This window comes from Ranitomeya imitator, chromosome 2, assembly GCF_032444005.1.
Source record: "Ranitomeya imitator isolate aRanImi1 chromosome 2, aRanImi1.pri, whole genome shotgun sequence".
In the NCBI taxonomy this organism is placed as follows: domain Eukaryota; kingdom Metazoa; phylum Chordata; class Amphibia; order Anura; family Dendrobatidae; genus Ranitomeya; species Ranitomeya imitator.
This window is the reverse complement of record NC_091283.1, coordinates 301,596,510-301,858,560: the sequence shown is the minus strand read 5'-3', so window position 1 is coordinate 301,858,560 and position 262,051 is coordinate 301,596,510. Positions and strand designations below refer to the sequence as shown.

Genomic DNA, 262,051 nt, shown 5'->3' with positions numbered 1-262,051 from the left:
TTTCTATCTGGCCCAGACCGACATGACAACTTCTCCAGCCAGTACTCGACTGCAGAAAATACAACAAAGACAGAGGTCACACTTGCGAGTATAATGTGAAAAACTCGCACGAGTCTCTCACAACAATACCCGGGCACTGCCATCGGAGGTTCGGACTGGAGCGTTCGGCTGCATAGAAATACATGCAGCCGCACGCTCCGGTCCCGAGTGCCAGCGGCAGTGCCGGGTATTGATGTGAGAGACTCGCATGAGTTTCTCGCAAGTGGGACCCCTGCCAAAGACACATTTCATGTCTCATATTTTCAGCACTGTCCCCATCTACTCCCAACCTGCACAACCTCCTCATCCTGCTGATATCCCAATATTGAGCAGATGCTGCTGTATGTGTCACTATTACTGCACCTGCTGTGTAGTTCTGTGTGACCTCTACATGGTAAAGCAAACATCTAGAATATGGTATTGCCGGGTGCAAGTGCCCTAGAAAACAGTGCCCACATTTTGCCCCATAGAAAGAAATAGTGCCCAGTGTGTCCCTTTAACAGTCACAGTAACCTGAGTTCCCCTATAACAACAAGTGCCCACTTTACATTTATGTGAATACTTGCCCAATGATGACACAAGTATTCTTGGAGTGATACCTTTATTGGCTAACCAGAAAATAATATGTTTGCAGCTTTCAGAGCACAGAGGCTCCTTCTTCACGAAAGATTACAAATAGATTAATAAGAAAAAAGCACAACATTTATGGAATACTACAGTAGGACATTTGTTAGGGGGGTGGGAGGGATGATGCCTCCTAAACATAAACCAAGGAAATCTAATTAGGGTAAGAAAAATTTGAGAATTCAAACTAATGAAGATGTTTAATTCGTTGACACTAGGACTCAATTTAACACCTGGATTTATGAGTCACTACATGGATACAATTCACACCTCCACCTGATGGACTCCAGATAACTAAGAACATTGTTCTCACTGCCTCTCCATTTGTAAGGGTACCGTCACACTATACGATTTACCTACGATCACGACCAGCGATATGACCTGGCCGTGATCGTAAGTAAATCGTAGTGTGGTCGCTGGGGAGCTGTCACACAGACAGCTCTCCAGCGACCAACGATGCCGAGGTCCCTGGGTAACCAGGGTAAACATCGGGTAACTAAGCGCAGGACCGCGCTTAGTTACCCGATGTTTACCCTGGTTACAAGCGTTAAACTAAAAAAAAACAAACAGCACATACTTACATTATGGTGTCCGTCAGGTCCCTTGCAGTCTGCTTCCCGCACTCAGTGACTGCCGGCCGTAAAGTGAAAGTGAAAGCACAGCCGCTGTGCTCTGCTTTCACTTTACGGCCGGCAGTCACAGTGCGGGAAGCAGAGACGGCAAGGGACCTGACGGACACCAGAATGTAAGTATGTGCTGTTTTTTTTTTTTTAGTTTAACGCTTGTAACCAGGGTAAACATCGGGTAACTAAGCGCGGCCCTGCGCTTAGTTACCCGATGTTTACCCTGGTTACAAGCGAACGCATCGCTGGATCGCATCGCTAGATCGCTAGATCGGTGTCACACACACCGATCTAGCGATGACAGCGGGAGATCCAGCGATGAAAGAAAGTTCCATACGATCTGCTACGACGTACGATTCTCAGCAGGATCCCTGATCGCTGCTGCGTGTCAGACACAGCGATATCGTAACGATATCGCTGGAACGTCACGAATCGTACCGTCGTAGCGATCGAAATGTTATAGTGTGACGGTACCCTAAGAAATGCCTAATTTGATTATCTTGGCTTATGTATGGACTCATTACACTTCCCACCCCCTAACAAATGTCCTGCTGTACTATTCTTTAAATATTGTGCTTTTTTCTTATTAATCTGTTTGTAATCTTGTCTGAAGAAGGAGCCACTGTGCTCTGAAAGCTGCAAACATATTATTTTCAGGTTAGCCAATAAAGGTATCACTCCTAGAACACTTCTGTCATCATTGGGCAGAAAAGTATTCACATCGATTTTTCTGGCTAACACGGTACCACAATACAATTTGTTATTGTACATCACTTTACATTTAATAATGTCCCAAGTCTCCCCCCTGTAAAGTTACCCTATACACAGTATGATGCTCTTAGGCTGCCGTCACACTAGCAGTATTTGGTCAGTATTTTACATCAATATTTGTAAGGCAAAACCAGGAGTGAGTGATAAATACAGAAGTGGTGCATATGTTTCTATTATACTTTTCCTCTAATTGTTCCACTCCTGGTTTTGGCTTACAAATACTGATGTAAAATACTGACCAAATACTGCTAGTGTGACGGCAGCCTTATACACAGTATAATGCCCCCTGACTGTATATACACTGCGTGCAGAATTATTAGGCAAGTTGTATTTTGATCACATGATACTTTTTGTACATGTTGTCCTACTCCAAGCTGTTCAGGCTTGAGAGCCAACTACCAATTAAGTTAATCAGGTGATGTGCATCTCTGTAATGAAGAGGGGTGTTGTCTAATGACATCAAAACCCTATATAAGGTGTGCTTAATTATTAGGCCACTTCCTTTCCTTTGGCAAAATGGGTCAGAAGAGAGATTTGACGGGCTCTGAAAAGTCCAAAACTGTGAGAGGTCTTGCAGAGGGATGCAGAAGTCTTAAAATTGCCAAACTTTTGAAGCGTGATTACCAAACAATCAAGCGTTTCATGGCAAATAGCCAACAGGGTTGCAAGAAGTGTGTTGGGCACAAAAGGCACAAAATAATTGTCCATGAATTGAGGAAAATCAAGTGTGAAGCTGCCAAGATGCCATTTGCCACCAGTTTTGCCATATTTCAGAGCCTCAATGTTACTGGAGTAACAAAAAGCACAAGGTGTGCGATACTCAGGGACATGGCCAAGGTAAGGAAGGCTGAAAAATGACCACCTTTGTACAAGAAACATAAGATAAAACATCAAGACTGGGCCAAGAAATATCTTAAGACTGACTTTTGAAAGGTTTTATGGACTGATGAAATGAGAGTGACTCTTGATGGGCCAGATGGATGGATCAGTAAAGGGCAGAGAGCTCCACTCCGACTCAGACGCCAGCAAGGTTGAGGTGGGGTACTGGTATGAGCTGATATCATCAAAGATGAACTTTTGGGACCTTTTCGGGTTGAGGATGGAGTGAAGCTCAACTTCCAGACCTACTGCCAGTTTCTGGAAGACAGCTTCTTCAAGCAGTGGTACAGGAAGAAGTCGGTATCGTTCAAGAAAAACATGATTTTCATGCAGGACAATGCTCCATCACATGCCTCCAACTACTCCACAGTGTGGCTGGCCAGTAAAGGTCTCAAAGAAAAAATAATGACATGGCCCTCTTGTTCACCTGATCTGAACCCCATAGAGAACCTGTGGTCCCTCATAAAATGTGAGATCTACAGGGAGGGAAAACAGTACACCTCTCGGAACAGTGTCTGGGAGGCTGTGGTGGCCATTGCACGCAATGTTGATCATAAACAGATCAAGCAACTGACAGAATCTATGGATGGAAGACAGTTGCCTGTCTGTTATGGACCTGGTGGTTAGGAGCACCAGGAACGACCTGATGGTTAAACTAACACAGGACAAGCTCTGGGCAGTGGGAGCTCTGCTGACCGCAACCCCTAATCCTATCACACAACTAGAAATAGCCGTGGAGCGTACCTGACTCTGCCTAGACGGCTCTTCACAGCCTAAGAGCTAACTAGCCCTAGAGATAGAAAATAAAGCCTACCTTGCCTCAGAGAAATTCCCCAAAGAAAAAGGCAGCCCCCCACATATATTGACTGTGAGTTAAGATGAAAGGCACAAACACAGAAATGAAACAGGTTTCAGCAAAGGGAGGCCAGACTTACTAAACAGACTGAGGATAGGAAAGGTAACTTTGCGGTCAGCACAAAAAACTACAAAAAGACCACGCAGAGTGTGCAAAAAGACCTCCGCACCGACTCACGGTGCGGAGGTGTCACTCTGCCTCCCAGAGCTTCCAGCTAGCAAGGCAAAATCATGATAGCAAGCTGGACAAGAAAACAATGAACAAATAATTAACTAGCAGGGACTTAGCTTCTGCTGGAGCAGACAGGTCACCAGAAAGATCCAAGAGCGAACTGAACCAGTACAAGAACATTGACAGCTGGCATGGAGTAACGATCTGAGTGGAGTTAAATAGAGCAGCCAGCCAAAGAATAAACTAAGTCACCTGTGGAAGGAACCTCAGAAGCAGCAGCTCCACTCACAGCCACCAGAGGGAGTCCATGGACAGAACTCGCCGAAGTACCATTCATGACCACAGGAGGGAGTTCCAAAACAGAATTCACAACAGTACCCCCCCCTGAGGAGGGGTCACCGAACCCTCACCAGAGCCCCCAGGCCGATTAGGACAAGCCAAATGAAAGGCACGAACTAGATCGGCAGCATGAACATCAGAGGCAAAAACCCAGGAATTATCTTCCTGACCATAACCCTTCCACTTGACCAGGTACTGGAGTTTCCGTCTCGAAATACGAGAATTTAAAATCTTCTCCACCACATACTCCAACTCCCCCTCGACCAACACTGGGGCAGGAGGATCAATGGAGGGAACCATAGGCGCCACGTATCTCCGCAATAACGACCTATGGAACACATTATGGATGGCAAAAGAAGCTGAAAGGGCCAAACGAAATGACACAGGATTGAGAGCTTCAGAAATCTTATACGGACCAATGAAACGAGGCTTAAACTTAGGAGAGGAAACCTTCATAGGAACATAACGAGACGACAACCAAACCAAATCCCCAACACGAAGTCGGGGACCAACACAGCACCGGCGGTTAGCGAAACGTTGAGCCTTCTCCTGGGACAATGTCAAATTGTCCACCACATGAGTCCAAATCTGCTGCAACCTGTCCACCACAGTATCCACAACAGGACAGTCCGAAGGCTCAACCTGCCCTGAAGAGAAACGAGGATGAAAACCAGAATTACAGAAAAAAAGGCGAAACCAAAGTAGCCGAGCTGGCCCGATTATTAAGGGCGAACTCAGCCAAAGGCAAGAAGGACACCCAATCATCCTGATCAGCAGAAACAAAGCATCTCAGATATGTTTCCAAAGTCTGATTAGTTCGTTCGGTTTGGCCATTTGTCTGAGGATGGAAAGCCGAAGAAAAAGACAAAACAATGCCCATCTTCGCACAAAAGGACCGCCAAAACCTCGAAACAAACTGGGAACCTCTGTCCGAGACGATGTTCTCCAGAACGCCATGCAAACGAACCACATGCTGGAAAAACGGCACCAAATCAGAGGAGGAAGGCAATTTAGACAAGGGCACCAAATGGACCATCTTAGAGAAGCGATCACAACCACCCAAATGACCGACATCCTTTGAGAGACAGGGAGATCTGAAATAAAATCCATGGAAATATGCGTCCAGGGCCTCTTCGGGACCGGCAAGGGCAAAAGCAACCCACTGGCACGAGAACAGCAGGGCTTAGCCCGAGCACAAGTCCCACAGGACTGCACAAAAGAACGCACATCCCGTGACAAAGAAGGCCACCAAAAGGATCTAGCCACCAAATCTCTGGTACCAAAGATTCCAGGATGACCAGCCAACACCGAACAATGAATCTCAGAGATAACTCTACTAGTCCATCTATCAGGGACAAACAGTTTCTCCGCTGGACAATGGTCAGGTCTATCAGCCTGAAACTTCTGCAGCACCCGTCGCAAATCAGGGGAGATGGCAGACAAAATTACCCCCTCTTTGAGAATACCCGCCGGCTCAGGAACACCCGGAGAGTCAGGCACAAAACTCCTTGACAGGGCATCAGCCTTCACATTCTTAGAGCCCGGAAGGTACGAAACCAAAAAATCAAAACAGGAGAAAAACAGCGACCATCGAGCCTGTCTAGGATTCAACCGTTTGGCAGACTCGAGATAAGTCAAATTCTTGTGATCCGTCAAAACCACCACGCGATGCTTGGCTCCTTCAAGCCAATGTCGCCACTCCTCGAATGCCCACTTCATGGCCAACAACTCTCGATTGCCAACATCATAATTGCGCTCAGCAGGCGAGAACTTTCTAGAAAAGAAGGCACATGGTTTCATCACCGAGCCATCAGAACTTCTTTGCGACAAAACAGCCCCTGCTCCAATCTCAGAAGCATCAACCTCGACCTGAAACGGGAGCGAAACATCTGGCTGGCACAACACAGGGGCAGAAGAAAAGCGACGCTTCAACTCCTGAAAAGCCTCTACAGCCGCAGAGGACCAATTGACCACATCAGCACTTTTCTTGGTCAAATCAGTCAACGGTTTAGCAACACTAAAAAAATTAGCGATGAAGCGATGGTAAAAATTAGCAAAGCCCAGGAACTTCTGCAGGCTCTTCACAGCTGTCGGCAGAGTCCAATCATAAATGGCCTGAACTTTAACAGGGTCCATCTCGATAGTAGAAGGGGAAAAAATGAAACCCAAAAATGAAACCTTCTGAACTCCAAAGAGACATTTTGACCCCTTCACAAACAAGGAATTCGCACGAAGGACCTGGAACACCATTCTGACCTGCTTTACATGAGACTCCCAATCATCCGAAAAGACCAAAATATCATCCAAATATACAATCATGAATCTATCCAGGTACTTTCGGAAGATGTCATGCATAAAGGACTGAAACACAGATGGAGCATTAGAAAGCCCGAATGGCATAACCAGGTACTCAAAATGGCCCTCGGGCATATTAAATGCTGTTTTCCATTCATCGCCCTGTTTAATACGCACTAGATAATACGCCCCTCGAAGATCTATCTTGGTGAACCAACTAGCCCCCTTAATCCGAGCAAACAAATCAGACAGCAGCGGCAAAGGGTACTGAAATTTGACTGTGATATTATTAAGAAGGCGGTAATCAATACAAGGTCTCAAAGAACCATCCTTCTTGGCACAAAAAAGAACCCTGCTCCCAACGGTGATGACGACGGGCGAATATGACCTTTCTCCAAGGATTCCTTTATATAACTCCGCATAGCGGCGTGCTCTGGCACAGATAAATTGAACAGTCGGCCCTTAGGAAACTTACTACCAGGAATCAAATTAATAGCACAATCGCAATCCCTATGAGGAGGTAGGGCACTGGATTTGAGCTCATCAAATACATCCCGGTAATCCGACAAAAATTCAGCAACTTCAGAAGAAGTGGAAGGCAAAATTGACAGCAATGGAACATCACCATGTACCCCATGACAACCCCAGCTGGACACAGACATAGATTTCCAATCCAATACTGGATTATGGACCTGTAGCCATGGCAACCCCAAAACGACCACATCATGCAGATTATGCAACACCAAAAAGCGAATATCCTCCTGATGTGCAGGAGCCATGCACATGGTCAATTGAGCCCAGTACTGAGGCTTATTCTTGGCCAAAGGCGTAGCATCAATTCCTCTCAATGGAATAGGATACTGCAAGGGCTCCAAGAAAAAACCACAGCGCCTGGCAAACTCCAAGTCCATCAAATTCAGAGCAGCGCCTGAATCCACAAATGCCATAACAGAATAGGACGACAAAGAGCAAATCAGAGTAACGGACAAAAGAAATTTAGACTGTACCGTACCAATGGTGGCAGACCTAGCGAACCACTTAGTGCGCTTAGGACAATCGGAGATAGCATGAGTGGAATCACCACAGTAAAAACACAGCTCATTCCGACGTCTGTGTTCTTGCCGTTTAGCTCTGGTCAAAGTCCTATCACATTGCATAGGCTCAGGCCTATGTTCAGAGAATATCGCCAAATGGTGCACAGCTTTGCGCTCACGCAAGCGCCGATCGATCTGAATGGCCAAGGACATAGACTCATTCAGACCAGCAGGCGTGGGAAATCCCACCATGACATCCTTAAGGGTTTCAGAAAGACCCTTTCTGAAAATTGCCGCCAGGGCACACTCATTCCACTGAGTAAGCACAGACCACTTTCTAAACTTCTGACAATATACCTCCGCTTCATCCTGACCCTGACACAAAGCCAGCAAGATTTTCTCTGCCTGATCCACTGAATTTGGTTCATCATAAAGCAATCCAAGTGCCAGAAAAAACGCATCTACATCACGCAATGCAGGATCTCCTGGCGCAAGGGAAAATGCCCAGTCTTGAGGGTCACCACGCAACAAAGAAATAATGATTTTTACTTGTTGAACGGGGTCACCAGAGGAGCGGGGTTTCAAAGCAAGAAACAGTTTACAATTATTTTTGAAATTCAGGAACTTAGATCTATCCCCAGAAAACAAATCAGGAATTGGAATTCTAGGCTCTAACATCGGATTCTGAACCACAAAATCTTGAATGTTTTGCACCCTTGCAGTGAGATGATCCACACCAGAGGACAGACCTTGAATGTCCATATCTACGCCTGTGTCCTGAACCACCCAGAGGTTAAGGGGAAAAGAAAGACAAAACACACTGCAGAGAAAAAAAATGGTCTCAGAACTTCTCTTATCCCTCTATTGAGATGCATTAACACTTTGGGCCAGCTGTACTGTTATGGACCTGGTGGTTAGGAGCACCAGGAACGACCTGATGGTTAAACTAACACAGGACAAGCTCTGGGAAGTGGGAGCTCTGCTGACCGCAACCCCTAATCCTATCACACTAGAAATAGCCGTGGAGCGTACCTGACTCTGCCTAGACGCCTCTTCACAGCCTAAGAGCTAACTAGCCCTAGAGATAGAAAATAAAGCCTACCTTGCCTCAGAGAAATTCCCCAAAGAAAAAGGCAGCCCCCCACATATATTGACTGTGAGTTAAGATGAAAGGCACAAACACAGAAATGAAACCGGTTTCAGCAAAGGGAGGCCAGACTTACTAAACAGACTGAGGATAGGAAAGGTAACTTTGCGGTCAGCACAAAAAACTACAAAAAGACCACGCAGAGTGTGCAAAAAGACCTCCACACCGACTCACGGTGCGGAGGTGCCACTCTGCCTCCCAGAGCTTCCAGCTAGCAAGGCAAAATCATGATAGCAAGCTGGACAAGAAAACAATGAACAAATAATTAACTAGCAGGGACTTAGCTTCTGCTGGAGTAGACAGGTCACCAGAAAGATCCAAGAGCGAACTGAACCAGTACAAGAACATTGACAGCTGGCATGGAGTAACGATCTGAGTGGAGTTAAATAGAGCAGCCAGCCAAAGAATAAACTAAGTCACCTGTGGAAGGAACCTCAGAAGCAGCAGCTCCACTCACAGCCACCAGAGGGAGTCCATGGACAGAACTCGCCGAAGTACAATTCATGACCACAGGAGGGAGTTCAATAACAGAATTCACAACACCTGTCATCATAGAGAAAGTTGGCTATATTGGCCACTTATTTTTTGGGTTTTGTTTTTGCATGTCAGAAATGTTTATTTCTAAATTTTGTGCAGTTATATTGGTTTACCTGGTGAAAATAAACATGGAGGAGATGGGAATATATTTGGTTTTTATTAAGTTGCCTAATAATTCTGCACAGTAATAGTTACCTGCGCAAACAGATATCCTCCCAAGATAGCCAAATCTGAAAAAAAACACCAACTTCCAAAAATATTAAGCTTTGATATTTATGAGTCTTTTGGGTTGATTGAGAACATAGTTGTTGATCAATAATAAAAAAAGAATCCTCTAAAATACAACTTGCCTAATAATTCTGCACACAGTGTAGTATAATCCAGCCCACTATAGGCAGACTCTATATAGTATAAAGCAGCCCCCTATAGGCAGACTCAATATAGTATAATGCAGCCCCCTATAGGTAGACACTATAAGGTATAATGTAGGCCCCCATAGGCAGACTAAATAGTATAATGCAGCTCCCATAGGCAGACTCTATAGTATAATGCAGCCCCCTATAGGTAGACGCTATAAGGTATAATGTAGGCCCCCATAGGCAGACTCCATAGTATAATGCAGCTCCCATAGGCAGACTCTATAGTATAATGCAGCCCTCCATAGGCAGACTCTGATATAATGCAGTCCAAAAATTGTTTGATAAAGCAAAAAACTACCTCCAATTTGGATATCATATCAAACATTCCCAAATAAATGATTATTTTTAGGGAAAAAGAGGATTCATTGGACAAAAATAAAATTTTTAAAATAAATTTACTTTATTGAGTCATTAAAATAATGCTAAAAATTGAAGCAGATAGAACAATAGTGGCTTACTTACAAAAAAAAGAGGGATTGCATCCTGTATAGAGCCTTCATATTAGGGCAAAATATTCAATGTTGCACTATCCTGGCTTAATCTACCCATAAAGTCCATGCAACAAAGCTAATCATAAACACATAGTATTTAAAAGCCTAATATAAAGTGCAAGTGCATAATTCATAAGGTTATATATAAAGTCAAAAGTGATGCAGAGCAGACATACTTACAAAGTGCCCAGTGCCTTTAGGTATAGGTGCAGTTACCACCACCGCTGGCCATGCCGTTTCTCCAAATGCTTTCTCAGAAGGGGCTAATTGCGTGTCTTTAAATATCCCAGTGGAGTACAGTGATTGGCTGACGCATTGGTGGTCAGCGGTTGTCGGCGCATGTCAGCTCAATACGTCCTTCCTGTTGTGAAAGTGACTTCCGGTAGCGCCGCGCTGGAGCACACGCTTGGACCGCGTGTCATTCCATGATTTGCAGAACCAGAAGTCAAGGAGGCATCAGAACCAACATGCACCAAGCCGACACCAATGGAAAGTGAAGTGAGAATCTATGGGTAATTATAGATCTGTGCGGCAGGAGCGTTGTACAAAAGGGGCATTACTGCAAACATAAAATGTGAAAAAAAAATATGGTGAAAGGGGCCATAAAAAATTATAAAACAGTGCAACAGTGACACCAAGTGAAAGAGACAGTACCACTGAACATAAGATGAACAAAGAGTATAAAATATAATGAAAGAAAGATCCATGAATGTAATCTATTAAAGTGACAGTGCAATTAAATTAAAAGAGGTGGTACCACAGACCAAAAGTTTATTAAAGCACTCAGTTAAACTTATGGTACAAAATGAAGTTAAATATATTATGAAAAATTAAATATTGTTGCATTTTCAAACCTTTTCCCTATTCCCACACACTCTCTCTCTACACCACCCCAGGATAAAAAAAAACAGAACAGAGAATATACATTCCCTTGATCAATATCTGTATATATGAGGAAATCTTATAGTTTAACAAATATATATTTCAAAGATGGTAAGATCCCAGACCATTTGTGGCAAAAATCAAAGAACTTTCCACCACTGAGCACATGCTCATCAGTGGAAATATTCACCAAGATGGTTACCAAAGACATAGAATCTTTACCCAATAGCCCCAAATGGGAATCATATCTATATAAAGAAGAGAGGGCGGCTATAACTGAACTTCAAAACCTCCCTGGGATAACAAAGTCAGCAGATAAAGGTGGGAACTTAGTTATATGACCCAGTGATTTATGAGGCGCAGGCGAAAATTTTGAACGATGCTTCTTGCTATGAGTTTTAATCCTTTAACCAGTTTCCAAGACCAATTAATTGAGATTCTAGAAAAAGCCTATGAAGAAAATATCATCCCCAAAAAGACACTAGACAAAATTAAAACTTTACTTCCTAGGCTCCCAACCTTCTACCTTCTTCCAAATTTGCACAAAAATCCCATTGACCCACCCGGTAGACGAATAGTATCAGGGAATGGGGGTTTGTGTGAATTGATTTGCACTACAATCGATGTTTTCTTGAAGCCATTGGTGCAGACTCTCCCATCCTATATACAGGACACATCGGCTGCCCTCCAGAGGATAAACCATATGCAAATGCAAGAGGGAATGATAATGGTTACAGCCAATGTGGAGGTTTTATACTCATCCATTAGACATGAGAATGGTCTACAGGCACTTTCCCTCTTTTTGTCAGAAAGCAATTTGGAGAGGCCACTGATGATTTCTTCTTATGATTTTACTCAAATTCATCTTAGAATATAATGTGTTTACATTTCATGGCCAGACAACAAGTCAACAGTTGCAAGGAACGGCCATGGGGGCGGCATGCGCCCCCTCATATGCCAAACTTTTCCTAGGGGCTTGGGAAAGGGAAATTTTTCATAATGAACAACGAAAGAGGGGGAAGAGTTTTTTGTGGGAGGGGACAATTGAACAATTGACAACATTCATGAATCATCTTAATGATACCCATTTGAACATTAAACTAACATTTAAATATGGTAAAAGCTAGACTTTTTACATCTACATATCTCTACCCTTCTAGATGGCAAGATCAGCACTAATGTCTTTAGGTAACCATCTGCCACTAACACCCTGTTACATGCCTCCTCTTCCCATCATCAATCCGCCATAAATGGTAATCCCACTGGCCAATTTATGAGGAGCAAAAAAATATGCTTTCAAGAGAATACTTTTCTGGAACAAGCTCAAGATCTGTTTAGACCAGGGGTGGGCAATTAATATTCCCGAGGGGCCACACGAGACACCGTGACTGTTATGGACGCCGAACCAATAGGATATATTATAATTATATTATTGATAATTATATTAAATATTAATTGTATCACTTAATATTGAGCAGAATTAAGTATGCTGACATCCCCTATATATCGTTTGAACCTGAGTACAGCCCCTTCTGTATATCGTATAAGCCCCCAACAGCCCCTTATATGTGGCATGAGGCCCACAGCCTCCCTATATACTGTATGAGCCCCACACAGCCTCCCTATATACTGCATGAGCCCCACACAGCCTCCCTATATACTGCATGAGCCCCACACAGCCTCCCTATATACTGCATGAGCCCCACAGCCTCCTTATATATTGCATGAGCCCCACACAGCCTCCCTATATACATTGCATGAGCCCCATACAGCCTACCTATATACACTGCATGTCACCCCCATAGCCTCCATGTACAGCATGTCTTTGGGGGGCTACATTATATTAATCTGCCTACTGTGGGCTGCATTATACTATACAGTCTGCCTATGGGGGGGCTGCATTATACTATAGAGTCCACCTATGAAGGGCTGCATTATACTATAGAGTCTTCCTATAGGGGTGTCACGAATCCCTTCTCAGTGGTGTCACTTATTCGTCACATGCCTGCTCTCACACGTTACTTTGGGTTGTGCCTGCAAGGGTTAATCTATCTCCCCACTCTCAGTCCAGCATTCAACCTCTGTCCTATGCTGTAATGGGAGCATAAATCACACACCGACCCAGGCCACACACCTGCTCATACGCGCTGCCACCACTCATCGAATATATGGGCGATGAGTCCCAGAAATAATACTAATAAAAATATGTCTATCACTCAAAAGGCTCACACACTTTTAGGCTATGGAACTTGTTAAATTTTTATACTTTAATAACAAAAGGGTCAGTGCTTACAATAAGAAAAGGTATAAAAATATGATAATACAAAACATACAACTTATGCAAAACAGTATCAAATAAACAGGAGAAAACTTACAGAAATTATCTAACTGGTAGTTGCTTTCTGCTCCCTGAGGGGGGGGGGGGGGGGTGAATGGAGTTGGAACACATCAGCTTCTCAGGCTGCCCTCACATGTGAACACAATTCTCTGTCTGCAGCCTAAACTTATAACTTTGGTCTGAGGTCAGGTTTCTAGACCGGCCCCTCAGGCCAATATCAAAATTGCGGTCTCTTTGATTGGGCTCGGCCGCTCTACTAATGAATATATATTATTTTCCTCTGGAGACACTTGTGAGATAGTTCTCAGGGATAGATTTCCTCAATTTAGCATCTCCCCTCCAAGACCTCAGAGGTGTCAAGTGTTCCTTTGTTCTGGGCCTTAGCCAGACCTCCTGGTGAGATCTGGAGACAGAATTCCTACTAGTTCCAAGGAAGTACATATTAACACCTAGGTGCGACTTGCCTTCAGGACAGATGTTACATTATCACTAGTCACACATACAACCCTAGACATATGCCCCTAAACACATATATATATACAGTGGGGCAAAAAAGTATTTAGTCAGTCAGCAATAGTGCAAGTTCCAACACTTAAAAAGATGAGAGGCGTCTGTAATTTACATCATAGGTAGACCTCAACTATGGGAGACAAACTGAGAAAAAAAAATCCAGAAAATCACATTGTCTGTTTTTTTAACATTTTATTTGCATATTATGGTGGAAAATAAGTATTTGGTCAGAAACAAAATTTCATCTCAATACTTTGTAATATATCCTTTGTTGGCAATGACAGAGGTCAAACGTTTTCTGTAAGTCTTCACAAGGTTGCCACACACTGTTGTTGGTATGTTGGCCCATTCCTCCATGCAGATCTCCTCTAGAGCAGTGATGTTTTTGGCTTTTCGCTTGGCAACACGGACTTTCAACTCCCTCCAAAGGTTTTCTATAGGGTTGAGATCTGGAGACTGGCTAGGCCACTCCAGGACCTTGAAATGCTTCTTACGAAGCCAATCCTTCGTTGCCCTGGCGGTGTGCTTTGGATCATTGTCATGTTGAAAGACCCAGCCACGTTTCATCTTCAATGCCCTTGCTGATGGAAGGAGGTTTGCACTCAAAATCTCACGATACATGGCCCCATTCATTCTTTCATGTACCCGGATCAGTCGTCCTGGCCCCTTTGCAGAGAAACAGCCCCAAAGCATGATGTTTCCACCACCATGCTTTACAGTAGGTATGGTGTTTGATGGATGCAACTCAGTATTCTTTTTCCTCCAAACACGACAAGTTGTGTTTCTACCAAACAGTTCCAGTTTGGTTTCATCAGACCATAGGACATTCTCCCAAAACTCCTCTGGATCATCCAAATGCTCTCTAGCAAACTTCAGACGGGCCCGGACATGTACTGGCTTAAGCAGTGGGACATGTCTGGCACTGCAGGATCTGAGTCCATGGTGGCGTAGTGTGTTACTTATGGTAGGCCTTGTTACATTGGTCCCAGCTCTCTGCAGTTCATTCACTAGGTCCCCCCGCGTGGTTCTGGGATTTTTGCTCACCGTTCTTGTGATCATTCTGACCCCACAGGGTGGGATTTTGCGTGGAGCCCCAGATCGAGGGAGATTATCAGTGGTCTTGTATGTCTTCCATTTTCTAATTATTGCTCCCACTGTTGATTTCTTCACTCCAAGCTGGTTGGCTATTGCAGATTCAGTCTTCCCAGCCTGGTGCAGGGCTACAATTTTGTTTCTGGTGTCCTTTGACAGCTCTTTGGTCTTCACCACTGTGGAGTTTGGAGTCAGACTGTTTGAGGGTGTGCACGGGTGTCTTTTTATACTGATAACAAGTTTAAACAGGTGCCATTACTACAGGTAATGAGTGGAGGAAAGAGGAGACTCTTAAAGAAGAAGTTACAGGTCTGTGAGAGCCAGAAATCTTGATTGTTTGTTTCTGACCAAATACTTATTTTCCACCATAATATGCAAAAAAAATGATAAAAAAACAGACAATGTGATTTTCTGGATTTTTTTTTCTCAGTTTGTCTCCCATAGTTGAGGTCTACCTATGATGTAAATTACAGACGCCTCTCATCTTTTTAAGTGGTGGAACTTGCACTATTGCTGACTGACTAAATACTTTTTTGCCCCACTGTATATATATACATACATACATATTTCACCACAGGGGGGTACATTATATTAGAATCTGCCCATAGGGGTCTGCATTATGCTATAGAGTCTGCCTATGGGGAGAGGTCAGTATATATATATGGAGAGGGGTCATTATACTCTGTATAAGAGCATCATACTGTGTATAGGGGAGCTGTACAGGGGGAGACTTGGGGCATTATTAAATGTAAAGTGGGCACTTATTGTTATAGGAGAACTCAGGTTACTGTGACTGTCAAAAGGGGCACACAGGGATAATTATTACTTTCTAGGGAGCAAAATGTGGGCACTAATTAAATTTCCCAAGTGGCCGCATGAGAAACTGGCACTGCTATGGAGGGCCGAACCAATCGGCTGAAATTAAAGGGGTGGTCTGAAACCAAAGGTGAATTTCATATTAAATGTTTATATATTCAGTGTAATAATCTAATCTTGTTTTCTAATATACTTCAATTAAAAATTTCCAAATGTACCCTCTACATTCTGACTTGTCTTTATTTTTTTTATTTTTTTAACGTCCCATGATATTTTGCTTGAGATACACCAGTGCATGCTGGGATACTCAATTGAGTAATTTTTAGGGGCAGAAGCTGCAATCACTGCCGCAGCCTCTGCGCCCTCTCTGAAATGAAACGCTATCAGTGATATCTGTTTTGGAAGCTGGGCTAGTTCTGCTTACCAGATAATGCATGGGTTGTAAATTCCGAGGCATACTCAGTACAAGCTCCCTGTGCTATATTCCTCGGACTGCACAGTGACAGTGCGCTCCCTTGCTGGCTCTAAAGAGAAGTGATGACCCGGCAGGAACCAGTCTCTGAAACTGATGATGCTTTGGGACCGCAGCTTCTGCCAACTAATGACGTCCCATGTGAGTACCCCAAAATGCACTGGGAATGTCGTTGGAAGTAAAAAAAATAAAACAAAAAGTGTAGAGGGTAAGGTAGACATTTTTTTAACTGAAATATATTAGAAAAGTGATTAGATTATTGAATTAAATTTAGTATGAAAGTCACCTTTGGCTTTGGATCACTCTGCATAATATTAATTTCATCACTTTATAAAAAGCATTTGCTTATGTGATTAAGTTTACATGAGCGTATAAAAAAAAATCGTTATTTTCATCTAGAAAAAGACAATTTTCCATCTGTATTGTCAACTGAATAGCATTCATTTTTATACATCAGATGTGAATAAAATTTATAAAATAGTGTCCATTGTTAGTAATGGAGGGGCAGCATGGTTACAGACAACAATGTTAGGCAGGCACCACCGCCAGGGATCACCTATAGCATGCTACGAGAAAACGCAACATAATAAACAGAAGAAAAAAGGGTAGCATGCATACCAAAGGGATCAACGCAGAGATTGTCAAAAAGTATACCAAGTTTATTGAATCACACTTTAAACACTAGAAAAATACAATTAAAAACAATTAAAATAGCAAAACTCAGCAAAAAATAGACATCAAGACCTGAAATAAGGTCACACCACAGTGCCACCCTGAGATCTACATGGAAAGTCCGAATATCAGGGGTTAAAGATGCAATAATGACCCAAATGGGAATCCCCCGTGGCAAAGAAATGCCAAACAGTGTGGCATCCTATACAACCTGACGCTGTACACAAGGCTTCCAAAGTAGAATTCCTGTGAGGCACATCAGGGCAATGAGAGATGGTGGTATAGAAAGGTGGCACCGGGCACAAATATTACAGTAGTGTGAACATAGCCTGACAATACTTGCTGCAATAAACATTATTGTAACACGTAATAATACAGTAGTTGCTCAAGCAATAAATTGGGAACATTGGGAAAATGTTGTTCCCCACCTCTGCTCCACATGCAAAGATTCACATCACATATGGGGCAAGGAGGTGACAGGCAAGGGCTGAGAAAGCCTTAGGCTACTTTCACACATCAGTTTTTTGCCATCAGGCAGAATCCGGAGAACTAAAAAAGGAGAAAGTGAGAGAGAAACTCCGGAACGGAAAATGCAGCTACGGGAAATGCTCTATGAAAAAACAGGAATCGGTAACCGAATACACTCATTTAACCTCATGTTTCATGCGCTTTCCGCTGGATACGTCGCTGTGCGTTTTTTCGCCGACAGAAAAAAACACTCCTGTACGTTTTCTCCGGCCGCCAGAAAACTAATTTTTGATGGGTCCGGCAGAAAACGGATGAAACATTAGGCCATTCGTCACAATCCGCCGCTAATACAAGTCTATGAGAAAAAAAATACATCTGGCGGCAAATTTTGCCGGATCCCTTTTTTTTCAAAATTCGCCAATGTGCCTGACTGAGAAAACCTGATGTGTGAAAGTAGCCTTAGAAGCTACTCGCCCATTATCTGTAGCAGATGGGTGTTGTAGACCCGCTTCCCTCCCCTGTCCTGACCGCTCTGCCTCCTGCACAGGTTTCAGCAGCTCTAGTCTGCAAGTCAGGAACTGAGCAGCCCCACATCCACCAATGAGAAGACAGGGCGGGGCTACAGCTGCAATGACGATTCTGAGAAACATCAGTTCTTCTCCAGCTGTCTGGCTGTGTCTGCACAGGAACAGTCAGGGGGTTGGATGTGGCCCGCGGGCTGCAGTTTGCCCAGGCCTGTCCTAAATGAATGTCTTTTAGTTTTTCACGTAGGGTTTTCGAATCCTACTTGACATTTTCCTTTCTACTTGTTGACAGTGTCATGCAGCCTCCCCTCTAATTCCTCAGGAGGTGTTAGAAATCCCTCAACGGCCTATTAGGAAGCTAGGTCTGAATTGATGTTTTAAGTTGCAGCTAGGGTCTTTCTAATCCGTTGGGTATTGTTGCGGCATTCTTACCTTTGTGGGTTCTCTGGTGGCTATCAAGTTCCACTTTCTGGTAAAACATTTCCCACATTCTGAACATGAAAAAGGCTTCTCCCTTGTGTGACTGCTCTGATGTCTAACAAGATGCGATTTCGAGTTAAAAAATCTCCCACACTCAAAACAAGTTTATCCTTAGGCTAGGTTCAGATTGCGTTAGAGCAATCCGTTTAGCGCCTAGCGCTAGCGGATTGCGCTAACGCAATGTTTTATAAAGGGGTCGCATTAAACGTCCCCGCTCTCTCAGATATCCGATCTGCAAGAGCGGGGAACGAACTTCAGTCGCGCCTCGGACACTGCAAGCAGCGTCCGCGGCGCGCCACAAAACACCGGCACATCGCTAGCGCGTGCCGAAAATGGCACGCGCTAGTGATGCGCGTCCCCATTGCTGTTAATGGGCGCGCTAACGGACGCATTGCACGGCGTTAATTTCGCCGTGCAACGCTGTCCGTTAGCGCGGTCCCATTAACGCAATGGGAACCTAGCCTTAGGCTGTTAACTGGTTCATGCAGCTTTACATGAACACCCGATTCTTACACAGCGAAAGCAATCGTTTCCATCCACCTCTCGTGTCTCCCTTTTTCCTCAGTTTGTAAGCTTGCGAGCAGGGCCCTCACCCTTATTGGTATCTATTTTGAACTGTGATTTCTGTTATGCTGTAATGTCTATTGTCTGTACAAATCCCCTCTATAATTTGTAAAGGTGCTATATAATTAAAATTATTATAAATGTGAATTTTCTGATGTAAGATAAGATTTGATTTCAGTATAAAGCTTTTCCCACATTCTAAACATGAATAAAACTTCTACCATGTGTGAGTCCTCTGATGTTTGATAAGACCTGATTTCTCTGTAAAACATTTTCCACATTCTGAACAGGAGAAAGGCTTCTGTCCTGTGTGAATTTTCTGGTGCCTAACCAAAGTTGATTTTTGGTTAAAACATTTCCCACATTCTGAACAGGAAAAAGGCCTCTCTCCTGTATGAATTCTCTGGTGGTTAACCAAGTCTGGTTTCTGATTAAAACATTTTTTACATTCTGAGCATGAAAAAGGCTTCTCCCCTGTGTGAGTTCTTAGGTGGGTAGCATAGTTTGATTTGTGTGAAAAACATTTTCCACATTCTGAACAAGAAAAAGGCTTCTCTCCTGTGTGAATTCTCCGGTGTCTACGAAGATTTGATTTAAGGTTAAAACATTTTCCACATTCTGAACATGACCAAGTATTTTTCCTTGTATGAGTTCTCTGGTGTCTAAGAAGATTTGATCTAAGGTTAAAACATTTTCCACATTCTGAACATGACCATGTATTTTTCCTTGAATGAGTTTTCTGGTGTCTAAGAAGATTTGATTTAACGTTAAAACATTTTCCACATTCTGAACATGACAATGTCTTTTCCCTTGTGTGAGTTCTCTGGTGTCTAACAAGATTTGATTTAAGGTTAAAACATTTCCCACACTTGGAACAAGAAAATCTATTCTCCGCTGTGTGATTTTTTTGATGTTCAATAGGAAAACTATTTCCATATTCTGAACGTGAAAATGGCATCTTTACTTTTTGAGCAGTTCGTTTTTTAATGCTTATTTTGTGACTTTGATTTTCCTTAGTAGTTGGTAATGAATCAGAAGAGAGGATCTGTTTCGTGGGATCAGATGACAGATCGTTGTTGTGAAGAGATGATGGTATATCTGGTGTAAAGAAATTCACTTCATTTGTATCCTGTGTGATCTCAAGATCATCTGAGTTAAAAATTGAAGATTTCAGCTGTCCCTCTGATCTCCTGCTACAGTCATCTGCCAAGAATAAAATCAATTATTATCTTTGACTAAAATATCGTTGAAATTTATGTTTTTGAATATTTCTACTTACACGGTCGGAAAAAAATGGCAAGTTATGAAAAAATATTGAGTTATTCACCAAGACAATGAAAGTTCACAGTGTAATAGCGCGGCCAGCACGGTGGCGAAGTGGATAGCACAGCAGCCTTGCAGCGCTGGAGTCCTGGGTTCAAGCCCCACTAAGGACAACATCTGCAAAGAGTTTCTATGTTCTCTCTGTGTTTGCGTGGGTTTCCTCCGGGTACTCCGGTTTCCTCCCACATTCCAAAGACATACTGATAGGGAATTTAGATTGTGAGCCCCAACGGGGGGACGATAATGTGTGCAACCTGTAAAGCGCTGCGGAATATGTTAGCGCTATATAAAAAGATTATTATTAATAGAAAACGTCATAGGATGAACCAGTAGATCGTGGTGTTCAACTGCTTATTCTGCCTCCAAAACATGGAATAAAAAGTGACCAAACAATAATATGTAGACGAAAATAATATCAATAGCTTCTACTCATCTCACAAAAAACAAGTCCCCACTCAGGTTCATCATCTGTCAATGGAAAAACAGAGGTCTCCATGTTATTGGTGGCTCAAAGGGCTCTTGGAAAGCAATATGGCTTCCATAGACCAATCCAGCAGCAATATCCTCTTTCCCAAATTCAAATCTCATCCTCACTTCTGAGCCTTGCAGTGTGCCCAAACCGCATTTGTCATCCATGTATTTGGAATTACTATAGTGAGAAGAACCTATGTAATTTATGGTGTGTGTGTGTCTCCTGGAGCACATGGGCACTATGCTTTGGGTAATAAAATGGCAAATATACCATTTTCACTCTCAAACATCTACTGCGTGCTAATTTCCAGAAAGCGCCTGTGGAGTCAAAATAGTCAATATTAATATAGAATAACCCCTTTACCACCAAAGGTGGTTTTCATATTAATGAAAGGGCCAATTTTTACAATTCTGACCACTGTCCCTTTATGAGGTTATAACTCTGGAACGCTTCAACAGATCCTGGTAATTCTGACACTGTTTTCTCGTAACATATTGTACTTCATGTTAGTGGTAAAATTTCCTTGACATTACTTGAGTTTATTTGTGGAAAAAAAAACGGAAATTTGACGAAAATTTAGAAAATGTTGCAATTTTCCAACTTTGAATTTTCATGCCCTTAAATCACAGAGATATGTCACACAAAATACTTAATAAGTAACATTTCCCACATTTCTACTCTACATCAGCACAATTTGGGAACCAAATTTTTTTTTGTTAGGGAGTTATAAGGGTTAAAATTTGCCCAGCAATTTCTCATTTTTACAACACCATTTTTTTTTTTTTAGGGACCACATCACATTTGAAGTCACTTTGAGGGGTCTATGTGATAGAATGGTGTCTCACTTGGGTATTTTCTAAAAATTGCACCCCTCAAGGTGCTCAAACCACATTCAAGAAGTTTATTAACCCTGAAATCTCATCTCTCGAGATTTGATCCCGAGATCACCATCAGCGCATGTGCCGCCCTCGGCGGCGGCTATATTCCTGAGACCAGCGCATGTGGAACCCTGGAAGTGCCGGGGCTTTGGCCTGTAGCAAAATGTCAGCAGAACCAGGGCAGCACAGGACACCCACGCAGCACTGCTGGGCACCGGAGACACCCGCAGCAACCGCCAGGCACCCGGACACCCCCCCCCGGTAAGGCATGTTCGCTTTCTAAAACGCACCCCATTTTGAAAAAAGTGCGTCTTACAAAGCGAAAAAAATACAGTATTAGCACTCCCATTTCAGGAGAGATTAGGATGGAAAACATAATGGAATTTATGACGTGGAGTGAATCCATTAAACCAGTGCTCAAGTCATGCAAACACATCTCCTGCACATATGAATACAGTGGGGAAAATAAGTATTTGATACACTGACAATTTTGCTAGTTTTCATACCTACAAAGAATGGAGCGATCTCTGTAATTGCCAACAAAGGTTTCAGTACCAAATATTAAGTTCTGTTTTTCTATTGTATCAACTACTTAGTTCATGCAATAAAATGCAAATTATTTATGTAAAAAATCATACAAAGTGATTTTCTGGATTTTGTTTTTATTCTGTCTCTTACAGTCGAAGGGTACCTACAATAAAAATTACAGACCTCTCCATTCTTTGTATGTGGGTAAACTTGCAAAATCATCAGTGTATCAAATATTCATTTTCCCCACTGTAAATGTATATTACAGCCATGAGCCTCGCACAGCTTAGAGATATATCATGGCATAGGTGTAATGTTTTTTAAGTAGTTTATCACAATCCTGTTTAAAGTTTGTCGGTTTTAAAAGAATTTGAAAAGTCAGGATAAGGGGAAACGCTTATTGTAAAGAAATTCACACTTGCGCTCACTGCACATTTAAATCAAACCTGCATCAGGATTTTGCTAAGTTGTCTACAGGTATTGTCAGGTCGGCGCCGTTACACTTATTAAAATGATACCTTGGTTGACGAAATCCATCTTGTGCTTGTTGAGTGATCTGCATTTCCAGTTTTCAGTTAATGAGATTCTCGTTTCTGTGGGTAGGGCTGTGGGCAACGCTTTATTTAGTGCTCTGTTCTCATATTCATCCTCATGGGTCTAACTGACAGGTCATTGATCCTTCATTGACCTGTCTCCTATTTTAAATACTGCATATAATCGTGTTGGCTTTGAAAAAAAGCTTACGGATAGATGCTTCTGCACATGTGCCGCAGCCATCTTGCAGGAGCCAAATTTATTATTTTTTTTGCTGCAACAAAATGGCGACAATGGTGGCACATGTGCAGTAGCATCTATGTGCAAGCGATGCTTTCAATCTGTGCAAGCACTGACCACTGGGGGGTGGGACTTGTGCAGATTAAGATCATTGCTTTAACCCCTGTCTGACATTAGACATACTATCCCGTCGAGGTGACCTGGGCCTGTATGACCATTGACGGGATAGTATGTCCATTCAAGAAAAGAGGAGGAGGGGAGAGGAAAAGTTAGGAGCTTGACACGCTGAGATATGCATCTGTAAGCCGTTGCAAATGAATGCAACTGGTGGGTGCAGTACCTGCTGGTGATTTCAGCTGAAGTAGAAGAAAGGAAAAGGGAATATCCAGCACGTCCATCCAGTGTAAGTAAAATATCCAAAATTTATTGAAGCATTTTAAAAAACAATATTAAAAAAGAGAGAGTGAGACTCTCTCTGCCTGACGCGTTTCTGGCGCACCACGGCGCCCTTAGTCATAGGAACTAATACCATATAGATGAACAGGTTTATATATAGCAAGGAACCAATCACAGACATAGCAATCAATTGCATTGAAAAAGGCTGCAGCTAAACACACATAACAAGACTTTTTTCTCCTATTTCAAATACACTGAAATTGCATAAATATATACTTTAAATTGCCGCAAGATTTATTTGTTAGTTCAATATATGTAAAAAAGGTCATTCCTGTAATTCATACCGTGTGGATGTTTAGTGTCTAAAGTCAGAATCCAAAAGGCTTCCCGCAGTGCTAATTGTTTCTTCCAATCTCCACCTCTAGGTGACTGACTAACCCTTTCTATGCCAAAAAATGAAATGGGATAGTATGTCATATGCGATCAGCCGCGCTCACAGGGGGAGCGTGGCCGATTGCGGCCAGGTGTCAGCTGAATATCACAGCTGACATCCGGCACTATGTGCCAGGATCGGTCACTGACCGCTCCCAGCACATTAACCCCTGTAACACCGCAATCAAACAAGATCGCACCATTCCGGTGGCATAGGGAATCATCGCGCAGGGAGGGGGCTCCCTGCATGCTTCCCCGAGACCCTCAGAACAGCGCAATGTGATTGCGTTGTTCCGAGGGTCTCCTGCGTCCTCCTCCCTGCAGGCCCCTGGATTCAGGATGGCCACGGGGTCCTTCTGGCTCCTGCAGGGAGGTGGCTTGTCAGTGGCTGCTGAAAGCAGGTGCCGGCAAGCCTCCTGCACTGCCTGTCAGATCGCTGATCTGACACAGTGCTCTGTAAAGTGTCAGATCAGCAATCTGACACTATATAGTGGTGTCCCACCCTGGGACAAAGTAAAAAAGAAAAAAATTACACTGTAAAAATATATTTTTTTTAAATCCCTAATTAAAGAAAAAAAAATATTGTTCCAATAAATACATTTCCTTATGCAAATAATAATAAAAAAAACAATAAAAGTACACATATTTAGTATAGCCGAGTCCGTAACGACCCGACCTATAAAACAATCTCACTAGTTAACCTCTTCAGTGAACACCGTAAAAAAAAAAATGAGGCAAAAAACAATGCTTTATCATCATACCTCCGAACAAAAAGTGGAATAACACGTGATCAAAAAGATGGATATAAATAAACATGACAACGCTGAAAACGACATCTTGTTCCGCAAAAAGACGAGCTGCCGTACAGCGCCATCAGCGAAAAAATAAAAAAAAGTTATAGCTCTCAGAATAAAGCGATGCAAAAGCTCGGGTATTACATACCTGGTAATGTGTGTTTTCATGAGACATGACGGCACCACAAGAGAGGGGATCCGCCCTTCAAGGACAGGAAACCTTCAAGATAAAAGGGGCAGCTACTCTCTCTCCACATCAGTTGTTTTACAGAGCAAGAGAGGAACTCCGCAGTTTAGTGTACACATAAATAATACATCCTTTATGATTCTAATCACCAACACCCAAGGGAGTGTATAATGCACCCAACTAATGACGTGATCAAAAAGGGCAGGAATACAAGGGTGCCGTCATGTCTCATGAAAAAACACATTACCAGGTATGTAATACCCGTGTTTTTCCATCATATATGAAGGCACCACGAGAGAGTTAGAGATTTGTAGTCACTTAGGGAGGGATCTCTGCTTGTAACAATCTTCTCCCAAATGTGAGATCAGAGGTAGCAGATAGGTAGACGGAGAGGACCAAGTGGCCGCCTTACAGATTTGGTCAATGGTAGCATCTGCTCTCTCCACCCAAGACGTCGCCATGGCTCTCGTGGAGTGGGCTTTTAGACCCTCTGGAACAGCCCTGCCTGCACTACTATACTCTAGCATAATGGCCTCTCCTGTTGTGAATTCTGTGGTCAAGCTCCCTCCTGTGGTCATGAGTGGTACTGCGCGCTGGTTCAGTCTATGAGCTTCCTCTGGTGGATGTGAGTGGGGCTGCGGCTTCTGAGTTTCCTTCCTCAGGTGACGAGATTAAGTCGTTAGGTGCTGCTCTATTTAACTCCACCTAGTTCTTTGTTCCTGGCCTCCAGTCAATGTTCCAGTATTGGTCTTGCTCTCTCCTGGATCGTTCTAGTGGCCTGTTTTCACTGCATAAGTTAAGTTCTGCTTGTGTTTCTTTTGTTTGCTATTTTTTCTGTCCAGCTTGCTTTATTGGTTTTTCTTGCTTGCTGGAAGCTCTGGGACGCAGAGGGAGCACCTCCGTACCGTTAGTCGGTGCGGAGGGTCTTTTTGCGCCCTCTGCGTGGTTGTTTGTAGGTTTTTGTGCTGACCGCAAAGCTATCTTTCCTATCCTCGGTCTATTCAGTAAGTCGGGCCTCACTTTGCTAAAATCTATATAGTCAGGATGGCCGAGCGGTCTAAGGCGCTGCGTTCAGGTCGCAGTCTCCCCTGGAGGCGTGGGTTCGAATCCCACTTCTGACATTAGTTTAAGGGCAGCACGGTGGCTCAGTGGATAGCACTGGAGCCTTGCAGCGCTGGGGTCCTGGGTTCGAATCCTACCCAGGACAACATCTGCAAAGAGTTTGTATGTTCTCTCCGTGTTTGCGTGGGTTTCCTCCGGACACTCCGGTTTCCTCCCACATTCCAAAGACATACTGATAGGGAATCTAGATTGTGAGCCCCATCGGGGACAGTGATGATAATGTGTGCAAAAACTGTAAAGCGCTGCGGAATATGTTAGCGCTATATAAAAATAAAGATTATTTATTTATTTTATATACAAATCTCTCGCTGAGGATCTGTTTATACCAAGGAAGGTGACGGGCACAAGGGGGCATTCTTTGCGTCTGGAGGAGAGAAGGTTTTTCCACCAACATAGAAGAGGATTCTTTACTGTTAGGGCAGTGAGAATCTGGAATTGCTTGCCTGAGGAGGTGGTGATGGCGAACTCAGTCGAGGGGTTCAAGAGAGGCCTGGATGTCTTCCTGGAGCAGAACAATATTGTATCATACAATTAGGTTCTGTAGAAGGACGTAGATCTGGGGATTTATTATGATGGAATATAGGCTGAACTGGATGGACAAATGTCTTTTTTCGGCCTTACTAACTATGTTACTATGTTACTATTTCATCTCTGTGTTTGTATTTTCATCTTTACTCATAGTCATTATATGTGGGGGGGGCTGCCTTTTCCTTTGGGGAATTTATCTGAGGCAAGGTAGGCTTTTCATTCTATCTTCAGGGCTAGCTAGTTTCTCAGGCTGTGCCCGAGGCGCCTAGGTCTGGTCAGGAGCGCTCCACGGCTACCTCTATTGTGGTGTGATAGGATTAGGGATTGCGGTCAGCAGAGTTCCCACGTCTCAGAGCTCGTCCTATGTATTAGTAACTATCAGGTCACTTTGTGTGCTCTTAACCACCAGGTCTATTGTGGTTCTGAATCACCAGTTCATAACACTCTCCCACCCATCTAGCTATAATCTGTTTTGAGGATTTAAGGCCCTTTTTTGGCCCCTGGAATGAAACAAATAAAGCCCTCTGCTTTCTCCAAGGCCTTGTCACCTCTAAATACTATAGAAGACATCTCACATCCAGGCAATGTAGCCTCTCCTCCTTGTTGCTAGGGATAGGACAAAAAGAGGGCAGGATTATCTCCGGAGCCCTGTGGAAACTTGACACCACCTCGGGGAGATATGCTGGATCTAATTTTAATACAACTCTATCGTCCATAATCTGAGTGTAGGGAGGGTCTGCTGATAATGCGTGTAAATCCCCAACCCTACGGGCCTACGTAAGCACCAATAACAAGGCTGTTTTTAATATTAGTATTTTATCTGATGTTGTGCTTAATGGCTCAAAGGGGCTCTCTGTCAAAGCTGATAAAACTAAATTTAGATCCCATGGTGGAGGAGTAGGGGATGGAACAGAGTCAGCTCTACTACAGGCTTGGATAAATCTGGCCACCCACCTATTGTTTGCCACGTTACAGTTGAATAATGCTGCCAAGGCTGAGACGTGCACTTTGAGGGTACTGACAGCTAATCCCAGCTCTACACCCTTCTGCAGGAACTCCAGTATTCCCACCATCGGAACTTCCACTTCCCGTATTGGCCCTGAGACAGATAAGAATTTTCTCCATATCCTCCCATAAATCCTGGCAGTTACTGGCTTTCTGCTATTGCGTAAGGTTGAGAACCCCTATTTTTCTAACAATAACCTTTCAAATTCCAGGCTGTGAAATGCAGCCCGGACTTCTGAGGGTGACTGAAGGGACCCGGTGTTAGAAGGTCCTGATCTTCTGGGAGTACCCACGAGTCCGTCACTGACAACTCTCTCAGACAGTAGAACAATGTCCTCTTTGGCCAAAAGGGGCTATCACAATCACTCTGGCCTTGTCCTCTCTGATCTTCCTTAGAACTGCTGGTATGAGGCATATTGCTGGGAAGGCGTAAATGAGTCCTGATGTCCATTCTATCCTGAAGGCGTCTACTGCCAATGGCCTGTCTGCTGGACTTAGGGAAACATAATTTCTGAACCTTCTTGTTGGCTTTTGAAGCAAAGAGATCTATACTGGGTCTTCCCCACATGTGCACTATTTGTTGAAAAATTGACTCTTTTAGGGACCATTCTCCTTGCCAAAAGTGGTTCCTGCTCAGAAAATCTGACTTCAGGTTGTCTACACCTTGGATATGCAGGGCCGACAATGAGAGGAAATGGTGTTCTGCCAGAGTCATGATCCTCTTTGTTATCTGCATCAATGACTGAGAGCGGGTGCCCCCCTGGTGGTTTATATATTCGACTGCGGTTCGGTTGTCCAATAGGACTCTCACGTGATGACCTGTTAAGAGTGGTAGTAACCTCCTAGTGCTTTTTCGATTGCTAGAAGCTCCCAATCATTTGATAGATTTCTTTTCTCCTGGGCCCAGGGTTCCTGGAGCCATAGTGTGTCTAGGTGGGCTCTCTACCCCCAAGGACTGGCATCCGTTGTGCCTATCTTGGAGGCTGTGTATGTCCAGGTGACTCCTCTCGGAGATGACTATCTGTAACCACCACCTGAGCCATTGGAGTACAGAGACCGGGAGGGTGAGCTTCCGTTCTAACTGTCCCTCTTTTTTTTTTACTTAATTGATCACCTGGTTGATCCTGCACCTGCTGGCCGCTTAGCACCCCGACGCCTGCACGCTGTATTCTAGTTTGTGCGCACACCTGGCAACCACAGATCTTTCGTCCCCCCCCCCCAATGCATGCGCTTTGCAGATCTCGTGTGCACGGTGGTTCATTTCTGGAGCTTGCCGGACTACTTCTGGTGCATTCTCTTCCTGTTCTCGGCCGGCTGCTGGTGTTCTCTGGGTGCCTTGCGCGCACCTCACTTCCGGTACGCACGCTGCGCCGCTGTCCTATTCTCGGCGTTCCAGCATCATGACACCTGGCAACGCTGCCCCCTCCATACCTGTTCATGGCTTCACCTGGAGGGAACACCCACGCTGCCGTCATTGATTCCTGCAGGTACTGTGATTTGCGCTTTGTGCTCAACAGGGAAGGCAACGCATGTGACCGCCGAGATTCCTTTTTGGCGACGAGGGCCCGCAGGCCGCCTCCCATGTGCTGTGCTGGCATCGTTATATAGATGATGTTTTTTTCTTGTGGGATGGGACGGTGCAGCAGCTCGAGGAATTCATGGGGACGCTGAATCAGAATGCTCTTAATATCCGCTTAACATACACATTCAACACCAAAAGGGTCAATTTTTTGGATGTTACGTTTGAGGTTGATCAAAGTGGACGTATTCAAACGGATGTGTACCGTAAGCCAACTTCTGTCAATGCACTGATTCACGCGTCCTCTGCTCACAATCTGTCTACTATCAGGGCTGTCCCGCTCGGTCAGTTCCTGAGGATGAGGCGGATTTGCTCGTCTGACAGCAAATTTGAAAGTCAAGCTGCTGATCTTAAGTCAAGGTTCTCTGCACGTGGCTATTCCAATAGATGCATTAAGCAGGGGTACCAACGTGCTCGAGTCACTCCACGTAGAGACTTACTACAGCCCTCCAAGCCTAGAAAAGGGATGCAATATAATGGACCAATAAGGTTCATATCGACTTACAATCACGAATGGGAGGAGATGCACAATATCTTGAAAAAGCACTGGTCTATTCTAAGTGCGGAGCCCTCCTTAGGAGAATCGTTAGGGACAGGCCCCTCTATGACAGCAAAGAGGTCAAAGAATTTAAAAGACCTCCTGGCCAAGAGCCACTGTTCCATCCAGAGATAGTCCATTTGGAACCGGAGGGCCTGTTACGGGATCTATACCCTGCGGCCACTGCCTGGCTTGCACGAATGTCCTGCGCTGTAACACGTTTAGTTCATTCGACGGTAAAACAAAATTTGATATTAGACACCGCATTTCGTGCGGGAGCACAAATGTCATGTATTATGCCACGTGCGGTTGTTCGAAAATCTACGTCGGATTGACATCTAGGGAACTGAGAAAACGTGTACGTAAGCATGTGCGGGACATTCGTGCGGCTCGGGCAGTGACCGATCTATCCCTCCTTAAAACCATTCCGCGCCATTTCAGGCAATTTCATGAGGGTGATCCCTCATCATTCATGGTGCGGGGGATTGACTTAATACATTTGGGAATCCGAGGAGGGGACTATAAAAAGACCCTTGCGCAGGTGGAGGCCAAATGGATGAGTCCCTTTCTTTTCTCCTTCCTTTGAGCTCACTGCTTTTTTGGTTCTCAGCCTATACCTGTATACATGATCTGCACCCATCTGATGGTGCTTATATTTCTTGTTGTCTCTTCCCCCGTTATCCGGGTGTGTGCTTTTATTGTTTTTATTTTTTGTATTATATTTATGTGTTTTTCACTTTATTTTGTTATCTGTTGTCTGAAGCAGGATTTCCTTATTATCATCTGCCACTTGCCAATTTAAGATCAGCGATGGAACCATCAGCGGTGCTGGATTATACCAAAATTATTACGATGGGAATATGCTGTATGAATGAACATATCTGAAAGCAGACCTGGAGAATATTGGAAGCAACATCCTTTGATTTATTCTCACTGAACTGATTGTGTTTCTGCGATGCATACTATTCCCTAAGCATAGATACATATTGAGTCTATACGGCACCATTGTTTTATGTGGGCGCACACTTTTTCCATTAGTGGTGCAGCGGGGAGTGCGCCTGCTCTCCGTGCTCCTTGCTCCCTGCTGTGGAGCGGCGCGTCTTTCTCCTCCTCCATGCGGGCGGGGACTGCTCCTCCTCCCCGCTCGCATGTGATGACGATGACGCCCGGCTCCATCTGCGGTGAGCTTTGGTGCTGCGGGGCGCATGCACCGCCATTCCCCTCTGCCACTGGCTGACCGGACATCACGTGCCGGGTCAAAGGATGATACAAGGTCCTGGCTGGGCAAAGACCTTATCCCCTTGAAAAAGCGGGGTTTCTACACCCGCGAAACGCGCGTCGGGGGCACTCACGCCCAGTTCTGGACTCCCCATCGTGTGCCTATAGGTGAGCACCCTCATAACCTCGGGATTACTAAGTGCTAGATCATGGGTTACTGTGAGGCATATGGGTGCGGGTATGCTGCCCTAATGGGACTTGCTTATAGCAGGTGTACTCTTTACTTTGGATATGGCAACTACCCAGCCTAGCATTCAGTGTGGAGTCCTTGGTACTCTTATGTGTTGTTCCTGCATATAGTATGTGTTTTTTGTCTATTATAATATTTACAGTGTGTTAATAAATGTTCTACTTTTAATATACCTATTTGCTCTCGTGTCCTCCGCATTTATAATTATATTAAAGTCTGCCCATAGGGGTCTGCATTATACTATATATATATACGGAGAGGGGGCATTATACTCTGTATAAGAGCATCATACTGTGTATAGGGGAGCTATACAGGGGGAGACTTGGGGCATTATTAAATGTAAAGTGGGCACTTATTGTTATAGGATAACTCAGGTTACTGTGACTGTCAAAGGGGCACACAGGGATAATTATTACTTTCTAGGGAGCAAAATGTGGGCACTAATTAAATTTCCCAAGTGGCCGCATGAGAAACTGGCACTGCTATGGAGGGCCGAACCAATCGGCTGAAATTAAAGGGGTGGTCCGAAACGAAAGGTGAATTTTATATTAAATGTTTATATATTCAGTGTAATAATCTAATCTTGTTTTCTAGTATACGTCAATTAAAAATTTCCAAATGTATCCTTTACATTCTGACTTGTCTTTATTTTTTTTTTATTTTTGCTGGGATACTCAATTGAGCAGTTTTCAGGGGCAGAAGCTGCAATCACTGCCGCAGCCTCTGCGCCCTCTCTGTAATGAAACGCCATCAGTGATGTCTATTTTGGAGGCTGGGCTAGTCCTGCGCACCTGATAATGCGTGAGTTGTAAATTCTGAGGCATACTCAGTACGAGCTCCCTGTGCTATATTCCTCTGAGTGCACAGTGACAGTGCGCTCCCTTGCTGGCTCTAAAGAGAAGTGATGACCCGGCAGGAACCAGTCTCCGAAACTGATGATGCTTTGGGACCGCATCCTCTTCCACTAATGACGTCCCATGTGAGTACCCCAAAATGCACTGGGAATGTCATTGGAAGTAAAAAAAATAAAAAGTATAGAGGGTAAGGTAGACATTTTTTTTTAACTGAAATATATTAGAAAAGTGATAAGATTATTGAATTAAATTTAGTATGAAAGTCACCTTTGGCTTTGGATCACTCTGCATAATACTAATTTCATCACTTTATAAAAAGCATTTGCTTATGTGATTAAGTTTACATGAGCGTATAAAAAACATCGTTATTTTTATCTAGAAAAAGACGATTTTCCATCTGTATTGTCAACTGTATAGCATTCATTTTTATACATCAGATGTGAATAAAATTTATAAAATAGTGTCCATTGTTAGTAATGGAGGGGCAGCACGGTTACAGACAACAATGTTAGGCAGGCACCACCGCCAGGGATCACCTATAGCATGCTACGAGAAAACGCAACATAATAAACAGAAGAAAAAAAAGTAGCATGCATACCAAAGGGATCACCGCAGAGATTGTCAAAAAGTATAACAAGTTTATTGAATCACACTTTAAACACTACAAAAAGACAATTAAAAACAATTAAAATGTCAAAACACAGCAAAAAATAGACACCAAGACCTGAAATAAGGTCATACCACAGTGCCACCCTGAGATCTACATGGAATGTCCGAATATCAGGGGTTAAAGATGCAATAATGACCCAAATGGGAATCCCCCGTGGCAAAGAAATGCCAAACAGTGTGGCATCCTATACAACCTGACGCTGTACACAAGGCTTCCAAAGTAGAATTCCTGTGAGGCACATCAGGGCAATGAGAGATGGTGGTATAGAAAGGTGGCACCGGGCACAAATATTACAGCAGTGTGAACATAGCCTGACAATACTTGCTGCAATAAACATTATTGTAACAAGTAATAGTACAGTAGTTGCTCAAGCAATAAATTGGGAACATTGGGAAAATGTTGTTCCCCACCTCTGCTCCACATGCATAGATTCACATCACATATGGGGCAGGAGGTGACAGGCAGGGGCTGAGAAAGCCTTAGGCTACTTTCACACATCAGTTTTTTGCCGTCAGGCAGAATCCGGAGAATTAATAAAGGAGAAAGAGAGAGAGAAACTCCGGAATGGAAAATGCAGCTACGGGAAATGCTCTATGAAAAAACAGGAATCGGTAACCGAATACACTCATTTCACCTCACGTTTCATGCGCTTTCTGCCGGATACGTCGCTGTGCATTTTTTCGCCGACAGAAAAAAACACTCCTCTGTACGTTTTCTCCGGCCGCCGGAAAACTAATTTTTGATGGATCCGGCAAAAAACAGATGAAACATTAGGCCATCCGTCACAATTTGCCGCTAATACAAGTCTATGAGAAAAAAAAAATACATCCGGCGGATCCCTTTTTTTCAAAATTCGCCAGAATGTGCCTGACTGAGAAAACCTGATGTGTGAAAGTAGCCTTAGAAGCTACTCGCCCATTATCTGTAGCAGATGGGTGTTGTAGACCCGCTTCCCTCCCCTGTCCTGACCGCTCTGCCTCCTGCACAGGTTTCAGCAGCTCTAGTCTGCAAGTCAGGAACTGAGCAGCCCCACATCCACCAATGAGAAGACGGGGGCAGGGCTACAGCTGCAATGACGATTCTGAGAAACATCAGTTCTTCTCCAGCTGTCTGGCTGTGTCTGCACAGGAACAGTCAGGGGGCTGGATGTGGCCCGCGGACCGCAGTTTGCCTAGGCCTGTCCTAAATGAATGTCTTTTAGTTTTTCACGTAGGGTTTTCGAATCCTACTTGACATTTTCCTACTTGTTGACAGTGTCATGCAGCCTCCCCTCTAATTCCTCAGGAGGTATTAGAAACCCCTCAACGGCCTATTAGGAAGCTAGGTCTGAATTGGTGTTTTTAGTTGTTGCAGCTAGGGTCTTTCTAATCCGTTGGGTATTGTTACGAAATTCTTACCTTTGTGGGTTCTCTGGTGGCTATCAAGTTGCACTTTCTGGTAAAACATTTCCCACATTCTGAACATGAAAAAGGCTTCTCCCTTGTGTGACTGCTCTGATGTCTAACAAGATGCGATTTCGAGTTAAAAAATCTCCCACACTCTAAACAAATTTATCCTTAGGCTAGGTTCAGATTGCGTTAGAGCAATCCGTTTAGCGCCTAGCGCTAGCGGATTGCGCTAACGCAATGTTTTATAAAGGGGTCGCGTTAAACGTCCCCGCTCTCGCAGATCTCCGCAAGCAAGCAGCGTCCGCGGCGCGCCACAAAACACCGGCACATCGCTAGCGCGTGCCGAAAATGGCACGCGCTAGTGATGCGCGTCCCCATTGCTTTTAATGGGCGCGCTAACGGACGCGTTGCAGGGCGTTAATTTCGCCGTGCAACGCTGTCCGTTAGCGCGGTCCCATTAACGGAATGGGAACCTAGCCTTAGGCTGTTAACTGGTTCATGCAGCTTTACATGAACACCCGATTCTTACACAACGAAAGCAATCGTTTCCATCCACCTCTCGTGTCTCCCTTTTTCCTCAGTTTGTAAGCTTGCGAGCAGGGCCCTCACCCCTATTGGTATCTATTTTGAACTGTGATTTCTGTTATGCTGTAATGTCTATTGTCTGTACAAATCCCCTCTATAATTTGTAAAGCGCTGCGGAATATGTTGGCGCTATATAATTAAAATTATTATAAATGTGAATTTTCTGATGTAAGATAAGATTTGATTTCAGTATAAAGCTTTTCCCACATTCTAAACATGAATAAAACTTCTACCATGTGTGAGTCCTCTGATGTTTGATAAGACCTGATTTCTCTGTAAAACATTTTCCACATTCTGAACAGGAGAAAGGCTTCTGTCCCGTGTGAATTCTCTGGTGCCTAACCAAAGTTGATTTCTGGTTAAAACATTTCCCACATTCTGAACAGGAAAAAGGCCTCTCTCCTGTATGAATTCTCTGGTGGTTAACCAAGTCTGGTTTCTGATTAAAACATTTTTTACATTCTGAGCATGAAAAAGGCTTCTCCCCTGTGTGAGTTCTTAGGTGGGTAGCATAGTGTGATTTGTGTGAAAAACATTTTCCACATTCTGAACAGGAAAAAGGCTTCTCTCCTGTGTGAATTCTCCGGTGTCTACGAAGATTTGATTTAAGGTTAAAACATTTTCCACATTCTGAACATGACCATGTATTTTTCCTTGTATGAGTTCTCTGGTGTCTAAGAAGATTTGATCTAAGGTTAAAACATTTTCCACATTCTGAACATGACCATGTATTTTTCCTTGAATGAGTTTTCTGGTGTCTAAGAAGATTTGATTTAACGTTAAAACATTTTCCACATTCTGAACATGACAATGTCTTTTCCCTTGTGTGAGTTCTCTGGTGTCTAACAAGATTTGATTTAAGGTTAAAACATTTCCCACACTTGGAACAAGAAAATCTATTCTCCGCTGTGTGATTTTTTTGATGTTCAATAGGAAAACTATTTCCATATTCTGAACGTGAAAATGGCATCTTTACTTTAAGAGCAGTTTGTTTTTTAATGCTTATTTTGTGACTTTGATTTTCCTTAGTAGTTGGTAATGAATCAGAAGAGAGGATCTGTTTCGTGGGATCAGATGACAGATCGTTGTTGTGAAGAGATGATGGTATATCTGGTGTAAAGAAATTCACTTCATTTGTATCCTGTGTGATCTCAAGATAATCTGAGTTAAAAATTGAAGATTTCAGCTGTCCCTCTGATCTCCTGCTACAGTCATCTGCCAAGAATAAAATCAATTATTATCTTTGACTAAAATATCGTTGAAATTTATGTTTTTGAATATTTCTACTTACAGTCGGAAAAAAATGGCAAGTTATGTAAAAATATTGAGTTATTCACCAAGACAATGACAGTTCACAGTGTAATAGTGCGGGTAGCACGGTGGCGCAGCGGATAGCACAGCAGCCTTGCAGCGCTGGAGTCCTGGGTTCAAGCCCCACTAAGGACAACATCTGCAAAGAGTTTGTATGTTCTCTCTGTGTTTGCGTGGGTTTCCTCCGGGTACTCAGGTTTCCTTCCACATTCCAAAGATAGGGAATTTAGTTTGTGAGCCCCAACGGGGCAGCGACGATAATGTGTGCAACCTGTATGTTAGCGCTATATAAAAAAATTATTATTATCTCACAAAAAACAAGTCCCCACTCAGGTTCATCATCTGTCAATGGAAAAACAGAGGTCTCCATGTTATTGGTGGCTCAAAAGGCTCTTGGAAAGCAATATGGCTTCCATAGACCAATCCAGCAGCAATATCCTCTTTCCCAAATTCATATCTCATCCTCACTTTTGAGCCTTGCAGTGTGCCCAAACCACATTTGTCATCCATGTATTTGGCATTACTATAGTGAGAAGAACCTATGTAATTTATGGTGTGTGTTTCTCCTGGAGCACATGGGCACTATGGTTTGGGTAACAAATGGCAAATATACCATTTTCACTCTCAAACATCTACTGCGTGCTAATTTCCAGAAAGCGCCTGTGAAGTCAAAATAGTCAATATTAATATAGAATAACCCCTTTACCACCAAAGGTGGTAAAGGGGTTATTCTATATTAATATTGACTGGCCTACCGCCTCAATGCATTAACCTAACGATCCCTGTGTGGCCTATTTATAAAAAAAACAAAAAAAAAACAATCAGGTTCCTCGCATCATGTTCTCATACACTTTATGCAGTATTAGCCCTCTGTTTCTGTACTGCTACATACTTAGGCAGTTAACTGGTTCATGCAGCTTTACATGAACACCTGAGCCTTACACTATGGCTGGTCCGAATAACTAAAGCAATTGTTATCATCCACCTCTCGTGTCTCCCCTTTTCCTCATAGTTTGTAAGCTTGCGAGCAGGGCCCTCATTCCTCCTGGTATCTGTTTTGAACTGTATTTCTGTTATGCTGTAATGTCTATTGTCTGTACAAGTCCCCTCTATAATTTGTAAAGCGCTGCGGAATATGTTGGCGCTATATAAATAAAAATTATTATTATTATTATTAAAGGTGGTTTTCATATTAATGAAAGGGCCAATTTTTACAATTCTGACCACTGTCCCTTTATGAGGTTATAACTCTGGAATGCTTCAACGGATCCCGCTGATTCTGATATTGCTTTCTCGTGACATATTGTAGTTCATGTTAGTGGTAAAATTTATTTGTGAAAAAAACGGAAATTTGGCGAAAATCTAGAAACTGTTGCAATTTTCCAACTTTGAATTTTCATGCCCTTAAATCACAGAGATATGTCACACAAAATACTTAATAAGTAACATTTCCCACATGTCTAGTTTACATCAGCACAATTTTGGAACCAAATTTTTTTTGTTAGGGAGTTAAAAGGGTTAAAATTTGCCAAGCAATTTCAAATTTTTACAACACCATTTTTTTTTTAGTGACCACGTAACATTTGAAGTCACTTTCAGGGGTTTATATGATAGAAAATACCCAAGTGAGACACCATTCTAAAAACTGCACCCCTCATGGTGCTCAAAACCACATTCAAGAAGTTTATCAACCCTGAAATCTCATCTCTCGAGATTTGATCCCGAGATCACCATCAGCGCATGCGCCGCCCTCGGCAGCGGCCATATTCCCGAGACCAGCGCACGGGGAACCCTGGAAGTGCCGGGGCTTTGGTCTGTCGCAAATTGTCAGCAGAACCCTGGGCAGCACAGGACACCCACGCAGCACTGCTGGGCACCGGAGACACCTGCAGCAACCGCCAGGCACCCGGACACCCCCCCCCCCGGAAAGGCATGTTCGCTTTCTAAGATGCACCCCCATTTCCCCCCCCCCCCCCCCCAAGTTTGGGAGAAAAAAAAGTGCGTCTTACAAAGCAAAAAAATACGGTATTAGCGCTCCCATTTCAGGAGAGATTGTGCAGTAATCTGAATTGATTAGGATGGAAAACATAATGGAATTTATGACGTGGAGTGAATCCATTAAACCAGGGCTCAAGTCATGCCAACACATCTCCTGCATGTGTGAATACAGTGGGAAAAATAAGTATTTGATACACTGACAATTTTGCAAGTTTTCCCACCTACAAAGAATGGAGCGGTCTCTGTAATTGCCAACAAATGTTTCAGTACCAAATATTAAGTTCTGTTTTTCTATTGTATCAAATACTTAGTTCATACAATAAAATGCAAATTAATTATGTAAAAAAATCATACAATGTGATTTTCTGGATTTTTTTTATTCTGTCTCTTACAGTCGAAGGGTACCTACAATAAAAATTGCAGACCTCTCCATGCTTTGTATGTGGGGAAAGTTGCAAAATCAACAGTGTATCAAATATTTATTTTCCCCACTGTAAATGTATATTACAGCCATCAGCCTCGCACAGCTTAGAGATATATCATGGCACAGGTGTAATGTTTTTTAAGTAGTTTATCACAATCCTGTTTAAAGTTTGTCGGTTTTAAAAGAAATTGAAAAGTCAGGATAAGGGGAAACGCTTATTGTAAAGAAATTCACACTTGGCCTAACTGCACATATAAATCAAACCTGCATCAGGATTTTGCGAAGTTAACTACAGGCACTGTCAGGTCGGTGCCGTTACACTGATTAAAATGATACCTTGGTTGACGAAATCCATCTTGTGCTTGTTGAGTGATCTGCATTTCCAGTTTTCAGTTAATGAGATTCTCGTTTCTGTGGGTAGGGCTATGGGCAACGCTTTATTTAGTGCTCTGTTCTCATTTTCATCCTCATGGGCCTAACTGGCAGGTCATTGATCCTTCAGTGACCTGTCTCCTATTTTAAATACTGCATATAATCGTGTTGGCTTTGAAAAAAAGCTTACGGATAGATGCTTCTGCACATGCGCCGCAGCCATCTTGCAGGAGCCAAATTTATTTTTTTTGCTGCAACAAAATTGCGCCAATGGTGGCACATGTGCCGTAGCATCTATGGGCAAGCGATGCTTTCAATCTGTGCAAGCACTGACCACTGGGGGGTGGGACTTGTGCAGATTAAGATCATTGCTTTAACCCCTTTCTGACATCAGACATACTATCCCGTCGAGGTGACCTGGGCCTGTATGACCATTGACGGGATAGTATGTCATATGCGATCAGCCGCGCTCACAGGGGGAGCGTGGCCGATTGCGGCCAGGTGTCAGCTGATTATCACAGCTGACATCGGGCACTATGTGCCAGGATCGGTCACTGACAGCTCCCAGCACATTAACCCCTGTAACACCGCAATCAAACAAGATCGCACCATTCTGGTGGCATAGGGAATCATCGCGTAGGGAGGGGGCTCCCTGCATGCTTCCCCGAGACCCTCAGAACAGCGCAATGTGATCGCGTAGTTCCGAGGGTCTCCTCCGTCCTCCTCCCTGCAGGCCCCTGGATCCAGGATGGCCACGGGGTCCTTCCGGCTCCTGCAGGGAGGTGGCTTGTCAGTGGCTGCTGAAAGCAGGTGCCGGCAAGCCTCCTGCACTGCCTGTCAGATCGCTGATCTGACACAGTGCTCTGTAAAGTGTCAGATCAGCAATCTGACACTATATAGTGGTGTCCCACCCTGGGACAAAGTAAAAAAGAAAAAAATTACACTGTAAAAATATATTTTTTTAAATCCCTAAATAAAAAAAAATATTGTTCCAATAAATACATTTCTTTATGCAAATAATAATAAAAAAAACAATAAAAGTACACATATTTAGTATAGCTGAGTCCGTAACGAACTGACCTATAAAACTGTCTCACTAGTTAACCTCTTCAGTGAACACCGTAAAAAAAAAAAAAAAAAAAAAAAAAAAATGAGGCAAAAAACAATGCTTTATCATCATACCGCCGAACAAAAAGTGGAATAACACGCGTTCAAAAAGATGGATATAAATAAACATGACAACGCTGAAAACGACATCTTGTCTCGCAAAAAAACGAGCCACCGTACAGCGCCATCAGCGAAAAAAATTTAAAAAAGTTATAGCTCTCAGAATAAAACGATGCAAAAGCTCGGGTATTACATACCTGGTAATGTGTTTTTTCATGAGACATGACGGCACCACGAGAGAGGGGATCCGCCCTTCAAGGACAGGAAACCTTCAAGATAAAAGGGGCAGCTCCTCTCTCTCCGCATCAGTTGTTTTACAGAGCACGAGAGGAACTCCGCAGTTTAGTGTACACATAAATAATACATTCTTTATGATTCTAATCACCAACACCCAAGGGAGTGTATTGTTGTATATTCTGCTTTTGGGTTCCCTCCAGTGGTTGTAGGTGGGAATGCAGTTGTCTCTGAGTCGCAGTCCTGGCCAGGTGTGTCTGCTGATTGCAGTTCTGACTGGGATATTTAGGTGTGCAGGATTCTTTAGTCCTTGCCAGTTGTCAATGTTTCTTGTGAAGTGTTGGATCACTTTCTGGCTTCTCCTGCTTAGCTGCCAATTCAGCAAAGATAAGTGTCTGTTCCTTTTTCTGTGGCACACATGCAGTGTGCTTATATTCTGTGCTATTCATTTGTTTTTCTCTTGTCCAGCTTAGACTGTGTCAGTGTTTTCTCGGTCTTGTTGGATTCTCTGGAGTTGCAGATATACGCTCCACATCTTTAGTTAGATGGTGGAGTTTTTGTATTTTCTGCTGTGGATATTTTTGGAAGGATTTTTAATACTGACCGCTTAGTATCCTGTCCTATCCTTTCCGGTTTAGCTAGTTTGGCCTCATTTGCTAAATCCTGTTTCCTGCCTGCGTGTGTCTTTTCTTCTACTACTCACAGTCAATATTTGTGGGGGGCTGCCTATCCTTTGGGGTTCTGCTCTGAGGCAAGGTAAAATTCCCATTTCCATCTATAGGGGTATTTAGTCCTCCGGCTGTGTAAAGGTGTCTAGGTTTTGATAGGCACACCCCACGGCTACTTCTAGTTGCGGTGTTTAGATCAGGGTTTGCGGTCAGTATAGTTACCACCTACTCCAGTGAAAGTTTTCATGCTGCTCCAAGGTCACCTGATCATAACAGTACAACTGGCCAATAATGAGTTAAATGCATCTCAGAAGAAGGGAAGAAAGGTCTTGAGCCATTTTTTTTTCTTCAGTCTACTCTGTCTTCTCCTCCCTCTTTATCTCTGGGTGGCTGAAGAGCCTTGTGCTAGCATGAATGTTCAGGAATTAGCTTCTCGTGTAGACCAGCTTGCTGCTAGGGTACAGGGTATTTCTGATTATATTGTTCAGACTCCTGTTTTAGAACCGAAGATTCCTACTCCTGATTTGTTTTTTGGTGACAGGTCCAAATTTTTGAGTTTTAAAAACAACTGTAAACTGTTTTTTGCTTTGAGACCTCGATCCTCCGGTGATTCCATTCAGCAGGTTAAAATCGTCATCTCCCTGCTGCGTGGCGACCCGCAGGATTGGGCGTTTTCCCTGGAATCTGGGAGTCCGGCTTTGCTTGATGTAGACTCCTTTTTTCAGGCTTTGGGATTGTTATATGATGAACCTAATTCTGTGGATCAAGCTGAGAAGACCTTGTTGGCCCTGTCTCAGGGTCAAGAGGCGGCAGAATTGTATTGTCAGAAATTCAGAAAATGGTCGGTGTTGACTAAATAGAATGATGCTTTGGCGGCAATTTTCAGAAATGGTCTTTCTGAATCCGTTAAAGATGTTATGGTGGGGTTTCCCACGCCTTCCGGTCTGAGTGATTCTATGTCTCTGGCCATTCAGACTGACCGGCCTCTTGCCGGAGCACAGAACTGTGCGCGCTGTGGCGTTATCCTCAGAGCAAATTCCTGAGCCAATGCAGTGTGATAGGATTCTGTCTAGAATGGAACAACAAGGTTTCAGACGTCAGAATAGGTTGTGTTATTATTGTGGCGACGCTTCTCATGTCATTTCTGTCTGCCCTAAGCGGACAAAGAGGATCGCCAGTTCTATTACCATCAGTACTGTACAACCTAAATTTTTGTTATCTGTGTCCTTGATCTGCTCATTGTCATCATTTTCTGTCATGGCGTTTGTGGATTCAGGCGCCGCCTTGAACTTAATGGACTTTGAGTTTGCCAGGCGTTGTGGTTTTCCCTTGCAGCCTTTACTGAACCCTATTCCTTTAAGGGGCATTGATGCTACACCCTTGGCTAAAAATAAGCCCCAGTTTTGGACACAGGTGACCATGCGCATGGCGCCAGCCCATCAGGAAGATTGTCGATTTCTGGTGTTGCATAATTTGCATGATGCTATCGTGCTGGGTTTTCCGTGGTTGTAGGTACATAATCCTGTGTTGGATTGGAAGTCCATGTCTGTGACTAGTTGGGGTTGTCAGGGGGCTCATAATGATGTTCCTTTGATGTCAATCTCCTCTTCTTCCTCTTCTGAAATTCCAGAGTTTTTGTCTGATTTTCAGGATGTATTCGATGAGCCCAAGTCCAGTTTCCTTCCACCGCACAGGGACTGCGATTGTGCTATTGACTTAATTCCAGGCTGTAAGTTTCCTTCGATTTTTCAACCTGTCTGTGCCTGAACATACCGCTATGCGGAGCTATATTAAGGAGTCTTTTGAGAAAGGGCATATTCGACCGTCTTCTTCACCGTTGGGAGCGGGGTTCTTTTTTGTTGCTAAAAAAGATGGTTCCTTGAGACCCTGTATTGATTATCGCCTCTTGAATAAGATCACGGTCAAGTTTCAATACCCTTTACCTTTGCTTTCCGATTTGTTTGCTAGGATTAAGGGAGCTAGTTGGTTTACGAAGATTGACCTTCGGGGGGCATATAATCTTGTTCGTATTAAGCAGGGTGATGAATGGAAAACTGCGTTTAACACGCCCGAAGGCCATTTTGAATACCTTGTGATGCCATTCGGACTCTCTAATGCTCCATCTGTTTTTCAGTCCTTCATGCATGATATCTTCCGGACTTATCTTGATAAATTCTTGATTGTATATTTGGACGATATTTTGATTTTTTCCGATGATTGGGAGTCTCATGTGCAACAGGTCAGGATGGTATTTCAGATCCTTCGTGACAATGCTTTGTTTGTGAAAGGGTCTAAGTGTTTCTTTGGGATGCAGAAGGTTTCTTTTTTGGGCTTTATTTTTTCTCCCTCGTCTATAGAGATGGATCCGGTTAAGGTTCAGGCCATTCATGATTGGATTCAGCCCACATCCGTGAAAAGCCTTCAGAAATTTTTTGGTTTTGCAAATTTTTATCGCCGTTTCATTGCTAATTTTTCCAGCGTGGTTAAACCCTTGACCGATTTGACGAAGAAAGGCGCTGATGTGGCGAATTGGTCCTCTGCGGCTGTCTCTGCCTTTCAGGAGCTTAAACGTCAATATACTTCTGCTCCAGTGTTGCGCCAACCGGATGTTTCTCTTCCGTTTCAGGTTGAGGTTGACGCTTCTGAGATTGGGGCAGGGGCCGTTTTGTCTCAGAGGGATCCTGTTGGTTCCTTAATGAAACCGTGTGCCTTCTTTTCCCGTAAGTTTTCGCCAGCTAAACGCAATTATGATGTCGCCAATCGGGAGTTGTTGGCTATGAAGTGGGCGTTTGAGGAGTGGCGACATTGGCTTGAGGGAGCTAAGCACCGTATTGTGGTCTTGACCAATCCTAAGAATCTGATTTACCTTGAGTCTGCCAAACGGCTGAATCCTAGACAGGCTCGATGGTCCTTGTTTTTTTCCCGTTTTGATTTTGTGGTCTCGTACCTTCCGGGTTCTAAGAATATTAAGGCTGATACCCTCTCTAGGAGTTTTTTGCCTGATTCTCCTGAGGTCTTAGAACCGGTCGGTATTCTGAAAGTAGGGGTGGTTCTTTCTGCCATTTCCCCTGATTTACGACGGGTTCTTCAGGAATTTCAGGCTGACAAACCTGACCGCTGTCCTGTGGGGAAACTGTTTGTTCCTGACAGATGGACTAGTAGAGTGATTTCTGAGGTTCACTGTTCCGTGTTGGCTGGTCATCCTGGCATTTTTGGTACCAGAGACTTGGTTGGTAGGTCCTTTTTGTGGCCTTCTTTGTCGCGTGATGTGCGTTTTTTTGTGCAGTCCTGTGGGACTTGTGCGCGGGCCAAGCCTTGTTGTTCCCGTGCTAGTGGGTTGCTTTTGCCATTGCCAGTCCCTGAGAGGCCCTGGACGCATATTTCGATGGATTTTATTTCTGATCTTCCGGTCTCCCAGAAGATGTCTGTTATCTGGGTTGTTTGTGACCGGTTCTCTAAGATGGTTCATTTGGTGCCTTTGCCTCAATTGCCTTCCTCTTCTGATTTGGTTCCGTTGTTTTTTTAGCATGTGGTTCGTTTGCATGGTATTCCGGAGAATATTGTGTCCGACAGAGGTTCCCAGTTTGTTTCTAGGTTTTGGCGGGCCTTTTGTGCTAGGCTGGGCATTGATTTGTCATTTTCTTCTGCATTTCATCCTCAGACAAATGGCCAGACCGAGGGAACTAATCAGACTTTGGAGACTTATTTGAGATGCTTTGTGTCTGCTGATCAGGATGATTGGGTGGCCTTCTTGCCATTGGCCGAGTTTGCCCTTAATAATCGGGCTAGTTCGGCTACTTTGGTTTCGCCTTTCTTTTGTAATTTTGGTTTTCATTCTCGTTTTTCTTCTGGGCAGGTTGAGCCTTCTGACTGTCCTGGTGTGGATTCGGTGGTTGACAGGTTGCAGCAGATTTGGGCTCATGTGGTGGACAATTTGGTGTTGTCTCAAGAGGAGGCTCAACGTTTTGCTAACCGTCGTTGGTGTGTTGGTTCCCGGCTTCGGATTGGGGATCTGGTCTGGTTGTCTTCCCGTCATGTTCCTATGAAGGTTTCTTCCCCTAAGTTTAAGCCTCGGTTTATTGGTCCTTATAAGATTTCTGAGATTATTAATCCAGTGTCTTTTCGTTTGGCGCTTCTGGCCTCTTTTGCTATCCATAATGTCTTCCATAGATCTTTATTGCGGAAATATGTGGTGCCCGTTGTTCCCTCTGTTGATCCTCCGGAGAGTTGGAGAATGTGGTTGAGAAGATTTTGGATTCTCGGTTTTCGAGGCGGAGGCTTCAGTACCTTGTCAAATGGAAGGGTTATGGCCAGGAGGATAATTCTTGGGTTTTTGCCTCTGATGTCCATGCTGCTGATTTGGTCCGTGCCTTTCATCTGGCTCATCCTGATTGTTCTGGGGGCCCTGGGGAGGGTTCGGGGACAACTCCTCCTCAAGGGGGGGGGGGGGGGTACTGTTGTGTATTCTGCTTTTGGGTTCCCTCCAGTGGTTGTAGGTGGGAATGCAGTTGTCTCTGAGTCGCAGTCCTGGCCAGGTGTATCTGCTGATTGCAGTTCTGACTGGGATATTTAGGTGTGCAGGATTCTTTAGTCCTTGCCAGTTGTCAATGTTTCTTGTGAAGTGTTGGATCACTTTCTGGCTTCTCCTGCTTAGCTGCCAATTCAGCAAAGATAAGGGTCTGTTTCTTTTTCTTTTGCTCTGAGGCAAGGTAGAATTCCTATTTCCATCTATAGGGGTATTTAGTCCTTCGGCTGTGTCGAGGTGTCTAGGTTTTGATAGGCACACCCCACGGCTACTTCTAGTTGCGGTGTTTAGATCAGGGTTTGCGGTCAGTATAGTTACCACCTACTCCAGTGAAAGTTTTCATGCTGCTCCAAGGTCACCTGATCATAACAGTGTATAATGCACCCAACTAATGACGTGATGATCAAAAAGGGAGAGAATACAAGGGTGCAGTCATGTCTCATGAAAAAACACATTACCAGGTATGTAATACCAGTGTTTTTCCATCACACATGACGGCACCACGAGAGAGTTACAGAGATTTGTAGTCTCTTAGGGAGGGATCTCTGCTTGTTAACTCTCTTCTCCCAAATGTGAGATCAGAGGTAGCAGATAAGTTTAATCTATAATGTTTGAAAAAGGTAGACGGAGAGGACCAAGTGTCCGCCTTACAGATTTGGTCGATGGTAGCATCTGCTCTCTCAGCCCAAGACGTCGCCATGGCTCTCGTGGAGTGGGCTTTAAGACCCTCTGGAACAGCCCTGCCTGCACTACTAGACTCTAGCATAATGGCCTCTCCCACCCATCTAGCTATAGTCTGTTTTGAGGATTTAAGGCCCTTTCTTGACCCCTGGAATGAAACAAATAAAGCCCTCTGCTTTCTCCAAGGCCTTGTCACCTCTAAATACTATAGAAGACATCTCATATCCAGACAATGTAGCCTCTCCTCCTTGTTGCTAGGGTTAGGACAAAAAGAGGGCAGGATTATCTCCTGTGCCCTGTGGAAACTTGACACCACCTTGGGGAGATATGCTGGATCTAATTTTAATACAACTCTATCGTCCATGATCTGAGTGTAGGGAGGGTCTGCTGATAATGCATGTAAATACCCAACCCTACGGGCCTACGTAAGCACCAATAACAAGGCTGTTTTTAATATTAGTATTTCATCTGACGTTGTGTTTAGTGGCTCAAAGGGGCTCTCTGTCAAAGCTGATAAAACTAAATTTAGATCCCATGGTGGAGGAGAAGGGGATGGAACAGAGTCAGCTCTACTACAGGCTCGGATAAACCTGGCCACCCACCTATTGTTTGCCAGGTTACAGTTGAATAATGCTGCCAAGGCTGAGACATGCACATTGAGGGTACTGACAGATAATCCCAGCTCTACACCCTTCTGCAGGAACTCCAGTATTGCCACCATCGGAACTTCCACTTCCCGTATTGGCCCTGAGACAGATAAGAATTGTCTCCATATCCTCCCATAAATGCTGGCAGTTACTGGCTTTCTGCTATTGAGTAAGGTTGAGAACCTCTTTTTTTCTAACAATAACCTTTCAAATTCCAGGCTATGAAATGCAGCCCGGACTTCTGAGGGTGACTGAAGGGACCCGGTGTTAGAAGGACCTGATCTTCTGGGAGTACCCACGGGTCCGTCACTGACAACACTCTCAGAGAGTAGAACCATGTCCTCTTTGGCCAAAAGGGGCTACCACAATCACTCTGGTCATGTCCTCTCTGATCTTCCTTAGAACTGCTGGTATGAGGCATATTGATGGGAAGGCGTACTTGAGTGTTGTGAATTCCGCTCTTGGGCTCCCTCCGGTGGTTGTAAGTGGCACTTTTGTGAGTTCTGCTCTTGGGCTCCCTCCGGTGGTTTTAAGTGGAATGGCTGCTCCTTGGATTTAGCAGTCTGCAGCTGCTTCCACTGATTGTCTTTCTGCTCGGCTATTTATGCCTGGCTCTTTCCTTCAGCCAGTTCCACTTGTCAATGGTTCCTGGTTTGATTCACATCTCTGCTTGGATTTCCCTGATATCCTGACCAGTTCAGCAAAGATAAGTCCTTGCTTTGCTCTTTTCTGTCCACATGTAGTGGACTTAATTGTTCTGTACATTCTATGTTTTTTGTCCAGCTTGTCAGTATGGATTTATTCAGTTAAGCTGGAAGCTCTGGGAAGCAGATTTACCCTCCACACCTTTAGTCAGGTGTGGAGATTTTTGTTAACTCTGTGTGGATTTTTGTAGTTTTTTTAATACTGACCACACAGTAATCTGTCCTGTTCTGTCTATCTAGCTAGACTGGCCTCCTTTGCTACATCCTGGTTTCATTCTACGTATGTCATTTCCCTCTCCACTCACAGTCATTATTTGTGGGGGGCTGTCTAACCTTTGGGGATTTTCTCTGAGGCAAGATAGCTTTCCTGTTTCTATCTTTAGGGGTAGTTAGTTCTCCCGCTGTGACGAGGTGTCTAGGGAGTGATAGGAACATCCCACGGCTACTGCTAGTGTTGTGTTAAGCTTAGGAACTGCGGTCAGTACAGGTACCACCTCCTTCAGAGCTCGTCCCATGTTGCTCCTAAACCACCCGTTCATAACAGTACAAGTGGCCCTTAGGGAACTTGCAGCCAGGAATCAAGTTAATAGCACAATCACAGTCCCTATGTGGAGGAAGGAAACTGGACTTGGGCTCATCAAATACATCCTGGAAATCCGACAAAAACTCAGGGACCTCAGAAGTGGGGGAAGAGGAAATTGACATCAAAGGAACGTTACTATGTACCCCTTGACAACCCCAACTAGTCACAGACATAGTTTTCCAATCCAGCACCGGATTATGTTCCTGTAACCATGGAAAACCCAGTACAACAACATCATGCAGGTTATGCAACACCAGAAAACAGCAATCTTCCTGATGTGCTGGCGCCATGCACATGGTCAGCTGCGTCCAGTACTGAGGTTTATTTATAGCCAACGGTGTGGCATCAATGCCCCTCAAAGGAATAGGGCTCTGAAAAGGCTGCAAGGAAAAACCACAGCGCCTGGGGAATTCCAAGTCCATTAAGTTCAGGGCAGCGCCTGAATCCACAAATGCCATGACAGAAAAGGGCAATAATGAGCAAATCAGGGTTACAGATAAGAGAAATTTAGGCTGTACAGTACTGATGGTAACAGACCTAGCGACCCTCTTAGTACGCTTAGGGCAATCAGAAATAACATGAGCAGAATCACCACAGTAAAAAACACAGCCTATTCTGACGTCTGAATTCCTGCCGTTCTGCTCTAGTCAAAATCCAATCACATTGCATAGGCTCAGGACTCTGCTCAGAGGACACTGCCATATGGTGCACAGCTTTGCGCTCACGCAGACGCCGATCAATCTGAATGGCTAGAGACATAGATTCGCTCAAACCAGCAGGCGTAGAGAAGCCCACCATAACATCTTTAAGGGCTTCAGAAAGACCTTTTCTGAAAATTGCAGCCAGAGCATCCTCATTCCATTTGGTGAGCACAGACCATTTTCTAAATTTCTGGCAGTATAATTCTGCCGCTTCCTGACCTTGGCACAGGGCCAACAGGGTTTTTTCTGCATGATCCACAGAATTAGGTTCGTCATACAATAATCCGAGCGCTTGAAAAAATGTGTCTACATTCAGTAATGCCGGATCCCCTGATTCAAGGGAGAATGCCCAGTCCTGAGGGTCACCACGCAGCAGAGATATGATGATTTTAACCTGCTGAATAGGATCACCAGAAGACCGGGGTCTCAATGCAAAAAACAATTTGCAGTTATTTTTAAAGTTCAAAAACTTGGATCTGTCCCCAAAAAACAAATCAGGAGTAGGAATTTTAGGCTCTAAAGCCAGAGTCTGGACAACATAATCTTGGATACTCTGTACTCTCGCAGCAAGTTGATCCACACGAGAAAACAAACCCTGAACATCCATGCCAGCGCCAAAATCCTGAACCACCCAGAGATTAAGAGGAAAAAAAAGACAAAACAGAGTGCAGAAAAAAAAAAAATGGCTCAGAATTTTTTTTTCCTTCTTTTGAGATGCATTTAATTCATCTTTGGCCACTTGTACTGTTATGAACTGGTGGTTTAGGAGCAACATGGGATGAGCTCTGAAGGAGGTGGTACCTGTACTGACCGCAGTTCCTAAGCTTAACACAACACTAGCAGTAGCCGTGGGATGTTCCTGTCACTCCCTAGACACCTCGTCACAGCCGGAGAACTAACTACCCCTAAAGATAGAAACAGGAAAGCTATCTTGCCTCAGAAAATCCCCAAAGGATAGCCAGCCCCCCACAAATAATGACTGTGAGTGGAGAGGGAAATGACATACGTAGAATGAAACCAGGATGTAGCAAAGGAGGCCAGTCTAGCTGGATAGATAGAACAGGACAGATTACTGTGCGCTCAGTATTAAAAAAACTAGGAAAATCCACACAGAGTTTACAAAAATCTCCACACCTGACTAAAGGTGTGGAGGGTAAATCTGCTTCCCAGAGCTTCCAGCTTAACTGAATAAATCCATACTGACAAGCTGGAAAAAAAAAACATAGAATGTACAGAACAATTAAGTCCACTACATGTGGACAGAAAAGAGCAAAGCAAGGACTTATCTTTGCTGAACTGGTCAGGATATAAGGGAAATCCAAGCAGAGATGTGAATCAAACCAGGAACCATTGACAAGTGGCACTGGCTGAAGGAAAGAGCCAGGCATAAATAGCCGAGCAGAAAGACAATCAGTGGAAGCAGCTGCAGACTGCTAAATCCAAGGAGCAGCCATTCCACTTAAAACCACCGGAGGGAGCCCAAGAGCAGAACTCACAAAAGTGCCACTTACAACCACCCAAGAGCGGAATTCACAACACTTGAGTCCTGATGTCCACTCTATCCTGAAGGCGTCTACTGCCAATGGCCTGTCTGCTCGACTTAGGGAACATAATTTCTGAACTTTCTTGTTGGCTTTTGAAGCAAAGAGATCTATACTGGGTCTTCCCCACATGTGCACTATTTCTTGAAAAATTGACTCAGTTAGGGACCATTCTCCTTGCCTCAAGTGGTTCCTGCTTAGAAAATCTGACTTCAGGTTGTCTACACCTCGGATATGCAGGGCCGACAATGAGAGGAAATGGTGTTCTGCCAGAGTCATGATCCTCTTTGTTATCTGCATCAATGACCGAGAACGGGTGCCCCCTGTTGTGAATTCTGCTTTTGGGCTCCCTCCGGTGGTTGTAGAGGGTAATGCAGTTGTGCCGGGACTGCAGGATTGGACAGGTGTATCTGCTAATTGCAAAGCTGACTGGGGTATATAGCTTTGCAGGACTCTTTAGTCCCTGCCAGTTGTCCATTGTTCCTTTGGAAGTGTTGGTCCTGCCTGGCCTCTCCTGCTTGCTGCCAATTCAGCAAGTTAAGTGTTTGCTTCATTTTGTTTTAGACACACTGCTGTGTGTTTATTTTCTGTGCTATCTTGTTTCTATTTTGTTCCTGCTAGACTGTGCCTGATGTTTTTCTCAGTCTAGTTGGATTCGCTGGAGTCGCAGATATACTCTCCACATCTTTAGTTAGGTGGTGGAGTTTTTGTATTTTTCTGCTGTGGATATTTTGTAGTGTTTTATACTGACCGCATAGTATCCTGTACTTTCCTTTCCTTTCTAGGTAGAAGTGGCATCCTTTGCTTATCCCTGTTTTCAGTCTGCGTGTCTTTTCCTCTCCTACTCACAGTCATTATTTGTGGGGGGCTGTCTATCCTTTGGGGGTCTACTCTGAGGCAAGAGTTTTCCTATTTCCATCTTTAGTGATATTTAGTTCTCCGGCTGTGTCCAGGTCTGGTTAGGCACACCCCACGGCTACTTCTAGTTGCGGTTATAGGATCAGGGTTTGCGGTCAGTATAGTTACCACTGCTCCTGCGAAGGTCATTTCATGCTGCTCCAAGGCCACCTGATCCTAACAGCCCCCCTGGTGGTTTATATATTCGACTGCTGTTCGGTTGTCCAATAGGACTCTCACGTGATGCCCTGTTAAGTGTGGTAGTAACCTCCTTAGTGCTTTTTCGATTGCTAGAAGCTCCCAATCATTTGAGGATAGATTTCTTTTCTCCTGGGCCCAGGGTTCCTGGAGCCATAGTGTGTCTAGGTGGGCTCTCTACCCCCAAGGACTGGCATCCGTTTTGCCCATCTTGGAGGCTGTGCATGTCCAGGTGACTCCTCTCAGAGATGACTATCTGTAACCACCACCTGAGCCATTGGAGTACAGAGACCGGAAGGGTGAGCTTCCGTTCTAACTGTCCCTCTTTTTTTTTTACTTAATTGATCACCTGGTTGATCCTTCACCTGTTGGCTGCTTAGCGCCCCGACGCCTGCGCGCTGTATTCTAGTTTGTGTGCACACCTGGCAACCACTGATCTTTCGTCCCCCCCTCCCCGATGCATGCGCTCTGCAGACCTCGTGTGCATCGGGGGTTCATTTCTGGAGCGTGCCAAACTACTTCTGGTGCGCGCTCTTCCTGTTCCCGGCCGGCTGCTGGTGTTCTCTCGGTGCCTTGCGCGCACCTCACTTCCGGTACGCACACTGCGCCGCTGTCCTATTCTCGGCATTCCAGCGTCATGACACCTGGCAAGGCTGCCCCCTCCATACCTGTTCATGGCTTCACCTGGAGGGAACACCCACGCTGCTATCATTGATTCCTGCAGGTACTGTGACATGCGCTTTGTGCTCAACAGGGAGGGCAATGCATGTGACCGACGAGTCTTATTTTGCACTGATGTGCCTCACGGGCTGCATGGCCACTGTATGTCGACAGGGAGGGCACATCAACTGTGACCTCCGAGGACCTGCATGTGGGGTTTTTCTGGCATCAGGGAGGGTGCAATCAATGTGGCCCCCAAGGCTCTATTTTTACTCGGGCATTTGCCTTATGGGCTGTGGCCATGGGGGACCATGGATATACATGGTCCCCGAGGCGACTACCAGCACCTGGTGACGGATGCAGCAGACCAGTGCCTACCCAAACCCATCTGACCTAGGCCCGGGCATCCTCTTCTATCTTCAAGATCTTCCATTTTGAGGGTTTCCCATCAAGGACAGGAAACCAACTGATGCGGAGAGATGAGCCGCCCCTTTTATCTTGAAGATTTCCTGTCCTTGAAGGGCGGATCCCCTCTCTTGTGGTGCCATCATGTATGATGGAAAAACAATTATTTTTTATATAAAGTAGTTTTAATGTATAAAAGTGCCAAAACATTAAAAAATGATATAAATGAGGTATCGCTGTAATCGGACTGACCCAAAGAATAAAACTGCTTTATCAATTTTACCAAACGCGGAACGGTATAAACGCCCCCCAAAAGAAATTCATGAATTGCTGGATTTTGATTATTCTGCCTAACAAAAATCGGAATAAAAAGCGATCAAAATATCATGTGCCCGAAAATGGTACCAATAAAAACGTCAACTCGTCCCACAAAAAAACAAGACCTCACATGACTCTGTGGACCAAAATATGGAAAAATTATAGCTCTCGAAATGTGGTGATGCAAAAACTATTTTTTGCAATAAAAAGCGTCTTTTAGTGTGTGACAGCTGCCAAACAAACATCCGCTATAAAAACCAGCTATAAATAGTAAATCAAACCCCCCTTTAAAAAATGTATTTATTTCCATTTTCCCATTAGGGTTAGGGTTGGGGCTAAAGTTAGGGTTGGATTATGTTTAAAGTTGGGTTAGGGGGTGTGTCAGGGTTATGGTTAGGATTGGGATTAGGGGTGTGTTGGGGTTGGGATTAGGGGTGTGTTTGGGTTAGGGTTGTTAGAATTGTTAGCGTTAGAATTGGGGAGTTTCCACTGTTTAGGCTCATCAGGGGCTCTCCAAACACGACATGGTGTCCGATCTCAATTCCAACCAATTCTACATTGAAAAAGTAAAACGGCGCTCATTCCCTTCCGAGCTCTGCTGTGTGCCCAAACAGTGGTTTACCCCCACATATGGGGTATCAGCATACTCAGAACAAATTGGACAATAACGTTTGTGGTCCAATTTCTTCTGTTACCCTTGGGAAAATAAAAATTTGTGGGAAAAAAATATTTTTTATATTCACAGCTGTGCATTATGAACTTCTGTGAAGCACTTGGGGGTTTAAAGTGCTCACCAAACATCTAGATAAGTTCCTTAGGGGGACTACTTTCCAAAATGGTGTCACTTGTGGGGAGTTTCCACTGTTTAGGCACATCAGGAGCTCTCCAAAAGCGACATGGCGTCAGATATCAGTTCCAACCAATTTTGCATTGAAAAGTCAAACGGCGCTCCTTCCCTTCAGAGCACTACCATGCGCCCAAAAAGTGGTTTACCCCCACATATGGGGTATCGGTGTACTCAGGACAAAATGTACAACAACTTTTGGGGTCCAAAGTTTCCTGTTACTCATGGGAAAATAAAACAAATTGGATCTGAATTAATTTTTTTGTGAAAAAAAGTTAAATGTTCATTTAAAAAAAAAAAAAAAATTCCAAAAATTCCTGTGAAGCACCTGAAGGGTTAATACTTCTTAAATGTGTTTTGAACACCTTGAGGGGTGCAGTTTTTAGAGTAGTGTCACACTTGGGTATTTTCTAATCATACAGACCCCTCAGTGACTTCAAATGTGATGTGGTCCCTTAAAAAAAAAAAATGGTGTAGTAAAAATGAGAAATTGCTGGTCAAAGTTTAACTCACTTTTATTGTATATCTTATAAATTTTATCTCACTTAACTCACAATTATAACTCACTAACAAAAAAAAAAAATTGGGTTCCAAAATTGTGCTGATGTAAAGTAGACATGTGGGAAATGTTACTTATTAAGTATTTTGTGTGACATACCTCTGTGATTTAAGGGCATGAAAATTCAAAGTTGGAAAATTGCGAAAATTTTCATCACATTTCATTTTTTTCACAAATAAACGCAGGTAATATCAAAGAAATTTTACCACTATCATGAAGTACAATATGTTACGAGAAAACACTGTCATAATCATCAGGATCCGTTGAATCTTTCCAGAGTTGTAACCTCATAAAGGACAGTGGTCAGAATAGTAAAAATTGGCCCGGTCATTAACGTGCAAACCACTCGTGCGGTAAAGGGGGTTAAAAAACCATGGTCGGTGCAAATACCAATCATCCAATTGGGGGATGGTATTGTCTGATTTGTGAGATCAGTCAAAAGACATATTGGTGGTCAATAAGGGGTTAATCTGTATTTGCAGTTTACAGTTAATGATATGCTTGTGTGGGCATCCTGTTAGCGAGTCTTTATTTTGGTGCTCTGTTCTCAAATCCATCCTTATGGGCTTAACTGCATACGAGTGATTGCGCGCTCTTCGGGCGCGCGTTGTGATTACGAACCACGCAATGGGGTGTAACCATGCAACAGACTGGCGTATGTGCAAACTAATGGCAAACATAAATACCCGGTATACCTCCCCTGCCATGCCTACCTTGCGTATGAAAAAGCTCTGTAGTTAATACTGTTCGGGTAGAGCTATCCGATAGCCCTATTCATAAAGAAAATGCACAATGTTTGGTCTGCAGACCGCGGCTAGGAGTTAGTCCTAACCCCTAACCTGAACACGCCCACAACCCTAATGCAAACCCTAACCACACCCCTAACACTAATCCCAACCATAACCCTAGCCACACCCCTAACCCTAATCCCAACCGTACATGTAATCCAAACCCTAACTTCAGTCCCATCCCTAACTTTAGCCCCAACCCTAATGGGAAAATGGAAATAAATACATATTTTTTATTTTATTATTTTTCCCCTAACTTCCCATAACTAAGGGGGTGATGAAGGGGGGTTTAATATACTATTTATAGCGGGTTGTCACGATCGCCGATACTTACCTGTCCGGCCGGCGCGCTGCCAACGTCCCTTCATCTTCTAGTCGGCTCAGCTTCTCTGCTTCTCGGCGCATTTGCGGTCCGCGCATGCGCCGTAGGGTCTCCCGCCGCCGCTCTGCCTGCTGGGAGGTTGTGACCCGGTGGCTCCGCCTCCAATATGGCGGCGCCCACCGGGTATTTCTGTTCGGCGCTTCCTCAGGTAAGCGCCTGCGTATCTTCGCTGTAGCGTTTCTGCTAGTTCCAGCGTTGTATTTGGGCCCATCCTTTGGATACCTCTCTGTGCTCCGTTCCTTCTGTGTATCCTGGTTCTTCCGGTTTTCCTCTGTTCCCTGTTCCCTTCTGGTTCCTGGTTCTGCCTTCACCTAACATTTGTGCTTTTTCCTTTACAGCTCTCCGCCTCGTCTCCCTCTGCGTTCCTGCTCCGCTGCTTCACCCAGTCGTCCCTTTGGCTCCGGCAGTTGCGGTTCCATCCTCCTTGGGCCTGTTCCTAACACTCCCTGTATAGGGGGTGTATCCATCAGGTTTGCTCGCCCTGGGGGGCTCTGGGACCGCGACCCAGAGGGTCCACTTTTGGGTTCACTTCGTCTCTTCATCTCACCCCCGTGTAGCGTTATACGGGTTTTTAAGTGGATTTTTATGATTGGCAGCTGTCACCCACTAAAAGGCGCTTTTTATTGCAAAAAATAGTTTTTGCATCTTCACATGTTGAGACCTATAATTTTTCCATATTTTGGTCCACAGAGTCATGTGAGGTCTTGTTTTTTGCGGGACGAGTTGACGTTTTTATTGGTACCATTTTCGGGCATGTGACATTTTTTGATCGCTTCTTATTCCGATTTTTGTGAGGCAGAATGACCAAAAAACTGCAATTCATGAATTTCCTTTGGGGGGGGGGGGAGGAGGGAGGTTTATACCGTTCCACGTTTGGTAAAAATGATAAAGTAGGTTTATTTACCTCATTTATATCTTTTTTAGGCTTTGGCGCGGTTATATGATAAAAACTATTTTATATAAAAAATAATTATTTTTGCATCGCTTTATTCTGAGGACTATAACTTTTTTATTTTTTTACTTTTTACTCTGCAACGCCATCAGCATCCTGAGATCATGATTGTGTGGTCCTGATGTTTGCCATTGCAATTCAAGGCTAAATAATTGCCCTAGAGTCTGTGGGCTATAAGCAGCCTGTTCAAACGTTAGCAACATTGGTGGCAAAAAATTGTAGTTACTTAACGGTATTTCTCTGATCTCATGACGGCACCACGGAGAGAGAGGGATCCGCCTCTCAGGGGCAGGAAATCTACAGATAAAAAGGCGGTACCTCTTGTTAGGAGTCGAGTTTCCTCTGCTGCACAGGGGGAATCTCGATCCGTGTCTGCTGCGGTCTCCCATTCTGCAACGGCCGCAGTGGAGCCTGCTGAGCGGACACGACGGTCCCAGCATCTCGCTGGGACTGATACTGTGCAAAGGGTTACTGCTGCCTCTCCAGGCTCTGCTATTGTACCCTGCACTGATCTGCGGCGAGCAGGCTTTTCTGGGACTAAGCCCTGCTTTGCACACACTGAGCATGCCCAGGGTAAGATCTCTCAGTGGAGATCAAGGGTCACATGCTCAGGTACTGCAGCAACTTCCATTGGTCCTTCTAGGAAGGTCCTATACGTGCTGCAACTATTTAAGGCTTGCATGGCCGCATGGCCATAAGCTGGTATCTTTCTATGTTATGTGCTTTGCGCCAGTGTGGTCATGTGTTTGTATGTGTTTAGGGACCCGGCTGAAATAAGCCCCTAGAATGCTGGCACCTCCGGCGAGGAGATTGTGTTTGTGTGTATTCAGGGACCTGGCTGAAATAAGACCCTAGAATGCTGGCATCTCCGGCGAGGAGTTTTGTATGCATGCATGACCACTGACTGCTCTCGCTTGGGTAGTTAGCCTGTGCCTCTGTGAAAGTCTAACAGGGCACAGAGCTTTGCTTTCTTGGCTGCTCTGTGAAGCTAACAGAGCTGGTTCTTACCGCCAAATAGTGCCGCCATTTACTTAGCAGCAGGTTCTTTCTTGCACGGTGGATCCCGGGTTGCGAACGCACCAATCCCATCTAATAAATATATTCGGTGCGTTCCGCCAACCCTAACACCTCTCTCCCGCATCAGTTGGTTTACAGAGCATTAATTGAACTACAGACATTAAAATGATCAAACTATTTATCAGAAAAGTAAACTCTGCTGCCCGGGGCTTCAGGAAAATGGCCGCGGGATGCCGCGCGTGCGCAGATGGAGATCGGGGCGTCTCTTATCCATCTTGCCAGTGTGGCCTTCAATGATTTCTGTCCTTTCTTTGAACCCTGGAAGCATACAAAAGGAGACCTATCCTTCCTACACTCTCTTGTAGCCATCAGAAACTGGACCAGGCATCTTTTAACCCCTTCCCGACCTTTGACGCATACGCTGCGTCATGAAAGTCGGTGCCATTCCGACCCATGACGCAGCATCGCGTCCCTGCAGATCGGGTGAAAGGGTTAACTCCCATTTCACCCGATCTGCAGGGACAGGGGGAGTGGTAGTTTAGCCCAGGGGGGGTGGCTTCACCCCCTCGTGGCTACGATCGCTCTGATTGGCTGTTGAAAGTGAAACTGCCAATCAGAGCGATTTGTAATATTTCACCTAAAAAAATGGTGAAATATTACAATCCAGCCATGGCCGATGCTGCAATATCATCGGCCATGGCTGGAAACACTAATGTGCACCCACCCCACCCCTCCGATCGCCCCCCCAGCCCCCCGATCTGTGGTCCACTCCCCTCGGTCCTGTGCTCCGCTCCCCCGTCCTCCTGCCCGCTCCCCCCGTGCTCCAATCACACCCCCCGTGCTCCAATCAAACCCCCCCGCACTCCGATCCCACCCCCCGCACAGCGATCCCCCCCGTGCTCCGATCCACCCGCCCGCACAGCGATCCCCCACTCCGTGCTCCAATCCACCCCCCTGTGTTCCGATCCACCCCCCCGTGCTCCGACGCCCCCCCACCCGTGCCCTGATCTCCACCCCCCTTATACTTACCTGGCCTCCCGGGGACCGTCCGTCTTCTTTCCTGGGCGCCGCCATCTTCCAAAATGGCGGGCGCATGTGCAGTGCGCCCGCCGAATCTGCCGGCCGGCAGATTCGTTCCAGAGTGAATTTTGATCACTGAGATATAACCTATCTCAGTGATCAAAATAAAAAAAAAAAAAGTAAATGACCCCCCCCCCCCCCTTTGTCACCCCCATAGGTAGGGACAATAAAAAAAAATATATATTTTTTTTTCCACTAAGGTTGGGGTAAGAACTAGGGTTAGGGTTAGGGGTAGGGTTAGGGTTTCGGTATGTGCACACGTATTCTGGTCCTCTGCGGATTTTTCCGCTGCGGATTTGATAAATCCGCAGTGCTAAACCGCTGCGGATTTATAGCGGATTTACCGCGTTTTTTCTGCGCATTTCAATGCGGTTTTACAACAGCGATTTTCTATTTGAGCAGTTGTAAAACCGCTGCGGAATCCGCAGAAAGAAGTGACATGCTGCGGAATGTAAACCGCTGTGTTTCCGTGCAGTTTTTCTGCAGCATGTGTACAGCGATTTTTGTTTCCCATAGGTTTGCATTGAACTGTAAACTCATGGGAAACTGCTGCGGATCCGCAGCGTTTTCCGCAGCGTTTGCACATACCTTTAGAATTAGGCTATGTGCACACGGTGCGGATTGGCTGCTGCGGATCCGCAGCAGAGTTCCATCAGGTTTACAGTACCATGTAAACATATGGAAAGCCAAATCCGCTGTGCCCATGGTGCGGAAAATACCGCGCGGGAACGCTGCGTTGTATTTTCCGCAGCATGTCAATTCTTTGTGCGGATTCCGCAGCGTTTTACACCTGTTCCTCAATAGGAATCCGCAGGTGAAATCCGGACAAAAAACACTGGAAATCCGCGGTAAATCCGCAGGTAAAACGCAGTGCCTTTTACCCGTGGATTTTTCAAAAATGGTGCTGAAAAATCTCATACGAATCCGCAACGTGGGCACATAGCCTTAGGGCTAGGGTTGGGTTGGAATTAGGGTTGTGGTTAGGGTTAGGGGTGTGTTGTGGTTAGGGGTGTGTTGGGGTTAGGGTTGTGATTAGGGTTATGGCTACAGTTGGGATTAGAGTTAGGGGTGTGTTGGGGTTAGTGTTGGAGTTAGAATTGAGGGGTTTCCACTGTTTAGGCACATCAGGGGGTCTCCAAACGCAACATGGCGCCACCATTGATTCCAGCCAATCTTGTATTCAAAAAGTCAAATGGTGCTCCCTCACTTCCGAGCCCCGACGTGTGCCCAAACAGTGGTTTACCCCCACATATGGGGTACCAGCATACTCAGGACAAACTGCGCAACAATTACTGGGGTCCAATTTCTCCTGTTACCCTTGAGAAAATAAAAAATTACTTGCTAAAACATCATTTTTGAGGAAAGAAAAATGATTTTTTATTTTCACGGCTCTGCGTTGTAAACGTCTGTGAAGCACTTGGGGGTTCAAAGTGCTCACCACATATCTAGATAAGTTCCTTTGGGGGTCTAGTTTCCAAAATGGGGTCACTTGTGTGGGGTTTCTACTGTTTAGGCACACCAGGGGCTCTGCAAACGCAACGTGACGCCCGCAGACCATTCCATCAAAGTCTGCATTTCAAAAGTCACTACTTCCCTTCTGAGCCCCGACGTGTGCCCAAACAGTGGTTTACCCCCACACATGGGGTATCAGCGTACTCAGGAGAAACTGGACAACAACTTTTGGGGTCCAATTTCTCCTGTAACCCTTGGTAAAATAAAAAATTCTGGGCTAAAAAATTATTTTTGAGGAAAGAAAATGTATTTATTATTTTCACGGCTCTGTGTTATAAACTTCTGTAAAGCACTTGGGGGTTGAAAGTGCTCACCACATATCTAGATAAGTTCCTTTGGGGGTCTAGTTTCCAAAATGGGGTCACTTGTGTGGGGTTTCTACTGTTTAGGCACACCAGGGGCTCTGCAAACGCAACGTGACGCCCGCAGACCATTCCATCAAAGTCTGCATTTCAAAAGTCACTACTTCCCTTCTGAGCCCCCACGTGTGCCCAAACAGTGGATTACCCCCACACATGGGGTATCAGCGTACTCAGGAGAAACTGGACAACAACAGTTGTGGTTTAATTTCTCCTGTAACCCTTGGGAAAATAAAAAATTCTGGGCTAAATAATTATTTTTGAGGAAAGAAAACGTATTTATTATTTTCACTGCTCTGTGTTATGAACTTCTGTGAAGCACTTGGGGGTTCAAAGTGCTCACCTCACATCTAGATAAGTTCCTTTCGGGGTCTAGTTTCCAAAATGGGGTCACTTGTGGGGGGTTTCTACTGTTTAGCCACATCAGGGGCTCTGCAAACGCAACGTGACGCCCGCAGACCATTCCATCAAAGTCTGCATTTCAAAACGTCACTACTTCACTTCCGAGCCCCAGCATGTGCCTAAACAGTGGTTTACCCCCACATATTGGGTATCAGCGTACTCAGGAGAAACTGGACAACAACTTTTGGGGTCAAATTTCTCCTGTTATCCTTGGGAGAATAAAAAATTGCGGGCTAAAAAAATCATTTTTGAGAAAAGAATTTTTTTTTTTTTTTCATGGCTCTGCGTTATAAACTTCTGTGAAGCACTTGAGGGTTCAAAGTGCTCACCACACATCTAGATTAGTTCCTTTGGGGGTCTAGTTTCCAAAATGGGGTCATTTGTGGGGGATCTCTAATGTTTAGGCACACAGGGGCTCTCCAAACGCGACATGGTGTCCGCCAATGATTGGAGCTAATTTTCCATTTAAAAAGCCAAATGGCGTGCCTTCCCTTCTGAGCCCTGCCGTGCGCCCAAACAGTGGTTTACCCCCACATATGGGGTATCTGCGTACTCAGGACAAACTGGACAACAACATTTGTGGTCCAATTTCTCCTATTACCATTGGCAAAATAGGAAACTCCAGGCTAAAAAATCATTTTTGAGAAAAGAAAAATTATTTTTTATTTTCATGGCCCTGCATTATAAACTTCTGTGAAGCACCTGGGGGTTTAAAGTGCTCAGTATGCATCTAGATAAGTTCCTTGGGGGTCTAGTTTCCAAAATGGGGTCACTTGTGGGGGAGCTCCATTGCATAGGCACACAGGGGCTCTCCAAATGCGACATGGTGTCCGCTAACAAATGGAGCTAATTTTCCATTCAAAAAGTCAAAAGGCGCGCCTTCCCTTCTGAGCCCTGCCGTGTGCCCAAACAGTGGTTTACCCCCACATATGAGGTATCGGCGTACTCGGGAGAAATTGCTCAACAAATTTTAGGATCCATTTTATCCTATTGCCCATGTGAAAATGAAAAAATTGAGGCGAAAATAATTTTTTTGTGAAAAAAAAGTACTTTTTCATTTTTACGGATCAATTTGTGAAGCACCTGAGGGTTTAAAGTGCTCACTAGGCATCTAGATAAGTTCCTTGGGGGGTCCAGTTTCCAAAATGGGGTCACTTGTGGGGGAGCTCCAATGTTTAAGCACACAGGGTCTCTCCAAACGCGACATGGTGTCCGCTAAAGAGTGCAGCCAATTTTTCATTCAAAAAGTCAAATGGCGCTCCTTCCCTTCCAAGCCCTGCCGTGCGCCCAAACAGTGGTTTACCCCCACATATGAGGTATCAGCGTACTCAGGACAAATTGGACAACAACTTTCGTGGTTCAGTTTCTCCTTTTACCATTGGGAAAATACAAAAATTGTTGCTGAAAAATCATTTTTGTGACTAAAAAGTTAAATGTTCATTTTTTCCTTCCATGTTGCTTCTGCTGCTGTGAAGCACCTGAAAGGTTAATAAACTTCTTGAATGTGGTTTTGTGCACCTTGAGGAGTGCAGTTTTTAGAATGGTGTCACTTTTGGGTATTTTCAGCCATATAGACCTCTCAAACTGACTTCAAATGTGAGGTGGTCCCTAAAAAAATGGTTTTGTAAATTTCGTTGTAAAAATGAGAAATCGCTGGTCAAATTTTAACCCTTATAACTTCCTAGCAAAAAAAAATGTTGTTTCCAAAATTGTGCTGATGTAAAGTAGACGTGTGGGAAATGTTATTTATTAACTATTTTGTGTCACATACCTCTCTGGTTTAACAGAATAAAAATTCAAAATGTGAAAATTGCGAAATTTTCAAAATTTTCGCCAAATTTCTGTTTTTATCACAAATAAACACAGAATTTATTGACCTAAATTTACCACTAACATGAAGCCCAATATGTCACGAAAAAACAATCTCAGAACCGCTAGGATCCATTGAAGCGCTCCTGAGTTATTACCTCATAAAGGGACACTGGTCAGAATTGCAAAAAACGGCAAGGTCTTTAAGGTCAAAATAGGCTGGGTCATGAAGGGGTTAACGTCTAACGTATGTAGGACTCTTATTTCTGGGGTTGGGGCAGAAGGAGGGCAGGGAGATTTCTTGCAACCTGTGGAACGGTGATGCAACTTTCGGAAGATAGGTTGGGTCGGTTTTAAGAACAACTCTATAGTCAAGTATCTGTGTTAAAGGCGGGTATGCCGATAAAACCTGTATATCGCTGATTCTGCGAGCTGAAGTCAGAGCTACCAGTAGAGAGGTTTTGAGGGATATGATTTTCAGTGAGGCTTGTGACAGTGGTTCAGAGTGAGCTTTTGTTAAAGCGGAAAGCACTAAGTTCAAGTCCCAGGGAGGAGTAGTGTGATGGGAAATGGGTCTTGACCTACTCACTCGAGGTCTTAATAAATCTAGCGATTCCCGGCTAGGTCGCAGTTGTACAAAGCCCCTAATGCAGCAACTTGTACTTTCAGTGTACTTGTGGCTAGACCAAGTTCTAGTCCCTTTTGAAGGAACTCTAGTATTTTCCTAATAGGAACCTCCCCGGTCAGGCTGGCACCCGAGACTGAGATAAACTTCCTCCAAACCCTCCCATACGCTCTAGTAGTTACGGGTTTCCTACTTAGGAGGAGGGTGGAGACTAGGTTTGAAGAGAACCCCTAGATCATCAATTTTGGACTCAGTTTCTGTAATGAAAGGAGCAGCAGCGTTTCTAGCAGTCGCCTCCTTAGACTGTTAGAGAAAGAAGCGGACCTTGCTGTCAGCCTAACGCGGAAAGGTGGGCCTTATGGCTCAAATGCTGGCCAGGGGACCTATCGCAGCTGACATCCGGCACTATGTGCCAGGAGCGGTCACGGACCGCCCCCGGCACATTAACCCCCGGCACACTGCGATCAAACATGATCGCGGTGTGCCGGCGGTACATGGAAGCATCACGCAGGGAGGGGGCTCCCTGCGGGCTTCCCTGAGACCCCCACAGCAACGCGATGTGATCGCGTTGCGGCGAGGGTCTCCCTACCTCCCTCCCTGCTCCAGGCCCGGATCCAAGATGGCCACGGCATCCGGGTCCTGCAGGGAGGGAGGTGGTTTACCAAGTGCCTGCTCAGAGCAGGTGCTTGGTAAGCCTGCAGCACTGTAAGTCAGATCGGTGATCTGACAGAGTGCTGTGCAAACTGTCAGATCACCGATCTGTGATGTACCCCCCTGGGACAAAGTAAAAAAGTTAAAAAAAAAAAATTTCCACACGTGTAAAAAATAAATAAATAAAACAAATCCTAAATAATGGAAAAAAAAATATATATATATATTATTCCCATAAATACATTTCTTTATATAAATAAAAAAAAGGGTTGGGGCTACAGTTAGGGTTGGGGCTAAAGTTAGGGTTAGGGATTGGATTACATTTACGGTTGGGAATAGGTTTGGGATTAGGGTTAGGGGTGTGTCTAGGTTAGAGTGGTGGTTAGGGTTACCGTTGGGATTAGGGTTAGGGGTGTGTTTGGATTAGGGTTTCAGTTATAATTGGGGGGTTTCCACTGTTTAGGCACATCAAGGGCTCTCCAAATGCGACATGGCGTCCAATCTCAATTCCAGCCAATTCTGCGTTGAAAAAGTAAAATAGTGCTCCTTCCCTTCCGAGCTCTCCCGTGTGCCCAAACAGGGGTTTAACCCAACATATGGGGTATCATCGTACTCAGGACAAATTGGACAACAACTTTTGGGGTCCAATTTCTCCTGTTACCCTTGGGAAAATACAAAACTGGGGGCTAAAAAATAATTTTTGTGGGAAAAAAAGGATTTTTTATTTTCACGGCTCTGCGTTATAAACTGTAGTGAAACACTTGGGGGTTCAAAGTTCTCACAACATATCTAGATAAGTTCCTTGTGGGGTCTAGTTTCCAATATGGGGTCACTTGTGGGGGGTTTCTACTGTTTAGGTACATTAGGGGCTCTGCAAACGCAATGTGACGCCTGCAGACCATTCCATCTAAGTCTGCATTCCAAATGGCGCTCCTTCCCTTCTGAGCCCTCTCATGTGCCCAAACGGTGGTTTCCCCCCACATATGTGGTATCAGCGTACTCAGGACAAATTGGACAACAACTTTCAGGGTCCAATTTCTCCTGTTACCCTCGGAAAAATACAAAACTAGGGGCTAAAAAATAATTTTGGGGGGAAAATTTTTTATTTTTATTTTCACGGCTCTGCTTTATAAACTGTAGTGAAACACTTGGGGGTTCAAAGTTCTCACAACACATCTAGATAAAGTTCATTGGGTGTCTAGTTTCCAATATGGGGTCACTTGTGGGGGTTTTCCACTGTTTAGGTACATATGGGGCTCTGCAAACGCAATGTGACGTCTGCAGACCAATCCATCTAAGTCTGCATTCCAAATGATGCTCCTTCCCTTCCGAGCTCGGCCATGCGCTCAAAAGGTGGTTCCCCCCACATATCGGGTATCAGCGTACTCAGGACAAATTGGACAACAATATTTAGGGTCCAATTTCTCCTGTTACCCTTGGAAAAATACAAAACTGGGGGCTAAAAAATAATTTTTGTGGGAAAAAAATGTTTGTTTTATTTTTAGGGCTCTGCATTATAAACTTCTGTGAAGCCCTTGGTGGGTCAAAGTGCTCACCACATATCTAGATAAGTTCCTTAGGGGTCTACTTTCCAAAATGGTGTCACTTGTGGGGGGGTTTCAATGTTTAGGCACATCAGTGGCTCTCCAAAAGCAACATGGCGTCCCATCTCAATTCCAGTCAATTTTGCATTGAAAAGTCAAATGGCGCTCCTTCCCTTCCGAGCTCTCCCATGCGCCCAAACAGTGGATTACTCCCACATATAGGGTATCAGCGTACTCAGGACAAATTGTACAACTTTTGGGGTCCAATTTCTTCTGTTACCCTTGGGAAAATAAAAAATTGGGGGCGAAAAAATAATTTTTGTGGGAAAAAAAATGTTTGTTTTATTTTTACGGCTCTGCATTATAAACTTCTGTGAAGCCCTTGGTGGGTCAAAGTGCTCACCACATATCTAGATAAGTTCCTTAGGGGGTCTACTTTCCAAAGTGGTGTCACTTGTGGGGGGTTTCAATGTTTAGGCACATCAGTGGCTCTCCAAACGCAACATGGCGTCCCATCTCAATTCCAGTCAATTTTGCATTGAAAAGTCAAATGGCGCTCCTTCGCTTCCTAGCTCTGTCATGCGCCCAAACAGTGGTTTACCCCCACATGTGGGGTATCGGCGTACTCAGGACAAATTGTACAACAACGTTTGGGGTCCATTTTCTCCTGTTACCCTTGGTAAAATAAAACAAATTGGAGCTGAAGTAAATTTTTTGTGAAAAAAAGTTAAATGTTCATTTTTATTTAAACATTCCAAAAATTCCTGTGAAACACCTGAAGGGTTAATAAACTTCTTGAATGTGGTTTTGAGCACCTTGAGGGGTGCAGTTTTTAGAATGGTGTCACACTTGGGTATATTCTATCATATAGACCCCTCAAAATTACTTCAAATAAGATGTGGTCCCTAAAAAAAAATGGTGTTGTAAAAATGAGAAATTACTGGTCAACTTTTAACCCTTATAACTCCCTAACAAAAAAAAAATTTGGTTCCAAAATTGTGCTGATGTAAAGTAGACATGTGGGAAATGTTATTTATTAAGTATTTTGTGTGACATATCTCTGTGATTTAATTGCATAAAAATTCAAAGTTGGAAAATTGTGAAATTTTCTAAATTTTCGCCAAATTTCTGTTTTTTTCACAAATAAACGCAGGTAATATCAAAGAAATTTTACCACTATCATGAAGTACAATATGTCAGGAGAAAACAATGTCAGAATCACCGGGATCCGTTGAAGCGTTCCAGAGTTATAACCTCATAAAGGGACAGTGGTCAGAATTGTAAAAATTGGCCCGGTCCATAACGTGCAAACCACCTTTGGGGGTAAAGGGGTTAAAAATATTTCTGCCTTTTTATCCATGGGGTCTTTTACTGTCCCCCATGTCTTCAAAAGGCAGGGAAAATTTTTGGGAGGCTATTGCGATCGTCACATCCAATTTTGGTGCTTTCCCCCAGAAAGAGCATACGGGATCATCAATGGGGTACTTTCTTTTTGGAGTTAGGAGGACTTTTTTTTTTATCTGGTCTTTTCAATTCTCGTTTAATCAAAGATTGTATTTTTTTGTTAATTGGAAATGCTTTTCTTTTCCTTTGTTCTAGCCCACTAAACATTAAGTCCTGAGCTGTCCTTTTAGGTCGCGTATCTTCTAGCCCCATTGTTGTTCTTACGGCCTTCACGAGGGCGTCTGTTTCCTCGATCGGGAAGGAGGAAGAAGAGGACAAAGGTGAAGAAAGTGAATCGCTTGAGCCAGAAGAGTCGCTTTCTCCCTCACTGATACTTGATTTCCGGGACCTATGTCTGGATCTGCACTTCCTCTTTGAGCCTTTTAGACCCTTGAGAGCGCCTTGTACCTGATTCTTAATAATCTCCTTTAGGTCTGATGCAAATTTCAGGGATTTTTCACATATTGTCTGTTCTATGCATACAGCGCAGAGCCTTTTCACCCACGTACTAGGTAGCTCTTGAGTGCAAATTGCACATGGTCTATGTTTGGATTTTGTTGCGCATTTCTTTCCCTAAGAAAAGAAAACAAACCCTAATTAATAGTGTACTTTCACGAACGTCACTTACCCTCCTGCTGTAAGGGAGGTACCAGCTCTGGTCTGGGGGTTGTTTCCACGACTTGAGCCACTTTTGGCCTTCCAGATCCACCGGAGCCTCTGCTGCGCTGGGATCCTGAATGACTGCCGCCGCCCGCTGCGATGCAGAGAGGAAACGTCTCCCTGTTGTTGTCGCCGTTGCAGATGCTGGCGCTGCTCATGTTGCCGATGCTTTTTTAGAGGTGACTGCTCTTGCAGGGTCTGCTTCTCTGGTTGCTCCTGATCACTCAAAGTGATTTTTGAGAACTGGATTTCAAAACTGGCACCCTTTTAACCCCTTCATGACCCAGCCTATTTTGACCATAATGACCTGGCCGTTTTTTGCAATTCTGACCAGTGTCCCTTTATGAGGTAATAACTCAGGAACGCTTCAACGGATCCTAGCGGTTCTGAGATTGTTTTTTCTTGACATATTGGGCTTCATGTTAGTGGTAAATTTAGGTCAATAAATTCTGTGTTTATTTGTGATAAAAATGGAAATTTGGCGAAAATCTCGCAATTTTCACAATCTGAATTTTTATTCTGTTAAACCAGAGAGTTATGTGACACAAAATAGTTAATAAATAACATTTCCCACATGTATACTTTACATCAGCACAATTTTGGAAACAAATTTTTTTTTGCTAGGAAGTTATAAGGGTTAAAATTTGACCAGCGATTTCTCATTTTTACAACGAAATTTACAAAACCATTTTTTTAGGGACCACCTCACATTTGAAGTCAGTTTACGGGGTCTATATGGCTGAAAATACCCAAAAGTGACACCATTCTAAAAACTGCACCCCTCAAGGTGCACAAAACCACATTCAAGAAGTTTATTAACCCTTCAGGTGCTTCACAGCAGCAGAAGCAACATGGAAGGAAAAAATGAACATTTAACTTTTTAGTCACAAAAATTATCTTTTAGCAACAATTTTTTTGATTTCACAATGGTAAAAGGAGAAACTGAACCACGAAAGTTGTTGTCCAATTTGTCCTGAGTACGCTGATACCTCATATGTAGGGGTAAACCACTGTTTGGGCGCACAGCAGGGCTTGGAAGGGAAGGAGCGCCATTTGACTTTTTGAATGAAAAATTGGCTCCACTCTTTAGCGGACACCATGTCACGTTTGGAGAGCCCCTGTGTGCCTAAACATTGGAGCTTCCCCACAAGTGACCCCATTTTGGAAACTAGACCCCCCCAAGGAACTTATCTAGATGCCTAGTGAGCACTTTAAACCCTCAGGTGCTTCACAAACTGATCTGTAAAAATGAAAAAGTACTTTTTTTTTTCACAAAAAATTTCTTTTCGCCTCAAATTTTTAATTTTCACATGGGCAATAGGATAAAATGGATCCTAAAATTTGTTGTGCAATTTCTCCCGAGTACGCCGATACCTCATATGTGGGGGTAAACCACTGCTTGGGCACACGGCAGGGCTCGGAAGGGAAGATGCGCCATTTGACTTTTTGAATGGAAAATTAGCTCCAATTGTTAGCGGACACCATGTCGCGTTTGGAGAGCCCCTGTGTGCCTAAACATTGGAGCTCCCCCACAAGTGACCCCATTTTGGAAACTAGACCCCCCAAGGAACTTATCTAGATGCATATTGAACACTTTAAACCCCCAGGTGCTTCACAGAAGTTTATAATGCAGAGCCATGAAAATAAAAAATAACTTTTCTTTCCTCAAAAATGATTTTTTAGCCTGGAATTTCCTATTTTGCCAAGGGTATTAGGAGAAATTGGACCCCAAATGTTGTTGTCCAGTTTGTCCTGAGTACGCTGATACCCCATATGTGGGGGTAAACCACTGTTTGGGCGCATGGTAGGGCTCGGAAGGGAAGACACGCCATTTGGCTTTTTAAATGGAAAATTAGCTCCAATCATTAGCGGACACCATGTCACGTTTGGAGAGCCCTTGTGTGCCTAAACGTTGGAGATCCCCCACAAATGACCCCATTTTGGAAACTAGACCCCCAAAGGAACTAATCTAGATGTGTGGTGAGGACTTTGAACCCCCAAGTGCTTCACAGAAGTTTATAACGCAGAGCTATGAAAATAAAAAAAAAATTATTTTCTCAAAAATGATCTTTTAGCCTGCAATTTTTTATTTTCCCAAGGGTAACAGGAGAAATTTGACCCCAAAAGTTGTTGTCCAGTTTCTCCTGAGTATGGTGATACCCTATATGTGGGGGTAAACTACTGTTTGGGCACATGCCGGGGCTCGGAAGTGAAGTAGTGACGTTTTGAAATGCAGACTTTGATGGAATGCTCTGCAGGCGTCACGTTGCGTTTGCAGAGCCCCTGGTGTGCCTAAACAGTAGAAACCCCCCACAAGTGACCCCATTTTGGAAACTAGACCCCCCAAGGAACTTATCTAGATATGTGGTGAGCACTTTGAACCCCCAAGTGCTTCACAGACGTTTACAACGCAGAACCGTGAAAATAAAAAATCATTTTTCTTTCCTCAAAAATGATGTTTTAGCAAGCAATTTTTTATTTTCTCAAGGTTAACAGGAGAAATTGGACCCCAGTAATTGTTGCGCAGTTTGTCCTGAGTATGCTGGTACCCCATATGTGGGGGTAAACCACTGTTTGGGCACACGTCGGGGCTCAGAAGTGAGGGAGCACCATTTGACTTTTTGAATACAAGATTGGCTGGAATCAATGGTGGCGCCATGTTGCGTTTGGAGACCCCTGATGTGCCTAAACAGTGGAAACCCCTCAATTCTACCTCCAACACTAACCCCAACACACCCCTAACCCTAATCCCAACTGTAGCCATAACCCTAATCACAACCCTAACCGCAACACACCCCTAACCACAACCCTAACCTCAACACACCCCTAACCCTAACCACAACCCTAATTCCAACCCTAACCCTAAGGCTATGTGCCCACGTTGTGGATTCGTGTGAGATTTTTCAGCATCATTTTTGAAAAATCTGCGGGTAAAAGGCACTGCGTTTTACCTGCGGATTTACCGTGGATTTCCAGTGTTTTTTGAGCGTTTCCGCGCAGTATTTTCCGCACCATGGGCACAGCGGATTTGGTTTTCCATAGGTTTACATGGTACTGTAAACCTGATGGAACACTGCTGCGAATCTGCAGCGGCCAATCCGCTGCGGATCCGCAGCCAAAATCCGCACCGTGTGCACATGGCCTAATTCTAAAGGTATGTGCACACGCTGCGGAAAACGCTGCGGATCCGCAGCAGTTTCCCATGAGTTTACAGTTCAATGTAAACCTATGGAAAACAAAAATCGCTGTACACATGCTGCATAAAAACTGCACGGAAACGCAGCGGTTTACATTCCGCAGCATGTCGCTTCTTTCTGCGGATTCCACAGCGGTTTTATAACTGCTCCAATAGAAAATCGCAGTTGTAAAACTGCAGTGAAATGCACAGAAAAACCGCGGTAAATCTGCCATAAATCCGCAGCGGTTTACCACTGCGGATTTATCAAATCCGCAGCGGAAAAATCCACAGAGGACCAGAATACGTGTGCACATACCGAAACCCTAACCCTAACCCTAGTTCTTACCCCAACCTTAGTGGAAGAAAAAAAAAAAATCTTTATTTTATTATTGTCCCTACCTATGGGGGTGATAAAGGGTGGGGGGTCATTCAGTATTTTTTTTATTTTGATCACTGCGATAGGTTTTATCGCAGTGATCAAAATGCACTTGAAATGAATCTGCCGGCCGGCAGATTCGGCGGGTGCACTGCGCATGCGCCCGCCATTTTGGAAGATGGCGGAGCCCAGGAAAGAAGACGGACGGACCACGGGAGGCTCAGTAAGTATGATGGGGTGGGGGGTGAGCACGGGGGGGGGGGGGGGTGGATCGGAGCATGGGGGGGTAAATCGGAGCACGGGGGGTGGATCGGAGCACGGGGGGGTGCATTGGAGCAAAGGGGGGTGGATCGGACTGCAGGGGGGGTGGATCGGACTGCAGGGGGGGGTGGATCGGAGTGCAGGGGGGGTTGTTGGAGCACGGGGGTGAGCGGACAAGAGCACGGGGGGGAGCGGACAGGAGGACGGAGGGGAGCGGAGCAGTGTAAAGGACAGATCGGAGGGCTGGGGGGGCGATCGGTGGGGTGGGGTGGGGGCACATCAGTGATTCCAGCCATGGCCGATGATATTGCAGCATCGGCCATGGCTGGATTGTAATATTTCACCAGTTATAATAGGTGAAATATTACAAATCGCTCTGATTGGCAGTTTCACTTTCAACAGCCAATCAGAGCGATCGTAGCCACGGGGGGGTGAAGCCACCCCCCCTGGGCTAAACTACCACTCCCCCTGTCCCTGCAGATCGGGTGAAATGGGAGTTAACCCTTTCACCGGATCTGCAGGGACGCGATCATTCTGTGACACAGCATATGTGTCACAGGTCGGATTGGCACCGACTTTCATGACGCATACGCTGTGTCACAGGTCGGGAAGGGGTTAAAGCCTCTTCCGTGTCCTCCATCTTTGTGGTGTTTAGGATCACCGATTACCCAGGGATGCACCTCTGACCCCGGTATCGCCCCCACGCATGGGCACTACCGATTTCCCAGTAGTGCACTGCACCCGGCGCGAGCGTGCGCACCGCACACTTCCGACGCTTGGCTTTCTGGAGGGACCGTCGGGAGCGGCATGAGGTAACCGCCGTTATCTATTTCTGGATTTTGATGATGCTTCTCCTCAGGCGGCCACCCCACCTCAACGTCCCCCCAGAGCTCCGGATGGCCCGGCGGAGCAGCTCCGCAGGTGACCGTCGCCACCTATTCGCCGGGCATAGGGATACATCAGGGAGAGGCAGACTGGATCTTTCGTCACTGCCTCTCCCCGCACACTCGTAAGGCCCGCCGACCCTGGTAGTGGCGCATCGGGGAAGATTCAAAAAACCATCCCAACTGAGGCAGGGATCCCCACTGCTTGGATCGGCCGGATGGCCCTCGGCATCCCACGATGATCTTACAGGTATGTTGCTGTAGGTTCCCAGTCAGGGACAGGAAACCGAACTGATGAAGGAGAGAGGTACCGCCTTTTTATCTGTAGGTTTCCTGTTCCTCAGGGGCGGAACCCTCTCTCTCTGTGGTGCCGTCATGGAGGAAAGAGAAAATAAAATGTTTCCCTCCTGTCATGCCACTCTATATTAATTCAAGAAAAGCAGAATAATGGTTTATAAACTACCTGACGTCAGTTTTGAATATGATGAGGAGTGCAGTTTTTAAATTGGTATCACTTTTGGGGATTCTGCAACATATAGGTCTGCCAAAGTCACTTCAAAACTGAATAGTCCCTAAAAAAACGATAATTAGACCTACCGGTAATTGTATTTCCAGGAATCCATCCTGCTAAATTGAGATGACACTACATCTAGTTTGTGATGTTTAGAGAAGGTACTGAGACTAGACCAGGATGCAGCCCTACAGATCTGTTCTGCCGAAGTCCCCCTTTCTCTGCCCATGAAGCGGCTACAGCTCTAGATGAATGAGCTTTAAAGGGAACCTGTCACCCCGAAAATCGCGGGTGAGGTAAGCCCACCGGCATCAGGGGCTTATCTGCAGCATTCTGTAATGCTGTAGGTAAGCCCCCGATGTTACCTGAAAAAGGAGAAAAGGACGTTATATTATACTCACCCAGGGGAGGTCCCGCTGCTGGTCAGGTCGGATGGGCGTCTCTGGTCCGCTCCGGCGCCTCCCATCTTCATTACAAGACGTCCTCTTCTGATCTTCAGCCACGGCTCCGGCGCAGGCGTACTTTGCTCTGCCCTGTTGAGGGCAGACAAAGTACTGCAGTGCGCAGGCGCCGGGCCTCTGACCTTTCCGGCGCCTGCGCACTGCAGTACTATCCTCTGCCCTCAAGAGGGCAGAGCAAAGTACGCCTGCGCCGGAGCCGTGGCTGAAGATCAGAAGAGGACGTCTTGTAATGAAGATGGGAGGCGCCGGAGGGGACCAGAGACGCCCATCCGACCTGACCAGCAGCGGGACCGCCCCTGGGTGAGTATAATATAACGTCTTTTTCTCCTTTTTCAGGTAACATCGGGGGCTTATCTACAGCATTACAGAATGCTGCAGATAAGCCCCTGATGCCGGTGGGCTTACCTCACCCGCGATTTTTGGGGTGACAGGTTCCCTTTAAGACTGTCTGGGGGACTCTTTCCCTGTGCCGCATAGGCTAGGCTAATTGTGGATCTGATCCATCTCACAATGGTTGATTTTGATGCCTTTCTTCCCTTATTTGGACCCCTATAAAAAAGGACAAACAAATTACTATCCTGTCTCCAGGCCCTAGTTGCCTCCAAGTATCTGAGTACTGTTTCCCTAACATCCAAGTTATGGTAGAAACTCTTTCTGGTTTTTAGGGAGCTGACAAAATGAGGGAAGCACTACCTCCTGGTTCATATTTGAATCTGAGACAACTTTAGGGAGAAAAGCTGGATCAAGTCTCAAGACCAGTCTATCATCGATCACCTGTAAATAGGGATTTTGAATGGATAGGGCCTGAAGCTCACCCAGTCTCTTACCTGACAATATGTTTTCTCGAAAAGCGGTTTTGAGTGAAAGATTACCAATCTCTACCTCCTCTCCTAGAACAAATGGTCGTCTGCACAACTCGTTAAGGACCAAGTTAAGATCCCAAGGTGGGACAGTCTTTCTTATTAAGGGTCTTAACCTTTGAACTGCTCTGGAGAAATCGGCCTATCCAAGGGTGGGGGAAGCCAGGGAAGAATCAGAATACACCAAGGGCTGCTACTTGGACCCTCAGAGTACTGGGTCTAAGACCTTTCCTAAATCCCTGTTGTAAAAAAATCAAGTATTTTGGGAATGTCGGGTTGGTCAGCATCAACTGTCGTGTCCTCAAAAACTGCAGAATTTTCCCCATATTTTTAAATAAATCGCGGAGGTCACAGGCTTTCTACTTGCTTGAAGAATAGAAATAACCCCCTCTGAGAGACCCTTAGCTTTCAGGATCTGGCGCTCAGGATCCAAGCTGATAACTGGAGGTTCTCTGGGATTTGATGTAGAACCGGACCTTGGAGAAGTAAGTCTCTTTTTAGAAGGAGAAAGGGTTCTTCTATTGACAACTTCTTTAGTAAGGGAAACTTGCTCCTCTTGGGACAAAAAGGAACCACGAGAATGATCCGAGCTCTGTCCTCGTATATCTTTCTGAGAACCCTTGGAATCAGTGCGAGAGGAGGGAATGCATACATCAGACCCCTGCTCCATGACTGTGAAAGGGCATCTACTCCCGCTGGGTTTTCTCAGGGGTTCAGAGAATAGAAGGTTCTGACCTTTGCGTTCCGTCCGACCACTAATAGGTCTACCTCCGGTGTTCCCCAGCGCTGGCACAGCTCGCTGAATACTTCGTTGTTCAACTCCCATTCCGTTGCTGATTGTCACGGGGCTACCGCGACAGAGAGGTTCCAGAGAACCGCAGCGCTCTGGGCCTCGTTCACACACACTGAACAGAAACTCTTCTCCTGTGTTCTGACCTGGCTGCTTTGTGCCAGCAGTGCAGGAGTTAACCTTATTGCAGAGTTGCTGAGAGCTGGGTCTCTCAGCTGAAGTGGATTTTGTAAACTCATCCTCTATATAGACTCAGCCCTGACTACAGCTATTGTAAGTGATCAGTTCAGCTGCCTGGCTTGAAGAGTGTGAAGGAGCGTAGAGTTGGAGTTTGGAGGTTTATTTACAGAGATTGGTGTCTGCTGTTTTGGTTGCATGTTAAACCTGTTTTCCATCCTAGTTTTTTCTTTCTCTTCCCTTCTCTGTGTTTCCTCTGTGGTTGTGTGAGCATTTGGTGAGTTTGAGACTTTTAGTTACCTTGTCTGTATACCGTTAGTATTTATACACTCGTGAAGTCCACCTCCCTTGGGGGGAGAGGGGGCCACTGATAGGGCCTGCACAGGAGACAGGGATATGCTGGCGGCTCAGGCCTCCTAACCATCATAGGTACCCCTGAGATAAGGGAAAGCCAGGGCCCCATTATAGTGGCAGGGACAGGTGCGGGTCCCAGTACGCCGTCCTGCCCCTTTATCGTCGTTAACGGCATGACACTGATAATTTTTTCCTGCTTAGGAATTCTGCAATCTGGTTCTTTGTACCTTCAAGGTGAACCGCCGAGATCGAAAGTACAGAATTTTCTGCCCATCTGAAGATCCGATCTGCTAGATGTTGCAATGTTGGATGTTTTGGACCCCCCCTAATGACGAAGGAAAGCTACTGTCGTTGTGTTGTCTGACAGTATCTTTGTGTGTTTGTTCTTCAGTAAAGCTTGCGCTGAAGAAAGTACTTTCCAAACTGCATGCAGTTCTCTGTGATTTGAGGAATTCTTGCTGTCTTCCAAACTCCACTGTCCCTGATAATATCTTCCCTGGAAGTGTCCACCCCATCCCTGCTGGCCGTTATTACTGTGACTTCTGGAGACAGAATCCACGAAACCCCGACCTCGGAGATTTCTGGGAATGGTCCAACAATGTTGGGATCTTCTGACCTGATGGGATAGATGGAACTCTTTGTCCAGTGAGCTCTGCCACCTGTCCCAGGAAGCGAGAACTGCCCGCTGTAATTGAAATGAATGAAACTGGCTCCAGTTGACACAAGGAATGCAGGCTGTCATTAGACCGATGATCTTCATTGCATCCCTGATGGAGACCCGGCTTCTTGAGAACTGGTGAACTTTTTTATCAAATCGGTTAGTTTTCTTCAGGAATAAAAGATTTTCTCACCCTTGAGTCTAGGATGACTCCTAGAAATCTTATTCTTGGTTTGGGTACTAGGTCTGACTTTGACCAGTTCACTACCCATCTCAATTTCTGCAGCGTGGAGACCACTGATTGACAGTCGATTCTGAGTTGACTTACGGAATCTGCCACCATTAGGAAATCATCTAAATAAGGGACTATTGTGATGTTCTGATTTCTTAAATAAGCCACTACCTCTACCATAAGCTTTATGAATATTCTGGACGCTGTTGCTAAGCCAAATAGGAGGCAACGAAACTGATAGTGGTAGACCCTTCCTTCTTTCTCCACCGCAAATCTGAGATACTTTTGGTGATCTGAAAACATTGGCACGTAGTAATATGCACTTTTTAAGTCTAAAGTGCACATTACCACCTCTTTCCCTAAGAGGGGAATTGTGAACCTTATAGATTCCATTTTGAACCTCTTGTACCCTAGCCATCTGTTTAGGGGTCTGAGGTTTATTATTGTTCTGGATTCCCCTGACGGCTTTTTTATGGAGAAGAGGCCCGAGTAATGTCCTCTTCCTATTTCCTGAGGAGGTACTAGACAGATTGCTGTCACGTGTAGGAGGTCCTGAATGTCTGACCACATAGGGAAGCTTGAGAAGAGATGGGCGTTTGATACAAAGAATCTTTCTGAGGGAAGGGCGTCGAATTTCTCTATTTTTTACCCTTGGGAGATAACCAGGAGTACCCAAGGACTCCAGGAAATCTTTTTCCACTCTCTGACAGCCGCCCCCCTACTCTTATGGCGTCATTTCCTTCGGAACCCAGATTTTGAGGTTGAAGAACCCAAATCTCTATTTTTGTTCCTACTTTCTCCCCCATTAGTATAGCTCCACCTCCCTTGCATTCCCTTCCGCCTATAGTCTGATCTTTGACTATAATAGGGTCTGTGAAAAATATAGTTCTTACCGATAACGGTATTTCTCTGAGCCCATGACGGCACCACGGAGAGAGGGGATCCGCCCACCAAGGACAGGAAACCTACGGATAAAAAGGCGGTACCACTCTCCTGCATCAGTTGTTTACATAGAAAACGATGGGAGACTACTAAGACATTTGTAAAATTTTAACTGTTTAGCATAACAAGATACCGCGTGACTTTAAACTATAAATGGACTATGGCACTATTTCAATGTGTGCACCCATAAGTGAAGGGAGGGAATGTACGGGTGCCGTCATGGGCTCAGAGAAATACCGTTATCGGTAAGAACTATATTTTTCTCTGATCGCCCATGACGGCACCACGGAGAGAATTGCATAGATAGTACATTCAGGGGGGGACCACCGCCTCCAGAACCCTTTTACCAAAAGTAAGGTCTGAAGAGGAGATTAGGTCCAATCTATAGTGCCTATAGAATGTGGATGGTGAGGACCAGGTAGCAGCTCTACATATCTGGTCTATTGAAGCTCCGGCCTTCTCCGCCCAGTAAGTTGCTACTGCCCTCGTTGAGTGAGCCTTAACCTCCCCGGGAACGGACATCCCACTTGCTGAATATGATAGACTGATGGCGTCTGTGATCCATCTTGCTATGGTGGCTTTAGATGCTTTTTTCCCCTTCCGGGGACCCTGGAAACACACAGAGAGGAATCCTCCCTACTCTCTCTAGTGACTTCTAAGTAGTGTAAGAGACATCTTCTTACATCTAGTGTATGTAGTGTTTGTTCCTCCTTGTTCTTAGGGTTGGGGCAGAAGGAGGAGATATCTCTTGAGACCTGTGAAATTTTGAAGCCACTTTCGGGAGATATGCTGGGTCTGTTTTTAGAACAACCCTGTCCTCTAGAAATTGTGTGTGAGGAGGGTTGGCTGAAAGAGCCTGTAAGTCGCTGACCCTACGGGCAGAAGTGAGGGCGACTAATAGAGCTGTTTTGAGAGATAGCGTTTTTATTGTAGATTCATGTAATGGTTCGAATGGAGGACTAGTCAGGGCTTTAAGGACCAAGTTTAAGTCCCATTGAGGAACCACTTTTACTGGCAGAGGCCTCGATCTTCCTGCTGCCTTAATGAATCTAGAGACCCACCTATTTGAAGCTAAGTCAAAATTAAATAGGGCTCCTAATGCTGCCACGTGAACTTTTAGGGTACTGGTGGCTAAACCCATATCCAACCCGTTTTGTAGGAACTCTAATATGGAATTAAGGGGGATCTCTTTCCCTATTTTTGCACCTGAAAAGGACAGAAACTTTTTCCATATTTTGCCGTACTGTTTTGTTGTAACCGGCTTCCTACTTTTTAACAGAGTTGAGATTAACCCCGAAGAGAACCCTCTGCTTTCTAATATTTTCCTCTCAAGAGCCAGGCTGTCAAGTGCAAGTTCTTGACTCGTGGATGACAGATTGGGCCCTGTGACAACAGATCCTGGAGGTCTGGTAATACCCAAGGGTCGGATATTGACATCTTCCTCATCCATGAGAACCAAGGTCTCTTCGGCCAGAACGGGCAATTAAAATGACCAGCGCCCCGTCCTCCCGAATCTTCCTCAGCACTGCTGGAATCAGAATGAGGGGAGGAAAGGCATAGACCAGATGGTGACCCCAAGGAATCAGGAACGCGTCCACAGCTACTGGGTTCCCCAGGGGAGATAGGGAGCAAAAGGAGGCTACTTTTTTGTTTAAATGGCTCGCGAAGAGATCTATTTTGGGAACACCCCATTTTTGCGTGATCTGGGTAAATATCTCTGGATTTAGTTCCCATTCCCCCTGTTTTAGGCTGGATCAACTGAGGAAGTCTGCCTTGTAATTGTCTACCCCCTTTACGTGTAGGCTTGTCAGGGATAGAAGGTTGTTCTCGGCTAATTGAAGGATCGAGTTGGCCACTTCCATTAGGCTTTTGGAACGGGTACCCCCCTGATGGTTTATGTAAGACACTACCACCCGATTGTCCGACATCACCCTTACATGGTGAGATTGAAGGACTCCCGAGAATTCCTGAAGGGCAAATTTTACTGCCAGGAGTTCCTTCATATTGGAGGAATTGTTTGCAAGGGAAGGAGACCAAATGCCCTGAGCTACCAGGTCGTCCAGATGAGCCCCCCACCCTGAGGGGCTTGCGTCCGTGGTTAGGACCTTTGATATCGGGATTACCCATGGGACTCCCTGGGAAAGATTTTCCTGCAACGTCCACCAAGTCAGAGAGTGATTGGTGTGAGGAGATAATGTTAACCGCCCGTCTAAATGCTCTCCTAGGAGGATTTGCTCTGATAGTAGCTGCCATTGGAGATCTCTTGAATGTAGTTGGGCCCACTGGACCGCAGGGATGCAAGAGGTCATAGAGCCCAACAGGGACATGCCCTGACGGAGAGTTATAGAGGGGAGAGATTGTACTGTTGACGCTAAGCTCATTATCTTTTGTATTTTGCTCTCTGGGAGCCGGCATTCCATTTCCCTGGAGTCTAGAGTGAGACCTAGGTACTCCTGAACCTGAGAAGGCACCAATCTGGATTTCTCTAGGTTTATTAGCCAGCCCAGGTCTTTTAGAAAATGAATCACTAAATCTAGTTGATTCTTGCAATGTTGCGGGGAGGAGCCTATCACCAGAAAATCGTCCAGATATGGTGCGATCAGGGTGTTTTCTTCCCTGAGGTGAGCCATTACCTCCGCGACCAGCTTTGTAAAAACCCTCGGGGCTATTGCTAGGCCAAATGGTAGGGCTGTGAACTGGAAGTGGCTTAGGACTCCCTTGATGTGGATTGCCATTCTGAGGAATCTTTGGTGATCCTTGTGTATTGGGACGTGATAATATGCGTCCTTCAGGTCCAAGACCACCATGAAGCATTGAGGAAACAGCATTTTGATTGATGACTTTATCGTTTCCATCTTGAATGCTTGAACCTCTAGGTAATTGTTTAGGTTCCTCAAATTGATAATAGTCCTGAAGGAACCATCTGGTTTCTTTCTCAGGAATAGAGGGGAATAGTACCCTTGCCCTCTTTCTTGAGGGGGAACTTCCAGGAGTACTCCTTTTTTTACTAACCCCACAATCTCGTTCTCTAGTGTTAACTGCTCTTCTGCCGAGGATCTTGTAGATGTTATCTTGAAAGAGGGACGAGGGTACCTCTTGAATGTTAACCTCAGTCCTGATTTTATGATGTTTAAGATCCATTGACTGGAGGTAAACTTTTCCCAGGCTGGGAGAAAGAGAGATAATCTCCCTCCCATCTGGGGCGAACCTTCATTGTGGAGGTTTCTTGCTGTCATTGAGGTTTTTGTTGAAGATGAATCCTTTATTCTTGTTCTTCTTATCTTCCCACTTCCCCTGGCCTCTCCCTGGGTTCTTACGGAAAAACCTCTTGTTCCGAAAGGGCTTCCTATAAGAGGGGAGACCCAGAGAGGGGAAGGACTTTTTCTTGTCCCCTGCTTTTTCCAGGATGTCATCTAGAGTCGACCCGAACAGAAACTCTCCTTCACAAGGGATGGTACACCGTTTCGTTTTCGTCTGCAGGTCGCCTGGCCAATTCTTAAGCCAGAGGGCACGCCTGGCCGCATTAGCAAACACTGCTGCTCTGGCGGATAGCCTGATGGAGTCGGCCGAGGCGTCAGCTAGGAAAGCCGCGGCCCCTCTCATTACGGGTAATGTGTTCAGAATTGAGTCCCGGGAAGTTTTCCCCTTTAATTGACCCTCTAGTTGGTTCAGCCAGATCATCAGCGAGCGTGAAGTACATGCTGCTGCAACTGCCGGCTTCAGGCCTCCTCCTGCTGCCTCCCAGGAACCCTTGAGAAAGGCATCTGCCTTCTTGTCCATGGGGTCTTTTGGAACCCCCATGTCCTCAAACGGGAGGGCGAATTTCTTTGAGGCTTTGGCAATTGCTACATCTAATTTGGGGGCCTTTTCCCAAAAGGAGCACGATTCTTCCTCAAAGGGGTATTTCCTTTTTGGCGTTAAGAGAGTCTTCCTCATGGGCTTCTTCCATTCCTTCTTAATTAAGGCTGCGATTGCTTCGTTAAGCGGAAAAGCTCTTCTCTTTTTCTGTTCTAGGCCCCCAAACATGATGTCTTGTACTGTTTTTTTAGGATGGGAGTCTACCAACCCCATGGTACTTCTCACCGCCTTTATGAGGCCATCAGTATCCTCTAGAGGGAAACAGTTATGTCCCCCTGAGGAAGAAGTAGATGATGCAGATGAGTCGGAGGAGACGGAGGACGTTGAACTCTCACGATCACTTTCGGATTTTGAGACTGGAGATGGGGACCTGTGTTTAGTCTTTCTCCTTTTTTTCCCACTTTTTAGTGACCTAAAGGTGTCCTCCACTTGCTCTTTAATTAGGCTTTTAAGATCTGTTGCAAACCCTGGAAGGTTTTCAGATACAGTCTGCTGAATGCAAGTATTGCATAGTCTCTTATCCCATGTAGGTGGAAGATCCTCTCTACAGATGGCGCAACTTTTGTGCTTAGTTTTAGCTACGCTTTTCCTCCCCTAAAAGAGACAAATAACACTCTTACTGTCTCTGACATTCACGAAGATCCACTTACCACCTCCAGGATCCATAAATACCGGTTGGGGGTTCTCTGCCTCTGGCTTTCTCCCCGACGCCGTACTGGACTCCTTACTGTGTTGAGACCTTTGGCGTTCTTTTCTGGTGTCCTGGTGCCCTTTCTGCTGTCGCCTTTTTTGCTGCTGCTGTGGCGATGCTACAAGTGGAGGTGATTCGGGCAAAGGTGATGCCGGGTCGCTCATACTGCTGCTGGTCTGCGGATGCTGCCTTGAGACTTGGCTGAGCTGGCGCTCCTATTCTCTTGAGGCTCCTGCTTATTACTGCAGAGCCACTGGAAGGATATGGATTCTACTATTTGAACCCTCCCGCCGCTCCCCGCACCTGCGCAGTAGCGACCGCTCCCATAGAGGAGCGCCGAACGCCGGCGCCTGCGCAGTAACTCTGTCATACACTGTGCCAAAAGCGCTCTAGCGGCCATCCCGCCAGCGCCTGCGCAGACCGCGCCAAGCGCCCGGCCGGAGCCCCGCCGGCGCCTGCGCAGAGCGCACCAGGCGCCCGGCCGGAAGACCCGCCGGCGCCTGCGCAAAGCGCACCAAGCGCCCGGCCGGAAGCCCCGCCGGCGCCTGCGCATACCGGCGCACGAGCGCATCGGCGCCTCTCGCGAGACCAGCTTACATCCCGGGCATGCGCCGAACTTTCAAGATGGCGCCCGGGAAGCAGATATGGCGCTGCTGACCGGCGCCCCCGGTCCTATGCAGTCCCTATAGCGCGTTACTCTGCACGCCCGATGGCGGTGCAGCGTGCAGACTTATGCTTGTTTTAGGGAGGGTCGCGCTGCACCTCCCGCAACCACAGAGGGACCCCCCTGGATGTTGCCGCTGCTGCATCTTACCTGGGGAGGTGACCGCGAACTCCTTGTCACCTCCCCCGCACACCCTGTCGGCCCACTGGCTCCCAGCGGTGGCGCTTCGGGTCACCACCCTAGCGGAGGCAGAGGGACCCCAGCTGCCTGAATCGGACTGGTTGGCCCCGGAATTCCAACGACGACTGGTAAGTCCGTAGGTCTCCCATCAAGGACAGGAAACCAACTGATGCAGGAGAGTGGTACCGCCTTTTTATCCGTAGGTTTCCTGTCCTTGGTGGGCGGATCCCCTCTCTCCGTGGTGCCGTCATGGGCGATCAGAGAAATGGCTGGTACTTTTTATGTTTCTCTTCTGGAAATCCCATCTTTTCATCTGAGGCCTTCTCTAGAATGTCATCAAGGATGGGGTCAAAGACCCTACCCCCTAAGAAAGGGATAAAGCCCAGCTTATTTTTTTTTTTTTTGTTTAAATAGTTTTTTATTGAAAGCAAATGTGAACAATACAATTTATGCATTTTCCAGTATTTTGCAAAATTTTAACATTTTCCAAGCCCCCAACAATCCCAACAAAACCCAACCCCCCCCCTCCCCTGACAGCTCATACCCAGTTATACTTTTGTTACCAGTATTGATGGTTCTTTGAGCCATTTGACTCACTTATGTCCGCTTGTTCCTCTAGCACTCTCTTCCTTTCAGAGGCCCTCATCCTCCCATTTCCCATAACTACTCATCCCAGCTCGAGCCACGGAGACCACATTTTGTCAAATGTTTCTATTTTCCCACGTCTTTTATAGACCCCCTTTTCCAAATTGAGACCATATTTAACATAATTCAGGAATTCACCCCTTGTAGGCGGTTCCTCTTTGATCCAGTTCCTTGCTATTACCTTCCTTGCCATATATAATAGCCTAGCTATTGCTATCTTCCAGGTGTTATCCACTCTGATTTCCTCTACATGTCCCAGTATACACACTATCGGATCCCTCGGCACTCTGCATTTATACGCCCCTTCCACACGGCTCATTACCACCAACCAGAAAGCAACCAGTCTTGGACATGTCCACATCATGTGGTATATTCCTGCATTCTCAGTCCCACATCTCGGGCATTCGGAGTCAGCACGCAACCCCGCTCTGTGCAACACTTCCGGTGATTTATAGACTCTGTGTAAGATGTACAGCTGCGATAGTCTGTACGGCTCACTCAGTGACACTCGTGGAACCCACTCCAACACCGACTCCCAGGTTTCATCCTCCATTGGGCCTAAATCTCTTTCCCATTTCGCTCTCGCTTTTAAAGGGAAGTCTAGCAGATGTGCATGTAGAAGGTCCTTATAAAGGGTGGTAATGACTCCCCTTGTGGACCCTTCCCCACACACGTATTCCAGAACTATGTCCTCCTGGATCTCAATACCACCACCCTTGTTCTGAGCTTTAAAAGCATGTTTCATCTGAGCATATTGATATTCCCCAGTCGGTCTCAGTCCAAACTCCCCTTGCAGCTGCGAAAAGGACTTTAATCCTTGTTGTTGAATTATCTGAGCCACCAAGTGGATTCCTTTGGCCTGCCACTCCGCCAGCACTCCAAGGGCCGCAAACTCAACCAAATTATTATTAAACCATATCGGTGTAAATTTAGTCAGCCCCGTGACCCCCCGAATCTGTCGCAGTCTGGTCCATAATTTATATATCAAAAACATAGTTGGGTATAATTTCCCCAATGCATCCAAGGAACCATCCTCCAGACACTGCGCTACCGGTCGTCGGTCCGTCATCCCCTCCATCAAGTGCTGTACCGCACTGGAAGACGCCTCCCGCGCCCAGCCCTTCAAATGTTGGCTCTGGGCTGCAAGAAAATATAACTCAGGATTAGGTAAAGCCAATCCTCCATCTTCCTTGGGTCGCTGAAGCGTCTCCAGGCGAATACGTGGGCACCGCCTCCCCCATATCAGACTTCTAAATAGAGCATTAATCTGCCGGAATTTCCCACGTGGAATCCAAACTGGCGCATTATGTAGGACGTAGAGTAATTTGGGCATCACAACCATTTTAATGAGATTAACCCTACCTACCACCGATAAGTGTAATTTATTCCACGCATCCACTTTTGCTTTAAGAACGCCCATGAGAGGTGTCAAATTCCTATATAAAAACTCTGTAACTGGCATCGAGATCCATATTCCCAGGTATTTGAAAAGGGATACTACCTTAAGCCGCCCCTCTCCCAATGGCTCACTTCTACTCTCCTCCACCTCATCCACCTCAAAGAGGACCGATTTATCCCAGTTTATCCTCAATCCCGATAAGTCTCCAAATTTCCCAACGATCTCGATAGCCCCCTTCAAGGCTTCATCCGGGTCCGCCAGGAACAGTAAGATGTCATCTGCATATAATGCAATCTTCTCCTCCACACTCCCATATCTGAACCCAGGGACCTCATCCGATTGCCGGATCTTGGCGGCCAGTGGCTCCACAGCTAAGGCAAACAGAAGGGGCGACAGTGGGCAACCCTGCCTCGTACCTCTGGCCAGCTTTATAGGCTGAGAAAGCTCCCCATTCACTCTAATTCTAGCTGTTGGTAGTGAGTATAACAGTTGAGTCCACGCCACAAATTGCGGGCCAATACCCATACATTTCAACACCCGCCAGAGATATCCCCACTCCACACTGTCAAACGCCTTATGGGCATCCAAGGATGCAATAACCCTTCGGCCACAATTGTCAGACTTCAGCTGCAGGTTCATATGCAGCCTCCGCAGATTAACCGCTGTAGATCTGTCAGGCATAAAACCAGATTGATCCGGATGTACAAGGTTAGCAATGACGCTGGACAAACGGGTAGCTAACACCTTGGCCAAGAGCTTGACATCGATGGTTAACAGAGAGATTGGCCGATATGACTCAGGCTTCCCCAGATCCTTATCCTCCTTCGGAATAACCACTATATTAGCCTCCCTCATAGATGCTGGGAGAAACCCTTGGCATCCAGCCTCCTCCAGTACTAACTTTAATCTGGGAATCAGCACTTCCTCCAAACTTTTATAGATTTCGGCTGGTAACCCATCAACCCCAGGTGCCTTCCCATTGGCCATAGACTTCAGCGCCCGACTCAGTTCCTCCTCGGTGATAGGGGCATCGAGGCTCACCCTATCCTCCTCACTCAATTTCGGAAGACCCAGACTCTCAAGGAAAGTCTCCGTTTCTCCGGCTGACTCATTGACCTTGGAGGAATATAAGTCCGCGTAAAAGTCCGCAAAGACCTTTATAATATCCGGTGTTTCAGATACCCTGCTCCCCCCATCCGAAACCAACGAGTGTACATACGAGGTACTACGCTGAGCCGCGGCTACCACCGATAGCATGTGTCCAACTGTCTCTCCCTCCTGAAAATAAGCCACCCTCTGAAACTCCCGCTTCCTTTCAGCTTTCCCCAGCAGAATCTTTTCCATACAATTTTGCGCTGTTCTCAATCTTTTCTCTGCCTCGGAAGTCCCCAGCACAACCATCTCGTCCTCCGCGGCTTTCAGCTCCTCCAACGCCACTCTCTCCGCTTCCCTCGTCTTCCTCTTACACCTACTAATGTCTCTAAATAGTAACCCTCTCAGGTACGCTTTCATTGCATCCCAAACGGTTAGAGCATCTGTACTCCCATCATTTAACGCAAAGAATTCCGTCACCTCCTTCCCTATACCGTCCAAGTCAATGCTCTGTAACCAGTTAGGATGGATCTTCCATTCTCTCCCGCTTGCGGTCCGTGTCCCCAACAACCTAACCTCTACCTCAATTGGACTATGATCCGAAAGGGCCCTCGGCAGATAACGCACCTCCCCCACCATTGTGTCCAACAGGCGATTACCCAGTGCCATATCAATTCTGGATAGCGTAGCATGAGCCGGTGAATAGCACGAGTATCCTCTCTCCCCAACATGTCTGACTCTCCATAGATCAATCATGCCTAATTCACGCACATAGGTTCCAAATGTTGTAGTGTGCCCCTCCGACCTATTCTGGGTGTTCTTATTTTTATCCCAAAAGTCATCACATATATTGTTCAAATCCCCAATAATTAAGATTGGCAGTGGTTCCCATCGTCCCACCCTCTCCAATACCTCCCTGATCTTCTTACTTGAATATGGAGGTGGAATATACATTGCCGCAACACACAATCTCACTCCATACAATATACATTGTATCACCACATACTGACCCTCAGCATCCACGCATACTTTCACCTCTTCATATTGCACTCCCACCGGCACCAACACTGACACACCTCTTGAGTACGTCGAAAAGGTAGAATGATACCCCTTCTGTATCCAACGTCTATTCAGTACGTCCACTTTCTCCTGTATCAAGTGCGTCTCTAGCAAGCATATCATAGAAGCCCGTTGATCCTTCGCATACTGCAAGCTCGCAGCTCTCCTAGACTTATCCGCCAGGCCTCTCACATTCCAGCTCAATATCTTAAAGCGGTCCCCTATTATGTGACTCATCATCTTTAGTTGTGTCGTTACTCCCGGTTCTGAGCTGTCTAACTTCCCTTCCCACCCTCACCCCACTCCCCCCTCCCCCACACCCCCCAATACTATACATTCTGCCTCTTATCAAGAGTGGGGCACCATCACCCATTGCGAACACTCTTGTTAACGTAACCTTCTCCTTCCGCCTCCCGCTACCGTTTATAACAGAATTCGGCGCAATTCTTAGAAGAACAATATAATTGAACCTGTATTGTATTACAACTGCAAGAAACTAAATAAACTTTTAGTACGCTGCACACCCTTCCTCCCTCGTACTTCTCCGCCGCATCAGCACTCCCAGTGCTTTCCCTGAGTAATATCCAACTCCACCCTCCAACCTTCACATTTCAATTACCAGTGTACTGTCAATCAATCTCTTTTTTTCCCCCCTTTTTGAAAGATTTAAGATATCTCCCGACCAACCCGCCTCACATTTTCAATCTCCTTTCCCTTTAAGTTTTTTAGCGTTAAGATCTATCCACTGGGTAGCGTCCTCCGGCGTCTGGAAAAAATGAATCTTATCCAACGCTACCACTCTCAGTCGTGCCGGAAACATCATGGAGTATTGCACTCCCAGTTCTCTCAGCCGTCTCTTGATACCCGTGAACATCATCCGTTGTTTCTGTACCAGGGCGGAATAGTCAGGGTAAATAGCAATTCTTTGACCTCCAATTGTCAGATCCGTCATGTCTCTAGCCTTCCTCAGGATAATGTCTCTGTCTCTGTAGTTTAGGATTTTGGCAAGCACGGTACGGGGACTTGCTCCAGGGACAGGTGGTTTCGGTGGGACCCTGTGGGCTCTCTCTACCGCAAATACTTTTGTCAGTGCTGCATCACCAAAGGTCTCAAGGAGCCAGCTTTCAATATACTCCGTGGGATTCCTCCCCTCAGTTTTTTCAGGGACACCCACTATACGAATGTTATTTCTTCTGGACCTATTCTCCAGATCCTCATTTTTTGCAGCTAGCTCCGATATTGTTTGAGCAAACTTCCTCTCCGCTTTCTGCAGCTGCACTATATGGTCTTCTGCAGTGCTCACTCTTTCCTCCACAGCCCCCACACGTTTGTCAATCTTTTGCAGGGCTGCATTTATCTGGGCTGTATCCCCTTTAACCTCCTGTAGCTGCTGGGTCAGGGATTGTTTGCAGGATGATACCAGTGCAAAGACATCTCTAAGGGTGGGCTCTGCTCCTGACTCCTTATCTTCAGGTCCCCCCGCTACCACCGCCATGTCACCATCCCCACTCTCCTGTTGTACCTCCTGCTCCTCTGCTGGGCTTTCCTCCTCTCCTTCTGTGTCTGTGTCCCCTCCGGCGTCCTCCTCTGCTTTTCCTGTGTTCCCTGCGGCTTCCACTCTAGCAAACTGCTGGAGCTTTGCCGCCACCGCCATTCTTTTCTGGCATGCCGCGTTGTCCTTCTCCGCCTTCTCCCTGGCGTCGGCGCCATCTTGGCCGGTCCCTGCCTCGCCGGCTCCGGCGTCTCTTTGTCTCCTCCTGGTCATGTTTGCCGATCTCGGGGCCGCCGCTATTCACCGCCGCACTCCCGGGACTCTCCTGCAGCCGGTAAGCGCTTTGAGTCGCCGCTCAGCTGCGGCTTATCAGGATAAACTCAGCGTTAGCAGCGGGAGCGCTCTGTCACGCGTCCGCTTACATGGACGTTCAGGCCACGCCCCCAAGCCCAGCTTATTTTTAGAATGAATATCTCCCGACCAGTTCTTTAGCCAGATAGCTCTTCTGGCTGCATTAGATAAAGACTGGCGCCTAGCTGTGAATCTAACAGACTCTGCAGTAGCATCTGCTAGAAAGCCGGTTGCCAGCTTCAGTAGGGGGAAGAGATTTTAGGATAAACTCTCTAGGGGTTCTGGCTGACAGCTGTTCTTTAAAATTGTCCACCCACAAATGTATAACACATGCTACAGATGTTGCTACTATATTTGTACGGACGACTGCTGCTGAACTCTCCCAGGCTCTCTTCAAGAGCCCATCCGCTTTGCGATCCATAGGCTCCTTCAGGTTAGAGGAGTCCTCAAAAGGAATGGCGGGGCGGTTCTTTTAGACACCTTGGCCAGCGGAATGTCTATTGATCTCCTTATGATCAAATGGCAGGTGAAGTCTGAAGTGTCTAGGAATCGATAGTCTCTTTTTAGCCTCTTCCCATTCTTCTAAAGTCATGGACCGAATATGGGAGTTTACTGGGAAGACCTTTGAGGTCTGAGAACGTAGCCCCCCAAACATCTTGTCCTGAAGTGTCAGAGTAGTTGAGGGCTCCTCAATCTGCATAGTCTGTCTTACTGCTCCCAGGAGCTCATCTATGTCCCCAGATGAGAACAAATATCTCTTCCCTTTTTCTGGAAGATCTCTGCTTAACTCTTCTTCAAGATCTGATCCGGAAAAGTTCTTCTCAGATGACAGATCCGATTCCCTCAGTCTTTTTCTGGATCCTTGGGGTTCTGACTGCAAGGGCTGGGGGAATACCAAGCCAGATATCGAGGCCTGCACCTCTTCTCTGACAATAGCCCTCATATTAGTCATGAGTGAAGCCTGTTCCCGACTGGTGCATGTTTCGTAGAGAGATTTCTGCCATGAGCCCTTAAGCCTCAAATGGGGCACTTCTAATACTTTCCAGACTTCTTATTCTTTTCCATCGTGGAGGAAAGCCCCTATAAATACATAAATTTAGATGCCCCTTGGGACTGTATCCTACTGAGGGGAACCCCTAACTGGGAACTTACATGTGCCTGGCTCTCCTGCACTCTCTCAGGTTTAGTGTTATCCTCCATACTGCTCCTTAAGTTAGGACAGGATTGTAGCACACTCTTTACCTTTTCATATGGGTGGTGCCTCCTGGCGAAGTCCATCCGCTGCCGCTGTGACCTGCTCCGGAACCTCCTGGCGCTCTAAAGAGTAGGAGAGGAGGAGACGCTGCCCCACGCGACCCGGAAGGGACACGTGCCGCAGCCGCGACCCAGAAGTGAGGCGCGCGGGAGCCGCGACCTGGAAGTGAGCGCACGCGGCAGCCGGCGATCCCGGATCCTGCATCCACACACCGTCCCTGGTGCTGCTGAGGGACCCTCTAATCGGGTGTCAGCTTAGCAGAGTTCTTGAGGTGGGAAGGAAGAGGACGAGCCCCCCCAATCCTCACCCTCTGCACGGGACAGACGGATCTCTCGTTTTTCCTATCCGCAGTGGGACAGGGAAAACACTGAAGGGTGGTAGGGGGAGGGTCCTTTTAAACTCTTGTGGTTTCCTGTCCCACTATGGATAAGAAGGACGTCCTCCATGGTGCTGTCAGGTGGTGACCTGGAAAAATAAGTTTTGTACATTTCCTTGAAAAACTGAAAAATACGATGTTACAATTTTAAACCTTCTAACATCTTTACAAAATGAAATAATATTTTAAAATCAGTGCTGGTGTAAAACAGACAAAAGGGAAATGTTATTTAATGACTATTTTATGTGGTATAACTCTATGTGTTATAGGTAATCATTCAAAGGTTGAAAATTGCAAATTTTTAGAGTTTTTTCAACAAATTTCTGAAGTTTTTATAAATAAATACAACAAATTTACCATTAACATAAAGTACACATAAATGTGTCACGAAAGAAAACAATCTCAAAATGACTGAGATCTGTTGAAGCATGAAGCATTCCAGAGTTATTTCCACATAAAGTGACACTATTTTATTTTAATAAGTGTAATGGAACCAACCTGACAATGCCTCTATTTTAATTAGCAAAATCCTGATGACAGGTTCCCTTTAACCCCTTCACCCCAAAGCCTGTTTTCACCTAAGTGACAGGGCCAATTTTTACAATTCTGACCACTGTCACTTTATGAGGTCATAACTCTGAAACGCTTCAACGGATCCTGGTGATTCTGACATTGTTTTCTCGTGACATATTGTACTTCATGATAGTGGTAAAACTTCTTCGATATGACTTGCATTTATTTGTGAAAAAAACAAAAATTTGTCGGAAATTATGAAAATTTAGCAATTTTCAAACTCTTAGTTTTTATGCCCTTAAATTAGAGAGTTATATCACATAATATAGTTAATAAACAACATTTCCCACATGTCTGCTTTACATCAGCACAATTTTGGAAACAATTTTTTTTTGTTAGGACGTTATAAGGGTTAAAAGTTGACTAGCGATTTCTCATTTTTGCAACAAAATTTGCAAAACCATTTTTTTACGGACCACCTCACACTTGAAGTGACTTTGAGGGGTCTATATGACAGAAAATGCCCAAAAGTGACACCATTCTAAAAACTGCACCCCTCAAGGTACTCAAAACCACATTCAAAAAGTTTATTAACCCTTCAGGTGCTTCACAGGAATTTTTTGAATGTTTAAAAAAATTGAGCATTTAACTTTTTTTTCACAAAATGTTTACTTCAGGTCCTATTTGTTTCATTTTACCAAGGGTAACAGGAGAAATTGGACCACAAAAGTCGTTGTACAATTTGTCCTGAGTACGCTGATACCCCATATGTGGGGGTAAACCACTGTTTGGGCACATGGCAGAGCTCGGAAGGGAAGGAGCGCCATTTGACTTTTCAATGCAAGATTTGCTGGAATTGAGATCGGAGCCCATGTCACGATTGGAGAGCCCCTGATGTGCCTAAACAGTGGAAACCCCCACAAGTGACACCATTTTGGAAAGTAGACCCCCTAAGGAACTAATCTAGATGTGTGGTGAGCACTTTGAACCTCCAAGTGCTTCACAGAAGTTTATAATGTAGAGCCGTAAAAAAAAATTTATATTAATTTTCACAAAAAATGATCTTTTTGCCCCAAATTTTTTATTTTCCCAAGGGTAAAAGGATAAATTGGACCCCAAAAGTTGTTGTGCAATTTGTCCTGAGTATGTCGATACTTCATATATGGGGATAAACCACTGTTTGAGCGCATGGCAGAGCTCGGAAGGGAAGGAGTGCCATTTGACTTTTCAATGCAAAATTGGCTGGAATTGAGATCGGACGCCATGTCGCATTTGGAGAGCCCCTGACGTGCCTTAACAGTGGAAACCCCCCACAAGTGACCCCATTTTGGAAAGAAGACCCCCTAAGGAACTTATCTAGATGTGTGGTGAGCACTTTTAACCCCCAATTATTTCACTAAAGTTTAGAATGTAGCATTGTGAAAATTAAAAAATCATTTTTTCTTTCCACAAAATGATGTTTTAGCCCGCAATTTTTTTTTCCCAAGGGTAACAGGACAAATTGGACCCCAAAAGTTGTTGTCCAACTTGTCCTGAGAACGCTGATACCCCATATGTTGGGGGGAACCACTGTTTGGGCGCATGGCAGAGCTCGGAAGGGAAGGAGAACCATTTGAAATGCAGACTTAGATGGATTGGTCTGCAGGCATCATGTTGCATTTGCAGAGCCCCTGATGTACCTAAACAGTAGAAACCCCCCACAAGTGACCCCATATTGGAAACTAGACCCCCCAAGGAACTTATCTAGATGTGTTGTGAGAGCTTTGAACCAACAAGTGTTTCACTACAGTTTATAACGCAGAGCCGTGAAAATAAAAAAAAAATTTTTTTCCACGAAAATGATATTTTATCTTCTATGTTTTTATTTTCCCAAGGGTAACAGGACAAATTGGACCCCAAAAGTTGTTGTCCAACTTGTCCTGAGAACGCTGATACCCCATATGTTGGGGGGAACCACTGTTTGGGCACACAGGAGAACTCGGAAGGGAAGGAGCCCTGTTTTACTTTTTCAAAGCAGAATTGGCTGGAATTGAGATCGGACGCCATGTCGCGTTTGGAGAGCCCCTGATGTGCCTAAACAGTGGAAACCCCCAATTATAACTGAAACCCTAACCCCAACCCTAACCCTAGCCCTAACCCTAGCCCTAATGGGAAAATGGAAATAAATACATTTTTTTACATTTTATTATTTTTCCCTAACTAAGGGGGTGATGAAGGGGGGTTTGATTTACTTTTATAGCGTGTTTTTTAGCGGATTTTTATGATTGGCAGCCGTCACACACTAAAAGACGCTTTTTATTGCAAAAAATAGTTTTTGCATCACCACATTTTGAGAGCTATAATTTATCCATATTTTGGCCCACAGAGTCATATGAGGTCTTGTTTTTTGCGGGACGAGTTGACGTTTTTATTGGTAACATTTTCGGGCAGATGACATTTTTTGATCGCTTTTTATTCCGATTTTTGGGAGGCGGAATGAACAAACACCAGCTATTCATGAATTTCTTTTGGGGGAGGCGTTTATACCGTTCCACGTGTGGTAAAATGGATAAAGCAGTTTTATTCTTCGGGTCAGTACGATTACAGCGATCCCTATTTATGTAATTTTTTTTATGTTTTGGCGCTTTTACACAATAAAAACTATTTTATATAAAAAAATAATTGTTTTTGCATCGCATTATTCTGAGAGCTATAACTTTTTTATTTTTCTGCTGATGATGCTGTATGGTGGCTTTTTTTTTGCGGGACAAGATGACGTTTTCAGCGGTACCATGGTTATTTATATCCGTCGTTTTGATCGCGTGTTATTCCACTTTTTGTTCGCCTGTATGATAATAAAGCGTTGTTTTTTGCCTTGTTTTTTTTTTTTTTTTTTTTTGCGGTGTTCACTGAAGGGGTTAACTAGTGGGATAGTTTTATAGAGCGGGTCGTTACGGACGCGGCGATACCAAATATGTGTACATTTATTGTTTTTTTTTTTTTTTACATAAATAAATGGATTTATTGGGAAATGTTTTTTTTTTTTAATTTGGGGATTTTTTTTTTTTTTTTTTTTTTTTTTACACATTCTATTTTTTTTTTTTTTACTTTCTAACATTGTCCCAGGGTGGGACATCTCTGTATTAGATCAGATCGTTGATCTGACACTGTGCATAGCACACTGTCAGATCACCGATCTGACAGGCAGTTTAGGTGGCTTTCTGGCGCCTGCTCTCAGCAGGCGCCGGCTAGCCATGTCATTTCATGACCCGGAAGGAGTCCGGCGGCCATCTTGGATCCGGGGACTCCTTCCGGGTCACCGGAGCAACGCGATCTCATTGCGTTGCTCCGGTGGGAGAGCGCAGGGAGCCCCCGTCCCTGCGCGATCCCCCTCTATGCCGCTGTCACTACTGACAGCGGCATCAGAGGGGTTAAATGCCCGCGATCGGCGATAGCGCCGATCGTGGGCATTGCTGCGGGGTGTCAGCTGTCATATACAGCTGACACCCGCACCCGATCACCGCGGCGCTCAGCGCGAGACCGCGGTGATCGGTGCGCCGTACTAGTACTGCTGCTGGCACTAATGCAGTGCCGGCAGAGCAGTACTAGTACGGCGCATGTCACGAAGGGGTTAATGTTGTCGAGCATTACAGTGAAGTTTGGCCAGAAAGACTGGACCTGGTCTTGTAGGGACCATATGAGCACATTCAGCAGCACAGAAGGGGAGAAGGGAGATTTATCCAATAAGATATCAGGGTTCTAGGAAGCCACCAGCATCAATACCCTCCGCTTTCTCTTACAGGCCCATCATAATATTTTTCTGCAAGTGATTTTCTAACTTGTCAGCATATTCTACGTACGCTGTCATTTGGCTTTGAAGTTTACAGACCTGGGCAGGTAATGTCTTCTAATTTAGGTAGGTGGATCTTCAAGGTTGCTATTTCTATAGAAGCCCATTCAATGCCCAAAGTAATTTGAACAGTTTTTGGTGGAGGAGAATGTTGTGGTCTAGAGGCAAAATGGTGATCACACGATTGTGATACGGCCGAAATACATGACCAATAAAGCAGCCACAGACGGTGATTGAGAAGAATCTGTGACTTCTTAGCATTTAGTAGTTTTTACTCACCTGGGTATTCATATGTAGGAATCTCCTCTTTACACCACTCATCACCCATCACATATATCTCTGTAGTATTAATATGGGTCAGATCTTCACCCTGAAACAAATATTGTAAAAGTCACTGACAGATGGAGAAGTCACATCTATGATCAGCTCTAATCCTGCCATCTCCACCGTTCTCATTACACAAGTATAAAACATATAATACTGGGGGATAAAACAAGACTGAGCACAAGATCTTCACAGCGTCTACAAATCATAGGGGAGATCACACGACACCGCTCGCCATCTACCTGATGATCCTGAGGAACATTGGGATCTTCTTGTTTACAGTCCTGTGGAAGAAGAGGATGCGGACATCTCTCTGGTGTTCTCCTCTTACTGGATAGATCTGGAGGAAACACATACAGGGACTGAATTCATTCTTTACATACAGATAATTATAGGCCGTGTGTATTTAGTCTCGTCTATTACCTAGTGATGTGAGGGGCTGGGGAACCTCCATCATGACATCATTGTACAGATCTTTGTGCCCTTCTAAATACTCCCATTCCTCCATGGAGAAATAGACAGCGACATCCTGACACCTTATAGGAACCTGACACATAGAATGATACAGTCATCCTCCCGATCCCTTCATAGCATTATTGTATAATGTCCCAGCATTCCCAGCAGCGTCACCTCTCCACTCAGCAGCTCAATTATCTTGTAGAGGAGTTCTAGGATCTTCTGGTCATTGATGTCCTCATGTATCAGGGGGTGAGGTGGAGGCCCTATGATTGGGCTCAGGGGTCTTCCCCATCCCTCAGACACCGGGTCCTGACAGCGCTCACTAGAGGTCTTCTTCACTACTGTGTAATCCTGGTTATGGAGAGACACATTAATAAATCTCACTACAGACATTTCCAGAGTCCTCACCTCTCCAGTTCTGTCCATCTGTTATTCCCATAGATGAGAATGATGTAATGTGACGTCATCAGAATCTCTCACCTCTCCAGTAATCCGGAAGAGGATCTCTAGGGTGAGGTGTAATATCCTCTCCGCCATCTTGTCTTTGTCCATATCCATCCTTGATGGGTAAATCAGGAAAATTCTTTTCTACAGAATATTTTCACTGAAAGGATCCGATATTGTAGAGACCTGAATGAGAATAAGATGAGCTGATGTAATATCATAAAAATCCTGTGTATCAAAACAATTACTGGAGATAATAAGGGAAACATGAGATTTATTTAGAAAAATATTTAGAATTGAGAGTCCTCGGTGGTTGATACCTTTTAATGGCTAACTGAAAAGATGGTAACAAGTTGCAAGCTTTCGAGACTACACAGGTCTCTTCATCAGGCAAAGACTAAAAGAAATTCTGAAGAATCACATATTTATGCACAACATCGCACAGAAAAAAAAACAACCATGGGTAAGACAGGTGACATGAAGCAGAATTACCATGGGTGATAAACAGTTCTGTCCATAAATATTGGACCAGTTCTTAGATAAGGAATGTTTTATTGTCCTCTGATTGGGGTCTGGTTCTGTTGTGATGACCCCACATGGTCTGAGGGGCAAGTTCCTTAGTTGATGTAAAAAGACATAAATCCATGCGACGCATTCATTCCTGCAGTGAGACTGTCAAAGGTCGTCATCAGTTTATATTCCCATACTCCTCTGTCTCTCTTAGATTTGAAGCTACATTTTAACACAAGTATGGGAATATAAACTGATGACAACCTTTGACAGTCTCACTGCAGGAATGAATGTGTCGCATGGATTTATGTCTTTTTACATCAACTAAGGAACTTGCCCCTCAGACCATGTGGGGTCATCACGACAGTACCAGACCCCAATCAGAGGACAATAAGAAATGTTTTATCTAAGAACTGGTCCAATATTTATGGACATAACTGTTTATCACTCATGGTAATTCTGCTTCATGTCACCCGTCTTATCCATGGTTTTTATTTTTATTCTGTGCTATGTTGTGCATAAATATGTGATTGTTCAGAATTTCTTTTAGTCTTTGCCTGATGAAGAGACCAGTGTAGTCTCGAAAGCTTGCAATTTGTTAGTGCAGTGCCCCAGGGTCCTGGTCGTTGCAGTAATATCTTTCTCCTCTAGGGGGGAGTGATGTTACGTTTGGAGGCAATAAAGGAGATCTCTTTACCAGGTACCACAAGCATACAACACATTTCACACTCCAGTCCACCAGGCAGTGCTATGCTCCTATTTATTAGGGCACTCTTCACAATTAGGTAAAACTGGTGGTCTGGATAGGAAGTTAGGCAGACGCTATCTGGGCTTCGGCTCAGGCAGATGTGATCTGGGCTTCGGCTCAGGCAGATGCGATCTGGGCTTCGGCTCAGGCAGATGCTGACTGGACTTCACTCAGGCAGTTGCTAGCTGAGCTCCGCTCAGGTAGTTGGTCCCTGACAGGGGTGGGATCCTTTCAGAGGCCTAGACAGAAGGACACGGAGCTGCGCCTGCCCCACGTTCGGCAGTTCTTAAGAAAGGACACGAACAGAGAACTGTATTGTAGAGAGTGAATATCTAATTGAATAAACAATATTAGACAAGGGTAACCATTCAAGTATTAAATCATATATTACCTATCTAACACCATAACACCATCGGGACACATGTTCTTTAATCGGGCCTCCTGATGAGCCGGAGAGGCAAAACGCGTTGAAGCGGTACTTTGGAGAGGCGGACGGCATGCTTTGGCTGGATGAGTACTATATTGTTATATACATCTGGATGTATACTCACCAGTATATTCAATCATATCTATGATAGCATGTGTGCAGCATATCCTATGGTAGTATTACCACATAATGGAGTACACATTGAGGCCTTAAATCTAATGGGTAAGAGACCCAGTGGGATATGGAAAATTGAAAGGTAAAATGCTGCATCTATCTAAATACCGTTCCTGAATTCTTCTACATGTTTTCTATTGTTTTTATGGCACGGTGTGGGGATTAGTATTCCTTAGACATAGGATTGGTCTGTGTATAGTGGACAGGGGTACCTTCAGCTATATAATTGGGTAGAGGGACCCTGGGTTTTCAATAGGGTTCATCAGGGACCTTAGGGCCAGCCGACGTGGAGTGGGGGCGCCACAACGTTCCCCCTAGGGCGCCAACTCCCGCAGACAGGCAGGTACCAGTCTAGGTATCAGTGCAGCAATACTATATCCTCATACCAGTTTGTTCACGGTGTGTTTTGTTTATATGGGATTACCACAGGTTGGTGTTATTTTAATAATTTTCTAATAAAAACAGTTTTATGGGGTATCATTTAATAATTGTAGAGAGTGAGAAAGAAGTCATAGTCGCAGGATCCGGAAGCTGGAACACCGAGGAAGCAACAGTCCTTTATGCCTTGCTCCAGAGACCGGTAGGACAACTAATTGCAAGTTACTGATCCGCCCCATACCCAGGAGGCACGGTGGCACCCCTCAGAGGCCGGGGCATGCTAGAGTCCCTGTAAAAAGACTCAGGCCACCAGTCATACGTGTTTTTCCTATCCATCTGGGGGACAGAGAGAGAGACATAACATCTAGAACATCTACAACAGTTGTGAGGACCTTATGAGCGGCTCAGCAATAAGGTACTACAACACCCAGGCGCTAGAGGAAGGCTACTGATTTCCACCTGGATAAGGGGACTCTGGATTTGCCTCCAAACCGGCCGAACTCTGCCTGCCCTGTGATCTGGTGCTCTGGACTGTGGATGCTGAAGCCTTCAGTAAAAAGGTAGAGACTGCAATCTTGTGTCCTCGTTCTTCACTGCGCCTTTCACCATCCACCACCTACACACCGGGAAGCCCTGGGGATAATACTCACCTTCTGGCGGCCCCTGAATCCAGCCCAGGCCTTAGCGATGCTCCCCCCAGCTCCCGTTGAAGTAACTGGGTCCTCATTTATGAGAAATGCCTCATAGTAAGATCATTTTGGTTGTCTATGGCAACCACAGTGCAATGTTCAGCATTGAAGCTGCTGAGGTAAAATGAAAGCGGAGCGCTGATTGGTTGCTATTGACAACTAGAACAGTCTGACTGTGATGCAGTCATACAAAATCTGATATCTGTTCTTCAGGAAGAAGGAAATTTGGGCCTGACTATTTTGTTTAGTGGTTCTGGACTGTTTTTATATATAGTCCGTGATACAGTACATTAATAAGCACTATATATGGCAGGGGTGTCAAACTGCATTCCTCACGGGCCGCAAACAGGTCATGTTTTCAGGATTTCCTTGTATTGCACAGGTGATAATTTAATCACCTGCACAGAATGATTCCAGCACCTTGTGTAATGCAAAGGAAATCTTGAAAACACACATGGTCTGAGGCCCTCGAGGAATGCAGTTTGACACTCCTGATATACGGAACGCCTGTGTGATAATATATATTTTGTATGATATACAGACATTGCTACATGGAGTGATATTGATTGACCCACCTTTTAGGTGTGGATATGGGTCAATTCAGTAAAGGCATTTAGATGGGAAAAACAAAACAAAAACCCTTTCTTTCACTTTGGTACATAGGGTGTATATGAGGTACGTTTTGTTATATAATTAGATAATATTTAACATTATATAAAACTATTTATAATATGGGGTAGGACCATTTAAAGGGGTGATGGTATTGATTGTTTGCCTCTAATCTGTAGGGGAGGCGGCAGTCACTCCTCACCATCAACTTTTGGTCCGGCTTTATCTTAATTTTCATTCACATAATATACACTTTCATATTTAATTCTGCACACCCTCCAGTTCTTTGAGCGACGATGGCGGCGGAAATCGACGTCTAACTTGAATCTCTAAAATCGACCATAAATGCTCAATAATGTTGAGGTCTGGGGATTGTGGGGGCCAGATGAGATGCTCAACTTCATTAGAATGTCCCTCGTGCCATGCTTTAACGATTCTAGCTGTATGAATTGGTGCATTATCCTGAAAGATGGCGTTCCCCTCCGAGAACAGTGCTTGAACCATTGGATGCACTTGGTCACCCCAAATACCTAATTAATTTCGGCTGTTAATTCTTCCATGAAGGGATATCATTGGCCCGGCGGATCTCCACGAAATAGCACCCCAGATCATCACAGAACCTCCACCATGTTTTATGGTTGGGAGAAGGCAGTCTGGATGGATTGCTTCTTTCGGCTGTCTCCAAACATACACTCGGCCGGAGGTCGGAAATAGGGTAAACGATGATTCGTCTGAGAATATCACGTTTCCTCTGCTCGAGGGACCGATTCTGGAGGTTTCTACACCACTCTAAAAGCTCGGAAACATTTGTCATTGAGAACAGCGGTTTTCTAACTGCAGCTCTTCCGTGGAATCCAGATTTATGCAGCTCCTGATGAACAGTTTTTGTGGAAACTGGGTTCTGTAGGTGTTCATTGAGCTCAGCAGTGATTTTCGGATCCATGGTCTTGCGATCCTCTCTCACAATTCGCTTTAGAGTCCGACGGTCTTTCTCAGTCAACTTTGACTTTCGGCCGGACCTGTGCTTTGCTGCAGACGTTTTTCCTTCTCTTTCAAACGCAGTCATTACTTTGGAGACAGTACCTCTTGACACGCCAAGCAATCAAGCACTTTCTGCTACACTAGCACCTGCCATACAAGCAACAACAATTTGGCCTCTTTGAAAATCCGAGAGGTCTGCCATTGGTGTCAGGTTTTCATCAATGTTCTTACAATTATGCAAAACAAACAGTTAGTTTACATACGCATATCACAAATAATCAACTACAAAACATTACCATATGTCACGGTTTGCATGTTTATCACATGGTCAAAGATTAGGATGCCAAAACGTTAGGCGTTTCCATTATTTTGTCCAACCCCTGTATATATACACACATATATATATATATATATATATATATATATATATATATATATATATACATATTGTGATGCAGTGACCCCTGTAACAGGTAGGGGGCGCTGCATGGTCTCCCCAGTATACGCACGTATTGAGGCCATAGGAATGCATGGCAATTGCAGACATGACTGTGTGATAAAGTCTGGCAGTATTGTGAATAGCCGATATGTGTGTCGCAGAGGAGAAGACTCTGCACTGCCAGCCTGAAGCGATGTGGTGTTCTGGGACCTATAGTCCCACAAGTATTTGGTATGTTTATAATGGGAGGCTGGCAGGGCTAGTTATGTGAGATGGGCGGGACAAACTAGCCACACACCCACACTCCCACCCAGGGGAGTGGTTAAAAGGTATATAATGTGACCAGGGTGTGGGTCACATGTTCGCTGTGAGTTTCCTGTTTGAAGCCTGTGTTGGAAGACCTGGGAGGAGGCTTCCTGAAGAGCACATGGTGGGGCTTCAGACCTGGTGGCCTGGGGTGTTGGACTAATGTCCTGAACAGCACCTGGACAGGCCACATGCTTGTGTGTTGGGAGGTCCTGGGAGTAGGACCGGATCCATGAGCAGCGCAGAGTGAAACTGTGGACCTGGATGGTCTGTGTTGGGGAAGCTACCGTCCTTCGGTGGGTCTGGACTGACTAAGTTGTGCCGCCCAGGCAAGTTGATGATTCCCGTGAGGCAGCTTTGCCGGAAGAGAGGACTGACAAGGAGTCAGCAGGTGGAGCAGGAGCTCCCGTCAGGTACCTATACAGACTGTTGGTGCTTGTGATGGTCTATGAACTGTGTGGTAACCCACGGCAACTGGTCAAAGGTGGACCAGCGTGATTAGTTGCTGCAACCTGTTAATGTGAAGATAATGAGTTAAACCATATCTTGCTGTGTTAAAAAATGGACTACATGTAAGTCAGTGATATGCAACCTGGCTTACGATGTGGTTTATGCTGTATAAAATAAACCGTATGGACTCTTTTTGTGTTCAAAGTTCGTGCCCGTGTACGTTAATCCCGTGCCAATCGAGTGTCCCCCAATACACTCAGTGAGTGCAATCTTAATATACACTAGATGGTGGCCCGATTCTAACGCATCGGGTATTCTAGAATATGCATGCCCACGTAGTATATTGCCCAGCCCACGTAGTATATTGCCCAGCCACGTAGTATACAGCACAGAGCCACGTAGTATATTGCCCAGCCACGTAGTATACTGCACAGAGCCACGTAGTATATTGCCCAGCCCACGTAGTATATTGCCCAGCCACGTAGTATACAGCACAGAGCCAAGTAGTATATTGCCCAGCCACATAGTATACTGCACAGAGCCACGTAGTATATTGCCCAGCCATGTAGTATACAGCACAGAGCCACGTAGTATATTGCCCAGCCACGTAGTATATTGCCCAGCCATGTAGTATATTGCCCAGCCACGTAGTATACTGCACAGAGCCACGTAGTATACAGCACAGAGTTACGTAGTATATTGCCCAGCCATGTAGTGTATTGCCCAGCCTCGTAGTGTATTGCCCAGCCACGTAGTATATTGCCCAGCCATGTAGTATATTGCCCAGCCACATAGTATACTGCACAGAGCCACGTAGTATACTGCCAAGCCACGTAGTATACAGCAGAGCCACGTAGTATATTGTCCAGCCACGTAGTATATTGCCCAGCCATGTAGTATACTGCACAGAGCCACGTAGTATACAGACTTAAAATAAAAAATAAACATATACTCCCCTTCCAAAGGCCCATTGAAGTCCTGGCCCTGTGTGCAGTGCATGCGGCAGCTTCCGGTCCCAGGGTTGGTATGAGCGCAGGACCTGTGATGACGTCATGGTCACATGACCGTGACGTCATGGCAGGTCCTTCTCGCATACCATCCTTGGCACCGGAAGCTGCCGCTGGCATGGAGCGGTCACCGGAGCGTCCACATATGGATAGAGGTCTAAATACTTACCGTAAGACCCTGTTGCATTATTTGGTTGGTTATCTTTGAATTTAAGTTGCATGACTCGTCATACAGAGAAGTATTCATGGGAGCTGTTTCTTTAAATAGTAGCTGTGGTTGACTAGCTAGATATACATGCTAATTTGCAGCGATATAAATCTTACGGTCCCTTTTGAACTGTTTGGACATCGTATACACCCCGGTAGACCTCAGATGCATATAATACCGTCATATGACACGCAGTATCAGATCTCGCCTTGCTAGAATCCCATTGGTCATCCTGGGAGTTAAATTCCATGATGCCGTATCCTTGGACATGCCCCCAGGAAGAAGCACAACGCGAAACGCGCGTCGGGCAGCAGAAGGTTCAGTGTGACACCAGACATTACATTTAGGAAGCTGTGCATCCACTAAGGTAATATGTATTGTTTGGGATTGATATATTGCAGGGAGTTGTTCAGCACTATCCATGATTAATGGTGTTGCGGTATATTATAGAACTTAGCAATGGATTCACTTGTGCAATGGAGCTTGCCATGCACGTGCATGATTCAGCTATAGCTCCAGAGTGGAGGGGTTGATACATCTGTGTAGTGGATTCGCCACGTATTTTGATTGCATTACAATTTGTTCATAGTCATATTGTATACACGTTCTCTTCTGTGCTCCTTATTAGTATGTTCGAATACATAGTTTATTTCTGTTAAATATTAATTAATTGAATTATTCTTATTCTCAATTCTGTACTAAGCACATTGCTCCTTGCTGACACTATCAAAAGCTATTTCTGTGCATGTAGCTCAGAGTATAAGTTAACACCATATACAGAGGACACGTGGTCTGTGAAACATAAATAACGCCTGTTAGGAGGGTGTGGGGGCTTTTGTCACGTGGGACTGTCATCTCCTGCCTACACATCATTCTCCATGGCCATGAGACAAGTCACAAGGAACAACAGCTGTTAGCCATGCCATGATTCTACTCCATGCCATGATGACTTCAGAGTTCACACAGACAGACGGTTTTACCATTCAGGACCTTGGGAAAGATGAGTAACAAGACAAGCGCTGATATTTACACATGGACAATCTGTTAGTAACTATTTCATCCACTTTTATGTTATTGCTGCAATGTGGTTTTCCTATGGACAATTCAATAAACCACTATACTTTTCATCAGAATATCATGATATTTTTCTTTTAAGAGTAAGCACCTGGTGAATAGTCCTGATTAAATATATGTGCAAAATAACCATTTTTAACAATTTCAAGTAGCTATTTTTACAGTATGTACAATAGGTTGAACATTAATGACCTTTATATTGTTGGTAAGCAACATATAATGAGTGTATGAGTAGCAGAGAATTGTTTCTTTCCCAAATCACATTTTTGAATAGTTGTATGCACATTCGTTAGCTGACCTTTAAGGATTGGTAGTCACTGGTGTAGAGGCACTATTTTATTGTTGTGTGTTTATGTGTAAATAAAGTTTATTTTTTAATTGAAAAGTAAAAGACTTCTTGATTTCATCTGGTTTAATATGCAACTGGTCAGTATGTTTGTATATCTGATCAAGTGTTGCCCACCCTATGTGTAGGAGAATGTGCTATATATATATATATATATATATATATATATATATATATATATATATATATATATATATATCTTTTGTGATGCAGTGACCCATGTTACAGCCTGGGGGCACTGTATGTGATCCTCAGGATACGCATGGAGGCAGATCTGTAATGGTGATAATGGGAGTGTCCGGTATGATTGTAAAGGGCCGGTATGTATCGCAGAGGGAGTCTGCGCTGTAAGTCTGTAGTATTGTTGTTCTGGGACCTGTAGTCCCACAAGAATTTGTATAGTTAAAAGGGAGGCTTGCAGGGTTAGTCAGAGCTGGGCAGGACTGGCCAACCACACACACCTCCCACCTCTGGGGGTGGTTACAGCTACATAATGTGACCACGGTTTGGTTACATGGTTGAGAGTGTATGGATCTGTTTGGTCCATATGCAAGGTCCTGGAAGCCTATGTGTTGGGAGTGGTATCTCCCTGAATAGCACGTGGTGGGGCTTTAGCACTGAGTGGCCTGTGTGTTGGATGGTCCCAGCTGGGGACGGACGTCCTGAAGAGCGCACGGAGAGGCCATGCACCTGCAGATCTGGGACGGCTCCTGTGTTGGCGAAGCCAGGACTAACAAGGAGTCAGCGTGAGGAGCGGAGCTCCTGGAAGGTAACCCCAGACTAGGGGGGAGTTGTAATATACGGCAGAGATTTATGTGCTGCATGAACAGACTGGTGGTCGTGAAATGTTCATGGATGTAATGAAATGGACTTTATGTTATGTGGTTTATGATGCCTAAATAAACCAAATAGACTTTTTGTGAGAAACAATGCCTGAGTGCTTTAATCTCATTTCCAAGCGAGTGTCCCCAAAGCACTCAGGGAGCGCTCTCTCACATACACACATACATACATATAATTTTTTTTTTCACTAATATCAGCGTGAGGTTATTGCTAAGGGTCATAGTACTAAGGATTGTTTTTTAAAATGCCTCCCAAAGAACGACCATCAATTTAATCCAAAAGCTAAGAAAGCAAAACTGTCTCAAACAGCTGAGACAAGTGAACAATACAAGTCTCAGCTTGAAAGGAAACGGATGAGACAGGCTGAATCAAAGGCAGCCAAAACATCTAAACACCAGAAACGTCATCTTCAAGACAGTTGGAGGAGACAGGCTGAATCAAGGGATGCGGCAACATCAGAAAAAAAAAAAAAAAAAGATGAATGTCGTAAAAATGACCACATACGACATATGCAACTTATGCAAAGACGTAAGCAGGTTGACTTGTGTTTGGAAGGGTTTCACTACAACCCAATTCAGGACTATAAGTTACATCTGACAGTCATAATAAGCATAAAAGACGTAATATGTGAACATTACCGAGCAAAAAAAAAGAAGTTTAACTTGGAATCGCCTGCTATGTGCTGCTCAAAGGGTTAAGTCAGTTTGCCACCTTTAACTCTACCTCACAAACAACTTATTTTCATACATGTCGGGAACAACACATGAGTCTAAGCATTTTCTGCAAATTATTAGGAAACAATTCATCTTTCCAGATGACATCCTTTGGTATGACAGCTGGACTCAAGGAAGCAGGATTATTTATGCCGACTTTTGAAATCCAGGGCCAGATATAATACAAAATAGGTTTGATGCTTCCTGTAGCAAATCAAGACCCAACATTTTTTTTACAAGTTTACTGTTTGGCAGATGAACAGATACAAGCTGATCCACACTGGGAAGCTATACCTGAGACACAAAAAGACATTATTTTGAATTTGCAAAGATTTTTGAATGAACACAATCAGTAAACACAAAAGGAGATTTAATTCTCCCAGTGTTAACGAAGTAGCTACTGTATTGTAATGGTTGGACGGGACTTTCTATACCAATTACGGTATATACTCATGTATAAGCTGAGATTTAACACTTTTTTGTGCTGAAAACGCCCCCCTCGGCTTATACACGAGTCATAGCCCCAGGGGGGGTCGGCGGGGGAGGGGGAGCGGCAGGAGTCGGCAGCTGTCACTTCATACTCACCCACTCCTTGCGCGATTGCTGCAAGCCCTCCCTGCATCACAGCTTCTTCCTGTGTCCAGCGGTCACGTGGTACCGCTCATTAACCCATTACTTGCCAAATTAGAAATTTTCATTATGGATTTTTCAGAAAAGGGCGTCCCAATATTCAATTAAAAACGACAATGACAATTTCCTATTTTGAAAACATTCATTTTACAAACACAACACAAAAAATTGGACCTAATTATAAAAATTATAAAATCTTAGTTGCTAGAAGCAAAAGATTAGGCGTCCCCAAATAAGGACATTGGTAGATAGTGGGTGAAAGTAATAAATATGGACGCGTCTCCACTCCCATAGAGGTGGAGCACATATTCATTACTTTAATGAGCGGTACCATGTAACCACTGAACACAGGAAGAAGCTGCCGGTCACGGGACAACAGAAATGCAAGGAAGTGCAGTGACAGCGCGAGCAGGGTGAGGAAGACGGAGGAGCCGAGCGGAGCAATGCACACAACAAGGGGGAGGACGGAGGAGCCATGCACACAACAGGGGAGCCACACATAAAACGACAGGGATGAGGGGACAATGCATACCCGTCTTACACTCAAGTTAATAAGTTTACCCAGTTTTCACATTGCAAAATAAGGTGCCTCGGCTTGTACTCGGGTAGGCTTACACTCAAGTATATACGGTATTCAGCGATGGACAGAATCTTCAAAGTATTGAAGAAGCACATAGATCATATGATGCTCTGCAATATCCTATAATATCGTGGAATGGCCAAGATGGCGATCACTATAATCTAACGCAGACTGATCCCAACACTGCGAGGCCAACCAATAAACCAACCAATAAAATATCAACTATGGATATCTACGCCTACCAAATAATGATCAAACATGGCTCATCAAACCACATTCAACAATGTCGGCAACTTTTTCATCAATGTATAGTAGATATGTATGCCAAGGTGGAAAGCGAGTGTATTTTGTACATATGACAGAACCAGCAAAAAGTTTCAGTGGTGGCTATTTTTACCGCCTACATTTACAAACAGGAACTCCCACACATATACTCGAGAACAGATTTGTTTATTACAGTCATATATACTCGAGTATAAGCCGACCCAAGTATAAGCCGAGACCCCTAATTTTGCCACAAAAAAACTGGGAAAACTTAACGACTCGAGTATAAGCCTAGGGTGGAAAATGCAGCAGCAACTGGTAAATGTCAAAAATAAAAATAGATACCAATAAAAGTAAAATTAATTGAGATATCAGAAGGTTAAGTGTTTTGGAATATCCATATTGAATCAGGAGCCCCATATAAAGCTCCATACAGTTCATGATGGGCCCCATAAGATGCTCAAATGCTCAATACAAAATATGCCCCATATAATGCAGCACAAATGTTGATTATGGCCCCATAAGATGCTCCATACAGATATTTGCCCCATATAATGCAGCACAAATGTTGATTATGGCCCCATAAGATGCTCCATAGACTATTAACCCCTTTCTGTCATTGGACGTACTATTCCGTCCATGTGGGGTGGGCCTAAATTCCCAAGGACGGAATAGTACGTCCAGGGCGATTGGGCCGCGCTCACGGGGGGAGCGCGACCGATCGCGACCGGGTGTCAGCTGCCTATCGCAGTTGACCTCCGGCGCTATGTGCCAGGAGCGGTCACGGACCGCCCCCGGCACATTAACCCCCGGCACACCGCGATCAAACATGATCGCGGTGTGCCGGCGGTATAAGGAAGCATCGCGCAGGGAGGGGGCTCCCTGCGGGCTTCCCTGAGACCCCCACAGAAACGCGATGTGATCGCGTTGCTGCGAGGGTCTCCTTACCTCCCTTCCTGTAGCAGGCCCTGATTCAACATGGCCGCAGCATCCGGGTCCTGCAGGGAGGGAGTTGGCATACCAAGTGCCTGCTCAGAGCAGGCGCTTGGTAAGCCTGCAGAGCTCGCAGACAGATCGGTGATCTGACAGAGTGCTGTGCAAACTGTCAGATCAGCGATCTGTTATGTCCCCCCTGGGCCAAAATAAAAAAAAAATTTCCACATGTGTAAAAAAAATAAAAAATAAAAATATTCCTAAATAAAGAAAAAATTATATATTATTCCCATAAATACATTTCTTTATCTAAATAAAAAAAAAAAACAATAAAAGTACACATATTTAGTATCGCCGCGTCCGTAACGACTCAACGTATAAAACTGTCCCACTAGTTAACCCCTTCAGTAAACACATAAGGAAAAAAAAAACTAAGCAAAAAACAACGCTTTATTATCATACCGCCGAACAAAAAGTGGAATAACACGCGATCAAAAAGACAGATATAAATAACCATGGTACCGCTGAAAGCATCATCTTGTCCCGCAAAAAACAAGCCGCCAAACAGCATCATCAGCAAAAAATGTAAAAAGTTATAGTCCTCAGAATAAAGCGATGCAAAAATTATTTTTTCTATAAAATAGTTTTTATCATATAAAAGCGTCAAAACATAAAAAAATGATATAATGAGGTATCGCTGTAATCGAACTGACCCGAAGAATAAAACTGCTTTATCAATTTTACCAAATGCGGAACGGTATAAACGCCTCCCCCAAAAGAAATTCATGAATAGCTGGTTTTTGGTCATTCTGCCTCACAAAAATCGGAATAAAAAGCGATCAAAAAATGTCACGTGCCCGAAAATGTTACCAATAAAAACGTCAACTCGTCCCACAAAAAACAAGACCTCACATGACTCTGTGGACTCAAATATGAAAAAATTATAGCTCTCAAAATGTGGTAACGCAAAAAATATTTTTTGCAATAAAAAGCGTCTTTCAGTGTGTGACGGCTGGCAATCATAAAAATCCACTAAAAATCCCGCTATAAAAGTAAATCAAACCCCCTTGATCACCCCCTTAGTTAGGGAAAAATTAAAAAAATGTATTTATTTCCATTTTCTTATTAGGGTTAGGGTTAGGGCTAGGGTTTGGGTTTAGATTACATTTACGGTTGGGATTAGGGTTGGGATTAGAATTAGGGGTGTGTCTGTGTTAGAGGTGTGGTTAGGGTTACCATTGGGATTAGGGTTAGGGGTGTGTTTGGATTAGGGTTTCAGTTATAATTGGGGGGTTTCCACTGTTTAGGCACATCAGGGGCTCTCCAAACGTGACATGGCGTCCAATCTCAATTCCAGCCAATTCTGCGTTGAAACAGTAAAACAGTGCTCCTTCCCTTCCAAGCTCTCCCGTGTGCCCAAACAGGAGTTTACCCCAACATATGGGGTATCAGCGTACTCAGGACAAATTGGACAACAACTTTTGGGGTCCAATTTCTCCTGTTACCCTTGGGAAAATACAAAACTAGGGGCTAAAAAATAATTTTTGAAGGGAAAAAAAGATATTTTATTTTCACGGCTCTGCGTTATAAACTGTAGTGAAACACTTGGGGGCTCAAAGTTCTCACAACACATCTAGATAAGTTCGTAGGGGGGTCTAGTTTCCAATATGGGGTAACTTGTGGGGGGTTTCTACTGTTTAGGTACATTAGGGGCTCTGCAAACGCAATGTGACGCCTGCAGACCATTCCATCTAAGTCTGCATTCCAAATGGCGCTCCTTCCCTTCCGAGCCCTCCCATGCGCCCAAACGGTGGTTCCCCCCCACATATTGGGTATCAGCGCACTCAGGACAAATTGGACAACAACTTTTGGGGTCCAATTTCTCCTGTTACCCTCGGGAAAATACAAAACTGGGGGCTAAAAAATAATTTTTGTGGGAAAAATTTTTTGTTTTATTTTTACGGCTCTGCATTATAAAACTGGGGGCGAAAAGATCATTTTTGGGAAAAAAAATGATTTTTTATTTTTACGGTTCTGCATTATAAACTTCTGTGAAGCACTTGGTGGGTCAAGGTGCTCACCACACCTCTAGATAAGTTCCTTAGGGGGTCTACTTTCCAAAATGGTGTCAGTTGTGGGGGTTTCAATGTTTAGGCACATCAGTGGCTCTCCAAACGCAACATGGCGTCCCATCTCAATTCCAGTCAATTTTGCATTGAAAAGTCAAATGGCGCTCCTTCGCTTCCGAGCTCTGTCATGCGCCCAAACAGTGGTTTACCTCCACATATAGGGTATCGGCGTATTCAGGACAAATTGTACAACAATGTTTGGGGTCCTTTTTCTCCTGTTACCCTTGGTAAAATAAAACAAATTGGAGCTGAAATAATTTTTTTGTGAAAAAAAGTTAAATGTTCATTTTTATTTAAACATTCCAAAAATTCCTGTGAAACACCTGAAGGGTTGATAAACTTCTTGAATGTGGTTTTGAGCACCTTGAGGGGTGCAGTTTTTAGAATGGTGTCACACTTGGGTATTTTCTATCATATAGACCCCTCAAAATGACTTCAAATGAGATGTGGTCCCTAAAATAAAATGGTGCTGGAAAAATGAGAAATTGCTGGTCAACTTTTAACCCTTATAACTCCCTAACAAAAAAAAATTTTGGTTCCAAAATTGTTCTGATGTAAAGTAGACATGTGAGAAATGTTACTTATTAAGCATTTTGTGTGACATATCTCTGTGATTTAATTGCATAAAAATTTCCATTTTTTTCACAAATAAACGCAGGTAATATCAAAGAAATTTTACCACTATCATGAAGTACAATATGTCACGAGAAAACAATGTCAGAATCACCGGGATCCGTTGAAGCGTTCCAGAGTTATAACCTCATAAATGGACAGTGGTCAGAATTGTAAAAATTGGCCCGGTCCATAACGTGCAAACCACCCTTGGGGGTAAAGGGGTTAATCCCCATATGCCGTTGCTGCGATTAAAAAAATATATATCACACTCGCCTCTCGTTGCTCAGGCCCCAGGCACTTGCTATAGTCACCATTCCCCGTTCCACCGCCGGGCGCCACTCTGTCTTCCCTGTCTTCTGCACTGACATTCAGGCAGAGGGCGCGCACTAACCACATCATTGCGCCCTCTGACCTGAGCGTCACAGGCAGATGACGCGGAAGACTGCGCCTGGCGGTGGAACGAAGAGAGGTGAATATCTCCGTGCTCCCCCTCCCCATTATACTCACCTGCTCCCAACGCGGTCCCAGGCAGCTTCCCTGATGGACTCTACGGGCGCAGCAGCTCTTCCAGCGTTGAGCGGTCACCATTACCGCTCATTACAGTAATGAAAATGTGGGTCCACCCCTATGGGAGTGGAGTCGCGTCCATATTCATTACTGTAATGAGCAGTACCATGTGACCGCTCAAAGCTGGAAGAGCTGCCGCGCCCGGAGACCATCAGAGATGCAGGGACGCACCAGGAGCAAGCGAGTATGTCACAGCCGCAGCTCCCCCTCCGACCTCCCTGGGACAATGACTTGAGTATAAGCCGAGAGGGGCACTTTCAGCCTAAAAAAATGGGCTAAAATTCTCGGCTTATACTTAAGTATATACCGTATGTGTAATCCAACTTGGCCAGAAATAAAGGAAGAGCTTCTGAATGGTCAGGGCCCCTCTGATCAACATGATTAAACAGCAAGGGTATTTATTCAAAAATTGATCAAGGTCATTGAAGTAATTACAAAGAGTCAAATTTTGGGGGAAACTCGATCTTGGATGTTGTATCGACACAGCATTTAATCTTAATTATGCCAGACGTATATTTTCAGTAGGTCAAGAGACAGACTATTGCCATATGAGTCTGAAAGTTGACTCTTGAAATTGAGGTTTGTGAATTGTTGAATGGCTGCTGTTTACATCTCATATCGGCTCCTACTGTTTATTGTGTTACTATCTTTGAAAGACAGGGATGCAGGGTCTTTCAACAATCACTGTTTGCTAATATGTTGCTTAACAATTGTATAAGTCCATATAGCTTGTTTGCCTGAAAAAAAGTGGAAGGCAAACTATCCACATTGATTAAATACTCAAACAATGAGAGTTAATCTCATTCCAAATCCCCCCTGACCTGTGGATGATGGTCTGGAGGACAGCTTTGGGTATAAAAATGATCTCTATCCTACTGCTAAGTGACTCTACAGAACAACAGCAAAGGCACCATGGCTCCATCACGAGGGACACAGATCTGACATTCTACAGGATGCCAGTTTAAGTGACCACTGCCCTAGCTGGAAGAAAACAGATCTGCTCAATTGACCATCACTGAACCCATGGAGATGCTGGGGAAGCCAGGTTGGGACCCTCAGGTCACCTGGACCAATTGAGACGTTTGGAGAAACCAGGTTGGGACCATTAGGTCACCTGGCACCGTGCCTCAAAGGACTTTCAGATTCATAAGCTGTTTGTTTATTCCTCTTTGTGGGTGCCCGCCAAAAGAGGGGTGCCACAGGAGAGGGTAGTTGGATCCGTTAGGGCGATAGAGAACCACTAAGAGGTTCATCGTGAAGTGGCAGTGAGCTTCATACATTCTGATCAGAATATTAAACTAAGAACCTCATGTTCAGTTATTACATAGTATATACATAGTAAGTATAGTATTACAGACTTGGAAATTGTTTGGGACGAATGTGCAAGAAAGCAGTCAAGACCCTTGATCGCACCTCGAGAGATCTGCGGGGATCCATTGCTTAAAGGGAAGGTACCGCGTTTGTAGATCATTAATTAATCAATGTAATATAGCATAACATAACATGCTGTTATAACCCAGATTTGAATGCATGTAAAACAGATTTCGTGTGATATATGAGTAGAAAGAAGGCACTGGGGGCTGACATCTTGGTTTTGCAGCAGTAGCACGTCACTATCAGTGTCAGATTACGGCACCCCATGGACATAGGAGATAATAGACCGGCTCGGACCCTATCTGTAACATTGCAGCAGCATTAGCAGTGAGCTGGGCACGCCTCTGTGGGCTGCACAACTCACTGCTGTAGGTGTGACTAGCTGCCATTTTATTATAGTCCAGTGCTATCTGTTGAGCTCCACTTACTCTCTATCGCAGGACAGAAGAAGCGCTCACTGCTCCTCTGTACTCCAGGCACTGCAGGTTCTGGGCACACATCCTCTGCTCTCACACGCTGCCCTGTGTGCTTCTCCTGCTCTGTCTCCGCCTCCCCACAATCCCAGTGATCTCCGGTAAACTGCACTCTCCCCCTGTGTCGCTCTCCCTCTCTGTGCGGCGTGGGGGGGGTCTCTGTGCGGCGTGGGGGGGTCTCTGTGCGGCGTGGGGGGGTCTCTGTGCGTGTATGCAAGCATCGTCCGATGGGACTACAAGTCCCATCGGACGATGCCTGCTACAATGACAGTGATTGACACATTAGCCAATTATGGGACAGTAATAGTCCCATCATCCGGCTAATGTGTTGAATGAAAAAAAAAAAAAAAAATACTCCATACATACATGCTACATACATGCTGCATACATACTCCATGCATGCTACATACATGCAATACATTACATACTTATAGACATACAGTACATTAAACATAGATTTCATACTCACCATTACTTGTCATTTTGTTCCCCGAAGCCAGTGTCATCTGTAAAAAAATATGAAAAAAACAAACAACCAATATACTCCCTGTCCGCAGAAATCCACGAGTGTCCCACGACGATCTCCCGTGGAGAGCAGCAGCATCAGATAATGCGACTGCTCTCTAGGGGCTCCAGGAACACAATGACGGCAGGAAGGTATCCTTCCACCACTGTATTCCTCCGCCGCTGTAAAAAAAAAGTCCCTAGTCTCACTTTATGCCATTGCTGTATGAGAAATTTTCCCAGGCAGCAATTGCCATAAAGTGAGACCTTGTCCTAAGGTAACCTCTCAGTGATGCACTGTAGGAGCCATTGTCTCCTGTCAGTGTGTCACTGAGGGTCCTATAGAGCAGTGACATCACCCGATGTCACTGTTCTATAGGGGAGATCGTCGTGGGACACTCGATATTAATTGGACTACGGCGGACAGGTAGTATACGGTTTATTATTTTACGTTTTTTGCAGGCGCTGAAGTATGGTAAGTATGGTGAAATGAAGAATATTAAAATACTTTTTTCCTAATGTGTGCGTGTTTTTTTAACCCTTTCTTAATATTGGATTAATAACGGATAGGCGTCTTATTGACGCCTCTCCGTTATTAACCCGGCTTAATGTCACCTTACAATAGCAAGGTGACATTAACCCTTCATTACCCCATATCCCACCGCTACACGGGAGTGGGAAGAGAGGGGATAAGTGCCAGAATTGGCGCATCTTACAGATGCGCCATTTCTGGGGCGGCTGCAGACTGGTATTTGTAGCCCGGGGGGGGGGGGGGGGGGGGACAATATCCATGGCCCCTCTCTAGGCTATGAATATCAGCCTGCAGCTGTCTGCGTAGCCTTTCTGGCTATAAAATACTAGATTGTGGCCCGATTCTAACTCATCGGGTATTCTAGAATATGCATGTCCCCCAAGTATATGGACAATGATGATTCCAGAATTCGCGGCAGACTGTGCCCGTCGCTGATTGGTCGAGGCAACCTATATGACATCATCGTCGCCATGGCAACCATTATGACATCTACGTCGATACTGTGCCCGTCGCTGAATCAGAAACGTGGGATTTCTACATCCTTTATGACATCATCGTCGCTGTGCCGGTCGCTGATTGGTTGAGGCCTGGCGGCCTCGACCAATCAGAGACGCAGGATTTCCAGGACAGACAGACAGACGGAAAAACCCTTAGGCAATTATATAGATAGGGGGACCCCACGCAATTTTTTTTTTTTGTGGCCCCCCTATTTTAATAGCCAGTAAAGGCTATACAGACAGCTGCGGGCTGATATTCATAGCAGGCTACAGATATTGGCCCCCGGCCGTTGGCTTTCCCCCTCTGGCGCAGAAAATTGCATGGGCGCCCACGCGTTTTTTTTTGTTTTGTTTTAATTCAACCCCCATAAAGGCCTCTTTCACACTTGCGTCGGTACGAGTCCGTCGCTATGCGTCGGGCCGACGTACCGACGCACGTTGTGAAATTTATGCCCGACGTGGGCAGCGGATGCAGTTTTTCAACACATCCACTGCCCATTCTGAAGTCTGGAAGGAGGGGGCGGAGTTTTGGCAGCGCATGCGCGGTAGAAAATGGCGGACGCGCTGGACAAAAAAGTTCACTTGAACGTTTTTTCGTGCCGACGGTCCGCCAAAACACAACGGATCCGTTGCACGACGGACGCGACGTGTGGCCATCCGTCACGATCCGTCGATAATATAAGTTTATGGGAAAAAAGCGCATCCTGCGAGCACATTTGCAGAATCCGTTTTTTTCCGCCAGATCCGTTTTTTCCACCGGAGCCATTTTTTCCCGCCGGATCCGTTTTTTTTCCGCCGGATCCGTTTTTTCCCGCCAGATCCATTTTTTCCTGCTGGATCCGTTTTTCCCGCCGGATCCACTTTTTTCCTGCCGGATCCGTTTTTTCCTGCCGGATCCGTTTTTTTCCACAATTTCCTTTTTTTTTGCCAGATCAGGTTTTTTTTTCCATCGGATCCTTTTTTTCCCGCCGGATCCGTTTTTTTTTCCACAAGTTCCTTTTTTTCTGCCAGATCAGTTTTTTCCGCCGGACCCGTTTTTTCCCGCCAGATCCGTTTTTTTCCACAAGTTCCTTTTTTTTCTGCCAGATGAGGTTTTTTTCGCCGGATCCGTTATTTTCTCATTGAGTTGTATTAGCGCCGGATGGCCACACGTTTCATCCGTTTTTTGCAGGATCCCTCAAAACAGCTGTTTCCGCCGGACGGAAAACACATACAGAGGAACGGTTGAATCGTGATTTCACCCGCCACTATTGCGGGCACGTCAGTCATGTTTTTTTTTTTTATTGACAGATTGGGCGATTCTGAACGCGGCGATACTAAATATGTGTAGGTTTGATTTTTTTATTGTTTTATTTTTGATGGGGCAAAAGGGGGGGGGTGATTTAAACTTTAATTTTTTTTTTTTTTCATATTTTTAAAAACATTTTTTTTTACATTTGCCATGCTTCAATAGCCTCCATGGGAAACTAAAAGCTGGCACAACTCAATCGGCTCAGCTACATAGCAGCGATCATCAGATTGCTGCTCCGTAGCTGAATTACAGGCTTGCTATGAGCGCCGACCACAGGGTGGCGCTCACAGCAGGCCGGCATCAGTAACTATAGAGGTCTCAAGGACCTCTATGGTTACCATCCTGACGCATCGCCAACCCCTGATCATGTGACAGGGGTGGACGAAGTGCTCATTTCTGGCCGCGCGGCTGGAAGCGGTAGTTAAATGCCGCTGTCAGCATTTGACAGCGGCATTTAACAGGTTAATAGCGGCGGGTGAATTGCGATTTCACCTGCCGCTATTGCGCGCACATGTCAGCTGTACAAAACAGCCGACATGTCGTGACTTTGCTGTGGGCTCAGCGCCGGAGCCCACATCAAAGGAGGAGACACGACATGCGCAGAACATGTTGCGTTTTTTACTGCGATGCGTTTTTTCCCCAGAAAAAACGCAACATATGCATAAAAATTGCGGAATGCATTATAAATGATGGGATGCATCATTTAAATTGTTTTTATCACATTTTTATAGCGAATAACGCAAAAAAATGCGAAAAATCCTGAACGTGTGCACACAGCCTCAATGTGTATCTCCCCATCACACTCCATATGTGTCTCACTCATCATACTTCATGTCTCTTTCTCTCCCATCAGTCACTCTTAGGCCGGGGACACACACAACGTATAAAAAATACCGGATTACTCACCGGTAATGCTCTTTTATAGAGCCCACGACAGCACCCACTAGAGAGAGGGGATCCGCCCCTAGGAACAGGAAACCTACGGAGAGATAAAAGGGGCGGCCCCCCTCGCTCCTCAGTTGTTTTACAGAGAATAGGAGGAACCGCCGCCAGGTTTTAGTTAACAGGTTCAGGTATATACATATATATATATACACATATTTACAACCTTATACTACATCTTTCTAATATTTACACCTCACCAAAAAAGCACCACGTGCAACTATATAAAGAAAAGGGAGGGATGTGAACGGGTGCTGTCGTGGGCTCTATAAAAGAGCATTACCGGTGAGTAATCCGGTATTTTCTATTCGCCACGACAGCACCCACTAGAGAGATTTACAGAGACTATAGACTGGGTGGGTTTACTGAGTCAAGGACCGATACCCCAAAGGTTAGATCAGAAGCAGAAGATAGGTCTAATCTATAATGCTTATAGAAGGTATTAGGTGAAGACCAAGTTGCAGCCTTACATATAAGGTCTATTGGCACATTCGCCCTTTCTGCCCAGGAAGTCGACAAGGCTCTTGTAGAGTGTGCTCCTACATGCATTGGAGGATCTTTTCCTCCCGCTTTATACGCCAAGATTATGGCCTCTCTGATCCAGCGAGATAATGTGTTCTTTGTCACTCTGGTACCCTTGGTTTTACCCTGGAAAGACACAAAGAGAGCCCTACTCTTCCTCCAGTCCCTAGTTCTGTCTAAATAGGCCAAGACAGTCCTTTTAACATCTAGGGTATGAAGTCTTACTTCTTCTGGAGTTGAGTGGTTCTCATAAAAGGTAGGTAACAAGATCTCCTGAGATCTATGAAAAGTAGTGGCTACCTTAGGGAGATAACAAGGGTCTGTTTTCAAAATTATCCTATCTGATGTTACCGATAAAAAGGGAGGATCTATAGATAATGCATGGAGATCGCTCACTCTTCTAGCAGAAACTAATGCCACTAATAATACAGTTTTCAAAGAAATATTTTTTAGTGAAGCTGTATGGAGAGGCTCAAAAGGCGGCTGTGTCAACGCATCCAGGACTATAGATAGATCCCACTGAGGAACCTGTGGTATGCTAATTGGCCTTGATCGCTCACAAGCAGATATAAAACGGGATATCCAACTAGCACCCGCAACATCATAATTAAAAAAGAGGTCCTAAAGCTGAAACCTGAACCTTCAGAGTGCTTACGGAGAGTCCTAATTCCAGACCCTTTTGTAGAAATTCTAACACTGGAAATATAGGAACTTCAGAAGAAAGTTGTGCAGTATGGAATTGAAGATATTTTCTCCAAATTCTAACATAAATCCTGGTAGTTGAAGGTTTTCTACTCTTCATAAGAGTATCGATTAATCCACTAGAAAACCCCCTCAGACTTAGTAACCGCCTCTCAAACTCCAGGCAGTTAAAGTTCATGCCCTTTGCCTGAGGATGGAGGAATGGTCCCTGAGAGAGCAGGTCCCTGGACTGAGGCAGAATCCATGGGTCTGAAACTGACATTGCTCTCAGCCATGAGAACCATGGCCTTTTGGGCCAGAATGGGGCTATTAACAGAACTCTTGCGCCTTCCTCCCTTATCTTTCTTATTACAATAGGCAATAGATTCCATGGGGGGAAAGCATAAGCCAGGTCGAATGTCCATGGAACCTGGAGGGCATCGAGTATGTCCGGCTTGTCCTCCCTGCATAGAGAGGCAAACACCTTGACTTGACGGTTGGCTCTTGTGGAAAACAAGTCTATTTGAGGAACACCCCATCGAGCTGTTATTAATTTGAAAATCTTCCTGTTCAGCATCCATTCCCCTTGATGAAGAGTGTGACGGCTGAGGAAATCGGCACGAAAGTTGTCTGTGCCTCTGATGTGCACCGCTGACAAGGATAGCAGATGACCTTCGGCCAACTCCATGATGTCTGATGCCACCTCCCTGAGTTTGTCTGACCGCGTACCTCCTTGATGGTTCAGATAAGCCACCGCAGTGGTGTTGTCGGAGAATACTCTTGTATGAGAGCTGCTGAGCTGAGGAAGAAAGTGAAGTAGGGAATAATATATAGCCCTCAACTCTTTGACATTTGAGGAACTATTAAGCTCTGAATTGGACCAAAGACCCTGGATCCACTGATCCTGAAAATGTGCCCCCCAGCCTTCAGGACTAGCATCTGTGGTTACTATACTAGAAGGGGAGATTACCCATAGAACCCCTCTCGAAAGATTTTCCCGATCCAACCACCACATAAGGGAGTGTATTACTTCCGATGTTAGAACCACTGTTTTATCCAGACACCCTCTATTTTTAATGTCCTCTTCCAATACAACTTTTGTAGATGCCTAGTATGAAACTGTGCCCACTGGACCGCAGGAATGCACGAAGTTAGAGAACCTAGTAATGACATGACAGTTCTTAATGACATACTACGCTTTTTGATTGCTAAGGACACTTTATCGAATATGGAAGTTTTCTTATCCTCAGGAAGTTTACAAATCTGGTCAACCGAATCCAGAAGGAGCCCAAGGAATTTCTGACACGTTACAGGCTGGAGTCTGGATTTTTCCCAATTAACCAGCCAGCCCAGGGATTGTAAGGATAACACTACCTCCTGTAACCTCTGCTCACACTGTAGGGGGTTCTTACCTACAATCAATAGGTCATCCAAATACGGAATGACCAAAGTATCCTTTACACGTAAAAAGGACATTACTTCCAATAATAATTTAGTAAAAACTCTTGGGGCCATAGATAAACCGAAGGGCATTGCCCTGTATTGTAGATGACAAATTTGCCCCTCTATACAAACTGCTACCCGAAGAAATTGCTGGTGTAACTGGTGTATAGGAATATGGTAATAAGCATCCTTAAGATCCAGTACTACCATGTAACAGTTTGGAAATAGATTTTTTATAGCCGAACAAATGGATTCCATTTTAAATGTTCTGGGTTTTATAAAGGAGTTCAGCTTTCTCAAATTAATTATAGTTCTGAAAGAGCCATCAGGCTTACTAATCAGAAACAAGGGAGAGTAAAATCCCCTCCCTATCTGGGAAGATGGAACCTCTGCTAGGACATGTTTGAGTAAGAGGGATTTAACTTCGGTTTCAAGTGCCTCTTGCTGAGGCCTGGATCTTAAGTTGGTAAGGAGGAAGGAATCCGGAGGTGTTCTAATAAAGTCTAATGTGAGGCCTGAAGATATTAAATCAATAGCCCATGGATTAACCGTTATTTCTTTCCACTGCTTACTAAATTGTTTTAGTCTTCCTCCCACCGGTGAAATATAATCAACGGAATTTATCTGCTGACTTGAAGGGGCGTTTATTAAACAAATTTCCTTTTTGTTTGAAATCTTTATTATTCCATCGGTCTCTGAAGCCTCCCTTCCTTCCGAATGGTGGCTTCCTGAACGCCCTTCTTCCTTTCACCCGCCTTAGTTCTCGTTCTCTCTCCCTTCTTCCTTTCACCCGCCTTAGTTCGTTCGTGTGTTCTCTCTCTCTCTCCCTCTCATCCCTGATCTGAAAAGCTGGTGTTGCAAATCGCTACAGCGCACAAGCGACAACATGGCGATAGGCGTCCACGCCCCTAAGACCTATGTCACTCTGCCCACGCTCCTTCATTGGCTGAAAAAATGGCACCAAGCGCATCATACGAAACGCGACTTTGGCGCGAAAGTCGGGTACCGCATGGCCGACCCCACACAGGGATCGGGTCGGGTTTCATGAAACCCGACTTTGCCAAAAGTCGGCGACTTTTGAAAATTAACGATCCGTTCCGCTCAACCCTATGCCTGGCTATTCACTGCAGAGCTGGAGCTCCTTCTTATCTTCTTGAGGGATGAGTCCCACACAGCTCCTAATGCTGCTCCATGCACACCAGATGTCTTCACTCTTCTTGGGTCCAGATGCTGCTGAGCCCACTGTGTTCTGCTCCTCTGTAAACGAGCTGTGCCTCTGATGCAGTAACTGCTGGTGATAGCAGGTCACAGGGCAGTCACACACAAAATGGTGCTGCCCTGTGATGCTGCTCTTCATTCTTACTGTTGGGGCAGTAACTGCTGACATCACCATTTCCCTCCCCTTTTGGGTGGTCTAATATCCCTGGGGCAGAGCTGCTAAATCTTACTATAGCTGCATGAGGTCTAAAACGGAAAATGCTCCCCCTAGTGGTAAATATGTGTATTTGTAGAAAAAAATATATAATTTTTTTCATATAGAAATGTTTGCAAACAGTGCAAACATTGCATTAATACATTTTAATTACTATTTAAGGGTATGTGCACACGATGCAGATTTAGTGCAGAACTGCAGCAGATTTTTCTGCAGCAGAAACGCTGCAGAACTGCACTGTGATTTACAGTACAATGTAAATCAATGTGAAAAAAAAAGCTGTGCACATGGTGCAGAAAAATCTGCGCAGAAACGCTGCAGATTTCAAAGTGCCTGTCACTTCTTTTGTGCAGTTCTGCAGCGTTTCTGCACCCCTCCATAATAGAAATCTGCAGGTGCGTTTTTTATGCGTTTTTTGTGCGTTTTTGATGCGTTTTTTATGCATTTTATGCGTTTTTTGTGCAGATTTGTGCACAAAAAACGCATCAAAAACGCACCGAAAACGTACAAAAAACGCATAAAAAATGCACCTGCGGATTCTGCCAGGAGATGCAGATTTAGTGCAGATTTTATGCAGAAAATTCTGCACCAAATCTGCATTGTGTGCACACAGCCTTAAGCTTAATTTCACAAAAAAACAAAATACAAGAAAACTGGTGACACCTTCCCTTTAACCCCTTTACCCCGTTATGGACCGGGCCAATTTTTACAATTCTGACCACTGTCCCTTTATGAGGTTATAACTCTGGAACGCTTCAACGGATCCCGGTGATTCTGACATTGTTTTCTCGTGACATATTGTACTTCATGATAGTGGTAAAATTTCTTTGATATTACCTGCGTTTATTTGTGAAAAAAACGGAAATTTGGTGAAAATTTTGAAAATTTCGCAATTTTCCAACTTTGAATTTTTATGCAATTAAAATCACAGAGATATGTCACACAAAATACTTAATAAGTAACATTTCCCACATGTCTACTTTACATCAGCACAATTTTGGAACCAACATTTTTTTTTGTTAGGGAGTTATAAGGGTTAAAAGTTGACCAGCAATTTCTCATTTTTACAACACCATTTTATTTTAGGGACCACATCTGATTTGAAGTCATTTTGAGGAGTCTATATGATAGAAAATACCCAAGTGTGACACCATTCTAAAAACTGCACCCCTCAAGGTTCTCAAAACCACATTCAAGAAGTTTATTAACCCTTCAGGTGCTTCACAGGAATTTTTGGAATGTTTAAATAAAAATGAACATTTAACTTTTTTTTCACAAAAAATTTACTTTAGCTCCAATTTGTTTTATTTTACCAAGGGTTACAGGAGAAAATGGACCCCAAACGTTGTTGTACAATTTGTCCTGAGTACGCTGATACCCGATATGTGGGGGTTAACCACAGTTTGGGCGCATGGCAGAGCTCGGAAGGGAAGGAGCGCCATTTGACTTTTCAATGCAAAATTGACTGGAATTGAGATGGGACGCCATGTTGCGTTTGGAGAGCCACTGATGTGCCTAAACATTGAAACCCCCCACAAGTGACACCATTTTGAAAAGTAGACCCCCTAAGGAACTTATCTAGAGGTGTGGTGAGCACTTTGACCCACCAAGTGCTTCACAGAAGTTTATAATGCAGAACCGTAAAAATTAAAAAATCATTTTTTTTCACAAAAATTATCTTTTCGCCCCCAATTTTTTATTTTCCCAATGGTAAGAGAAGAAATTGGACCACAAAAGTTGTGGCACAATTTGTCCTGAGTACTCCGATACCCTATATGTGGGGGTAAACCATTGTTTGGGCGCATGGGAGAGCTCGGAAGGGAATGAGCGCCGTTTGACCTTTCAATGCAAAATTGACAGGAATTGAGATGGGACGCCATGTTGCGTTTGGAGAGCCACTGATGTGCCTAAACATTGAAACCCCCCACAAGTGACACCATTTTGAAAAGTAGACCCCCTAAGGAACTTATCTAGATGTGTGGTGAGCACTTTGACCCAATAAGAGCTTCACAGAAGTTTATAATGCAGAGCCGTAAAAATAAAACAAAAAATTTTCCCCACAAAAATAATTTTTTAGCCCCCAGTTTTGTATTTTCCCGAGGGTAACAGGAGAAATTGGACCCCAAAAGTTGTTGTGCAATTTGTCCTGAGTGCGCTGATACCCTATATGTGGGGAAGAACCAGCGTTTGGGCGCATGGGAGGACTCGGAAGGGAAGGAGCGCCATTTGGAATGCAGACTTAGATGGAATGGTCTGCAGGCGTCACATTGCGTTTGCAGAGCCCCTAATATACCTAAACAGTAGAAACCCCCCACAAGTGACCCCATATTGGAAACTAGACCCCCCCACGAACTTATCTAGATGTGTTGTGAGAACTATGAACCCCCAAGTGTTTCACTACAGTTTATAACGCAGAGCTGTGAAAATAAAAAATCTCTTTTTTTCCCACAAAAATTATTTTTTAGCCCCCAGTTTTGTATTTTCCCAAGGGTAACAGGAGAAATTGGACCCCAAAAGTTGTTGTCCAATTTGTCCTGAGTACGCTGATACCCCATATGTTGGGGTAAACTCCTGTTTGGGCACACGGGAGAGCTTGGAAGGGAAGGAGCACTGTTTTACTTTTTCAATGCAGAATTGGATGGAATTGAGATCGGTCGCCATGTCGCGTTTGGAGAGCCCCTGATGTGCCTAAACAGTGGAAACCCCCCAATTATAACTGAAACCCTAATCCAAACACACCCCTAACCCTAATCCCAACGGTAACCCTAACCACACCTCTAACCCAGACACACCCCTAATCCTAATCCCAACCGCAAATGTAATCCAAACCCTAACTGTAGCCTTAACCCAAACCCTAGCCCCAACCCTAGCCCCAACCCTAACCCTAACGGCAAAATGGAAATAAATACATTTTTAAAATTTTTTAATTTTTCCCTAACTAAGGGGGTGATGAAGGGGGGTTTCATTTACTTTTATAGCGGGTTTTTTAGCGGATTTTTATGATTGGCAGCCGTCACACACTGAAAGACGCTATTTATTGCAAAAAATATTTTTTGCATTACCACATTTTGAGAGCTATAATTTTTCCATATTTGAGTCCACAGAGTCATGTGAGGTCTTGTTTTTTGCGGGACGAGTTGACGTTTTTATGGGTAACATTTTCGGGCACGTGACATTTTTTGATCGCTTTTTATTCCGATTTTTGTGAGACAGAATGACCAAAAACCAGCTATTCATGAATTTCTCTTGGGGGAGGCGTTTATACCGTTCCGCGTTTGGTAAAATTGATAAAGCAGTTTTATTCTTCGGGTCAGTACGATTACAGCGACACCTCATTTATATCTTTTTTTATGTTTTGGCGCTTTTATACGATAAAAACTATTTTATAGAAAAAATAATTATTTTTGCATCGCTTTATTCTGAGGACTATAACTTATTTATTTCTTTGCTGATGTTGCTGTATGGCGGCTCGTTTTTTGCGGGACAAGATGACGCTTTCAGCGGTACCATGGTTATTTATATCCGTCTTTTTGATCGCGTGTTATTCCACTTTTTGTTCGGCGGTACGATAATAAAGCGTTGTTTTTTGCCTCGTTTTTTTTTTTTTTTTCCTTACGGTGTTTACTGAAGGGGTTAACTAGTGGGACAGCTTTATAGGTCGGGTTGTTACGGATGCGACGATACTAAATATGTGTACTTTTATTGTTTTTTTTTATTTAGATAAAGAAATGTATTTATGGGAATAATATTTTTTTTTTTACACACTTGGAAATTTTTTTTTTTAACTTTTTTACTTTGTCCCATCACCGATCTGTCAAACAGCGCTGCAGCATTACCAAGTGCCTGCTCTGAGCAGGCACTTGGTAAGCCACCTCCCTCCCTGCAGGACCCGGATCCGCGGCCATCTTGGATCCGGGACTTGCTGCAGGGAGGAGGTAAGAGACCCTCACAGCAACGCGATCACATCGCGTTGCTGCGGGGGTCTCAGGGAAGCCTGCAGGGAGCCCCCTCCCTGCGCGATGCTTCCCTGCACCATCACGATCTTTGATCGCGGTGTGCCGGGAGTTAATGTGCCGGGGGCGGTCCGTAACCGCTCCTGGCACATAGTGCCGGATGTCAGCTGCAATAAGCAGCTGACACCCGGCCGCGATCGGCTGCGCTCCCCCCGTGAGCGCGGCCGATCGCGCTGGACGTAATATTCCGTCCTTGGGAATTAAGGCCCACCCCACATGGACGGAATTTTACGTCCAATGGCAGAAAGGGGTTAATGGGGGAATTGTTGTGCTTTTTATAGATGACATCTGACAAAGTTTACCTTTCTTCAGGGAGCAACACCAGAAGACGAGCTGAATGGCTGTTTAAAATCTTATCTATGTAGACATATTCAGAAGTAACTCTGACTAATTTGCGAGTTCACGTGATGGGAAATACTACTGCAGACAAGTTTACCCGCCACCTACTATGCCTCGGAAACGACAGGTTCCCTAAAGATTTCACTATTGGCTTAATCTCCTTCCCAGAAGACTTTTGTAGAATGACGTCCTCGGTGCTGGAGGTCACTGACCAAGTTTTCCCCGATATTTGTAACAATTGTAACTCCCATCAGCAGCTTTGTGATCGCGCAATCCAAGCACCTAAAAACGACAGTGTCAGCTCCATAATTTACAGATATAGGGGAGACGGCCCGGCGACCACATGTCCATTGCTTCAGTCATGGGGAGTGAACAAGCCGGAATGTTCCCTTTAGAATTCCTGAATTCTTTGGGGTCTCCCAAATGTCACCACAGGGGCTCTCACTATAAGGATAGGAGCTCCAATAATGCTACTGAGGAACCTTCACCACAAATTGTGTAACGGCGCAAGGTCGAGTGTCCGAGTCTCAGCCCAGCGTTACTGGAGCCGCTATTCTTATGGGAAACTAAGGGGGAAAGGTTTCCATCCTGCATCTCCCCCCTCGTTACCAAGCGACACGTCCCCCATTATAGGCGCCTGCAGGTCCCAATCCGACTTCTATTTACTATGAGCAGAAACAAAGCACAAGGTCAATCACTGACAGGAGCCGAGGAATCCGGGGGAGACATCACATGGGAAACTCCACGCTGCTAGGGCGGTGGCCCCAAAATCTCCATATGAGGGGAAACGGAAAACACTGTTTACCAGAAAGCTCCAATAGATGATGGTGTATCTAACCAGTCTGAGCCCTCTGTCCACAGCTGTTACCACACTGTTTACACCACACCGAGACCCCAAAAGAGTCTCCTTGGTGCTGAAAGGGTTAATGTCGCCAGCACCCAGTAACGGGGAATATCTCCACCTACGTCCACCCGCAGAGCCGCCCTCCACAGAGAATAATGGGGCCTCCAGCACCGACCTCCACCTGCAGAGCCGCACTCCACATAGAGAATAATGGAGCCCCCAGCACCGACCTCCACCCGCAGAGCCGCACTCCACATAGAGAATAATAGAGCCTCCAGCACCGACCTCCACCCGCAGAGCCGCACTCCACATAGAGAATAATGGAGCCCCCAGCACCGACCTCCACCCGCAGAGCCGCACTCCACATAGAGAATAATAGAGCCTCCAGCACCGACCTCCACCCGCAGAGCCGCACTCCACATAGAGAATAATGGGGCCTCCAGCACCGACCTCCACCCGCAGAGCCGCACTCCACATAGAGAATAATGGAGCCTCCAGTACCAACCTCCACCAGCAGAGCCGCACTCCACATAGAGAATAATGGGGCCTCCAGCACCGACCTCCACCCACAGAGCCGCACTCCACATAGAGAATAATGGAGCCTCCAGCACCGACCTCCACCCGCAGAGCCGCACTCCACATAGAGAATAATGGAGCCTCCAGCACTGACCTCCACCCGCAGAGCCGCACTCCACATAGAGAATAATGGGGCCTCCAGCACCGACCTCCACCCGCAGAGCCACACTCCACATAGAGAATAATGGAGCCTCCAGCACCGACCTCCACCCGCAGAGCCGCACTCCACATAGAGAATAATGGAGCCTCCAGCACCGACCTCCACCCGCAGAGCCGCACTCCACATAGAGAATAATGGAGCCTCCAGCACCGACCTCCACCCGCAGAGCCTCAATCCACATAGAGAATAATGGAGCCTCCAGCACCGACCTCCACCCGCAGAGCCGCACTCCACATAGAGAATAATGGAGCCTCCAGCACCGACCTCCACCCGCAGAGCCGCACTCCACATAGAGAATAATGGAGCCTCCAGCACCGACCTCCACCCGCAGAGCCGCACTCCACATAGAGAATAATGGAGCCTCCAGCACCGACCTCCACCCGCAGAGCCGCACTCCACATAGAGAATAATGGAGCCTCCAGCACCGACCTCCACCCGCAGAGCCTCAATCCACATAGAGAATAATGGAGCCTCCAGCACCGACCTCCACCCGCAGAGACGCACTCCACATAGAGAATAATGGAGCCTCCAGCACCGACCTCCACCCGCAGAGCCGTACTCCACATAGAGAATAATGGAGCCTCCAGCACCAACCTCCACCCGCACTCCACATAGAGAATAATGGAGCCTCCAGCACCGACCTCCACCCGCAGAGCCGCACTCCACATAGATAATAGTGGAGCCTCCAGCACCGACCTCCACCCGCAGAGCAGCACTCCACATAGAGAATAATGGAGCCTCCAGCACCGACCTCCACCCGCAGAGCCGCACTCCACATAGAGAATAATGGAGCCTCCAGCACCGACCTCCACCCGCAGAGCAGCACTCCACATAGAGAATAATGGAGCCTCCAGCACCGACCTCCACCCACAGAGCCGCACTTCACATAGAGAATAATGGAGCCTCCAGCACCGACCTCCACCCGCAGAGCCGCACCCCACATAGAGAATAATGGAGCCTCCAGCACCGACCTCCACCCGCAGAGCCGCACTCCACATAGAGAATAATGGAGCCTCCAGCACCGACCTCCACCCGCAGAGCCGCACTCCACATAGAGAATAATAGAGCCTCCAGCACCGACCTCCACCCGCAGAGCCGTACTCCACATAGAGAATAATGGAGCCTCCAGCACCGACCTCCACCCACAGAGCCGCACTCCACATAGAGAATAATGGAGCCTCCAGCACCGACCTCCATCCGCAGAGCCGCACTCCACATAGAGAATAATGGAGCCTCCAGCACCGACCTCCACCCGCAGAGCCGCACTCCACATAGATAATAGTGGAGCCTCCAGCACCGACCTGCACCCGCAGAACAGCACTCCACATAGAGAATAATGGAGCCTCCAGCACCAACCTCCACCCGCACAGCCACACTCCACATAGAGAATAATGGAGCCTCCAGCACCGACCTCCACCCGCAGAGCCGCACTCCACATAGATAATAGTGGAGCCTCCAGCACCGACCTGCACCCGCAGAACAGCACTCCACATAGAGAATAATGGAGCCTCCAGCACCAACCTCCACCCGCACTCCACATAGAGAATAATGGAGCCTCCAGCACCGACCTGCACCCGCAGAGCAGCACTCCACATAGAGAATAATGGAGCCTCCAGCACCGACCTCCACCCACAGAGCCGCACTCCACATAGAGAATAATGGAGCCTCCAGCACCAACCTCCACCCGCACAGCCACACTCCACATAGAGAATAATGGAGCCTCCAGCACCGACCTCCACCCGCAGAACAGCACTCCACATAGAGAATAATGGAGCCTCCAGCACCGACCTCCACCCACAGAACAGCACTCCACATAGAGAATAATGGAGCCTCCAGCACCAACCTCCACCCGCACAGCCACACTCCACATAGAGAATAATGGAGCCTCCAGCACCGACCTCCACCCGCAGAGCCGCACTCCACATAGATAATAGTGGAGCCTCCAGCACCGACCTGCACCCGCAGAACAGCACTCCACATAGAGAATAATGGAGCCTCCAGCACCAACCTCCACCCGCACTCCACATAGAGAATAATGGAGCCTCCAGCACCGACCTGCACCCGCAGAGCAGCACTCCACATAGAGAATAATGGAGCCTCCAGCACCGACCTCCACCCGCAGAGCCGCACTCCACATAGAGAATAATGGAGCCTCCAGCACCAACCTCCACCCGCACTCCACATAGAGAAAAATGGAGCCTCCAGCACAGACCTGGGCAAGATGCGGCCTGCATCCGGCCCACCTGATGATTTTAAATGTCCCGCCAGCTAGCTGTCACTTCTGACAGCCGCCCCCGGCACCGCTCGGCCAGCCGCCAGCCGCTTCTGAGGAGGACCGCTGGCGGCTGGAGTGAAAGCCTCGAGCTCATCCACACGCTGTCGGAACTGTATGCGCTTGCAGCGCATACAGTTCCAGGGTCAGCATGTGATTGACACAGCATCAGGAACCATTGGCTCCCGGCTGTGTCCATCATTCTTGGGACCGGAGGCAGCATTATGCCACCAGTCACAATAGGCTGAGCTCTGCATCGGCCATGTACATCACTCCAGCGCCGCGCGGGATGTGCTGCGGTGAAGAAAGTTCCTGGCTGGCGGTCTCCTTCGGGTGCTACATGGGGTATACTACCTAAAATGGTGATATCACATACTGGGGAGGGGGACGGGGGGATTGCTAGAGGCACAGAGGGGTCTGATCCCTATATGCAGGGATATACGGGTTCTATTTTCTATATGGAGGCACCGTGGGGTATGAGGGCACAGATGGGGCACTTTTACTATGTGTTAGAGGGGTCCTAAATACTATTTTTTCCGACATCCACACCCCCACCTGGCCCATAGTTGACAATTTCATATACAGCGATACCAGATATGTTTATTTTTTTCCATAGCTATACATGGCTGTATCCTTGTTTTGGCTCTAGGGCTGCCTCCATTTTCTCCAGGCAGTGGAATCCAGTGGAAAATTTGCATTTCCAAGAACCCGTACTGACTGTAAGTTCACTCATCTCTAATCATGTGTTTATGAAAAGATACAGTAGCATATGACATGTACTATTGGGTAAAAATGAGTTAATTATTAGTCCGGCCCTCTAAAACCATCCCAATTTCTCATGGGGCCCCATGGCAAAATAATTGCCCACCCCTGCTCCAGCACCTACCTCCACTTGCAGAGCCGCACTCCACAGATATTGATTTTCTGTGCGCACAGGACCTGTGATGAGGTCACAGGAGGGGAGGAGTCAGGGGTCACATGATCAGGGGCCTCAGTGTATGCAGGACTCTGCTGTGCTGGGTGTCATGGTGCTGGATGAGGGGAAGTTTATGTGTGGGGTCAGGAGGGGTTTACAGTGTGGATGTAGCAGAGCTGTGTGTGTACGAGGTGTACGGAGTGGAGCCGTGTGTACAGGGTGTACGGAGCAGAGCCGTGTGTACAGGGTGTACGGAGCAGAGCCGTGTGTACAGGGTGTACGGAGCAGAGCCGCATGTGTTCGAGGTGGACAGAGCAGAGCCGTGTGTGTACGGAGCCATGTGTACGAGGTGTACGGAGCAGAGCCGAATGTGCGAGGTGTACGGAGCAGAGCTGTGTGTGTACGAGGTGTACGGAGCAGAGCTGTGTGTGTACGAGGTGTACGGAGCAGAGCCGTGTGTGTACGAGGTGTACGGAGCAGAGCCGTGTGTGTACGAGGTTTATGGAGCAGAGCCGTGTGTGTACGAGGTTTATGGAGCAGAGCCGTGTGTGTACGAGGTGTACGGAGCAGAGCCGCATGTGTTCGAGGTGTGCGGAGCCGCATATGTACAAGGTCAAGGTGTACGTAGCGGAGCCGCGTGTGTACGAGGTGTGCGGACAGACTGTATATAACAGAAGTACATGGTGTACGTTGCACACAGAACGGAGCCATGTGTGAGGCTTCAGGTATATAGGCCGCAGTGCAGACACTTGCTGAGTGTGAGGAGCGAGTGGAGTGGGATCCCAGTGATAAGAGAATCTCCGCTGCTCCCGCCATTGATGTCGTACACAGTGCGCAGCAATGATAAATGTGATCGTGCTCCTTGGATGTGAACATGGTGACGTTTCGGTGTAATGCCCTTTCTCAGACACTCGCTGGATGGGGGCGCTGTGGGCAGGAATATCTTATAGGACGCTGCACAATTTATAAAGTAATTTCTGGAGAATGAGACGACCCCCAGAATGTGGCAGGAGATCTCGCTTCCGCGGCTCCAGAGGGAAGAATCACTGTTTGGTTTCTGGATTGTACATTTGTCTGGAATAATGTGCAGCTGCCAGAACAGGGACCCCCCCCCCACCCCCCAAAGTGACCCCATCTCAGATCAACAATCCTCAGGGAATCATCTGGGTGTGGGGGGGCATTTTCTTCCCAGTATTGCTTCATAGATCTTTATATTTCTGGCTCGTGGAGTGCGGCTCTGCGGGTGGAGGTCGGTGCTGGGGGCTCCATTATTCTCTATGTGGAGTGCGGCTCTGCGGGTGGAGGTCGGTGCTGGAGGCTCCATTATTCTCTATGTGGAGTGCGGCTCTGCGGGTGGAGGTCGGTGCTGGAGGCTCCATTATTCTCTATGTGGATTGCGGCTCTGAGGGTGGAGGTCGGTGCTGGAGGCTCCATTATTCTCTATGTGGATTGCGGCTCTGCGGATGGAGGTCGGTGCTAGAGGCTCCATTATTCTCTATGTGGAGTGCGGCTCTGCGGGTGGAGGTCGGTGCTGGGGGCTCCATTATTCTCTATGTGGAGTGCGGCTCTGCGGGTGGAGGTCGGTGCTGGAGGCTCCATTATTCTCTATGTGGAGTGCGGCTCTGCGGGTGGAGGTCGGTGCTGGAGGCTCCATTATTCTCTATGTGGAGTGCGGCTCTGCGGGTGGAGGTCGGTGCTGGAGGCTCCATTATTCTCTATGTGGAGTGCGGCTCTGCGGGTGGAGGTCGGTGCTGGAGGCTCCATTATTCTCTATGTGGAGTGCGGCTCTGCGGATGGAGGTCGGTGCTAGAGGCTCCATTATTCTCTATGTGGAGTGCGGCTCTGCGGGTGGAGGTCGGTGCTGGAGGCTCCATTATTCTCTATGTGGAGTGCGGCTCTGCGGGTGGAGGTCGGCGCTGGAGGCCCCATTATTCTCTATGTGGAGTGCGGCTCTGCGGGTGGAGGTCGTGCTGGAGGCCCCATTATTCTCTATGTGGATTGCGGCTCTGCGGATGGAGGTCGGTGCTAGAGGCTCCATTATTCTCTATGTGGAGTGCGGCTCTGCGGGTGGAGGTCGGTGCTGGAGGCTCCATTATTCTCTATGTGGAGTGTGGCTCTGCGGGTGGAGAACGGTGCTGGAGGCTCCATTATTCTCTATGTGGAGTGCGGCTCTGCGGGTGGAGGTCGGTGCTGGAGGCTCCATTATTCTCTATGTGGAGTGCGGCTCTGCGGGTGGAGGTCGGTGCTGGAGGCTCCATTATTCTCTATGTGGAGTGTGGCTCTGCGGGTGGAGGTCGGTGCTGGAGGCCCCATTATTCTCTATGTGGAGTGCGGCTCTGCGGGTGGAGGTCGGTGCTGGAGGCTCCATTATTCTCTATGTAGAGTGCGGCTCTGCGGGTGGAGTTCGGTGCTGGAGGCTCCATTATTCTCTATGTGGAGTGCGGCTCTGCGGGTGGAGTTCGGTGCTGCAGGCTCCATTATTCTCTATGTGGAGTGCGGCTCTGCGGGTGGAGGTCGGTGCTGGAGGCCCCATTATTCTCTATGTGGAGTGCGGCTCTGCGGGTGGAGGTCGGTGCTGGAGGCTCCATTATTCTCTATGTGGAGTGCGGCTCTGCGGGTGGAGGTCGGTGCTGGAGGCTCCATTATTCTCTATGTGGATTGCGGCTCTGCGGATGGAGGTCGGTGCTGGAGGCTCCATTATTCTCTATGTGGAGTGTGGCTCTGCGGGTGGAGAACGGTGCTGGAGGCTCCATTATTCTCTATGTGGAGTGCGGCTCTGCGGGTGGAGGTCGGTGCTGGAGGCTCCATTATTCTCTATGTGGAGTGCGGCTCTGCGGGTGGAGGTCGGTGCTGGAGGCTCCATTATTCTCTATGTGGAGTGTGGCTCTGCGGGTGGAGGTCGGTGCTGGAGGCCCCATTATTCTCTATGTGGAGTGCGGCTCTGCGGGTGGAGGTCGGTGCTGGAGGCTCCATTATTCTCTATGTAGAGTGCGGCTCTGCGGGTGGAGTTCGGTGCTGGAGGCTCCATTATTCTCTATGTGGAGTGCGGCTCTGCGGGTGGAGTTCGGTGCTGCAGGCTCCATTATTCTCTATGTGGAGTGCGGCTCTGCGGGTGGAGGTCGGTGCTGGAGGCCCCATTATTCTCTATGTGGAGTGCGGCTCTGCGGGTGGAGGTCGGTGCTGGAGGCTCCATTATTCTCTATGTGGAGTGCGGCTCTGCGGGTGGAGGTCGGTGCTGGAGGCTCCATTATTCTCTATGTGGAGTGTGGCTCTGCGGGTGGAGGTCGGTGCTGGAGGCTCCATTATTCTCTATGTGGAGTGCGGCTCTGCGGGTGGAGGTCGGTGCTGGAGGCTCCATTATTCTCTATGTGGAGTGCGGCTCTGCAGGTGGAGGTCGGTGCTGGAGGCTCCATTATTCTCTATGTGGAGTGCGGCTCTGCAGGTGGAGGTCGGTGCTGGAGGCTCCATTATTCTCTATGTGGAGTGCGGCTCTGCGGGTGGAGGTCGGTGCTGGAGGCTCCATTATTCTCTATGTGGAGTGCGGGTGGAGGTCGGTGCTGGAGGCCCCATTATTCTCTGTGGAGGGCGGCTCTGCGGGTGGAGGTCGGTGCTGGAGGCTCCATTATTCTCTATGTGGAGTGCGGCTCTGCAGGTGGAGGTCGGTGCTGGAGGCTCCATTATTCTCTATGTGGAGTGCGGCTCTGCAGGTGGAGGTCGGTGCTGGAGGCCCCATTATTCTCTGTGGAGGGCGGCTCTGCGGGTGGAGGTCGGTGCTGGAGGCTCCATTATTCTCTATGTGGAGTGCGGCTCTGCAGGTGGAGGTCGGTGCTGGAGGTTCCATTATTCTTTATGTGGAGTGCGGCTCTGCGGGTGGAGGTCGGTGCTGGAGGCTCCATTATTCTCTATGTGGAGTGCGGCTCTGCAGGTGGAGGTCGGTGCTGGAGGTTCCATTATTCTTTATGTGGAGTGCGGCTCTGCGGGTGGAGGTCGGTGCTGGAGGCCCCATTATTCTCTATGTGGAGTGTGGCTCTGTTGGTGGAGGTCGGTGCTGGAGGCTCCATTATTCTCTATGTGGAGTGCGGCTCTGCGGGTGGAGGTCAGTGCTGGAGGCCCCATTATTCTCTATGTGGAGTGCGGCTCTGCGGGTGGAGGTCGGTGCTGGAGGCCCCATTATTCTCTATGTGCAGTGCGGCTCTGCGGGTGGAGGTCGGTGCTGGAGGCTCCATTATTCTCTATGTGGAGTGCGGCTCTGCAGGTGGAGGTCGGTGCTGGAGGCCCCATTATTCTCTGTGGAGGGCGGCTCTGCGGGTGGACGTAGGTGGAGATTTTTTTATATACTAAAATGTTTTAGATCTAAATTTTTCAATTTCACAGAGTAAAATGGAGCCACAATTTATACAGAAATTTCTCACAAACCCGAGGTCAGAAATGACTGCACACGGCCGGGCTCCAATGGGAGAGTCACTATTTTGCTTTTGGAGCAGTAATTTTCAGTCCTCGCTTGTGGGGGCCAATTACTAAGCCCCCGAGGTGTGTGAAGACATATAACCCCCTAAAGTGACCCGATTTCGGACACTGTACCCACCAGGGAAGTCATCTCAGGGTGTAATGGGCATTTTGATCCCACAGGCGTTTCATTGGTTTCTTTATCACTCAGCTGTGATTTGTTTTGAGACGCAGCTAGAGGATGACTGTGATGCCGCAGTTATTACAGTGGGGCAAAAAAGTATTTAGTCAGTCAGCAATAGTGCAAGTTCCACCACTTAAAAAGATGAGAGGCGTCTGTAATTTACATCATAGGTAGACCTCAACTACAAAGACAAAGAGACAAAACTGAGAAAAAAAAATCCAGAAAATCACATTGTCTGTTTTTTTATCATTTTATTTGCATATTATGGTGGAAAATAAGTATTTGGTCAGAAACAAAATTTCATCTCAATATTGAGACTAAACTCATTGACTGACGAAATACTTTTTTGCCCCACTGTATATGTGTTATATAATTCCCCTATTTGGTTTCCACAGTGGAGGTTTCGCAGAATAAAATCATTATTTGGTGAACGAGTGTGGGGTGGGGAGAGTCCGAGACTCAAACAGGAAATACTGCAGAGACCGAAGGAGGACGAGGGTCTTGCACTCCCTAATCCCCGGATGTTTCCTATCAGCACAATGTCAGCACCTCAAAGATTGGGGGAGATGTCAGGGCAGGGGTGGATGCCTAGTAGTTTGAGGTATCGGATTAAGACCTTGCCGTTGAGTATGGGTCTGGAGGCGGGACTTTTCAAAAAAATTGGGATCAGAGTACCATACTATTAGTCTTATCCATAAGGTATGGCAGAAGATTAAACAGATTAGGGGGTAACGGGTTTCACCAGGTTTTCGCCTATCTGGGATAACAGTCATTTCCAGGAGTTTAGCCATATGGGGGGTTTTGGTGAGTGGAAGGAGGTGGGAATTAGGTTAATGGGTCAACTGATTCACTGGGGAAAGCATAAATCATACAAAATGTTGACAGAAAAATTTCAGTTCCTAAAGTTAAATCTTTATCAGTATAGAAGGGTTCACCACGCGTTTCAGTCTCAATGTAGACGAAGATCCATAGAGATACAAACGGATCTCACGTTAGATTTTGTGCTAAAAAATTGTGGAACGAGGGGAGCAAATATCGGAAGTATATAGTGACCTGCTACACGTTTCGCTTTCTTGGGAGATCATCCTATTAAGGCTATGTGCACACGTTGCGGATTAGGCTTAGGAATTTCTGGTGCGGATTCTGCCTTTCCTGGCAGAAAACGCACCTGCGTATTTGTCACGTTTTTTTGTGCGGTTCCGCAGCGTTTTTTGTGCATTTTTGCTGCGGTTTTCTTGCGGATTTGCTGTGTTTTTTACCCCTACGGTTTTCTATAATGGAATGGGTACAAAAACGCTGCAGATTCACAAAAAACAAGTGACATGCTACTTCTTTTAAACCGCAGCGTTTCCGCAGCGGATTTTTCAACAAAGTGTGCACAGCATTTTTTTTTCTCATTGATTTACATTGTACTGTAAATCAATTGTGGATCTGCAGTGTTTCTGCACTGCAAAAAACGCTGCAGATCCGCAGAGAAACCGCAACGTGTGCACATACCCGAAAGCTAAAAGGAAGCGGGAGATAAACGATTCTTTACTGTTAGGGCAGTGAGAATCTGGAATTGCTTGCCTGAGGAGGTGGTGATGGCGAACTCAGTCGAGGGGTTCAAGACAGGCCTGGATGTCTTCCTGGAGCAGAACAATATTGTATCATACAATTAGGTTCTGTAGAAGGACGTAGATCTGGGGATTTATTATGATGGAATATAGGCTGAACTGGATGGACAAATGTCTTTTTTCGGCCTTACTAACTATGTTACTATTCTAGAATACATACCTAAGATATCCATGAGTGAACCAGGGAGATTGTCACAATTGTTTGTTATTATTATTATATATTTACTAGCTTAACCCCTTAGCGACCGCCGATACGCCTTTTAACGGCGGCCGCTAAGGGTACTTAAACCACAGCGCCGTTAATTAACGGCGCTGTGGAAAAAGTGAATAGCGCCCCCCAGAGTCGGATTTTCTCCGGGGTCTCGGCTGCCGGGGGTAGCCGAGACCCCAGAGAACATGATTCGGGGTTTTTTTTACCCACCCCGCATTTGCGATCGCCGGTAATTAACCGTTTACCGGCGATCGCAAAAAAAAAAAAAAAACGCGATCTCTTTTTAATTTCTCTGTCCTCCGATGTGATCGCACATCGGAGGACAGAGAAAAGGGGTCCCAGGTAGCCCCCCAATACTTACCTAGCTCCCCCGGTGCTCCTCGTGTCTCCCGGTGGGCGGCGCCATCTTCAAAATGGCGGGCGCATGCGCAGTGCGCCCGCCGGCCGGCGCCGGGAGAATCTTTGGGGTCTCGGCTGCCGGGGGTAGCCGAGACCCCAAAGAACATGATCGGGGTCGGTTTTACCGACCCCTGTTTTGCGATCGCCGGTAACTAACTGTTTACCGGTGACCGCAAAAAAAAAAAGTAAAGTGTAATTCTCTGTCCTCTGATGTGATCGCACATCAGAGGACAGAGAAATAGGGGGATTTGGGGACCCTAGCATACCCACCTGTGTCCCTGGGTCCTCCTGCTGCTCCTCCTGGCTGCCGGGGAAAAGAAAATGGCGGGCGCATGCGCAGTGCGCCCACCATCTGTCTCCATCTGCTGGCTGGCAGGAGAACAGCAGTTGGGGCTAAAATTAGGGTTAGGGCTAGGGTTAGGGGTAGGGTTAGGGGTAGGGGTAGGGTTAGGGGTAGGGTTAGGGCTAAATTTAGGGTTAGGGAGGGGCTAAATTTAGGGTTAGGCTTCTTTCACACTTACGTCGGTACGGGGCCGTCGCAATGCGTCGGCCCGACATACCGACGCACGTTGTGAAAATTGTGCACAACGTGGGCAGCGGATGTAGTTTTTCAATGCATCCGCTGCCCAATCTATGTCCTGGGGAGGAGGGGGCGGAGTTACGGCCACACATGCGCGGTCAGAAATGGCGGATGCGACGTACAAAAAAAAGTTTCATTGGACTTTTTTTGTGCCGACGGTCCGCCAAAACACAACTGATCCAGTGCACGACAGACGCGACGTGTGGCCATCCGTCACGATCCATCGGCAATACAAGTCTATGGGCAAAAAACGCATCCTGCGGGCACATTTGCAGGATCCATTTCTTGTCCAAAACTACGGATTGCGACGGATGCCAAACGACGCAAGTGTGAAAGTAGCCTTAGGGCTAGGGTTAGGGTTGGGGCTAAAGTTAGGGCTAGGGTTGGGGCTAAAGTTAGGGTTAGAGTTGGGATTAGGGTTAGGGTTTGGATTAGGGTTGGTATTAGGGTTAGGGTTTGCATTAGGGTTACGCTTGGGATTAGGGTTAGGTTTGGGATTAGGGTTAAAGTTAGGGTTGTGATTAGGGATGTATTGGGATTAGGGTTAGGTTTGAGGTTAGGGTTGAGATTAGGATTAGGGGTGTGTTGGATTTAGGGTTTTGATTAGGGTTATGGTTAGGGTTGACATTAGGGTTGTTTTGGGGTAAGGGTTGTGATTATCGTTAGGGTTAGTGATTAGGATTATGGATCAGGTTGGGATTAGGGTTAGGGGTGTGTTGGAGTTGGGTTGGAGCTAGAATTGGGGGGTTTCCACTGTTTAGGTACACCAGGGGGTCTCCAAACACGACAGCCAATTTTGCGCTCAAAAAGTCAAATGGTGCTCCCTCCCTTCTGAGCTCTGCCGTGCGCCCAAACAGTGGGTTACCCCCACATATGGGGCATCAGCATACTCGGGATAAATTGGACAACAATTTCTGGGGTCCAATTTCTCTTGTTACCCTTGTGAAAATAAAAACTTGGGGGCTACAAAATCTTTTTTGTGGAAATTTTTTTTTTTTTATGACTGCATTTTAAACTTCTGTGAAGAACTTGGGCATTCAAAGTTCTCACCACACATCTAGATAAGTTCCTTGGAGGGTCTAGTTTCCAAAATGGGGTCACTTGTGGGGGGTTACTACTGTTTAGGTACATCAGGGGCTCTGCAATCGCAACATAATGCCCACAGACCATTCTATCAAAGTCTGCATTCCAAAACGGCGCTCCTTCCCTTCCGAGCTCTGCCGTGCACCCAAACAGTGGTTTACCCCCACATATGGTGCATCAGCGTACTCGGGATAAATTGGACAACAGCTATTGCAGTCCAATTTCTCCTGTTACCCTTGTGAAAATAAAAACTTGGGGGCTACAATATCTTTTTTGTGGAAAAAAAAATATTTTTTATTTTCACGACTCTGCATTATAAACTTCTGTGAAGCACTTGGGCATTCAAAGTTCTCACCACACATCTAGATAAGTTCCATGGGGAGTCTAGTTTCCAAAATGGGGTCACTTGTGGGGGATTTCTACTGTTTAGGCACATCATGGGCTCTCCAAACGCAACATGGCGTCCAACCTCAATTCCAGCCAATTCTACATTGAAAAAGTAAAACGGCACTCCTTCTCTTCCAAGCTCTGCGGTGCGCCCAAACAGTGGTTTACCCCCACATATTGGGTATCGACGTACTCAGGAGCAATTGCATAACAACTTTTGTGGTCTAATTTCTCCTGTTACCCTTGTGAAAATAAAAATTTGTGGGCAAAAAGATCATTTTTGTAGAAAAAATGCGATTTTTTTTATTCAGGGCTCTACGTTATAAACTTCTGTGAAGCACATGAGGGTTCAGAGTGCTCACCACACATCTAGATAAGTTCCTTAAGGGGTCTAGTTTCCAAAATGGTGTCACTTGTGGGGGGTTTCCACTGTTTAGGCACATCAGGGGCTCTCCAAACGCGACATGGCGTCCAATCTCAATTCCAGCCAATTCTACATTGAAAAAGTAAAACGGCACTCCTCTTCCAAGCTCTGCGGTGCGCCCAAACAGTGGTTTACCCTCACTTATGGGGTATCGACGTATTCAGAAGAAATCGCACAACAACTTTTGTGGTCTAATTTCTCCTGTTACCCTTGTGAAAATAAGAATTTGTGGGCGAAAAGATCATTTTTGTGTAAACAAAAGCGATTTTTTATTTTCACGGCTCTACGTTATAAACTTCTGTGAAGCACTTGGGGGTTCAAAGTGCTCACCACACATCTAGATAAGTTCCTTAAGGGGTCTAGTTTCTAAAATGGTGTCACTTGTGGGGAGTTTCCACTGTTTAGGCACGTCAGGGGCTCTCTAAACGTGACATGGCGTCCGATCTCAATTCCAGCCAATTCTGCATTGAAAAAGTCAAACGGCGCTCCTTCACTTCTAAGTTCTGCGGTGCGTCCAAAAAGTGGTTTACCCCCACATATGGGGTATTGGCATATTCAGGAGAAATTGCATAACAAAATTTATGGTTACATTTCTGTTTTTACACATGTGAAAATAAAAAAAAAGGTTCTGAATTAAGATGTTTGCAAAAAAAAGTTAAATGTTCATTTTTTCCTTCCACATTGTTTCAGTTCCTGTGAAGCACGTAAAGAGTTAATAAACTTCTTGAATGTGGTTTTGAGAACCTTGAGGGGTGTAGTTTTTAGAATGGTGTCACACTTCGTTATTTTCTATCATATAAACCCCTCAAAATGACTTCAAATGTGATGTGGTCCCTAAAAAAAAATGGTGTTGTAAAAATGAGAAATTGCTGGTCAACTTTTAACTCTTATAACTCCCTAACAAAAAAAAATTTTGTTTCCAAAATTGTGCTGATGTAAAGTAGACATGTGGGAAATGTTATTTATTAACTATTTTTCGTGACATATCTCTCTGATTTAAGGGCATAAAAATACAAAGTTTGAAAATTGCAAAATTTTAAAAATTTTCGCCATATTTCCGTTTTTTTTCATAAATAATCGCAAGTAATATCGAAGAAATGTTACCACTAACATGAAGTACAATATGTCACGAAAAAACAATCTCAGAATCAGCGGGATCCATTGAAGCGTTCCAGAGTTATAACCTCATAAAGTGACAGTGGTCAGAATTGCAAAAATTGGCTCGGTCATTAAGTACCAAATTGGCTCTGTCACTAAGGGGTTAAGAGCCCGGCGTTGCCTGGGCATAGTAAATATCTGTGGTTAGTTATAGCGTCTCATTTCTCTTATTTTCCCATCACGCCTCTCATTTTCTCCCTTACTCCTCTCATTTTCACCCTCACTCCTCTTATTTCCCCCCTCACTCCTCTCATTCCCCCCTAACACTTGTCATTTCGACCTCATATCTGTCATTTTCCGATCACTCCACTATTTTCCTTCACTCCTCTCATTTTGCACTCACACCTTTTCATTTTCACCTCACACCCCTCATTTTCACTTCACACTTCTCATTTTCCCCTCAGTATATACCTGTATGTCATCTCCCCTGTAAATAGTATATACCTGCTGTATGTCATCTCCTCCTGTATATTGTATATACCTATGTGTCATCTCCTCCTGTATATAGTAAGTATATACCTGTATGTCATCTCTTCTGTATATACTATATACCTGTATGTCATCTCCTCCTATATATAGTATATACCTGTATGTCATCTCCTGTATATAGTATATACCTGTATGTCATCTCCCCTGTATATAGTATATACCTGCTGTATGTCATCTCCTCTTGTATATACCTATGTGTCATCTCCTCTTTTATATACTATATACCTGTAAGTCATCTCCTCCTGTATATAGTATATACCTGTGTGTCATCTGCTTCTGTATATAGTATATACCTGTGTGTCATCTCCTCCTGTATATAGTAAATACATGTGTCATTTCACCTGTATATAGTATATACCTGTGTGTCATCTCTCCTGTGTATAGTATATACCTGTGTGTCATCTCCCCTGTATATAGTATGTACCTGTATGTCATCTCCCCTGTATATAGTATATACCAGTGTGTCATCTCCTCCTGTATATAGTATATACCTGTGTCATCTCCCCTGTATATAGTATATATGTGTGTCATCTCCTCCTGTATATAGTATATACTTGTGTCATCTCCCCTGTAGATAGTATATATCTGTGTGTCATCTCCCCTGTATATAGTATATACCTGTGTGTCATCTCCTCCTGTATATAGTATATATCTGTGTGTCATCTCCTCCTGTATTAGACCTCGTTCACACGTTATTTGCTCAGTATTTTTACCTCAGTATTTGTAAGCTAAATTGGCAGCCTGATAAATCCCCAGCCAACAGGAAGCCCTCCCCCCTGGCAGTATATATTAGCTCACACATACACATAATAGACAGGTCATGTGACTGACAGCTGCCGTATTTCCTATATGGTACAGTTGTTGCTCTTGTAGTTTGTCTGCTTATTAATCAGATTTTTATTTTTGAAGGATAATACCAGACTTGTGTGTGTTTTAGGGCGAGTTTCATGTGTCAAGTTGTGTGTGTTGAGTTGCGTGTGGCGACATGCATGTAGCGACTTTTGTGAGATCAGTTTTGTGTGGCTACATGTGTGTAGCAACTTTTGTGTCGAGTTGCATGTGACAGGTTAGTGTAGCAAGTTGTGTGCAGCAAGTTTTGCGCATGGCGAGTTTTGCGCGTGGTGAGTTTTATGTGTGGTGCGTTTTGAGTATGTGAAAGTTTTGTGTGAGGCAACTTTTGCATGTGTTGCAACTTTTGTGCATGTGGCAATTTTTCCGCGTGTGGCGAGTTTTCCATGAGCTGAGTTTTGCACGTGTGTCAAGTTTTGCGTGAGCCTAGTTTTGCACGTGGCGAGTTTTGAGCGGCGACTTTTGTGTTTCGACTTTTATGTGGCGAGGTTGGTGTATGTGTGGTGAAATGTGTGCTAAGGGTGGTATATGTGTTCAAGAACGTGGTAGTGTGTGGCACATTTTGTGTGTGTGTTCATATCCCCGTGTGTGGTGAGTATCCCATGTCGGGGCCCCACCTTAGCAACTGTACGGTATATACTCTTTGGCGCCATCGCTCACTCTTTAAGTCCCCCGTGTTCACATCTGGTAGCTGTCAATTTGCCTCCAACACTTTTCCTTTCACTTTTTCCCCATTATGTAGATAGGGGCAAAATTGTTTGGTGAATTGGAACGCGTGGGGTTAAAATTTTGCCTCACAACATAGCCTATGACGCTCTCGGGGTCCAGACGTGTGACTGTGCAAAAATTTTGTGGCTGTAGCTGCGACGGTGCAGATGCCAATCCCGGACATACACACACACACACACACACACAGCTTTATATATTAGATATAGCACCATTAATTCCATGGTGCTGTACATGAGAAGGGGTTACATCAAAATACAAATATCACTTACAGTAAACAAACTAACAATGACAGGCTGATACAGAGGGAAGAAGACCCTGTCCTTGCGGGCTTACATTCTACAGATCTACGTGATCCATAGGGTGTATAGAACCCCTGGTATGTTATTCAAAGCTGGGCTAATGTCTAACTCTGACTGCCGAAGGTGTTCACAATCTCAGGCAGGCATATTACATATGCTCTGGCATTGTCCCAGACTGTCAGCCTTCTGGATTGTAGTGCTGAACCATATTTGAGTGTTGTATGGGTGTGTAGTCCCTAGGAATCCTTGGTATGTATACTGGGGTATGTAGAGGAAATAATAACTGACAATACGACCAAAGTTGCAATTGCAAAAATATTGTTTATTGCAAGGAAATTGATTTCGAGATATTGGGTTAGAGAGGAGCCTCCGTCCAGACGTGAATTTATTGCTCAAACAGACCATATAATTCAATTGGAAAAAAAGTATTTACACCAAGAGAAACAAGCTGAATCTATTTCACAAACTATGGCAGCCGTGGTTGGATTATACTTATTACTGTTGCACCAGTATACAGGAATGTAGAATTAAATTTACGGCGAACTGAACCAATATTTCTCATTGTAAACTATGGTCGAGATGCTGTCTGCTCCTGGAATGGTGGTGGTGGTGGGGGGGGTAATTTACTAAAAAAAAAATGTAAAATGAGTATTGATAGGTGATATCTGTTTCTAATATTCTTATGTTCAATAACAAAATTATCTGATTTCAAAAAATAATAGTGAAAACAGGATCGACTGTTGGCAGTATTCAACAGCCGACTCCTGAGCTGTAAATAATTTAAAAAAAAAAAAAACAGCGTGGGTACCCCTGTATTTTTGCTAACCAGCCAGGCAAAACTCACAGCTCGGGACGGCAATCCTCAGCTGTCAGCTTCAGCAAGGCTAGTTATCAAGAAAAGAGGGGTCCCCACTCTGATTTTTTTAAATTTTTTAAATAATGAAAAAAATTGGTGTGGGGTCCCCTCATTTTTGACAACCAGCCTTGCTAAAGCAAACAGCTGGGGGCTGGTATTCTTTGGCTGGTAAGCAGCCTAAAAACAGCAGCCCGCAGCCGCCCAGAAAACCGCATCTATTAGATGTGCCAATTCTGGTGCTTTGCCCAGCTCTTCCCACTTGCCCTGTAGCGGTCGTAAGTGGGGTTCATATTTTGTGGGGTTTATGTCACCTTTGAACTTTAAAATAAAGTTCACGGATTACTAACGGAGAGGCGGCTACAAAACATCTATCCATTACTAATCTTATAGTTATATGTTAAATAAACACACAGCCAGAATTAAGTTCTTTATTAAAAATAAAATGCTCTTTTACTTTATTTAAAAATAACAGTTATACTCATCTAATGTGTAATTCCACTGAATCCCTTGTCTCCCATAACGCAAAAATAAAAAACAACAATATCTCTCACCTGTCCGTCATTCTGTCCCATGCGTAATACACGTCTGGGGGAGAACTGTTGTGAGTTCTGTTTTTGGGCTCCCTCTGGTGGTTACTGATGGTACTGGGTGACTTGTGTTCTCTGCGGTCTCTGGTGTCCACCTGTTCCATCAGGTTATGGGAGTTTCCTATTTAACCTGGCCTTTTTGTCATTTCCTCGCCGGCTATCAATGTAATCAGCGTGTCTTTTTACCTCTGCTCCCTGCGTCTGTTATCTTCAGGACAAGCTAAGTTTTGATTTTCCTGTTCCACGTTTTGCTTTATTTTTGTCTTAGTCCAGCTTGCAGATATGTGATTCCTTGCTGCTGGTTGCTCTAGTGGGCTGAAATTACTCCTCATGTTCCATGAGTTGGCACATGAGTTCAAGTAATTTCAGGATGGTTTTTTGAAGGGTTTTTCGCTGACCGCGCAGTTCACTTTTGTATCCTCTGCTATCTAGCTTTAACGGGCCTCATTTTTCCTGATTCTATTTTCATAACTACGTATGTGCTTTCCTCTCATTTCACCGTTATTACATGTGGGGGGCTGCTATTTCTGTGGGGTGTTTCTCTGGAGGCAAGTGAGGTCTGTGTTTCTTCTGATAGGGGAAGTTAATCCTTCGGCTGGCGCGAGACGTCTAGGAATCATCGTAGGCACGTTCCCCGGCTACTGCTAGTTGTGTGTTTAGGTTCAGGATCGCGGTCAGCTCAGGTTCCAAAACCCTAGAGCTTGTTTTGTTTTTGTGCTTGTCCTTTTGTGATCCCCTGCCATTGGGATCATGACAGTATAGCCGGCCTAAAAAAAAAATTGGTCATCGTTTTGGCTGAAGTAGGAGGAAAAGTAGTCTGAGGAAGTTTTTTTTTTTTTTTCCCCTCCTCAGTGTTTGCTGCCTAGCCTTAATTGCAGCTTGGCTACTTCTTTCCTCCTCTTAATCCTTGAATGGCTCTGACCTCAGCTGTTTATCATGGACGTCCAGAGTTTGGCTTCCAGCCTGAATAATCTTGCTGCTAAGGTTCAAAATATACAAGATTTTGTTGTACATACGCCTATGTCTGAACCTAGAATTCCTATCCCAGAGTTTTTTTCTGGAGATAGATCTAGTTTTCTGAATTTTAGGAACAATTGCAAGTTGTTTCTTTCCTTGAAATCTCGCTCCTCTGGAGACCCTGCTCAGCAGGTCAAGATTGTTATATCTTTCCTGCGGGGTGACCCTCAGAATTGGGCATTTGCATTGGCACCAGGGGATCCTGCGTTGCTCAATGTGGATGCGTTTTTTCTGGCATTGGGTTTGCTCTATGAGGAACCTAACCTAGAGATTCAGGCTGAAAAAGCTTTATTGGCTCTCTCTCAGGGGCAAGATGAAGCAGAAATATATTGTCAGAAATTTCGGAAATGGTCGGTGCTTACTCAGTGGAATGAGTGCGCTCTGGCTGCAAAATTCAGAGATGGCCTTTCTGAGGCCATTAAAGATGTTATGGTGGGGTTCCCGGCGCCTACAGGTCTGAATGAGTCCATGACTATGGCTATTCAGATTGATCGGCGTTTACGGGAGCGCAAACCTGTGCACCATTTGGCGGTGTCTTCTGAACAGGCACCTGAGATAATGCAATGTGATAGAATTCAGTCCAGAAGTGAACGGCAAAATTATAGGCGGAAAAAAGGATTGTGTTTTTATTGTGGTGATTCAGCTCATGTTATATCAGCATGCTCTAAACGCACAAAAAAGGTTGATAAGTCTGTTGCCATTGGTACTTTACAGTCTAAGTTCATTCTGTCTGTGACGCTGATTTGTTCATTATCATCCATTTCCGTTGATGCCTATGTGGATTCAGGCGCTGCCCTGAGTCTTATGGATTGGTCATTTGCCAATCGCTGTGGGTTTAGTCTGGAACCTCTGGAAGTTCCTATTCCTTTGAAAGGAATTGACTCTACACCTTTGGCTATGAATAAACCTCAGTACTGGACACAAGTGACCATGCGTATGACTCCCGTTCATCAGGAGGTGATTTGCTTCCTGGTACTGTATAATTTACATGATGTCTTAGTGCTTGGCCTGCCATGGTTACAAACTCATAACCCAGTCCTGGACTGGAAAACAATGTCTGTGTTAAGCTGGGGATGTCAGGGGGTTCATGATGATGCATCTCCGATTTCTATCGCTTCATCTACTCCTTCTGAGGTTCCGGTATTTCTGTCTGATTATCGGGAGGTTTTTGAGGAGCCTAAGCTCAGTTCGCTTCCTCCTCACAGGGATTGCGATTGTGCTATAGATTTGATTCCTGGCAGTAAATTCCCTAAAGGTCGTTTGTTCAATCTGTCAGAGCCAGAGCATACTGCTATGCGGAATTATGTTAAGGAGTCCTTGGAAAAGGGACATATCCGTCCATCTTCGTCCCCTTTGGGAGCAGGTTTTTTTTTTGTGGCCAAAAAAGATGGTTCCTTGAGGCCTTGCATAGATTATCGTCTTTTGATTAAGATTACAATCAAATATCAGTATCCTTTGCCATTGTTGACTGATTTGTTCGCTCGCATTAAGGGGGCTAAATGGTTCACTAAGATTGATCTTCGGGGTGCGTATAATCTTGTGCGGATAAGGCAGGGTGATGAGTGGAAAACCGCATTTAATACGCCTGAGGGCCATTTCGAGTATTTGGTGATGCCTTTTGGACTTTCTAATGCTCCTTCTGTCTTCCAGTCTTTTATGCACGATATTTTCCGTGAATATCTGGATAAATTTATTATCGTGTATTTGGATGATGTTTTGGTTTTTTCTGATGACTGGGAGTCTCATGTTCAGCAGGTCAGGAAGGTGTTTCAGGTCCTGCGGGCCAATTCTTTGTTTGTAAAAGGTTCTAAATGTCTCTTTGGAGTCCAGAAGATTTCTTTTTTGGGGTATATTTTTTCCCCTTCTACTATTGAGATGGATCCCGTCAAGGTTCAGGCTATTTGTGACTGGACGCAGCCTACATCTCTTAAGAGTCTACAGAAGTTCTTAGGCTTTGCTAATTTTTATCGTCGCTTCATAACTAATTTTTCTAGTGTTGTTAAGCCTTTGACGGATTTGACTAAAAAGGGTGCTGATGTTACTGATTGGTCTCCTGCGGCTGTGGAGGCCTTTCAGGAACTTAAGCGCCGGTTTTCTTCTACTCCTGTGTTGCGTCAGCCAGATACGTCGCTTCCTTTTCAGGTTGAGGTTGATGCTTCCGAGATCGGAGCGGGGGCGGTTTTGTCACAGAGAAGCTCCGATGGCTCAGTGATGAAGCCATGTGCGTTCTTTTCTAGAAAATTTTCGCCCGCTGAACGGAATTATGATGTTGGTAATCGGGAGCTTTTGGCCATGAAGTGGGCATTTGAGGAGTGGCGTCATTGGCTTGAGGGTGCTAGACATCGTGTGGTGGTCTTGACTGATCACAAAAATCTGATGTACCTTGAGTCTGCCAAGCGTCTGAGTCCTAGACAGGCTCGTTGGTCACTGTTTTTCTCCCGTTTCAATTTTGTGGTTTCATACCTGCCAGGTTCAAAGAATGTGAAGGCGGATGCTCTTTCTAGGAGTTTTGTGCCTGACTCCCCTGGAAATTCTGAGCCCACTGGTATCCTTAGGGATGGGGTGATTTTGTCGGCTGTCTCCCCAGACTTGCGACGTGCTTTGCAGGAGTTTCAGGCGGATAAACCTGATCGTTGTCCGCCGGAAAGACTGTTTGTTCCGGATAATTGGACCAGTAGAGTCATCTCCGAGGTCCATTCTTCTGTGTTGGCAGGTCATCCTGGAATATTTGGTACTAGAGACTTGGTGGCCAGGTCTTTTTGGTGGCCTTCCTTGTCGAGGGATGTGCGTTCTTTCGTGCAGTCTTGTGGAGTTTGCGCTCGGGCTAAGCCTTGCTGTTCTCGGGCCAGTGGATTGTTGTCACCTTTGCCTATCCCGAAGAGGCCTTGGACGCACATTTCCATGGACTTTATTTCGGATCTCCCTGTCTTTCAAAAAATGTCCGTCATATGGGTTGTGTGTGACCGCTTTTCTAAGATGGTTCATCTGGTACCCTTGCCTAAGTTACCTTCTTCCTCTGAGTTGGTCCCTGTTTTTTCAAAACGTGGTCCGTTTGCATAGCATTCCGGAGAACATCGTTTCTGACAGGGGATCCCAGTTTGTGTCTAGATTTTGGTGGACGTTCTGTGCTAAGATGGGCATTGATTTGTCCTTTTCGTCTGCATTCCATCCCCAGACGAATGGCCAGACGGAACGAACTAATCAGACTTTAGAAACTTATTTAAGGTGTTTTGTTTCTGCTGATCAAGATGACTGGGTTTCCTTTTTGCCGCTTGCCGAGTTTGCCCTTAATAATCGGGCTAGTTCTGCTACCTTGGTTTCTCCTTTCTTTTGTAATTCGGGGTTTCATCCTCGTTTTTCCTCTGGTCAGGTGGAGCCTTCTGATTGTCCTGGAGTGGACATGGTGGTGGATAGGTTGCATCGGATTTGGAGTCATGTGGTGGACAATTTGAAGTTGTCCCAGGAGAGGGCTCAGCAGTTTGCTAATCGCCGTCGCCGCGTGGGTCCTCGACTTCTTGTTGGGGACTTGGTGTGGTTGTCTTCTCGTTTTGTTCCTATGAAGGTCTCTTCTCCTAAGTTCAAGCCTCGGTTCATCGGTCCCTATAGGATCTTGGAAATTCTTAACCCTGTGTCGTTTCGTTTGGATCTCCCGGCATCGTTTGCTATTCATAATGTGTTCCATCGCTCGTTGTTGCGGAAGTATGAGGTACCTGTTGTTCCTTCGCTTGAGCCTCCTGCTCCGGTGCTGGTGGAGGGTGAATTGGAGTATGTTGTGGAGAAGATCTTGGATTCTCGTGTTTCCAGACGGAAACTCCAGTATTTGGTCAAGTGGAAGGGTTATGGTCAGGAGGATAATTCTTGGGTGATTGCCTCTGATGTTCATGCTGCCGATTTGGTCCGTGCTTTTCATAGGGCTCATCCTGGTCGCCCTGGTGGTTCTCGTGAGGGTTCGGTGACCCCTCCTCAAGGGGGGGGGTACTGTTGTGAGTTCTGTTTTTGGGCTCCCTCTGGTGGTTACTGATGGTACTGGGTGACTTGTGTTCTCTGCGGTCTCTGGTGTCCACCTGTTCCATCAGGTTATGGGAGTTTCCTATTTAACCTGGCCTTTTTGTCATTTCCTCGCCGGCTATCAATGTAATCAGCGTGTCTTTTTACCTCTGCTCCCTGCGTCTGTTATCTTCAGGACAAGCTAAGTTTTGATTTTCCTGTTCCACGTTTTGCTTTATTTTTGTCTTAGTCCAGCTTGCAGATATGTGATTCCTTGCTGCTGGTTGCTCTAGTGGGCTGAAATTACTCCTCATGTTCCATGAGTTGGCACATGAGTTCAAGTAATTTCAGGATGGTTTTTTGAAGGGTTTTTCGCTGACCGCGCAGTTCACTTTTGTATCCTCTGCTATCTAGCTTTAGCGGGCCTCAATTTTGCTGATTCTATTTTCATAACTACGTATGTGCTTTCCTCTCATTTCACCATTATTACATGTGGGGGGCTGCTATTTCTGTGGGGTGTTTCTCTGGAGGCAAGTGAGGTCTGTGTTTCTTCTGATAGGGGAAGTTAATCCTTCGGCTGGCGTGAGACGTCTAGGAATCATCGTAGGCACGTTCCCCGGCTACTGCTAGTTGTGTGTTTAGGTTCAGGATCGCGGTCAGCTCAGGTTCCATCACCCTAGAGCTTGTTTTGTTTTTGTGCTTGTCCTTTTGTGATCCCCTGCCATTGGGATCATGACAGAGAACCTCTGATGAATGAGCTGCTACAAACACAGCCTCAGTGCCTAGTGTTGACGTCATCGATCTTACCTCCAGTTACTGAAGTTGCATTCCCAGGCGGGATGAACTGCGGTGACCTCGGTGAGATCTTCGCTAGCACCGCGAGATTGTCTCATGGTACAGAGGCAAGTTCACCGCAATTCACCGGGAGAATTTCACTGCGGTGAATTTGAACTGCGATGAACTCGCCTATGCACTATGAGACTTTCTCACGGTGCTAGCGGGGATCTCACCTAGGTCACCGCAGTTTGCCCAGCTGGGAATGCAGCCTCAGTGACTGTAGGTAACCTCGATGATGTCCCCGCTAGTCACTAAGGTTGGGCTTGCAGCAGATAATTCATCGGTGATTCTCAGCCTGGACGGTCACATCTTGGCATCGTCCAGGTTGAAAACTGTTTATTCCCCAGATATGGATTATGCCGTTGGACAGAACGACGGACAGGTGAGGGATATTGCTTTTTATTTTCTTACAGGAGACGAGGGATTCAGTGGAATTAGGTGTTAGGTGAGTATAAATGTGTTGTTATTTTTAAATAAAAAAGTAAAAGTGTGTTTTGTTTCAGTTCTAATAAAGGACTTAATTCTGGCTGTGTGTTTATCTACCATACAACTATAGAATTAGTAATGGAGAAGTATCTTTATAGATGCCTCTCCATTACTAATCCATGGGCTTGATGTCACAGGAAAATACAAAGGTGACCAACTACAAAAATATAAAACCCACTTGCCACCGCTACAGGGCAAGTGGGAAGAGCCAGGCAAAGCGCCAGAATTGGTGCATCTAATATTTTTAGGCTAGAGGGGCCAATATACATGGCTCCTTACCAGACTGAGAATACCAGCCACCTGCTGTCTGCTTTAGCAAGGCTGGTTGTCAAAAATGGGGGGGACCTTACGCTGTTTATTTAATTATTTACCCCTGTATTTTTGATAGCCAGCCTTGTTGAAACTGACAGCTGAGGATTGCAGCCCCTAGCTATCAGTTGTCCCTGGCTGGTTATCAAAAATAGGGAGGAACCCATGCCGGTTTTTTTTTCTTCCAATTATTTATTTACAGTGCAGGAGCCGGCTGATGAATACTCCCATCAGCTGCTCCTGCACTCACTGTTATTAGCGGCAGCAGGTGTCAGCTGATGGGAGCAGTAGTCCCATCAGCTGACACCAGTGACAGAAGGTAAAGTTTATACCTCAGATTACAGCTGCGCGTCACGCTGTTTTTTGACAGTGTGGGAACCACAGCTCTCTTACCAGCGGGGATGATTTCACCGCGGATCAGAAGCAGAAGCATACCCAAACCGTTACTTTTTGTAACTGTTCGGCTGAAACCACCAGACCCGAACATCCAAGTGTCTTCCCATCTCTAATTACAATGTGATTTACAGTTTTTTTTATTTTTAGATTCTATGTCTCACAGTTGAAGTGTAACTACAATAAATTACAAACCTCTCCATTCTTTGTCGGAGGGAAAACTTGCAAAATCCGCAGTGCATCGAATACTTATTATCCCCACTATATAAAGATTACCCCATTTTGTGGTTCCTTCTATATCATGCGATTGATTACATGATCTGAAAATTCCTTGAGCTAGTCAGGTGGAAAGTTCTTCAGCTGCTCACTCATGACATGCAGCATCTGTGGAGGTCTTGGTACCTTCCTCTCCTGCTCTTCACCAATCAGTTAGATAAGTGTGGAGCAGGAGGAGAGAGCAGTTCTCTCAGTGATAAGAAAGGACACTGTTTCAGTGTTCTCCTCTGTCACAGGATCTGCTTCCAGTCTATAAGACGCACTCACTTATTAGCAAGATTGTTTTTTGCTAAAAGTGTGTCTTCTAAACCAAAAAATATGGGAAGTTCTAAAAAAATTTCCCTTTCTCATTTAGTTCTAGAACTGTGTTATATCTGTTTGTACAATTTGTAAATAACATATAGTTTCTCCCAGTCCAAGTTATTTTTGATGGTCAACAAAATACGATTTTCCAGTAATTCATTTTTTTCACAATCTAGGTATGATAATGACTTCCCTCGGTGTGGGATTTTTGATATTTAAAGGGGTTGTCAACAACTTGCTCAAACCGTTCTTATTTCTCATGTTTGGTCCAGTTAAAATAAAAACATTAGATTCACCTCCCAATGATGCGCCATTACAGCGGTGTCAGCACTTGCGTACCTGGGGCTCATGTGAGGTTGTAAAATCATGAGAGCCCTGTACTGGTATCACTGTCCCCTCCTTTGGACAATTCGAACAATAAGAGAAAGTCTGAGAGCAGTCACAGCAGCCCTGGCTTCCTGTTGATATTCAATACATCAGAAGGCGGGGATATTGAAGCCGGCAGTGGCAGATCTCAAGGCTCGTTTAATGCAAGAACCTCATGTGAGCCCTGGGAACGCGAATCCCGACACTGCTGGAGTGGCATCAGCATGGGAGCTTAGTATGAGTGTTTTTATTTTAATGAGAGCCAACAAGAATGACAAGGGGTTGTCCAAGTAGTGGAAAACCCCTTTAAGAAAATACAATTTTCGGTTAAAACATTTTCAACATTCTGAACATGAAAAAGGCTTTTCCCCTATATGACTGCTCTGTTGATTTGAGGAGATGATTTCTTAGCAATACATTTTTCACATTCTGAGCAGGTAAAAGGCTTCTATACAGTGTGTATTCTCTGGTGACTTTTAAGATGCGATTTCTGGTTAAAACATTTCCCACATTCTAAACATAAAAAAGGCTTCTCCCCTGTGTGAATTCTCTGGTGCTTACCCAAATCTGATTTCTGGTTAAAACATTTCCCGCATTCTGAACATGAATAAAGCTTCTTCCCTGTGTGAGTTCTATGATGACTAAGAAGCTGTGATTTATTCAAAAAACATTTCCCACATTCTGAACATAGTAACATAGTAACATAGTAACATAGTTAGTAAGGCCGAAAAAAGACATTTGTCCATCCAGTTCAGCCTATATTCCATCATAATAAATACCCAGATCTACGTCCTTCTACAGAACCTAATAATTGTATGATACAATATTGTTCTGCTCCAGGAAGACATCCAGGCCTCTCTTGAACCCCTCGACTGAGTTCGCCATCACCACCTCCTCAGACAAGCAATTCCAGATTCTCACTGCCCTAACAGTAAAGAATCCTCTTCTATGTTGGTGGAAAAACCTTCTCTCCTCCAGACGCAAAGAATGCCCCCTTGTGCCCGTCACCTTCCTTGGTATAAACAGATCCTCAGCAAGATATTTGTATTGTCCCCTTATATACTTATACATGGTTATTAGATCGCCCCTCAGTCGTCTTTTTTCTAGACTAAATAATCCTAATTTCGCTAATCTTTCTGGGTATTGTAGTTCTCCCATCCCCTTTATTAATTTTGTTGCCCTCTTTTGTACTCTCTCTAGTTCCATTATATCCTTCCTGAGCACCGGTGCCCAAAACTGGACACAGTACTCCATGTGCGGTCTAACTAGGGATTTGTACAGAGGCAGTATAATGCTCTCATCATGTGTATCCAGACCTCTTTTAATGCACCCCATGATCCTGTTTGCCTTGGCAGCTGCTGCCTGGCACTGGCTGCTCCAGGTAAGTTTATCATTAACTAGGATCCCCAAGTCCTTCTCCCTGTCAGATTTACCCAGTGGTTTCCCGTTCAGTGTGTAATGGTGATATTGATTCCCTCTTCCCATGTGTATAACCTTACATTTATCATTGTTAAACCTCATCTGCCACCTTTCAGCCCAAGTTTCCAACTTATCCAGATCCATCTGTAGCAGAATACTATCTTCTCTTGTATTAACTGCTTTACATAGTTTTGTATCATCTGCAAATATCGATATTTTACTGTGTAAACCTTCTACCAGATCATTAATGAATATGTTGAAGAGAACAGGTCCCAATACTGACCCCTGCGGTACCCCACTGGTCACAGCGACCCAGTTAGAGACTATACCATTTATAACCACCCTCTGCTTTCTATCACTAAGCCAGTTACTAACCCATTTACACACATTTTCCCCCAGACCAAGCATTCTCATTTTGTGTACCAACCTCTTGTGCGGCACGGTATCAAACGCTTTGGAAAAATCGAGATATACCACGTCCAATGACTCACCGTGGTCCAGCCTATAGCTTACCTCTTCATAAAAACTGATTAGATTGGTTTGACAGGAGCGATTTCTCATAAACCCATGCTGATATGGAGTTAAACAGTTATTCTCATTGAGATAATCCAGAATAACATCCCTCAGAAACCCTTCAAATATTTTACCAACAATAGAGGTTAGACTTACTGGCCTATAATTTCCAGGTTCACTTTTAGAGCCCTTTTTGAATATTGGCACCACATTTGCTATGCGCCAGTCCTGCGGAACAGACCCTGTCGCTATAGAGTCCCTAAAAATAAGAAATAATGGTTTATCTATTACATTACTTAGTTCTCTTAGTACTCGTGGGTGTATGCCATCCGGACCCGGAGATTTATCTATTTTAATCTTATTTAGCCGGTTTCGCACCTCTTCTTGGGTTAGATTGGTGACCCTTAATATAGGGTTTTCATTGTTTCTTGGGATTTCACCTAGCATTTCATTTTCCACCGTGAATACCGTGGAGAAGAAGGTGTTTAATATGTTAGCTTTTTCCTCGTCATCTACAACCATTCTTTCCTCACTATTTTTTAAGGGGCCTACATTTTCAGTTTTTATTCTTTTACTATTGATATAGTTGAAGAACAGTTTGGGATTAGTTTTACTCTCCTTAGCAATGTGCTTCTCTGTTTCCTTTTTGGCAGCTTTAATTAGTTTTTTAGATAAAGTATTTTTCTCCCTATAGTTTTTTAGAGCTTCAATGGTGCCATCCTGCTTTAGTAGTGCAAATGCTTTCTTTTTACTGTTAATTGCCTGTCTTACTTCTTTGTTTAGCCACATTGGGTTTTTCCTATTTCTAGTCCTTTTATTCCCACAAGGTATAAACCGCTTACACTGCCTATTTAGGATGTTCTTAAACATTTCCCATTTATTATCTGTATTCTCATTTCTGAGGATATTGTCCCAGTCTACCAGATTAAGGGCATCTCTAAGCTGGTCAAACTTTGCCTTCCTAAAATTCAGTGTTTTTGTGACTCCCTGACAAGTCCCCCTAGTGAAAGACAGGTGAAACTGTACAATATTGTGGTCGCTATTTCCTAAATGCCCAACCACCTGCAGATTTGTTATTCTGTCAGGTCTATTAGATAGTATTAGGTCTAAAAGTGCTGCTCCTCTGGTTGGATTCTGCACCAATTGTGAAAGATAATTTTTCTTGGTTATTAGCAGAAACCTGTTGCCTTTATGGGTTTCACAGGTTTCTGTTTCCCAGTTAATATCCGGGTAGTTAAAGTCCCCCATAACCAGGACCTCATTAAGGGTTGCAGCTTCATCTATCTGCTTTAGAAGTAGACTTTCCATGCTTTCTGTTATATTTGGGGGTTTGTAACAGACCCCAATGAGAATTTTGTTACCATTTTTCCCTCCATGAATTTCAACCCATATGGACTCGACATCCTCATTCCCTTCGCTAATATCCTCCCTTAAAGTGGACTTTAGACAAGACTTTACATAGAGACAAACCCCTCCTCCTCTCCGATTTTTACGATCCTTTCTAAACAGACTGTAACCCTGTAAGTTAACTGCCCAGTCATAGCTTTCATCTAACCATGTCTCGGTTATTCCCACTATGTCAAAGTTACCTGTAGATATTTCTGCTTCTAGTTCTTCCATCTTGTTTGTCAGGCTTCTGGCGTTTGCAAGCATGCAGTTTAGAGGATTTTGTTTTGTTCCAATCTCCTCACTGTGGATTGTTTTAGAAATGTTCTTACCTCCCTTCTGAGTATGTTTTCCTGGGTCGTCTTTGTTCGAGTCTAATGTTTTTCTTCCCGTCCCCTCTTCTTCTAGTTTAACGCCCTCCTGATGAGTGTAGCGAGTCTTCTGGCGAATGTGTGTTTACCAGGTTTGTTGAGGTGTAGTCCGTCTCTGGCGAGGAGTCCATCATACCAGTAATTCACACCGTGGTCCAGGAATCCAAATCCTTGTTGTCTGCACCATCGTCTTAGCCAGTTGTTTGCATCAAGGATCCTGTTCCATCTCCTGGTGCCATGCCCGTCTACTGGAAGGATAGAAGAAAAAACTACCTGTGCATCCAGTTCCTTTACTTTCTTCCCCAACTCTTCAAAGTCCTTGCAGATTGTCGGTAGGTCCTTCCTTGCCGTGTCATTGGTGCCAACATGTATCAGAAGAAATGGGTGGACGTCCTTGGAGCTGAAGAGCTTTGGTATCCTATCGGTCACATCCTTGATCATCGCACCTGGAAGGCAGCATACTTCTCTTGCAGTTATGTCCGGTCTGCAGATGGCTGCTTCTGTGCCTCTCAGTAGTGAGTCTCCCACCACCACCACTCTTCGTTGCTTCTTGGCTGTACTTTTTGCTGTCACTTGTTGCTGTGTGCCCTTTTCTTTTTTGCTTGCTGGTATTGCTTCATCCTTAGGTGTGCCATCTTCATCCTCTACAAAGATTTGATATCGGTTCTTCAGTTGTGTGGTTGGTGATTTCTCCATGGTCTTCTTGCTTCTTTTGGTCACATGCTTCCACTCATCTGCTTTTGGAGGTTCTCTGACACTTTTTGCACCTTCTGTGACCAGTAGAGATGCTTCTGTTCTGTCTAGAAAGTCTTCATTCTCTTTGATGAGTTTCAAAGTTGCTATTCTTTCTTCCAGACCCCGCACCTTTTCTTCTAAAAGGGCCACTAGTCTACACTTCTGACAGGTGAAATTGGATTCTTCTTCTGGTCGATCTGTGAACATGTAGCACATGCTGCAGCTCACCATGTAGGTTGTCACATCTGCCATGTTGCTCCTAGATCCTGCTGAGTTGCTGTGTGTTTTCCTTCTTGTGTAATCTACTCAGCCAAGCTCTCTTGCAATAATGTCCTACAGGCAAAAATTCGCTTTGGTGATGCTTTCGAAGCAGCTGGTCCCGGCTGTACCCAACGATCTTCTAGCTTAGGGAGACTTCGCTTCTCCCAGAAGGCACCTGGAATATGCAAATTAGCCTCCTGAAGCTTGAATCCCTGGTTAGGCTTTTCCCTTGTGTGCGTTTTTTTGTGACTATCAAGATGTGCCTTCAGGTTAAAACATTTCCCACATTCTGAACAAGAAAAAGGCTTTTCCCCTGTGTGGGTTTTTTTGTGGTTATTAAGATGCGCTTTCAGGTTAAAACATTTCCCACATTCTGAACATGAAAAAGGCTTTTCCCCTGTGTGGGTTCTCTGGTGCTCACCCAAAGCTGATTTCTGGTTAAAACATTTCCCACATTCTGAACAGGAAAAAGGCTTCTCCCCTGTGTGAATTCTCTGGTGCCTAACATAATTTGATTTCTGTGTAAAATATTTCCCACATTCTGAACAAGAAAAAGGTTTATATCCTGTGTGAGTTATTTGGTGTATAACAAGAAGTGATTTCCGGTTAAAACATTTCCCACATTCTGAACAGGAAAAAGGCTTCTCCCCTGTGTGACTTCTCTGGTGCCTAATCAAATGTGATTTATGGGAAAAACATTTCTCACATTCTGAGCAAGAAAAAGGCTTCTCCCCTGTGTGAATTCTCTGGTGTATAACAAGATTCCCTTTGTGTTTAAAACATTTCCCACATTCTGAACAGGAAAAAGGCTTCTCCCCTGTGTAATTTCTATGGTGTCTAAAAAGATCTGATTTATGGTTAAAACATTTAACACACTTGGAACAAGAAAATCTGTTCTCCACTGTGTGACTTTGTTTATGTTTAACAAAAATCTTTTCAAGGGGAAAACGATTTCCATGTTCTAAACGTGAAAATGGGTTCCTCGCCTTAGGAGCATTTTGCTTTTTAATGCTTATTTTGCAACTTTGATTTTCCTTAGTAGTTGGTGATGAATCAAAAGACGGGACCTGTTTCAAAGAATCAGATGTCAAATCTTTGCTGTGAAGGGATGATGATAAATCTGGAGTAATGGAATTCACTTCACTTGTATCCTGTGGGATTTCCAGATCATCTGATTTTAAAATTGAGGCTGCAAGCTGTTGCTTTGATCTCCTGGTACAGTGATCTGCAAAGAATAAAATAAATTATGATTTTTGAATAAAAAGTCTTTGAATTTTATGATTTTTAACATTTATAGTTAAACAATTAGTAAAAATGGCAAGTTATGTAAAAATATTGAATTATTCCCATAGACAACGAGAGTTCACAGAGTAATAGAAACCTAAAACATGCAATAAAAAACCATACATTGTTATGTAGGCAAAAATAATACCAATAAAAACTTCTCATCCCACAAAAAATAATTCCCCACTCAGATATGTCATATGTCAATGGAAAACAGGGATTTTTGTGTACTCACTGTAAAATCCTTTTCTCCATGCCACTCATTGGGGGACACAGAGCATGGGTTGTATGCTGCTTGCCACTAGGAGGCTGACACTAAGTTAACCCCAAAAAAGTTAGCTCCTCTTCTGCAGTATACACCCTTGTGCTGGCTCCCAGAGAACCAGTTCGGTGCAAAAGCAGTAGGAACAAATAGTAACAACATAGAAGAGTACAACATGTCAACTTAAAGGGAACCTGTCACCCCATTTTTTAAGATTGAGATAAAAATACTGTTAAATAGGGCCTGCGCTGTGCGTTACAATAGTGTATGTAGTGTACCCTGATTCCCCACCTATGCTGCGAAATACATTACCAAAGTCGCCGTTTTCGCCTGTCAATCAGGCTGGTCAGGTCAGGTGGGCGTGGTGACATCGCTGTTTCTTCCCCAGCTTTCCGTTGGTGGCGTAGTGGTGTGCGCATGTCCAAGTTCCGGATCCACTGCGAGCAGGTGAAGAAAAAGCGCGCGATCTGCGCTATTACCCTTGTCATCGGTGGGGGCGGCCATCTTCCTGAGGCCGCGCGTGTGCAGATGGAGTGCTCTGCTGCACGGCGCTTCAGGAAAACGGCCGCGGGATGCCACGCGTGCGCAGATGGAGATCGCGGCGGCCATTTTCCCAAAGCCGAGTTTGCATCTCGGCTTCAGGAAAATGGCCGCCGCGATCTCCATCTCCACTACGCCACCAACGGAAAGCTGGGGAAGAAACAGCGATGTCACCACGCCCGCCTGACCTGACCAGCCTGATTGACAGGCGAAAACGGCGACTTTGGTAATGTATTTCGCAGCATAGGTGGGGAATCAGGGTACACTACATACACTATTGTAATGCACAGCGCAGGCCCTATTTAACAGTATTTTTATCTCAATCTTAAAAAACGGGGTGACAGGTTCCCTTTAAGTTGACATGTTGTACTCTTCTATGTTGTTACTATTTGTTCCTACTGCTTTTGCACCGAACTGGTTCTCTGGGAGCCAGCACAAGGGTGTATACTGTACATAAAGCGCCAGGATGGGTGGGCGGAGTCTCCACATCGCTTCATAGCGTGGGCGGAGTCAGGGGTTGCGGACTAGAACAGGGCCGAAGCTGGGGACTAAATTTGCGGTGCAGGCCGATGCAGGAAGGAGCCGATGCGCGCCCCTGCAATGAGAATGGGTCCCTCTTAACCAGCGCCCCCCCAGACTACCTAAAAGGAGCCCTCCAGCCCTGGCACTTACCCAGAGAGGCTGCCGGGTGGCAAGTAAGGCAGCTTGCTGCATGTCCTCCTGTGCTGCTGCTGGTTTGGATGGTGCAGGGATAGGGGGGAATCCCTCAATCCACCATCCCTTTAGGAGGGAGGTGGAGAGGGGCCTCCTTGTACCATCAGCTTTAACAGTGGTGGTGCGGTGGGGGCTGCTCGGATGCCACGAGGTGGGCCTCTGTACATCCAATGGGTTAATCCCCTATGATGGGACGGGGCTGAATGTTCGGCAATAGGCCTGGTTGCAGAAGAGGATACGTGAAGGCGACACTTCATGTGCTCATCCGTTGAAGGGACCAGTTGCCCCTAAGAATTAGCTCAGGTATGGCATTCCACGTCACACGAGAAGATATGGAGACGCGACACTCTCCGTGCTCGCCTGTTAATGGTTCAGGGAGATCGGAGCCTTGAAAGGATCCATTGCCACTTCGTCCTTAGTAAAAAAAATAAAATAAAAAATGTAAAAATGTTAAATAATGAAGAGTTTTGGGTCTAAATAGCAGACCCATCTGTGTGCCTCCTATGGACACTAAGCAAGAACTGGTTCTCTGGGAGCCAACACGAGGGTGTATACTGCAGAGGAGAAGCTAACTTTTTTTGTGTTAACTTAGTGTCAGCCTCCTAGTGGCAAGCAGCATACAACACATGGTCTGTGTCCCCAAATGAGGAGAAGGAGAAAAGAGGTTTCCACATTTTAGTGGCCGAAAGGCTCTTGAAAAGAAACATGGCTTCCATAAACCAATCCAGCAACATCTGCTCTCCCAAAGTCAAATCTCCCTTTTGCTTCCGAGCCTTGCAGTGTGACCAAACCATATCTAGCATCCATGTATTTGGCATTACTATTGTGAGATGAACCGACTTAAGTTATTCATTAAAAGTTATAATTTCCAAAATGGAGTCACTTTATGGTGATATCTACTGCTCTTGTTTTCTGCCATATAGTTGTGTTATGGCTTCTGCAAATGCTGTATCCCATCTTCTCTGGGATCTGCTCTCATGACATCTACTTCTGGTACCAAGAGTGGCCTTATTTATTCTGCAGGCAGCGCTGGTGATGAAGGAGACGTCGGAACCAGAAGCTCTGGGCTGCGCAGGCTCTGTCCAGCCACTGAGATTGGGGTGCCTGGGACCAGTAATACCATCCAGTCTGGCAGTATGGGTGTGTGGGCTGTTCAGCTGAAATTATCTCCTCCCTACTTAAGCCAATTGGAAGGCACCACACCATACTAAAGCTCAAAGCATATTGACGGAAGCTGCCAGACACAGTCTTGTTCAGTCTTCTATGCTCAGCTGCCAGCTTCTTTATTTCCTGTTGTAATCCAGAACTGTTTGCTGACTAATCTTCCATCTTTTGATTTTGTATTTTCTCTGACCTCCTGGTTCTGACCCGGCTACCTGACTCGTCTTCTTATGTAGTTATTCTCCAGGTGATGTGCACATCAGTAGGTAGGATACAATGATATATTCCATAACCAAGTTTTATTAATACAGCATACAACGCGTTTCAACTCTTATGAGTCTTCTTCAGGTATTACATATAAACTATTACTGCTTTGTGCATTTTATATATAAAGGAAGTCAGTGCATATCATTTTTGGGCGGGTGTCATACCAGGGTTTAACCCCTTTCAGATACACCCATATCACTCCAACCTTATTCACAGGTTTACATGCATAAAAGCGTTAAAGAGTTAATCCAATTTAAAAAAATTCTAAAATATTTTTCTAATGGCATATACGAAATTCATAAAGAAAATATTTCATATCTCAATAAAAAATTACTTTCCTTTTTTTAAATGTATATATAAAAAGTTTTATAAATATCATATTTTCTAAAAGCAAATATTTTCTACACAAAAAGCCCTATACAAAAAAACTTTTAATTATTTGTCTCTTTCTTGGGAGGTAGAAAAAACAAGACAGATGTGGTACAATGGGATTTCAATTGTTTCTCTTAATTCCTTCCCTCCTGTCTTCTCAAAAATTGAAAAAAAAAAGGTTTAAACTTTTCCTTTTTTTTCTTTCTCCTTCCCCCTTCCTTTTCTCCCCTCTTTCTTTTTCTCCCTCTCCTTCCTTCCCCCTTCTCCTCCTCTTTATTAAACCCCTTCTACCACATCATTCAGCCCATCAGGATATAATGATCTTAATCGAAAGATCCAAAAGGATTCTTTCCGATTAAGCGTTTGTATTCTAACAAAATTCAACAATTTGGAGTTATTTGTTCAACTGGGGTGACAATAACATTGAATTGTTTATTATGTCTTACCCATAGACGGTGTTCTAGTATTCCATTTTTTGCATTGTGCCTGTGGCCGTTCATGCGGGCCCAAAAGGATTGTGCTGTGCGGCCCACATATTGTAGGCCACAGGCACAAGTAATCACATATATCACAAAGTCTTTGTCACATGTTAAATTTTGTGTTGTTTCCTATGTCTCACCGATGCTGTAGGATGTGATAGATCTGCTATGATGTCCAATGATGTTACAACTACAGCATTTCCTAAAATCACATTTATACACCCCTGGTTTTACATCTTTTTTTGTTAGAGAATTTTTATTTTGTTTTTTGGTTTTGTCCCTCGTTCGATGTTTTTCTGAGGTTACTTGGTGCTATAACACTCTTAACCGTACGGCCCCTATGAAAGGTAAGCCCGGGCTTTTCTGGTGTACAATTATTAAAATGGTGTTCATGTTCATTGCTTTAATGAACTCTTGTGCCTCCTTCACTTCACCCTTCGAAAAAAAGATCAAATCATCTATATAGCGACGATAATATATTATGTGACGGCAATATGGCAGCTGGCAAATTGGCGATGAGGATTTAAAGCGCCCCATAAAGAGGTTTGCAAAACTTCCCATCGCTGTGCCAAGCCACTGTAAATACTGATGTTCTTGAAAAGTGAACAAGTTATGTTCCAAAATAAACTTTAGACCATCCAACAAAAACGCCATTTGTTTTGCAGGCATATCAGTTATTTTGTTAAATATGCAACTGATTGTATATCCAAATCGTGCTCTACATTAGAGAAGAGTGTATTAACATCCACGGTTATACATATGCAGTCTTCCTCCCATATGACATTCCTACATTGTGTAATGAGTTGACTAGAACCTAGCAAGATGGTAATTTCTTGACCTGTTCTTGTAAGAACAGATCTATGTAGTGTGACAGGTAGCAAGAAGTGATGAGCGAGCATACTTGTTGCTCGAGATTTCCCGAGCACGCTCGGGTGACCGAGTATTTATCACTGCTCGGAGATTTAGTTTTCATTGCGGCAGCTGAACGATTTACAGCTACTAGCCAGGCTGAGTACATGTGGGGGTGGCCTGATTGCTAGGGAATCCCCACATGTACTTAGGCTGGCTACCAGCTTTAAATCCAGCAGCTGAGTCAACAAAAACAGTGCTGCAGTGCTTCCAGCTTGTGACTGATGTGCTCATTTCAGAGATGGAGGCAGAGGAGGAGGAGAATGTGGGGGAAACCCTGATTGACCTAGGGCCTGCAATTCTCAGCATCGGGAGGACGTGTTCAATCCCAAGGTCTGACTGGGTCCCGGCTTCCACTTTGTTAACCCAGTGTGCCGTCAGCGAGATGTACCGTCCCTGCCCACAAGCACTTGTCCACGAGTCAGTGGTTAGGTGGACTTTCCCAGTAACGTAGCATTGTTGAGGGCACAGCTAATGTTGTGGGACACGTGCTTGTTTAATGCGGGGAAGGCACACGGGGAGAAATAGTGGTGGCTGGGGACCGAGTTCCGAAGGAAGGCCACCGCCATCAGGTTGCGGAAAGCTTCCATCTTCACGAGCCTAAAAGGCAACATTTCGAGCATAAGCAGTTGAGAAATGTGTGAATTTAGTAGTGTGGCCTGTGGGGCATTGGCTGGGTATTTGCGCTTCCATTCCAAGGCCTGGGGTATGGATAACTGGACGTGGATGAGCTAGCCGATGGGGCTAGTTGAGTGTGTGCAACGACAGGTGCAGGGCAGGAGGTATCTTCGCATTCACAATGGACAGGGGATTGGCTTACACGTACAACAGAGGAAGAAGCAGTCGTGTCACCGGCAGACACTGTTCCTGGACCCTGGGGTTCGGCCCACAAAGTTAGGTGCTTTGCTGCCATGTGCCTGATCATTCTAGTGGTGGTAAGGCTGGTAGATTAGCTACCCCTGCTGATGCTGGCATGGCAGGTGGTCCAAATGGCCTTTTTTGGGGTTATCGGCAGAGTCTTTAACCCCTTTACCCCCAAGGGTGGTTTGCACGTTAATGACCGGGCCAATTTTTACAATTCTGACCACTGTCCCTTTATGAGGTTATAACTCTGGAACGCTTCAATGGATCCTGGTGATTCTGACATTGTTTTCTCGTGACATATTGTACTTCATGACAATGGTAAAAATTCTTTGATAGTACCTGCGTTTATTTGTGAAAAAAACGGAAATTTGGCGAAAATTATGAAAATTTCGCAATTTTCCAACTTTGAATTTTTATGCAATTAAATCACAGAGATATGTCACACAAAATACTTAATAAGTAACATTTCCCACATGTCTACTTTACATCAGCACAATTTTGGAACCAAAATTTTTTTTTGTTAGGGAGTTATAAGGGTTAAAAGTTGACCAGCAATTTCTCATTTCTACAACACCATTTTATTTTAGGGACCACATCTCATTTGAAGTCATTTTGAGGGGTCTATATGATAGAAAATACCCAAGTGTGACACCATTCTAAAAACTGCACCCCTCAAGGTGCTCAAAACCACATTCAAGAAGTTTATTAACCCTTCTGGTGCTTCACAGGAATTTTTTGAATGTTTAAATAAAAATGAACATTTAACTTTTTTTCACAAAAAATTTAATTCAGCTCCAATTTGTTTTATTTTACCAAGGGTAACAGGAGAAAATGGACCCCAAACATTGTTGTACAATTTGTCCTGAGTATGCCAATACCCCACATGTGGGGGTAAACCACTGTTTGGGCGCATGGCAGAGCTCGGAAGCGAAGGAGTGCCATTTGACTTTTCAATGCAAAATTGACTGGAATTGAGATGGGACGCCATGTTTCGTTTGGAGAGCCCCTGATGTGGCTAAACATTGAAACCCCCCACAAGTGACACCATTTTGGAAAGTAGACCCCCTAAGGAACTTATCTAGAGGTGTGGTGAGCACTTTGACCCACCAAGTGCTTCACAGAAGTTTATAATATAGAACCGTAAAAATAAAAAATCATATTTTTTCACAAAAATTATCTTTTCGCCCCCAATTTTTTTTTTTCCCAAGGGTAAGAGAAGAAATTGGACCCCAAAAGTTGTTGTACAATTTGTCCTGAGTACGCTGATAGCCCATATGTGGGGGTAAACCACTGTTTGGGCGGATGGGAGAGCTCGGAAGGGAAAGAGCGCCGTTTGACTTTTCAATGCAAAATTGACAGGAATTGAGATGGGACGCCATCTTGCGTTTGAAGAGCCACTGATGTGCCTAAACATTGAAACCCCCCACAAGTGACACTATTTTGGAAAGTAGACCCCCTAAGGAACTTATCTAGAGGTGTGGTGAGCACTTTGACCCACCAAGTGCTTCACAGAAGTTTATAATGTAGAACCGTAAAAATAAAAAATCATATTTTTTCACAAAAATTATCTTTTCGCCCCCAATTTTTTATTTTCCCAAGGGTAAGAGAAGAAATTGGACCCCAAAAGTTGTTGTACAATTTGTCCTGAGTACGCTGATACCCCATACGTGGGGGTAAACCACTGTTTGGGCGGATGGGAGAGCTCGGAAGGGAAGGAGCGCCGTTTGACTTTTCAAAGCAAAATTGACAGGAATTGAGATGGGACGCCATGTTGCGTTTGAAGAGCCACTGATGTGCCTAAACATTGAAACCCCCCACAAGTGACACTATTTTGGAAAGTAGACCCCCTAAGGAACTTATCTAGAGGTGTGGTGAGCACTTTGACCCAACAAAATTTTTTTCCCACAAAAATTATTTTTTTAGCCCCCAGTTTTGTATTTTCCTGAGGGTAACAGGAGAAATTGGACCCCAAAATTTGTTGCCCAATTTGTCCTGAGTGCGATGATACACCATATGTAGGGGGAACCACTGTTTGGGCACATGGGAGGGCTCAGAAGGGAAGGAGTGCCATTTGAATGCAGACTTAGATGGAATGGTCTGCAGGTGTCACATTGCGTTTGCAGAGCCCCTAATGTACCTAAACAGTAGAAACCCCCCACAAGTGACACCATTTTGGAAAGTAGACCCCCTTAGGAACTTATCTAGATGTGTGCTGAGCACTTTGACCCACCAAGGGCTTCACAGAAGTTTATAATGGAGAGCCGTAAAAATAAAACAAAAATTTTTTCCCACAAAAATTATTTTTTAGCCCCCAGTTTTGTATTTTCCCGAGGGTAACAGGAGAAATTCGACCCCACAATTTGTTGTCCAATTTGTCCTGAGTGCGCTGATACCCCATATGTGGGGGGAACCACTGTTTGGGCGCATGGGAGGGCTCGGAAGGGAAGGAGCTCCATTTGGAATGAGGACTTAGATGGAATGGTCTGCAGGTGTCACATTGCATTTGCAGAGCCCCTAATGTACCTAAACAGTAGAAACCTCCCACAAGTGACACCATTTTGGAAACTAGACCCCCTAAGGAACTCATCTAGATGTGTTGTGATAGCTTTGAACCCCCAAGTGTTTCACTACAGTTTGTAATGCAGAGCCGTGAAAATTAAAAAAAAAAATCTTTCCCCCCAAAATTATTTTTTAGCCCCCAGTTTTGTATTTTCCGGAGGGTAAGAGGAGAAATTCGACCCCAAAAGTTGTTGTCCAATTTGTCCTGAGTACGCTGTATGTTGGGGGAAACCACCGTTTGAGCGCATGGCAGAGCTCGGAAGGGAAGGAGCGCCATTTGGAATGCAGACTTAGATGGAATGGTCTGCAGACGTCACATTGCGTTTGCAGAACCCCTAATGTACCTAAACAGTAGAAACCCCCCACAAGTGACCCCATATTGGAAACTAGACCCCCCAGGGAACTAATCTAGATGTGTTGTGAGAACTTTGAACCCCCAAGTGTTTCACTACAGTTTATAACGCAGAGCCGTGAAAATAAAAAATCTTTTTTTTTCCCACAAAAAATATGTTTTAGCCCCGAGTTTTGTATTTTCCCAAGGGTAACAGGAGAAATTGGACCCAAAAAGTTGTTGTCCTATTTGTCCTGAGTACGCTGATACCCCATATGTTGGGGTAAACCCCTGTTTGGGCACACGGGAGAGCTCGGAAGGGAAGAAGCACTGTTTTACTTTTTCAACGCAGAATTGGCTGGAATTGAGATCGGACACCATGTCGCGTTTGGAGAGCCCCTGATGTGCCTAAACAGTGGAAACCCCACAATTATAACTGAAACCCTAATCCAAACACATCCCTAACCCTAATCCCAACAGTAACCCTAACCACACCTCTAAGCCAGACACACCCCTAACCCTAATCCCAACCCCATTCCCAACTGTAAATGTAATCTAAACCCTAACTGTAACTTTAGCCCCAACCCAAACTGTAGCCCTAGCCCTAACCCTAATCCTAACCCTAGCCCTAACCCTAGCCCTAACCCTAACCCTAGCCCTAACCCTAACCCTGGCCCTAACCCTAACCCTAACCCTAGCCCTAACCCTAACCCTAACCCTAGCCCTAACCCTAGCCCTAACCCTAGCCCTAACCCTAACCCTAGCCCTAACCCTAACTCTAACCCTAGCCCTAATGGGAAAATGGAAATAAATACATTTTTTTAATTTTTCCCTAACTAAGGGGGTGATGAAGTGGGGTTTGATTTACTTTTATAGCGGGTTTTTTAGCGGATTTTTATGATTGGCAGCCGTCACACACTGAAAGACGCTTTTTATTGCAAAAAATATTTTTTGCGTTACCACATTTTGAGAGCTATAATTTTTCTATATTTTGGTCCACAGAGTCATGTGAGGTCTTGTTTTTTGCGGGACGAGTTGACGTTTTTATTGGTAACATTTTCGGGCACGTGACATTTTTTGATCGCTTTTTATTCCAATTTTTGTGAGGCAGAATGACCAAAAACCAGCTATTCATGAATTTCTTTTGGGGGAGGCGTGTATACCGTTCCGCGTTTGGTAAAATTGATAAAGCAGTTTTATTCTTCGGGTCAGTACGATTACAGCGACACCTCATTTATATCATTTTTTTATGTTTTGGCGCTTTTATACGATAAAAACTATTTTATAGAAAAAATAATTATTTTGGCATCGCTTTATTCTCAGGACTATAACTTTTTTATTTTTTTGCTGATGATGCTGTTTGGCGGCTCGTTTTTTGCGGGACAAGATGACGTTTTCAGCGGTACCATGGTTATTTATATCTGTCTTTTTGATCGCGTGTTATTCCACTTTTTGTTCGGCGGTATGATAATAAAGCGTTGTTTTTTGCCTCGTTTTTTTTTTTTTTTTTCTTACGGTGTTTACTGAAGGGGTTAACTAGTGGGCCAGTTTTATAGGTCGGGCCGTTACGGTCGCGGCGATACTAAATATGTGTACTTTTATTGTTTTTTTTTTTTTATTTAGATAAAGAAATGTATTTATGGGAATAATATTTTTTTTTTTCATTATTTTGGAATATTTTTTTTAATTTTTTTTTACACATTTGAAAATTTTTTTTTTTACTTTTTTACTTTGTCCCGGGGGGGACATCACAGATCGGTGATCTGACAGTTTGCACAGCACTCTGTCAGATCACCGATCTGAGAGCAGTGCAGGCTGCTTCACAGTGCCTGCTCTGAGCAGGCTCTGTGAAGCCACCTCCCTCCCTGCAGGACCCGGATCCGCGGCCATCTTGGATCCGGGGCTCGAGCAGGGAGGGAGGGAGGTAAGACCCTCGCAGCAACGCGATCACATCGCGTTGCTGCGGGGGGCTCAGGGAAGCCCGCAGGGAGCCCCCTCCCTGCGCGGTGCTTCCCTGCACCGCCGGCACATCGCGATCATCTTTGATCGCGGTGTGCCAGGGGTTAATGTGCCGGGGGCGGTCCGTGACCGCTCCTGGCACATAGTGCCGGATGTCAGCTGCGATAGGCAGCTGACACCCGGCCGCGATCGGCGGCGCTCCCCCCGTGAGCGCCGCCGATCGCACTGGACGTACTATCCCGTCCATGGTCATAGGGGCCCACCCCACATGGACGGGATAGTACGTCCGATGTCAGAAAGGGGTTAAAAATATCCAGACTTGGGAAGATCTAACAGTTGTACTGGCAACTTCCGTCGTGTTGGTGTTATGGGGAACGGTTGCCCGCCTTCTGTCTGCGGCCACCACACTGCTTCGTCCTTCCTGTTGGGGTGCTATGCATCCCTCCAACTGTGTTCTGTTGTCCTCACTCTGCATGTTCTCCTGCATGCTTGGGTCAATTACTATATCATCCACCACCTCATCTTCCACTTCCGCACCCTGACCCTCCTCCTGACTTTCTGACAATTGTGTGCCTCATCATCGTCCACCTTTTGTGACACTTTCTCACAGTCACCTTCTTGTGACCGTGGCTGCTGAGATATTTGAGCATTGCTACATGCGATCTCCTCTTGCCCCGCTTCAAGTAAAATGGGCAAGAGGCCTAATCTATAACTGGAAAAGAGAACAGCTCTTCGTAGTGTCCAAGTGTGGGATCAGTTGTCTCCGGGCACTCAGCATGGTGGGAGGAAGGAGGATCAGAGTGCGGTACAGACTCATGGATACTGAGACTTGAACTTGTGTAAGACAGGGTGGTGGTGGTGGCTAAGCGAATGGAAGCATTATCACCTATCCAACCAAACAACTTTTTGACACTGCTCTGGGTTCAATAGTGATGTGCCGCTGTCCCGTAGTAATTGGGACAGGAAGGTCGGGCGAGAAGATGTGGGTGGTTGTTGTGGCACAATTTCAGCTTGGCCACAGCCTCTGCATGCACCATCCCGTCTAGTTACCCATCCCTTGCCACGTGCCTTGCCCATTCTAAATGGAGGACAATATTTTCCACGTTCACTACAAATGGCTGAATTTGGAGCGAACCTATATGTGATACGTGTGACGGACAAACCACAATTTGAAATAGCTGGTCTGTAGGAAACTATTTTTACCAGCAAACTGGTGTTAATAACTTCACTAACACACTGCAACAAAAATTAAATGGAGGCCAGAAATGGCATAATTTTGAGCACACTTTATCTCTGATCCGTGCGACGGACAAACCCCAGTTGTAAATAGCTGTCCTGTAAAAAATTATTCCTGAACCCTGATACCTGGGGCTCTGTCTAGAAATACCCGTATATACTCGAGTATAAGCCGACCCGAGTATAAGCCGACCCCCCTAATTTTGCCACAAAAAACTGGGAAAACTTATTGACTCGAGTATAAGCCTAGGGTGGAAAATGCAGCAGCTACCGGTGAATTTCAAAAATAAAAATAGATGCTCCATACTGTTCATTATGGCCCCATAGCTGTGCCATATAGTGCTCTGCACCGTTCATTATTTCCCCATAGATGGACCATAGAAAGCTGTGCCATATAGTGCTCTGCACCGTTCATTATTGCCCCATAGCTGTGCCATATAGTGCTCTGCACCGTTCATTGTTGCCCCATAGCTGTGCCATATAGTGCTCTGCGCCGTTCATTATTGCCCCATAGCTGTGCCATATAGAGCTCTGCACCGTTCATTGTTGCCCCATAGCTGTGCCATATAGTGCTCTGCGCCATTCATTATTGCCCCATAACTGTGCCATATAGTGCTCTGCGCCGTTCATTATTGCCCCATAGATGTGCCATATAGTGCTCTGCGCCGTTCATTATTGCCCCATAGCTGTGCCATATAGTGCTCTGCACCGTTCATTGTTGCCCCATAGCTGTGCCATATAGTGCTCTGCGCCGTTCATTTTTGCCCCATAGCTGCCATATAGTGCTCTGCACCGTTCATTATTGCCCCATAGCTGTGCCATATAGTGCTCTGCACCGTTCGTTATTGCCCCATAGCTCTGCCATATAGTGCTCTGCACCGTTCGTTATTGCCCCATAGCTGTGCCATATAGTGCTCTGCACCGTTCGTTATTGCCCCATAGCTCTGCCATATAGTGCTCTGCACCGTTCGTTATTGCCCCATAGCTCTGCCATATAGTGCCCTGCACCGTTCATTTTTGCCCCATAGATGCTCCGTATAAAGCTGTGCCATTGCTGCTGCAATAAAAAAAAAAATGCCATACTCACCTCGCTGCTTGCAGCTCCCAGCGTCTCGTCCCGGCGTCTCTCCGCACTGACTGATCAGGCAGAGGGCGCAGCGCACACTATATGCGTCATCGCGCCCTCTGACCTGAACAGTCAGAGCAAGAGGACGCGAAGACAGAGCGGCGCCCGGCGTGTGGAACGCGGACAGGTGAATATTACATACTTACCTGCTCCCGGCGTCCCGCTCCCTCTGCCTGTCACACGGTCTCCGGTGCCGCAGCCTCTTCCTCTATCAGCGGTCACCGGCACCGCTGATTAGAGAACTGAATATGCGGCTCCACCCCTATGGACAGGGGAAGAGCTGCAGCACCGAAGACCGTGGGACGGGCAGAGGGAGCGTCAGGAGCGCCGGGACTAGGTGAGTATGCCTCAGCGCCCTCTCCCCCTCACCCGCCGTCCCTGCCACTCACTGTGACTCGAGTATAAGCCGAGAGGGGCACTTTCAGCCCAAAATTTTGGGCTGAAAATCTCGGCTTATACTCGAGTATATACGGTATATTTAATAGCAGCAGCAGACAGAACTGGAGTGGACCCTCTTGCTATATGCACTGCAGTCTGCCACATACACTGCCTGCCTAGCACTGATATCTATGCAGCTTTATTAGTTCTCAGAAGGAATGTTAGTTGAGATATGGGATATGTGTATTATATATGGTATACCCACACTAAATAAGAACCAAGTAAATCTCTCCCTAGCTTAGCAGCAACTCTCACTACACTGCCTGATTCCGGAGCAGACTTTGATGAGCATGGCGGCACCAGGTTTGATATAGACCTGATGCCGCTGTGCAGCCAACCAATCACTGTAATAATAATAATAATCTTTATTTTATATTGCGCTAACATATTCCGCAGCGCTTTACAGTTTACACATATTATCATCTCTGTCCCCGATGGGGCTCACAATCTAAATTCCCTATCAGTATGTCTTTGGAATGTGGAAGGAAACCGGAGAACCCTGAAGAAACCCACGCAAACATGGGGAGAACATACAAACTTCTTGCAGATATTGTCCTTGGTAGGATTTGAACCCAGGACTCAAGCGCTGCAAGGCTGCAGTGCTAACCACTGAGTCACCGTGCTGCCAACATGGCTGCGGCATTACAGTGTATTGCAGACAATCCCTGCATGTTCATTGGCTCTCTAAAGAGCGCCAAACATGCAGGGCGGGGACCTGAGCTCCCGCCAAGCAACCCGGGAAATACTTTGCAAGCTCTGAGCATCTTGAGCAGTGAGATGCTCGGGCGAGCACCGAGTAATGGCGAGCATGCTCGCTCCTCACTAATCTGTATCCAATTTCCTATAATACCTCTCATCCGAGAGTATATTGTATGCATCCCTTAGGTAATCGTTCCGATTTTATATCCTACACAGAAAAATGGAGTACAAGTCCAAACAAAATATTATTTTAAAATAAGCCAATATTTTTAGTAACATATATAATAACTGGACATACAAAACTAAGTAAATAAAAACAAACAAGGCACATATAAAAAACTCATGTGTGGAAGGACACAACTACTGTAGTAACAGAACAGGATGGCTAGTAAGCCACAGAAACACAATCCGTAACAACTGTTATAGTTGCAAGAGCATCAGAGCAGACTGAAGCAGGCGTAGTAACAGTATCCTTGAATTGCAAAGTCTCTCCCTGCCTGGTATGTCCAGCCACCTTCTTGGAAGAATCAAAGACCAGTTGGGATTCTTATCCTTGGTCGCTGGATAGGAAAGACCTGAAAAGCACATCAGCCTTGATGTTCTTGTCAGACGGCCAAATGGGAATCGAAGATACCCTCTCTGACTAAATTTCCAAACTGGTGTCCACGAAGATAAGTTCTCAAGGCAGTGAGGATTCTGGGAGTAGGTCTATGGAACAATCGCCCGGTCTGTGTGGAGGTAATGTTTCTGCTTCCTTCCCATCGGAGACGTCAGCGTACAACCAGTCCACTGATGGCAGTACAGGAGTAAAAGATGGCTTCATCGGCAGTCGAATTGAACCACAAGGACCAGACACTTCTCGTGACACGACTGTCCTCAATAAAGCACATCACCAGAGTTCCAGTATAGAATGGGTTCATGAGTTCGTAGCCACGGAAGACCCAAGAGACATGGATGAAATAGACCAAACAGCACATAGAAGGCGATCTTCTCCTTATGCAACATTCCTACCCGGAGTTCTACTTGCTGAGTAACTACTTGAACAGCTTTAGATAGGGCCTGTGTCTCGACTGAAAAACCAAAGGACTCTGGAGGTGACAGATGAGAATCTGATACCACATCTATCGCAGCTTGCTGCAAGAAATTTCCTGCCAAAGTCAAAGTAGACTGTTTCCACAAACTGAAAGCCTCCACATGATAGAGATACAATCAGAGTCAATGGTGGAGAAGTATTACTCCCGCCTTGGGTAGCCTCTCTTACAGATCGTAGGCTTTGGAGTTTTTCAGACTTCTCAGTACTAAAATTAATGAAATGTTCAGCATTACCACAGCAGTAGCATTATACCTTGGCATGACTGTATTCCAGCTGCTCCCAAGCCAGCCTAACACGATCGACCTGCATATGTTCAAAGATAAATGTTTCAGAAGGCTGGGGAAAGAGTGGTCTCTGGAAGGAGCCAAATGTGACAGTTTCCTCTCACACGTCTGATTCATTCCTGGAACCTGAGGTCGATCCTTATTGCCAGAGAAATAAGGTTGTCTAGAGTAGCAGTGATATCTTGACTAACCAATTTGTCCTTATCCCGCCTGGACAAACCCTCCCAGAAGGAAGCTACCAAAGCTTCGTTGTTCCAACCAAGTTCGGACCGTGTGAAGAACCAGATGGCATAGTGGCTTATAGACAGAATGTCACGGGTGTGTCATGTGAGACAGTCAGTTACTCTGGATCCTGATGATGAAGGTCATTGTGCTTAGCTCTGCAAGCACTTTCTGGCTCTTGCATCTATGCTGTGGAGTGATATCCTTCTCCCTCTAGGACCTGAAGGTGAACTCCACAATATGCTGCTTATTAACACACCTTTGCTGAATGTTTAAGTACCTTTATTCGCTTCACCAAGGTGCCCATGATAGTTCTCTTTCCCTTTGTCTGGTTGGAAGTACTAGTAGTCGATTAATTGCTTCTTTGTGCTCTCTTGGAAGGATAGCTGGCTGATCTCTTTGGTGTCTTCTCAAGCTAAGTGTATTCCCTTGTTTGTTTACCTTATTTGTCATTATTTGTAGTGGAGGCTGACTAGTGCTCACCCCGTCCCTTTCCTACCCAGGGCATATCGCTAGGGACAGTCAGGGATTAGGCTGCTGCTCGGAAATAGGTGAGGAGCCTATTTAGGGAAGTAAGGGGAGACAAAGTGTAGTCATATCTACCTAAGTGTATCTACTTCCCCCTTCCCTAGTGTTTGGGTCTGCCCAACCCCTTCCTGTTGTTGGCACCTAGCATCTCAGTCACCCAGCGTGACATTATCACCGGCCGTACACAATTATTAGAAAAAAAACTGACTTTTTTTTTGTGCGTTTTTTTTTTCTTCTTCCGGGTTCATGGATCCCGTTTCTGTACTGGCAGAGCAGCTGCAGAGGTTGTCACTGGAAGTGACTTACCTGCGTTCTGAGGTTCAGCAGCAATGGCAGGAGTTGCAGACTCCTACTGGCTTTAGCCCTTATCTATGTTATCCTGACTGCATTTCCCTGGCTGATTCCAAGCTGCGTCGCCTTCAGCAGGAGAATAGTTCAGTGAAGACTTTCAGCTATGAATTCCGCAGGTGGGCAACCGATACCAAATGAATGACCCAGTCATAGAAGCCAATTTTAGCGAGGCAGACCTTACAGAAAGGTTACAAGAGTCCTTGGAGGCTGCCATGTAATTGGCTACACATGTGGACAGCATCCTGCGGGATAGATGGGTAAGACCACCTTCTCCAGAGCCCTCTTTCCTGGACAATACTCCTATGCCGGGGGGGATGGTCTGGGGGTGAACCAGTACTTGTGGAGTTAGAGGAACCCATGCAGTTAGGAAGTGCTTCTGCGTCATATATCTCCCCTGAGATTCGCAAGAAAAAGGGAGTGACATTTTATTGGGGCCTGCCCCTTGATTCCTAAGCTAAAAAAGTCTCGATTAACCCTTGGGAGTCTGGAGTTGGATATGCTCATCGCCAACCTGTAATTCTCGGTTTGTCCTGACAGCAGAGGTGGTGCTAGAGAGCAAGACAGAGAATTTCGGTGTTTGTAGACAGTGGAGCTGAAGTCAAGATGGTTGATGCTGAGTTTGCTAAAACTCATGGGCTTGCTTGCTCTACCTTAGCTAAGCTCATTATTTGGTAATGGTGAAATCCCTTACTGACATGACAAGGAAGGGGTCTGATTTTTCTAAATGGTCGAATGCTGCTCAGCAGGCTTTTTCCTCCTTAAAGAGTTGTTTTGACACAGCACCGATACTCAGTCAACTAGATGTTTTTCAACCTGTTATCGTAGAAGTGGATGCGTCGGAGGCGGGGGTTGGGGCTGTACCGTTACCTCGTAAATGGCGTCCATGTACCGTATTTTCCAGATTATAGGGCGCACCGGATTATAAGGCGCACTTTCTATGAGCGCCTTATAAGCAATCTTGTTTCATATATAAGGCGCACTGGATTATAAGGCGCAGCGTTAAATAAACCATTGCTCAGACTGCAAGTCAAAATTTATTACACTTTTTAACAATAACTTGCAACTGGTTCAGCTGTAATTGCAAATCAAAACGTTTACCGTACTTTTTCAGTTCATTCCAGTTCATTCCTCCACCAGAAATCCATCAAATCCGTCATCTTCAGTGTCGGAGTTGAACAGTTGGGCGATTTCGGAATCAAGCATGGGGTCCTCCTCTTCATTATCCGAGTCGGTCTCATTGCTGCTGCTAGGCTCTTCAGTGGTGATTCCAGCCTTCCTGAAAGCTCGGATGACACTGGAGACTGATACATTCTTCCAGGCATCCACGATCCACTGGCACATAGTGGCATAACTCGCACGGCGTTGCCTCCCTGTGTTGGTGAATGTGTGGTCACCTTCTGTCATCCAATGCTCCCATGCAGCTCGCAATTTAACTTTAAATGACCTGTTGATGCTGATATCTAGCGGCTGGAGCTCTTTGGTTAATCCACCAGGGATGACAGCAAGCTCCGAATTAGTTTTCTTCACTTGGGCTTTGACAGTATCGGTCACGTGGGCGCGCATCGAGTCACAGACCAATAGGGATGGGGATTTGTGAAAAAAGCCACCCGGTCTCTTGACGTAGACCTCCCTCAGCCACTCACTCATCTTCTCCTCATCCATCCAGCCCTTTGGGTTAGCCTTAATGATGACACCAGCAGGAAAATTTTCTTTAGGCAAAGTCTTCCTCTTGAAAATTACCATGGGTGGTAGTTTCTGGCCATTAGCCTGACAAGCGAGAACTACAGTGAAAGATGACTTCTCATTTCCTGTGGTACGTATAGATATCGTACTGGTCCCTGTTTTCTCAACAGTACGGTTTACGGGGATATCGAAAGTGAGGGGAACCTCATCCATGTTAATAATGTGTTCTGGCTGGATATTCTTTTCATTTATCTTGGTTATGCAGTAGGTGCGGAAAATGGCCAGCTTCTCTTCATAATCCTTTGGTAATTGCTGGCACACAGTAGTTCTGGTGCGAATGGAGAGATGACGCCTTTTCATGAAACGAAAGCACCATGAAGGACCTCCTCGAAAGTCCTTGATCTCCATGTCACGTGCTAAAGCAGTGGCTTTGAGTCGAATAGACACAGTGGAGACGCTTCTACCTGCGTTTCTCTGTTCCATAACCCACTGTTCTATTTTGTCCTCCAACTTTGGCCACCTTGCTTTGTTTCCTCGGAAACTCAGTTTGGTCTTCTTTACTTGGCGGAGGGCATCTTCTTGTTTTCTCCACTTACGCACCATGGATTCATTAATGTTGAATTCTCTTGCAGCTGCCCTATTTCCATGCTCTATTGCATAACTTATAGCTTTAAGCTTGAAACCTGCATCATAAGCATGTCTCTTAACAGGAGGCATTTTTTGGGGTAGTGGGTATAGTTAACGCTAAAGCACAGATATATTGCAAGGATCCTGCGCACAGAGCTGTAAGTATCACTCAGTGTGGCTCCTGACTACGGTGGCCGTAATGCTCAATCCATTTATGGATACTGTAAAAACCCAAGTGAAGAATAAATTCATAGGCGCACGGGGGGGAGGAGCATGGTGTGTGCTATGGTATGCCGCCGCCGACCCCTGCCGCCCACGATAGAGGTAAAGGATCCTGTATGAACCTCTCTCTTTACTGTCGGGTTCATATATAAGGCGCACTGGATTATAAGGCGCACTTTCTATTTCTGAGAAATTCTCAACATTTTATGTGCGCCTTATAATCCGGAAAATACGGTACCTTTTCCCAAAAATTATCCTCGCTGAGAGAAATTATGAAATGGGTAATAGGGATTTTCTGTCAAATAAATTGGCGTTCGTGGAATGGCGACATTCGTTGGAGGGGGCAGTCCATCTTATTACGGTTATCATGGACCAAAAGAGCCTGCCATATCTTCAATCGGCTAAACATCTCAACCCAAAGCAAGTTAGGTGGTCCCTGTTCTTTACAAGATTACATTTTCTGGTCACTTTTCATCCAGGAGTTAAAAACCAAGGCTAATGTTTAGTCCCGATACTACCATTCCCACATATACATAAATGTGGAGAAAAGAGATCCCATATGTAAACAACCATAAAACAATTTTTATTAGTGACAACATTAAAACAACAATTAAGAGAAAATAAAAAGCAAAAAAATGCCTTGGGGGACACCACAAGCTGTCGAATCAGAAAGAGCCTCTATGTGGAAACAATTTAGAAAGGATGAGAATTAATAATCATTGCCAAGAATCTACTGGCAGGTCACCATTCTTTTGTGCATACAGTTTACATCCACAGTTTGATACTTTTAGTGAGGGAGGAGCTTCGGGAGTTCCTGAGCAGGAACGTTTTGCTTTGTCGCCTTCCTCTGTGTGACAGGGGGTTCAGAGTAAATTGAGGATCATGGGAAACCGGCAGAAACGTATTGCTCACAGGAAATGCTCGACAAGTCCAGACCTAAGTGTGGTTGTCAACCCGGAATATTAAGTTGAAGATCCCTTCATGGAAGCTGGGACCTAGGTTTATTGGTCCTTATAAAATAACCGCTGTCCTTAACCCTGCAGCTTTTCTTCTTGAGTTACCTCAGGCTCTTAAGATCCACAATGTGTTCCACAGGTCTCTACTCAATAAATATGTAGAACCTCTTGAGTCCTCTCCAGCCTTTTTGATGGTAATTTGGAGTTCCAGATTTCGAGGATTGTTGATTCCTATCTTTAGTGTTGTTCTCTGCAGTACTTGATGCACTGGAGGGGTTATGGTCCAGAATAGAGGGCGTGGGTTGTCTGCATTAGAGGTGAATGCCTCTAGGCTGGTTCGTTCGTTCCATGCCTCATCCTGAGATACCAGGTCCTGAGGCCACTCATAGAAGGGGAGGAAACTGTCACAGGTGTATCAGTCAGTCAATCAGTCAGTCAGTCATTTTTGATCAAGCTATAGAAAGTCATTGCGCTGAGCTCTGCAGGCACTTTCTGGATCTTGTATCTCTGTTGCGGAAGGATATCCTTCTCCCTTCTAGGACCTAGCAGTGATCTCCACTGCTACTGATTAACACATCTTTGCTGGATGTTTAAATTCCTTTAGTCACTTCAGCAAGGAGCCAGTGACAGTTCTATTTCCCTTTGTCTGGTTGGAAGTACTAGTAGTCAACTAGTTCCTTCTTGGCGTTTTCTTGGAAGGATAGCTGGCGTGATCGCTTTGGTGTCTTCTCAAGCTAAGTGTATTCCCTAGTTTGTTTACCTTATTTGTCTTTAGCTGTACTTGGGGCTGAATAATGATTACCCGGTCCCTATCCAGGGTCTATCTCTAGGGGCAGTCAGGGATTAGGCTCCTGCTCGGCGATAGTTGCGGAACCAGGAGTGGCTACTTGATTTTGCTGGAACTTCTCATAATGGAGTTAGGCTTGCACTGCAGATAGCCGGCAAGTACCACTCCTGGGCAGTCCTCGGTACTGCAGCAGCTGACCCAATGGGTCTGGATGGCAGTCAAGGACATGGATTCGGAGTCACTGGCAGTACAGGATTTGGATACTGGTAGACCAGATATAGGAGAAGGTATAGATGGTATGGATTCTGGAACACCCAGATGACAGACACTGATCCTTTTTCAAACAGTGCAGATTTTGGGACACAAGCCAGGAAGGACACTGGTGCTAGTTCAATCAACACAGGTATCAGGAACATATATAGACAACATGGGAATCAGGAACAGGTTATGACCAGGGAACTGGCAACATACTACTTACATATACACACTAAGTAGAGAAAATACAAGAGTAGTTCAGGCACCTTACTAAGGAGGGTTCCTTACATACAGGTGCTTCTCACAAAATCAGAATATCATCAAAAAGTTAATGTATTTCAGTTCTTCAATACAAAAAGTGAAACTCATATATTACATAGAGTCAATACAAACAGAGTGATCTATTTCAAGTGTTTGTTTCTGTAAATGATGATGATTATGGCTTACAGCCAATGAAAACCCCAAAGTCATTATCTGAGTAAATTAGAATACCTTATAACACCAGCTTGAAAAATGATTTTAAAATCGAAAATGTTGACCAACCAAAATGTATGTTCAGTAAATGCACTCAATACTTAGTTGGGGCTCCTTTTGCATCAATTACTGCATCAATGCGGTGTGACATGAAGGTGATCAGCCTGTGGCACTGCTGAGATGTTATGGAAGCCCAGGTTGCATTGATAGCAGTCTTCAGCTCGTCTACATTGTTGAGTCTGGTGTCTCACCTTCCTCTTGACAATACCCCATAAATTATCTATGGGGCTAGGGTCAGTTGAGTTTGCTGGCCAATCAACCACAGTGATACTGTTGTTTTTAAACCAGGTATTGGTACTTTTGGCAGTGTGGACAGGTGCCAAGTCCTGCTCGAGAATAAAATTTCCATCTCCAAAAAGCTTGTCAGCAGAGGGAAGCATGAAGTGCTCTAAAATTTCCTGGTAGACGGCTGCACTGACTTTGGTCTTGATAAAACACAGCAGATGACATGGCTCCCCAAACCATTACTGTTTGTGGAGACCTCACACTAGACCTCCAGCAGCTTGGATTGTCTACCTCTCCACTCTTCCTCCAGACTCTGAGACCTCGATTTCCAAATGAAATGCAAAGTTTACTTTCATCTGAAAACAACACCTTGGACCACTGAGCAACAGTCCAGTTCTTTTTCTCCTTGGCCCAGGTAAGACGCTTCTGGCGTTGTCATGAGTAGCTTCACACAAGGATGTAACACTTGAAGCCCATGTCCTGGATACATCTGTGTGCGGTGGCTCTTGAAGAAATGACTCCAGCAGTAGTCCACTCCTTGTGAATCAACCCCAAATTTTTAAATTAATCCTTTCAAGGCTGTAGCTATCCTGGTTGCTTGTGCACTTTTTTCTACCATACTTTTTCCTTCCACTCAACTTTCCATTAATATGCTTGGATACAGCACTCTGTGAATAGCCAGTTTCTTTAGCAATGACAATTTGTGGCGTATCCTCCTTGTGGAGTGTGTCAATGACTGCCTTCTGGACATGTCAAGTCAGCAGTCTACTCCATGAATGTGGAGCTACTGAAACAGACTAAGGGCACCTTTTGTGAAGCTTAGGAAGCCTTTGCAGGTGTTTTTTGTTAATTATTATAATTTACTGAAATAATGACTTTTGGGTTTTCATTGGCTGCAAGCCATAATCACCAACATTAACATAAATAAACACTTGAAATATTTGTAATGACTATTATAATATATCAATTTCACTTTTTGCATTGAAGAACTAAATAAAATTAACTTTTGATGACATTCCAATTTTCTGAGAAGCACCTGTACCTGATGCCTACCAGCTTTTGGCTGGAGGCATCCCAAAGTGCGAGCGCTGCTCCTTCAAGAATCAGAGCGAGTGTACACAGGCCTAGAGAAGCAGGAAGGCACAACAGGGAACAGGTACACCACCGACTTCCTGGACATTGAGCATATTGGCACCCATACCACAGGAGGAAAAGGACCACACTGGGAAGTCAGAATTGCCTTTACAAATGTAACAGCATCATTTCCCTCTGATTTCTCTTACAGGCCCATTACAAATTTTTCTTCAAGTGATTTTCTTTTCAGTGCATTCTACTTACGCTGTCATTTGGTTTTGAAGTTTACAGACTTGGACAGGTAAGGGTCAGTGTCTCCTAATTTATGTTGGTAGGTGGATTTCCCAGATTGTAAGCTCTATAGAAAAGATCTTTCAATATCCAAAGTCATTTGGACAGTTTTGGGTGGAGGAGGATGTTGTGGTCTAGAGGCTGTGATGCAGTGACCCATGTGGCAGCTAGGGAGCACTGTGTGTGCTCCTCGGGATATGATGGAGGCATATCTGTGGTTATAATAGTGGTGAAACAGCGACTGGCAGAATTGTAAATGGCCAATATGTGTCGCAGAGAGTCTGCGCGGTAAGTCTGAAGTAATGTTGTTCTGGGACCTGTAGTCCTACAAGTAAATTGTGTTGTTTAACAAGGGAGACTTACTGGGCTAGTTATGAGAGATGGGCAGGTCGAACTAGCCACACACACTCCCACCTGTGGGAGTGTTACAGGTGTATAATGTGAACAGGGTGTGGGTCACATGTTCTCTGAGTGTGGACCTGAATGGTCTATGCTGGAAGGTTCTGGAGAGCCTATGTGTTGGGAGTGTTCCCTGAAGAGCACGTAGTGGGGCTTTGGACCTGGTGGCCTGGGATGTTGGACAGACGTTCTGAATAGCACCCGGACAGGTCACATGCCTGTGTGTTGGACGGTCCCTGATAGGGACGGACGTCTTGAATAGCGCACTGAGTAGCCTGTGTTAGAAGTCCTGCGAGTAGGCTTCCTGAAGAGCACAACCTGTGTTGGATGTCCTGGGAGTAGGAGTCCCGAAGAGCACATGCCAGTGTTGGATTGTCCCAGGTGGGATGGACGTCCTGAATGGCACACAGTGAGACTGTGGTCCTGGACAGTCCGTGTTGGAATCTCCTGTGAATGGAGTCTTCCTGGAGCACCTGAGAGACCATGGACCTGGACGGTCTGTGGTGGGGAAGCTACCGACCTTCGGTGGTTCTGGACTAACTGATGTGTGCCTGCCAGGCAAGTTGGTGAACCCCGTAAGGCAGCTTTCCTGAGAGAGAGAGAGGACTGACAGGAGGTCAGCATGTGGAGCAGGAGCTCCAGAAAGGTAACACGCAGGATGGGGGGGCTATCATGACGGCAGAGACGTATATGCCAGTTGAACAGACTGTTGGTGCTTGTTGTGTTCCATAGATAGTGATGAACTGTGCGGTCTCCCACGGTGACTGGATGAAGTGAGGTCCAGCGTGTTTAGAGATGGCGAACCAATGTCGTGTGCGCTATATAACACGGACATTGACTCGGTGTACGGACACCCCCGGGAACTAGTCAGGGAGGGCTGGCGGGTGTAGTGTTTGAACTGTGAGTTAAAGCCGCATATGAAATATCTGAGTCAAAGCTGCAATTTAATGTCACCGGTTGGTACCTATTGTGTTCTATGGAGTTTATAACGAACTGTGTATAACCTGGTTTATGATGCTATAATAAACTGCATGCACAGTGTTTAAGTGAAAAAACCATGCCTGAGTGCTTGAATCCCATGCCAAGCGAGTATTCCCCAACGCGTTAGTGAGCACAATCTTACAAGGCAAAATTGTGATCACATGAGTGTGATATGACTGAACTACTTCTTTACTTCTCTGTATTTAGTGGTCACTACTCACCAGGGTAGTCATATGTAGGAGTCGCCTTTTCACACCTCTTATCACCCCTCACATATGTCTCTGTAGTATTAATATGGGTCAGATCTTCACCCTGAAACAAATATTGTATCAATAACATAGAGATGGAGAAGTCATATCTATGTTCAGATCTAATCCTGCCATCTCCACCGTTCTCATTACACAAGTATAAAACATGTAATACTGATGGATAAAAGAAAAACTGAGCAAAAGACCTCCACAGCCATCTACACATCATAGGGGAATCCCTGACACCTTCTCTCCATCTACCTGATGATCCTGAGGAACATTGGGATCTTCCTGTTTACAGTCCTGTGGAAGAAGAGGATGGGGACATCTCTCTGGTGTTGTCCTCTTACTGGATAGATCTGGAGGAAACACACACAGGGACTGAATTCATTCTTTACATACAGATAATTATAGGACGTGTGTATTTAGTCCTGTCTATTACCTGGTGATGTGAGGGGCCGGGGAACCTCCATCATGACGTCCTTGTACAGATCTTTGTGTCCTTCTAAATACTCCCACTCCTCCATGGAGAAATAGACAGCGACATCCTGACACCTTATAGGAACCTGACACATACAATGATACCGTCATCCCCCAATCCCTTCATAGCGTTACTGTATAATGTCCCAGCATTCCCAGCAGTGTCACCTCTCCAGTCAGCAGCTCAATCATCTTATAGATGAGTTCTAGGATCTTTTGGTCATTGATGTTCTCATGTATCAGTAGGTGAGGTGGAAGCCCCATGATAGGGCTCAGGGGTCTTCCCCATCCCTCAGACACAGGGTCCTGACAGCGATCACTAGAGGTCTTCTTCACTACTGTGTAATCCTGGTTATGGAGAGACACATTAATAAATCTCACTACAGACATTTCCAGAGTCCTCACCTCTGCAGTTCTGTCCATCTGTTATTCCCATAGATAAGAATGATGTAATGTTACGTCATCAGAATCTCTCACCTCTCCAGTAAGCCGGAAGAGGATCTCTAGGGTGAGGTGTAATATCCTCTCCGCCATCTTGTCTCTGTCCATATCAATCCTTGATGGGTAAATCAGGAAAATTCTCTTATATAGAAGATCTTCACTGGGAGGAGCCGATATTATAGAGACTTGAATGAGAAGATGATCCGATGTAACATCATAAAATCCTGTGTAATAATACAATTACTGGAGATAATAAGGGAAACACATGAGGAGATTTATTATTTTACAGTATTCAGTTTTCTTCTTTACATCTACTAATAAAACCTATATATTTAGGCCACAGACAACAAGCAGTTTCTTCCTCGGAGTCGGCAGCTGAATACGTTCCTCATAGACTCATCTTCCATAACGCTAATTCTCATTTACCGACACTGTAATCGGCATTAGCAATACTGCAGGAGATATTCATTACACGTGACAGGAGAAATAACTACTTCATGATGAGGACGACATCTTCATCTTCTACTACGGCTCTAGAAATATTTGTCCAGAGTCCGTCACTGACTCCATCACCACCGGCCGTCTATATGAAGGTTTCCCGTCTTCCCCGCACTGTAATCTTCTATCACGTTAGATCTCAGCTCTGATTCACACACAGAAGTTTGAGGCTTTTAGAAAAGATTTTTTTGTAAGAAAAACAAGTTTATAAATATAATGAAGGGTTTTTTGCATTTTTTCATAGTCTTTAATATATTACATGAAAAACACCCAAACAAAATGGGTGTTAAAATGTTACAAAAGTAAAATTAGGAATGGAGGTTCTGGGAAAACATTATACTGTGTCTGTGGGGGATGTTGGTGCTGTGGGAACATTACACTGTATGAGGCCCTGTACTATAAGAGTAATACAGGTTTCCTTGGTTCCCGTCTTTCATAGTTGGGTCGTTTATCAGCGGAAAAGGAACAAAACCCTTGTGATTCTTATAAGGAGACAACACAAACCCCCTAAATATAACATTTTATAACAACCCCACAATCTGTGACTCTTCAGGGTAAATCGCTCTCTCCCCATTGGATTAGAGCTGATACTATGAAGCTAAAGTGACTAAACAGACTTTCTGTCACCTCCATAAAGGGGCACTTTACCGTGTTTGTCAGAACTGTCCGAGAATTATTAGAGGTGATAGTTTCCCCCATTAGAAGGGACACCTGTGGATATTGGGGTCTTTACCTACTACAGTTCTGGTGTGGAGCCTCTACCTGCAGAGCTGCACATGACCTATGATGAGGTCACAGGAGGGGAGGAGTCAGGGGTCACATGATCTGGAGCCTCAGTGTATGCAGGACTCTGCTGTGCTGGTTGTCATGGTGCTGGATGAGGGGAGGTTTATGTGTGGGGTCAGGAGGGGTTTACAGTGTGGATGTAGCAGAGCTGTGTGTGTACGAGGTGTACGGAGCGGAGCCGTGTGTATGAGGTGTACGGAGCGGAGCGCGTGTGTATGAGGTGTACGGAGCGGAGCCGTGTGTGTACGAGGTGTTCGAAGCGGAGCCACGTGTACGGAGCGGAGCAGTGTGTGTACAACGTGTACGGAGCGGAGCCATTTGTGTACGAGGTGTATGTAGCAAAGCCACGAGGTGTACGGCGCAGAGCTGTGTGTGTACGAAGTGTACGGAGTGGAGCCGTGTGTGTATGAGGTGTACGGAGCAGAGCCATGAGTGTAGGAGGTGTACTGAGAGGAGCCGTGTGTGTACGAGGTGTATGGAGCAGAGCCGTGCGTACGGAGCGAAGCCATGTGTGTGTGGGGTATATAGAGCCGAGCTGCGTGTATGTAGTCGGAGCCGTGTGTGTACGAGGTGTACGGAGCGCAGCCACGTGTGTACGAGGTGTATGTAGTCGGAGCCAGGGCCGGACTGGCTATCTGGCAATTCTGGCAAATACCAGAAGGGCCTGTCTGGTTGTGGGCCACCTTGTCTGCTTGGTTGTTAACAGAATATATGTTCTCAAGATACCCATACTGTTAAGAGTTGTGCCGGAGATATCATTACAAATATTGGTCTTGTAGTAAATCTTGTTTTCCTCCACGCAGGGTAATATTAGTAATGTACCTCATCTGGTTCTTGGGGATGAGGACAACTTGGGCCTGTGTGATTTCAAATGCCAGGGCTGAATTTCAGCCCCTAGTCCATACCTGGTCGGAGCCGTGTCGTTACAAGGTGTATGTAGCAGAACCGTGTGTGTATGAAGTTTATGGAGCAGAGCCGTGTGTGTACAAGGTGTATGTAGCAGAGCAATGTGGTTACGAGGTTTATGTAGTGGAGCAGTGTGTGTATGGAGCCAACCTTTGTTCAATGTTTTGGTTCGTTTAATAAGTAGATTTTGTATAAAACAGTGATTGGATCCATCTAAATATCACGTTTTGTTCTCCAATATTTCCTCTCTATTTTTCCCTTCTGTGTATTATCGTCTTCTGTCTTTTTCCTTCTTCCTAATATTATACTCTACTCTGCACAGGGCATGTTGCTAAAGACCATGGACTACAAAGCCCAGGAACAGTCTTGCTCAGACACGTAAATCCAGTTTCCAATAACAAACCAACAACAACTGGCGGCTCTGGGGCTCAGAGTATGAAGGATTTTAATGTTTTGAGAAAACAATCTACTCTTTAGGGTAATAAAGAAAAATCAGCCGCACTCTTATGGTATATCTTTTCAAAAATGTGATGTATTTATTCACATGTGTTGAGACAAAATTTTTACACACGCCCATAAAAGCAGGAAGACCTGACACCACAACAATAGGAGCCCTTAAAGGGACCACACTTCTTATTTTTCACACTAGAAAACGCAGTTTGAGAAAGACCCGAGGCAGGGTCGAAACGTTACTACTTCGTTTATACTCCCTGCTGTGTGTGTGTATATATATGAAAATTTTGTCTCAACGCATGTGAATAAATACATCACATTTTTGCAAAGATATACCATAAGAGTGCGGCTGATTTTTCTATATTGGACTTGTTGTTGGGTTTTTCCCAAGTACAGCCAGCACCAACCTAAGATAGCTGAGTGCGCTCCTTTTTTCTTAATATACTCTTTAGGGTATGCCTGATGCATTTTGGCTACAAGTTCTGTGGACCGATAAGGTTAAAATAGAACTATTTGGCCTCAATGATCAAAGGTATGTGTGGAGAAAAAGGGCATAGGATTTAAGGAAAGAAACATCTACCCAGCCATGCATGGGGTGGATCAATCAGGCTTTAGGTTGTGTTGCAGCCAGTAGCACGAGGAACATTTCCAGAGTAGAGGGAAGAATGGATTCAATGAAATTTCAACAAATTATTGATGCAAATATAGAAGAAGGGAAATGCCCCAAAATGTATATCTCTATATAGAGATGTGTTTAGTGCATGTTTTATGTATATACACATTTATATATACAAATAGAAAAATATTCTGATGGACATTATTGGTGGTGGGTACAAAACATAGCACTAAATAGAGTACAGTGTACATGTAACTATGTCTACCTGAACACCACCCAAGTATGGAGATATATGGAACAATCGCAAAAAACCTCAGAACACCACAAAGCAGTCATGAAATCCCCCCAAAAAAACACTTTATTAACAATAAAAGATAAAACAGAGTATATCAGACCGACAGATACTAAAAAAGATGACAAGGACATCATCAGCATCAAGCCAAGCCCAAGGTAGGGTACATCCCTGAAAACGGTAATTGCATGCAAATAATCCGCATAATGTAAAGTGCATAAAGGTGCAATACTAATAACAACAACCACTGACACACACAGCTATGCCAACCATATAATCAATCAATAGGTAGTCCAATACATGTCTTCCATAGCTGCAGTGCCAGCAAATATATTACTCATATCGATACATGCATACACATTACCTGGTGCAGGTGGCAGAAAGCACACACAGGGACACCCGTCCACCCCGACGCGCGTTTCGGTTTGGTACCTTACTCAAGGGGCACAAAGATGCAGAGGGGCATGGAGAATAAATAGCAGCACACAAGCGGCGCAGCCCCGCATTATGTCACATCCGCCCGCTCACAACACGCCAGGCAAACGAAAACCGGAAACACGTGGGGCCCCATGTGATCTGGAAGCCGATGCCCGACCAATGGGAGGCAAGCGGACCGAAGCGCAACCGGTGCATGCGCAGTAAATACAGAATACTATCGCTGCCATGTTGGAGAAGGGCATAGGACAGAGGAGTGGTGCAAGAGTATTCTACATACTACAACAGTGATAGATCAAGGTACCGGACACTAAAGAGATACATAACAAACAATATCCTGGTATTGTGCCCAGGCCAACCAAAGAATTAAGATGGTAAACATTAGTTAGAAAAAAGTATATATTTTATTGTTTACATCATAAGATACATATAGTACGGGAAAGAGAACCACTAGGTGGCACACGATAGCTGGAAACAGCACAAGGTTATGACATTACATCAACAATATATTATAAATCATTCCATATATATATATATAGCAAGTGAGATACAATTAGTGGCATTTGAAAAAAATCACAAAATCTATTAGAAAGAAAAATAATAATTATATTATGCCACTCAAAAGCGCTAGATCATTGTATGATATCTGCTATATATATGCACAAGGCACAAAAAAGGAACACAAAGAGTTAATATAAATATATGTGTATACTCTTGATAAGATATATATTTTAGTCCCAAGAACTCCTCATAAAGTATAGAATAAATATCAATAATCCCAATAAAAGAAGGGGGTATAAATAAGTATTACATATAGTATTATGTTGTGAATTCAGTTGTCGAGCTCCCTCCTGTGGTCATGAATGGTACTTCGGCTGGTTCTGTCCATGGACTTCCTCTGGTGGCTGTGGGTGTTTCTGAGTTTCCTTCCACAGGTGACGAGGCTAATTCGTTAGTGGACTGCTCTATTTAACTCCACTTAGATCTTTGCCCCATGCCAGCTGTCAATGTTGTACTATTGGTCTAGTTCGCTCCTGGATCGTTCTGTTACCTGTTTACTCCAGCAGATGCTAAGTTCCTCTTTGCTATTTTCCTGTTTGCTATTTTTTCTGTCCAGCTTGCTATTGTGAATATTGCCTTGCTTGCTGGAAGCTCTGGGACGCAGTGTGGCGCCTCCGCACCGTGAGTCGGTGCGGAAGGTTTTTTTTTCCCTGCACACTCTGCGTGGCTTTTTGTAGGTTTTTGTGCTGACCGCAAAGTGACCTTTCCTATCCTCTGTCTGTTCAGTAAGTCGGGCCTCTCTTTGCTAAATCTATTTCATCTCTGTGTTTGTGATTTCATTTTAACTCACAGTCAATATATGTGGGGGGCTGCCTTTTCCTTTGGGGAATTTCTCTGAGGCAAGGTAGGCTTAATTTTCCTTTCTTAGGGCTAGCTATTTCTGAGGCTGTGACGAGTTGCATAGGGAGCATTAGGAGCAATCCACGGCTATTTCTAGTGTGTGTGATAGGATTAGGGATTGCGGTCAGCAGAGTTTCCACTTCCCAGAGCTTGTCCTGTGTTTTTGTAGCTATCAGGTCTTTCCGGGTGCTGTTATGATAGGCAATTCAGTATCACAATGGAAATAGCGATCAGAGCACATACAGTGATCTGACAATAACCCAAAATAATAGAACGAGCTCTGAGACGTGGGAACTCTGTAGACCGCAATCCCTGATCCTAACAAGCCACACTAGAGGCAGCCGTGGATTGCGCCTAACGCTACCTATGCAACTCGACACAGCCTGAGAAACTAACTAGCCTGAAGATAGAAAAATAAGCCTACCTTGCCTCAGAGAAATACCCCAAAGGAAAAGGCAGCCCCCCACACACAATGACTGTGAGTTAAGATGAAAAGACAAACGTAGAGATGAAATAGATTCAGCAAAGTGAGGCCCGACTTTCTTAACAGAGCGAAGACAGGAAAGATAACTTTGCGGTCCACACAAAACCCTAAAGAAAACCACGCAAAGGGGGCAAAAAGACCCTCCGTACCAAACTAACGGCACGGAGGTACACCCTTTGCGTCCCAGAGCTTCCAGCAAAACAAATAGACAAGCTGGACAGAAAAAATAGCAAACAAATAGCAAAGGAGAACTTAGCTATGCAGAGCAGCAGGCCACAGGAATGATCCAGGGAAAAACAAGTCCAACACTGGAACATTGACAGGAAGCATGGATCAAAGCATTAGGTGGAGCTAAATAGAGAAGCACCTAACGAGCTCACAAGATCACCTGAGGGAGGAAACTCAGAAGCCGCAGTACCACTTTCCTCCACAAACGGAAGCTCCCAGAGAGAATCAGCCGAAGTACCACTTGTGACCACAAGAGGGAGCTCTGCCACAGAATTCACAACAGTACCCCCCCCTTGAGGAGGGGTCACCGAACCCTCACCAGAGCCCCCAGGCCGACCAGGATGAGCCACATGAAAGGCACGAACAAGATCGGGAGCATGGACATCAGAGGCAAAAACCCAGGAATTATCTTCCTGAGCATAACCCTTCCATTTAACCAGATACTGGAGTTTCCGTCTAGAAACACGAGAATCCAAAATCTTTTCCAATATATACTCCAACTCCCCCTCCACCAAAACCGGGGCAGGAGGATCAACAGATGGAACCACGGGTGCCACGTATCTCCGCAACAATGACCTATGGAATACATTATGTATGGAAAAAGAATCTGGAAGGGTCAGACGAAAAGACACAGGATTAAGAACCTCAGAAATCCTATACGGACCAATGAAACGAGGTTTAAACTTAGGAGAGGACACCTTCATAGGAATATGACGAGAAGATAACCAAACCAGATCCCCAACACGAAGTCGGGGACCCGCACAGCGTCTGCGATTAGCAAAACGTTGAGCCCTCTCCTGGGACAAGGTCAAATTGTCCACTACATGAGTCCAAATCTGCTGCAACCTGTCCACCACAGTATCCACACCAGGACAGTCCGAAGACTCAACCTGTCCTGAAGAGAAACGAGGATGGAACCCAGAGTTGCAGAAAAATGGCGAAACCAAGGTAGCCGAGCTGGCCCGGTTATTAAGGGCGAACTCAGCCAAAGGCAAAAAGGACACCCAGTCATCCTGATCAGCAGAAACAAAACATCTCAGATATGTTTCCAAGGTCTGATTGGTTCGTTCGGTCTGGCCATTAGTCTGAGGATGGAAAGCCGAGGAAAAAGACAAGTCGATGCCCATCCTACCACAAAAGGCTCGCCAAAACCTCGAAACAAACTGGGAACCTCTGTCAGAAAAGATATTCTCTGGAATGCCATGTAAACGAACCACATGCTGGAAGAACAATGGCACCAAATCAGAGGAGGAAGGCAATTTAGACAAGGGTACCAGATGGACCATCTTAGAAAAGCGATCACAGACCACCCAAATGACTGACATCTTTTGAGAAACGGGAAGATCTGAAATAAAATCCATAGAGATATGTGTCCAAGGCCTCTTCGGGACCGGCAAGGGCAAAAGCAACCCACTGGCACGAGAACAGCAGGGCTTAGCCCGAGCACAAATCCCACAGGACTGCACAAAAGTACGCACATCCCGTGACAGAGATGGCCACCAAAAGGATCTAGCCACTAACTCTCTGGTACCAAAGATTCTAGGATGACCAGCCAACACCGAACAATGAACCTCAGAGATAACTTTATTCGTCCACCTATCAGGGACAAACAGTCTCTCCGCTGGGCAACGATCAGGTTTATTAGCCTGAAATTTTTGCAACACCCGCCGCAAATCAGGGGAGATGGCAGACACAATTACTCCTTTCTTGAGGATACCCACCGGCTCAGACAAACCCGGAGAGTCGGGCACAAAACTCCTAGACAGAGCATCCGCCTTCACATTTTTAGAGCCCGGAAGGTACGAAATCACAAAGTCAAAACGGGCAAAAAACAGCGACCAACGAGCCTGTCTAGAATTCAACCGCTTGGCAGACTCGAGAAAAGTCAAGTTCTTATGATCAGTCAATACCACCACGCGATGCTTAGCTCCTTCAAGCCAATGACGCCACTCCTCGAATGCCCACTTCATGGCCAGCAACTCTCGGTTGCCCACATCATAATTTCGCTCAGCAGGCGAAAACTTCCTGGAAAAGAAAGCGCATGGTTTCATCACTGAGCAATCAGAACCTCTCTGCGACAAAACAGCCCCTGCTCCAATCTCAGAAGCATCAACCTCGACCTGGAACGGAAGAGAAACATCTGGTTGACACAACACAGGGGCAGAAGAAAAACGACGCTTCAACTCTTGAAAAGCTTCCACAGCAGCAGAAGACCAATTGACCAAATCAGCACCCTTCTTGGTCAAATCGGTCAATGGTTTAGCAATACTAGAGAAATTGCAGATGAAGCGACGATAAAAATTAGCAAAGCCCAGGAACTTTTGCAGACTTTTCAGAGATGTCGGCTGAGTCCAATCATGGATGGCCTGGACCTTAACAGGATCCATCTCGATAGTAGAAGGGGAAAAGATGAACCCCAAAAATGAAACCTTATGCACACCAAAGAGACACTTTGATCCCTTCACAAACAAAAAATTAGCACGCAGGACCTAATAAACCGTTCTGACCTGCTTCACATGAGACTCCCAATCATCCGAGAAGATCAAAATGTCATCCAAGTACACAATCAGGAATTTATCCAGGTACTCTCGGAAGATGTCATGCATAAAGGACTGAAACACTGATGGAGCAATGGCAAGTCCGAACGGCATCACTAGATACTCAAAATGACCCTCGGGCGTATTAAATGCAGTTTTCCATTCATCGCCTTGCTTAATTCGCACCAGATTATACGCACCACGAAGATCTATCTTTGTGAACCAACTAGCCCCCTTAATCCGAGCAAACAGATCAGATAACAATGGCAAGGGGTACTGAAATTTAACCGTGATCTTATTAAGAAGGCGGTAATCTATACAAGGTCTCAGCGAACCATCCTTCTTGGCTACAAAAAAGAACCCTGCTCCTAATGGCGACGATGACGGGCGAATATGCCCCTTCTCCAGGGATTCCTTCACATAACTGCGCATAGTGGTGTGCTCAGGTACGGATAAATTAAACAATCGACCTTTTGGGAATTTACTACCAGGAATCAAATTGATAGCACAATCACAATCCCTATGCGGAGGTAGGGTATCGGACTTGGGCTCATCAAATACATCCCGGTAATCAGACAAGAACTCTGGGACCTCAGAAGGGGTGGATGACGAAATTGACAGAAATGGAACATCACCATGTACCCCCTGACAACCCCAGCTGGACACCGACATGGATTTCCAATCTAATACTGGATTATGGACTTGTAACCATGGCAACCCCAACACGACCACATCATGCAGATTATGCAACACCAGAAAGCGAATATCCTCCTGATGTGCAGGAGCCATGCACATGGTCAGCTGGGTCCAGTACTGAGGCTTATTCTTGGCTAAAGGCGTAGCATCAATTCCTCTCAATGGAATAGGACACTGCAAGGGCTCCAAGAAAAACCCACAACGCTTAGCATAATCCAAGTCCGTCAAATTCAGGGCAGCGCCTGAATCCACAAACGCCATGACAGAATATGATGACAAAGAGCATATCAAGGTAACGGACAGAAGAAATTTTGACTGTACCGTACCAATGGTGGCAAACCTAGCGAACCGCTTAGAGCGCTTAGGACAATCAGAGATGGCATGAGTGGAATCACCACAGTAGAAACACAGACCATTCAGACGTCTGTGTTCATGCCGTTCAACTCTGGACAAAGTCCTATCGCACTGCATAGGCTTAGGTTTAATCTCAGGTAATACCGCCAAATGGTGCACAGCTTTACGCTCACGCAAGCGTTGACCGATCTGAATGGCCAAAGACATAGATTCATTCAGACCATCAGGCATAGGAAATCCCACCATGACATCTTTAAGGGCTTCAGAGAGACCCTTTCTGAAAATCGCTGCGAGCGCAGCTTCATTCCATTGAGTGAGTACAGACTACTTTCTAAATTTCTGACAGTATACCTCTATCTCATCCTGACCCTGACACAAAGCCAGCAAATTTTTCTCTGCCTGATCCACTGAATTAGGCTCATCGTACAGCAATCCGAGCGCCAGGAAAAACGCATCAATATTACTTAATGCAGGATCTCCCGGCGCAAGGGAAAATGCCCAGTCTTGAGGGTCACCACGCAAAAAAGAAATAATAATTCTCACTTGTTGAGCTGGGTCACCAGAGGAGTGAGGTTTCAAGGCCAAAAACAGTTTGCAATTATTTTTGAAATTCACAAACTTGACTCTATCACCAAAAAACAAATCAGGAATAGGAATTCTTGGTTCTAACATAGGCTTCTGAACCACCAAGTCTTGAATCTTTTGTACATTTATAACGAGATTATCCATTGAAGAGCACAGACCCTGAATATCCAAGTCCACACCTGTGTCCTGAACCACCCAAATGTCTAGGGGGAAAAAAAAAAGACAAAACACAGTGCAAAGGAAAAAAAATGGTCTCAGAACTTCTTTTTTCCCTCTATTGAGAAACATTAGTACTTTTGGCTTCCTGTACTGTTATGATAGGCAATTCAGTATCACAATGGAAATAGCGATCAGAGAACATACAGTGATCTGACAATAACCCAAAATAATAGAACGAGCTCTGAGACGTGGGAACTCTGTAGACCGCAATCCCTGATCCTAACAAGCCACACTAGAGGCAGCCGTGGATTGCGCCTAACGCTACCTATGCAACTCGACACAGCCTGAGAAACTAACTAGCCTGAAGATAGAAAAATAAGCTTTACTTGCCTCAGAGAAATACCCCAAAGGAAAAGGCAGCCCCCCACACACAATGACTGTGAGTTAAGATGAAAAGACAAACGTAGAGATGAAATAGATTCAGCAAAGTGAGGCCCGACTTTCTTAACAGAGCGAAGATAGGAAAGATAACTTTGCGGTCCACACAAAACCCTAAAGAAAACCACGCAAAGGGGGCAAAAAGACCCTCCGTACCAAACTAACGGCACGGAGGTACACCCTTTGCGTCCCAGAGCTTCCAGCAAAACAAATAGACAAGCTGGACAAAAAAAATAGCAAACAAATAGCAAAGGAGAACTTAGCTATGCAGAGCAGCAGGCCACAGGAATGATCCAGGGAAAAACAAGTCCAACACTGGAACATTGACAGGAAGCATGGATCAAAGCATTAGGTGGAGCTAAATAGAGAAGCACCTAACGAGCTCACAAGATCACCTGAGGGAGGAAACTCAGAAGCCGCAGTACCACTTTCCTCCACAAACGGAAGCTCCCAGAGAGAATCAGCCGAAGTACCACTTGTGACCACAAGAGGGAGCTCTGCCACAGAATTCACAACAGGGTGCTCTTAATCATCAGGTCCATTATTGTCCTAACCACCAGGTCATAACAGTACAGCTGGCCCAAAGTATTAATGCATCTCAATAGAGGGATAAGAGAAGTTCTGAGACCATTTTTTTTTTCTTTGTAGCGTGTTTTGTCTCTCTTTTCCCCTTTACCTCTGGGTGGTTCAGGACACAGGTGTAGACATGGACATTCAAGGTCTGTCCTCTTGGATGGATAATCTCACTACAAGGGTACAAAACATTCAAGGTTTTGTGGTTCAGAATCCGATGTCAGAGCCTAGCATTCCAATTCCTGATTTGTTTTTTGGTGATAGATCTAAGTTCTTGAATTTCAAAAATAATTGTAAATTGTTTCTTGCCTTGAAACCTCGCTCCTCAGGTGATCCTGTTCAACAAGTAAGGATCATTATTTCTTTGTTACGTGGTGACCCTCAAGACTGGGCATTTTCCCTTGCGCTAGGAGATCCGGCATTGCGTGATGTTGATGCGTTTTTCCTGGCGCTTGGATTGCTTTATGACGAACCTAATTCAGTGGATCAGGCAGAGAAAATCTTGCTGGCTCTGTGTCAGGGTCAGGATGAAGCGGAGACATATTGTCAGAAGTTTAGAAAGTGGTCTGTGCTCACTCAGGGAAATGAATGTGCCCTGGCAGCAATCTTCAGAAAGGGTCTCTCTGAAGCCCTTAAGGATGTCATGGTGGGATTTCCCATGCCTGCTGGTCTGAATGAGTCTATGTCTTTGGCCATTCAGATCGATCGACGCTTGCGTGAGCGTAAAGCTGTGCACCATTTGGCGTTACTATCTGAGCATGGGCCTGAGCCTATGCAATGTGATAGGACTTTGACCAGAGCTGAACGACAAGAACACAGACGTCGGAATGGGCTGTGTTTTTACTGTGGTGATTCCACTCATGCTATCTCCGATTGTCCTAAGCGCAATAAGCGGTTCGCTAGGTCTGCCACCATTGGTACGGTACAGTCTAAATTTCTATTGTCCGTTACTCTGATTTGCTCTTTGTCATCCTATTCTGTTATGGCATTTGTGGATTCAGGCGCTGCCCTGAATTTGATGAACTTGGAGTATGCTAGGCGCTGTGGTTTTTTCTTGGAACCCTTGCAGTATCCTATTCCATTGAGAGGAATTGATGCTACGCCTTTGGCCAAGAATAAGCCTCAGTACTGGACCCAATTGACCATGTGCATGGCTCCTGCACATCAGGAGGATATCCGCTTTTTGGTGTTGCATAATCTGCATGATGTGGTGGTTTTGGGGTTACCATGGCTACAGGTTCATAATCCAGTATTTGACTGGAAATCTATGTCTGTGTCCAGCTGGGGTTGCCAGGGGGTTCATGGTGATGTTCCATTTGTGTCAATTTCGTCCTCCACTCCTTCTGAAGTTCCGGAGTTTTTGTCGGATTATCGGGATGTATTTGATGAGCCCAAAGCCAGTGCCCTACCTCCTCATAGGGATTGCAATTGTGCAATTAATTTGATTCCTGGTAGTAAGTTTCCTAAGGGCCGATTGTTCAATTTATCTGTGCCAGAACACGCCGCTATGCGGAGTTATATAAAGGAATCCTTGGAGAAAGGCCATATTCGCCCGTCGTCATCACAGTTAGGAGCAGGGTTCTTTTTTGTGGCCAAGAAGGATGGTTCTTTGAGACCTTGTATTCATTACTGCCTTCTTAATAAAATTACAGTCAAATTTCAGTATCCTTTGCTGTTGCTGTCTGATTTGTTTGCTCGTATTAAAGGGGCTAGTTGGTTCACCAAGATAGATCTTCGAGGGGCGTATAATCTTGTGCGTATTAAACGGGGTGATGAATGGAAAACAGCATTTAATACGCCCGAGGGCCATTTTGAGTACCTGGTTGTGCCATTCGGGCTTTCCAATGCTCCATCAGTATGTCAGTCCTTTATGCATGACATTTTCCCGAGAATACCTGGATAAATTCCTGATTGTGTATTTGGATGATATTTTGGTCTTTTCGGATGATTGGGAGTCTCATGTGAAGCAGGTCAGAATGGTGTTCCAGGTCCTTCGTGCTAATTCCTTGTTTGTGAAGGGGTCAAAGTGTCTCTTTGGAGTTCAGAAGGTTTCATTTTTGGGGTTCATTTTTTCCCCTTCTACTATAGAGATGGACACTGTTAAAGTCCAGGCCATTTACGATTGGACTCAGCCGACATCTGTGAAGAGCCTGCAAAAGTTCCTGGGCTTTGCTAATTTTTATCGTCGCTTCATCGCTAATTTTTCTAGTGTTGCTAAACCGTTGACTGATTTGACCAAGAAGGGTGCTGATGTGGTCAATTGGTCTTCTGCGGCTGTGGAAGCTTTTCAGGAATTGAAGCGTCGTTTTTCTTCTGCCCCTGTGTTGTGCCAGCCAGATGTTTCGCTTCCGTTTCAGGTTGAGGTTGATGCTTCTGAGATTGGAGCAGGGGCTGTTTTGTCGCAAAGGAGTTCTGATGGCTCGGGAATGAAGCCATGTGCTTTCTTTTCTAGAAAGTTTTCGCCTGCTGAGCGCAATTATGATGTTGGTAATTGAGAGTTGTTGGCCATGAAGTGGGCATTCGAGGAGTGGCGTCATTGGCTTGAAGGAGCCAAGCATCGCGTGGTGGTCTTGACAGATCACAAGAATTTGACTTATCTTGAGTCTGCCAAACGGTTGAATCCGAGACAGGCTCGATTTTCGTTATTTTTCTCCCGTTTTGATTTTGTGGTTTCGTACCTTCCGGGCTCTAAGAATGTGAAGGCTGATGCCCTGTCAAGGAGTTTTGTGCCTGACTCTCCAGGTGTTCCTGAGCCGGCGGGTATTCTCAAAGAGGGGGTAATTTTGTCTGCCATCTCCCCTGATTTGCAGCGGGTGCTGCAAAAATTTCAGGCTGATAGACCTGACCGTTGCCCAGCGGAGAAACTGTTTGTCCCGGATAAATGGACTAGTAGAGTTATCTCTGAGGTTCATTGTTCGGTGTTGGCTGGGCATCCTGGAATCTTTGGTACCAGAGATTTGGTGGCTAGATCCTTTTGGTGGCCGTCTTTGTCACGGGATGTGGGTTCTTTTGTGCAGTCCTGTGGGACTTGTGCTTGGGCTAAGCCCTGCTGTTCTCGTGCCAGTGGGTTGCTTTTGCCCTTGCCGGTCCCGAAGAGGCCCTGGACGCATATTTCTATGGATTTTATTTCGGATCTCCCCGTCTCTCAAAAGATGTCGGTCATTTGGGTGGTTTGTGATCGCTTTTCTAAGATGGTCCATTTGGTACCCTTGTCTAAATTGCCTTCCTTCTCTGATTTGGTGCCATTGTTTTTCCAGCATGTGGTTCGTTTACATGGTATCCCGGAGAACATCGTTTCGGACAGAGGTTCCCAGTTTGGTTCGAGGTTTTGGCGATCCTTTTGTGCTAGTATGGGCATTGATTTGTCTTTTTCCTCGGCTTTCCATCCTCAGACAAATGGCCAAACCGAACGAACTAATCAGACTTTGGAAACATATCTGAGATGCTTTGTTTCTGCTGATCAGGATGATTGGGTGTCCTATTTGCCATTGGCTGAGTTCACACTTAATAATCGGGCCAGCTCGGCTACTTTGGTTTCGCCGTTTTTCTGCAATTCTGGTTTCCATCCTCGTTTCTCTTCAGGGCAGGTTGAGTCTTCGGACTGTCCTGGTGTAGATACTGTGGTGGATAGGTTGCAGCAGATTTGGACTCATGTGGTGGACAATTTGACATTGTCCCAGGAGAAGGCTCAACGTTTCGCTAACCGCCGGCGCTGTGTGGGTCCCCGACTCCGTGTTGGGGATTTGGTTTGGTTGTCGTCTCGTTATGTTCCTATGAAGGTTTCCTCTCCTAAGTTTAAGCCTCGTTTCATTGGTCCGTATAAGATTTCTGAGGTTATCAATCCTGTGTCATTTCGTTTGGCCCTTTCAGATTCTTTTGCCATCCATAATGTGTTCCATAGGTCGTTGTTGCGGAGATACGTGGCGCCTGTGGTTCCATCCGTTGATCCTCCTGCCCCGGTGTTGGTTGAGGGGGAGTTGGAGTATTGGAGTATGTGGTGGAGAAGATTTTGGATTCTCGTATTTCGAGACGGAAACTCCAGTACCTGGTCAAGTGGAAGGGTTATGGTCAGGAGGATAATTCCTGGGTTTTTGCCTCTGATGTTCATGCTGCCGATCTGGTTCGTGCCTTTCATTTGGCTCATCCTGGTCGGCCTGGGGTCTCTGGTGAGGGTTCGGTGACCCCTCCTCAAGGGGGGGGGTACTGTTGTGAATTCTGTTGTCGAGCTCCCTCCTGTGGTCATGAATGGTACTTCGGCTGGTTCTGTCCATGGACTTCCTCTGGTGGCTGTGGGTGTTTTTGAGTTTCCTTCCACAGGTGACGAGGCTAATTCGTTAGTGGACTGCTCTATTTAACTCCACTTAGATCTTTGCCCCATGCCAGCTGTCAATGTTGTACTATTGGTCTAGTTCGCTCCTGGATCGTTCTGTTACCTGTTTACTCCAGCAGAAGCTAAGTTCCTCTTTGCTATTTTCCTGTTTGCTATTTTTTCTGTCCAGCTTGCTATTGTGAATATTGCCTTGCTTGCTGGAAGCTCTGGGACGCAGAGGGGCGCCTCCGCACCGTGAGTCGGTGCGGAAGGTTTTTTTTTCCCTGCACACTCTGCGTGGCTTTTTGTAGGTTTTTGTGCTGACCGCAAAGTGACCTTTCCTATCCTCTGTCTGTTCAGTAAGTCGGGCCTCTCTTTGCTAAATCTATTTCATCTCTGTGTTTGTGATTTCATTTTAACTCACAGTCAATATATGTGGGGGGCTGCCTTTTCCTTTGGGGAATTTCTCTGAGGCAAGGTAGGCTTAATTTTCCTTTCTTAGGGCTAGCTAGTTCTGAGGCTGTGACGAGTTGCATAGGGAGCGTTAGGAGCAATCCACGGCTATTTCCAGTGTGTGTGATAGGATTAGGGATTGCGGTCAGCAGAGTTTCCACTTCCCAGAGCTTGTCCTGTGTTTTTGTAGCTATCAGGTCTTTCCGGGTGCTCTTAATCATCAGGTCCATTATTGTCCTAACCACCAGGTCATAACAGTATTAAATAATAACTAGAGGAAAAAAGGTGCTTATTGTGCAAGCCTAATAAGTACAGACGTAGCCATCATATAGCCTGTGCTTAGAAGGAAAAAGTGCCATGCGCCATGTGCAAAATGCAGCCTAGCGGTACATCAGATAGCAACACTAAATAAAAGTGCAGTCACTTGCTGAATGGTAACATACCCAGGTGTTAGAGACCAGCTCAGCCCGACGCGCGTTTCGCCTTGGTTTTGACGAGGGAGAATGAAAGGTAGCTCGTCACCTTACAATTTATAGTGTGGACACCCAATCAGCAATAGGATCCGGGAGGAAGTGACATCATAGGTGCGGGACTAGCGTGACCATGCATGGTGACGCCGCTGCCATATCCGCATCAGATGAGGCGTCTCCTCGGAGCGCCCCAGCTGACCGGAAATGACGGCGGCCAAAGAAACACAAGGGACACGTCTCCAAGGAGCGCGTCACCCAACCGGAAGTAACGGCGGCCAGAATCAAGTGAGGGACGCTTCTACTTGGAGCGCCCCACAAAACCGGAAGTAATGGTAACCTAGGAAACACAGGGGACGCATCACCAAAGAGCGCATCATAAAGCCGGAAATGACAGCGGCCAGCGAATAATCCAAAAAGAAAAACACATCTTCCTGAAGCACTCCATATAGCTAAAGAAGACAATAGTCTAAGAAACAAAGAACGCATAAAGAAGAGTGTCACCTGACCGAAATCGTATAAGTGCAGAAACAAACTGATGACAGAACAGAAAGATACCACTAAAGAAAAAGGATATGTAAGTGGAAGCACAAAAACAATAAAGTGTCTCTTGAATTGCATATATATCAATGTACAAGACCCGCATAAATGTACATATACGCAAATGTGCATGCATGCACATGTATGCAAAGTCTATAATAAGAAAGCTCTTCTTTATGCGTTCTTTGTTTCTTAGACTAATGTCTTCTTTAGCTATCTGATCTGTCATCAGTTTGTTTCTGCTTCCGGTTGGGTGACGCGCTCCTTGGAGACGCGTCCCTTGTGTTTCTTAGGCCGCCGTGATTTCCGGTCAGCTGGGGCGCTCCGAGGAGACGCCTCATCTGATGCGGACATGGCAGCGGCGTCACCATGCATGGTAACGCTAGTCCCGCATCTATGATGTCACTTCCTCCCGGATCCTATTGCTGATTGGGTGTCCACACTATAAATTGTAAGGTGACAAGCTACCTTTCATTCTCCCTCGTCAAAGCCAAGGCGAAACGCGCGTCGGGCTGAGCTGGTCTCCAACACCTGGGTATTTTACCATTCAGCAAGTGACTGCACTTTTATTTAGTGTTGCTATCTGATGTACCGCTAGGCTGCATTTTGCACATGGCGCATGGCACTTTTTTCCTTCTAAGCACAGGCTATATGATGGCTATGTCTGTACTTATTAGGCTTGCACATAAAGCACCTTTTTTCCTCTAGTTATTATTTAATACTACATGTAATACTTATTTATACCCCCTTCTTTTATTGGGATTATTGATATTTATTATATACTTTATGAGGAGTTCTTGGGACTAAAATATATATCTTATCAAGAGTATACACATATATTTATATTAACTCTTTGTGTTCCTTTTTTGTGCCTTGTGCATATATATAGCAGATATCATACAATGATCTAGCGCTTTTGAGTGGCATAATATAATTATTATTTTTCTTTCTAATAGATTTTGTGATTTTTTTCAAATGCCACTAATTGTATCACACTTGCTATACAGTTAGGTCCATATATATTTGGACAGAGACAACATTTTTCTAATTTTGGTTATAGACATTACCACAATGAATTTTAAATAAAACAATTCAGATGCAGTTGAAGTTCAGACTTTCAGCTTTCATTTGAGGGTATCCACATTAAAATTGGATGAAGAGTTCAGGAGTTTCAGCTCCTTAACATGTGCCACCCTGTTTTTTAAAGGGACCAAAAGTAATTGGACAGATTCAATAATTTTAAATAAAATGTTCATTTTTAGTACTTGGTTGAAAACCCTTTGTTGGCAATGACTGCCAGAAGTTTTGAACTCATGGACATCACCAGACGCTGTATTTCCTCCTTTTTGATGCTCTGCCAGGCCTTCACTGCGGTTGTTTTCAGTTGCTGTTTGTTTGTGGGACTTTCTGTCTGAAGTTTAGTCTTTAACAAGTGAAATGCATACTCAATTGGGTTGAGATCAGGTGACTGACTTGGCCATTCAAGAATATTCCACTTCTTTGCTTTAATAAACTCCTGGGTTGCTTTGGCTTTATGTTTTGGGTCATTGTCCATCTGTAGTATGAAACGACGACCAATCAGTTTGGCTGCATTTGGCTGGATCTGAGCACACAGAATGTCTCTGAATACCTCAGAATTCATTCAGCTGCTTCTGTCCTGTGTCACATCATCAATAAACACTAGTGACCCAGTACCACTGGCAGCCGTGCATGCCCAAGCCATCACACTGCCTCCACCGGGTTTTGCAGATGATGTGGTTTCCTTTGGATCATGAGCTGTACCATGCCTTCGCCATACTTTTCTCTTTCCATCATTCTGGTAGAGGTTGATCTTGGTTTCATCTGTCCAAAGAATGTTCTTCCAGAACTGTGCTGGCTTTTTTAGATGTTTTTTTAGCAAAGTCCAGTCTAGCCTTTTTATTCTTGATGCTTGAGTGGTTTGCACCGTGCAGTGAACCCTCTGTATTTACTTTCATGCAGTCTTCTCTTTATGGTAGATTTGGATATTGAGACGCCTACCTCCTGGAGAGTGTTGTTCACTTGGTTGGCTGTTGTGAAGGGGTTTCTCCTCACCATGGAGATTATTCTGCGATCATCCACCACTGTTGTCTTCCGTGGGCGCCCAGGTCTTTTTGCATTGATGAGTTCACCAGTGCTTTCTTTCTTTCTCAGGATGTACCAAACTGTAGATTTTACCACTCCTAATATTGCAGCAATTTCTCGGATGGGTTTTTTCTGTTTTCGCAGCTTAAGGATGGCTTGTTTCACCTGCATGGAGAGCTCCTTTGACCGCATGTTTACTTCACAGCAAAAACTTCCAAATGCAAGCACCACACCTCAAATCAACTCCAGGCCATTTATCTGCTTAATTGAGAATGACATAACGAAGGGATTGCCCACACCTGTCCATGAAATAGCCTTGGAGTCAATTGTCCAATTACTTTTGGTCCCTTTAAAAACAGGGTGGCACATGTTAAAGGGACTCTGTCACCTGAATTTGGCGGGACTGGTTTTGGGTCATATGGGCGGAGTTTTCGGGTGTTTGATTCACCCTTTCTTTACCCGCTGGCTGCATGCTGGCTGCAATATTGGATTGAAGTTCATTCTCTGTCCTCCATAGTACACGCCTGTGCAAAGCAATCTTGCCTTGTGCAGGCATGTACTTCGGAGGACAGAGAATGAACTTCAATCCAATATTGCAGCCAGCATGCAGCCAGCGGGTAAGGAAAGGGTGAATCAAACACCCAAAAACTCCGCCCATATGACCCAAAACCAGTCCCGCCAAATTCAGGTGACAGGTTCCCTTTAAGGAGCTTAAACTCCTAAACTCTTCATCCAAATTTAATGTGGATACCCTCAAATGAAAGCTGAAAGTCTGAACTTCAACTGCATCTGAATAGTTTTGTTTAAAATTCATTGTGGTAATGTCTATAACCAAAATTAGAAAAATGTTGTCTCTGTCCAAATATATATGGACCTAACTGTATATATATGGAATGATTTATAATATATTGTTGATGTAATGTCATACCCTTGTGCTGTTTCCAGCTATCGTGTGCCACCTAGTTGTTCTCTTTCCCGTACTATATGTTTCTTATGATGTAAACAATAAAATATATACTTTTTTTCTAACAAATGAAGAGTGTATCATATTTATAGGAATATCATATAAGAGTGGATACACGTCAAGTCGTTATTTAGTCTTTCATATGATAAATGGTAAACATTATGCTGAACACTAAATACACTAGATCCCTCAGAGATATGGTCCAACTAAATAGTCCACAGCTAGTGTAAATAAATGACCATATTAACAGTGATATACCTACACAATCACAAGACCTGCATCGCCTTTCGAAAAAGGCAATATGGCCAGAAATCATTACATAATAGTACCGCAATAAATACAAAGAATCATCAAAGACAATAAATTGAGTTAAACTGCAAATAGAATACTGCGATGATACATAGCACACAAATGTGCACAAAAGAGGTACACATATACACAATTTCATATAGCCATAGCCATGCATCTCAATACACAGACATAAATGTTTTTTCAAGGAGTCCGTCTAGAAAATGTCTTGAGATGTCTGGAAATCCACAAATGGGTGCTCCTCTTCAATCCCCGAAGCCATCCAGAACTTCTGATAACCTTAACCCCTTCATGACCCAGCCTATTTTGACCTTAAAGACCTTGCCGTTTTTTGCAATTCTGACCAGTGTCCCTTTATGAGGTAATAACTCAGGAACGCTTCAACGGATCCTAGCGGTTCTGAGATTGTTTTTTCGTGACATATTGGGCTTCATGTTAGTGGTAAATTTAGGTCAATAAATTCTGCGTTTATTTGTGATAAAAACGGAAATTTGGCGAAAATTTTGAAAATTTCGCAATTTTCACATTTTGAATTTTTATTCTGTTAAACCAGAGAGATATGTGACACAAAATAGTTAATAAATAACATTTCCCACATGTTTACTTTACATCAGCACAATTTTGGAAACAAAATTTTTTTTTGTTAGGAAGTTATAAGGGTTAAAATTTGACCAGCGATTTGTCATTTTTACAACGAAATTTACAAAACCATTTTTTTAGGGACCACCTCACATTTGAAGTCAGTTTGAGGGGTCTATATGGCTGAAAATACCCAAAAGTGACACCATTCTAAAAACTGCACCCCTCAAGGTACTCAAAACCACATTCAAGAAGTTTATTAACCCTTCAGGTGCTTCACAGCAGCAGAAGCAACATGGAAGGAAAAAATGAACATTTAACTTTTTAGTCACAAAAATTATCTTTTAGTAACATTTTTTTTATTTTCCCAATGGTAAAAGGAGAAACTGAACCACGAAAGTTGTTGTCCAATTTGTCCTGAGTACGCTGATACCTCATATGTGGGGGTAAACCACTGTTTGGGCGCACGGCAGGGCTTGGAAGGGAAGGAGCGCCATTTGACTTTTTGAATCAAAAATTGGCTCCACTCTTTAGCGGACACCATGTCACGTTTGGAGAGCCCCCGTGTGCCTAAAAATTGGAGCTCCCCCACAAGTGACCCCATTTTGGAAACTAGACACCCCAAGGAACTTATCTAGATGCATAGTGAGCACTTTGAACCCCCAGGTGCTTCACAAATTGATCCGTAAAAATGAAAAAGTACTTTTTTTTCACAAAAAAATTATTTTAGCCTCAATTTTTTCATTTTCACATGGGCAACAGGATAAAATGGATCCTAAAATGTGTTGGGCAATTTCTCCTGAGTACGCCGATACCTCATATGTGGGGGTAAACCACTGTTTGGGCACATGGTAAGGCTTGGAAGGGAAGGAGCGCCATTTGACTTTTTGAATGAAAAATTATTTCCATCGTTAGCGGACACCATGTCGCGTTTGGAGAGCTCCTGTGTGCCTAAACATTGGCGCTCCCCCACAAGTGACCCCATTTTGGAAACTAGACGCCCCAAGGAACTTATCTAGATGCATAGTGAGCACTTTGAACCCCCAGGTGCTTCACAAATTGATCCGTAAAAATGAAAAAGTACTTTTTTTTCACAAAAAAATTTTTTAGTCTCAATTTTTTCATTTTCACATGGGCAACAGGATAAAATGGATCCTAAAATGTGTTGGGCAATTTCTCCCGAGTACGCCGATACCTCATATGTGGGGGTAAACCACTGTTTGGGCACACGGCAGGGCTCGGAAGGGAAGGCGCGCCATTTGACTTTTTGAATGGAAAATTAGCTCCAATTGTTAGCGGACACCATGTCGCATTTGGAGAGCCCCTGTGTGCCTATGCATTGGAGCTCCCCCACAAGTGACCCCATTTTGGAAACTAGACCCCCCAAGGAACTTATCTAGATGCATATTGAGCACTTTAAACCCCCAGGTGCTTCACAGAAGTTTATAACGCAGAGCCATGAAAATAAAAAATAATTTTTCTTTCCTCAAAAATGATTTTTTAGCCTGGAATTTCCTATTTTGCCAAGGATAATAGGAGAAATTGGACCCCAAATATTGTTGTCCAGTTTGTCCTGAGTACGCTGATACCCCATATGTGGGGGTAAACCACTGTTTGGGCGCACGGCAGGGCTCGGAAGGGATGGCACGCCATTTGGCTTTTTAAATGGAAAATTAGCTCCAATCATTAGCGGACACCATGTCACGTTTGGAGAGCCCCTGTGTGCCTAAACATTGGAGATCCCCCAGAAATGACCCCATTTTGGAAACTAGACCCCCAAAGGAACTAATCTAGATGTGTGGTGAGGACTTTGAACCCCCAAGTGCTTCACAGAAGTTTATAACGCAGAGCCACGAAAATAAAAATAAATAAATATTTTCTCAAAAATGATCTTTTAGCCTGCAATTTTTTATTTTCCCAAGGGTAACAGGAGAAATTTGACCCCAAAAGTTGTTGTCCAGTTTCTCCTGAGTACGCTGATACCCCATATGTGGGGGTAAACCACTGTTTGGGCACACGTCGGGGCTCAGAAGGGAAGTAGTGACTTTTGAAATGCAGACTTTGATGGAATGGTCTGCGGGCGTCACATTGCGTTTGCAGAGCCCCTGGTGTGCCTAAACAGTAGAAACCCCCCACAAGTGACCCCATTTTAGAAACTAGACCCCCCAAGGAACTTATCTAGATATGTGGTGAGCACTTTGAACCTCCAAGTGCTTCACAGACGTTTACAACGCAGAGCCGTGAAAATAAAAAATCATTTTTCTTTCCTCAAAAATGATGTTTTAGCAAGCATTTCTTTATTTTCACAAGGGTAACAGGAGAAATTGGACCCAAGTAATTGTTGCGCAGTTTGTCCTGAGTATGCTGGTACCCCATATGTGGGGGTAAACCACTGTTTGGGTGCACGTCGGGGCTCGGAAGTGAGGGAGCACCATTTGACTTTTTGAATACAAGATTGGCTGGAATCAATGGTGGTGCCATGTTGCGTTTGGAGACCCCCTGATGTGCCTAAACAGTGGAAACCCCTCAATTCTAACTCCAACACACCCCTAACCCTTATCCCAACTGTAGCCGTAACCCTATTCACAACCCTAACCCCAACACACCCGTAACCCCAACACACCCCTAACCCTAACCACAACCCTAATTCCAACCCAACCCTAGCCCTAAGGCTATGTGCCAACGTTGCGGATTCGTATGAGATTTTTCAGCACCATTTTTGAAAAATCCGCGGGTAAAAGGCACTGCGTTTTACCTGCGGATTTACCGCGGATTTCCAGTGTTTTTTGTCCGGATTTCACCTGCGGATTCCTATTGAGGAACAGGTGTAAAACGCTGCGGAATCCGCACAAAGAATTGACATGCTGCGGAAAATACAACGCAGCGTTCCCGCGCGGTATTTTCCGCACCATGGGCACAGCGGATTTGGCTTTCCATATGTTTACATGGTACTGTAAACCTGATGGAACACTGCTGCGGATTCGCAGCGGCCAATCAGCACCGTGTGCACATAGCCTAATTCTAAAGGTATGTGCACACGCTGCGGAAAACGCTGCGGATCCGCAGCAGTTTCCCATGAGTTTACAGTTCAATGCAAACCTATGGGAAACAAAAATCGCTGTACACATGCTGCGGAAAAACTGCACGGAAACGCAGCGGTTTACATTCCGCAGCATGTCACTTCTTTCTGCGGATTCCGCAGCGGTTTTACAACTGCTCAAATAGAAAATCGCTGTTGTAAAACCGCATTGAAATGCGCAGAAAAAACATGGTAAATCCGCCATAAATCCGCAGCGGTTTAGCACTGCGGATTTATCAAATCCGCAGCGGAAAAATCCGCAGAGGACCAGAATACGTGTGCACATACCGAAACCCTACCCCTAACCCTAACCCTAACCCTACCCCTAACCCTACCCCTAACCCTACCCCTAACCCTAACCCTAACCCTACCCCTAACCCTACCCTTAACCCTACCCCTAACCCTAACCCTACCCCTAACCCTAACCCTAGTTCTTACCCCAACCTTAGTGGAAAAAAACAAAAAAAAATTATTTTTTTTATTGTCCCTACCTATGGGGGTGACAAAGGGGGGGGGGGATAATTTACTTTTTTTTTTTATTTTGATCACTGAGATAGGTTATATCTCAGTGATCAAAATTCACTCTGGAATGAATCTGCCTGCCGGCAGATTCGGCGGGCGCACTGCACATGCGCCCGCCATTTTGGAAGATGGCGGCGCCCAGGAAAGAAGACGGACGGTCCCCGGGAGGCCAGGTAAGTATAAGGGGGGGGAGATCAGGGCACGGGGGGGCGTCGGAGCACGGGGGGGGGATCGGAACACGGGGGGGTGGATTGGAGCACGGAGTGGGGGATCGCTGTGCGGGCGGGTGGATCGGAGCACGGGGGGAGGGGGAATCGCTGTGCGGGGGGGGGATCGCTGTGCGGGGGGGGATCGGAGTGCGGGGGGGTTTGATTGGAGCACGGGGGGTGTGATTGGAGCACGGGGGGAGCGGGCAGGAGGACGGGGGAGCGGAGCACAGGACCGAGGGGAGCGGACCACAGATCGGGGGGCTGGGGGGACGATCGGAGGAGTGGGGTGGGTGCACAATAGTGTGTCCAGCCATGGCCGATGATATTGCAGCATCGGCCATGGCTGGATTGTAATATTTCACCATTTTTTTAGGTGAAATATTACAAATCGCTCTGATTGGCAGTTTCACTTTCAACAGCCAATCAGAGCGATCGTAGCCACGAGGGGGTGAAGCCACCCCCCCCTGGGCTAAACTACCACTCCCCCTGTCCCTGCAGGCCGGGTGAAATGGGAGTTAACCCTTTCACCCGGCCTGCAGGGACGCGATCTTTCCATGACGCATATGCTGCGTCATGGGTCGGAATGGCACCGACTTTCATGACGCAGCGTATGCGTCAAAGGTCGGGAAGGGGTTAAGCACCGGGTTCACCACAGATCAATGGCAATGCCCTGAATATAGAAAAACATAAACTATTACATTCAAAATAAAAACCACAAGATGCGGACGCACATCCTTCCACAGCAGCATGGTGATTCAGAGAAAAGGTGCATAGCTTATCTTTTCGTTTAGCCCTCTTAGGTGCACAGTATTGAGAAACCACATCCAACGTGTTTCCAACTGACCCAAATGTTTAAATAAATTACCCCCATGGACATTAACATTCAGCATATCAATTCCGCGCACGCTAAGAAGAGTGCTGTCACATTGATGAAAGACCCTAAAGTGCCTTGGTATTGTTTTGAGGATAGTTACATCCGCTGCGGTTGCAGCTGCCTGGATCCCCAGGAGATGTTCCCTAATTCTCACCTTAAGCTGCCTAGTAATCATTCTGATATAGATGTAACCACAAGGGCACGTGGCATAGTAGATTGTTATGACCTGATGGTTAGGAGCACCCGGAATGACCTGATAGTTAAACCTCATACAGGACGAGCTCTGGGATGTGGGAGCTCTGCTGACCGCAAGCCCTACTCCTATCACACACACTAGAAATAGCCATGGAGCGCTCCTGACCAGACCTAGGCGCCTCGTCACAGCATAAGAACTATCTAGCCCTAGAGATAGAAAATAAAGCCTACCTTGCCTCAGAGAAATTTACCCCAAAGGTAAAGGAAGCCCCCCACATATATTGACTGTGAGTAAAGATGAAAGTCACGAACGCAGAAATGAAACAGGTTTCAGCAAAGGGAGGTCAGACTTACTAAATAGACCGAGGATAGGAAAGGTAACTTTGCGATCAGCACAAAAACCTACAAAAGACCACGCAGAGTGTGCAAAAAAGACCTCCGCACCGACTCACGGTGCGGAGGAGCCACTCTGCATCCCAGAGCTTCCAGCTAGCAAGACAAAATCATGAAAACCAGCTGGACAAGAAAACAATGAACAAATAATGACTATCAGGAACTTAGCTTCTGCAGGAGAAGGCAGGTCACCAGAGAGATCCAGGAGCGAACTGAACCAATGCAAAAACATTGACAGCTGGCATGGAGTAACGATCTGAGAGGAGTTAAATAGAGCAGTCAACCAAAGGATAAACCACGTCACCTGTGTAAGGAACCTCAGAAGCAGCAGCTTCACTCACAGCCACCAGAGGGAGCCCATAGACAGAACCCCCCGAAGTACCATTCCCGACCACAGGAGTGAGTTCGACAACAGAATTCACAACAGTACCCCCCCTTGAGGAGGGGTCACCGAACCCTCACCAGAGCCCCCAGGCCGATCAGGATGAGCCAAATGAAAGGCACGAACAAGATCAGCAGCATGAACATCAGAGGCAAAAACCCAGGAATTATCTTCCTGACCATAACCCTTCCACTTGACCAGGCACTGGAGTTTCCGTCTCGAAATACGAGAATCCAAAATCTTCTCCACCACCTGCCCTGAAGAGAAACGAGGATGGAAACCAGAATTACAGAAAAAAGGAGAAACTAAAGTAGCCGAGCTGGCCCGATTATTAAGGGCGAACTCAGCCAAAGGCAAGAAGGACACCCAATCATCCTGATCAGCAGAAACAAAGCATCTCAGATATGTCTCCAAAGTCTGATTAGTTCGTTCGGTTTGGCCATTAGTCTGAGGATGGAAAGCCGAAGAAAAAGACAAATCAATGCCCATCTTCGCGCAAAAGGACCGCCAAAACCTCAAAACAAACTGGGAACCTCTGTTCGAGACGATGTTCTCTGGAATGCCATGCAAAGGAACCACATGCTGGAAAAACAATGGCACCAAATCAGAGGAGGAAGGCAGTTTAGATAAGGGTACCAAATGGACCATCTTAGAGAAGCGATCACAAACCACCCAAATGACCGACATCTCTTGAGAAACAGGGAGATCAGAAATAAAATCCATGGAAATATGCGTCCAGGGCCTCTTCGGGATCGGCAAGGGCAAAAGCAACCCACTGGCACGAGAACAGCAGGGCTTAGCCCGAGCACAAATCCCACAGGACTGCACAAAAGAACGCACATCCCGTGACAAAGAAGGCCACCAAAAGGATCTAGCCACCAAAGCTCTGGTACCAAAGATTCCAGGATGACCAGCCAATACTGAACAATGAATCTCCGAGATAACTCTACTAGTCCATCTATCAGGGACAAACAGTTTCTCCGTAGGACAACGGTCAGGTCTATCAGCCTGAAACTTTTGCAGCGCACGCCGCAAATCAGGGGAAATGGCAGACAAAATTACCCCTTCTTTAAGAATACCCGCCGGCTCCGGAACACCCGGAGAGTCAGGCACAAAACTCCTTGACAGGACGTCAGCCTTCACATTCTTAGATCCCGGAAGGTATGAAACCACAAAATCAAAATGGGAGAAAAAGAGTGACCATCGAGCCTGTCTAGGATTCAACCGTTTGGCAGACTCGAGATAAGTTAAATTCTTGTGATCCGTCAAGACCACCACGCGATGTTTAGCTCCCTCAAGCCAATGTCGCCACTCCTCGAATGCCCACTTCATGGCCAACAACTCCCGATTGCCCACATCATAATTGCGCTCAGCAGGCGAGAATTTTCTAGAAAAGAAGGCACAGGGTTTCATCACCGAGCCATCAGAACTTCTTTGCGACAAAACAGCCCCTGCTCCAATTTCAGAAGCATCAACCTCCACCTGAAAATGGAGCGAAACATCTGGCTGGCACAACACAGGGGCAGAAGCAAAACGACGCTTCAACTCTTGAAAAGCCTCTACAGCCGCAGAGGACCAATTGACCACATCGGCACCTTTCTTGGTCAAATCAGTCAACGGCTTAGCAACACTGGAAAAGTTAACGATGAAGCGACGATAAAAATTAGCAAAGCCCAGGAACTTCTGCAAGCTCTTCACAGATGTTGGCTGAGTCCAATCGTAAATGGCCTGAACTTTAACAGGGTCCATCTCGATAGTAGAAGGGGAAAAAATGAAACCCAAAAATGAAACCTTCTGAACTCCAAAGAAACACTTTGACCCCTTCACAAACAAGGAATTCACACGAAGGACCTGGAACACCATTCTGACCTGCTTCACATGAGATTCCCAATCATCCGAAAAGACCAAAATGTCATCCAAATATACAATCATGAATCTATCCAGGTACTCTCGGAAGATGTCATGCATAAAGGACTGAAACACAGATGGAGCATTAGAAAGCCCGAATGGCATAACCAGGTACTCAAAATGGCCCTCGGGCGTATTAAATGCCGTCTTCCATTCATCACCCTGTTTAATTCGCACAAGATTATACGCACCACGAAGATCTATCTTGGTAAACCAACTAGCCCCCTTAATCCGAGCAAATAAATCAGACAGCAGCGGCAAAGGATACTGAAATTTGACTGTGATCTTATTAAGAATGCGGTAATCAATACAAGGTCTCAAAGAACCATCCTTCTTGGCCACAAAAAAGAACCCTGCTCCCAATGGTGACGACGACGGACGAATATGACCCTTCTCCAAGGATTCCTTTATATAACTCCGCATAGCGGCGTGCTCTGGCACAGATAAATTAAACAGACGGCCCTTAGGAAACTTACTACCAGGAATCAAATCAATAGCACAGTCGCAATCCCTATAAGGAGGTAGGGCACCAGATTTGGGCTCTTCAAATACATCCCAGTAATCTGATAAAAACTCAGGGACTTCAGAAGGAGTGGAAGGTGAAATTGAGAGCAATGGAACATCACCATGTACCCCCTGAGAACCCCAGCTGGACACAGACATAGATTTCCAATCCAACACTGGATTATGGACCTGTAGCCATGGCAACCCCAAAACGACCACATGATGCAGATTATGCAACACCAAAAAGCGAATATCCTCCTGATGTGCAGGAGCCATGCACATGGTCAATTGAGTCCAGTACTGAGGCTTATTCTTGGCCAAAGGCGTAGCATCAATTCCTCTCAATGGAATAGGATACTGCAAGGGCTCCAAGAAAAAACCACAGTGCCTGGCAAACTCCAAGTCCATCAAATTCAGGGCAGCGCCTGAATCCACAAATGCCATTACAGAATAGGACAACAGAGAGCAAATCAGAGTAACGGACAAAAGAAATTTAGACTGTACCGTACCAATGGTGGCAGACCTAGCAAATCGCTTAGTGCGCTTAGGACAATCGGAGATAGCATGAGTGGATTCACCACAGTAAAAAAACAGCCCATTCCGACGTCTGTGTTCTTGCCGTTCAGCTCTGGTCAAAGTCCTATCACACTGCATAGGCTCAGGCCTATGCTCAGAGAATACCGCCAGATGGTGCACAGCTTTGCGCTCATGCATGCGCCGATTGATCTGAATGGCCAAAGACATAGACTCATTCAGACCAGCAGGCGTGGGAAATCCCACCATGGCATCTTTAAGGGCTTCAGAAAGACCCTTTCTGAAAATTGCCGCCAGGGCACATTCATTCCACTGAGTAAGCACAGACCACTTTCTAAACTTCTGACAGTACACCTCCGCTTCATCCTGACCCTGACACAAAGCCAGCAAGATTTTCTCTGCCTGATCCACTGAATTTGGTTCATCATAAAGCAATCCAAGCGCCAGAAAAAACGCATCAACATCACGCAATGCCGGATCTCCTGGCGCAAGGGAAAATGCCCAGTCTTGCGGGTCACCACGCAACAAAGAAATAATGATTTTTACCTGTTGAACGGGGTCACCAGAGGAGCGGGGTTTCAAAGCTAGAAACAGTTTACAATTATTTTTGAAATTCAAGAACCTAGATCTATCCCCAGAAAATAAGTCAGGAATAGGAATTTTAGGCTCTAACATAGGATTCTGAACCACAAAATCTTGAATGTTTTGTACCCTTGCAGAGAGATGATCCATACAAGAGGACAGACCTTGAATGTCCATATCTACACCTGTGTCCTGAACCACCCAAAGGTCTAGGGGAAAAGAAAGACAAAACACAGTGCAAAGAAAAAAAAATGGTCTCAGAAGTTCTCTTATCCCTCTATTGAGATGCATTAATACTTTGGGCCAGCTGTACTGTTATGACCTGGTGGTTAGGAGCACCCGGAATGACCTGATAGTTAAACCTCATACAGGACGAGCTCTGGGATGTGGGAGCTCTGCTGACCGCAAGCCCTACTCCTATCACACACACTAGAAATAGCCGTGGAGCGCTCCTGACCAGACCTAGGCGCCTCGTCACAGCCTAAGAACTATCTAGCCCTAGAGATAGAAAATAAAGCCTACCTTGCCTCAGAGAAATTCCCCAAAGGTAAAGGAAGCCCCCCACATATATTGACTGTGAGTAAAGATGAAAGTCACGAATGCAGAAATGAAACAGGTTTCAGCAGCAAAGGGAGGCCAGACTTACTAAATAGACCGAGGATAGGAAAGGTAACTTTGCGATCAGCACAAAAACCTACAAAAGACCACGCAGAGTGTGCAAAAAAGACCTCCGCACCGACTCACGGTGCGGAGGAGCCACTCTGCATCCCGGAGCTTCCAGCTAGCAAGACAAAATCATGAAAACCAGCTGGACAATAAAACAATGAACAAATAATGACTATTAGGAACTTAGCTTCTGCAGGAGAAGGCATGTCACCAGAGAGATCCAGGAGCGAACTGAACCAATGCAAAAACATTGACAGCTGGCATGGAGTAACGATCTGAGAGGAGTTAAATAGAGCAGTCAACCAAAGGATAAACCACGTCACCTGTGTAAGGAACCTCAGAAGCAGCAGCTTCACTCACAGCCACCAGAGGGAGCCCATAGACAGAACTCGCCGAAGTACCATTCCCGACGACAGGAGGGAGTTCGACAACAGAATTCACAACAGTACCCCCCCTTGAGGAGGGGTCACCGAACCCTCACCAGAGCCCCCAGGCCGATCAGGATGAGCCAAATGAAAGGCACGAACAAGATCGGCAGCATGAACATCAGAGGCAAAAACCCAGGAATTATCTTCCTAACCATAACCCTTCCACTTGACCAGGTACTGGAGTTTCCGTCTCGAAACACGAGAATCCAAAATCTTCTCCACCACATACTCCAACTCCCCCTCGACCAACACCGGGGCAGGAGGATCAATGGAGGGAACCATAGGCGCCACGTATCTCCGCAACAACGACCTATGGAACACATTATGGATGGCAAAAGAAGCTGGAAGATCCAAATGAAATGACACAAGATTAAGAACTTCAGAAGTCTTATATGGTCCAATGAAACGAGGCTTAAACTTAGGAGAGGAAACCTTCATAGGAACGTGACGAGATGACAACCAAACCAAATCCCCAACACGAAGTAGGGGACCCACACAACGCCGGCGGTTAGCGAAACGTTGATCCTTCTCCTGGGACAATGTCAAATTGTCCACCACATGAGTCCAAATCTGCTGCAACCTGTCCACCACCGCATCCACACCAGGACAGTCCGAAGGTTCAACCTGCCCTGAAGAGAAACGAGGATGGAAACCAGAATTACAGAAAAAAGGAGAAACTAAAGTAGCCGAGCTGGCCCGATTATTAAGGGCGAACTCAGCCAAAGGCAAGAAGGACACCCAATCATCCTGATCAGCAGAAACAAAGCATCTCAAATATGTTTCCAAAGTCTGATTAGTTCGTTCGGTTTGGCCATTAGTCTGAGGATGGAAAGCCGAAGAAAAAGACAAATCAATGCCCATCTTCGCGCAAAAGGACCGCCAAAACCTCAAAACAAACTGGGAACCTCTGTCCGAGACGATGTTCTCTGGAATGCCATGCAAAGGAACCACATGCTGGAAAAACAATGGCACCAAATCAGAGGAGGAAGGCAGTTTAGATAAGGGTACCAAATGGACCATCTTAGAGAAGCGATCACAAACCACCCAAATGACCGACATCTCTTGAGAAACAGGGAGATCAGAAATAAAATCCATGGAAATATGCGTCCAGGGCCTCTTCGGGATCGGCAAGGGCAAAAGCAACCCACTGGCACGAGAACAGCAGGGCTTAGCCCGAGCACAAATCCCACAGGACTGCACAAAAGAACGCACATCCCGTGACAAAGAAGGCCACAAAAAGGATCTAGCCACCAAATCTCTGGTACCAAAGATTCCAGGATGACCAGCCAATACTGAACAATGAATCTCCGAGATAACTCTACTAGTCCATCTATCAGGGACAAACCGTTTCTCCGTAGGACATCGGTCAGGTCTATCAGCCTGAAACTTTTGCAGCGCACGCCGCAAATCAGGGGAAATGGCAGACAAAATTACCCCTTCTTTAAGAATACCCGCCGGCTCCGGAACACCCGGAGAGTCAGGCACAAAACTCCTTCACAGGACGTCAGCCTTCACATTCTTAGATCCCGGAAGGTATGAAACCACAAAATCAAAATGGGAGAAAAAGAGTGACCATCGAGCCTGTCTAGGATTCAACCGTTTGGCAGACTCGAGATAAGTTAAATTCTTGTGATCCGTCAAGACCACCACGCGATGTTTAGCTCCCTCAAGCCAATGTCGCCACTCCTCGAATGCCCACTTCATGGCCAACAACTCCCGATTGCCCACATCATAATTGCGCTCAGCAGGCGAGAATTTTCTAGAAAAGAAGGCACAGGGTTTCATCACCGAGCCATCAGAACTTCTTTGCGACAAAACAGCCCCTGCTCCAATTTCAGAAGCATCAACCTCCACCTGAAAATGGAGCGAAACATCTGGCTGGCACAACACAGGGGCAGAAGCAAAACGACGCTTCAACTCTTGAAAAGCCTCTACAGCCGCAGAGGACCAATTGACCACATCGGCACCTTTCTTGGTCAAATCAGTCAACGGCTTAGCAACACTGGAAAAGTTAACAATGAAGCGACGATAAAAATTAGCAAAGCCCAGGAACTTCTGCAAGCTCTTCACAGATGTTGGCTGAGTCCAATCGTAAATGGCCTGAACTTTAACAGGGTCCATCTCGATAGTAGAAGGGGAAAAAATGAAACCCAAAAATGAAACCTTCTGAACTCCAAAGAAACACTTTGACCCCTTCACAAACAAGGAATTCGCACGAAGGACCTGGAACACCATTCTGACCTGCTTCACATGAGATTCCCAATCATCCGAAAAGACCAAAATGTCATCCAAATATACAATCATGAATCTATCCAGGTGCTCTCGGAAGATGTCATGCATAAAGGACTGAAACACAGATGGAGCATTAGAAAGCCCGAATGGCATAACCAGGTACTCAAAATGGCCCTCGGGCGTATTAAATGCCGTCTTCCATTCATCACCCTGTTTAATTCGCACAAGATTATACGCACCACGAAGATCTATCTTGGTAAACCAACTAGCCCCCTTAATCCGAGCAAATAAATCAGACAGCAGCGGCAAAGGATACTGAAATTTGACTGTGATCTTATTAAGAATGCGGTAATCAATACAAGGTCTCAAAGAACCATCCTTCTTGGCCACAAAAAAGAACCCTGCTCCCAATGGTGACGACGACGGACGAATATGACCCTTCTCCAAGGATTCCTTTATATAACTCCGCATAGCGGCGTGCTCTGGCACAGATAAATTAAACAGACGGCCCTTAGGAAACTTACTACCAGGAATCAAATCAATAGCACAGTCGCAATCCCTATAAGGAGGTAGGGCACCAGATTTGGGCTCTTCAAATACATCCCAGTAATCTGATAAAAACTCAGGGACTTCAGAAGGAGTGGAAGGTGAAATTGAGAGCAATGGAACATCACCATGTACCCCCTGACAACCCCAGCTGGACACAGACATAGATTTCCAATCCAACACTGGATTATGGACCTGTAGCCATGGCAACCCCAAAACGACCACATGATGCAGATTATGCAACACCAAAAAGCGAATATCCTCCTGATGTGCAGGAGCCATGCACATGGTCAATTGAGTCCAGTACTGAGGCTTATTCTTGGCCAAAGGCGTAGCATCAATTCCTCTCAATGGAATAGGATACTGCAAGGGCTCCAAGAAAAAACCACAGTGCCTGGCAAACTCCAAGTCCATCAAATTCAGGGCAGCGCCTGAATCCACAAATGCCATTACAGAATAGGACGACAGAGAGCAAATCAGAGTAACGGACAAAAGAAATTTAGACTGTACCGTACCAATGGTGGCAGACCTAGCAAACCGCTTAGTTCGCTTAGGACAATCGGAGATAGCATGAGTGGATTCACCACAGTAAAAACACAGCCCATTCCGACGTCTGTGTTCTTGCCATTCAGCTCTGGTCAAAGTCCTATCACACTGCATAGGCTCAGGCCTATGCTCAGAGAATACCGCCAGATGGTGCACAGCTTTGCGCTCACGCATGCGCCGATCGATCTGAATGGCCAAAGACATAGACTCATTCAGACCAGCAGGCATGGGAAATCCCACCATGGCATCTTTAAGGGCTTCAGAAAGACCCTTTCTGAAAATTGCCGCCAGGGCACATTCATTCCACTGAGTAAGCACAGACCACTTTCTAAACTTCTGACAGTACACCTCCGCTTCATCCTGACCCTGACACAAAGCCAGCAAGATTTTATCTGCCTGATCCACTGAATTTGGTTCATCATAAAGCAATCCAAGCGCCAGAAAAAACGCATCAACATCACGCAATGCCGGATCTCCTGGCGCAAGGGAAAATGCCCAGTCTTGCGGGTCACCACGCAACAAAGAAATAATGATTTTTACCTGTTGAACGGGGTCACCAGAGGAGCGGGGTTTCAAAGCTAGAAACAGTTTACAATTATTTTTGAAATTCAAGAACCTAGATCTATCCCCAGAAAATAAGTCAGGAATAGGAATTTTAGGCTCTAACATAGGATTCTGAACCACAAAATCTTGAATGTTTTGTACCCTTGCAGAGAGATGATCCATACAAGAGGACAGACCTTGAATGTCCATATCTACACCTGTGTCCTGAACCACCCAAAGGTCTAGGGGAAAAGAAAGACAAAACACAGTTCAAAGAAAAAAAATGGTCTCAGAAGTTCTCTTATCCCTCTATTGAGATGCATTAATACTTTGGGCCAGCTGTACTGTTATGACCTGGTGGTTTGGAGCACCCGGAATGACCTGATAGTTAAACCTCATACAGGACGAGCTCTGGGATGTGGGAGCTCTGCTGACCGCAAGCCCTACTCCTATCACACACACTAGAAATAGCCGTGGAGCGCTCCTGACCAGACCTAGGCGCCTCATCACAGCCTAAGAACTATCTAGCCCTAGAGATAGAAAATAAAGCCTACCTTGCCTCAGAGAAATTCCCCAAAGGTAAAGGAAGCCCCCCACATATATTGACTGTGAGTAAAGATGAAAGTCACGAACGCAGAAATGAAACAGGTTTCAGCAAAGGGAGGCCAGACTTACTAAATAGACCGAGGATAGGAAAGGTAACTTTGCGATCAGCACAAAAACCTACAAAAGACCACGCAGAGTGTGCAAAAAAGACCTCCGCACCGACTCACGGTGCGGAGGAGCCACTCTGCATCCCAGAGCTTCCAGCTAGCAAGACAAAATCATGAAAACCAGCTGGACAAGAAAACAATGAACAAATAATGACTATCAGGAACTTAGCTTCTGCAGGAGAAGGCAGGTCACCAGAGAGATCCAGGAGCGAACTGAACCAATGCAAAAACATTGACAGCTGGCATGGAGTAACGATCTGAGAGGAGTTAAATAGAGCAGTCAACCAAAGGATAAACCACGTCACCTGTGTAAGGAAACTCAGAAGCAGCAGCTTCACTCACAGCCACCAGAGGGAGCCCATAGACAGAACTCGCCGAAGTACCATTCCCGACCACAGGAGGGAGTTCGACAACAGAATTCACAACAGTAGATAATGTATATACACAAATAATTGCTCTACGTATTGCAAAATATTGCCTTCCCAAAAAACGAAGCGCAAAAGTACCACTCTCAAGATATCCTTCACAAACAGTGTGATCAAAGAAATAATGCGATCCCCACTAAGGTACTATGGTAAAACTATCAATTTTATTGAACATAATAATAAAAGACATATATAAAAATATGAATTACTACATAAAGAAAGGTGCAAATCCTCAAAAGGAGGGACTATGTTGCCATGGGTACACACAAAAAGCTAGGCCATGTATACATATATGAGCCACTAGACCACAATGGATGACAGCCTGCATATGTGGAAGTATAATAAGTACATGGACTATTGATTCTCTAGCTATCCATATATAGGGGCCTATGAAAAGGCCCGTATCCCTTGGTAAGAGAAACATGAACCATGCCACGGTCTTAACCACAGGCTCCCCACATGTAAAATTTATAGAAGGTGGTACAGCAGTACGGTATATTACCTTTTAGTTGGCCTGGTGTGTGTACCTCGGCGTCCCTCTGCCCCGATGCACGTTTCGCGTTAGCTTCTTCTGGAGGCGTGTCAGGGCAGGGGGTAAGCCGGTTTAAATACGATAAAGTCTGCCGTTCATTGGGCCGCCTAAGTTTGCAAAACGCTGTGCAGCTGTGCCAGAGCGATGAGGTGTTTTCCTGCACTATGTAATATGGGAAGTTCCTGTCCGGCACCATGGCGATGATCGCCCCTCCTGTACGGAGTCCGGAAGTGCCGCACAGGAACCTCCTGTGTGAGCGCCGTACGGAAGCTCCTGTCCGGCTCCATGGCAACAATTGCCACCTCTTGTACGGAGACCGGAAGTGCAACTCAGGAGCTTCCTGTACGAGCGCCATATGGAACAGTGGAGTCCCAGGGAATGATGGCGCATGCCCCGATTTACGCATCCAGCAACCAATGGAGAGTCGGATCGCAGTCACGGGGTCAGGAGCGCCGAGTCGTCCAAAGTCCGACTCCGCAACACCGTACCCCTAATGTCCGCTAGCCGCCCTCTCCTCTGGTCCGCATTCTGATCATGCGCACACCCCGCATGATCAGTGGGGCTACAAAATGCCCATGGATAGTGAAAGCACATATCACCTTATTGGATTACACACATCTCACTTATATATATATATATTCACTAAGATCTCCCTTCATACTGGGGTGTGCGCATGATCAGATAATATATACCTTACAGGAGCCCGTACAGTCTATATCTACAATAATATATACCTGACAGGAGCCCATACAGTCTATATCTACAATAATATATACCTGACAGGAGCCCATACAGTCTATATCTACAATAATATATACCTGACAGGAGCCAGTACAGTCTGTATCTACAATAATATATACCTGACAGGAGCCAGTACAGTCTGTATCTACAATAATATATACCTTACAGGAGCCCGTACAGTCTATATCTACAATAATATATACCTGACAGGAGCCCATACAGTCTATATCTACAATAATATATACGTGACAGGAGCCCGTAAAGTCTATACAATAATATATACCTGACAGGAGCCCGTACAGTCTATATCTACAATAATATATACCTGACAGGAGCCCGTACAGTCTATATCTACAATAATATATACCTGACAGGAGCCCGTACAGTCTATATCTACAATAATATATACCTGACAGGAGCCCGTACAGTCTATATCTACAATAATATATACCTGACAGGGGCCCATACAGTCTATATCTACAATACTATATACCTGACAGGAGCCCATACAGTCTATATCTACAATAATATATAACTGACAGGAGCCCGTACAGTCTATATCTACAATAATATATACCTGACAGGAGCCTGTACAGTCTACATCTACAATACTATATACCTGACAGGAGCCCGTACAGTCTATATCTACAATAATATATACCTGACAGGAGCCCGTACAGTCTATATCTACAATAATATATACCTGACAGGAGCCCGTACAGTCTATCTACAATAATATATACCTGACAGGAGCCCATACAGTCTGTATCTACAATAATATATACCTGACAGGAGCCCATACAGTCTGTATCTACAATATATACCTGACAGGGGCCCATACAGTCTATATCTACAATAATATATACCTGACAGGAGATTGTACAGTCTGTATTTACAATACTACAGGTCCTTCTCAAAAAATTAGCATATAGTGTTAAATTTCATTATTTACCATAATGTAATGATTACAATTAAACTTTCATATATTATAGATTCATTATCCACCAACTGAAATTTGTCAGGTCTTTTATTGTTTTAATACTGATGATTTTGGCATACAACTCCTGATAACCCAAAAAACCTGTCTCAATAAATTAGCATATCAAGAAAAGGTTCTCTAAACGACCTATTACCCTAATCTTCTGAATCAACTAATTAACTCTAAACACATGCAAAAGATACCTGAGGCTTTTATAAACTCCCTGCCTGGTTCATTACTCAAAACCCCCATCATGGGTAAGACTAGCGACCTGACAGATGTCAAGAAGGCCATCATTGACACCCTCAAGCAAGAGGGTAAGACCCAGAAAGAAATTTCTCAACAAATAGGCTGTTCCCAGAGTGCTGTATCAAGGCACCTCAATGGTAAGTCTGTTGGAAGGAAACAATGTGGCAGAAAACGCTGTACAACGAGAAGAGGAGACCGGACCCTGAGGAAGATTGTGGAGAAGGACCGATTCCAGACCTTGGGGAACCTGAGGAAGCAGTGGACTGAGTCTGGTGTGGAAACATCCAGAGCCACCGTGCACAGGCGTGTGCAGGAAATGGGCTACAGGTGCCGCATTCCCCAGGTAAAGCCACTTTTGAACCATAAACAGCGGCAGAGGCGCCTGACCTGGGCTACAGAGAAGCAGCACTGGACTGTTGCTAAGTGGTCCCTGTTAGGACTGGCGGAACGCACCAAGACAGGTGACAAAGATGCGTTCGCAGTCCGGGGTCCACCGTGCAGGTGAGAACCTGCTGCTAGCAATTTGCAGACTATATAGCGGTACACTAAAGTAAGCACGCGTGGGTTAAACCTCACCCAGCGTGAGGAAAGCGATCCTGTTAATTCACAGGACCGCAATACCGCACTAGAGTGCGAGCAAGTGGCCAGCGGACTTAACCCCAGAAGGGATTGAAGCCCGATTAGGCCCTTGCTGGCACAACACCGCAACTGGGTGTGTAGAGAACCTTCAGAAATATAAGCGCACAAGTGCGCGAGCGATGCCGCACTAACGGACGCCACTAACCACCCAGACTTGGGTATGGAAAGCGCAAGGCAGGCGCACGGCGCCGTACTGGCAGGCACAGCTACAGGACGCTGTGATGTGTGTTTAGTGTAGTAAGCTAAGTCGGGCGCTAGATAGCAGCCGTACACCTTCCGCGAACAGACATTCAATAGGGAAGGGGTAACCAAGAACGACTTGCACTCACACATACACACATATCAATTGTAAGACAATACTAGCGCATGGCCGTGCGGTCATGCGCAGTTTATATAGCTGCAGCACAGGAAATGGCTATAGAACTTTTGCCCTTCTAGGACCTGCCAAGAGGACCAATGGAATGTGCCGCAGAGCCTGAGCACATGACCCTCGATCTCCAACGGGAGATCTTGCCCTGGGCATGCTCAGTGTGTGCAGATAAGGACTTAGTCCCAGAGAAGTCCGCTCGCTGCTGACCAGAATAGGCTTCAAAGGCAGAAGCTGGAGAAGCAGCAATAACTCTTCTCACAGAGTCAGACTGAGCGAGACGCTGGGATCGACGTCCCTGCTGAGCAGACTCCACTGCGGCTGGAGGGGAATGGGAGACCGCAGCGGAGACGGATCGAGATTCCCCCTGTGCAGCAGAGGAAACTCGACTCCTAACATTACCCCCCCTCCTAGGGCCCCCCCCTCCTTGGGCCTCGCTACGCTCGAAGGCAGCAATGAGCTGTGGGGCCCGAATGTTTTCAGCAGGCTCCCAAGACCTGTCCTCTGGACCATAACCCTTCCAATCCACCAAATAAAACTTTTTGCCGCGTACCACCTTGCACCCCAAAATAGCGTTCACCTCGTAATCGTCCGTAGACGAACCCGATGTCCCGGCAGATGACTAGGAAAACCGGGACATGTATACGGGTTTCAAGAGGGACACATGAAAGGTGTCGGTGATACCCAAGCGTGGAGGAAGAGCCAGGCGGTAGACCACGGGATTAACCTGCTCGAGGACCTTGAATGGGCCCAAGTAGCGAGGAGCAAACTTAGTGGACTCAACTCGCAGCCTGATGTTACGGGCGGAGAGCCACACCAAGTCGCCAGGAGCAAAGGCCGGGGCAGGGCGCCGATGTGCATCGGCGGAGGACCTCATTCTCTCCTTCGAGGCCCGAATGGCATCCTGAGTGCGGTCCCAAATGTCCCGTGCCTCCACTGCCCAGTCTGCCACCCTGGAGTCAGCAGAGGACACGGGCATAGGCACAGGAACCCGCGGATGCTGGCCGTAATTAAGGAGGAAAGGAGTCTGACCGGTGGAATCGGCAACAGCGTTATTAAGGGCGAACTCTGCCCATGGTAATAAAGATGCCCAGTCATCCTGCCTGGCAGAAACAAAATGTCGCAGATATGTGACCAGAGTCTGATTGGCCCTCTCTACCAACCCATTCGTCTCGGGATGATATGCGGAAGAGAGATTTAACTCAATGCTGAGAAGACGACAAAGCTCTCTCCAGAACCGAGACGCAAACTGGGGACCCCGGTCACTGACAATTTTGTCTGGCATGCCGTGTAGGCGGAAGATGTGTCTTATGAACAACGCTGCCAAGGCCCGTGCAGAAGGTAACCGTGGGAGCGGCACCAAGTGCACCATTTTCGAGAAATGATCGGTAATTACCCAAATGACGGTACAGCCGCGAGACTTGGGCAAACCCACTACAAAGTCCATCCCGACCATCTCCCAGGGCCTGTCTGCCACCGGCAAGGGATAGAGTAACCCAGACGGCCGTTGTCGAGGAGACTTATTTTTGGCGCATGAGACACACGCCAGAACGTAATCCCTGACATCTCGCAGCATATGCGGCCACCAGTACGTCCTCGCCAGCAGCTCAGATGTCCTTTTAGTCCCAAAGTGTCCACCCACCCTGGAGGCATGAGCCCAAGAGAGAACCTCCGGTCGCAAATTTATGGGCACAAAAGTCTTGCCCGGAGGCACAGACTCAAGCGACACCGGAGCCACGGTTCTCAAGCTCTCAGAAGGAACAATAAGCCGAGGCTCTCCTTCCTCCTCCTCAGATGACACAACAGAGCGAGAAAGAGCATCAGCTCGAATGTTCTTCTCCCCAGCGACATAATGGAGGGTGAAGTGGAATCGGGAGAAGAATAAGGACCATCTGGCCTGGCGAGAATTTAGCCTCTGGGCTGTTTGCAAATATAGCAAATTTTTATGGTCTGTAAATACTTGAAAGGGAAAACGAGCCCCCTCCAAGAGATGTCTCCACTCAGAGAAAGCCAATTTCATCGCTAGCAACTCCCTGTCCCCGATGGAATAATTCCTCTCCGCTGGTGTGAAGGTCTTGGAGAAGAAAAAGCACGGATGCTTCCGACCTTGAGCATCCTTCTGGAAGAGGACTGCTCCAGCACCAACGGAAGAGGCATCCACCTCCATTATAAACGGCTTATCGACATCGGGACGATGTAGGATGGGAGCGCTAGCAAAATGAGACTTAGTAGAAGAAAAGGCCCTGGAGACCTCTTCAGACCACACTTTGGGATTTGCTCCCTTCTTGGTGAGGGCTACCAAGGGAGCTACCAAAGTTGAGAAATGAGGGATGAACTGGCGGTAATAATTAATGAACCCCATAAAGCGCTGCACCGCTTTAAGTGAATGGGGTTCTTGCCAGTCCATCACAGCCTGTAGTTTGGCAGGATCCATAGCCAATCCTTGGGCAGAGATGATATAGCCCAGGAAAAGTAAAGACTCCTGCTCAAACACACACTTCTCCAACTTTGCGTAAAGAGAGTTTGCCCGTAAGAGGTCGAAGACTCTGCCAACATCTCTCCGGTGGGAGTCAATATCTGGAGAGAAGATGAGAATATCATCCAGATAGACTACGACCGAGGTGGAAAGCATATCCCGGAAGATGTCGTTGACAAAGTCTTGGAAAACGGCTGGGGCATTACAGAGCCCGAAGGGCATCACCAGATACTCATAATGCCCATCTCTGGTGTTAAACGCCGTCTTCCATTCGTCCCCCTCACGAATGCGAATCAGGTTATAAGCTCCCCGCAGGTCTAATTTGGTAAATACCTTAGCTCCCCGTAGCCTATCAAAAAGCTCAGAAATCAGGGGCAGCGGGTACTTATTTTTAACGGTGATGGCGTTAAGGCCCCTGTAGTCTATGCAAGGACGCAACTCTCCATTCTTCTTCTGTACGAAGAAGAACCCTGCCCCAGCTGGTGACACTGACTTCCTAATAAATCCTCTTGCCAAATTCTCCTGGATGTATTGGGACATAGCCTCCGTTTCCGGGAGAGAGAGGGGATAGACACGTCCCCGAGGAGGTTCTGCTCCAGGCAAGAGATCTATAGGACAGTCATAGGGACGGTGAGGCGGAAGGGTCTCCGCGGCTTTTTTGGAAAAGACGTCTGCATAAGACCAATAGTGTTTGGGGAGAGTAGAGAGATCTGCGGGTATCTCAGTGGTGGAAACCTGAACGCACTCTTTCACACATCTGCCCTTGCAGGATTCACTCCAACCCAATATCCTCCCAGAGGTCCACTCAATATGTGGGGAGTGGAAACGAAGCCAGGGCATTCCCAGCAGAATCTCATCCATTCCCTCGGGAAGGACAAGAAGGGAAATAGTCTCCTGGTGGGATGGGGACATGGCTAACGTGAAAGGGACAGTCTGATGTGTGATCTGTAATGGAAGTGTCGACCCATTCACCACTCTCACGGTTACTGGTTTGGCTAGCATAGCCAGAGGTATTGCGTGGCGCTGAGCAAAAGCAGAAGACATAAAATTTCCCTCTGCTCCTGAATCCACACAAAGCTCTACTGTAAGAGTGGATGTGCCTAACAGGATTGTCCCTTTAAAGGACAATTTTGAGGAAAATGCCGCGGTGTCCAGTGAACCTCCTCCAATGGACACTAGACGCGATCGTTTTCCCGACCGCCGTGGACATTTATTAGCGAAATTTCCCGGTTGCTGGCAATTTTTACATAGCACAGGTACTCGAGCGGTCTGAGACCTAGATCCCGCTCGAGAAACCTCCATGGCCTCATGGGAGTCGGACGCCATAACAGGAGATTCTAGAGGTTTGGCAAAGATGGGAGCCAGCCGAAACCTCTGCCTACACTGGGTCCGCTCCAACCTCCGCTCGTTAAAACGGAGATCGATGCGGGTAGCTATAGTAATAAGCTCCTCCAGTGTGGCGGGAATCTCCCTGGTGGCCAAGGCGTCCTTCACATGATCTGCCAGTCCTTTCCAGAACACCGGAATAAGGACTTTATCCGGCCATTCCAGCTCAGAAGCTAGAGTCCGGAATAGGATGGCAAACTGGCTGACCATGGACGAAGCCTGAGTAATTGCCAACAATTGGAGCGCGGTATCGTGGGTGACACGAGGTCCCAGAAAGACCTGCCTCAGAGCGTCCAGGAAGATAGGAGCACTCTGCACCACACGATCACCACGTTCCCAAAGCGGCGTTGCCCACTCCAACGCCCTGCCCGACAAGAGAGATATAATGAATCCCACTTTCGCCCGTTCCGTAGGAAAACGTGCAGCCAGCAGCTCGAGATGTATGGAGCACTGGCTCACGAATCCCCGACATGGCTTACTGTCACCAGCAAACTTGTCTGGAAGCGGGAGACGGGATAAGGTCGGAGCAGGGGTAGCAGCGGACAAACTGGCTGCAGCTGCACTTGCAGCCTGAACAGCGACAGCAGTAACGTCCACAGCTGAGGTTGTGCGCTCGAGAGCCGCCAACCTACCCTCCAGCTGCTGGATGTACTGCTGTAGACGCTGACCGTCTGCCATTTACTAGCCAGACCCTGGCGCTAGTATTATGTTAGGACTGGCGGAACGCACCAAGACAGGTGACAAAGATGCGTTCGCAGTCCGGGGTCCACCGTGCAGGTGAGAACCTGCTGCTAGCAATTTGCAGACTATATAGCGGTACACTAAAGTAAGCACGCGTGGGTTAAACCTCACCCAGCGTGAGGAAAGCGATCCTGTTAATTCACAGGACCGCAATACCGCACTAGAGTGCGAGCAAGTGGCCAGCGGACTTAACCCCAGAAGGGATTGAAGCCCGATTAGGCCCTTGCTGGCACAACACCGCAACTGGGTGTGTAGAGAACCTTCAGAAATATAAGCGCACAAGTGCGCGAGCGATGCCGCACTAACGGACGCCACTAACCACCCAGACTTGGGTATGGAAAGCGCAAGGCAGGCGCACGGCGCCGTACTGGCAGGCACAGCTACAGGACGCTGTGATGTGTGTTTAGTGTAGTAAGCTAAGTCGGGCGCTAGATAGCAGCCGTACACCTTCCGCGAACAGACATTCAATAGGGAAGGGGTAACCAAGAACGACTTGCACTCACACATACACACATATCAATTGTAAGACAATACTAGCGCATGGCCGTGCGGTCATGCGCAGTTTATATAGCTGCAGCACAGGAAATGGCTATAGAACTTTTGCCCTTCTAGGACCTGCCAAGAGGACCAATGGAATGTGCCGCAGAGCCTGAGCACATGACCCTCGATCTCCAACGGGAGATCTTGCCCTGGGCATGCTCAGTGTGTGCAGATAAGGACTTAGTCCCAGAGAAGTCCGCTCGCTGCTGACCAGAATAGGCTTCAAAGGCAGAAGCTGGAGAAGCAGCAATAACTCTTCTCACAGAGTCAGACTGAGCGAGACGCTGGGATCGACGTCCCTGCTGAGCAGACTCCACTGCGGCTGGAGGGGAATGGGAGACCGCAGCGGAGACGGATCGAGATTCCCCCTGTGCAGCAGAGGAAACTCGACTCCTAACAGTCCCAAGTACTTTTTTCTGATGAAAGCAAATTTTGCATGTCATTCGGAAATCAAGGTGCCAGAGTCTGGAGGAAGACTGGGGAGAAGGAAATGCCAAAATGCCTGAAGTCCAGTGTCAAGTACCCACAGTCAGTGATGGTGTGGGGTGCCATGTCAGCTGCTGGTGTTGGTCCACTGTGTTTCATCAAGGGCAGGGTCAATGCAGCTAGCTATCAGGAGATTTTGGAGCACTTCATGCTTCCATCGGCTGAAATGCTTTATGGAGATGAAGATTTCATTTTTCAGCACGACCTGGCACCTGCTCACAGTGCCAAAACCACTGGTAAATGGTTTACTGACCATGGTATTACTGTGCTCAATTGGCCTGCCAACTCTCCTGACCTGAACCCCATAGAGAATCTGTGGGATATTGTGAAGAGAAAGTTGAGAGACGCAAGACCCAACACTCTGGATGAGCTTAAGGCCTCCATGCCACGCCGCATTGAAGCAGTCATTTCTGCCAAAGGATTCCCGACCAAGTATTGAGTGCATAACTGAACATTATTATTTGTTGGTTTTTTTGTTTGTTATTAAAAAACACTTTTATTTGATTGGATGGGTGAAATATGCTAATTTATTGAGACAGGTTTTTTGGGTTATCAGGAGTTGTATGCCAAAATCATCAGTATTAAAACAATAAAAGACCTGACAAATTTCAGTTGGTGGATAATGAATCTATAATATATGAAAGTTTAATTGTAATCATTACATTATGGTAAATAATGAAATTTAACACTATATGCTAATTTTTTGAGAAGGACCTGTATATACCTGACAGGAGCCCGTACAGTCTGTATCTACAATACTATATACCTGACAGGAGCCCGTACAGTCTGTATCTACAATACTATATACCTGACAGGAGCCTGTACAGTCTATATCTACAATAATATATACCTGACAGGAGCCCGTACAGTCTATATCTACAATAATATATACCTGACAGGAGACCGTACAGTCTATATCTACAATAATATATACCTGACAGGGGCCCATACAGTCTATATCTACAATACTATATACCTGACAGGAGCCCATACAGTCTATATCTACAATAATATATACCTGACAGGAGAACGTACAGTCTGTATCTACAATATATACCTGACAGAAGCCCGTACAGTCTATATCTACAATAATATATACCTGACAGGAGCCTGTACAGTCTACATCTACAATACTATATACCTGACAGGAGCCCGTACAGTCTATATCTACAATAATATATACCTGACAGGAGCCCGTACAGTCTATATCTACAATAATATATACCTGACAGGAGAACGTACAGTCTGTATCTACAATATATACCTGACAGAAGCCCGTACAGTCTATATCTACAATAATATATACCTGACAGGAGCCCGTACAGTCTATCTACAATAATATATACCTGACAGGAGCCCATACAGTCTGTATCTACAATAATATATACCTGACAGGAGCCCATACAGTCTGTATCTACAATATATACCTGACAGGGGCCCATACAGTCTATATCTACAATAATATATACCTGACAGGAGCCCGTACAGTCTATATCTACAATAATATATACCTGACAGGAGACCGTACAGTCTATATCTACAATAATATATACCTGACAGGGGCCCATACAGTCTATATCTACAATACTATATACCTGACAGGAGCCCATACAGTCTATATCTACAATAATATATACCTGACAGGAGAACGTACAGTCTGTATCTACAATATATACCTGACAGAAGCCCGTACAGTCTATATCTACAATAATATATACCTGACAGGAGCCTGTACAGTCTACATCTACAATACTATATACCTGACAGGAGCCCGTACAGTCTATATCTACAATAATATATACCTGACAGGAGCCCGTACAGTCTATATCTACAATAATATATACCTGACAGGAGAACGTACAGTCTGTATCTACAATATATACCTGACAGAAGCCCGTACAGTCTATATCTACAATAATATATACCTGACAGGAGCCCGTACAGTCTATCTACAATAATATATACCTGACAGGAGCCCATACAGTCTGTATCTACAATAATATATACCTGACAGGAGCCCATACAGTCTGTATCTACAATATATACCTGACAGGGGCCCATACAGTCTATATCTACAATAATATATACCTGACAGGAGATTGTACAGTCTGTATTTACAATACTATATACCTGACAGGAGCCCGTACAGTCTGTATCTACAATACTATATACCTGACAGGAGCCCGTACAGTCTGTATCTACAATACTATATACCTGACAGGAGCCCGTACAGTCTGTATTTACAATACTATATACCTGACAGGAGCCTGTACAGTCTATATCTACAATAATATATACCTGACAGGAGCCCGTACAGTCTGTATCTACCATACTATACAACTGACAGGAGCCCATACAGTTTAGTGTCTTCACCAGTGAGCTGACTAGACTGTATGGGCTGCAGTCAGGACCTGGCAGGAGCCCATATATTCTACTGGCTTTAATAATTTATACCTTGAAGGAGCACATACATTCTAGTGTCATGTATAGGCTGCAGTCAGGGCCAGGCAGCAGCCCATAAAGTCTGCTAAAGTCTGCTATCTTCAAGAATATATACCTGGAAGGAGCCCATACACTCTAGCATCTTCAGTAATGAGCCTGCTACACTGTATGGGCTGCAGTCAGGACCAGGAAGGAGCCCATACACTCTAGCATCTTCAGTAGTGAGCCAGCTAGAGTGTATGGGCTGCAGTCAGGACTTGGAAGGAGCCCATACACTCTAGGTTCAACCCTTTCCTTTGCCGCCTTGGTAAATAGGAAACACGCCCCCTCCCGATAGGACACACCCCCGGAAATGACGTTACACCTGGAAGGAGCCCATACACTCTAGCATTTAGGTTGCATCTAGTTTGGAGTTGATTTTTTGTGGTTCTCAAAATATCATCTCCATTCTAGCTGATTCACTAGTGAGTAGTGTTGAGCGATACCTTCCGATATCGGAAAGTATCGGTATCGGATTGGATCGGCCGATATTCAAAAAATATTGGATATCGCCGATACCGATACCCGATCCCAATGCAAGTCAATGGGACCAAAATATCGGAATTAAAATAAACCCTTTCTTTCCCTGTAGGTTCATTCTACATGAAGGAAAACAACTAAGAATAATGCAGGATGTATTTGGGGAGGTGGCGGAGACATTAAAGGCATAGAGGTTTAGCCCAATCAAATAGAATAGCAGGAATTTTAATTTTTTTTTAAGACGTTCGGAGTTACAAAGATATTGACTATGTTAAGATTTTTTTTATTTTGTCAGATATTGATGGTTCACTATTCCACGCCCTTCACCTTTTTTTTTTTTACTTTTCCCACACTTTCATCTTCATCATCATCAGCATCTTTGACATCAACTTCTTCTTCACCTTATTCATCTTCTTCTTCATCTTCTACCTATTTTTTTTTATTACATTCTTCATATTCATTTTATTCAACTATTATTATTATTCCTATTTTACTTCTTCATCATATTCTCATTTGTGACAGGCATTCCCGTAGTTGTTATCTATAAAAGTTTGAAGATTACACCTTCTGTTCTGCCTGTCACAAAAGTTACATTTGTCCGCGTTCAATTTGGCCTGCAGCATCAGGCTTTATCCAGGGGCACCACGAGGAGGAACAGACTCACCCCCATACACTGCTTAGTCTTCTTCTGCATATAATTTAGATAATATCTTTTGCTCTGATATTAAGTGTTATGCTTAATGTTCTTCTGCTCTTTGTTCTGCAGCCTCTTGTTCTTCTGCTTCTTGGTCTTCCATGTCGTCGTCTCCAGGGTCGTCGTCTCCAGGGTCGTCGTCTCCGCCGTCGTCGTCGTCGTCGTCATCGGGGTGGTCTTCAGGGTCGTCGTCTCCAGGGTCATCGTCATCTCAGTGGTTGTCGTCTCTGGTGTCGTCGTCATCTTAGGGGTGGTCTTCCGGGTCGTCGTCTTTAGGGTCTTGAACTTGGAAATGTAGCAGAAGGTACAAGAAGTCTGAGAAAATGCCGAGAACCAGCTGATGGAACTGGAACTCGGATGGCTACCCGAAGGTCCAAGAGCCAATGGAACTACCGAGGACCAGCTGACGTTACTGGAACCCGGTTACTAAGCAGGAGGTACCCTTGCTAAAAAGCACTACCAAGGACCGCCTGACGTTGGCGGAACTCGGATACCCAGAAGGAGGCACCTAAGCCAAAGGCTCTGCCCGGAACCAGCTGACGTTACTGGAACCAGGATGGGGAGCGGAAAGTACAAGAGCAAAAGACACTGCCGAGAACCAGCTGATGGTACTGGAACCCGGATGGGTAGCCGAAGGTCCAAGAGCCAATGGAACTACTGAGGACCAGCTGACGTTACTGGAACCCGGTTACTAAGCAGGAGGTACCCGTGCCTGAAAGCACTACCAAGGACCACCTGACGTTGGTGGAACTCGGATACCCAGAAGGAGGCACCTAAGCCAAAGGCTCTGCCCGGAACCAGCTGATGGTACTGGAACCAGGATGGGGAGCAGAAGGTACAAGAGCAAAAGACACTGCCGAGAACCAGCTGATGGTACTGGAACCCGGATGCGTTGGCCAACTGTGCAAGAGCCAATGGCACTACCGAGGACCAGCTGACGGTGCTGGAACACGGTTACAAAGCTGTAGGTACCCGCGCTTAAAAGCACTACCAAGGACCGCCTGGCGTTGGCGGAACTCGGATACCCAGAAGGAGGCACCTAAGCCAAAGGCTCTGCCCGGAACCAGCTGACGGTGCTAGGACCAGGATGTGGACCAGAAGGTCCACCGGAGAGGAGAGAACAGCTAGGCCGTGAGGCTGCCGCAGTTACCGAACACCAACAGTCCTACAGGGGGAGCTTGGCCTACTGGCACTACAGAACCAGCCTTGATTGCCAATTCCCGCAGCCCACATAGGAAGCTCCTAAACTGGAGGCACCATGGAGTTGGCTAACCCGACCGCAACACGACGGGGCAACGTATAGGCGTCTAAGTGACCTTGACACTACCCGGAACCAGCTGACGGTGCTGGACCCAGGCTGGGCACGAGGGAGTACCCGTGACAAAGACACTGCCGAGAACCAGCTGACGGTACTGGAACCCGGATGCGTTGGCCAAGTATGCAAGAGCCAATGGCATGACCGAAGACCAGCTGATGGTGCTGGAACCCGGTTACTAAGCAGGAGGTACCCATGCTAAAAAGCACTACCAAGGACCGCCTGACGTTGGCGGAACTCGGATACCCAGAAGGAGGCACCTAAGCCAAAGCCTCTGCCCGGAAACAGCTGACGGTGCTGGAACCAGGATGTGGACCAGAAGGTCCACAGGAGAGGAGAGAACAGGTAGGCCGCGAGGCTGCCACAGTTACCGAACACCAACAGTCCTACAGGGGGAGCTTGGCCTACTGGCACTACAGAACCAGCCTTGATTGCCATTTCCCGCAGCCCACATAGGAAGCTCCTAAACTGGAGGCACCATGGAGTTGACTAACCCGACCGCAACATGACGGGACAACGTATTGGAGTCTAAGTGACCTTGACACTACCCGGAACCAGCTGACGGTGCTGGACCCAGGCTGGGCATGAGGGAGTACCCGTGACAAAGACACTGCCGAGAACCAGCTGACGGTACTGGAACCCGGATGCGTTGCCCAAGTGTGCAAGAGCCAATGGCACCGAGGACCAGCTGACGGTGCTGGAACACGGTTACTAAGCTGTAGGTACCCGCGCTTAAAAGCACTACCAAGGACCGCCTGGCGTTGGCGGAACTCGGATACCCAGAAGGAGGCACCTAAGCCAAAGGCTCTGCCCGGAAACAGCTGACGGTGCTGGAACCAGGATGTGGACCAGAAGACCCACAGGAGAGGAGAGAACAGCTAGGCCGCGAGGCTGCCGCAGTTACCGAACACCAACAGCCCTACAGAGGGAGCTTGGCCTACTGGCACTACAGAACCAGCCTTGATTGCCAATTCCCGCAGCCCACATAGGAAGCTCCTAAACTGGAGGCACCATGGAGTTGGCTAACCTGACCGCAACACGACGGGACAACGTATTGGAGTCTAAGTGACCTTGACACTACCCGGAACCAGCTGACGGTGCTGGACCCAGGCTGGGCACGAGGGAGTACCCGTGACCAAGACACTGCCGAGAACCAGCTGACGGTACTGGAACCCCGATGCATTGCCCAAGTGTGCAAGAGCCAATGGCACCGAGGACCAGCTGACGGTCCTGGAACACGGTTACTAAGCTGTAGGTACCCGTGCTTAAAAGCACTACCAAGGACCGCCTGGCTGGCGTTGGCGGAACTTGGATACCCAGAAGGAGGCACCTAAGCCAAAGGCTCTGCCCGGAAACAGCTGACGGTGCTGGAACCAGGATATGGACCAGAAGGCCAACAGGAGAGGAGAGAACAGCTAGGCCACGAGGCTGCCGCAGTTACCGAACACCAACAGCCCTACAGGGGGAGCTTGGCCTACTGGCACTACAGAACCAGCCTTGATTGCCAATTCCCGCAGCCCACATAGGAAGCTCCTAAACTGGAGGCACCATGGAGTTGGCTAACCCGACCGCAACACGACGGGACAACGTATTGGAGTCTAAGTGACCTTGACACTACCCGGAACCAGCTGACGGTGCTGGACCCAGGCTGGGCACGAGGGAGTACCCGTGACAAAGACACTGCCGAGAACCAGCTGACGGTACTGGAACCCGGATTTGGACCTATTCAAGATTGTTTTCCTAGAGCCACAACTAGCGGTGTTGGAGCAAAGGATAAGCAGGGGGAGCAGAGTGTAGGCCGAAGCCTGCACTGGAGGCAGTTTTGTGTCTGCGTTGCATTTGCAGGACACGTTGCCGGCTACACAGCAGGGGAACAACTGGCGTTGCTGAACCCCACTGACACAATGGCGGGTGTTTTTCTCTGTGCAGCCAGCACTTCCGGGCACCAACTGGAGGTGTTAGAGCCCAGGGTCAGCTGGAGGAGCAGAGTGTAGGCCGAAGCCTAATTGAACCAATTTCAAAGGTAACCTTTAACCCCCCCTCAGGTGTTACAAAGTACAAGAGCCACACCTTGTGCAGCATTAATGCTGCACAAGTAAAAGGTTGCTCTATGAATTTTGCTCCTTGCATTCTGAATGAAACACGTACACAATTTAGCCCATTATACAGTCAAACTGTAGTGGAGGCGTGACTTGTCTTTTTAAGGAGACGCAGCACAGGTGTCCAAAATAACGCCTTGGTGCTGGGCGCAGCCTCCTGAGCGTTGTTATTTGCTGTACAGGAGTCTGCGCTCTTGTGTTATCCCTTGGCCATGCCCTGTTAGCGCTGCACGTCTTCTCACCTCATTTCATGTCGGCCGGTGCGTTTAGCGATAGCCATGAATCCCAGACCCGCAGTGTCTTTTCATAAAGTCACACTGCAGGGCTGGGATTCATGGCCTTGCGCAGTAAATATGTTCGGCGCTCACACATGTCCTTACACCTGCTTCAGACTGGGCGGCCTCAGCTGATCCCTTATCGCATGCCGCGGCCATGAGGCCACACAGTCTGAAGAAGGCGGAAGGAGATGAGTGAAGACAGGCGAACATGTGCACTGCACATGCCCAACAATCACACCCTCGCAGTCAAAATAAATAAGACAACGAGGGGCGTTGTGTCGGGCAGGGCGGACGCACAGGCGCAGCCAGCCAACCAATGATGTCAGAAGACAGCCAGCGCTACCAAGGGGGGTGCTGCGTGTCATTTAAAAAGGAAAGTCACACCTCAGGGACAGTGTAATGGTCTCTAATGAGACACATTTTGTACGTGTTGAGTTCGACGTGCGCATGGAGAAAAAGTGAGCCACCTTGTACAAATGCAGCATTACCGCTGTACAAGGTGGCTGTTATACATAGAAACGCCTGTGGGGGGGCAGGGTCCCTTTAATTTCAGTTCAGGTGCCTGCGTGGCGTTTGCAGGACTCGTTGCTGGCTACACAGCAGGGGAACAGCTGGCGTTGCTGAACCCCACTGACACATTGGCTGGTGTTTTTCTCTGTGCAGCTAGCACTTCCGGGCAAAAACTGGCAGTGTTAGAGCCCAGGGTCAGCAGGAGGAGGAGAGGAGAAGAGTGTAGGCCGAAGCCTGCACTGGAGGCAGCTTTGTGTCTGCGTGGCGTTTGCAGGACACGTTGCCGGCTACACAGCAGGGGAACAGCTGGCGTTGCTGAACCCCACTGACACATTGGCGGGTGTTTTTCTCTGTGCAGCTAGCACTTCCGGGCAACAACTGGCAGTGTTAGAGCCCAGGGTCACAGGAGGAGGAGAGGAGCATAGTGTAGGCCGAAGCCTAGTAGAACCAATTTCAAAGGTAACTTTTAACCCCCACTCAGGTGTTACAAACTACAAGAGCCACACCTTCTGCAGCATTAATGCTGCACAAGTAAAAGGTTGCTCTATGAATTTTTCTACTTGCACACGCTGAATGAAACACATACACAATTTAGCCCATTATACAGTCAAACTGTATTGGAGGCGTGACTTGCCTTTTTAAGGAGATGCAGCACAGGTGTCAAAATTTACACCTAGGTGCTGGGCACAGACTATTAAGCGTCGTTATTTGCTGTACAGGAGTCTGTGCTCTTGTGTTATCCCTTGGCAATGCCCTGTTAGCGCTGCACGCCTTCTGACCTCATTTCATGTTGGCCGGTGCGGTTAGCGATGGCCATGAATCCCAGACCCACAGTGTCTTTTCATAAAGTCACACTGCGGTGCTGGGATTCGTGGCCTTGTGCAGTAAATATATTCGTCGCTCGCACATGTCCTTACATCTGCTTCAGACTGGGCGGCCTCCGCTGATCCCTTATCGCATGCCGCAGCCATGAGGCCGCACAGTCTGAAGAAGGCGGAAGGAGATGAGTGAAGACAGGCGAACATATGCACTGCACATGCCCATCAATCACACCCTCGCAGTCAAAATAAATAAGACACCGAGGGGCGTTGTGTCGGGCAGGGCGGATGCACAGGCGCAGCCAGCCAACCAATGATGTCAGAAGACGGGCAGCGCTACCAAGGGGTTGCTGCGTATCATTAGAAAGGAAAGTCACACCTCTGGGACAGTTTAATGGCCTCAGGGGACACATTTTGTAAGTGTTCAGTTCAACGTGTGCAAGCAGAATAAGTGAGCCACCTTGTGCAAATGCAGCATTACCGCTGTACAAGGTGGCTGTTATACATACAAACACCTGGGGGGGGCGGTTCCCTTTAATTTCAGTTCAGGTGTCTGCGTGGCGTTTGCAGGACACGTTGCCGGCTACACAGCAGGGGAACAGCTGGCGTTGCTGAACCCCACTGACACATTGGCGGGTGTTTTTCTCTGTGCAGCTAGCACTTCCGGGCACCAACTGGCGGTGTTAGAGCCCAGGGTCAGCAGGAGGAGAGGAGCAGAGTGTAGGCCGAAGCCTGCACTGGTGGCAGCTTTAGGTCTGTTGTGCCAGCGTGGCTTGTGCTGGACACATTGCCGACTACACAGCAGGGGAACAGCTTTTTTTCTGTGTAGACAACACTTCCAGGTGACAACTGACAGTGTTGAAACCCAGGGAATCAAAGAGGAGCAGAGTGTAGGCCGAAGCCTGCACTGGTGACATAGTTAGTGAGGCCGAAAAAAGACATTTGTCCATCCAGTTCAGCCTATATTCCATCATAATAAATCCCCAGATCTACGTCCTTCTACAGAACCTAATAATTGTATGATACAATATTGTTCTGCTCCAGGAAGACATCCAGGCCTCTCTTGAACCCCTCGACTGAGTTCGCCATCACCACCTCCTCAGGTGGCAGCTTTTGGTCTGTTGTGCCAGCGTGGCTTGTGCTGGACACGTTGCCGGCTACACAGCAGGGGAACAGCTGGCGTTGCTGAACCCCACTGACACAATGGCAGGTGTTTTTCTCTGTGCAGCCAGCAATTCCGGGCCCCAACTGGCGTAGTTAGAGCCCAGGGTCTGCAGGAGGAGCAGAGTGTAGGCCGAAGCCTAGTTGAACCAATTTCAAAGGTAACCTTTAACCCCCCCTCAGGTGTTACAAACTACAAGAGCCACACCTTGTGCAGCATTAATGCTGCACAAGTAAAAGGTTGCTCTATGAATTTTTCTCCTTGCACACGCAGAATGAAACACGTATACAATTTAGCCCATTATAAAGTCAAACTGTATTGGAGGCGTGACTTGCCTTTTTAAGGAGACACAGCACAGGTGTCAAAGTTTACACCTATGTGCTGGGCGCAGACTCCTAAGCGTCGTTATTTGCTGTACAGGAGTCTGCACTCTTGTGTTATCCCTTAGCAATGCCCTGTTAGCGCTGCCCGTCTTCTGACCTCATTTCATGTTGACCGTTGCGGTTAGCGATGCCCATGAATGCCAGACCCGCAGTGTCTTTTCAAAAATTCACACTGCGGGCCTTGCATTCATGGCCTTGTGCAGTAAATATGTTTGCCGCTCGCACATGTCCTTACACCTGCTTCAGACTGGGCGCCTCCGTTGATCCCTTATCGCATGCCGCGGCCATGAGGCCGCACAGTCTGAAGAAGGCGGAAGGAAATGAGTGAAGACAGGCAAAGATATACACTGCACATGCCTATCAATCACACCCTCGCAGTCCAAAAAAATAACACACCGAGGGACGTTGTGTCAGGCTGGGCGGACGCACAGGCGCAGCCAGCCAACCAATGATATCAGAAGACGGGCAGCGCTACCAAGGGGGGTGCTGCGTGTCATTAAAAAGGAAAGTCACACCTCAGGGACAGTGTAATGGTCTCTAATGAGACACATTTTGTACGTGTTGAGTTCCACGTGGGCAAGGAGAAAAAGTGAGGCACCTTGTACAAATGCAGCATTACTGCTGTACAAAGTGGCTGTTATACATAGAAACACCTGGGGGGGGAAGGTTCCCTTTAATTTCAGTTCAGGTGCCTGCATGGCGTTTGCAGGACACATTGCCGGCTACACAGCAGGGGAACAGCTGGCGTTGCTGAACCCCACTGACACATTGGCGGGTGTTTTTCTCTGTGCAGCTAGCACATCCGGGCACCAACTGGCGATGTTAGAGCCCAGGGTCAGCAGGAGGAGAGGAGCAGAGTGTAGGCCGAAGCCTGCACTGGTGGCAGCTTTGAGTCTGTTGTGCCAGCGTGGCTTGTGCTGGACACATTGCCGGCTACACAGCAGGGGAACAGCTGGCGTTGCGGAACCCCACTGACACATCAGCGAGTGTTTTTTCTGTGTAGACAACACTTCCAGGTGACAACTGACAGTGTTGAAACCCAGGGAATCAAAGAGAAGCAAAGTGTAGGCCGAAGCCTGCACTGGAGGCAGGAAAATGTCTGTTATTGTGCCAGCGTGGCTTGTGCTGGACACGTTGCCGGCTACACAGCAGGGGACCTGTCATGATCCAATTGCAGGGGATCACAAAAAGGACAAGCACAGATACAAACAAGCTCTAGGGCGATGGAACCTGAGCTGACCGCGACCCTGAACCTAACACACAAATAAAAGTAGCCGGGGAACGTGCCTACGATGATCCTAGACGTCTCGCTCCAGCCGAAGATCTCACTTCCCCTATCAGAAGAAACACAGACCTCTCTTGCCTCCAGAGAAATACCCCACAGCAAATAGCAGCCCCCCACATATAATGACGGTGAAATGAGAGGAAAGCACATACGTAGTATGAAAACAGTTTCAGCAAAATGAGGCCCGCTAAAGCTAGATAGCAGAGGATACAAAAGTGAACTGCGCGGTCAGCGAAAAACCCTTCAAAAAACCATCCTGAAATTACTTGAACTCATGTGCCAACTCATGGTACATGAAAAGCAATTTCAGCCCACTAGAGCAACCAGCAGCAGAGAATCACATATCTGCAGGCTGGACTAAAAACCAAATTAAGCAAAACACAAAACAGGAAAATCCAAACTTAGCTTGTCCAGAAGGTTCTAGGAGCAGGGAGCAGAGGTAACAAGACACACTGGATACATTGATAACCGGCGAGGAAATGCCAGCAAAGCCAGGTTAAATAGGAAACTCCCATATGCTGATGGAACAGGTGGAACCCAGAAACCCAGGAAAGACAAGTCACCCAGTACCATCAGTAACCACCAGAGGGAGCCCAAAAACAGAACTCACAACAGTACCCCCCCCTTGAGGAGGGGTCACCGAACCCTCACGAGAACCACCAGGGCGACCAGGATGAGCCCTATGAAAAGCGCGAACCAAATCATCAGCATGAACATCCGAGGCAACCACCCAAGAATTATCCTCCTGACCATAACCCTTCCACTTGACCAAATACTGGAGTTTCCGTCTGGAAACACGAGAATCCAAGATCTTCTCCACAACATACTCCAATTTACTCCAGGTTAAATAGGAAACTCCCATATGCTGATGGAACAGGTGGAACCCAGAAACCCAGGAAAGACAAGTCACCCAGTACCATCAGTAACCACCAGAGGGAGCCCAAAAACAGAACTCACAACAGGGACCAGCTGGCGTTGCTGAACCCCACTCACACATTGGCGGGTGTTTTTCTCTGTGCAGCTAGCACTTCCGGGCAACAACTGGCGGTGTTAGAGTCCAGGGTCTGCAGTAGGAGCAGAGTGTAGGCCGAAGCCTGCACTGGAGCAAGTTGAAAGGGAACCTTTAACCCCCCCCCCTTCCCCCAGGCATTTGTTGCTGAAAGAGCCATCTTGTACAGCAGTAATACTGCAAAAGGAAAAAGGTGGCTCTTTAAATTATGCTCCTTGCAAACGCTGAAGTACACACTCATATAATGTGTCCCCTCACACCGTTAAACTGTCCCGGAGGTGGGACTTTCCTTTGTAATGTGACACAGCACAGCCGTCATTCCAACCCCCTTGGTGCCATGCGCCGCCTCCTCAGCGTTGTTTGATTCTGTCACGGAGCCCGCGCTGTAATGTTATCCCTTGGCCATGCACACTTAGCGGTGCCCGTCTTATGACATCATTTAGGTGTCAGGCTGGCAGTGCCTGTGCGTCCAAGCTGCCCGAGATCCAACCTCGCAGTGTCATCTAATGTAATCCCACTGCGGGCCTGGGATCCATGGGCATGCACAGTGCATATCATCGCCTCTCACTCCCCTCCTTCCTGCTTCTTCAGACTGTGCGGCGTCACAGCCGTGGCATGCTATTAGGGATCAGCTGACGCCGCCTAGTCTGCAGAAGCGGGAAGAAGGGGAGTGAGAGGCTAGTATATGCACTGCGCATGGCCATGGATTACAGGCCCACTGTGGGATCACATTAGACGACACTGCGAGGTGGGATTTCGGGCAGCGTGGACGCACAGGCGCAGCCAGGCCGACAACAAATGATGTCAGAGGACGGGCAGCGCAAACTGTGCATGGCCAAGCGATAACATAACAGTGCGGGGTCCGTGAGAGAATCAAACAACGCTAAGGAGGCGGCGCACGGAGCCAAGGGGGTAGGAACGACGGCTGTGCTGCGTCACATTACAAAGGAAAGTCCCACCTCCGGGACGGTTTGACGGTGTGAGGGGACACATTACATGAGTGTGTAGTTCAGCGTTTCCAAGGAGCATAATTTAAAGAGCAACCTTTTCCTTGTGCAGTATTAGTGCTGCACAAGGTGGCTCTTTCAGTAACAAACGCCTAGAGGGGGGGGGACAGGTTCCCTTACATTTTAGTTGTGCCAGCGTGGCGGTCGCATGACACGTTGCCGGATACACAGCAGGGGAGCAGCAGGCGTGACTGAACCCCACTAACACATTGGCGAGGTGTTTGGCTCTGTGCAAACAGCACTTCCGGGCATCAACCAGCAGTGTTGGAGCCCAGGAACAGCAGGAGGAGCAGATTGTAGGCCGAAGCCTGCACTGTAGGCATGTAAATGTCTGTTAGTGTGCCAGCGTGGCGGTTGCAGGACACGTTGCCGGATACACAGCTGGGGATCAGCTGACGTTACTGAACCCCAATTGTTGTGATCTGGTGGCCTTGGAGCAGCATGAGACGTACTCTGGAGAAGGTGGTCCCTGTACTGACCGCAAACCCTGAACCTAGCAGCGCAACTAAAAGCAGCCGTGGGGGGTACCTAACTCTCCCTAGACCCCTCGGCACAGCCTAAGATCTAACTACCCCTAAAGACACAAACAGGAAACCTATCTTGCCTCAGAGAAAATCCCCAAAGGATAGATAGCCCCCCACAAATATTGACTGTGAGAGGAGAGGGAAAAAACATACGCAGATATGAAATCAGATTTTAGCATAGGAGGCCATACTAGCTAAAAAGAAAGAATAGAACAGAGTACTATGCGGTCAGTACAAAAACACTAGAAAATATCCACAGCAGAAAATACGGATCACCACATCTGACTAAAGACATGGGGGGTATATCTGCATCTCCAGAGAAATAGCTAGGCTGCAAAAAATCCTTCACAGACCAAGCTGGACAATACAAAAACATGAAAATGCACAGAACTATAAGGTCCACTGCAGGAGGACAGAAAAAACAAAGCCAGGACTTATCTTTGTAGAAAAACACAGCAAACTGGAGAGACCAGCAGGGAAGTGAATCCTTCCAGAACAATGGACAACTGGCACTGATTAAAGGATCCTGCAAAGCTATATACCCCAGTCCGTCCTGCAATTAGTAGAAACACATGTCCACTCCTGCAATCCAGACACAACTGCATTACCCTCTACAACCACCGGAGGGAGCACAAAAGCTGAATTCACAACAGTACCCCCTTCCTTGAGGAACCCTCACCAGAGCCCCCAGGCCGATCAGGATGAGCCCGATGAAAGGCACGAACCAAATCAACGGCATGGACATCAGAGGCAGAAACCCAAGAATTATCCTCCTGGCCATAACCCTTCCACTTGACAAGGTACTGAAGCTTCCGCCTCGAAAAACGAGAATCCAAAATCTTCTCAACAACATATTCCAACTCCCCATCGACCAATACAGGGGCCGGAGGATCAAGAGGGAACAACGGGCTCCACATATTTCCGCAACAAAGATTTATGGAAGACATTATGAATAGCAAACGAGGCCGGGAGCGCCAGGCGAAAGGACACCGGATTAATAATGTCAGAAATCCTATAAGGACCAATAAATCGAGGCTTAAACTTAGGGGAAGAAACCTTCATAGGAACATGACGGGAAGATAACCAAACCAGATCCCCAATCCGAAGCCGGGAACCAACACACCGACGACGATTAGCAAAACGTTGAGCCTCCTCCTGAGACAGCACCAAATTGTCCACCACATAAGCCCAAATCTGCTGCAACCTGTCGACCACAGAATCCACACCAGGAAGGTCAGAAGGCTCAACCTGCCCAGAAGAAAAACGAGGATGAAAACCAAAATTACAAAAAAAAAGGCGAAACCAAAGTAGCCGAACTAGCCCGATTATTAAGGGCAAACTCGGCCAATTGCAAAAAAGCCACCCAATCATCCTGATCAGCAGATACAAAGCATCTCAAATAGGTCTCCAAGGTCTGATTAGTTCGCTCAGTCTGGCCATTTTTCTGAGGATGAAATGCAGAAGAAAAAGACAAATCAATGCCCAGCTTGGCACAAAAGGCCCGCCAAGACCTAGAAACAAACTGGGAAGCTCTGTCGGACACAATATTCTCCGGAATACCATGCAAACGCACCACATGCTGAAAAAACAACGGAACCAAATCAGAAGAAGAAGGCAATTTAGGCAAAGGCACCAAATGAACCATCTTAGAAAATCGGTCACAGAAAACCCAGATAACCGACATTCTTTGGGAAACAGGAAGATCGGAAATAAAATCCATAGAAATATGTGTCCAGGGCCTCTCGGGGACCGGTAATGGCAAAAGCAACCCACTAGCGCGGGAACAGCAAGGCTTAGCCCACGCACAAATTCCACAGGACTGCACAAAAGAACGCACATCCTGTGACAAAGAAGGCCACCAAAAGGACCTACTAACCAAATCTCTGGTACCAAAAATCCCAGGATGGCCAGCCAACACAGAACAATGAACCTCAGAAATCACTTTAGTAGTCCATCTATCAGGAACAAACAGTTTCCCCACAGGACAGCGGTCAGGCTTATCAGCCTGAAATTCCTGAAGAACCCGTCGCAAATCAGGGGAGATGGCAGAAAGAATCACCCCTTCCTTCAAAATGCCGACCGGCTCAAGAACCCCAGGGGAATAAAAAAAAAAAACTCCTAGAGAGGGCATCCCCTTAACATTCTTAGTACCAGGAATGTACGAGACCACAAAATCAAAACGGGAGAAAAACAGGGACCATCGAGCCTGTCTAGGATTCAGCCGTTTGGCAGACTCGAGGTAAATCAGATTCTTATGATCGGTCAGGACCACAATACGGTGCTTAGCCCCCTCAAGCCAATGTCGCCACTCCTCAAATGCCCACTTCATAGCCAACAACTCCCGATTGCTGACATCATAATTGCGTTCCGCAGGCGAAAACTTCCGAGAAAAAAAGGCACACGGTTTCATCAAGGAACCATCAGAATTCCTCTGAGACAAAACGGCCCCTGCCCCAATCTCAGACGCATCAACCTCAACCTGAAATGGAAGAGAAACATCTGGCTGACGCAACACAGGGGCAGAAGTAAATCGGCGTTTAAGCTCCTGAAAGGCAGAAACAGCCGAGGAGGACCAATTCGTCACATCAGCGCCTTTCTTGGTCAAATCGGTTAGAGGTTTAACCACACTGGAGAAGTTGGCAATGAAACGACGATAAAAGTTAGCAAAGCCCAAGAATTTCTGAAGGCTCTTCACAGATGTGGGCTGAATCCAATCATGAATGGCCTAAACCTTAACCGGATCCATTTCTATAGATGAGGGAGAAAAAATGAAACCCAAAAAAGAAACCTTCTGCACTCCAAAGAGGCACTTTGACCCCTTCACAAACAAAGCATTATTACGGCGGATCTGAAATACCATCCTGACCTGTTTCACATAAGACTCCCAATCATTGGAAAAAATCAAACTATCATCCAAATATACAACCATGAATTTATCAAGATAACTCCGAAAGATATCATGCATGAAGGATTGGAACACAGATGGGGCATTAGAGAGTCCGAATGGCATCACAAGGTATTCAAAATGGCCTTCGGGCGTATTAAATGCAGTTTTCCATTCGTCACCCTGCTTGATACGAATAAGATTATATGCCCCTCGAAGGTCAATCTTAGTAAACCAGCTAGACCCCTTAATCCTAGCAAACAAATCAGTAAGCAAAGGCAAGTGATATTGAAATTTAACTGTGATCTTATTCAAGAGGCGATAATCAATACAGGGTCTCAAGGATCCATCCTTCTTGGCAACAAAAAAGAACCCCGCTCCCAACGGTGAAGAAGATGGCCGAATATGCCCTTTCTCCAAAGACTCCTTAATATTGCTCTGCATGGCGGCATGTTCAGGCACAGACAGGTTGAAAAGTCGACCCTTAGGGAACTTACAACCTGGAATCAAGTCAATAGCACAATCACAGTCCCTATGCGGTGGAAGGGAACTGGACTTGGGCTCATCGAATACATCCTGAAAGTCTGACAAAAACTCAGGAACTTCAGCAGAGGGGGAAGAGGAAATTGACATCAAAGGAACCTGATCATGAACCCCGTGACAACCCCAACTAGTCACAGACATGGATTTCCAGTCTAACACCGGATTATGTAGCTGTAACCATGGAAAACCCAGCACAATATCATCATGCAAATTATGCAACACCAGAAAACGACAATCTTCCTGATGGGCTGGCGCCATACGCATGGTCAGCTGTGTCCAAAACTGAGGTTTATTTTTAGCCAACGGTGTAGCATCAATGCCCCTCAAAGGAATAGGGTTCTGCAAAGGCTGCAAGGGAAAACCACAACGTCTGGCAAATTCTAAGTCCATTAAGTTCAGAGCGGCGCCTGAATCCACAAATGCCATGACAGAAAATGATGATAATGAGCAGATCAAGGTCACAGATAACAGAAATTTTGGTTGTATAGTACTGATGGCAACAGAACTAGCAATTCTCTTAGTACGCTTAGGGCAATCAGAAATAACATGAGCAGAATCGCCGCAGTAAAAACACAACCTATTCTGACGCCGGAATGTTTGACGTTCAGCTCTAGACAAAATCCTGTCACACTGCATAGGCTCAGGGCTCCGCTCAGAGGGCAACGCCACAGTGTGCACAATTCTGCGCTCGCGCAAGCGCCGATCAATCTGAATGGCCAGAGACATAGAATCACTCAGACCAGCAGGCGTGGGGAATCCCACCATAACATCTTTAACGGATTCAGAAAGACCCTTTCTGAAAATTGCCGCCAAGGCATCCTCATTCCATTTAGTCAGTACAGACCATTTTCTAAATTTCTGGCAATACGATTCTGCCGCTTCTTGACCTTGACACAGGGCTAAGAAAATTTTCTCAGCCTGATCCACAGAATTAGGCTCATCATACAACAACCCCAATGCCTGAAAGAACAAATCAACATTAAGCAAAGCAGGATTGCCAGATTCCAGGGAAAATGCCCAATCCTGTGGGTCACCACGCAGCAGAGATATGATGATTTTAACCTGCTGAATAGGATCACCAGAAGACTGGGGTCTTAATGCAAAAAACAGTTTACAGTTATTTTTGAAACTCAAAAATTTGGATCTGTCACCAAAGAATAAATCAGGAGTGGGAATCTTAGGTTCTAAGGCAGGAGTCTGAACAATTAAATCTGAAATCCCCTGTACCCTAGCAGCAAGCTGATCCACATGATAAACTAACTCCTGAAGATTCATGTTAATACTAGACTCCGTAGCCACCCAGAGGTAAAGAGGGAGGAACAGACCAAACAAGCTGAGGAAAAAAAAATGGCTCAAAATCTTTCCACCCTTCTTCTGAGATGCAATTAACTCATTGTTGGCCAGTTGTACTGTTATGATCTGGTGGCCTTGGAGCAGCATGAGACGTACTCTGGAGAAGGTGGTCCCTGTACTGACCGCAAACCCTGAACCTAGCAGCGCAATTAAAAGCAGCCGTGGGGGGTACATAACTCTCCCTAGACCCCTCGGCACAGCCTAAGATCTAACTACCCCTAAAGACACAAACAGGAAACCTATCTTGCCTCAGAGAAAATCCCCAAAGGATAGATAGCCCCCCACAAATATTGACTGTGAGAGGAGAGGAAAAAAACATACGCAGATATGAAATCAGATTTTAGCATAGGAGGCCATACTAGCTAAAAAGAAAGAATAGAACAGAGTACTATGCGGTCAGTACAAAAACACTAGAAAATATCCACAGCAGAAAATACGGATCACCACATCTGACTAAAGACATGGGGGGTATATCTGCATCTCCAGAGAAATAGCTAGGCTGCAAAAAATCCTTCACAGACCAAGCTGGACAAGACAAAAACATGAAAATGCACAGAACTATAAGGTCCACTGCAGGAGGACAGAAAAAACAAAGCCAGGACTTATCTTTGTAGAAAAACACAGCAAACTGGAGAGACCAGCAGGGAAGTGAATCCTTCAAGAACAATGGACAACTGGCACTGATTAAAGGATCCTGCAAAGCTATATACCCCAGTCCGTCCTGCAATTAGTAGAAACACATGTCCACTCCTGCAATCCAGATACAACTGCATTACCCTCTACAACCACCGGAGGGAGCCCAAAAGCTGAATTCACAACACCCAATAACAGAGTAGCGACTGTAGACTGTGCAGACAGCACTTCCAGGCACCAACTGGCGGTGTTAGAGCCCAGGGACAGCAGGAGGAGCAGATTGGAGGTATTGCCGCACACACAGCTGGGGATCAGTTGACGTTACTGAACACCAATAACAGAGGAGCGACTGTTGACTGTGCAGACAGCACTTCCAGGCACCAACTGATGGTGTTAGAGCCCAAGGACAGCAGGAGGAGCAGATTGGAGGTATTGCCGCACACACAACTGGGGATCAGCTGACGTTACTGAACCCCAATAACAGAGGAGCGACTGTTGACTGTGCAGACAGCACTTCTAGGCACCAACTGGCGGTGTTAGAGCCCAGGGACAGCAGGAGGAGCAGATTGGAGGTATTGCCGCACACACAGCTGGGGATCAGCTGACGTTACTGAACCCCAATAACAGTGGAGCGACTGTTGACTGTGCGGACAGCAGTTCCAGGCACCAACTTGGCAGTGTTAGAGCCCAGGGACAGCACGAGTAGCAGAGGAACAGAGTGTAGGCCGAAGCCTGATTGTAGCAAGTTGAAAGGGAACCTTTAACCCCCCCAAGGCGTTTGTAGCTGAAAGAGCCATCTTGTGCAGCAGTAATACTGCAAAAGGAAAAGGTTGTTCTTTTAATTATGCTCCTTGCAAACACAGAAGTAAACACTTATAAAATGTGTCCCCTGATACCATAAAACCGTCCCGGAGGTGGGAATTTCCTTCATAATGGGACGCAGCACAGCTGTCATTCCTATCCCCTTGGTGCCGTGCGCCGCCTCATCAGCGTTGTTTTAAGCTGTCACGGAGCCTGCGCTGTTATGTTATCCCTTGGCCATGCACACTTAGCGGTGCCCGTCTTCTGACATCATTTAGGTGTCAGGCTGTCAGTGCCTGTGCTTCCACGCTGCCCGAGATCCCACCTCGCAGTGTCGTCTAATGTAATCCCACTGCGGGCCTTGGATCCATGGGCATGCGCAGTGCATATCCTCGCCTCTCACTCCCCTCCTTCCCTCTTCTTCAGACTGTGCGGCGTCACGGCTGTGGCATGCTATTAGGGATCAGCTGACGGCGCACAGTCTGAAGAAGGCGGAGGGAGATGAGCGAGAGCCTGAGGGGAAGATATGCACTGCGCATGCCCATGGATCCCAGGCCCGCAATGTGATTAAATCAGAAGACACTGCGAGGCGGGATCTCGGGCAGCGCGGCCGCACAGGCGCAGCCAGCCTGACACCAAATTATGTCAGAAGACAGGCAGCGCAAATTGGGCATGGCCAAGGGATAACAGAACAGCGCAGGCTCAGTGACAGCTTAAAACAACGCTGAGGAAGCAGCGCACGGCACCAAGGGGGTAGGAATTACGGCTGTGCTGCGTCACATTACGAAGGAAAGTCCCACCTCTGGGACAGTATAACGGTATCAGTGAACACATTTTATAAGTGTTAAGTTCTGCGTGTGCAAGGAGCTAAACTAAAAGAGCTACCTTTTCCTTGTGCAGCATTACTGCTGCACAAGGTTGCTCTTTCAGTAACAAACGCTGGGGGGGTGGGGGACAGGTTCCTTTACATTTAGGTTGTTGTGCCAGCGTGGTGGTCGCAGGACACATTGCCGGCTACACAGCTGGGGATCAGCTGACGTTACTGAAACCCAATAACACTGGGTCGTATGCTTTGACTGTGCAGCCTGCACTTCTGAGCCGCAACTGGTGGTGTTGGAGCCCAGGAATTGCAGTTCAGGTGGTAGAAAGATGAACACATCAGGAGACCTGGATGACACCCAATTACTTAATCAGGCAGAGGAGTGGCAAATTCCTGCGAGATCCAGGCCTGGTTCATTTTCAGAAAAGTAAGCCGGTCAACGTTATCGGAGGATAGTCGCATGCAACGGTCTGTTAGTACACCACCTGCGGCACTAAAGACACGTTCCGATAAGACACTAGCCGCAGGGCAAGCCAGCACCTCCAATGCATACTGGCTTAGCTCTGGCCATGTATCCAGCTTAGAGACCCAAAACTTCAAAGGGGAAGAGCCGTCTGGGAGTACTGTAAGAGGGCAAGACATGTAGTCTGTCACCATCTGACGGAACCATTGCCTCCTGCTGACTGGAGCCGCCGGTGATGGTGTAGACATTTGGGGCGGGCACACAAAAGTTTTCCACAGTTGGGCCATACTGGTCTTGCCTTGGGCAGAGGCACTGCTTCTGCTCCCTCTTTGTGCAGAGCCTCCTCCACTGCCTCGACGCACTGAGCTGCTTTGTAAAGCACTAGCAGCACTCCTCTCAGTTGGACTGGAGAAGATGATGGAATTCACCAGTGTGTTGTGGTACTCCCGCATTTTACGCTCCCGGGTCAACGCTGGGATGAGGTTTTGGACGTTGTCCCGGTAGCGAGGATCGAGGAGGGTGTACACCCAATAATCAGGCATGTTGAGCATGTGGTCGATGCGGCGGTCGTCTCTCAGGCACTGCAACATGAAATCAACCATGTGCTGCAGACTGCCAACTGGCCCAGAAACGCTGTCCCCTGCTTGAGACATGATCTCTGCCCGCTCTTCATCACCCCACCCTCGCTGTACACACTGACCACTGGACAATTGTGTAACTCCCTCCTCTGGACGGAGCTCTTCCTCCTCCATTGACTCCTCATCCGCCTCACAAAGTGTCCCCTGCCTACCCCTTTGTGAGGAACCACGTGGCGCTGACTGTCCAAAAGCTGATGGAAAAGGTGACTCCTCATCCTCCACCTCTTCCGCAACATCATCCCTTAACGCTTGCAGTGTTTGTTGAAGCAGGCAGATAAGGGGGACAGTCATGCTGACTAGTGCATCATCTGCACTTGCCATCCACGTGGAATAATCGAAAGGACGCAAAACCTGGCAGACGTCCTTCATAGTGGCCCACTCTGTGGTTGTGAAGTCTGATCGGCGCTGACTGCGACTTCTTTGCGCCTGATGCAGCTAGTACTCCATTACTGCTTGCTGCTGCTCACACAACCGCTCCAACATATGTAATGTGGAATTCCACCTGGTAGGTAGGTCAAATATGATGCGATGTTCCAGAAGGCGAAATCGGCGCTGCAGAGCAGCAATGCGGGATCTTGCCAAGCTGGAACGCCGCAAGTGAGCACACTCTAGGCGGGCCTTGTGCAGCAGTGCATCAAGATCCGGATAGTCCCTCAGAAAACTCTGCACAACCAAATTGAGCACATGTGCCAGACATGGGATGTGAGTGAGGTTGCCAAGGGCCAAAGCTGCCACCAGATTTCGGCCATTGTCACACACTACCATGCCTGGCTGGAGATTCGCTGGCACAAACCACACATCGCTCTCCTGCTTGATGGCATTCCAGAGCTCCTGCGCTGTGTGGCTTCGATTCCCCAAAGAAACTAATTTCAAGACGGCCTGTTGACGTTTGGCCACGGCTGTGCTCATGTCGGTCATAACAGGTAAACGTTCACGGGTCCATGTGGAGGTGGACTGTGACGGCTCCTGCAGCGATGATTCTGAGGAACTTGTGTATGAGGAGGAGTCAATGCGTACAGACTGGATTCCTGCAATCCTTGGAGTGGGCAGGACACGTCCTGCGCCACTCGCACGATCTGTACCCGGCTCAACAACATTAACCCAATGGGCAGTGAGGGAAAGGTATTGCCCCTGTCCATGTTTACTGGTCCACGCATCGGTGGTGAGGTGGACCTTGCTACTGACAGCGTTCAGTAGAACGTGTTTTATGTGTCTCTCCACATGCTTGTGCAGGGCAGGGATGGCTTGCCTGCTGAAGTAAATGCGGCTGGGCACCTTGTACTGTGGGACTGCCAATGCCATCAAGTCACGGAAGCTGTCAGTCTCCACCAGCCTGAATGAGAGCATTTCCAGTGACAGAAGTTTGGCAATGCCTGCATTCAGAGCCTGTGCTCGGGGGTGGTTTGCCGAGAATGCCCGCCTTTTCTCCCATGCCTGTACTACCGATGGCTGTAGACTAGGCTGGGAGTGTGAGGATGACTGGGAACGTGGTGCTGTGGGTGGAATTACACTAGGTCTCTGAACAACAGTGCCAGAGGTTCTTCCATGGCGATCCTGGGAGGAAGCCGAACCAGCTGTGTGTGAGCTGGAGGAAGAGGCAACACGAGCTGAAGAGGTGGTAGCTGCCGCTGTTGGTTGGCCTAGGTCTTCAGTGTGTTTTTGTAACTCCACCGCGTGCCTGGTCCGCACATGTTTCCACATATTTGTGGTATTAAGGTTGCTGACACTTTTCCCTCTTTTGACTTTCTGATGACACAGCTTGCATTTGACAAAACAAATGTCATCTGCAACTGTGTCAAAAAAGGACCAGGCACTGCAAGTCTTGGGAGCGCCCTTTTTGGCTTTTGGAAGAGACAGGCTCCTAACGGGTGCTAAAGTGGAGGCTACAGGCTCCGCAGTCTTCCCCCTCCCTCTCCCTCTTTGGCCCGTTCGGGGAATCTCTTCCTCAGAGCTGCTCCCACCACCTTCCTGTTCCTCACGCCATGATGGGTCAAGGACCTCATCATCTCCATTACCCTCTGCCACCAACTGCTCCTCCTGGGTAGTCTCGGCAGCACAGTACGCACCAGAAAGCGGCACCTGAGTTTCATCATCAGATGCGTACTGTGCTGTGGTCACCGGAGGCACTGGCCCACCCGCCTCTTCAGAGTCAGAGAGACAAAGCTGTTAGGCATCACTGCACACTGCCTCTTCTTCCATTTCTCCAATGCTGCTTGGCTGGCCCCCTGTTTCCAAGCCAAGAGATTCAGAGAACAGAAGTAGAGACGGCTCCTGTCCTGGGCTCTCTGACTGCCTGGCCAATTTGGCAGGTGGTGAAGAGACAGATGGCTGGTCTCCAGTGGTCTGTGCCTGAGAGGATGTGGCACTAATTGAAGTCGATGCCGATGCGTTAGCTGCCATCCATCCGACAACGGCTTCAATTTGATCTTCACGCAGCAGCGGTGCACGGCGCTCTCCGACAAAGCTGCGCATGAAGGACTGTTCCCTGCTGAAACTGGGTGATGATGAGTCACCGGTGCCCGCAGCAGGCACAGAATCACCACGTCCTCTCCCTGCTCCTCTCCCTGCTTCGCGCCCACGCCCATGTGCCTTACTCCCTGCCCTCTTCATCTTGGTTCACAGATAAAGATAAGCAGAAAAGTATTAAGGCCTTAGTGTGCTTATTCCTGAAATGCTCCTCCTAACAGGTGTAAGAAACACTAATTTTCTAAAGTGTGGACTAGACTTTATTAATGATAAAATATGGCCTACACAAGTGTTAAGTGGTGTTTGGTGAACTTTACTTTTTTTTTTGGGCAGATCGGGCTACAGAGCGAGTTTCACTCACACGGAGACCGTGCAGACAGCCGTAAACGGCGCTGCAAGGCCCAAAAACACTCCTCTAGGTTATCCTATGTAGTGTTTTTCCACAATTTAGCTGGAGACGGGTGGAAAGCCACTAATAGGAAATTTGAAAAAAAATGTGCAGCAGGCTGCACTATGAGCAAAAAAGGACAAGTTTTTTTACGGTATGAGACAGTGACGAACCCTGAGCTGAATACAACCGGCTGTGGCTGCACACAGACTACAGGGCGAGCTGCACTCACACGGAGACCGTGCAGACAGCCGTAAACGGCGCTGCAAGGCCCAAAACACTCCCCTAGGTTATCCTATGTAGTGTTTTTCCACAATTTAGCTGGAGACGGGTGGAAAGCCACTAATAGGAAATTTGAGAAAAAATGTGCAGCAGGCTGCACTATGAGCAAAAAAGGAAAAGTTTTTTTACGGTATGAGACAGTGACGAACCCTGAGCTGAATACAACCGTCTGTGGCTGCACACAGACTACAGGGCGACCTGCACTCACACGGAGACCGTGCAGACAGCCGTAAACGGCGCTGCAAGGCCCAAAAACCCCACTCTAGATTATCCTATGTAGTGTTTTTCCACAATTTAGCTGGAGACGGGTGGAAAGCCACTAATAGGAGATTTGAGAAAAAATGTGCAGCAGGCTGCACTATGAGCAAAAAAGGACAATGGATAGAACTGTATGAGGCAGTATGAACCCCCTAGCTGAATACAACCAGCTATGGCTGCACACAGACTACAGAGTGAGCTGCACACACACACACACACACACACACGAGAGACCTTGCAGAACGCTGTTAAAACAGCGCTGCAAGGCAAGAGCAAGGTGAACAGTGAACACAGCGGTTGCTAAATTAGCCTGGGAAAAGCGCATTGAAGCAATTCGCTATCTCATCTGGCCCTCAGTTAGAACACAGCATCCTGTCCCTAACTGAAATCACCGCAGAGTGAGCGCAAAATGGCGGCAAGCGTTTTTTATAGTGCATCATGACATCCTTTCAGCAGCCAATCACAGCCTTGCCAGTAGTTACATGCCCACCAGGCTAAACAGGATGTGCCCACACTTCCATTCATTCCTCATTGGCTGCTGCGTGCAGTTTGATTTCTGGGAACTTCCAATTCCGGTATCCGATATGCGGTAAATATCGGAAATCGGTATCAGAATTCCGATACCGCAAATATCGGCCGATACCCGATACTTGTGGTATCGGAATGCTCAACACTACTAGTGAGCCGTCTAGATCGGAGTTGATTTTTTGAGGCCTCATTTTTTCAACTCCACTCTAGACGGCTCACTACTGAAGTGACTAGATCGGAGTGGATATTTTGTGGTCCTCAATCCATCCACTCCACTCTAGACGTTTCACTGGTGAGGTGACTAGATTGGAGTTGATTTTCTGATGATCTCTCTGCAGCTTCTCCATTCTAGACAGTTCAGTTTCTATAGTGACGTTCCTCAAAAAATCAACTCCAATGTTCAGAATGGAGCTGATTCCAGGAGCCTCATAGACTGCAATGCAGTGGAATTGGAATGTATACACAGTGTGTGTGTGTGTGTGTGTGTGTGTGTGTGTGTGTGTGTATAAAGCTTTATAATTGTAATAATATAATACTTTTATTTTTTAGATACTTGCTTAAACTGTTAGGCCATGTTCACACAGTGCGTTTTTTACTGCGGAACCGCAGCGGTGTTGCCGCTGCGGTTCCGCAGCAGTTTTCCATGCAGGGTACATAACAATGTAACCCTATGGAAAACAGTCACTGCTGTGCACATGGTCCGTAATTTCGTTTAAAAAGCCGCGCAGAATAGCTGCGGCAAAAAAGAAGGAGCATGTCACTTCTTTTTCCTGAACCGCAGCGGTTCTGCACCCATAGACCTCCATTGTGAGGTCAAAATCGCAGTAAAACCCGCAGATCAAAAATATATCTGCGGGTTTTACTGCGATTTGATGTGCAGAACCGCTGCAGCAGGAAGTGCGGGGGAGCGGGCGGAAGTGCGTGGGCGGAGTGTGGCTGCCCCCCCGTGCTCCGATCCCGCCCCCCCGTGCTCCGATGCCCCCCCCGTGCTCCGATGCCCCCCCCCAGTGCTCCGATGCCCCCCCGTGCCCTAATCTCCCCCCCTTATACTTACCCGGCGTCCCGGTGTCCGTCCGGCCGTCTTCTCCCTGGGCGCCGCCATCTTGCAAAATGGCTGGCGCATGCGCAGTGCGCCCGCCGAATCTGCCGGCCGGCAGATTTGCTCCAAAGTGCATTTTGATCACTGAGATATAACCTATCTCAGTGATCAAAATAAAAAAATAGTAAATGACACCCCCCCCCCACTTTGTCATCCCCATTGGTAGGGACAATAAAAAAATTAAGAATTTTTTTTTTTTTTTCACTAAGGTTAGAATATGGGTAGGGGTAGGGTTAGGGGTAGGGTTAGGGTTAGGGGTAGGGTTAGGGTTAGGGGTAGGGTTAGGGTTAGGGGTAGGGTTAGGGTTAGGGGTAGGGTTAGGGTTAGGGTTAGGGGTAGGGTTAGGGTTAGGGGTAGGGTTAGGGGTAGGGTTAGGGTTAGGGTTAGGGGTAGGGTTAGGGGTAGGGTTAGGGTTAGGGGTAGGGTTAGGGTTAGGGGTAGGGTTAGGGGTAGGGTTAGGGGTAGGGTTAGGGTATTTTCAGCCATTTTAGCCCTAAAAAGCTTCCTAGGAAACACACAGTCTCTGCATAGAAAACTGCATAAAAAAAGGATAAAAAAACGCATCAAAAAACGCATCAAAAAAGGACAAAAAAAGGACCAAAAAAAGGACCTGCGTTTTCTGCCAAGAGCTGCAGTTTTTTAAAAAAACTGTCCTGAAAAAAAAAGGATGGAAATCCTGAACGTGTGAACATACCCTTATATTTGTTACGTATTTCCAAAGGGCAAAAAAATTTTTTTCATGATTAATCAAACTTGCATTTTATTACTGCTTTTTATAATATAAATAATTACACATAGCGCGGATTGTTGATTTTTGCCTGAATTTTACTTTTGCTGTATTACCAGTCCTGGCCACAGCATCGACATTGGAAGAGTGGATGGAGCCTCACAGGATAAAACGTAACAGAGAACATCAACAGAGTCCTCATAATTTACAACATTGGATTGGAGTGGATATTTTGAGGTCCTCATTTTAGCAACTCCATTCTAGCTGATTCATTAGTGAACCATCTAGATCGGAGTGGATTTTGTGAGGACTTCCCTGTAGCCTCCATTTCTATACAGTTTGGTGCTGAGGTGACTGGAATTGAGTTTTTCAAAGAGTGAGCAGCGCTTCACAGAGAGAAACATAACAGAGCGCAGCAACAGAGCCCTCATTATTTATAACATTGGATCCTAGTGGGTTTTTTGAGGTCCTCATTTTAGCAACTCCATTCTAGCTGATTCACTAGTGAGCTGTCTAGATCGGAGTGGATTTTTTGAGCACCTCCCTGTAGCCTCCAATCTGTACAGTTTGATGCTGAGGTGACTGGAATTGAATTTTTCAAAGAGTGAGCGGAGCTTCACAGGGAGAAACATTACATAGCACAGCAACAGAGTCCTCATACTTTATAACATCATTTTAGCAACTCCATTCTAACTGATTCACCATTGAGCCATCTACATCGGAGTGGATTTTTTTGAGGACCTCATTTTAGCAGCTCCATTCTAGCTGATTCATTAGTGAACCGTGTAGATCGGAGTGGATTTTTTGAGGATCTCCCTGTAGCCTCCAATCTGTACAGTTTGATGCTGAGGTGACTGAAATTGAGTTTTCAAAGACTGAGCGGAGCTTCACAGGTAGAAACATAACATAGCACAGCAACAAAGTCCTCATAATTTATAACATTGCATCCTAGTGGATTTTTTGAGGACCTCATTTTAGCAACTCCATTCTAGCTGATTCACCATTGAGCCATCTAGATCGGAGTGGATTTTTTGAGGACCTCATTTTGTCAACTCCATTCTAGCTGATTCATTAGTGAACCATCTAGATCGTAGTGGATTTTTTGAGGACCTCCCTGTAACCTACAGTCGTGACAGTTTGGTGCTGAGGTGACTGGAATCGAGTTTTTCAAAGAGTGAACGGAGCTTCGCAGGGAGAAACATAACAGAGCGAAGCAACAGAGTCCTTGTTATTTATAACATTGGATCGTAGTGGATTTTTTGAGGACCGCCACAGCCCACGTAGTTTGTTGCACAGCCACGTAGTATGTTGCACAGCCACGTAGTATATTGCACAGCCCACGTAGTATATTGCACAGCCACGCAGTATATTGCACAGCCGATGTAGTATATAACAGCCCACGTAGTATATAGCAATGTGGGCACCATATCACTGTTAAAAAAAGAATTAATATAAAAAATCATTATATACTCACCCTCCGACGGCCCCCGGATACAGCCCAGGCATTCAGCGATGCTCCTTGCGATGCTCTGGTCCCAAGAATGCATTGCGGTCTCGCGAGATGATGATGTAGCGGTCTCGAGACCGCAATGCATGGACCGGAGCGTCGCAAGGAGCGGGAAAGGCACCGGAAGGTGAGAATATGATTATTTTTTTTAAATTATTTTTAACATTACATCTTTTTACTATTGATGCTGCATAGGCAGCATCAATAGTAAAAAGTTTGTCACAAAGGGTTAATAGCAGCGTTAACGGAGTACGTTACACCGCGGCATAATGCGGTCCGTTAACGCTGCCATTAACCCTATGTGAGCGCTGACTGGAGGGGAGTATGGAGGGGGCACTGACTGCAGGGGAGTAAGGAGCGGCCATTTCGCTGCCGGACTGTGCCCGTCGCTGATTGGTCGTGGCTGTTTGGCCGCGACCAATCAGCGACTTGGGTTCTCCGTGACAGACAGACAGAAAGACGGAAGTGACCCTTAGACAATTATATAGTAGATTATAATATTTTTATAACGCCATTCATTTACATGTGAAAGGGGCAGATATAGACAAGCACAATGAGCATGAGCAAAACAAGGCACACACAAGTACACGAGGGCTCACAGTCCACAGGGGATGAGTGAGGATACAGTAGGAGAGGGTAGAGCTGGTCATGCGGCAGTTCAGCAGACTAAGGATCACTGCAGGTTGTAGGCTTGTCAGAAGAGGTGGGTGTTCAGGTTCTTTTTGAAGGTTTCCGTGGTAGGCAAGAGTCTGATGTGTTGGGGTAGAGAGTTCCAGAGTATGGGGAGGCGTAGGATAAGTCTTGTATGCAGTTGTGGGAAGAAGAGATGATAGGGGAGGAGAGAAGGAGATCTTGAGAGGATCGAAGGTTGTGTGTGGATAAGTACCGGGAGACCATGTCACAGATGTATGGAGGAGACAGGTTGTGGATGGCTTTGTATGTCATAGTTAGGGTTTTGAACTGAAGCGTCTGGACAATAGGAAGCCAGTGAAGGGCTTGGCAGACAGGAGAGGCTGGGGAATAACGGGGAGACAGGTGGATTAGTCGGGCAGCAAAGTGTAGGATGGATTGGAAAGGTGCCAGAGTCCTAGAGGGGAGGCCAGAGAGTAGGAGGCTGCAGTAATCAAGGCGGGAGATGATAAGGGCGTGCAGTAGCGTTTTTGTGATTTCATGGTCAAGGAATGCACGGATTCGGGAAATATTACTGAGTTTAAGTCAAAAGGAGGAGCCAAGGGCTTGGATATGAGGCTTGAAAGAGAGGGCAGAGTCGAGGATCACCCCGAGGCACCGAGCATGCCGGACTGGGGAAAGTGAGCAGCCATTGACATTAATGGATAGGTCTCGAGGAGGGGCAGATTGAGATGGGGAAAGATAATGAATTCTGTTTTGTCCATGTTCAGTTTTTGAAAGCAAGCAGAAAAGAAAGCTGAAATAGCAGACATTGTGGGATTTTGGTAAGGATGTGAGGTCGGGTCCAGATCGGTAGATCTGCGTGTCATCGGTGTAGAGATGATACTGCAAACTGTGGGATTCTATGAGCTGTCCCAGGCTGTTGTGAATTCTGTGGCTGAATTCACTCCTGTGGTCACAAGTGGTACTGCAGCTTCTGAGCTTCCTCTCTCAGGTGTTCTGGTGAGCTCGTTGGCTGCTTTGTTATTTAACTCCGCCTGATTCTGTCTTCCTTGCTCCTTGTCAATGTTCCAGTGTTGGATCTGAGCTTCTGGATCTTTCCTGTGGCCTGCTGCTCTGCTTAGATAAGTGCTTCTTTGCTTTTTTTTGCTACTTTTTCTGTCCAGCTTGTCAATTCGTTTTGCTGGAAGCTCTGAGACGCAAAGGGTGTACCGCCGTGCCGTTAGTTCGGCACGGTGGGTCTTTTTGCCCCCTTTGCGTGGTTTTTTGCTTTAGGGTTTTTTGTAGACTGCAAAGTTCTCTTTGCTATCCTCGCTCTATCTAGAATATCGGGCCTCACTTTGCTGAATCTATTTCATCCCTACGTTTGTCTTTTCATCTTGCTAACAGTCATTATATGTGGGGGGCTGCCTTTTCCTTTGGGGTATTTCTCTGAGGCAAGTAAGGCTTGTTTTTCTATCTTCAGGCTAGTCAGCTCCTCAGGCTGTGCCGAGTTGCATAGGTAGTGTCAGGCGCAATCCACAGCTGCCTTTAGTTGTGTTAGGATAGGTTCAGGTATTGCGGTCTACAGAGATTCCACGTCTCAGAGCTCGTTCTATTGTTTTTGGGTTATTGTCAGATCACTGTATGTGCTCTGATTGCTGGCACACTGTGTCACTGGATTGCCTTCATAACAGTACAAGGAGCCAAGACTAATGATTCTCAATAGAGGGAAAAAAGAAGTTCTGACATCATTTTTTTTTCTCAGCTCTGTGTTCAGTCTTTTTTTTCCCCTAGACATTAGGGTGCTTCAGGACACAGCTGTGGACATGGATATTCAGGCTCTGTGCTCTTCAATGGATAATCTCGTTATAAATGTACAAAAGATTCAAGATACAATTGATCAGAAATCTATGCTAGAACCAAGAATTCCTATTCCTGATTTGTTTTTTTGGTGATAGAACTAAGTTTCTGAGCTTCAAAAATAATTGTAAGCTATTTCTGGCCTTGAAACCTCATTCTTCTGGTAATTCAGTTCAACAGGTTTTGATTATTATTTCTTTTTTGCGCGGTGACCCTCAGGACTGGGCATTTTCTCTTGCGCCAGGAGACCCTGCATTGAGTGGTGTCGATGCGTTTTTCCTGGCGCTCGGATTGCTGTACGATGAGCCTAATTCAGTGGATCAGGCTGAGAAAAATTTGCTGGCTTTGTGCCAGGGTCAGGATGATATAGAAGTATATTGTCAGAAATTTAGGAAGTGGTCAGTACTCACTCTGTGGAATGAATCTGCGCTGGCAGCCTTGTTCAGAAAGGGTCTCTCTGAGGCTCTTAAGGATGTCATGGTGGGTTTTCCTATGACTGCTGGTTTGAATGAGTCTATGTCTTTGGCCATTCAGATCGGTCGTCGCTTGCGCGAGCGTAAATCTGTGCACCATCTGGCGGTATTGTCTGAGATTAAACCTGAGCCTATGCAGTGCGATAGGACTATGACCAGAGTTGAACGGCAAGAACACAGACGTCTGAATGGTCTGTGTTTCTACTGTGGTGATTCCACTCATGCTATTTCTGATTGTCCTAAGCGCACTAAGCGGTTCGCTAGGTCTGCCGTCATTGGTA

General features: G+C 45.9%; 2 protein-coding genes and 1 non-coding gene across 3 annotated transcripts; 1 reads left to right on the top strand and 2 right to left on the bottom strand.

Annotated features, from left to right (window-relative positions):
- Positions 1–19,128: 19,128 nt before the first annotated feature.
- LOC138663366 (oocyte zinc finger protein XlCOF7.1-like) lies at positions 19,129–129,983 on the bottom strand. Its single transcript, XM_069749539.1, has 8 exons — positions 129,942–129,983; positions 95,577–95,726; positions 95,268–95,447; positions 95,061–95,184; positions 94,880–94,977; positions 94,593–94,683; positions 34,798–35,779; positions 19,129–19,852 (listed from the first exon to the last, which is right to left on the bottom strand). Exons 2-8 carry the CDS (start codon positions 95,652–95,654, stop codon positions 19,261–19,263), a joined length of 2,145 nt encoding a protein of 714 aa, XP_069605640.1. The 5' UTR covers positions 95,655–95,726; positions 129,942–129,983; the 3' UTR covers positions 19,129–19,260.
- Positions 25,866–25,948, top strand: TRNAL-CAG (transfer RNA leucine (anticodon CAG)). The gene has a single exon. It is a non-coding gene; the product is annotated as a tRNA-Leu (tRNA).
- Positions 129,984–152,580: 22,597 nt separating the features above from the next.
- LOC138666451 (oocyte zinc finger protein XlCOF22-like) lies at positions 152,581–158,977 on the bottom strand. The gene is made up of 6 exons (XM_069754675.1): positions 158,953–158,977; positions 157,541–158,152; positions 157,103–157,408; positions 152,828–152,923; positions 152,697–152,779; positions 152,581–152,625 (listed from the first exon to the last, which is right to left on the bottom strand). The coding sequence occupies exons 1-6, from the start codon at positions 158,975–158,977 to the stop codon at positions 152,581–152,583; spliced, it is 1,167 nt and encodes a 388-aa protein (XP_069610776.1).
- Positions 158,978–262,051: the final 103,074 nt, after the last annotated feature.

Excerpts from the sequence above, each read along its gene's own strand:
- LOC138666451 (XM_069754675.1), bottom strand. The coding sequence starts at position 158,977 with ATGGCCGCCCCCACCGATGACAAGG. Across the intron at positions 158,153-158,952 it reads CGCCCCCACCGATGACAAGG|ATCACTGTACCAGGAGATCA; the intron begins GTAATAGCGCAG and ends TATTCTTTGCAG. Across the intron at positions 152,780-152,827 it reads ATGTTCAGAATGCGGGAAAT|GGGAGAAGCCTTTTTTATGT; the intron begins GTTTTAACCAGA and ends GAATTCACACAG.
- LOC138663366 (XM_069749539.1), bottom strand. The coding sequence starts at position 95,654 with ATGGATATGGACAAAGACAAGATGGCGGAGAGGATATTACACCTCACC. Across the intron at positions 95,185-95,267 it reads TTGAGCTGCTGAGTGGAGAG|GTTCCTATAAGGTGTCAGGA; the intron begins GTGACGCTGCTG and ends TCTATGTGTCAG. Across the intron at positions 35,780-94,592 it reads TCCTACATATGAATACCCAG|ATGACTGTAGCAGGAGATCA; the intron begins GTGAGTAAAAAC and ends TATTCTTGGCAG.